The sequence below is a fragment of the Plutella xylostella genome, chromosome 20, assembly GCF_932276165.1.
Source record: "Plutella xylostella chromosome 20, ilPluXylo3.1, whole genome shotgun sequence".
Taxonomy (NCBI): Eukaryota; Metazoa; Arthropoda; class Insecta; order Lepidoptera; family Plutellidae; genus Plutella; species Plutella xylostella.
In genome coordinates this window covers 5824657-6113014 of record NC_064000.1, presented here as the reverse complement: position 1 = coordinate 6113014, position 288358 = coordinate 5824657, and the positions used below count along the sequence as shown (strand labels likewise).

At 38.1% G+C, this 288358-nt stretch overlaps 13 protein-coding genes, 2 long non-coding RNA genes and 1 other non-coding gene across 20 annotated transcripts in view; 10 read left to right on the top strand and 6 right to left on the bottom strand.

The window, feature by feature from the left end:
* The window catches only part of LOC105393873 (nuclear inhibitor of protein phosphatase 1), a 5031-nt gene extending 4965 nt beyond the window's left edge, over window positions 1–66 (top strand). Inside the window, exon 8 of the mRNA XM_048628371.1 lies at window positions 1–66. This exon is cut by the window's left edge and continues 1120 nt beyond it. The gene's annotated coding sequence lies outside the window, so the exon portion shown is untranslated.
* Window positions 67–2242: 2176 nt separating this feature from the next.
* LOC125490128 lies at window positions 2243–4591 on the top strand. Its single transcript, XR_007267474.1, has 3 exons — window positions 2243–2393; window positions 3762–3764; window positions 4581–4591. It is a non-coding gene; the product is annotated as an uncharacterized LOC125490128 (long non-coding RNA).
* A 6364-nt stretch (window positions 4592–10955) lies between these two features.
* LOC105384683 lies at window positions 10956–81484 on the top strand. Of its 2 annotated transcripts, XM_048628247.1 has the most exons (10): window positions 10956–11127; window positions 40690–41568; window positions 43058–43244; window positions 56012–56117; window positions 56653–56761; window positions 68902–68993; window positions 72008–72200; window positions 73575–73717; window positions 75685–75792; window positions 81117–81253. In XM_048628247.1, exons 2-9 carry the CDS (start codon window positions 40725–40727, stop codon window positions 75760–75762), a joined length of 1752 nt encoding a protein of 583 aa, XP_048484204.1. In that variant the 5' UTR covers window positions 10956–11127; window positions 40690–40724; the 3' UTR covers window positions 75763–75792; window positions 81117–81253. The 2 variants fall into 2 exon arrangements, with proteins under 2 accessions (XP_048484204.1, XP_048484203.1); XM_048628246.1 differs by lacking the exon at window positions 75685–75792 and having other exon boundaries at window positions 10958–11127; window positions 81117–81484.
* Window positions 81485–112427: 30943 nt separating this feature from the next.
* LOC105384668 lies at window positions 112428–116655 on the bottom strand. Of its 2 annotated transcripts, none has more exons than XR_007267463.1 (3): window positions 116479–116655; window positions 112765–112908; window positions 112428–112511 (listed from the first exon to the last, which is right to left on the bottom strand). It is a non-coding gene; the product is annotated as an uncharacterized LOC105384668 (long non-coding RNA). The 2 variants fall into 2 exon arrangements; XR_007267464.1 differs by having other exon boundaries at window positions 116495–116655.
* Window positions 116656–117051: 396 nt separating this feature from the next.
* Window positions 117052–118404, top strand: LOC119691688. The gene has a single exon (XM_038109657.2). It carries the CDS (start codon window positions 117052–117054, stop codon window positions 118402–118404), a length of 1353 nt encoding a protein of 450 aa, XP_037965585.2.
* Window positions 118405–119234: 830 nt separating this feature from the next.
* On the top strand, window positions 119235–127676 carry LOC105384667 (mannose-1-phosphate guanyltransferase alpha-B). Its single transcript, XM_048628344.1, has 9 exons — window positions 119235–119423; window positions 119878–120076; window positions 120459–120630; window positions 120997–121205; window positions 121972–122062; window positions 122502–122669; window positions 123353–123473; window positions 126043–126186; window positions 126942–127676. Exons 1-9 carry the CDS (start codon window positions 119384–119386, stop codon window positions 127040–127042), a joined length of 1245 nt encoding a protein of 414 aa, XP_048484301.1. The 5' UTR covers window positions 119235–119383; the 3' UTR covers window positions 127043–127676.
* Window positions 127677–134274: 6598 nt separating this feature from the next.
* LOC105384666 (facilitated trehalose transporter Tret1) lies at window positions 134275–153134 on the top strand. The gene is made up of 8 exons (XM_048628249.1): window positions 134275–134563; window positions 141133–141356; window positions 142185–142354; window positions 145780–145933; window positions 148452–148584; window positions 149034–149263; window positions 151391–151585; window positions 151976–153134. The coding sequence occupies exons 1-8, from the start codon at window positions 134491–134493 to the stop codon at window positions 152222–152224; spliced, it is 1428 nt and encodes a 475-aa protein (XP_048484206.1). The 5' UTR covers window positions 134275–134490; the 3' UTR covers window positions 152225–153134.
* Window positions 153135–166620: 13486 nt separating this feature from the next.
* Window positions 166621–185682, top strand: LOC105384665 (solute carrier family 2, facilitated glucose transporter member 8). The gene is made up of 9 exons (XM_048628282.1): window positions 166621–166953; window positions 174510–174664; window positions 177594–177823; window positions 179397–179513; window positions 180766–180972; window positions 182465–182597; window positions 182970–183199; window positions 183630–183824; window positions 184174–185682. The coding sequence occupies exons 2-9, from the start codon at window positions 174583–174585 to the stop codon at window positions 184447–184449; spliced, it is 1470 nt and encodes a 489-aa protein (XP_048484239.1). The 5' UTR covers window positions 166621–166953; window positions 174510–174582; the 3' UTR covers window positions 184450–185682.
* Window positions 185683–189075: 3393 nt separating this feature from the next.
* LOC105384663 (solute carrier family 2, facilitated glucose transporter member 8) lies at window positions 189076–198794 on the top strand. The gene is made up of 8 exons (XM_048628149.1): window positions 189076–189465; window positions 190971–191200; window positions 191451–191567; window positions 191847–192053; window positions 192337–192469; window positions 192766–192983; window positions 194342–194524; window positions 197961–198794. Exons 1-8 carry the CDS (start codon window positions 189390–189392, stop codon window positions 198192–198194), a joined length of 1398 nt encoding a protein of 465 aa, XP_048484106.1. The 5' UTR covers window positions 189076–189389; the 3' UTR covers window positions 198195–198794.
* A 92-nt stretch (window positions 198795–198886) lies between these two features.
* LOC105384662 (sister chromatid cohesion protein PDS5 homolog B) lies at window positions 198887–222877 on the bottom strand. Its single transcript, XM_048628148.1, has 20 exons — window positions 222642–222877; window positions 221946–222035; window positions 219368–219562; window positions 218702–218892; window positions 218124–218331; window positions 216286–217332; window positions 215706–215830; window positions 215278–215330; window positions 214906–215094; window positions 214308–214401; window positions 213820–214003; window positions 212788–213009; window positions 210704–210841; window positions 210319–210378; window positions 209835–209994; window positions 208822–208940; window positions 207179–207322; window positions 206609–206773; window positions 201475–201576; window positions 198887–200998 (listed from the first exon to the last, which is right to left on the bottom strand). The coding sequence occupies exons 2-20, from the start codon at window positions 222024–222026 to the stop codon at window positions 200897–200899; spliced, it is 3579 nt and encodes a 1192-aa protein (XP_048484105.1). The 5' UTR covers window positions 222027–222035; window positions 222642–222877; the 3' UTR covers window positions 198887–200896.
* A 2005-nt stretch (window positions 222878–224882) lies between these two features.
* LOC105384661 (retinaldehyde-binding protein 1-like) lies at window positions 224883–239268 on the bottom strand. Of its 2 annotated transcripts, none has more exons than XM_011554935.3 (7): window positions 239032–239268; window positions 229593–229861; window positions 228014–228133; window positions 227289–227390; window positions 226671–226864; window positions 226048–226164; window positions 224883–225606 (listed from the first exon to the last, which is right to left on the bottom strand). In XM_011554935.3, exons 2-7 carry the CDS (start codon window positions 229849–229851, stop codon window positions 225364–225366), a joined length of 1035 nt encoding a protein of 344 aa, XP_011553237.3. In that variant the 5' UTR covers window positions 229852–229861; window positions 239032–239268; the 3' UTR covers window positions 224883–225363. The 2 variants fall into 2 exon arrangements, with proteins under 2 accessions (XP_011553237.3, XP_048484327.1); XM_048628370.1 differs by lacking the exon at window positions 239032–239268 and adding an exon at window positions 233224–233380.
* Window positions 239269–240844: 1576 nt separating this feature from the next.
* Window positions 240845–242132, top strand: LOC119691735 (NADH dehydrogenase [ubiquinone] 1 beta subcomplex subunit 9). Its single transcript, XM_011554934.3, has 3 exons — window positions 240845–240972; window positions 241431–241573; window positions 241883–242132. Exons 1-3 carry the CDS (start codon window positions 240848–240850, stop codon window positions 242074–242076), a joined length of 462 nt encoding a protein of 153 aa, XP_011553236.3. The 5' UTR covers window positions 240845–240847; the 3' UTR covers window positions 242077–242132.
* An 80-nt stretch (window positions 242133–242212) lies between these two features.
* Window positions 242213–246910, bottom strand: LOC105384659 (derlin-1). Its single transcript, XM_048628253.1, has 5 exons — window positions 246522–246910; window positions 245634–245837; window positions 245089–245237; window positions 244672–244782; window positions 242213–243684 (listed from the first exon to the last, which is right to left on the bottom strand). The coding sequence occupies exons 1-5, from the start codon at window positions 246672–246674 to the stop codon at window positions 243543–243545; spliced, it is 759 nt and encodes a 252-aa protein (XP_048484210.1). The 5' UTR covers window positions 246675–246910; the 3' UTR covers window positions 242213–243542.
* On the bottom strand, window positions 243874–243948 carry Trnat-agu. Its single transcript has one exon. It is a non-coding gene; the product is annotated as a tRNA-Thr (tRNA).
* A 475-nt stretch (window positions 246911–247385) lies between the features above and the next one.
* LOC105384658 (probable enoyl-CoA hydratase) lies at window positions 247386–250382 on the top strand. The gene is made up of 6 exons (XM_038109361.2): window positions 247386–247574; window positions 247889–248121; window positions 248377–248527; window positions 248936–249085; window positions 249462–249659; window positions 249966–250382. Exons 1-6 carry the CDS (start codon window positions 247445–247447, stop codon window positions 250109–250111), a joined length of 1008 nt encoding a protein of 335 aa, XP_037965289.2. The 5' UTR covers window positions 247386–247444; the 3' UTR covers window positions 250112–250382.
* Window positions 250383–252163: 1781 nt separating this feature from the next.
* LOC105384657 (proteasome subunit beta type-5) lies at window positions 252164–255435 on the bottom strand. Of its 2 annotated transcripts, XM_048628235.1 has the most exons (7): window positions 255196–255435; window positions 255010–255111; window positions 254436–254535; window positions 253835–254028; window positions 253309–253447; window positions 252790–252832; window positions 252164–252338 (listed from the first exon to the last, which is right to left on the bottom strand). In XM_048628235.1, exons 1-7 carry the CDS (start codon window positions 255337–255339, stop codon window positions 252218–252220), a joined length of 843 nt encoding a protein of 280 aa, XP_048484192.1. In that variant the 5' UTR covers window positions 255340–255435; the 3' UTR covers window positions 252164–252217. The 2 variants fall into 2 exon arrangements, with proteins under 2 accessions (XP_048484192.1, XP_011553233.3); XM_011554931.3 differs by lacking the exon at window positions 252164–252338 and having other exon boundaries at window positions 252620–252832; window positions 255196–255433.
* Between the last annotated feature and the right edge of the window lie 32923 nt (window positions 255436–288358).

The following is a 288358-nucleotide window of genomic DNA, read 5'->3' as shown; positions in this document are numbered from 1 at the left end:
AAATAGTTAATAATTAATTAAGGTAAATAAGAATAAGCTATGATTTAAATAAACGATTTAAACATATTTTGCGTATATCATTTACTTACAATTCATGTATAGCAATTTTTCATCGTTTACGTAGAAATGGATGCTAACTAATCACTTAAGCTAGTGTTTAACCGATGTAACACCTTTTATTAAGAACAAATCTGGTAACCGGTACTTTATTTTAACGTGTAAGTAAATAACTGACAGTGATAAAAATAATTAGTAATTGCTTTAGAAATGATAAATACATAAATACAACTGTGAAATCGCTAGGAACGCAAAAACAAAAAACGTCTAACCATCGTATAACGTAAAATGAGTTATTTAGTCTCGCTACTGGACGCTAGGGGCGCTGGGATCTTATTTTTATACAACGAATGTGAGAACTACGGATCGACTATATAGGTAGAAAAACAATTTTTAAGTGCTACGATATTCTTCACAGTTAACAGTAATCATTCATTCATTCAATCGCAACACTTGGCTTTGTCGGAGGATCGTCCCTTTGCTATGAAGGTGCACTACTATCACAGCCAATCACACCTATATAAAGTACATAGAAGTAAGTACACACGTTTCCAATAAAACACTAGGTATATGGATTTTATCGACAACAATCTTGCTGCGGCTACCAGGCGCACATAAAGACGCAGGATAGAAACCGCAGTCCTTTATAACGTAATCTGAATGCGAGCCAGGCTTTCTGGCTTACTAAACTATTTCAACATCAGTACCCTTAGCACGAACATTTCATCGTTTCCGTATTTCATTACTACACGTTAACTTTGAACGTATTGAAATGGCAGCATAAGCCTTCGTCGTGTGCCGGTCGTTACAACGTTACCAGAGTTAAAATAAGGTTGTACCACACTGAGATTGTTAAGTTCAAAACCTTCATAATAATTTCAAAGTAAGCAGCGATTCCTTATAAACGCACTTTAACAATTGTCTATGGATGATAACTATGATTTGAACGCACATCGTAACTTTTTTTTTTGACATTTGTCATCTGTCATCTGTCAAATTATCAATCTATTGACACTGACAGGTCGGCTTTCATAATTATTTGTTAAATTTGTTTATTGTTTTATTGAATTCAACGCAGTGATATTTGCCTACGGATACCAACGCCAAGGCCCACGGATGGAGAGGTCGCCAGTGGTGCCTTAATAAGTGTAAGGAACTAGCCAAGCTCAATAGCGGAGGGACGGGACAAGGAGTGATAAGCAAAGGAGAAAATTAAACATGAAACATAACATTAAACATAAAAGGTTGTCATGACAGATTATCCCCTCGTCTCTCAATGATTTCCTAATACCTAGGTACTCTTTAAAAAGCATTAACTAGTTACCTTGAGATAAAGCATCGGCAGTACTCATGTTTCTTTGAAATAGTTAGTAGTTATATTCTTATTCTTAATGATGCAATTATCATTTGTTTTGCAGGTATGGAGTGATTATAAGAATAATAAAAAGAGAAAATGCTCCCAAATTGCCTAAGGGGGCACAGTGAATGGTTGATGGTTCAGCCCTAAAATGAATATATGTCAGATTGAAAGCTGCCGGTGAATGCTATATAATTGATGTGATGAGATATAGAATCAGCATGGAACATGTGCCTGGTACGAGGAGCCAGCCCAATCCAGCTATACCAGCGTATCCTGTACCCAGCATCACGGACCAGGCCACCGCCATGCCACCGCCTGCAAGTGCACCCCCGTGAAGGCATAAATTATAAGTGTGCATTTTGATTGCTCGGTGAAGAATACATTTAGGAGAAAAGATAAATCATACATTTTGTTATACTATGCTGATGTTTGCAAATGTTACATGATACTACCTACTAAGATAAATATGTTTTTTTGTAAAATAAAGAATAAAAAACTGTTAAACAGAATGTAAATATTTTATTTATTTTGTGGTAATTTCATTTATCCAGAACTTTTTACCCATTAGTAAGTGGGCCCAGAAAGTTGATGATTTATCATTAATTAAGTCTATTAATCCTGCCTACCAAGAGACTTATTACCTTTAGTTAGGTTAAGTGCCAATTTCTCCGTAGTCGCTTTGAGCATAACCAGAGAGTAGTGGTTGATTTTTGACACATCTTTCGTGAATTTTATATGGATATGACTTATAATTAATAAATCAATCCCTGTCAGTTAGATAACCGACTATGGAGAAATTGGCACTAAAGTTTACTTATAGTCAATAACTAACTGTCCTTAACTATTCTAGAGAGGGTAGAGTTCAAACACATCTAGACAGTAGCAATAATGGTATTTATTAATACAATTACACATAACTACAGTTAGGTACATTAGAATTTTACGAATTATAGCTTACAAAGCAAAACGTGAGTAAGTGCTGCTACTGCTGTGTTGCTACTTCTTACTGCTATTGGTGCCATGGATGCCATGGATGCCATGGATCTCATCCGTCACGATGGATTCTCGGCACTTCCAGTCTAGTAGGTATTCATCACGAGCTTCAATCACCACGTCATCACGGTCAGACACGCCAAAATCGAGGGCCACGTAATGCAACCTACGGCACGCTGTACTTAATAGATTTTGCACACTGAACAGTTGTATAATGGTCTTGCTCCAAACAGCGCCATCGATTTTCAATCACACACATCACAACCCTACATTTCCCATGAATTTTTGTAAATTTTGCCTCTGGGCTACCCTCCTCATCTACGTCTCTTGCTGCGTGTAATAAATACTAGTTTAGTTTAGTAGGGTATCTACGTGGTCGTAGCATATTGGTAATGAATAAAAAATACGAAAACCAAAAGAAATAAATGCTCTAACTTCCATTTTAAATAGTTGTCACTGAATAATTTGCAGTGAGAAAATCTTCGAGTAAACTCACGATACGATATGTCAAAATCAAATTCATGCTACCATTTCCTATACAAACCGCAAAATACTTCACGTTACCACACACGTTACTACACGACGAAAAGTTCCTGCTGCCGATTTTAGTTCTGCTACTGCCCGCCAGGGGCGCTGTTCATATTTCCCTACAAAATTCATCGTGTCAGATTTACTTCACGTCCTCGACGAAAGTTCGTGCTAAGGGCTCAGGCTTTGAGGCAGGTATTAGGTAAGCTTTGCGGTTCAAGATAGTTTATCTTTGCATTCGAATGTCGATGGGATTAAAGTTCAACGTGAGTTAAATAAAACTGTACGTCCCTTTGAATCCTTTTGCTAATGGCCATGGGTTAGGTTAGTAAGTAGGTAAATGGAATAGGTACCTACTTACTTACTTGTAAGTATGTAAAAGGTGGAATATAGTATTTACCCAAGATATTATAATTATGTAGTTCAAGATGATGGAACCTTGTCTATGTCTAGTTGAATAAGCTTTTGGAAATAAAATAACCCTGTATCTAACAATCACCTTATACCACAGATTTGTGCCTTATACTTAGCAGCGGCCGCTACACGGGTTAGTTATCGGCGTCGATAAACCTGTTTAATGCGCGTTCCACCAATCACAACGCCGATTTATGGCGATTTAGTGATTTTATCTACGTCGATAATGAACCCGTGTAGTGGCCACTGATCGTGTATTTTTATATAAGTTGAATAACCGCTACTACCTTCAACGGTTAACTAAAATGTCTGTACAGTCTTTCCTTTTCCATTCATCCTATTACTGGCTTGTCACAATGTATAATATTTTTAGATAAACCCTTTCTCATCTAATTTGCATTTTTATAAGGTAGTCTGACTTAACGTCTATTTCAGACTAGAAAAGGATAATCGAGTTTGAACTTCAGAATATTACTGAAGCCTGATTAATTCCGTCTTTTCAAAAGTTACTTACTTAATAATAGTCGACGAGTTAACTTTGAAATCTAAGCTTCATTTATGGTAAACCAGATTTTTCTCGCAGGCTTCTCATCCCCATAAAAAGCAACTGTTTTATGATTTATTAATAATCAGGTATGTAACTTTATAAGTGACGGATCAATTCATACTGTGTGGCCCATTTGATTCATGTCCCTCTGACAGTAATCCCGTTTTTTTTCTTTATTTAACAAAAAAAAGGAGCTAAAAAAAATAATATTTACAGCTTGATGAGGATTATAACAAGAGCTATAATCCTCAATATCTCCCGGGAGCAAACGGTAGGGCCTATCGAATTGGCTAAGGTTTTAAAAATAACCCCGCCCATATCGCCGTTAACGTGTTTTTTTACTTTAAACAAAGAGAGCAAAAATCTCTCTCTATTCGAACCATGTCCTATGATTCGAACACTCAAGTGCACTTTACCCGTCGTGCATCAGAATAGAATACATATAATATACAATAGCTACATTTACTAAGTACAATGCGACTAATAGTGACGTGGACGGGACACCACTTAAACTATTGACTTTGTACTTTTATGGCCACCATTCACAAACAATATTTGCCAACAAGTACAAGGCATAATAATAAGTATTACTTACAAAGTAATTACGTACGAGGTGGAAATGTCTCAGTAGGTAGGTAATAATATAAATGATTCATGTACCTAGACCGTAATTGTTAACAGTAGGTGTTTGTTATAATTTTAATAGGATAGGTACTTACGCTTTCACAAAATTCATAATTTGAAGCGTAAGTACCTACCTACCTACACAGTTTTAGATTTTCTCAAATCTTTATAAATAGTTAGGTAATATGATATCATTTTCAGAAACGCCTTAATAGATCGAACGAAAATATTTCACTACGAATAGTTACTAGGATTACAGTACAGTCCAACTATAAGTCATAAAAATAAAGAGTACGATTTTGCTAAGATTTTTTATCATGATAAGTTATTTACTTACATACATTTTTTACTGTAGCTCTGCTGCCTATTAACCCATTTGACAATAACTAAGAAACAATACCTAACAGTTTCAGTTTCACACGAGGTTACGCTGCATCTGAAAAATCAAACCTGGTCCAGGTCCCTAACTTCAAAGTTGAAGTAGTCAGTATAAAGCACTAAAGGATGCGAGCAACCCCCTTCAGGGCCTCTTAAGTTCAACACCTGTTGCCTCCACCATTCACTGAAAATACACTACACATGTCCTTTCATTACTGTAACAGCTTCCATGACCTGCACCACTATGTTAAAGGAGTTGGAACTGTTTTTGTTTGCAGTGTTTACGGCGACAGAGGACAATGTTAAATTGAATTGGTGAAGCTAAGTATGTCTAGGTAGAATCGTGCGCTCAAGTGGAGTCGTGTCTAGACAGATGGCTGTTAATGAGTTATAATGGTTTAATAGGGGATTTTTCTAAGAGTCATTCATCGGTTATAACAAGAGACATTATTGGCTGGATTTTTGACTATATGAAAATTTTATGTACTTATATATCTATTAAAATATTATTTATTTCTCACAACAGGATTCACATACATAACAGACAATAAACAGCACAATCGGCAGCCTTATTACTAAAAATAATCTTAAGAAAAATAAAGTGGGTACTGTGGAAGAGACATAAACTAAACTACATAATACAAGATATATTAACTACATTCATACATATTCGATATGCTTTCAAATACAGAACCTCAGGTATAACGTTAATGGTATTACGAGTGGTAGTAGTTCATTCTGTCTGTAGTATGTCCCTGAGTGATTGCTTCCGTGTTCTGCACAAACTTGAGGACATTTCCGTCAAAGTGAAACTTGGGCCTTCAACTCTGCAGTAGTCGGACTTCGGAGTCAATTATTCTCTGTTGGGCAATATTAGTGTACTCTGCAGCATGATTTATGCAACTTCAAAATGTTTGTCAAACTGTTTTTATCAATGCACTGAAAAATATTCAAACACTTATTCATAATATCAAAATAAAATTAATATATTTATTTTTAAACAAAATGCCACGATAACTTAGAATTAGATTATCGATTTACCTCTTTCAGTCTACTCGTTATCAGTCGTAATTTAAACAGGTAATATAGGTACTTACACATATTTAAATACCCACATACAGGTAAAACTGAGAATCTCCTTTTTGAATCCGGTTATAAATAAATACTGAAACTGCAAATGCAATAAACGTGTCGTTTTGATTTACTACGAGAGTGCTACGCCGGGCTACGGCGCCCCGTAGCGCTACGAGACTGCTACGCGCTATGGCTACGACGCGGCGTAGTAAACTCACGGGCAATGAAATAGTTCCATTGAGAAAATCACCAAATTACTTTTAAATGAAAAAAACGAAGTTAATGACGCCTTCTGCAATATTTAAGGACATTTTACGGCGTATCAGAATATTACCGACGTAAGTATAGTGTACAAATTTCCTATTGAATGTGGGGCCATTTGGTGTTTGGAATAGATGTATGCCTACCCCGTATAGCAGTAACTATACCTACATACACGAGTACAAAACATTAGTAGGTATATTCTTATATGAATATTTTCACGCCAAATTGCTTCATTTATATTTAACAGAAAACAACAAGAGAACAGCCCGAATTTAACAATTCAGATTAATAATTAATCCAATGGATTACAATGTGCTTTGCATATTTCATAATTATTCTCAAAGGGAATAAGTTTATACTTGACATAATTTTGGTAAAATTGGGTTTACGTTGTTACACACCATTACTAGCCAGTAATCGTCCACTGCTGGACATAGGCCTCTATGAAAAAGCACTATATGTATCGATCATTTTTATAGGCTCAATATTAGTTGTACCTACATACTTGTACTAGAGTAGTCATAGTACATAGTAGATTTCTTGTCAAAAGCCCTTGTTTCACCCAAAGTTTAAAGGATTAACCTTGCCTAGTTAGAAACATTTACTTTGAAAAATCTATAAAAAAAGGTTGGAAACTCTGTAGGCAATCTACCAGGATAGCAGACAGATCAAGGAGGTATCAAATTATGTAAACGGTTGCGACCCTCGCTCACTAACAAAGTTACAGCAACAGGTACGCTACAGAGCTGGATGTATTTTAGAAAAACAGCCCCTATTTCCAGGACACAAAGTTGAAAGTACAGTGACTGGTCATTTCCATCTGACTCGTTAGGTGTTTTTTTCACAAAATTAAGTTGTCTCAGGCAGCCTGCGTACAAATTTGAGCTACGTTTTCATATTCCGACGCTGCGTTCGTGTTGAGCAGAATAATAAATAATTACCGAAAGGTCAGCGGCAATAATTCCAAAATTACAGAGAGCATTCACATAATTTGTAGAAATTACCAAAGTTGGAAGTGCTGAAACCATCTGTGGTTTTTAGTAATTAGTAGGTGTGGTCAGTTGCAGTGCGGTCTCCACTGCGCTATGCGGTTCTAGTACATTGTGTAGGTGCAGCCGCCCATATACACGTTGGTACAATTGTGTGTACTGTACTGGCAATTGCAATATTCAACTAAAAACTAACTAGGTATAATTTGGCAGTCGTAATAAAATAATGAGCTACAGCGCGGGTGGAATAGTCACCTTCTTGTCACACTTACTTCCTTTGAAAACATTCTAGTCCGCATGATCGATATCACACTGTCAAAATTACTAAGTCAGCACCAAATTTCACACTATGATTATACTTTTATACTGTATACAATAACCCTTTTAGCCCCTGTAGAATTCTATTTTACATACCCTTATATCCTGTAATTTTGTCGAGTCATTGCAGTAATAATTCATTACATTATGTTAAGTACAATACAATAACATCAAAAGCTAATGTGCGCGTGACCTAGGTTTCTAAAAGCTTTTTATGAATAGTTTTGTATGTTAGTATAGGTAAAATAGGTGCCATAGTCATACCCCCTTATTCATAGAAAAGTTACAATACGTTTTAACTAATAAACTGTTTTGTCCCTCTCTGTCAAAGAACAAATTGTTCTTTGTTGGAGAGGGACAAAACAGTTTATTAGTTAAAACGTTTTGTAACTTCTCTATGAATAAGGGGGATAGTCTATCCAGCAAGATTAATGTGTTTAATATTGTGACTATAAGCCATTCAATTTATATCAATATTGCAAATAAATGAAAATATGCTAGATTGCTCAGGACTTTATCAAAGAATAGGTTGAGATATTATATGTATTAGGTAATTCGCAGTGTAATAACTTTGTTGGCTGACTGATATTAAATGAGAGTGTAAGCTAAGCGAGGCAGTGTTTTCGGTCATTATATGCCGAAAAACCGATGGATATCTGTAAAGTGATAAAACATTAGACAGTTCAAACGTTTAAGAACCTAGTTTCCTCAGGGCTTAATAAAAATGAAGAAGTTAGTAATAATGTGGACTCCGTGTTCTAAGAATTAGTACCGGTCAACTTTAATTTAAGTCAGTCCGCGCGCCGCCTCGTTATAAATTGAATTCTTGGACCAAGGCGGGCCAGGGCGGGTGCCTTATTCCTTAAAGCTTAACCGGACAACCTATTTTGAGGTTCTAAAAATAAAAAAAAATATGATGTCGCGTCGTCTTAAGACAAAACTAGTACTTACCAAGTACTCAAATTATTTAAACAAATTCTGCTTTTATGTATTTCAGCTACTACTCGCGTGGAAAAGCTAATTTCAACTAAAGTACGTAAGTGCTATGATTATCCGTGACTTCCATTGTACCTCACTTACAGAGGCATCCTGAAGGGTTGTCGTTACTTTCAGGCCGTGAACCGTAAAGTGCTGAAGGCACAAATGCTGTCCCTTCCAACCCTCCTTTTGATTATATCAAAAAATAATGTAATTAAATATACTATGCCTTTGACTGTACCGTCTTGGGATGGATAGATCGAAACGAGTAGCATTTTCGGTCGATTTCATTCTTTAATAAAAAAATGATCTCATTATATTACTTTGGAATTGCTAAAACATCCCAGTTGGTAAATTAATCCATGGATATGCCGGCCTCAATCGTTCGATTTACACACCTTTTTTTAATATTCTGTAGATATATTGAGTACAATGTACCGATGTTATTATTGTTAGAGTGGGTGTTTGAGAATGGATGTTTTCGGAAACGAGCAGGACGTTTATTTATCTATCTTATATATTTCTCCCTGAATCAGTCTCCTGCCACCTCGGTCGCCATCTTGGAGGTGAGTGGTCCGACATTAATTAATTATGAAATTATTTACTAATCTTACCCATCTTTTCCATTTCGAAAATTGCTACATATATATTTTTGTTCAGGAGAAATAGAGAGAACGACTTTAACTATATGTACACATATAATATAACAAGGTAGGTCAATAAAGATATATTAAGGGCACCTAATTTCTGCTGAACTGCGGACAGGTCAAATCAATGTAAAGAAATTTCTCCAGATTACACTTTATTTGCGCCAAAAACATACTATTTTTGCTTTTTATTTTTTAAAAAGGCGCGCCCGACCCAAAGGTTCCCATTTATGTATATCAATAGATGGACTGTAGTGTACGTGCAATACTGTAGTCTACTGTATGGGGGTTGTTAACGTATATACACAACTCCCATACAGAAGCACCTAAAGTATTTTATAGTCTACCAAACACTTAGTACAATAGTAAATAATTTCCATTTCTTAATCAGCCATTATCACCCGTATGCCGTACACATAAGAGCTAATAAACAGGTACAGTAAAGTTGGTGGACAGTAAAGTCTGACAAACTGTTCGGAAGGTAAACATCGGCTAAGCTGTAGTCAAACTTGTGTAATACCCTTTGGAAGACATCGGAACTTCGTATATTGATTTTAAAGGCTGACTCCGAAATTAGTAACAAGTTAGTAATTCTAAAATGAATATAGAAATACCTAATATCCTAGATATTCATATTGAGTGTAAAAAAAAGGAGCTTTTCAACGGCTGAATGGCGTAGTGGTTAGTGACCCTGACTGCTATGCCGAAGGTCCCGGGTTCGATTCCCGGCTGGGGCAGATATTTGTTTAAAGACAGATATCTGTACTCGGGTCTTGGGTGTTGATATTTATATTTAATATTGTATGTATCTATGTCGTCTATCGGACAGCTGATATATCTACACAAATGTAGATATATCAGCTGTCCGATACCCATAACACAGGTTCTGCCTAGCTTGGGGTCGGATGGCCGTGTGTGAGATGTCCCCACATATTTAAAATTTTATTTTTTTATTTTAACGGCTATACTCGCAGTTAACCAGTTAATGGATATAAAACTTGGTGTTGCTCTCGATCGAGCTGGAGCCCTATCACGAAGTCAAAACGAAATAATATTTACGAAGTAAGTATTGTCTAATTCAATATACACTCGCGAGCAATGAAAAAGTTCCACTTACAAAACGTCGTCGACACCTAATGACCCAATTTTTTTAAAACATTTTCCTTAGACTTTGATCAAAATATTAACTTTTTTAATTGGTAATATTCTGATATACTTCAATATTGCAGACGGCGCCTGTAGCTAGCCTTTTCCGTTTAGGAGTAATTTGGTGTTATTGTCACTGGAACTTTTTCATTGCCTGTGACCTGTGAGTGTATTTTGAATCCAAAAATGGTTGTCAAAACAATTTCGCGATAGGAACACAGGCCCATATATTAGTTTTTTCGCAATCAAACAAACAACTACACATATAAAGACTCGAGGTAGAGTAAGAAATTGGGATGAACAATGATAAAATATTTACCAACCGCACATACATATCTAAGAGGTATTTTACCTATTTGGTACCCTTTCAACTCAACCACAAAAGGCCCACACGGGTAAAGATAATGTCCTTTCCCTTCGCATAACATAAGCCAACCTTTACGCGTACATAAAAAAACAAAACACGTCACAAACAAAAGAATGCTACCCGAATTCACGTCAGCAAAAAGGTGGCATATCAGCGTCACTCACTCACTGAAAGTGAAGGTCCACTCCGAACTGTGAAAAAGGATTCGTATTTAATTTTTCCACGGTTGACGTGTGCAATTTTCGCAACGAAAAGCTGGATCTCAACTGGAAATACCGAAATGGGCAGTCGCCCCGCGCGCGCCGCCGTCGACGCACGTCCCTCGCCCCGCGGTCCTGAAAAAACAACAAGTATCTGTGAAAAATACTAGCATTTTGTGTAAAATTCGCCTTTCACACCTTTACTGTGCACTTCCACGCCACAAGGAGGACTGCCAACGACTTGTAAGTACATTTTAAAAAATAATAAATCACTATGTTATCTCAAAATCTGTACCTGTTGCATGATGTTTGAAGTCAATTTTTGGGGTGATACAAACCAGCGCACTACGTTTAATAAAAGCGACCGCTCGTAACATAATTAACACGCGAACACACTGATTCAATTATTTGTTTGGTAGTTTAAAAGTGTTTATTGTGGGGGATTTTCATAAATGTTTACGAGATAACGATGTTTAGCTGACATGTGAGCAGATGTTGCCCGTGTATCGATCGCTGTTTTTCGCCGCCGGAGGTTGGTTGTTAATAAATTATCGGTTGGAAATAATTTAACACCATCCGTGCTAATAGGTTTTCTAAACAATTAATAAATTGCCGTGCAGAGAAAAGCTTTGATAATGGATGAGATATTACGTTGGAGATGGGGGGAAATTGTACGATGCACTACGAACGAAGTAGGTATTCAAATGTTTTTTCTTTAGTTTAGTGACATTTAAATTAGCATTTGATTATTAGTTCGGCAAATAAATTAGGTTTGTTTATTTATTTATAGTTATTTTTTATTGTATTCATTTACTAGCATGATATACAATTACAATAAAATCAACAATTATACTAAAATCAATAGGTGCATGTACTTACAATTTTATATTTAGTAAATGTAAAAAAAATGTGTAGACATTTTATGGGTCGAACTTTTTTATGCAACACAAAGTTCGCTTGATTAGGCACCTACCTCTAAATATTATACTTACAGAAGTAGTTACTAGTTATTATTCTGTGACAGGTGGACTGTGCAGCGATTATAAGATTCGAAACTTTCGTTTGTTGCGTATCGTCAACTGTCAATGTTAAAATGTAAGGCAAATTTGTTAGTTCCAAAAGTGACATTTGTTTTTTCCATGTTCGATAATAGTATCGAATCCTGTGATCGCACCTCTGGTTAGTACCTACAACCGACAGGAGACGGAATAAGAATGACGATAGAAGTATTTTGGGCTCCGTCTAAACATACAATAATTGGGGTGTATTCTCGTTACATTATTACTGTTAACCTAAAAAATTATAAAAAGCCCCGACATATTACACTGACACTTTTGAACAGCTAAGCCGATTTTGATAAAATATGGTTAAACACTCGGGTTAACATTACCTATGGCCCAAAATAAAGTAATGAAAAATCAATTCAGACGTTTGAGAGCTACGTTACGACAGAAAGATACACAAAAAATTAAAATTTAGCAGGGGCATCCCAGTTTATTTATTTCTTGGAAAACAAACAGCATGCTTAGTACATAAGGTTACTTATCAGATAAATAGTACATAGGCCAGTAAAGTTTTCACAAACAATCATTTGGTACTTTCGTTGTTACAAGGAAAAAGCAATTAATACTTAATACATTTTAACATATTAATCGAACTTAAATATCTCAGTTTTTTTAAATCTAATTAGTTGTAAGTTATTATTTTGTTTTATATATTTAAATAATATAATATATAAATTCTATACTATATATACATATTATATAATATACTATATACACAAGTATATAATATACGAATACATGCATTAATAATAAAAATAACATATAGATACAGTCATACCATAACATTTTCATTTTAATTTAAACAATACATATAAGTAATAACATTAATAACTGTCCTGAAATGCATTTTTTTTTGTGTGTTACATTTATGTAATATTCTCTTCTATTCTATTCTCTGTGGGGGTGTAAGTACCTGCACCTGGCTCTCTCGAAGGAACCTGTGTGCATATCCCCAAGGTCTAAACTGCCTTCCTAAGCTTGGACCATTTCCAACCACGCTGGTCCACTGCGGGTTGGTGGGTTCACTTATCTAGATGTGCAAGATCTAGATATGCAGGTTTCCTCGCGATGTTTTCCTTCACCGCAAGAGCGATGGTATACATTGTACTTAAGTTTTAAGTTAAAAGAACTCAATACCACCGTTATCATTTATGTAATATTTAATAAACGTATTTATACTTAATAATTCCTTTGACTTATATTAACTAACAACCCAAGGTCTAAATCACAATACATTTTAATACATCTTTTAAAGTACTTACTTAGGGTGACCATGCACCAACGTGTTAAATCTCGATTTAAGAAACGTCAGTCCATACAAATTTTTGGTTAAATAATAATAATAATAATAATAATAATAAATATGTGGGGACATCTCACACACGGCCATCCGACCCCAAGCTAGGCAGGACCTGTGTTATGGGTGTCGGACAGCTGATATATCTACACAAATACATAGATAGATAGATACTAAATATAAATATCAACACCCAAGACCCGAGTGCAAATATCTGTGTTTAAACAAATATCTGCCACAGTCGGGAATCGAACCCGGGACCTTCAGCTCAGTAGTCAGGGTCACTAGTCGCAAATCTTTATAGATTTAATAACTTGGTGCAAGTGGCCCTTATACTCTTTTGTCTACCGATTCAGAATAGCCGACTTCGCCTAGCCGTGAACCGTGAATTACGAGATTTACGTGCCGTACGCCGCGACTGCCACATTTGATTGAGCTATACCCGTAGCTGCATATTTCACTCAGTCAGAAATAGGGCATGCAATACCGGTAATATTTTCAATACCGGTATTGAGTTCCGGTATTAGAATTCAATACCGGGATCCCGGTATTAATACCGGTATTAGACTTCCCTGTTATAAATGGCATATATTTTGTTTAAAGGTCGTATTGGGCAAAATACAACAAGAAAAAGCAATCAAATTCTGTAGAATGTAATATTTTTTACGAGAATTGAGTATTAGAGTAAAAATTTTAGAACGCATGGACAACAAGTAGGTTTCCAAAGGCCAAAAACCGCATGTAACGAATGAAAACAAGTGAACTTTCAGTATATAGGAGCACAAGGCTAACTATATCTTAATCGCTTGATTTATAGCCTAAAAAATGTCCGATTCCGGTATTACCTCAATACCGGTATTAACTTTCAATACCGGTAATGAAAAAGCGTGGATTTTGTCCGGGATCCCGGTATTACTCAATACCAGTATTGCGGTATTGCATGCCCTAGTCAGAAACTACTGTTTACTCCGTTGGTTATTATTGGCTGGTAATTGTTTGTGTTTTGACCCGCTCTCAATGTAAAGGGTAATAAGAGGGATATTGTGATATGAATGTATATGCGTAGGAGGATTTTATAACTGAAGTTTTCATGAAAATCCTAGGGATATCGGATATATATCGATAATTAGACAATGGTCATAGAATCTCCTCGTTTATTCGTTCACAAGGCACAGGATTTTTAAAAATCATAAATGTATACTCACTACTATTTGCACAGCAAGTGCTTGATTTTAGTGCAGCGATCACAGGATTCGATACTATTTTCGAATCTACACAAACATATGGGAAAATAAATTAATGTCACTTTTTCAACTTGACATTTTGACGGTGACAGTTGACGATACTGTTCTTTTTCCATATGTTTGTGTAGTTTCAAAAATAGTATCGAATCCTGTGATCGCTGCACTGTACAGTGGTATTTTCGCATGACTACTGGATTCCGAGGAACTAATCGGGAACCGCTGTCCGCTGTTATATCTTGTTAAGACACTTTATATCAATCCCAAACGACTTTACAGTATTATAACTATTACTGTAGCTATAAATCCGTCTGTTAAAATGGTTATATTGATATTGATGTACTTAGTACTTAGGTACGTAAATAAATTCTTCATTCATGTTAAATAAAGCTACATTGTTCTGTATACAAAAGGTATGTTTTAAGTCTTTGTGTTAGTCTTCTAACCAAATTATATGGCTATTATGAATTTTGGCCTAGCCCCATCCATCACCTAAATAAATAAATTCCAATTTAATCATGGTAATTGGATCCGCGGGTGGTAGGTACTAGGGTGGCATAAAATTGATCGCCATTCGCCGGTTTTATGACACCAATATCGTTGTTTTATCACTTATATTGGCCCGAGTTATTGCTGTAACGTGGCGCGGTCCTTACCTACGTAGACTTATGATGTCCTGGTTATCTCAATTGCATAGTTTTGTTGGGTCACTTGATTAGATAGGGGAAATCTGGCTTTTATTTTCTGATAAAGGATTTTTATTATTGGTTGCTTTGGCTCTTGAAACGTGAATTATCTAACCAGAAGGGCTAGCACGGGGCGAAACTAAGACGTGACAAAAAGTTTTGCATCGCGCTCACTCACATCGCGCAGCCTCAAGAGCGACCGCGTCGGCACCGTGCTTCTGAAAGTTCATTGAAAACTTATCAACTACCATAGTTTTATCACCCTTTGTCAAAAAAAATATCCATATCATTATCTATTTAATCACTTCGAAATCGATCTATATCTAATCTAAGGTCTATATGTAAACTAAAGCCAGCTGTCAATTGCATCGAGTTAATAATGCCTTTAAGGGCCCCTTGCACCAACATATTAAATCTAGATTTAGTGTCAAATGTCGATTTAAGAAACCAGCCCATATAAAATTTGACACTAAATCTAGATTTAATATGTTGGTGCAAGTGGCCCTAGATGTCTAACTATGCATAGTATCGAATGTAGTCATGTTCCGCACTGGCTACAAACGAGGTGGCAGGTGCGTCTGGGAGGCTCTTACATAGCTAGTAATTATTGTACCGGACTCACCTGGGTTTTGAGCGGATGGCGCAGTGGTTAGGGACCGACTGCGGTGCCGAAGGTCTCAGGTTCGATCCCCAGCCGGGACAGGTGCTTGTTAAATACAAAGCTGTATTTTCCGTCTGTATTACCTAAATGTCATATTAAACCTGACATGGGAAAGAGAGATACTCGAGTAAGCTGGTAAAACATAAACATATTATTTTTACAGGATTTTGCAAAAGTGGTAAACAGTAAGCCACAAGGCAGTGGTACGACCTTTTGGAAATTTGCGAAAAAAAATAATCTCCATAGTGAAATGTCACCACCATCAAAATTTCTAAAGTGTGGAGAAGCAACATATTTTTTCGAGAAATTCCGAATTTAGAATGCATTAGAATAAAATTGCCTAAATGATGGGTCATGAGACTCATGAGTCACCCACATTCGGCTTAGTATACCCTTAGTTTTGCAATACCCTGTAAAAATACATAAGTAAGTGTACATACGTATTTATTTGTGTAGATATATCAGCTGTCCGATACCCATAACACAGGTTCTGCCTAGCTTGGGGTCGGAAGGCCGTGTGTGAGATGTCCCCACATATTATTATTATTATACTTAGTACTAAATAAGACACGGTTCTTAATGTATACAAATACACTTTAGCCGTCCGAGAAAAGGGTCTTGTCTCGTCATACCGGCGACAGGTGGACAATAAAATGACCCTATTATCTTTGAGTCGAGGTACGCTATCCTGTGAAGTTGCGCACACATATTTCGAGTGCTAATCAATATAGACGACCGAATGGCGTAGTGGTTAGTGACCCTGACTACTAAGCCAAAGATCCCGGGTTCGATTCCCGGCTGGGCCAGATATTTGTTTAAACACCGATATTTATTCTCGGGTCTTGGATGTGCCCGTAAAATGGCAATAGGCCCGCCCCCTATTACATAACACTGGCGAAAAGTGGGTTCAGCAATGCACCTCTGCCTACCCCGCAAGGGAGTACATTAGTACAAGGTGTGAGTGTTTGTGTTTTTTTTAACCAATATAGAAGACACTATAAATTAAGTAAATATTTCCACCCAAAGGTAAGCGTCCACCTTTCGGCTTTGGATGCAACGCTCCATTCTAGTGGCTCTGGTGGAACCTCGCATATCTACATACAGAGAGTAATGGGTCGATTACACCTAACGAGTACAGTGAGTGGCGAGTCAGTATCCTCGGCCGATCCGCGACCAATGAACGGCTAGCAATTGACCGAGTGCTCGGCCGAGGACACTGACTCGCCACTGTACTCGTTAGGTGTAATCGACCCATAATTGATCGTAAGTACTTATCGGATATTGGATACGATACTTACCTTAAGGCGGTGGGCTAAACTACATATATGCGTCGTGCATTACCTATGTTCATTTCTGTAAAATGTAAATGTACAGCGAAGAAACCATTGTAATGAGGTGGAAGCGAGAAAGCCGCGCTGAAACCCGATACTTATTCCGTTTGAGTTGAGTTATGGATCGGAGGGAATATGAAGAAAATATACGTTTCATCGGAAATATCGTGGAGGAATATTTGTAGGTAACTATAGCACTCCTTACATAGTCTTAAGAAAGTTAACATTATGGCCCTGTTTCACAATGTCTGGTTAGTGGCTACCTGTGAGATAAAATTCATGCTGTCACTCTCTGTTATATTAACTTACAAAATCACCAAATAAAAAAAGAAAACAATAACAACCCGTGACCTTTCAAAAAGTCTGAGCATCTGATTAACCAACAATGCAGAGAAAGTGATGCTCAGCTGTTGTACCTGTCTTCAAGCACCCTCGAGCTCGGTCCAAGGAGTTTCTGCCGCTAAAGGGACCTTACTCAGCTCGTACTCAAGTATTGACAGATAGACAGAGACGGGGACGCGACGGCGAAGCTCAGAAGATGTACGTACACAAAAAAAACGAATGAATCTCGCTTTTCTGTCGTGAAATATTTTCGTGTTGTATTTCGTTATCTGTTATCTACATATTATCCCTCAAATTCATAGAACGTATTGTAAATTTAAAACAAGGTTAAAATTTACTTAGAAACACACGAGTTTCTACTCTTTACGTCAATGAAAAAGTTGTAATTCGTATAACACAACGTCAATTTTAACCCTTTTGTAAAGTGTCAAAAAGCTGTATGAATTTGGGGGTACATAAATATTATATTAAACAAAAAACAATTAGTTTTACTCTTTTAGCAACAACCTATATTTTTTAAATCCATTTCGACGAAGTCTTGCCCACTTTTTATTTAAACTTCTAATCTTGAAGTTCAAACTGTGATAGGTTTCTAAAGCACATTTTGGTTATTAAATCAAATACTATTTTAGGTATCTACAAAAACTAAAATGTACCTAACTCATCAACTTAAAAATGGGAACGATTTTGAAGGCACAAAATGTAATTTTAGAAATGTCAAATCTTAAATTTTTCCTCTGGTAAATTATATTGACGCAATTTATCATAAAGTTGATGATTGTACAAAGAACTTTAGGCTTTGCCCTAACTGAGCCGCGAGCACAGGATTCGAAACCTCCGTTTACGTTGCGTATCGTCAAATGTCACTGTCAAATTGTAAGGCAAATTTGTTAGTTCCAAAAGTGGCATTTTTTGTCCATATGTTTGTGTAGATTCGAAAATAGTATCAAGTCCTGTGCTCGCGGCTCTGAATATAAAATCGGTGCCTTCAGAATCGGCTTCTATGTTTCACATAAAACGTCCCTCGCGAGTTGTGATAATGATAAGCCATTGTGATTCCATAATGGCGGCCGTTATAACATCGCTCAATAAAGCCTGTCAGGGGAGTTTTTATGCGAGACTCGGAATAGGGCGTGTCCCAAGATAACACATAGAGGTACGGGTTTAATAAATTACGAAAACGAAAAAAGTTTACGTTTTCTCGTGTCATCTGAATACAATATCTGTCAAAAAATTCATAATAGTTTCCGCTACAGACGCCACTTTGTTTGCAGCAAAATAACATCGCCAAGTACCTAGTATAGTAATATTATATTTACCAAATGTCTGCCTCGGCTAGGATTTGAACCGGGGCCACCGTTCCACAGTCAAAGCCTATTAACCAGTGGACGATGAAGATTTATTTTTTGGAGCATGACATTTAATGACAGTTTAGAAGTAATAGTTACTAAGATGTTGATTAAAATTAGTAAGAAGTCACTTAAAACTCAAGAATACTCTTCTAGAAGCCTTTTAGTTATCCTTCGGTAGCTTGAAATTCAATAAGACATGAATATACATGATACACGAGCCAAGATTAGGGTTCCCTCGTAAGAGGTATGTTTGTCAAACAATACACCGTATTGAATCACTGAGCCACTTCAAACCTACGAAAGAAGCTACAGTAGGATATCCATACTAACCCTCAAATTAATACACCGTATTGTAAATTGACAAAGAAGTTAAAATTTACTTTGAAGCACACGAGTTTCGAGTTTAGGTCAATCAAAAAGTTGAAATTCGTATTACAACGCATATCATACACGACGTCAATTTTAAACCTATTTTAAAGTATCTAAAACGTATAAACGTAATAAAAAATTTTAATAAACGTTAAAATTTGATTTAACTATAAGGAAAAAAATAAGTACCTACTTAGATAACTTTATAAAGATGAAAAAAAATATAATTTTATGTTACGGCTAATGTGAGGTAAGAAAGGCACAATTGTTGTGAAATAAGATCCGAAAATGAATTATTTAGGCAGATAAATTTCATAGCTTTGTTACATTACTTGTCCACTGTCGTTCCATTAACATGGTCACCCTACCGAAGGTAAGGGTCGGGGAGGGGAGAAGGGGGGGTAATTTTAATTACTGGTCGGAGTCGGCGACAGGTGCTTTTGTGAGAGTGTTCCGCTGCCTCTTTGATGACCAAGACAAGGGGAAGGGATGACTGAAGCAAGATTTCCCATAAAAATAAAGATAAAATACTCTTACAAAAAGAAACAGTATTACAAACATGAACAGAAAATAAATAGCACAATCGGCGGCCTTATTACTAAAAGTAATCTCTTCCAGACAACCAAATTGAAAGGACATAGAAATAATGAAAAAGGGTAGCGTGTGAAAATAAGAGATATTTATAAACCATAATGGGTGCTCAGGAAAAAACAATAGCGAATCGGTGTTTTTCTTCGATTTCGAAGGTCAATTTAGATATTTTCTGTATTTATTTATTCAACAACAATCCATTCATTTTATTTGAATTTAAAACTTAAAATTACTAAATACTATAAATAGACGATAGATAGGCAGTGTACTAGTGGCGGGAATGTATGGAGTGAAGAATATATTAAGTACTTTACTTAAGGTACTTTGTATTCACGTGATAGGTCATGAGCGTATCGTCGTTTTGAATGAGTATAATGTGCAGGATACACATCCACAATCTAGATGTGAAGTTTCCTCACGATGTTTACCTTCATCGTAAAAGTACGTGATATACTTAAATTCCTTATTTCTAAAGAATTTATCGGTAAATTGCATGGCAGGATTCAAACCCGCGGCCTCACGAAAAAAAATGTAAACCGAAACCTTAGGCCACCTCGACTCACAATTTTGAAAATGTTATAAGTATTACCATTATTGCTCATATCTCTCTGGTACAATCTTCAACTAATTATTATTATCACATTTATGAAGGAAATACTCTCGAAAACTTTTAATGGATTCCTGCAAGCTTTCCTAAAGACTTTAACTTACGTTGTTATGATGTTATTGATCATTTCAACATGCAATCGTCATTTGTGTGTTCATATTAGAAAAAAAAAAAAAAAAAAAAAACACGCACTCACGCCTTGTACTAATGTACTCCCTTGCGGGGTAGGCAGAGGTGCATTGCTGCACCCACTTTTCGCCAGAGTGTATGTTAGTCCCAATGTAATAGGGGGCGGGCCTATTGCCATTTTACGGGCACATCCAAGACCTGAGAACAAATATCTGTGTTTAAACAAATATCTGCCCCAGCCGGGAATCGAACCCGGGACCATCGGCTCAGTAGTCAGGGTCACTAACCACTACGCCATTCGGTCGTCATATTAGCTATAGCTTATTAATTATCTTGGTAGGTACTTTAAAATCGACCGAATGGCGTAGTGGTTAGTGACCTGACTACTGAGCCGATGGTCCCGGGTTCGATTCCCGGCTGGGGCAGATATTTGTTTAAACACAGATATTTGTTCTCGGGTCTGGGATGTGCCCGTAAAATGGCAATAGGCCCGCCCCCTATTACATTGGGACTAACATAACACTCTGGCGAAAAGTGGGTGCAGCAATGCACCTCTGCCTACCCCGCAAGGGAGTACTGTAGTACAAGGCGTGAGTGCGTGTTTTTTTTTTTTTTTTTTTTTTTTTTTACTTTAAAATCCTGTCACTGAGTACAAATGTACACTTGTCCAAAATTAATAATGCACATGCAGATCTTCACAACTGAGTCATTAAATCGTAAGAGCCTTAAAAAACACTTGCATTTTGCACCTTGTTCGAAAGAAATAGGAGTCAATATCATGTGTCACATAATCGAAAACAACCGATCTGTCAAAGATTTCTATGCGCATAATCAATTTTGGAGCACTATACAGCGAAAAGCGTATGCAAGTCGCGATAAGTGTTATCTGAAGAATAAAATTGTTGCTGTCATTGTCTAATACAAACATTCAGATGTGACAGCAACTATTTAATTTTTATTCCTCAGATAACACTTATCAGACTATTGAAAAATCAGTCCTTAATCATTCGGGTAACCGGCCTGGCTTTTTATGCTTTTATATTCCTTATTCGAAGTACTTATTTATATTATGTGAGTATACCTACTTAATAAATTTAATTGTGTTAAAAAAAAATGAAACAATTTGAATAATGAAACTAATTATCCCAACACGGGACGAAACAGCACAAAAAATGTTATTTCTTGACGGAAAATTAGCGAATACTTAACGAGCCATTACGTTGAAAAGTTTGTTTTTTAATTTTTGAAATATTCCATAAGAATCTTATAAGAAATAAAAAATAATGACTTAGTTTTTATATGTATAGTGTTTTAGTATAGGGATTTCTATTCTATTATCTGTGGGGGTGTAAGTAACCGCACCTCACCCTCCCCAATGGAACCTTTGTGCATATCCCCTAGGTCTAAACTGCCTTCCTAAGCTTGGAACATTTCCCACCACGCTCTCACACTTTGGGTTGGTGGTTCACATATCTAGATATGTGCTAAATCTAGATGTGCAGGTTTCTTAGCAATGTTTTCCGTCACCGTAACAGCGATGGTTTACAACGAACTCATTGTCACATAACTACAAGTCAGTGCCGGAATTCGATCCCGCATTTTTGGCGTGAGAAGTGGGTGCCTACTTGCTTACCCGACTGAGCTACCAGCACCGCTCCGCATTCTATAGTCGAGGGATATAGTTATCATGGAGACCTTTTTAAGAGACCTAAACTCAGACAAGACACAAGTGATATGCCAATATTTAGTACCCCTTTAAGGTTGCTATGCCGCATAAACATGCCTAAATTAACCCAAGTAAATGTAATTCATGAATAACATAACGCAATATCATTATACTTATTTGTATTTGTAGGCATAAGGTTGTAGACACACTGATCCGATAAACCTATATGTGCTTTATAATATGATACAAATGCTCTTTAGGGTACCATTTCGAATCTATGTAGATGCGCAGCGTTTCCTAAATATGTTTTTCTTTACAATAAGAACCCTTCGTATAATTTAATTATTTGTACTCAAATTCATTAATTTGAATCGATTGGTGCCGTGATTTGAACCCACAACCTCTCGAAAAAGGCTAAGTGACCTTATCGCTTTTGCTACCACGGCAAGTTAATTTCCATTATTCCGTTTGTGGAAAATTATAAAAGTTTACGTTTTCTCGCATACTAAGTGGCGCCCCTCTAATGGAAACTATCATGAAACTTTTGACAGATATTGTATACAGATGACAGGAGAAAACGTTAACTTTTTTCGTTTTAATAAATAGAAAAACCCGTACTAGAGGGTCTAGTGTAAATCAAGCCTAACCTGGAAACTCAAGGGTGTTATAGAACTCGGTCGCAACCGTCCTAACTTCGTCGGTCTGGAACACCCTCGTAATGTTCCTGTATTTATTTACATACATTCCCTCTCAGTTCTTAAGAGTCATACTTATTTATACAGGGTGATAGGTAAGACGATGGACTTAGGAATCACCCTGTATAATAATATAGAGGTGCGTAAGTGATGATGCATATCCATAGCTATGGCTAACTGTAAATGGGATAATGACATGTCTCTGTTATGATATTTTAGAAAGTAGCAGCATTTATTTATTTTATCCCACAGGTAGCCATTATCCATTTGACGACCGAATGGCGTAGTGGTTAGTGATCTGACTACTGAGCCGATGGTCCCGGGTTCGATTCCCGGCTGGGGCAGATATTTGTTTAAACACAGATATTTGTTCTCGGGTCTTGGATGTGCCCGTAAAATGGCAATAGGCCCGCCCCCTATTACATTGGGACTAACATACACTCTGGCGAAAAGTGGGTGCAGCAATGCACCTCTGCCTACCCCGCAAGGGAGTACATTAGTACAAGGCGTGAGTGCGTGTGTGTAGCCATTATCCAGACATTGTGAAACAGGCCCTTAGCGTAGGGTATTCGTATACATTACTTATATCAGTTAATCGATATTTCTTTACTGTCTCGGGAAGTATCCTTTCGTGAACGAACTTCAAATGAGAATGGCCAAATCTGACCCGCTTTGCAGCCACTTACCAAACCTATTTTTATTCAATGATTAAGGTGTTCTAAATGATGAAAAAATATTTAAAAAAATCTAAACCACGTTTAAAAAAACTTAGTATGAGGGACACATCTAGTCAGTACAAAGACTTCATCTTTCAGCACCTATATTTTCGTTCTCCCATGCTTCATAAAAATAAAATTTACACCAGGATATACTGTAGTCATGGGCTACACATCAGTATATGTTTCATCAAGGGTGCTCTGGCGGGTCATGGCGCCTTATAGAAAAGTCCATTCTCCTTTGTTAGTTATTGTATTATTTTGTACAGACTTTTGAATGCCCTCCTGTCCCTCCTTTCCGCAGCTACCTGAAATCATTTTACTCTGTAGAACAATCCTCACTTCAACTTTGATTGAGTTTAACTGTGGAATAATTTGAAATAATAATAGACTGCAGATCAAATTTGAAATCCAATTTAACTTTCTGTGACTCAATTTAAATGATTCTGTACCTGAATGTATATAATAAGCAAAAAGTTATAAGTAAAATAAATATTATAATACCTACGCACAAGCTACGCACGTATTAAAATAACGTTACTTACTGATGGAAAAATGACAGCCAGCTACAATAGACGGATCCACTTAGTGCCTTGATAGGATCTCTTTTAATATTAATAACTTAATGATTACTTGGTTGATGGCTTCAATATACAAAAATACCTCCACAAAATAACCCACTGGTCAGTGGTCAGTGAATGTGCAACATAAAGTATAACCCTACTCGTTTATCCCCCGGAGTCGGGTTAAAAAAGGTCACGGGGTTAGTAGTTCCTTGATTTAGTATGCCCCACAAAACTCATCGTAAAAATGTAATATGTTGGCTGGTAGAACAATACAATAAAGTAGAAACGAATTGCATGGTGCATGTTTTTTAATAAAATTTTAATAATACTATACTTACTGTATTCATTTGTACTTGGCACCAAAGGTAAACAATATTTGTGGTCTTAAATTTATTTAAAAACTAGGTATTAAAATAAAACATAACAAAAAATGAAATACTTATTAGCAAAAATTATTAAATTCGTAAAAAAAATATTATTAAGTACCTACCATTTATGTATACCATCGCTCTTACGGTGAAGGAAAACATCGTGAGGAAACCTGCATATCTAGATTTAGCACATCTAGATATGTGAACCCACCAACCCGCAGTGGACCAGCGTGGTGGGAAATGGTCTAAGCTTAGGAAGGCAGTTTAGACCTTGGGGATATGCACAAAGGTTCCACTCGAGAGAGCCAGGTGCAGGTACTTACACCCCCACAGAGAATAGAATAGAATAGAATATGGACCAACCATTTATTTTAGCTGTAGTTTACTTGTTTGATAATATTTTGATTAAAAAGACACACAAAGATAGTTTAATAATGAATTATACGATGAAAAGTCTCTATTATGTAACTACTTAGTTATGTGTAAATAATAGTACATTTTATACGGTACCAACGGAATCTTTCTTCACAAAGTTTGCTTAATAAGGGCGGATATAATTATACTTATTGATTCATTTATAATAATAATATCAGAAATAACAATACGGCATTGGATATGACTGTGTATTGCTAAACATATTGACTCGACAATAGAATTAATTATTTCCATCCTAATCCTAACTAATATTATAAATGCGAAAATAACTGTGTCTGTCTGTCTGTCTGTTACTCTTTCACGCCAAAACTACTGAACGGATTTGAATGAGATTTGGTATACATATGGTAAAGACCCTGGGAAAGAACATAGGCTACTTTTAATCCCGGAAATCCCACGGGGAAACTTTTTAAGGCGAAGCGAAGCTCGCTGGAATAGCTAGTATAATACATAAAAAATGAAGACAAAATGGTTGTTTATTTAAATAGCCCTGCATCGCTATCTTTTCTATTAGAGAACGATCCAAACAGGCAATACCACTTAATTTAGTCCTTAATTCTTATTCAGGACTGTTCAGCGTTTACACATCTATTTATAAGTAGCTTATTGACGGTCAACCATGATTTCTAATACATTTCACTTTAGGTTCTCTGAAGGGGATGTAATTAAGTCGTGAAAAAAGTTGTCGATCTTGAGGCTGTGTGATGTGAGTGAGCGCGATGCTAAACGAACGGGCCAGGCCTAGTAGCACGGGGCGCATTTAAGACGTGACATAAGTTTTGCATAGCGCTCACTCACATCGGGCAGTCTCAAGAGTGAGCGCGACGAAGAACTTTTGTCACGTCTTAAATGCGCCCCGTACTAGCCCTTCTGAATAGGTATTTGTGAGTTCGAAGTGAACGTGCGTAATGAAGCCCGCATGGCTTTAAACACACGATTAAAGGGTTAATCAGAAAGGTGATTATCGTGTTATAAACACAGTTCTAATGGGCATTAAACAATCAATTTGTCGTCAGGTAGGTAATTAATTTAAAAACGTTGGAATGAAGTGATTTTTCAGAAAAACTATATTTTTTTGTCATCATCATCATTATCATCTCAGCTATAGGACGTCCACTGCTGAACATAGTTTTTTTGTAAAGAATTAAAATTATATAAGTAGGTATACAAATAAGTACACATATATTTGCGATAACAGTACCTATTGCTTTATAAATGATAGTGCTAAGTCCAAAAATATTGTCATCACCTACAAATATCATCACATACATCAAAAAAATTATTGTCAAAATCGGTCCATAAATGACGGAGTGATCGATGAACATTAGTGTTGCCCAAATTCAGTCTTGGTCTTGCAGTCTTGGTCTTGTTCTTGCGTTTTTGCAAGACCAAGACCAAGAACAAGACCGCGTATTTTTAGCAAGACCAAGACCAAGACTGACCGTGCAAGACTTGAGCAAGAACAAGACATAGCCTGCAAGACTCTTGCGTCTTGCAGAGCGCTATTTCACTGAGTAGTTAGGTGTAACAGTTCGGTGTATAGGTAAGTACGCTTAGGAATTCTATGAGATGCAAAAAACTGTATCAAAGAAAATGAAAAACTGGACCTATGCGCATTACGACTAATACCATAAACATAGCGAATAAAAAAATATCTATTAAAATCAAAAAGTAAACTTTAATAAATAGTAATAGACTAATAGGTAATTGCAAGACTTGCAAGACTCTTGCTGCAAGACCAAGACCAAGACCAAGACTGGGAGCGCAAGACCAAGACCAAGACCAAGACCAGGTGTATTGGCGCAAGACCAAGACCAAGACCAAGACCAGGTGTATTGGCGCAAGACCAAGACCAAGACTGGCTAAGTCTCGTCTTGTTCTTGCATTTGGGCAACACTAATGAACATACATAAAGATATTAAAGATACATAATATACAACGAATTAAGAACCGCGTTCTTTTTTCGAAGACGGTTAAAAATACCACTATTTTAGCATTAGCGTGCAGCACTTGCCAAATTTTAAGTGATAGCGGTACATGTAAAATTTCACCCAATAAGCACCCAGGTATTCCTTTATACAATTTCGAGTTCCTTTGTGCAATATCCTGGATCAAGTGAGTTCGCTCAAGCGATCGCTAATGATTTTAATTGGATTTGTGGATATTGGCCGGGTCGGACTCGGGCGGGGGGGGGGGGGGGGGGTTCACTTCGAACGACTAGAACGAATAGAGCTGTCTTACAATCGGTTTGTTTAATACCACGAGAAACGTGGTTAGACCAGCGGTCCGAATCTTGATTGGGAAAAATTAAACCGATGCGTTTTAAGTTTAAGGGTCTATTTCATTGCATTAGGCGGACCCTAGGTAGGTCTAGACCTACAATAATATGGTGCAATATATTTATTGTGCAATAAATTTTGAATCCAAATGATGTTTGCGCAATCTGCAATATTAACCCTAGACGATGAATTATTACCGATTATGTGACAACTGGCGTTCGTTCGTTTTTCGATTTATGAAGTGGCCCGCAGTACACAGAAGTACAAGCAGCGGCAGCGTTAATCCCAAACCCAGATTTATAATGCCTCAGACATAACCTAAAAATCGTAAATTGGTATTGTGTAGTCTGTTCTGAAGATAGTAGATCTGTAACTACCCAGGTACAGTATAGTATAACAAACAGGTTAGTATAACACATAACGTCGGTACTTAACTATATTTTTTCCTTAATCGAAATAAGAGTTAAACGTATTCTTAACAGCCAGTAAAGTTTTTACCGCATAAGTAGGTGGGAACCATCACAAACCTCTTTTACTTGCTAACTATGCCCAACTCTGCCAGAACCATAAAAGTTGTTATAACTCCTTTCTGTGGAATCCCAGAGGAGTAAAGTTAAGCGATTGTGGAAGTTCGGTACACTGGATAAGAGGTACTTATACTGAGGACTTATCGGATGGATAAATAAATAGGTTAGCGTTAGTTGCGAAAAAACTATAAATCATTATAAATAAACAGGGAAAAATTGCAATGATGCAAGTTTGACACGAATTTCCAAAAAAAAACTGATATGTACTTTTTATCGCATGAATTTCCACGTAAAACTTTTTGAAGATGCGAAGCTCGCACTACTCGGAAATGCTTTACTTTCCAGCTTACTTTACAAACCCTTATCCACTATGAAATGCGCTGAAAAGCGAGTTTATAATGAATGGGAGACATGCAAAAGTTAATTAAAAAAATCAGTACCAAAATTGACCAATGGATCGATTCGCTTCGATTGAGAGATTGACGTTAAATATCTATAAAGACAGATCATACTTCGGGGTAAACTAGTTAAAAATAAAATTAATAACTTTTATGAGCGTCCCCCCCCGTCGAATGGACAAAGAGCAAAAGGGGGGTAGCGTTTATCCGCTCAATATCACATAGGGGCCAATTACCCTTTGTGCGGGGTTAATTAGAGCCACGTGACCACGGGGCCGGGGTTTTGGGGTTTAATTGTAAATTGGTGGGTACGATGAAGGCACACTCACGCCGAGCAATGAAAAAGTTCCACCTGCCATGCCATTGCCGTTCCATATGCCAATGGAACTATTTCATTGGTCGTGTACGTTTTTTGTCTCTCACAAGGAGTGCTAGACTCTGTCCTTGGCCTGCCTCCGCCTTCCTCGTCTAGTCTCTACCGGCCACGTCGTCTCTCGTATTGTATTATAGCAGAACAATACAACGACACAGGCCCTAAGTTCTATAAATAATTTATTTATGAGATTTTACTGACTTACCGGCGAGTTAAATTGATGAAAACCAATCTTACTGAAATCCCAAAAAATAACACACCTGCCTAAGGCATGTCCACTGATATAATTTCACCCTAACAGTACAATACAATGCGGCACTTCAAAGCAAAGATCAGCAAACACAATAAAAATGGAGGCACGTAGGTACTTGTCGAGTGCTCAATTCATTCAACTCATCGAAAACAAAACAAATGAAATTCGCAGCCATTGTCCTCTCGAGTAAGATATTGAAATTCAATACGTGAGGATTACAGACAGATACGAGGAGAAGTTAATTATCAAAAGCCAATATTCTGTGCGGATTCATGATGTTTTTTTTTTGGGAAATCGTCTCGGTCTAATGGATGAGCCAATTTTGATGAAACTTAGTAACTAAGTATGGAATAATAAGAAGTTTACTTTTAAATCTGAAATATAGATTAATTTAAGTAAGTAATGTTCTTATTGTAAGTTTTGCAGCTACGCTAAGGTATATAAGTAAAGGCTATAAGTAAAATTTACAAGGCCCTGTTTTCGGCCTTTGGATAAAAGTATACAAACACTAAAAGAAAATCGGCACAGCCGCTGGGGAGCTACGCTACGCTACCACAGGCAGATACACAATAACACAGACACGGTAAACTTTTAACACCCTTCTTTTACCGTCAAGGGTTAAAAAAGACTTCTCCTATAGGCCTCAATACCGAACCGCCATCTCGGGCTTTGTACTAATAAATGTTGGCATTCAATTTGGTAGGCTGTTTACAATCCATTCTCAGCTTTATTTAGCGGAAAAAAGAGTCAAGGTTACTAAAACAAAGTAAAGTTTACTGTTGTGTACAATCAACAAGAATAGCTGCAGTACAAAATACAATGTACAAGAGCAATCAATAACGTAATATTCTTTGTTAATTATTGACGGACGTATAACACATTTTTATGAAGAACTCACAATAAGAAAGTATACTTAGGGCCACTTGCAGAAACATATTAAATCTAGATTTAGTGTCAAATCACGATTTAAGAAACGTCAGTCCATATAAAATTTGACACTAAATCGAGATTTAACACTAAATCTAGATTTAATATGTTTCTGCAAGTGGCCCTTACTGAAATATATTGAGAAAGAACAATTTATTATTTGACAGAGAGGGACAAAACAGTTCAAAAGCTAAAACGTACTATAACTTTATATATACATGAGGGGGTTTATTCTGTATAACCATGTACCTATGCTGAAACTAGATGGATACTGTAACAATATTTTGGTTAAGGGCCCGTACAGGGTGACGTGCCCCGCCAAATTTGGGTTTTCAATGCTCTTCACACAGCACACGCAGTGACACGCACACATGTAAGTTTGCACAATGGGTCATAAACTTTTACTCGCCAACTTTATTGACAATTATTTTCAAGTAGTGATTTGAGGGTAAGTATAATTTTTAATTACACTGGTAAGCACCAGGAAAGAGTAGAAATTAATAGGGGTGCCACTTTTCTCCATACTCGGAACCCGATTAGCTTTCTAAACAAATGTAGTATTTACTTACTTGTAGAAAGGTAACTACAGGTATTAAAGTGTAGATACTAAGGCTATACTAAGCCGAAAGGGGATGACTCAACTCAAGGGGTCATTCTGAACAACTTTTGTTCTACGAGTTTTGCAAATTCGCGAAAAAAAATATTCGTTTTCCATGGTAAAAAGTCACGTGTCATCAAAGTTTCTATGAAAAAGGTTTTTTTTTTGTTCATTTTTAAAACTCGTAGAACAAAAGTTCAGAATGACCCCCTTTCTCACTTGTTTTTACCCGACTGCCGAAGGAGGAGGTTTTCGATTGTATGTTTGTATGTTTGTAAGTATATTTTTTGGTAGCAGAATAATATTTTTTCTTATTTTTACGGTTTCGTACCTCAAAAGGAAAAAAAGCAACCGTTATAAGATCTCTTTGTTGTCCGTCTGTCTGACTGACTGTCTGTCACCGCCCTTTTTCTCAGAAACGGGTAAAGATATCAAGCTGATATTTCGCATAGATATGGGGAGTACCTACCCCAAAAAAATATTGGGGTACTCCCTCTCCCATACAAGTAAATTGGGGCTGATATTTTTTCCGGTTATTTTGATGGTGTAGGTTGTAAAGGGGTCAAGTGAAACACGCGTTCAAGCTTAGACTGATCGTTTATTGATAAGCGCAAGACCTACCCTCCTACATTCATATTACACATACCGACAACCCCCTCAAAAAAAAACTTAGTAAGTAAGTAAACTTGATTATGCTAGTCACAAAATTCATGTAAGAGAAAAAAAATAAAAACATGCAAGAAAAATGCCTATTCAATATTACACATCATAATCAATTGAATATTTAGTTTAGGTATATTAAGAAGGTACCTACATGCATACAGTATAAGTACAAATATTTTCACAAAAAAAAACAAATGTAGTTGATATAGGTAAGTAAGTACTAAGTGCCTAGATCTTAGATTGAATGTTTAAATTGAAAGATAACAATAACAAGTAATAATCAATCCGGCATTATTTTATATAACTAAATGACATTTATAGTAACTTATTTACTAGTTAATAGACTAACAAACAAAATAACTATTACATATTTATTTTACTTAGCATTGTTAGCCTAGCGATAACAAAGTAAGTAGCCAATAATTCATTGTATTATTAAGTATATTAGTTTGTATAGGGCGATGTTTTATACAATTTAACACCATAATTATTGAATACATATATTATAACTATTACAAATATCTAACAAAATCATAGGTAGGTATATAAGTAGCGTGAATTACTTTATTGTGATAAATATCTTATGCTTACAGACAAAGTAGGTGTAGGTACTTATATTATGCCATTGTTGTTGACTAATAGCCCCAGCGGTCAGGCGGCCTCACGGTCCTGCCAAAACGAGTCACACGTTGAGTACCAGCCACATTGTGAGAGTGAGATACGTTTACAGGGGGATTTTCAGCTACTACTATGTCATCATACGGCAAGGTCATTGACTGAGTAGTGAAATCAGCTGGCTCGCGGTCGCGTCTATGCTCCGAGTCTATCAATAAGTGGCGTCTATTTCTTATCAAGGTACCACCACCCTGTACATCAATTACATATGACCTTGTTCCTCGCAATGCCCTGACTATTGCATTTTGCCAACTTTTATTTATACGTACTTTTACCTTTTGTCCCACTTTCAAAGATAACATATCACGCGCCCTTTTATCATAATGTTTCTTTTGTTTTTGCTGTCGAATTTCTAATTCACTTTTAACATTTTTATGTATCTTTGGAATAAGAAGGTTTGGTGTGCACGGTATAACACTCCTTAATTTTCTACTGTTCAATAACTCCGAAGGAGATGCTAACGTACTACTAATTGGGGTATTTAGTAACTCTAATAATGCTAGTCTAAAATCCGAGCCGTCATATCTCGTCTTTTTTAGAATATTTTTTATTGTTTGTACAAATCTTTCTGTTTGTCCATTAGACTGAGGATACCGTGGTGATGACGTCACATGATTAAAATTCCATTCTCTTGAAAATTTTGTAAAGCTGGAGGAGCTAAATTCTGGTCCGTTATCTGTCATACAGGTTTCTGGAATGCCCTGCCTACTAAAAATTATTTTTAATTGTTCAATAACATGTTCAGACGTCAAGTTGAGCAATTGTATTACTTCTACAAACTTGCTAAAATAATCTACTACTAATAGATAACTAGACCGCTCAAAATGAAAGATATCGGCTCCTACTTTTGACCACGCTCGCGTCGGCACTGGATGCGGTATGAGAGTCTCCCGTGAATTTTCATTTTTGAATGTGAGACATGCCTGGCAATTCTTAATTAGATCCTCTAATTGTGAGTTAATGTTGGGCCAAAACATTGTTTCTCGTATCCTTAGTTTGCATTTCTCTAGCCCTAAATGACCTACATGTACTTTGTGTAATAACTCAGTTCTCATTGATTTTGGTATAATTATTCTTTGTCCCTTCCATACTAATCCATAAGATAATGTTAGATCATCGCGAAAATTCCAATACGGCATAATTTCATCAGTAATACCTTGTTTATGATCCGGCCAGCCATTTTTTATATATTCTATTAATTTTTGCAATTCAGAATCGTTTTGCGTCTCTTTTTGGATCTGCATAAAATGAGTGTCAGTGAGCGGATTGCACAGTGCGACGGCGCACACCTGCGCCCGCGCCTCCAGGTCGTCGCGCGGCGCCGGGGGCTCGCCGCTCCCGGGCTCCACCGCGCGCGACAGCGTATCGGCAATAAATAAATACTTGCCGGGCTTATAAACCAACCTAAAGCTATATGGCTGCAAACGTAACAACATTCTTTGCAGTCTGGCTGGCGCACATACTATTGGCTTAGAAATGATACTCACAAGTGGTTTATGGTCAGTTTCAATTACTACATCACTCCTACCGTAGATGTAAGAGTAAAATTTTTCACAGGCGAAAACACATGCCAATAATTCTTTCTCAATTTGAGCATAAGCTTGCTCCGCTTTCGTTAGCGATCTTGACGCATAACAAACCGGTAAATTATTTTGCATAAGACAAACACCTAGCCCATCCTTACTTGCGTCTACCGAGATAACTACAGATTTATCTAAGTCATAAAACTGTAACACTGGTACATCCGTTAAACATTTTTTTAAAACATTAAAAGCTTGTTCATGTTCAAAAGACCAATTCCATTGAATGTTTTTTTGCAATAACTCTCTGAGAACACTTGTTTTTTCCGATAAGTTAGGTATAAAACTGCCTACATAATTTATAAGGCCCAAAAATCTTTCTAAATCTTTCACATTATTCGGTTGAGGCATATTTTTTATGGCTGATATCCTAGACTCATCAGGATAAATTCCACTTTCAGATATAATGTGTCCGAGATACTTTATTTCTGTCAGACAAAATTTACATTTATTTTTATTAAGTTTTAAATTTATATCCCTACATCTTTGTAATACTTTTCTTAATCTCTTATCGTGTTCTTCTTTTGAATCAGCGTAGATAAGCAAGTCATCCACAAATAAACAAACACCCTGTATTGACTCCTGGTGAAAAACTTATGTCTTTCTATTGTTAGATTCTTTTTCGGCAAAAAAATGAATCAAACTTTTTAAGTAAGGTGGCTGTGTCCTTGAAAGTTTCATTAAACTGTTGATACACTTCACGGCATTGTTCTCCAATCACGTGTAGTAAAATACTAATTTGCACTTTCGGGTCCTTAGTGTGAAACTCACACGCTTCACTATAAATTATAAACGAGTTTTTCCACTTTGTCCACGACGATGATAAATTTCCGGAAGTAATATTGTCCAAATTGTTCATAAAATGAAAAGGCGGCGGAGGTACAAATGCGGACTCCATTTTGTTACTACGGTGTTAGATTATTTGTCACTCACTCCGAACTATAGGTACCTATATTGCACTACAGTTATTTTTTATTTACTATCTACAGTATAACGAAGATCTGTACGTAAATAATATACTGTATTTAACCGTATTAAATTTAACTTAAACCGGCTGCGCCATGTAAAGGGGTCAAGTGAAACACGCGTTCAAGCTTAGACTGATCGTTTATTGATAAGCGCAAGACCTACCCTCCTACATTCATATTACACATACCGACATAGGTAGGGTATCGTTGAATTGGTCTTTTAATATAATAGGTATAAAAAAAGGTTAAAATATAATTATTTTGCTTTTACCCTTAAATTTGGGCACCACACCATAGAAAAATTCTAATTAAAAAATGATTTCAATAGATGGCGTGTTTTTATGTTGGGTAACTCAGAATAAGAAGTGATGATATCTCAGAATAATAATGGTTAATGGTGCTATTCCGCTGAGCACAGAAACCGGTGGGACACAAGTGAAAAGTGGCGGTTCCCCTCATCTCGCATAATCTTTATTGACCAAAACTCATTTCGCATAACTCGTATGGTCTAAACTTTTTTGGCCGATCCATCACTTTGCCAAGAATTATGTGTCATAAGGCTCGTTTCGTCTAAAACTCTTTAGGCACAATCTTTAAACACCTAAGTTTCGTTTGCTCAAATGTATGTTCGTCTATACCTATGTATAATCTTGTTTCTCCTAATGTTATCTTAATAAATAATATATTAAGTATGTAGTAAATGTACAAATTGTGGTATTTTTTCTCATACATCCCGAAAATCACGATATTGAATGATTAAAAAATCGAAAGTTGACGAGCAATTCAACATACATTTATAATACACATACAATAATTATTACAAACCCCATGAGATCGAAACCTAAAGATAGGTGCGACGACGAGCAAAGCGAGGAGGAGCGTGTTAGGTGCACATGTTCATCAAAACCAAAGCGGAGCGCAGCGAAGCGGAGCGGAGCGTTTTCCAAACAGCGGAAACAATACAAGGCACCAGTTTGCGCTATAGAGAGACGCTCCGTCAAAGTTAAAGCCAAACAAATATTATTACTTTGTATAAACCTATTATTAGGCTATTCAAGATTTGGCCATACCATTATTAGGCTAAACAAGATAATGCGAAATAACTTTTTACTAATCGAGATTTATGCCATACGATTTTCGGCGAAACGAGACTTTGACCAAACGTTACTATGCAATACGAGATTAGGCAAATAAATCTTGGGCCAAAAAAGGTAGAACCGAAAAGTGGTCATGAAAATGCACTAGGGTAGACCCTACTCCTAGAACAGGGCATGAGTTTGTGATTTGTGTGCGAGGATGGAAACTTTGAATATTTTCTTGATTTTTTATTAATAACATATAGTATTTTTTCTGAGTTACCAACCGAAGTCACCCCGTGACAGGGTGACTAGATAGGTACTTCTGCAAATTACGCCATCTATCGTTGGTTTTTTTAGTAACTACTGTCTATAAAAGAAATTCCGTCATTATAAATTTTACGTTACGAATGAATTTAGTAAACCCAGTAAACCTAACTAATCCAGAGGAAACCTAAAATATCTTTTTGTCTCTCTGAAAAACATACTTAATAGCCCAAACTCGATGCTTTTAGCTATTAACATCTTTGAAATAAAATTCAGTCACCACCTTGTTACTGCCCTCATCAGATCCTCACGAGACCATTCCTCAACCAGTACCATGAGACTGTGTTTTTGATGAATCCTAACCTAATGTTCCTACGTATTGTCATCACTTAGATCCATTCGCTATATTCCTGCTCCTCATCGGACCTTTACGAGACTGTAATGTCACGCGAGAACATTGCCCACTATCTAATTTAATTTAATGTATTGAATATAGTGTAAGAATGATGCTTCCTCAATTTCAAATCAAATTATGTTGGTGTCATAAAAGTTGAAAAAGTGCAATGACAACCAATGTGCAGTGATTTTGTATCTGTACACGAAAAGATCGCGAGCTGTCAGTGCTGCCTAAACCGACGTGACCCTTCTTTGGAGGCCAGCGGCCGACTAAGTCAGGGGGGAGTCAGTGCCTTAATGGCTGAACTTTTAGTAGAAGGTAGTGCCATCTCTTTATATTACTCTTACTACCAAAAAAGATGTAAGATGGCGTTATCAACAAGACCATAGAACAATAACAAGACACATAGATAAGTAGTATTTGAATGTTAACATTGTCATGATCTATGTCTTTTATGAAGAAATTGCGTGTCAGTGTCAGTTCAGTTGTCTTACAATGTCTCGCAAATAACATTTTTGTAATTAAAATAAAAGTCTATACTCTCGGTATATCGTTATTTATAAATGTTATATACCTACAAATAAAAATAAACATGGTGTGTCAAGAAAAAGCATCTTTATCCGCAAAAAGTGTTTTTATGAAATTCTTGTGACCTGACAGATTCCATATGGATCCAGGTTCCATGTGGTTCCACGGGAACCGAGCTGAAATGGCGGCACTGGCAAAGAGCGATCGACATCTTCATATCCGCTGAAGATTAAAATACTATGTGTACCAAACTGATAAATGTCGTCAAAGATTTGCCTCGCGAGGATAAATGATGCACTATTGGACGAAATGACTTTATCACCACAAGTGACAAGATTTGCTTCTCTTGGGAAACATAAACTAGCAAAACATGAATTGGTTTTCATGGTGAAAGGAATACACACACCCACTCGCATATTATTTTACAAGTGACATGAACAAAACTGAACTGAAACATTGTTATATGCGAGGTAATAAAGAATTATATAATAATTTGTTTTTTATTTATTGTTGCATGTAGGTAGGTACATAAATAGATTGAACTTAAATTTACCTGATAAATGTAATAACTGTTGTGTGGTGTAACTACGTCAACGCAAATATGTCTTATATCTTTATAGATTGAAGTTAATAGCCGGATCCCCACCAGACGATCCAACGCGATCCGATCGCGCGATCCAAGGAATCTTACATACTAAACTTCTTGGATCGGGCGATCGGATCGCATTGGATCGTTTGGTGGAGATCCGGCTATTAACTTGTGATAACAATATCTATATATACAGGGTGTCCCAACAGGGCACCCTGTATGTATGTACAATGAGGTTGAGCAATATAAAGAGATGGCGTTGTAGGCTCAGTATGACGTATAGAGTATGACAAAAAACTCCTCCAGATGGCACTCTTTACACAATTGTTTATTTTTTCTCTATGGACTAAGTCAAACGTCGCTTGTGTTTATGATTTTATAACACAGAAAGCCGCCATAGATATTTGTATAAAGATTTGAGGGAAAAAAAATGCCCAAGTTTGTTATTAATTTACACAAAATAGGTGTGGGTTTTTTTAAAAACAAGGTATTTATCGCCTAGTCCAAGCATTTATCTTTATAATTTGATAAGAATCATATGAAAATTCTTGATAATTACGACACAGTTGTTACAATACGGGAGTGTGATTTACTGGTTTTCTGAAATTAATTTACAGTTATCCATAAGCATTTACTTAAATTCGAATGATTCAGCACCTAGCTAGACTCTTCGGCTACCTGTGTGATTTTTTCAAGGCTGTAGAGCATCATTTACTATATAATTCTATGACAATGCCAACCCTCGATTCCCTATTGCCGACCCTTAATGAATAAATAAGTACTTTACTTTAATACACGGTACATTGGAGCACGTGTAATATAATCAGAATAACCGTCGACAGATCCCTCAGGAGCGTTTACTGGAGTGAGACCGTAACGTGGAAGGTAATTAACGTGTGTGACGTCACACGGCACTTAGTGCGGCCTTCAGACCTCGAGGGACATCTCCACTAGCGAGCTATTGGGTTATTTATGTAACTGTGTCGTTATTTGTTTTAGTTTATTCCGTTGAAAACAGCGTTATAAGCTAATCTGACTTAAAATGAAATGGACAAAAAACTAATTAAAAGGTTTTATATTATGGTTTATTTATAAGAAATTAACTTGTGTGTATTTTTATCAGTGTAAGATATGTTGACCTGCTATTGTGAATAATAATACCATATGTAAGTACAGGGAATTTACAGGATATTTATTGTATAGTTGTATAGTCAGTAAAAGAAGAAAGAAAGAAAGAAAGAAGGGAAGTATCCACCCTAGATTCAAGTATCCTACTCCCACTAATACTATTATATACTATATTTTCAAAACTTTACTGTGATACACAAAGGTGCGTCATAACTTGTAATTAGGTATGTCATAGATTTACAGTTATTGTATACAGGAATTTAACAAATATCGAATATTTTAGATAAACCTCCCACAGCCTATCCATAGCCTATCATCAATATTTTCCTTATTTTCATTCTATTTCTAACTTCTTGGCACTTAAATATTCAAAGATCCTCTTATACCTTCTTACTTCAATAATACTAAACAACAGAAATGCTTACACAAGACGTGACCTTATCGAGAAAGATCGTAACATTAAATTTTATTTCTAGCGGAAAATTTCATGTTCTTCCTATAGTTTTCCGACTATACTTTTCGATCCTATTACCTATCATACGTTTCAAGCGCCTTATTCAGGACACCTATGCATTTCCAATGTAATTTTACATTCGTTCAATAAACCATCAAGTGACCTACGAGGCAACTTTATAAGTTTCTTCCTAAATATGCACTGCACAATTAAGCACACTACACTACTACTGAAAACATGCAGCATCATTTTCTAATATAAAGATAATATAAAATTAACTAATAATGAAAAATCCTACTCCAACAATCTGTCAGGAGTATAGATGAATTAATAGGTGGTTTGAGAGGTACATAACATCTTATAGCGACTAAGGAAACTGACTGTAGTCATCATCATCCTTTTGTGTACGACAATTCTTCCGGTCCTGTACCGCTCTGGTCCACTCCTTCCCGCAACCCTGCAGAAGTGGTGGTCTGCCAACAGCTCTTCGCCTGCCTCTAGGCCAGCATTCTGTGATCGTCTTTGTCCTTCCGTTCCCCTGAGAAGCCAAGTGTCACTGGCTGTTCAAAGAATTCTAAAAGAATTTGATAAAAGTCTGTCGTGAAACTGTCCAGAATAGCGCGCCAAGTCCGTGATACACCGGAAAAGAACGAGATACAAATCCGGTTTCACAGATACGATGTTCGGAAACTGTATGGATATACGGTGAAATAACGTGAGGACGGACGGCAGAGTAGAAGCTGCAATCTTTGAGGTCGTAAAAATATTGCAAAATGCATGAATGAATGAAATCATAGCTTTACAGAGAGGAATTTTATTTTGAGAGAACTTTCCGACAGTGGGACAGATATAATATGTACTGGGCTCACGAAGTATGTCTGTGTCTACTCGTAGCACTGTCAATTCACTTTTTTGTGCTGATCCATTTGGTGTTGATCCTTATCAACCTTTAGCTTTCACTATGAAACTCGCTTGCACTAATGGAAATGTTCGAAAATATGAATTTTAACGGCTTTATTTGTCCCTACTCCCGCTGGCAGGTATACCCGTAACGCAGATCCCTTAATCCAAACAAACATTAATCCCAAAGACCACAAGCCACCCACGCCTTTACTCGAAAAAGTCAAATCAAAATCTATTCAACTGGTCGCAAAGTTGATTTTCCCCCGAACATGTAACACAATTTGCCCCGTCCAGGCTACTTTACGGTGTTCATTGGTTGACAGGAATTTAGGCCGAAAGGTGATGTGGAAACCGTTCAAATGGAAACAGGGACCGATTTACGATCATTTATTCTGATGTGACATCAAACACGTTCCCTTAGTTTATGTCGCCCTAGTACTTGAGACAAAATTGAGCTTTATTTTTAATATCACGATTCGTGATCATGAATTAGGTATCCATGGGTAGCTTATTTATATTGTGGTGTACTTACTATTATTATTCATCTATTATAAATAGTATATACCTACACTTATGAAAAAAATATGTATTCTTCTTCATTCGTTTTTTCATTTCTTTTATAAAAATAATAAAATAATAACAGCCTGTATGTATACTTTAATCTTCTATATCATATCATGTTGCGAATTGCGAGGGTGTTCTAGGTACTAGGTGGGACGTCTGTGGGCAGACTTCGCATTGAATTAATTATGATGGCAGCTACACAGGTCTCAATATACTTACTGTTATAAATGTAAATATAATTTTTAAGTACTTACTTAATTTGTAACTTTTAGGAAATCTAAAGATTGTTGTTTGTTTTCATATTCAATATATTATCCAAAAGCGATCCCGCAAAACCGGAAATTAACTTCCTAATCCAAACCGGTAAAACCACACGCATGCCAAATGACTATTAGAAAGGGTAGCCATTTCAGCCCATTCCGTATTCATAATGACGCAATATGTCCCTTGTCACGGGCCTTTAGATGTTGGTTCAGGATTAATATTCATGCAGCCGGCTAACCTAATCTATTCCTAATTGGAGTTGTCCGTTGTTTCAGGAGCGGAGTGATGTGTGCAGTGCAGTGAGTGAACCATGGCGGTGAACAGCCCCGGGGGTTACCCCCCCGTGTCCCCCAAACCGCACACTCCGAAGAGCCCCCGCCATTTTGTCTTCCCGCAAAAGAGTCCTTCTATTACCTCTTCCACGTCGTCTTCCGGGTATTACACCCCGCAGTCGGGCTGTAGCTACGACAAACACAACCAGCCGCCGCCCAAGTCTCCCCTCGCCCACGGCCACCGCAGCCCTATGAGCCCCAGACACTTCAACTTCCCCCAGAAGTCGCCGTCAGGGCGCTCCAGTCCTTCTAACTTCGACCGCTCCTACCAGGAGAGAGCGAGCTATGGGTTGCACTACTCGGCGTCTCTGAAGCACAGTCGCAGAGAGAAGTCCCGCTCGCCCAAGCCGCCGCCCGTGCATATACACACCAACCCCGGCTACGTGTCTCCTAACCGGTCAAGGAAGGTGTACGGGTCCACGTCAACTGTAAGCTCTCCGCGCCTCGTGACGTCACCGAGTGTTGTGTCGAGCCATACCGGGGACTCCGACGTGCCGGGCACGCCCTCCGCCATACTGGACGACGCTGATGATGAAGCCACCACCAGCAGCACGCGCACGTCACGTGTCTGTAGAAAATCCACGTCAGATTTAACGGATATGACGGATGAGACGCCACAGACGCGCTCGACCAGCATAAGCCGGCCCTGCTCGCCGATGCGGCGTGGCTCCGTCAAGGGTCTGGCGTACCTGGCCAGCCGCCGCGGCTCCCGGGAGTCCACCATGTCCAACTGCGACTCGGTGGAGGACATCGGGCCGCTCAACTTCCAGAACACCATCAGGGGGCGCCAGCGAAGGACCTCCAACTTTCTCGAGTTGCCAGGTGAGCGTCATTTGTTTTATTGACGAGTTGAAACGGCCAAGTAAATTAAATTCGGAATTTCTGAGTGTTCGTTTGCAGCAGGTTAGTACTGTGAAACGGCGTCGCTGGTTTATTACGGACACAAAAGTTACTGTGTCAACAGTAAAACTTAATATTGTTTTCCTTAAAAGATCAAACGATAAATCGTTTGCCTAACTAATCGGCGAGTAAAAGCGTCCGTTTAAACAAAAATATTTCTTTCGAAATTTGCTCCATTAAAATCGGCGAAGTTTTAATGGTCTCGGAAAAAAAAACCTTGAACTTCTGAACAAATTTTAAGGGAATTTTTCGTTGCTAACTTTATCGCCTACTTGAAACATGATCATAAAAAACTGGCGACTAAGAATGTTATTTAAGACTTTGCTTGTAGATTTTTATAGGTAGCTTGGCTATGTAGCTTTTTTAGATCTTGTTTCTAAAACCCATTTTAAATACGTAGGTTGAGGTAGTTTAATATTCAATTGAATTCGTTAACTTTTTTAAATTAAATTTGGACTGAGATACCCATCATATTTACTCGATGAAAAGCGCTTAGGAATATAAAGCCGAAATTTTCAGAATAATTAATCATGAAATCAATAGGCCGTTTGAATACCAGCAAAGATTGGATAGTAATTTATGAATAAGGCAATTTCACTTTGAAATCAACTTTTTCTAAAGGAATTTTTTTATAAATAAAATGAGAGGTTTGAATGTTATCATTGATCAACTTGATTAATTTTCATACATACACAATTTTATACCTACTGCTTTTAATAAGCTAACCTACTTAGCTGATAATAATAGTGAATCAAAAGTATCAAAACTTCAATATTTGTATTGGTACAATTTCGAAAGTTCAAAATATCGATACTGTAAATATCGAATATCACAATTCACAAAATATTTACTTATTAAAATCTAATATCCTTGGGATCAAAAGGTCAACCATCTAATACCTACCTAGGTACTATCAAATCTTTATTTAGAATTTCAATACAACAAAATTTTATCAATTATCCTCCCAAAAAAATCTTCGAATATGGTAAGCCGAAAGGGGATTACTGTCGGGCTCATTCTAAATTCTACTGAATTCTACTTTTGTTCTGAAGAGTTTTGGTGATTTGCGAGAAAAATAAACTCTTGTGAATCCTATCACTCCCCTTCCCAGCTAAAGTCCGTTTTTTAATCCGAGATACTAAATTGACAGATTCCGAAAGGTTATGTAAAGTCTGTTTTATATCTCAAATACAAATTTTCCAGATTCTGAACTGTTCATCAACAGTCGATTGTCCCGCTATTTAGTGACGTACCGTTCTATTGGCGGGACAATTGACTGTTGAGGAACCGTTCGGAATCTGTCAATTTAGTATCTGAGATTAAAAGCAGACTTTGCTTAACCTTTTACAACACCCTGTATATCTCTCCCCAGCACTGGCAAAACATCCTGTATATCTCTCTCTCTCCCCAGTGGTGGAGCACTCCCGGCCGCGAGTCTGCTCTCTCCCCGAGAAGCCGTACAACCCGCGTGCGTCCGACGACCTGTACCGCCTGCGCACCTTCAGCATCACCACCAAGGGGGGCGTGGTCAACTGTGGAGACAGCATCTGTAATAGACGCAGCCGGTCGAATACCTCGGTTAATTCGACCAATAGCAGGTGAGCGAACTTTCGAGTTTTACGCGTCGTTCGATTAAGGCAAACCAAACCAAACAAACAGTGCAGTGTGTAGTATCTGTACCAGTAGGTATACCAGAGACTTGTACCGCCGACTTGTACCTTCAGCATCACCACCAAAGGCAGCGTGGTCAACTGTGGAGACAGCATTTGTAATAGGCGAAGCCGGTCGAATACCTCGGTTAATTCGACCAATAGCAGGTGAGCAAGCTTTCGAGTTTTACGCGCCGTTCGAGTAAGGAAACTAAACATGGTTGTGCAACGTGTGTAACACTAGGTTTAGTTATCATATCTCGAACGGTTTAAAAAGTCCCATTATGTAGACCAGAGAACTGTACCGCCTGCGCTCCTTCAGCATCACCACCAAGGGCGGTGTGGTCAACTGTGGAGACAGCATCTGTAATAGACGCAGCCGTTCCAATACCTCCGTCAACTCGACCAATAGCAGGTGAGCTTTGAGTTGCCGTTCGAGCAGTAACAATTACCTAAACATGGTTCGTTTCTTCCGCGCCGTTGTAGATCAAATTTAGCATTCACTTCTTGAATGGTTTATAAAGTCCCACTAGGCATAGCCACTGTACCTTCAGCATCACCACCAAGGGGGGCGTGGTCAACTGTGGAGACAGCATCTGTAATAGGCGCAGCCGGTCGAATACCTCCGTCAACTCGACTAATAGCAGGTGAGCGAACTTTCGAGTTTTACGCGCCGTTCGAGTAAGGAAACTAAAACATGGTTGAGCAACGTGTGTAGTGTAACACTAGGTTTAGTTATCAATTCTCGAACGGTTTAAAAAGTCCCAGTATGTAGACCTTCACCATCACCACCAAGGGCGGTGTGGTCAACTGTGGAGACAGCATCTGTAATAGGCGCAGCCGTTCCAATACGTCGTTTAATTCGACTAATAGCAGGTGAGTCTCTATAAACTCAACTGAACTCAGGTGAACTTAAAAGTTGCAAGCAGTAACAATTAAACGTTGTTCGTTTCTTCCGCGCCCTTCTAGTTCGAATTTATAGCTTGCACTACTCGAATGATGTAAAGACCCCCACTAGGTAGACCAGAGACCTGTACCGCCTGCGCACCATTCGATCTATTCTATTCTATTCTATTCTATTCTCTGTGGGGGTGTTAGTACCTGCACCTGGCTCTCCCCAAGGTCTAAACTGCCTTCCTAAGCTTGGACCATTTCCCACCACGCTGGTCCACTGCGGGTTGGTGGGTTCACATATCTAGATGTGCTAAATCTAGATATGCAGGTTTCCTCACGATGTTTTCCTTCACCGTAAGAGCGATGGTATACATTGTACTTTAGTTAAAAGAACTCATTGGTACATGTCAGCGCCGGGATTCGAACCCGCATCTCTTGCGTGAGAAGCGGGCGCTTACCCGACTGAGCTACCACCGCTCCCCGACTGAGCTACCACCGCTCACCATTCGATCAAATGAGGAGTTTCTCAATTCGTCTGTACGTACAACATATGTCTTATCATAGAATAACGAGCACTACTGTACTTGTTATTCTATGGTTTTGTGTATGTCCGATATTTTCATTAGTTATGGATTGATTTTGGTATTTTATAATATGTGGGGACATCTTCACACATGGCCATCCGACCCCAAGCTAGGCAGAGCCTGTGTTATGGGTATCGGACAGCTGATATATCTACACAAATACATAGATAGATACATATTAAATATAAATATCAACACCCAAGACCCGAGTACAAATATTTGTCTTTAAGCAAATATCTGCCCCAGCCGGGAATCGAACCCGGGACCTTCGGCATAGCAGTCAGGGCCACTAACCACTACGCCATTCGACCGTTATATTTAGGCAGATAGAGTGTGTATCATACACAGGTACACACGGGACCACTCAACCCACCATGTCACCCTCAAATACACTCCGCTACCGAAATTAATATTGACGTGAACACTGTACTGTCGGCTACATTATCGACTGTTTTTACTATCTATATTTGTTATAAAAAAAACCGGCCAAGTGCGAGTCGGGCTCGCGCACAAAGGGTTCCGTAGCAGCAAAATTACAGTTAAATCAACCTATCTCAAAAACTATAAGAGATACTTTGATCAAACCAAAAATCGTTGAAAGAGTTAATTAGCATGCATCACCTCTATTTTTTTTAGAATTTTATACCCCGTAATTATAAAAATAGAGGGGGGGGACATACTTTTTACGACTTTGAGAGCTGATATCTCAAAAACCGTTCACTTTAAGAAAAATGTTTTTTAGAAAACTTTATATCATTTTAAAAGACCTTTCCATTGATACCCCACACGGGTATGTACATCGAAAAAAAAAATTCATCCCTCAGTTACATGTATGGGGGGCCCCACCCCCAATTCTTTTTTTTACTATTTAGTGTCATATTTTTGTAGCGGTTCATACAACACATATTCCCATCAAATTTCATCACTGTAGTACTTATAGTTTCCGAGTAAATCGGCTGTGACAGACGGACAGACGGACAGACGGACAGACGGACATGACGAAACTATAAGGGTTCCGTTTTTGCCATTTTGGCTACGGAACCCTAAAAAGGATACTAAGCCGAAATGGTAAAGCCCTCAATGTAACTTCATCAATTAAAATTTTGTTACTTTCATAAAATTATGGTTAAACATCTTTCCTATAACGGAAATAACATATGACACAGATAAATGGAAGCACAGAAAACGAAAACTCTTTGAAAAGTCTTTGTCAAACAGAAAGCATTACTAGGGCGCGTCAGAGCGCAAACGTCTAAAATTGTTTCGTCTCCCTTCCGAACCCAAACCTTCTACAAACCCTTAAAAGTTCTATGAATACGGGCGAATGTCTACATTCAAACAAAAACACATTTATAAAAAGGCTAATTAATTATGACTCCCACCGTACTTATAAGAGGCAACTTCCCACAAACACTTCAGGCCAACAAGCGAAAACAGCCTTTCCGCTAAAATAATACAGATCACTGTATGCACATGCCGCGAGTATGAGTGGGCCATTCCTGAAACTGAAATTTGTGGGTTCATTCAAAATAACCTTTAGGAAATGGTAATAAGGGTAATTTTAGCGTACTCAGCATCGTGTGCCTGTTTGGGCGTACACAAGTGTTCATAGACTTCAAATTGCGTAGAGGAGGGTAACTCTATACTGACGAAAAACTAACTAACGAGAGCTGTCGTGCAATCGGCACGTTAAATACAACGAGATAGAGTCGTGGCTCGCGCAGAAACGCTCCGAAACTAAGTTTTTCGTAACAAAAAGTGACCCCCTGATGTCTGAATGAAAATGAACGGAGAGGTTTTCCGAGTCACTGCATTTTGGCGTTTCATGTTTTGATTAAGAAGCGTAAAACTTAATTAACATTTTGTTTACTGAATAGGGTTTGCTTAAAAGTAAGTAATGATAGAATGGTGAAAATTAACAATTCAGTATTTGAGTGAAGACCACGAACAGGCAATCGTTCTGTGGGACGCCCTCCAGCCTATGACGACCTATGACAGGGCCAGTAGAGGCTGAACTGTTGTGGCACTCCTTACGAGAGGCCTTATGTACAGCGTGTGAAGAACACGACCTGATGATGATTATAATGACGAAACCAAAATATTATCTGACAAATTATAAACGTTACTTCTATTTTCTTATGAGAATACATTTGATTTCGATTCTGAAGGCACCAAACGTAATTTTAACGATGTCAAACAAAAAAATATATGAGATTAACGGAAAATTCATAGAGTCGAATTTTAAACAAAAAAATTAAGGTTTTGTGATAATCGCCTTCAGAATGGTCATTAGTATGTACAGTCAGCTGCTTTAGTAGCTATACACTTTGCTGTACCTTGTCAAAATACCTACTGAACAAAACGTCAATGTTTGAATGAATGAATAGGCAGTTAGTGAGTTTAACAAGGTTCAAAAGTGTATAGCTACAAAAGCAGCTGACTGTACACTATGGTGGGTAAGATAAGTTTGTTTTAGAAGCCCCCAAATGACCAACAAAAACAGCAAAAGACAAATACATCGAGTGAAAGTAACTGGGTCACTGGGGCTCACGCAATTCGGAAATCAAGCGACTTTGACGTAATCTCATTACAGAAGCGTTAATACTAGTGTTGCCCAAATGCAAGAACAAGACGAGACTTAGCCAGTCTTGGTCTTGGTCTTGCGCCAATACACCTGGTCTTGGTCTTGGTCTTGGTCTTGCGCCAATACACCTGGTCTTGGTCTTGGTCTTGGTCTTGCGCTCCCAGTCTTGGTCTTGGTCTTGGTCTTGCAGCAAGAGTCTTGCAAGTCTTGCAATTACCTATTAGTCTATTACTATTTATTAAAGTTTACTTTTTGATTTTAATAGATATTTTTTTATTCGCTATGTTTATGGTATTAGTCGTAATGCGCATAGGTCCAGTTTTTCATTTTCTTTGATACAGTTTTTTGCATCTCATAGAATTCCTAAGCGTACTTACCTATACACCGAACTGTTACACCTAACTACTCAGTGAAATAGCGCTCTGCAAGACGCAAGAGTCTTGCAGGCTATGTCTTGTTCTTGCTCAAGTCTTGCACGGTCAGTCTTGGTCTTGGTCTTGCTAAAAATACGCGGTCTTGTTCTTGGTCTTGGTCTTGCAAAAACGCAAGAACAAGACCAAGACTGCAAGACCAAGACTGAATTTGGGCAACACTAGTTAATACTGCCTCGGTCATTACACCGGCTACTGAATTCAATGCGCCATGATAAGTTTGCAATGGGTAAGGGTGATTTTAATAGCGTGCGGATTTCATAACGCACGCGGGATTGCCCCGCACGCGTGACAAGCTCAAGTGTTCTTTTATTATTATTATAAATTCTTTATTGCACATAAAAAAATTCATGCTAGTAGCATTCTCTACCAGTTAACCTTTGGTGATGTCGAGAAAGTGGTTGGTTGAGAGGAGAGAAGTTTATCTAATTAAATCGAGACACAGATATGTTCTTTTCATACAATTAATTCACTGAATACGGAAAAATGACGTATAATCCCGTGTGCGTGATTAAATCCGCACGCTATTAAAAACACCCTAAGAAATGGGAGACAATTTTTGGAACTTGTTTCTTTTGAAAATATGTGTCTACTACAGTCCTTTCATAGTTGTATTACCAGTTTCAGATATCATTTAAATAATGGAGCATATCATCATGAGTACACGTAATTTATTGTTATTATTATTAAACATTTATTTCCAGATATATCATCCGTAGTAAATTAGTAAAAAATGTCAGTTGTCAGTTTGTTAGTCAAAATAAAAAAATCATACATGCAAAAATTCAATTAAATCAGATCCGAAATAATAAATAAATATACTTCAATGTCATTTTAAATTTGATTAAATAATATGAAATAATGAATTGAATAAACTAATTGAATTAACAAATAAATAAGTACATTCATTGATGCCTTAATTTTTTACCTTCCAACCGTTAACGTTTACAGTAAGGCTTGTTACAAATTCCTTCGCTATATCCTAACTAATCCTAATCCTAACTAATATTATAAATGCGAAAGTAACTGTGTCTGTCTGTCTGTCTGTCTGTTACTCTTTCACGCCAAAACTACTGAACGGATTTCAATGAAATTTTGTATACATACGGTCTAGACCCTGGGAAAGAACATAGGCTACTTTTTATCCCGGAATTCCCACGGGAAAACTTTTTAAGGCGAAGCGAAGCGCGCGGGAACAGCTAGTCACTCATAAGACTGAAAATTTACTGCAACTATGCCATATCCTGTACTTACTTAGTCGCCATTATATTTGTTGCCATGTTCAATTATGATACAACTGTTACTTTTTATTGTCGTATAAAAGTCGTATACGACAAGGAATGTTGTTATGTTCCTTTAATTGAGACAGCGGGATGCCAGTTATGACTCTATTAGGCTTTTATGAACGTCATAGAACTGAAGCAAGTGTAGAACATGTGATAGTATCTACACTATCTATCTATCTATCTATCTGGTCGGACCAATCATCATCATCATCATCATCATCATCAGTATCTACTAATAACAACTCAACTCAAGCTGAACTCGAACCCATTTCAGCACCGAGAAGCAACATTCATGCTTATTGTTTTACTTACTTATTTTTTTATTACTTTTTAACCGTTTCTTGTAAATGTATGTGTTGTTTCTGTATGTGTTAGAAATATTTAAATTTTCTTTCTTTCTTTCTTTTCTTATAATCCTATACAGAGTATTACGAAAGTGGTAGGTATATACTACTAGCCGAAAGAGGGTGATTCAGGTAACTAATAATAATCCTTACTTCCTTACTAATATTATAAATGTGAAAGTAACTGTGTCTGTCCGTCTGTCTATCTATCTGTCTGTCTGTCTGTCTGTTACTCTTTCACGCCAAAAGTACTGAACGGATTTGGATGAAATTTGGTATAGATATGGTCTAGACCCTGAGAAAGAACTTAGGCTACTTTTTATCCCGGAATTACCACGGGAAAACTTTTTAAGGTGAAGCGAAGCTCGCGGCCAACAGCTAGTATATTATAAATGCGAAAGTAACTGTGTCTGTCTGTCTGAAATTTGGTATACATATGGTCTAGACCCTGAAAAAGAACATAGGCTACTTTTTATGCCGCAATTCCCACAGGAAAACTTTTTAAGACGAAGCGAAGCTCGCGGGAACAGCTAGTAAAAGATAAATTAATGCTCTCACCCTACTCTCAAACCCGGCACCTCTGAGTGAGAAGCGAAGCCTCTACCATCAGATTATGGACCTCACAAACTATAAGCTGTAATAAGCACTACCAACAGATTAAAAATGCGGCTGAAAACTGCTTACAAAGCTAGACTTCTTATTAAAAATTTATATTAAAAGTCAGATAAAGTTTAATTTAGTCTCTGTAGCCTACTGGTGAGGTTTCCATAGAGAATTGAGATATTATTTAACACGTTAATACACCCCTCGCCGGCAAAAGAGGATTATAAAGTGTGATTATGTATGATTGACTGTGTATATAATGTATTTTTTCTTACTTGGCACAGATTTTGAGCAGTCTTGGAGTGTCTTTTTATTTGAATTAATTCAAAAACTAAGTTATAAAATAACAAATAATGACAAATGAAATGCTCACAAGCAAAAATGAGTGATTTCGTAATAAAACCATTCATTTTGGCTGTAGTAGTTTATTTTTTTAATAGTATTTTGATTAAAAAGACACACAAAGATTGTTTACATTTTGTGCTAAATAAGAATGAATTCAGTATAGTGTGAATATACCTAAAGAGGTATATTCTTACAAAATATTTTTTTTTTTTTACTACCCATCATACCCTATTTTCCAATACATACGAAGCCATCGCTAGCCTAGTTAATCATCTATTAAAACGTAATCACTTTGTATAATGAAGAAAATTACTCTAATAAACTATGCATCAACTTATACAGTTCAAGTTACTAGGTATAGGGACATAAGCAACGTCTGTGATCGCTATTTTCATGACTATTTTGCACGGCGTCTCTATTAAAGTAGATAAACTCGTTCAATGCACGTTCCACCAATCACGTCGCTGTGTTTATCGCAAATCGCGGTATAGTGACGTTTATCTACATTGACAGAGGTGCCATCCCACCGCGACTGGTAAACAGTGCACCCATGTGAGTTAGAGCTGCGGCTAAACTTAGATTATCAGTCACTAAAGTTTGTGACAGGGAATTAGATACAACAAGAGAACATGATTTATGAACCCTAATGATATATAATTTCGTGAGTAAAGGTAAACAAAACATGGAGTATGTGGTACACATATATTCCATAGTTGAAATTTCAATGAGATTGGACACACACAACACTTTACTTATTTGTGATAATAAGTAAAGTGCCTATCGTAGAACCCAATTGTTATGTAATAAAACATTAATTATGGGTGTTGCAAAATTTTACAACACCCTGTATAAACTACAGTTTACCTATAAGCACATCATATGAAAGGCGCTTTCGTGCAATCCAAAAAAAAAATTTTAATCAAATTAAACTTTATAATAGCACTAATTACGAATTTATTTTCAAGAAAATGTAGGCACTTACTTGCAAATGTATTTTCTAGAGCATTTACTTACCCTGCGACCGTAGGTAACTGGTTAACATTGTTATAGAGTTATAGGTTGAAGGTGAAATTGAGAGGACCCAGTATACCTCCCTGTGGAGGCCTTGATTCACTTAAACATTTCCTTGTAGTTGGTTGACCTTTCTCAAAAGTCGGTCAGGGGTCGGGTTGTATATTTCAATTAGGCCATATTAAATTAACTAGGTATATGATATGTATGAGACGTCCATATATTTCATTTGATCATGTAGTGTAGGGGAATATCGTACAGTAGCACTATCCGATAATCTGAATTTATTAGAGATGTGGTTTTTGTAAATCGGTGTCCTTAATATTATTATAGGATCTCTTTGTTGTTTGTCTGTCTAACAAGAACCTTTCTTTTGGAAACTCATTTTACTAGAATGGTTTGCTTATCATCTATATTTTTGAAATAGAGTCAAAATTTTATTTAAAGTTATATATACCTACTTACAGGATCTGGAAAACCAGAATAAAAATTTCAATAGTAACTAGCGCTCATAAAAGCTAGATGGCAATATAAATCAAAAACTGTAATAGAAATGTTACACCTAAGCAATTTCATCTAAGCGAAATAATATTTCCGCTCATATAACGCCGTTTTCTCTCGGTGTATTCTAGTAATAGTGTTAGTTACACAATATTGAATTACGTGGCAACCACTCCGTGGTACAACTTTAACGCAGTTAACGGTGTCAGTTCCATGCAGGTATAGACATAAATAAACACCCTGTATCGTAGGCGTTTAAAGATAATGATCGACATCTAGGCATTATACATTACAGGGTGTGAATTTTTTTTTTTACAAGTTTACTTACTAAGTTTGTTGTAGTTTTTTTTTGCAAATCAGACATTCAATTGATTATAATTTTTATTTCGTTGTTTAACAACTTAACTGTCACAAAGATCATGGAATCCATGTTTCGTATAATAGGTAAGTAGATACCCAAACAGTGCCCGTAAAATGGCAATAGGCCCGCCCCCTATTACATTGGGACTAACATAACACTCTGGCGAAAAGTGGGTGCAGCAATGCACCTCTGCCTACCCCGCAAGGGAGTACATTGGTACAAGGCGTGAGTGCGTGTTTTTTTTTTATACCCAAATAGAACTCCTTAGTTTTTGCCATTAAAACCCAAAATTATAGGTACTATTGGTAGGTACCTCTATCGTGAAATGCACAAACATCAGCAATTTAACACTCCAAATCTACCAATTGTTGTTATCCAGTCCATTGACCTCACAACAAAGCGGATTCGAAACATCGATTATTTACTGTGCCAGAAAAAGGCTTTTAACTCGTGGTCTTAGAGTGCAAGTTTTACTGCAAGATTTTGTCTGAAAAGCTTCGGCACACAAAAAGCCTTGAAGCAGGTGATAAATCAACGCCAGGGTTCACTTGTCGACGGGCGACTTGTTACATTCTGTGTAGTCTCCATACTAGAGGAATATACTCGCTTGACTACTTAAATGGAAGATTTTCAACCATAGACAACATCCATAGACAAAAACCGATTATAGATGGCGCTAGTAAAACTTCATACTCAACAGCACTGCATTTTTTTAGCCGGCATAGATTCGTGTCCTTTCAGCCAATACAAAAACTCAATGGATGTCAATTCAACCATATGCAATAACTAGCTGTAATATTATGCATAATATTAAGTGTTAAGTTTAGAGTAAGTTTAGAGCGGTGGTAGCTCAGTCGGGTAAACGCTCGCTTCTCACGCCAGAGATGCGGGTTCGATCCTGGCGCTGACATGTACCAATGAGTTCTTTTAACTTAAGTACAATGTATACCATCGCTCTTACGGTGAAGGAAAACATCGTGAGGAAACCTGCATATCTAGATCTAGCACATCTAGATATGTGAACCCACCAACCCGCAGTGGACCAGCATGTTGGGGAAATGGTCCAAGCTTAGGAAGGCAGTTTAGACCTTGGGGATATGCACAAAGGTTCCATTCGAGAGAGCCAGGTGCAGGTACTTACACCCCCAGAATAGAATAGAAACATTGGTGCAAATGGTGATTAAAAATAATTATTTACCTAGATATAAGAGCAGGTTTTTGCGACCTAGCTCATGTTACTTACTGATTAGAGCTAGAAACCTTTCACCAGCAGAAAAACAAGACGAAACCCTTGAAATATTGGAAAAACTTACTTTCTAATTACGCATTTACTAAATTAATGGGGCCCTCCTGTATTCACGAAACGTGCCTAAGTCGGTATTACTCTTATTTTCTCTACTTGGTATAAATTCATCGTATTTTAATAGAAATAAAATATTGCTTTCACAGTAGGATAGAATTTAAAAACTTTTAGTTTCTGTCTTTGCAGTGAAAGGCTACTATTGACGAAAGGCCAATTAATAAAACTGTAGTAAGTAGGTACTATTGAGCTGGCCAGAAGTTGTGGCTGCTGCCTCTGATCGTCAGAAGTGGAAATCTGTAGTTAGGGCCCTATATATGCTCCATGCACTAGGAGTTAAAGGACTTAAGAAGAAGAAGAAGTACTATTGAATTGCCTTGCTATTCACGTCTCAGTTAATTACCATAATTTAAAATCGATAGATATTTAATTATTCTAGACTTCTCAGTATGTTACTAGTTTGAAGGATTTTAGCGATCTCAAACTTCTTTAAGAAAGTTGAGGAATGGAATTTTTCTTAATGTTTGTTCATTCATATATTTTTTATCTGAATCGTTCATCAGACCAAAAATACATTTATTATGCAAATGTAAAATTCATTGGTGGAACATTAAATTATATCGGTTCATTTATTATTTATTCATCGGCCACAATATTAAACATGCATTTAATTACAGCTGAGGCGCAGCAAACGTTATTATTTATTACTAGCTGTTCCCGCGCGCTTCGCTTCGCCTTAAAAAGTTTTCCCGTGGGAATTCCGGGATAAAAAGTAGCCTATGTTTTTTCAAAGGGGCTAGACCGTATGTATACCAAATTTCATTCAAATCCGTTAAGTAGTTTTGTCGTGAAAGAGTAACAGACAGACAGACAGACAGACAGACAGACACAGATACTTTCGCATTTATAATATTAATTAGGATACTGAATGCGTGGAAATACGGACCCCGGTTCGATTCCCAAAAATAGGTTTAAAGATGAAGATGAAAAAAATATGCAATGTTATAGGGTTCAATCGATAGCATATCTACTTATATATCATTTCATTTAATAAATTTTGATGAAAATTTGCGAAATCATTGCTTCTACACAGAAATTTTGTTGGTCTAGTGACTATTTAGGCAAAGTGTTTTTTTTCGCTAGTTTGCAAAAGTTGTTCAGGATGACCTCCTGAGTCCGCCCCTTTCGACATAGTATACCTTTTTTACAACACCCTGTATATTTATATAGTCTCACCCTGTACCTATACCCTGTATAGTCTCATATTCAAATGCTAGACATAAGCCTCTTGCAAGGAGTCTAATATACAGGGTGTTGCAAAAATGGTATACTAAGCCGAAACCTACATGTGCAGCATGTTATATCTAAGCCCGAAACTGAAATCAGAAATTGAAAATTCGCGAAAAAAAAAATTCTTTTTCCATAGAAACTTTGTTGGTCACTTGACATTTACTATGGAAAAAAAAAAATTATACCCTTTTTGCAACACCCTGTATATTTCTATTAGCATAGATAATAAAACGGAACGGGCCCCGCGTCCAATTTCCTGTACATCCTGTGTGTGGTCGACAGGAAACACAATTGGATATTTCCCTTTGTACTTGCTTACTACTGTTCTTAGTATTAAGTATTGTATTAATTTACCTACTGCCAGTCGTTTTACTCGTAATCTACTACTAGATTATATAAGGACTTGTTACACAAATGTCTGGATAAATTACATGCTATTATTACCTATTATTAAATTCTTTATTGCACAAAGTAAATTGGTACAAAGGCGAACTTAATGCTAGCAGCATTTTCTACCAGTTAACCTTTGGTGATGTTGAAAAAGTGATTGGTAGTGCTTATGGCTTTGAAGAAAGAAGATGGTTTATATTGAGTACTTAACCGAAATATTAATATCTTAATATATAACTATCTATACAATATAAATATACACATGATACCTAAATAAATACATTACATACATACATAAAATTACTATCATCATCATCATCACATAGATAGGGATCAGTTAGGCAAAATGTTCTGCTCTTGGAGGTAGTGGAGACGAACTTTAGATTTAAAAAGATTTATAGACTTAGTTTGTCTTATATCTAGTGGTAACTTGTTCCACAAGCGAATCGCTGTCACAGTGAAAGAATCAGAATACCCTGCCGCATTATGCTCTGGGGTACGAAAGAGAAGATTGCTATCACTGTCTTAATCATAATTTTATTACAGAGAGTGACAGGATATATTTTATCCCATAAGTAGCCATTATCCAGGCATTCTGAAATAGGCCCTACGAGTAAAGCATACCTAATTACAGAAAGACACAGCATGAGTATTCCCCTACATCTACATAATTCCATAAATTACAGAAGTATTAATATATAACATGATTTACAAGTACCTCAAATTTACATAAAATACCCCTATCTCACGCAGAATCCCTCGCTCTAATAAACAGTATAACTTGGTCCCCAGGGCGTCAGACAGGTCTCCGTTCGACGGGTCCTGCTGCTCTGGCTACCGGCCCGTGGACTCTGCCAGCCTCACAACGCCTGATGATGATGACATGGAGCCCGACCCTGTGAGTATCAGAAGGCGTACATTAAAAGTTAAAAGCGTCCGTAGTCGAGCTAGCTTCAGTGATCGTAATCGTGACCATTGAAGTTAAATTGAAGTCATTGAAGCCAGAGGCCTTCGGGCGGAGCTTGAAAACATATGACAGTCAGGTTGCCCACTTACCCGATAACCTCTCTCAGCACAAGCTTGGTCGGATAGGTGATCCTAAGGGTGCCTTCAAATTAGTCGCTAATTGTCGCGCGGAAGCAGCGCGGCAAAATCCATATAAATTTTGTAATTTAAAAGATGCGTGACTGCTGCGCCGCAGTAGCGCTGCAGTCGCGCGTTAATAATTTATATGGAATTTAGACAGCAGCGCGGCTGCAGCGCTGCAGCCGCGCTGCTTCCGCGCGACAATTAGCGACTAATTTGAAGGCGCCCTAATAAATAGACTGAAATCTGCAAAAGCATTTTATTTTTTGTAGCTTTAACGGAACCCCAAGGAAACCCCTCTAGACAATATCTTTACCCAATTCTAACCTTTATCCCTATGTACACAGATCACAAAGTACCGTGTGGTGCTGCTGGGTGACGCTGGTGTCGGCAAGACGGCCCTGGTCTCTCAGTTCATGACGTCAGAGTACATGAACACCTATGACGCGAGCCTCGGTGAGTGGAACTCTTTTGTTTTTATGCGTGCACGCTATTGGCTGCGCCTTTTTGTGTGTTAGTGTATGTGTGTAGATTATTCTAGGATGGTGATTTTTTTGTGTATTTAGTTATAGTAGTAGTAGCGCTAGTAACAGAAAATAGGCACAGAATATAGAGGGCTAGCTGCTCCCGCGAGCTTCGCTTCGCCTTAAAAAGTTTTCCCGTGGGAATTTCGGGATAAAAAGTAGCCTATGTTCTTTCTCAGGGCCTAGAAAATATGTATACCAAATTTCATTTAAATCCGTTCAGTAGTTTTTTCGTGATAGAGAGACAGACAGACAGACAGACAGGCAGACACAGTAACTTTCGCATTTATAATATTAGTTAGGATTAGGGTTGTTAGGATAATTATAGAGTTAAGAACAAAAACAAATTGTCTAGAAGCAATCGCTTTAAGCGATAAGACCCCCATTTTTGTACCTACGTGTTAGTATATATTATAGTTGTGTTTTTGTTTGTGTACAATTAAATCATATATTCTATTCTATTCTCATAACAAAATAACTATAAAAATATACGTCATAAGGTACTCTTTTTTGGCATGAATAAAATAGCAAAGCATATATTGCATGTCGTAAAAAATTCAATCAAATTTCAGGATGGGAATCACAATAAAAACGAAATCTGGGAAATTGGAAATACGTATAAATAAATGTGAACATATAATTATTGTAACGATGCTGCGGGAGTAATGTAATATTTTTATGTATTTAAATGATTGTACAGTAGGTAACTTACGTAATCATTAATCGTAGCGATAGCATTATGACAGCGTTCGTTATCTATTTGTCAAGCTAGACTAAGTGCCAATTTCTCCATAGTCGGTCATCATCTAACCGACAGGGATTGATTTATTAATTATACGTCGTCTCCATATAAAATTCATGACAGATGTGTCAAAAGTCAACCACTACTCCCTGGCTATGCTCTAACCGACTATTGAGAAATTGGCACTAAACCTCCTGAAGTTAATGGAAAACATGTTATATTCAGTATTCAACTATTCGTCGACCGCACTGCACTGTGTGAAAATGTATAGAATTTGGAAATGTGTATTTTGAATGGAAAATAGGTCACACCACCTGCAGACCCATTAAGTAAATTTATTTGATGATGATTGACAAGTTGATAAATTTTTCTCTCGTCTCAGTGTCTGATTTGACAAAAAATACTGATTTTTGTGTGTTGTGAGTAATGCAATGGTCAGGTTTTTTTTTCGCACGCACCAACCTTTACACGCATTTAGAAGTACAGGTACCTATCTAGTTAAAATGTTCACGACAAAAATATATCAATCTACAAAAAAAAACTCTGTGTGCTTAGCTTTATTCGGAACAGCCAATGGTAAAATAACCTGCGCAAATAATGAAGCTCGGTTCATTAGTTCTGGTATTAATTAATTGTGAGGATTCAGTCCTATCAAATCTCTCGTTCAATTTGTATGACGAGGTGGCCGTGATATTAACAAGGTATCCCATTAGTACCATCATTCAATAAGATGTCCGGTCTTCGCGAGTCAATTATTCCTGCTTTATTATGTTTGACATCGTTTTCCTCGAATAGTAACATAAAATATAAAAAATAATTTATTGGATATTGAACATTTTGGTAGGTATATGTAATTTGGTATATATTTTGGCTTATGCCTTTCAGCCGTCGATATGAAGTCGTTTTTTTATACACTGCCGAGCAATGAAAAAGTTCCACTCACAAAACGCCGTCAATAAACGACCCCAATTTTTTCAAAGACTTAATTTAAAATTGGAACTAAATATTATCGATTTTAGTTTGTAATATCCTGATGCTCTGTTAAATGTACTTCAATGTTGCAGAAGACGGCATTAAACTAGCCTTTTCCGTTTAGAAGGCTTTTCTCAGTGGAACCTTTTCATTGCCCGTGAGGGTAGTTTCGTTGGGAAAGTTGTTCTTTTTAGTGGTCTGAGTTAGTGTATAAAGGGACGATACATACGTTCATAGCAGCTCTTGTAAATATCGTAACACGAGTAAGTTTGTAACGTTTAAAGTAGTTAAGTAATTAGTAAGTAAGATGACCGAATGGCGTAGTGGTTAGTGACCCTGAGCTGACTACTGAGCCGATGGTCCCGGGTTCGATTCCCGGCTGGGGCAGATATTTGTTTAAACACAGATATTTGTTCTCGGGTCTTGGATGTGCCCGTAAAATGGCAATAGGCCCGCCCCCTATTACATTGGGACTAACATAACACTCTGGTGAAAAGTGGGTGCGGCAATGCACCTCTGCCTACCCCGCAAGGGAGTACATTAGTACAAGGCGTGAGTGCGTGTTTTTTTTTTTTTAATTAGTAAGTTTCTGCCATAAACACTCGCTGCTACAGATAAACCTAGTGGTTTTCGATAGTGGCTAGAATTAAGTAAAAACATGTAGGTAATTGGGATAAATAAATGATTAAAAAAAAACACAAAAAAAAACCTAGTAATCATCAAGATTAAGTTGTTAAAAAAATGACAAGCTGCATCGGCATAACGGAGTAACTAACGGGATACCCTGTATTATGTCATAGCTCTCAATTTGACCGAGCAAGTAAACCAACATTACTATCACTATCTATCGGCATGAAACAATGTCCTCACGAAATGACAGTGATTTACTGCCCAAGTTAGTTTGGAGTTCAGCAAGTTATGCCATTAATTGTATACAACAACTTACTGACCCGGGGGTTAACTCTATCTTAACGAAAATTATGACGAATATAGTGAGCAGCGCTCAAATAATTAAACGCCCGACAAAAAAGAGGGATTTTATAAGTTGAAAGTGTCTCGATCTGAGTGTGTATCTGTGTGTGGTAACCTAACTCCTAAACGACTGAACAGTTTTTTGATATTTTTTGTGTCATTTTTTTGCAATACTGTATAAAAATTGTTTTATTTCATGCGACTTTTAGTATTGACTTTCGAGGACCAACCACATAATTACCAAAAAGGAACTTTGCCCTCACCACCACCGGCCAACTGTCTAGCAGGCAGGAGGGCGTCCCACGTTAAAAACACTTTACTTCATAATTATGTGCTTCACTGGCCTCACTGTAAGTAATTTATTTTACGTTAATGCTCGTAAAAGGCCCTGTGTTTCTGCCAGTACCTACACCCTTATCAAAGCCAAGCTAAATAATAATATTGCGGCGAAATAGCTTTTTTTATACTTTATCTGATGGACGTTATTGATTTTATGGGGTTCCGCTCATCTGGCATAATCTTTATTGACCAAAACTCATTTCGCATAACTCGTATGGTCTAAACTTTTTTGGCCGAACCATCACTTTGCCAAGACTTATGTGGCATAAGGCTCGTTTCGTCTAAAACTCTTTAGGCACAATCTTTAAACACCTAAGTTTCGTTTGCTCAAATTTATGTTCGTCTATACCTATATATAATCTTGTTTCTCCTAATGTTATCTTAATAAATAATATATTAAGTATGTAGTAAATGTACAAATTGTGGTATTTTTCTCCTACATCCCGAAAATTACGATATTGTATGAACAAAAAATCGAAAGTTAACGACCAATATAATTATTACAAATAGGTGCGACGACGAGCAAAGCGAGGAGGAGCGTGTTAGGTGCACATGTTCATCAAAACCAAAGCGGAGCGCAGCGAAGCGGAGCGGAGCGTTTTCCAAACAGCGGAAACAATACAAGGCACCAGTTTGCGCTATGTAGGGAGACGCTCCGTCAAAGTTAAAGCCAAACGAATATTATTACTTTGTATAAACCTATGCCATAGCATTATTAGGCTATTCAAGATTTGGCCATACCATTATTAGGCTAAACAATGTTATGCGAAATAACTTTTTACTAAACGAGATTTATGCCATACGATTTTCGGCGTAACGAGACTTTGACCAAACGTTACTATGCAATACGAGATTAGGCAAAAAAATCTTATGCCAAAAAAGGTAGAACCATGTACCTATCCTACATAGTTACATAAAAAGTCGTGGTGGTGGATAAGATCTTGTTTCTGATTTGAGAGGCCATGGGTCCAAATCTTGGCAAAAAAAACTTAGATTAGTAAAAATAAGTATACCTGCCAGGTGCTCCTACGGTAAAGGAAAACATAGTGAACTGCACTTCTAGATTCTAGATTTGTACGGTCAGGTGCAGAAAAACCTGACCCCCCTCTCATAGTAACAATGTTTCTGAGGGGGGTCAGGTTTCTCTGTACCCTAAGTGCATTGTACCTACAACGATGATTCGGCCAGCGACCTATCTCGTGAGTACAAATTTAATGTAGGTATACCTACAGAGCTAGAGCGGTGGTAGCTCAGTCGGGTAAGCGCCCGCTTCTCACGCCAGAGATGCGGGTTCGAATCCCGGCGCTGACATGTACCAATGAGTTCTTTTAACTTAAGTACAATGTATACCATCGCTCTTACGGTGAAGGAAAACATCGTGAGGAAACCTGCATATCTAGATCTAGCAAATCTACATATGTGAACCCACCAACCCGCAGTGGACCAGCGTGGTGGGAAAATGGTCCAAGCTTAGGAAGGCAGTTTAGACCTTGGGGATATGCACAACGGTTCCATTCGAGAGAGCCAGGTGCAGGTACTTACACCCCCACAGAGAATAGAATAGAATAGAATAGAATAGAATATACCTACAATGAAAATCGGGTGGCTCGCGCTGCCTGTTGCGTACATGCGGAGATACATACTAGCAATCTTCGGAGATCTAGGTATCTCCGCTTGTTTAAAAACATGCAAAGTCAAACACACAGGAAACGCATCGACGTGCGTTCATAAAATGAGCCGTTAAAAAATTAATCCTTGACAGCTGTCAGTTGAGTTTTTGTACAAGCCGATAGATGTCGTAACAACATAGTGTACAAAACTGTCAAATATTGCACGCAGAGAGCAAAGAGGTTGAAGTATGAAACTCAGAATAAGAACTCACTACTTTTAATAGTACCTACATACTTCTATTTAGTCTAATTTACAAGTTTAGAATGTTTATTTTTCAAGCGTCGTTGCTGTAGAGAACGCATGAGGGAAAATAAAGAATTTCCTCTGTGGAAATAAGATGTCAGCTGACACAAAATCTGTGTTCTGAGGGTTTGACAGTTTAGTACAACTGAGAAAACGCCATCTGTTTCTCCAATAATGTAAACTGTTTTAACAAACGCCTCATTTACGCAACACGCATCTTGAATAGCGTTACGCGGGGCAGTGTGAGAATGAACCGCCTTGGATACTCCACTCAGCTCGACACATTCAATCAAAGCATTTCCAATAATGGTGTTAATTTATATTGCTCGGATCACGGTTATTCCACGAATTTTTTCATTTGCTCTGGCGAATACTTTTTTTTTGTTTGATGGTTGATATACAGGGTGGCCTCGTAAGTCATGGTCCAAACGGAACAGGTTGACAGAGGACATATTAATTTCGTTACAGTATGCTATTGTACCGTAAGCATATGACCCTTTTGGGAAATTTTCGACCGAATTTCGACCACAGCAGCCAATCTAGATAGATAGATAAAGCGTTTATTTGATCCACTTTCTTACATACACAACAAATCACCATGACAGATATACACAGTTGTACTTATAACTAAATATGTAGTAGCTATGACAAAGACAGGTTCGTACTTAGCAGGTTCTGTGTTGAAGCAGACCAAAAGGGTGAAGTAACTCAGCGTGCATGTTTACTCCAGGAGCAAACCGCTGATTTTCAGTTACCTCCCATTTATTGTTCCAAGTGTGCCGAATTACATAAATTGTGAGCAAAAAACTACTTAAAAGTATAATGTCTTAAAGAAATCTCCAATCTCCCGTCTAAACATGAGTAGATTATAGTATCCAAGTGTGTGCAAGTACACAGGAGCACTCTCTGTTCCATTTCTCTCCTTCGTTATAATCCGATGTGACGGATGACCGACACGACTGGTGAGAGCTCGGGGCAGGGGCACTATCGCGAAGTCAAAACGAAGTAACATTTAAGAAGTTTCTACAGGGTATTGCAAAAAGGGTATACTAAGCCGAAACCTACATGTGCAGCATGGTAAATCTGAGCCCGAAAATGAAATCAGAATTTCAAAATTAGTGAAAAAAAAACCCATAGAAACTTTATTGGTCACGTGACTTTTTACTATGGAGCTAAATAGGTAGGTGCTTTCCGCATAATGTTTGTTTTTTCGCGCCTTTTTTAAATTCTGATTTCAGATTTGGGCTTAGATATAACACGCTGCACATGCTGGTTTCGGCTTAGTATACCCTTGCATCACCCTGTTTATTAGAATTCAAAAATTGTTGTCAAAACCGGTTCGCTATTGGGAGACGGCGGACCCCTGATTTTTTTTAACCATTCCCATCCGACAGCATAGATCATTTCACTTGTGAGACAGCAAATAACAAATTAGATCAGAATTAATCAGATCAGAAAATAACAAATTTCTTTTTTTGAAACACTAAATTTATGTTTCTAAAAAAAAAAATGTTGTTTTTATCAATAACAAATCTCTGCTTCTGTTAAATAGGTACCGACTAATAGTCATCCAATTATAATAGTGAACTGAAAATGATAATTTAATTTCAACAAACCTTGTCTCTCACAGATTGCTATTGTGTTCGTTCATTGTTGCTGTGTTGTGCTATTGTCTATGTTTGAGCAATGGTATAGTGCCACAAACTTATCTGTTCCGGTGAGAGCGAACTAAATTGGTCCATACCTCATTACTTACTAAATGAATTTCATATTGACATAGATTATATGGACCAATTTAGTTCGCTCTCACCGGAACAGATAAGTTTGTGGCACTATACTCCAGTTTGCATTACTCTGGGTTCAGGCAAACAGTGCAGCGATCACAGGATTCGATACTATTTTAGAATCTACACAAACATATGGAAAAAACTAATGTCACTTTTGGAACTCACAAATTTGCCTTACATTTTGACAGTGACAGTTGACGATACTGTTATTTTTTCATATGTTTGTGTAGATTCGAAAATAGTATCGAATCCTGTGATCGCTGCACTGCTAGTCCTACTTAGTACTCGTAATGATGTTGCGGTAACAATAAAAATTGTTACGGTCAGCTGCATAAGTAGCTATACACTTTTGTACCTTGTCAAACTACCTACACTATATCAACCAACTGTCATGTCATGTTTGAATAGACAGTTTGTGAGTTTGACAAGGTACAAATGTGTACAGCTACTTATGCAGCTGACTGTACCTTAGGACCTTATGAGTTAGCATGTATACCTGTGAATATTGTATGTTTCTCTAGAGTCGTTTGTTTTCGTCTAGCTCCAAAAATGTGGACCTATACCTAATAATAAATCCAGTCTTTGTTAATTTAAGAGATGGCTAATAATTAGCATGGTTTGTTAGAATTATTTATCAATCGTTATATTTTGCATGTATTTAGACGTTTTTAGAATTTCCTATATGTCTATCGAAATTTAGCTGCTTTTTGAAATTGGCTATTTTAAGTTACAATACTTTTTCATTATTACTATCAATTACAAGAAACAAGCTTAAACTGTTATTTTGTATTAGTACCTATCTAGATTAAGATCTTTCAGCACTAATTAGGAACTATCAATCAATCTTATCTATAGGTACTATCTAACACTAACATAATGCAATGATAATTATACGTCACACAATAGCATAGCTAATCATTAATAAAATTCGCTGCTCCTGCCTTATTTAGTACGTAGGCTAGGATTTTTGTTTACTATTGAATTCACCAAAAAGTTTTTACACATCAAACATTCAGTCTCTTTCTCGCTTTTTTAAAAACACATTCGCGGTGTTTTTTCTTCTTAAAATCACAGAGTCAGTGCTGGCTGGTTTTGTACTCTGTAAATAAATATTTTGACTTATATTTGCTTGCCTTCTGCTGCCAGTAAAACATGGTAAGTTTACGCCTCTGCGTGGCCGGGAAATGAGCGATAACAGCGGGGTTTTTTGTTAAAGAAGGATTAACTGTACATTAAAAAAAACAAACATTACAGTAAAATGTATGTATTTAATTTAATATGCTAGTCTCTTATGTTGGACATGTAGGGAATTGGATGTGACAGTTGAACATATGTTGTTAGCTTGTCCATCTACTAAAGAAATAAGATTATTTTTTCTTGCACCAACAGAGTGTTTATCTCCACTATTGCATCACCACGCTATAGGCTGGCTGGGCTGAAATTAAGGGGACATATAGAAAGGTTCCACTCAAGAGAGCCACGTACAGGAACTTCGCCCCCTCTCAGAATATTATAGAATAATGTGTAGGTATATACCTAATATATACCAGCATGAAATGTACTTATCTGACTGATCAATTCCATCAATAAATTATAATTATAATTTTGGAATAAAGGTGACAATTGGCCACCGGTGGCATGTGGTTGTAGCTGGCGACGTGTCGCAATGTCTCAACTGCTTTCTATGTATTTCTATGGACGTCAGTTACCTATCAGATAAAAACCAGTAGAAACGTTGCTTCGTCCACCACCAGTCAAAATCGCAGAACAAGATAGATTATTTTGCAAAAGCATTCTTGCAAAAGGTTACCAATCGGTGGAGTAAAGGAATTTCTTACAAAATATTACAGTAAAATTTAAAGCAGATTTTCTGAAGTATAAAATTCCCCGCTGTTACGGAATGCTCCCGGCCACGCCCCGTGTCAGGTTCACTTCTGCTTGCATTCATTTCCCTTTATGCACTTACCTGTACCTTATTTCATCCTAACGCCTTCCTTTTGTAGTCTGAGAGTTTCTTGGAAATATATTGAAATGTTGGCCCGTGTTCAGTAGAGCGATCCGGAAAAAACGCAGCAGCGTCAACAAAAAAATGGCGGTGTATAGATTTGTGAAAGTTTGACAGCTATCATTCCATAGGTCATTGTCAGAATAATATGTGGTCATTCTTTTCGAAACTCATTCGAAAGGTAAAAAGTGTTCGAAAGTGCTGTCAAGTTGAAAATAGTCGCACTCGCATTCGATTCTATTCGTTAGCTCGAATTTTCGTGATACGGGTACAGTACACTTAGTACAGGATTTTCTCTATATGCGAAAGGGAAAAGCGCTTCAGGTTCATTTTGTCGTGTGTGTGACGTCGTTATAGTTGTATACTTTATGGGAGTTTTCGGAAAATTTTAAATACTTTTCGTAAACTACGAAGACTTGTACTAGTGGTAACCGCATATAAATTACAACATACTAATCATTAACTTAGTTGTTATGTTACCTACATACGTATTTTAATGCTAAGCTGAAGCTATCGTAAAATAGCGCTACGAATATTTGGCTATTATAATTATTCTAACTTCAAAGTTCAAAAAACCATGATGACGTCACATCATGAGATGGACATTATTTACCAGACTGGAGACACTGAAGTCCGAAGCGGTCGGTTGTAAACTGAGATTATCCGAGAACACTTGGCAGTTGTTATTTTTATAGAGATTAACTTCTATTGTTAGTTTGAATTAAGATTGAATATTTTAGGTTTTTTTCTATCTGTACTTATGTAAGTACTAAGATTAAGAGAGAATTTATATTTTATGTTCACCTTTTATTATTATGATTATTTACGGGTCTTTGTAATGCAGGTCGCGCATTAGCGTTAAGTTTACTTTATAAAATGTTTTAATGAATAAAGATTTTATTTTTATATTATTCACTAGTGAGACGGTTGATTTTCTCTGTAAATTTGTAATTTGCAATAAATTTCCCAAAATTTTCAAATATTCATTGAAGTCTTTTGAAAAATAATATGCAAAAATACTGTCAAAGCATGATATTTGATGAATGAAAAAGACGATTATATAGAACGTATTCAGTGCTTACCAAAAATACATTATTTTTTACCGTAGCTCGCTTCCGAAAAAAAGCTCTACAAATAGATTCACATGCATACAAGGGAATCACTGTAACTTTTCGAATGTTATAGGTACCTACATCGAAAAGCTGCCACGCAATCAATCTATGGTGTGACTGATGAGGGTGTTACTATTATTTTGTGTCTGCTAACATAACATCTTAGCGTATCGGTGACAATCATTAAATTTGGCACCGTCGTGGACGACTGTGACGAAATAATATATAGAGACTCTAGTACTTACGGGTTTTGCAAGTCATAGTTTAGTTTTTCTTCTGTCATCTACGCATACGTTATCTGTCAAAAGTTTTCTGATAGTTTCCGCTAGAAGCACCGCTTTGCATGCGAGAAAACGTAAACTTTCACAGGATTCATCCAACTATCTAACCTGTACTAGACGTGCTGAGTACGGCGACTTATATAATATTATTAGTAGTAAATAATCAGGTACATCACACATGTAAGCTCAACTCGTGTTATTATAAACACTTTATTGTACACAAACAAACAATATACAAAACAGATTACAAATTTAAAACATATATGACGTATACAAAGGCGGGCTTATTGCCAAAAAGCAATTTCTTCCAGCCAACCTACGACTGGGTGAAAGAGAAATTGAAAATTAAATCTTTTAACTAATTAAATTTGAAGTAGGTACAATTAACAAAAATAAGTAATAACCTAACCTAACTATTATTAAAGCAAACATGAAACAAAACTACAAATATATTCATTAATAATATCATAAATTATAAATATAAAATAGAACTGCATACATTATATACTTTAAATGATATATAATATATATTATAAAATATATATATACATATATTATTTTACGTGTTACGTACATAAACTAAAAATCTGTTCAGATTTCTGAATCTGATTCAGAGCAACCACTCACAGCTTCCAGTTAGATGTAGCGCCGTCCAATCGGCTTAGCCCTGTCACTCCGCTGACCAATCCGGATGATGACGCACGGACCGCATGCACGTGACACTGGATTACGAACTCTAATTATAATCTATGGAACGACGTTCTATACATGATGACCTGGTACAAAGCTTTACAAACATACGAACGTGTTGTATGTTGTAAATATTGTATTACTATGTACTTACTTATATTTAAGTTTGAGTTTTCATTGCAAAAGAGTATCAAAACTAGTTAGTCTGTACAAATTTAGCTCTACGGTTCTGAAAAATATGTTTTCTATAGTATCATGGCCAAAAACTTTAATGCTATAAAACACTGTGCGTCAATATTCCTAGGAATTGCAGATCGAGTTACTACGCTAAGTATAAAAATATAAATTGTAGTTACTATACAGTAAAATTGTCCAGTGTTTCTTCATAAATGTAGGCTTCATATTTAGCCAATCAAATTCAACCTGATAGTTTTTGTCTTTTTTCCGAAAAAGAATATCAGTAAGTATTCACACATAATTTTTCTCGAATTAAACTTTGCCGACATTCTTGGAAAGTTTCGTAAAATTCCTGACTCTTTTTTGTTTTTTTCCTCAACTATAAATCAGAGTTGGAAAGTGTTGAAGGAATTATTCCTGTCGATGCCCTGACTTATCTGAATAAATCATGTGAGTTGTGTATGTATGTGTATACTTTATTTTTGAAAAATATAGGTAGTTGTAGGTATTATCACAAAGTAAGAAAAAAACAAAGTTGAAGTTGCCAATATTACTTATTATGTATTGAATAGTACAATATCCTCATTATCCCTGAATGGTCTATCCTGTATTTGTTTGCCATCATCATATACATCTCCATTAAGGTCCCCACTACGGATTTCTATGTTTTTCTTTGGACGTGCCGCGTCATGTCGCTAGCCGCCAAAATAAATACATAGAAACCAGCCCTCGCTGCACGGGTCCGTTATCGTCGTAGATAGATGTCACTATATCGCAATTCATGATAAATAAGGCACTATGTGATTGGTGGAACGAGCATTAAACTAGCTTATCTACGTCGATTGTCGTTGTAACGTCGTCAGCTGCAACCTTGGTCGCCAGACGCCAATTGGTACCTTTAAGGGTGAAAAATATCGATGTCAACCCCATACCTCGCTCGCTTCCATCCCTTGTATCCAAACGAAACTTTATGTCCATACCTACCTATTAGTATTGATTGGTGTCACATAAATCGTTCAATGTATTTGAATATCGACCTCACACTCTTATCAATGGTCTCTAATCGCTTGACTTGTTGCAGACGATGAGTTTGGCGAGAAGTCAGTGTCAGTTCTCCTGGATGGAGAGGAGTCCGAGCTCATCTTCATCGACCACCCCAGCACCGAGATGTCTGTAAGTAAACAAAGAAAGTAACTAACTAACGTTAAAAACCACCGAGATTAAACAGTAAAAAAATGGTATACTTAACTTTAAAATGGCTAAGCTAAGCCGATTTTTATTAAATATCATATACATAACCTATGACAAAAAAAACTAATGGAAAATCGGTTCAGCCGTTTGGGAGCTACGATACCACAGACAGAGATACACACAGAGATACACAGACATGTTAAACTTCTCTGTTTATCACAATTCCCTTTTTCGTCGTGGGATAAAAAATACATACCTAACACAAACGTGAGAGAAAATAGGCTATATAGCTATAATAGAAGCTAAACGAAACTAAAGTACCTAATGTACCATCGGCATCGTCCTTTTCAATTAGGTACAAAATAAAACCGAATAGTGGAATCCTGTAGAATCAATCTTCATTATATCGGAAAGCCTGAGCATCAGCAGAAAAATGATTATATCCACCGCGAGCCGCACACCCAGAATCAATATTTTAAAGACTAGCAAAAAGTTAATTCTGTTATTTATTGTGTTTCCGTTTTCATACAACAGTTATCACCTAATTAATATTCAAATAATCAACTTTACACATGTTTTTGTTAAGTATTTATGTTTGTTTTATATGTATAACTTTTTCTTGGAAAATAAACAGACAATTTTGGAGAATATGAAGGGAAAACCTTGACAGAGACTAATGATGACGGTGGAATAACTTGAAAATTAATTAAGTATTTTAATTTATTACCTGTTACCTGTCATATAAAAGAGTTTCTAAAATGAAGGAATTTGAAATATAATGAAGACCAAATCATGTATTTCATTTAAAACTTTTTTTTTATACATCATATTTCATATACAGTGATGTCAGTATAGTACACTATAGTGATATCACTGTATATGAAATATGATGTATAAAAAAAAAGTTTTAAATGAAATACATGATTTGGTCTTCATTATATTTCATTCTAAATTTATTCATTCTAATTCTAAATATGCAGCTGACTGTAGTCAGCTGCATATAAGTATAATAGCTATACACTTTTGTACCTTCCCAACAAACATTTTACCCTCAGTTACAGCTATTTTTATAACTTTAACCTGTATAACTGTGTTATAATTATCTCAGTTCTAACGTAAAGCGATAAAGATGAGTTAACAAATGAAATTAGTGTTAACAGCAGGTTTAAGTGTTAAAATGGTATTAGTCAAAGCAACTATAATTAAGATGTTATAGGTTTAAACTGTTTCTAGAACCTAAAGCTATACAAGAGTGCTCACTGACACCTGTTAACACTTATGGTTGTTAAGTGGTTTCCTTTAATACTCATATAAATCTTTAGGTGTCATATTGAATTTAAGCTGCAGGAATTGGTTATAAAAGAGATTTTGTCAAGAGTGCAGTAAGACCAGATTCTTACAGTGTTGGAAAACTCAACAATGCAGTTTTAATCTTTAAGGTTAACTTAACTTACGCTTATTGCGTTAGGCAAGTAGACTGTAAAAGTAACGGTGTTAAGCAAGACTGTGCGGATCGACTAAGACTGCATAATACCCTTGGCTAAGGGTGTTCTATTTCAAAAAGTGTAATAGATGACTTAGGTGAGTCTATATGTCTTAAATGTAAGTTCGCCATTTGCATTGGCGACCTAACCTATAAATTGCTGGGAAAAAAATTATTTTGCTTTAAAATACTTACTTATTTATGTGAATTTTGTCATTCCAGTCATGCCAATCAATTTATGAAACTAATGGACATACAGCAAGGATACAAAAAAATACAAAATTGAGTCGTCTATTTTATATTTACTTATGTTTTATTTGAAATTCTTAATAAATTCGGAGCGCATTAAAATTGAGGTGGGAAATATGGTATACATTACAGTAAAATTACAATGGCATATTATTTTCAATTCACAAAACATGTTAAGTCAAGTTAATATATTATATTTACTGTTATTTAGTAATGATAAATACTGTCACTCTAATACTGTCGCGTATGATTGCTGTTGACACTATTATTTTCAAAGACATACAACTTGGTATGGTAAAAGTGTATTCGAAAAACGGTAACATACTCACTTAACCCTTTTTTAACAAACAAATAAGAGTCAGGGAGTCAAATAACCATTCTAAAACTACCACTATACCGGTAAAAGTTCTAGCTGAGAGTGATTAAACACTCTTCTATAGTAACTTTAGCACTTCAATGACACCGTACTACAGGCTTTCTATAACGTAAACACTTCAATGACACCGTTTTACAGACTTTCTAAAGCCTATACTCTCAAAATCGTGGACCTCTTTCGTGGTTATAAGTGAGTTAGAGCACTCTCCTACACTCTTATACAGCTATGTCTTAACACTTTAATTTTCGAATGGAACCATTATACAAGTTATATGAGAGTTTTTTTAACGCTACGGTGTTAGTTGGGTTGTCAATCTGGAACCGCCTATCAATTCATTGAAACATTGACGGTTCGTCAGTTTGACAAGGTACAGAAGTGTATCTAGCTACTTATGCAGCTGACCGTGCATCAAGTCATGGCGCTATAACCAATACTTAGCAGATTTAACTAGGCAATATTAAAAAAAAAAACTATTGTGTAGGTATATTAAGGAGATGGCGTTGTGTCGCTGTCCTATGTTACCCAGGCCCTGTAGCACGGGGCGCTATTAAGACGTGACAAAAGTTCTCCGTCGCGCTCGCTCTTGAGTCTGTGCGATGAGAGTGAGTGCGATGCAAAACTCTTGTCACGTCTTAAATGCCCGCCGTACTAGCCCTTCTGGTGGTACAGAGGGCCTTGACAAGACACTTGTCCTGTCCAGAAGGCCTAGCACGCGGCGCAAGACGCGCACGCTAAGACGTTTCAAAAGTTTTGCATAACGCTCACTCACATCGCGTGGCAATCGTGGCATCGAGAGCGAGCACGTCTTGCGCCCCGTGATAGGCTGACAGCTCAGCCTTGGTGCCACCTGATAAGAATACATTTTTACCTCACCTTACCTTCTTCCAGGTAGAAAACTGCATGTCCACATACGAGCCCCACGCCTGCGTGGTCGTCTACTCCGTGGTGGCTCGAGGCTCCTTTACCAGGGCCGCAGAGCTTCTAGCATACCTCGCGAGGGAACAGTTCACGGTCGAGCGGTCCGTCCTGCTGGTCGGGAACAAGGCCGACTTGGCCAGAGCGAGACAGGTGTCTATTAACGGTGAGTTGTGTGTGTAAGAGTGAAATGGATGATTTTTATCAGCCATGTTTATTTATATTCCCTATTTACGTAGCTTAGACCGTATGCGTAGTGGTCTAGTCGGTGGTGCTGTGAGGGTATGCTACCAGGGCTGCAGAGCTTCAGAGATGGTGATGTTGAGTCTCCAGAGGTTCGATGATCACTTTGTTTTATAACGTTGGCAGAGTTGAGCTATGTTTACTATTGTTTACTCTAGAAGGAGATAGTAATCCGAGCTCTAGGTAACTTTAATTATGTAAGTATAACCTTGTATAACCTTTGCGCGTACACACCATTAAGGTCTACTGTATATCTTTCTTAGCTATGAGCACTCTGTCATGTACGCTGATGACGCTGCAGATTCGTGGTTTCGTATTTATGTTCTCTGAAGTCAAACAAAGCTTGTATTTAGCGTGCAACTCAGTTAGGTACTTAGAGCAGCAAACTCGACCAAATAGGGATTATTTAAGACTCGACACATAACTTCCATCATAAAGATGTGCCATCCGAAATGTTTATAGCCGCTGTTACATGGAAGCTTATCTTACAGTACCTAGAGCTACAACCTGCGTCAATATTATTGTCAGTTTATGTTTGGGATAAGCACATCGTATCCTCTCGAAGCCATTTGGAAATATCAGCACCGACATATTATATTTTATGTAAAGCGGAAGAAGGGATATTAAATGTAAACCGGAACAAACATAAAATTTCGAATCTTCAGAAATTTAGATATAAAAATACTTTATATATATTATATATTAGATATACATACATCCGTAATCCAAACGGTATCGTTCCAGAGACGTTATAGGGATTTTACTTATTAAATAAATTATTCTAAGCCCGCTGCTTACCAGTACATCATCCTTCTAATATTTTATACGAAAGTTTGTAGTTATGGCTTGATGGTAAGATGGGTGCATGCTTGTCGTTATCACCTTACAAGTGCCAGCTGAAAACCAGCGCCGTGGCCTTACTGTGTACAGCTCATCCTATGTTTCCCTTTGTTTAATGTTTCCGGATAGTGTTGTCAGTGTCACTTATATGGAGTTAATTCTCTCGATAGTTGAAAAGAAGGCTTAGGTTTTCGAGTGAAACTAATACTCATGCATTTTCTGAAATTTACTGTTATTTTATTGTTTTGGTATTAGCGATATAAAGCGTGCAGGTCTGCTTGAATAGCTTTATGCTCTTGTTGGTTGCGTATTACATACATGCTATGCTCTCGACTGTAATCCCCGAAGGGGTAGTCAGAGGTGAGTTTCGTGAGATGCGGGCGCTTACCCGAATAGTTACCACTGCTCTTTATATCTTATGCGTATTATATGTTTATTTATCTTATGTACCGTACAGAGGGCAAGGCGCTGGCCACGACGCGCGACAGCAAGTTCATCGAGACGTCGTCCGGCATCCAGCACAACGTGGACGAGCTGCTCGTGGGCATCCTCAAGCAGATCCGCCTCAAGGAGAGCCGCGACAAGAAGGCTGCTAAGAAGGTCACATACTTTATTAGACTATTTATAATTCGCCCAGCAAGAAATTGCGTTTTTGACATACGAAATCCTTTTGATATTCGATAACTTCAAAAGAAAACTAACTTTACTAATCAGTCAGACATAAGCGAGCTTTAAAAACGTATTCTGTCGCTGGCCGAAGTATAGTTAGTTTCCCCATTGCTGGGTAGGTCCTTATGAACTGACCACTGTTCCCGATCATGAGTTTTTTTTTTACCGTTGAGAGAAAAACTTATCGTTGACATACTTCATTTGTTAAACAAACATAGGTACGTAGCTTAAGAGAAGTTTCAGAGTAGCGTGTAAAAACGAGCAATGAAAAAGTTTTAGCGACGTAGCACATATGTACGAGTATCACCAAACATTTAACAGCGCCAGAATATTTCAACTAAAAGCAGAAATAAAGTGTTAAAATTTTCGATTAAATGTTTTGAAAATTGGAGCGATTTCATGATATCGATATATTTTTTTATTGTAGCCTGCATCGTGTCCCACTGCTGGGCAAAGGCCTCCTTAGATATGGTCATTAGAAAAAATATTATTTACTTGATTTTGTATGTGGAATTTAACCGCATTTTGTGGGTGGAACTATTTAAAAATTCTTTGCGAGTGTATTATATCGAATTATGTGCTAGTGAATTATATCTTCATGCTACAAACTTCTACCCACTTTTCGCCCACACGAATAAATTCTATACTTTTGTGTTCATTTTAGTCTGAACATGGAGTTACTCAGAACTCATTAAAGTTTGTACAAAGGATATTTTTGTGCAACGGGGAATTATTCTTTAACTATACAGGGTGAGTCTTTCATAGGCGCATATCCGGAAGTATGTCACAGAGCTCTTCATTCTGAACAATTTTTGTTATAATTACCTTGGGATATAACGAATAAAAAATGCTTCCCCGTACAACAATTGGTTATTTACGTGACACTGTGTATGGGGAGTAGATATTTTTTTTCGGGAATATCCCAAGGTCGTCATAACAAAAGTTGTTCAGAATGAAAAGCTCTGTGACATACTTCCGGATGTGCACCTATGAAAGACTCACCCTGTATATTGCAAACGCACTAGATCTAGGAACACTCAATTCAATTGCAATCGGTGGTCGTTTGGACATGGATTCATCGAACTTAAACTGCAATTTTCAGTTGGATTGCAGTGGAGTGCTGTTTGTCCTGTCAAGGGTGCCTTTTCATCACATAAGTGCTTTGCAGCTATGCTGCGATATCACGAATATGAATGAAATCTGTTCCCAACCCTATGCTACGTAGAGCAATGAATAAATGTTTGTTGGATACCAAACGCCACATAGCATAGCACATCTCTGGTGAAAACGTACCCTAATACTAATTTTTCATTATTTTAATGGCTCATTATAGTAAGGCTCATTATAGTGGCTCATTATAGTAATTTGACGACCGAATGGCGTAGTGGTTAGTGACCTGACTACTGAGCCGATGGTCCCGGGTTCGATTCCAGGCTGGGGCAGATATTTGTTTAAACACAGATATTTGTTCTCGGGTCTTGGATGTGCCCGTAAAATGGCAATAGGCCCGCCCCCTATTACATTGGGACTAACACAACACTCTGGCGAAAAGTGGGTGCAGCAATGCACCTCTGCCTACCCCGCAAGGGAGTACATTAGTACAAGGCGTGAGTGCGTGTTTTTTTTTTTCATTATAGTAAGAAAAACATTGCACAACAAGACCCGATACAATGGGGAAGAAAACCAAGTGAAACTTTGGCAGCACCAGCGAGTGTGCTTTTTGGTTCTGACCAATTACATTCTTGGGGAGAAAAAATGGCGACTGATCCAACCAATTATATTATTAATAATGGGGAATTAGGCACAGTCGCCTAAGGCGCCATCTGTAATTAGCTTTTAGTTTTTCTCCCCATTGTAGCAATATGGTAAGTTGAAAACCTAGGTTTCCTGAATTTCAGGCGGCGGCCGGCCAGCGTAGCCCGCGCCGCTGGCCATCACTACTGAAGGCTGTGTTCCGAGGCCCTGAACACAAATGAACACACATGAACAGCGGATGAACGAATGAAGTACCTACCCAGTAGTCTCTTACAGTTTGACGAGTGTGCACTACGAATAACAATGTGTGTTTAGATTCGTAAGACGTCCCCAATGACTAAGGCCTGGATCTCCTATTTACGCCGCAGGTCGCGTCCAGCGTCACGCCGTAGGCCGCGTCACGATATACTCACTATAGAAATGTACTGATGCGGTCTCCCTCACACGCCGACGTTGGCGCGTAGACGTAGTGAGCATCGTGACGCGACCTACGGCGTGACGCTGGACGCAACCTACTCGTACGACGAGAAATAGGAGACCCGGGCCTACACCAATCGAATTAATACCTACATAAGAATTCAAAGAACAAACGGTCAGTTTACAAAAGGCTTGCAAGCGTCATCGTGATATTTAAAGTTAGATTCATTCAAGGACTTTGTATTTTCATTTGTGTTAGACAGAAAGTCATAAGTCGAGTAACGTGATGACACTTGCATTGCAAGCCTCTTGTAAACCTGTTTGTTGTATTAATTCGATTTACAAAACACCTCAATAGCATCATTACTTTGCTTTGTAAATGTGAAACCCGCCCGTGATAAGGTTATGGTTTTCCTCCAGACATTAAATTACGACTGATGGATCCGACGCGGGTATTTCCAAATCTCATTCATTTGTGCCATTATGAGTCACACAGATTTATCAATTCAATCAACTAAATGGATGCTGTTGTAAATAAATATGAAATAAATTCAACAGCACTGAGAGGTGCTCAGAATCTCTGTTACAGAATTTTATTTTATTTTTTATTTTATTTATTAAAACACAAAACGGATTACAATTAATACATCACAATAATATGATTATGTACTATAAATTTAGATCTGAATTGAAATCCAAAATATGTGTTTACAGCATAATTAATTTAAACAAATCGTGCTTATGCTTAACCTATAGTATAACTAAGCAACTAAAAGACTTAACACTAAACAACAAAAATGGTTGAATGAAACCAGAAATGGAGAAAAAAAAGAAAATAATAATAAAATTAAAGGTATTTGTATCTATTTAGTCTATGCGTCTGAGCGCATCTGCCAAGGATCCCTTAAATTTAATATAGTTCGCAACATAAATATCTATATTAGAGTCTATTGACACAATGCTGTTGTAGAGTCTGCACATTCGCACAATAGGGTTGTAAAACGAGGTGTTGTTAATATAGGACCTAAGGGCAAACGGTTTAAAAGCTCGAGTTCTATTATTTGTGTTGAAAGACAGTAGTGACAAAAGATAGCTGGAGTCAATACCATTGTGTATGATTTTATAAAGATATAGTAAGTCACTTTGATTACGACGATATTTTAAAGACACCATGTTAAACTTTTCTAACCTTTCCTCATAACTACTTCTTGACCGACCAGCTTTACACTTATAACTTAAGAATCTTGTAAATTTGCGCTGTATTCGCTCAATATTATCTATATGTAGCACATAGTATGGCGACCATATCACAGATCCATATTCCAATATAGGACGAACCAGGCTTTGAAATAAATATATGGAACTTCTGTACTTTTTAAAGTGTTTGGAGGCTCTTATAATGAAACCTAGTAATTTATTCGCCTTACCAGTAATATTTTCATAATGATAGCGGAAGGTCAATTGCTCATCAAAATATATTCCCAAGTCCCGTACAACCGACTGTCTTTGTAGCAAATGGCCCGATAACTGGTAACTATACATTAATTTGGTTTTTTTATTTGTGAAAGACACCACAAAACATTTTTTAACGTTAAGAGACATCATATTGTTTGAACACCAGTTAGCTATTTTATTGATGTCGTTTTGTATGGAAAGGCAATCATTTACATCATTTACCTTGCGAAAGACTTTTAAGTCATCGGCGTATAAAAGACAAGGATTTTCAAGACATTCCGCAAGGTCGTTAATAAACAGAATAAAAAGTAATGGCCCCAAGTGTGATCCCTGGGGTACACCAGAACTTACAAATAATGGCTTTGATGTATAGCCCTTCACAGCAACTAATTGACTTCTTTGGCCAAGGTAAGAGGTTATCCACCTATGCAGGCTCCCGTGTATTCCGTATTCCATTACTTTATGTACTAACAGAGAATGGCTCACTTTGTCAAAGGCCTTGCTAAAGTCAGTGTATATACTATCCACCTGGCCTCTTACGGCAAAAGATTGACACAGGTAGTTTTTATATTCTAGTAGGTTACTTATGGTAGACTTACCCTTTACAAAACCATGCTGTTTGTCAGAAATAAGAGGTTGCAGATGATTAAATAAATATTTGTAAACCAGATACTCAAAGAGTTTAGCCATGCAGGACAATATACTAATGGGTCGATAGTTTTCACAGTTGCTTTTGTCACCGGACTTGTGAATTGGAATGATATGTGCCAGTTTCCAACTGTGGGGAAAAATACCAGACTTCAAAGATTTATTGAAAATTATACTAAGTGGATAACATAATTCCTTGCCACAAGCTTTAACAAATAATGGTGGAATTTCATCAGGGCCAGCGCCTTTATTAGAGTCTAACTGCTTTATTTTGAACTCTATTTCCTCTGGAGAAATTTCTATGCCGGATAAAATATTTTGACTTTGAACAGGTGAAGGTAATGTGCCATGAGGGAAATTTGTTTGAGTCTCAAATACGGAGCTGAAATAAGCGGAAAAGAGTTCACAAACTCCTAATCCGTCAGATGCGGTATGTGAACCATAAGTCATGGTTTGGGGTATGGATGAGAAGCCTTTTTTGTTATGTACGAATCGCCAGAATGACCGAATATCTCCTTCAAGTGAATCCTCGACAGAAGATACAAACTCTTTGTAACAAGACTCTGTTAATGATTTACGCCTTGACCTTAACAATGAAAAAACATCATAATCTCTCGGATTGCCGAACTTTTTATATCGTCTATGGAATTTATTCTTCTCCTTCAGGCACCTCTTCAGACCATAGCTGTACCAGATGGGATACTTATGAGAGTCGTCCCTTATTAGTGGAGTATGTTTCTTTATTATATCATAAAGATGCCGGTAGAAGAGATCGAGGCAAATATTGACATCGTCTGAGCTTAAAATACATAGCCAGTCGAGATTACACAGCTCCTCTTTTATTTTATCAAAGTTGCTTTTGTAGAAGTTATAACGTTTCTTTCCTTGATTAGGTTTTAAAGCGGTGGGCTTACATATATTTGGCATCTCTATCGCCAACGCAGGGTGATGCTTATCCATACGAGACATAGGATCAGCACCGTAAACTTTGATCATATTCACCGTAGAGAACACCAAATCGAGGTAGCGGTTGTTTTCATTAGAAATATTATTGAACTGGGATAGGTTACAAATTTTAGCATTATCAATTAGTAGAGTGGCTTTTATGTCCGATGGATTATTAGGCGAAAGTTCTGAACTATTTAAAGAATGTGACCATGTTATATTTGGAGTGTTGAAGTCCCCTACCAACAAAAACTCATCAGTTTCCTTGGCCTTTAAAACAATGGATTGATAATGTGCGTAAAAACTAGACATGTCGTGGGTGGGCATATCGGGTCTTAGGTATACCAGACAAATATGTAACGTAGGCATATTAGGGTTACTTGGCAGAATGCTGACCCAGATATCCTCATATTTAGTAGTCTCAGTAAACTCATCTTTCAGTTGTTCTACGGCCATTGTAATTTTTGAAGAGATGATTTTCTCTATATCCTCTTTAAGTGAAGAGCGCAAGTTCGTCATGAATGATGAGGAAGGAGCCAACTTGTTGTCTAACAGCTTACTCATGTCTTCTAATATTTGTTGGCTATCAAGAGATTTTTTTGTCGATTGTGAAGTAGATGGCGACTTGGTACTAGGTTTTGGCTGGACTGACGACGCATGCATAGGGGAACCCTTTGCCAAGGGAAAAGCACCTACTGGTGTATCTGCTGTGTTTCTACGCCGGGTAACATTGGTACAAGACGGGCACTTCAAGGAGGCAAGACTTTCCTTACTTAACTTCAATACGTTTTCCGGCGAGATATTCAGGCATTGGTAGCAATAAGTTGATTTGCATACATTGCATGAGAGTACATTGTTAGGTCCCTCGCTTTTAGCAGTAACACCACATCCATGACAGTTCATATTTCTAGGTAGGTAATTATACAAGTTACGTAGGCGAGTTAGAAATGGATCGATATTTTCGAAGCCCAGCGCAACTCCAATCTGGTGTAAGCGTTAAGGCGGCCGCCCTGTGATCCAAGAGACGCTGGTTCGATCCCACGTCGCGCAACCGTCACTTTTGTGATTTATTAAGATGTTTCAACTCACGTCTTCAGTAGATCAGGGTATTAGCGACGACGTCACAACACAGGAAAGAGAAGTCCGACACTCTTCAAGATGGCCGCTGGCTCTTACGGCGGTTGCCTCAGGAAGAACAAGGAGCCACCGATAAATCAGTGGCAACGAAACAAATATGAATAATTTAAAATAAAATTTAAAATTAATAATTACAGCAGCAAAAAGCACGTCCGCACAGTTGAAATCCGAGGGAGGGAATGTACAAAGAACTCAAAATGAGTTAGATTTGAAATTGTTATTGAATTGAGATGAATGTTTTGGTCCAAATTGATGCCGTATCCTCGGGATTGGATAGTGACTATTGAAAAAATATATGAAGTTACTAATTACGAACAAGAATAATCTAATTTACTTAATAATAATTAATATACTTAATTGGGTATCACATGACGTGTGAAGTGTGTGTGTTTTTTAATAACAAATGCAATTTTTTAGTTTCAATAATTAATAACGTTTTTTTTACTTTGTAACGTACAATAATAAGCATGAATTGATATTTTTTTATAAGGTACGATAAATCCCAATATCTAGTGCCTACCTACATTTTTTTTACATACATGGATGGATGGATAATATGGATCTTAAACAGTTTTTAACTTTAACCCATTCAGTTAAGGGGGAAAACAAAAAAAGAGTAAGACGTGTCCTATTAAGGGATAACCTTCTTACTTTACCATGTTATTAACCCCGCTTTTGTAGAACCAGTGAGTGCCATTGTGTACGTTTCAGTTCTGACATTACAATACCAGAAGGCTTCCATTATTATAATAATAATTATGCTTGGTGCCCTTTTGGCTATGTACTTTAATGTCTGTAATTATAGGTATTATATTAATAATAAAGACACACATTGACAGTACGGTAGATCTAATGCGACTGAATTAGGAACTAATCTATGTTCATGTGCATGTATTGTACACCACTATAATCGGTAGGTGTAACCAGGGTATCACGGACCGAAATGACTGATTCTTATTTCCTTTGTCTATAGGAGGCGAAACCCCCGAAGCTGTCGAGTTCCAGAACGCACATATCACTGAACATCGCGAGAGAACTGCTGCAGAAGATCTGCATCAACGACATATCCAAGTCGAAGTCCTGCGAGAATCTGCACGTCCTCTAAACTCATGGGCTCCTGGTACTTTTCTGATTTATTGTTTAGTATTAAGGGTCGAATTTTGTCAGTGTTACTTCCGCAGGCCGGACTCTGTGACCAACATACTGACAATCTGTCGTCCAGAAATATATTTTTTTGTTAATCTTTACCTAAAATATGTACAAGGTCATTTTAAAAACAATTATTTTCAAGATTTAGGGCCTATACATACTGATAAAATTTAATATATATACTAACAATATTGAATGAATGATAATGAATCATTGAATACCAATACTTAGTATAGTTTTCCCCACTTCTGTACTTTAGACCCTTTAGGTGACATAATTATCTGAAAGGTAGATAAGTAAGTACTGCTAAGTGTTTTTTTATTTTATTGCAATGCGTTCTGTCAATTGTTTTCTATTATAGTTAATTTGATAAAACAGGCTACATGTTCTGTCTCTATTTTAATTTAGGCGAGACTCTCCTTACTAGCCAGGGTTAACTTTTGTATCAAACTTTTTATAAACTTTTAAATTGTATAAGTGTCTATCTTAAGAAATTAGAATTGTAGATAGTGAAAACAATACAAAGTAAGTACATATTATAATAACTACTGTTCTGGAATGTTGATGCTTTAGAATTTCGAATCTACAAGGGCTATATTTTTTTTACAATCTATTCTTGGATAAATATTGTAATGTATTCCATATCACGATGAAAGATATAAAAAACTACTTCTGGGTGGTATGACAAATGGCAGCTAAATATAATATACCAGGGAAGGAAGTGAGAGGAAAATTATAGAGAACAGGGCAGGAAATTACAGGTTGAACATAATATTGCGGACATATTAAGTATTTTGACCTTTTGGTTTTTCAGCAGTTTTTTTAACATATAGGTATATTGAGTGGAACAGCTGATGCGCTTGGCGAAGAATAGAGAGGAGTATGCAGAGCTGACCGCCAACCTCCAGTAGTGGAGAGGCACCAGAAGAAGAAGAATATTGAGTACAGAAGAGCTAGTACAGGGCGCATTTAAGACGTGACAAGAGTTTTGCATCGCGCTCACTCACATCGCGCAGACTCAAGAGCGAGCGCGACGGAGAACTCTTGTCACGTCTTAATAGCGCCCTGTGCTACAGGGCCAGGCCTTCTTATAACTAGTCCATTCCAAATATAGAGTGCTTATTTTACCTAACGACGAAAAATCTCAAGAACTCATTATATTTATAGACTTCAGGGTACGAAACGATTACGGAAGAGTAATTCAATGGGAAATTAATGTCAAAAAGTGCGCCAGAAAATATCTCTTGACGATTTTCCGGCCGTAGCATTTCGTCCTTTTTTTAGATATATTTTATGACACTTTGTGATAAACTCAGTATAATGTTTGGTCACGCAAGGTACTACCATAACTTTATGGGGCAGAAACACAATGTGTGTTGCCGTCTTGATTTTTAGGTACTACATTGCATAAAATGATTTTAAAATATTGAATTGTAAATCTATTGTCTTTCATTAGTAGATGTATATAGCTGATTTTGAAGTAAATAATTTTCTATTTAGTGCTTTCAAAAACTAAAATCCTCGGAGAAAAAAATAAATGTTATGACGGCTCTTAAAATAGTTGCTTCATAAGAACATTGTTAACAATATCTGTCTTGGGAATATCCCCAATTCCCAGTAAATACGCTTCTTTAATATAATTATTGAGATTTGAAATAACTATGTAAGTTTTACTATTAGATTAGAAATTAAGAATATTTTTCTAACAAAATCTTTCTAAGACTTTTACAACTACAATTTTTATACTTACTGTAATTGTTTATTTCTTTTTTGTGTTAAAATTGTCTCTTTATCTATCTAATTTTTTGTGCTTTAAGCACCAGCAAAAGCTCAGTAATTGTCAGTCATGTGGTAGCAGAACATTTAGGGAAAAATACCCAATGTAGGTTGAACTTTTAATACACTCACGAGCAATGAAAAAGTTCCAGTGACATATGGAACGTCTATGGCAAGTGGAACTATTTCATTGCTCGTGAGTCTATACGAGAGAGACCCCGCAGACTGCAGACTTTTAGTCGGCCGATAGTTTGGTCGGGTTGGGTTGCTAGCGCGCTCACTGGACCAAATAAATAGTTGAGTTGGTAGTAACGGCGCAGACTGTTGTATGTGCGCACTACCATACATCTCCATACTGATTAAGAGCCCGACCAAACTATTGGCTGACTAAAAGTCTGCAGTCTGCGCGGGCTCTTAGTGTTATATCTGATTTTACGAGGGTCGGTGAAATTTGACCGAATCTGTTACCACCTATTTCGTCTTTAGGGACATAAAATAACTTTAAGCGTCTAGTCGTCTGCATTTTTTGTGTGATGTTTTTTTTGTTACTTACTTAATAATACTATGTAATGTACTTACCTCTTAGAGTAAGTATAAGATAATAATTGTGTTTTTCCTGTACTTGTATAATTAATTTAAAAAAGACTTTATACGTCGATGTTCGTAAGTGTTTTGATAACTATCTATTTAGTTTTTTTAATCATAAAATTTCGATCGCATACAAAAACATTGAACGTAAAAAGAGATAGAGTAAAAATGTTTGTAATAGCCATCAATCAATTAAATCACTCACATTTTATTTTGAAACTTAAAAAAAATCGTAGGTATTATGAAACAACGTGTCCTAAAATGACGAAGTTATGAGAATGTATTTAACTTCAAAACGTGAACTCTGACTTTTCTTGCAAAAACTCATTGTTATTTTATTCCCATCGAATACAACTTTTTGCCAAGAACATTACAGAAATGTAAAAAGTTTTAAAAACAATTGCCACCAACTTTGTCCTTAAAGGTGAAGGATCTTGAGAATTGCCTTAATATTTAGCTATTTTTGCTTGATATAAGCGAAAAAGGTTTGTAACTTATTTATCAAGTCTGTACAAAAAAACTGATATTGAAATCAGATTTTTGTATCGTTTGGTTTCTTAAGATACTGAAATTCAATCTTTACATACTTATTCTCATTTTTTTACAATTAATAACATCTACAGTATTAGATTTTTTTTTCTAAACTTTAAACTCTACTGACTCATACATCGTACATTTTGTTTTAAAATAAGGACATATCTACTTATTTTTGGACAACAATGCAAAATTGTATTTAGATAAATAATAATCAGTTTTTAGAAAATCTTTTGTAAACTAATTTAACTTCCAAGTCTGAGCTGCAGTACATTAATTATAGTCTTTTCGTAAAAATGTTAACCAAGAAGATTATTACTGTCTTGTTTTATTCAATGTTAAATACCGAATTGAGCATTAGACGGTGGTAATAGAGTTATGTATTAAATTACTTCAAAATAATTATGTTATTTTATTAATATGCACCCTTACAAAACTTAACACGAAAATTGAGTAGCGCCATCCAATGAATGCGCTAGTGATTCAACCAAAAGGAGATTCAACCAGATGCCTGCGACATATATACTATTTTCCTATATCGGGAGGGTGTCCCACGCTACACTTATCTGCTAAGTTATAGCCTGCCTAGTATAAATACAAAACCAGTAAAACATAGTACGATAGATTTTAAGTAAGGATGAAAAGGTCATATTAAATACGGAGCACTACGAACACACATTTTACAAATAGTATGCTACGCCGTAGCCATACAAATTGATATGAGTGCTACGACGCTACGGACACGTGCGTTAACTATGTACAAATTCAGATATACCTTCATAAAATAGGTTTAAAATCAAAATCTTTGGCCGTCAATCAGTTAAGATATTGTAAGCTAATTCATTGTCTGTCTGAAAATGGTAAATGCTGTTATGTTATGCTTCAGTGTTAATTATAAATCGACTGTCAAAACCATTCGCTAAATAGTTAACTAATTCGCATTCGCTAATTAGTTACGATACGCCTCTACCCTGATTTTAGCTTTCAAATCCGTCATAACAGTATATTTCAATATCAGTAAAAAAACAACTGGTATTTTTATGAACAATACAGCTTCAGTCCTGTCCTTTGAAAATCCATTACGTTTAAATATGTTTTTGACTAAGGTTGTAAATACCAGAGGTAAATACGAATTTCCTATAGTCGTAGAAAATAAATATGGTCAAAGTGAGCCCAACAGCAATCACCCACATTCGGCTTATTATTTATTTTTTACATTCTGTATACAGGATGTGTGCAAAGAGGGTATACTAAGCCGAAACCAGTATGTGCAGCATGTTATATCTAAGCCCGAAACTGAAATCAGAATTTAAAAATTCGCAAAAAAAATAATTCATTCTCCATAGTAAAAAGTCGCGTGACCAACTAACTGCCAGTTTCTATAACTCTATATATCTATAACTGGTAGTTACTTTCATACGATTTTGACAGATTGTTACTTTTGATTATGTCAAAATTGTATGAAAGTAAACTACCAGTTATGGATAGATAGAGATATATAAACTGGCAGTAAGTTTCTATTATATAGTTTATAGTATAGTAATATATTACTTACAACATCGTGCCATTGCCCAAATATAATGCGGTATTTTTAGTGCAAATTAGAGGGGTAAAAGGAAAATTTATATGAGATGGATGTGTCACTGTGACAGGCTTTGTTTAATTACTTGGCACGCAAAGTGGGGTCCGTACGTATTTCGGGACACTCAGCGTTTCAGTAGCGATAGTAAAAGCGCTTAAAATTACGAATTTTTTTCAAATATTTTACTTTTATTTTGTTGGAGGCAACATGCGAAGACACATGTTAGACACTTACTGTGCTACCACAAAAAACTTTAAACACTGTTTAACTAGTGTTTAAAACTATATTTGACAGATAATGTAGGCGTTTAGCGCTGTCAAATGCCTACGAAATCTGTCAAATTTCGTTTTAAACACTTGTAAAACAGTGTTTAAAGTTTTTTGTGGTAAGTACAGTTACAAACTTATAGTATTCCCAATTTCCTTCGGTGTTTAAAACATACCCACTTAACTCCATATTGATAGACCCCTATGACCCACTAATCTACCTTTTATAGAGGTGTATGTACTATATACTGTATAAGTGGACACGGCAAAGCAATATATTCGGGTAAAGCCCAAATACACGGACAGACGAGCACGTGACCGTGTGTTCTTGGGTAAAGTGAGTTCCCGTGTGTGGTGTACGCGCGACGCGTGACTACGAGTGACCGGTTTCAATGTTACATTCTATTGTTGTGGATTTTTACTACGTTCCATAGCCTTTTTGACAGATAATTCCATTCTTTCTAGGGTAAGTGACTCAGGTAAAAAATGTTTTTTTCGTGTCTGGCTCCACTCGGAAGTGTAAAATGTATTGTTGGCTGATTTTAATTGATTTTATACATTTTATAAGTAGGTAAGTATTCAATAATATTACAAACGCTATACCACATAGCTGTTGCCTGCGGGCTTCTCTTCACGTTGAAATGTTTACCCACAGCTCGGCGAATACTATTTAGGTAGGTACCTATTGCAAATACAAATGCTTGAAAAAAACCCCTACAGTACACAGTCAGATGCCAACAAAATTTAAACCCAAAGTTGAAGCCATCCATAACCACAGTCGAGCAATAAATAAAGAATCAGGGCTGAGAAAAACGTATTTTCTTACGGCAGTTGCTATACTTTTGGGGTTCTCCTCGACAAATGGCCGGCATTAATCCGAATACACCTGATGGATGTGGGCAACTGTTTTTTACAGATTTACGCTCCGACTTGGGCGATTTGTAGCAAAGGAGAGAAGTCGGTAAGTAGGTGTAGTTTTTTAGGGTAAAAGATTGGAATAACCGAAAAAATATGAGCAAAATACATGGATGTACGTTATAGTTAAATCATAAATGAATTTATCGTGTCTTCATAAATAAATAAGTAATAAATTGTATTACATTACGCCCAAATTTTTGAAAATTTATAAAATTATCGAATTGATTCGAAAAATAAGTAGTAACCTAAACATGTGCAATTGTAAATTCTGATTAGTTGCATAAGTTGTAAGAGAAAATATATAACAGATTTTTATAGTGACCATGCATGAGTCTGCATGACCAATACAGTAAGAAGTTGGACCACTTCAATCCCTCTATATTCTGTCAATGGTAGATACCCAAGGGTACCCTTCTATCGTTTGCCATCGATTGTACCTATTTTCAGAGAAGTAATTGTATTATACAGAGTGGACACAGGTGGTCATTCCCGCCTATGAGGATTGAAATAGCATAAGAAAGTCCAATAACAGTAATTGTCATTAAAACAACAACAATTTCGATAATTATTGTCCAAAAAAAAATCATTTTTTCTGTAATTACTTATTAAAGTACCCAAATCCGAGTATAAATAGTATTACGATGAATTGCTGACCTTTCTATAAAATACTTTATACTTATTACTTTACTGTAGCTACGCAGACCTAGCTTATTTCGATTAAAGTCTGTTTTTTTATCTCAGATACTAAATTGACAGATTCTGAACGGTTCATCAACAGTTGATTGTCTCGACTCCCGCCGATAGAACGATAAGTCACTTCAACGCTTAATTTAGTATTTTATTTCAAAAAACAGACTTTAGAATGATACTTTATTTGGTGCGACGTAGGTCGTATCGTTACACAGGTTGGTCGTAAGTCGTCGCTAAGAATAAAACATGACTAGTACAAGTGTACGAGCCACGCTGTACATTTGTGTCCGCGTCAGCAGTTTAACCTCACTTCAGTGTATTTGAGTCAGTATGCCTTTAGCAGTCAACCCGCGTACTCATTAGCAACCTCATATCATTTTAGCAATAATTACTTAGTTTACAATAAATCAGTTAATCAGTTAAATAGCAGTTATTATTTGATGTTACGTCCCTGGACTGTACATCAATTTGGTCCTTCGAGCCTCGGAACAGGCGGGCCATAATTTCGCGAGTGTGTGACGGATTGTGGTCTACTCTGTGGAGGAGCAGTCTGAGCAAGGATTATCAGAACGAGCAGTAGCAGATTCAACAAGTAAGATCTTTCCAATTTACTTATCAATCATGGAAATGGATGATCTCTTGACTAACCAGCAGCAGTTAATCAACGCGTTTGAGCAACTTTATTCTAATTTTAAAAAAGACGGGTCCGAGAGAAAAAGCAAAGCAGATTATTTTAAACGGAAGTTGGATACTTTAGACCAGTATTGGCAGGAATTCCAACAAAATCATATAAAATTGTGTAGTTCTGATGCAAAAGATCATAGCTACTTCAGCACTAATCAGTATCAGGCAGTTCATGGCAGGTATGAATATATAAAAAGTAAAGTACAGCAGCAGCAGCAACAGCAACCTCAGTCTCCGTTTCTGAAAGCCCCAAAGCTGATATTAGGCAAGTCACTGTCTGACTCAGTGGGAACTGGAGAACTGGGTGAGTCTTCAGCATATCAAGCAGGCACGAGCGGAGCAATGACCGGGCGGCAGCCGACGGGCCCCTCGGCTCCGACGAGTAATTTAGCAGGACCAACCGTAGATCAGGAGATGCCATCAGTCTCGGGTGACATGTACAGACAGCAAGCAGCAGCAGGCCCGAGTATACAGCAGAATATCATGAACAAACCAGCAGAAGTAAGTAACATTACTACTTTAACAAGAGCAGACGAATTTATTAGAAAGCAGAAAAGCAACTTCAGAGCATTCCATAGAACTTTAACGAGCATAAACATAGACAGCATAGCAGAAAAATGGGAGTTGGAGGACACGCTGAGAACCCTCCAAGCCAGGTGGTCGACCATTGATAGGCTTCACTGGGAGATCGACAGTGAGCTGGAAGGTAAGGACTATGAATACGAGCAAACGTTTACCGAATATGAGCAGTGCTATAACGATATGAAAAAAGCAATCAGCAAGAAGATGTGGAACTCGCAACACCGCGAAAAGACAACCCCTACATTGGAAATACCAATCTTTCATGGTAACTATCACCAATGGACTTCTTTCAAAGACCTTTTCACCGAAGCCATTCACTCGAATCCTACTCTATCAAACGCACAAAAATTACAGTTCCTGAAATCAAAAGTGAAGGGTGAAGCAGAAAAACTTATACAGCATCTACAGATCAGCAGTGATAACTACGCTATTTGTTGGGAAATACTAAACAACCGCTTCAACAACCGGAAGTTAATATTTTCATCACATGTCCACATGCTTATGGGCATGTCTTCAATTCAGCAGCCATCAGCAGTTGTACTAAAGCGTCTCCACGATACAGCAGTCGAGTGTCTCAACGGGATAAAAAATTTGGGCGTAGACACAAGCACGTGGGACCCCCTATTAGTACACATCATGTCTCAAAAATTGGATTCCGATACTCATAACGAATATATTTCCTCTCTAAAGCAACCCAGGGAGCTACCCGTGCTTAAGGAATTTCTACAGTTCCTAGAAAATAAATTTACTAGCTTAGAAGCATCACGTCGTAAAGAGCCTCAAGCACAAAAATCAACCTTAACTCAATACAATAACTTTCAATCCAACAATAAATATCAAAAGCCAGTTTATTTAAAAAACTCATTCATTTCAACCAACAAGCCGATTTCGCAACCATTTAAGAAACAAACAGCAAGTAACCTGAAACCGAATTGCTTCGTATGCAATGATAGCGGACATGGAATATTCTTTTGTCCTCAATTTATTCAAATGCCGCCGCAAATGAAATTAAAGACAGTAAATGATTTAGAATTATGCAAAAACTGCCTTTACAAACACAGCACGCCGTGTTTTTCACAGAAATTTTGTCGTGAATGCAATGGTAATCATAATACTATTTTACACGATGCATTTAGCAACCGGGCCAACGCAGCAAAGGCACCGCCGAGCAGTAATCAGAAACACATAAGGGGAAATTCTCACGTGTCCCTTCAACGTGAATTTCCCGAAGTTTTATTAGCAACAGCAATGGTACGAGTACAAGCTGCAGATGGTACCTATCATGAACTAAGGGCTCTTCTGGATCAAGGCTCCCAGACATCCCTGATTACCGAAAAAGCAGCACAGCAACTTAGATTAACTCGCAAAAAATGCCAAGGGATTATTTCGGGCATAGGCGCCAAGGAGAGCAGTTGCCATGGCGTAGTCAGCATTAAATGTTTATCTATGAACACCGATTATTCGTTTGAAGCAGAAGCGTTTGTAATGAAAAACCTAATTAAAAAATTGCCGAGCTACTCATTCGCCGAGCCGCAGTGGAAATTTTTCGACGAAATTAAACTAGCAGACCCCAAATTTAATATTAGCAGTCCCGTAGATATATTATTTGGAGCCGATATCTATTCAAAGGTACTTATGGAAGGTATCTACAGAGCAGGTGAAAATCTACCTATGGCGCAGCAAACGCAATTAGGGTGGATATTGAGTGGGAACGTTAGCAAGACCTTTCACTGTAACATAACAATGTTTGATACGCAAGATATTCAGCAATTCTGGGAAATCGAAGACATCTCAGACAGCACACCCCTAACTTCAGCAGATCAAAAAGTTATGGATTTCTACGAAAATACAACAAGGCGACTTCCCGACGGTAGATACGAAGTCAGGCTTCCAATGAAAGAACACTTCGAGCAGCAGTTAGGTTCATCAAAGGGAAAAGCCATTGCACAGTTCGAAAATTTAGAAAGAAAATTAAGCAAGCAACCCAATATCGCATCAGAATACAAGGCATTTATGGATGAGTATCGAGAACTAGGTCATATGAAGCCAGCTGAAAGTAATTCAAGGCCAGAGTACCATCTACCTCACCATTGTGTCTTACGAGAGGAATCATCAACAACCAAGCTACGTGTTGTATTCAATGGCTCAGCACGAGGCACCAACGGCCATAGTCTAAATGACCTCATGGAGAGTGGTCCGAATTTGCAACAGGACATGCTAAGCCTACTTATCAAATGGCGGAAACATCGATTCGTAATCACAGCAGACATTGAAAAGATGTTTAGGCAGACTTGGATTCATCCTGAAGATCAGAAGCTGCAAAAAATCATCTGGAGAGACTCTCCATCGGAACCCCTTCAAGAATATCAACTTACGACAATTTCCTATGGCCAAAAATCAGCCCCGTACCTTGCAATGATGACGTTACGAAGATTAGCAAGAGATGAAAAACCGAATTATCAAAGTAGCAATGCGTGTGACGTCATAGAGACTTCATTTTTCATGGATGATCTAGTCCACGGTTGTAATACCATAGCAGAAGCAAAGCAGTTAAAGCAAGACTTAATTGAAATACTTAAAAGCGGTGGCTTCAATCTCCGCAAATGGAAATCGAACACCCCCGAACTAGCAGCGAACAGCCACGAGGAAGCAGAAAAGTTAGATTTCAGACGCTCCGGGTCAAATAAAACATTAGGCCTGTGCTGGGATCCCAAAGAAGATCAGTTTTCATTTCAATCAAAGGTGTTAAATGAAAAGAGTTCACCACAAGAAGTAAGCAAGAGAACGCTGTTATCGGATATCTCAAAAATATTCGATCCATTAGGATGGCTCTCACCAGTAACAACCAAATTAAAACTCCTATTCCAACATGTTTGGCTATCTAAGATCGAGTGGGGAGATCCAGTACCAGAAGATATAAAAACTGAATGGCTAAAAAGCAGAGATGACCTTGAAAACATAAACAGTTATGAAATACAAAGGTGGCTAAACACAGAAAAGGGTGCGAGCATCGAATTACATGGATTCTGCGATTCTTCCATGAAGGCGTACGCTTGCGTCATATATTGTAAGACCAATCAAGGATCAGTGGTACAGGTGGTAGCAAAGGCGAGATTAGTGCCTATAAAAAGCAAGGAAAAGCAAGTATCTCTGCCCAGACTAGAGCTCTGTGGAGCGCTTTTGCTCGCCAGACTCATGGAAAAAGTCGTAGAGTGTCTATCAGACTTTAAAATAACTATTCACGGCTGGACGGACTCGATGGTAGTCTTAGGCTGGCTGCAAGGTGACACAGGAAGGTGGAAAACATTTGTAGCAAGCAGAGTAGAAAAAATACTAAAGATTATGCCATCAGATACTTGGAACTATGTACAGTCAACTGAGAACCCGGCAGACTGCGCCAGCCGTGGGATAACAGCAGCCCAACTATACGATCATACTTTGTGGTGGAAAGGACCGCAATGGCTACCATCTTATGACTCAAAACAAGAACAAATCACGTCCTTTACCACAGAAGAGGAAATAAAAAGAACCAAGCAGATTAATGTCGTAGTACATGAATATGACGTCATCGATAAAGTACTAGAGCACTACAGTTCTTACACGAAAGCCATACGGGCCATAGCTTGGCTAACTCGTTATGTAAGTTACTTACTCAACAAAAAACAGACACAACCTATTAAATATCTGAGTATCAAGGAGCTAAAAGAAGCAAAAAATAAATGTATAAAGCAGGCACAGAAAGCAGAATATAGCAGAGAGATAAGCAGTCTATTATCAGGAGATGAAATTCACTCAAAAAGCAAGATCTTGAGTTTACGACCGTATTTAGACTCAGAAAACATACTTCGAGTCGGCGGCAGGCTTAAGAACGCAGACATAAGCTCGGAAATAAAACACCCTATAATCATACCTAACAATAGCAGACTAGCAGAATTACTAATAGATCATGCGCACTCAGCAACATTCCACGCGGGGCCGAAGCTGACGTCAGCCTTCATCCGACAAAAATATTGGATAGTTGGCGGCCTGCGAGCTACAAAAAAGCAGATCAGGAAGTGCGTAGCATGCCGAAAACAAAGCCCTAGCAAGCATCATCAGTTGATGGGAGACCTGCCCGAGCAAAGGGTTAACCAGTCTAAACCATTTTACCACACCGGAGTTGATTATACGGGCCATGTATTTATCAAAAGCAGCAAAGGAAGAGGTATTAAAACCAGTAAAGGTTATGTGGCTGTTTTCGTGTGTATGGTGACGAAGGCGGTCCACTTGGAGTTGGTATCGGACCTCTCGACCTCAGCATTTATAGCCGCCCTTCGTAGAACGACAGCCAAGGTTGGAAAAATTGGCCATCTGTACAGTGACAATGGAACCAACTTTTTAGGGGCCAGCCGCGTCCTAGCAAAGGAATATGAAGAGATAAAAAACACCTTCGATAATCACTTCATGAGTACAGTAGCAGAAATGGAGATTCAGTGGCATTTTCAAGCCCCATCATGGCCGTCGGCCGGTGGAATTTGGGAAGCTGCTGTAAAATCACTAAAACATCATCTTAAGCGAGTTATAGGAGAACAAAAACTCACATATGAGGAGTTCGCGACCTTACTGGCACAACTAGAAGCATGCCTAAATAGCAGACCACTCTGTCCATTGACTGAAGATCCTGATGATGTGGACTTTCTGACCCCCGCACATTTCCTGACAGGGGGACCCGCACTCCTCATACCAGACACAGAGCACGACCTAAGAAGCAGATGGCAGCATATGCAAAAAATATATCAGGATATATGGAACAGGTGGCAGTCGGAATATCTGACCCAATTATCTCAAAGGAGCAAATGGTGTAGAAAGCAAGCAAACTTCCAAATTGGGGATATTGTGATGATTCATGACGCTAATCTCCCAGCGGCGAAGTGGCCACTCGGCAGAATAATTCAGCTGCACCCCGGACAAGACGGCTTAGTTCGTGTCGTCTCAATTAAAACAAAAAATTGTATTCTGAAAAGGCCGATTGTAAAACTGTCCATCCTACCAGTTCACGAGCAGAAAACGTCATCAGCAGAAGAACAAAAGCAGGAATCCCCAAAACCAAGCAGGGACCAGTCAAGCAAACCTAAGAGAAGCATAAACCTCGTAGCAGTTCTAACATCGATTATGTTCTTCTTGAGTATAATGTCCCCGGGCCAGTGTGCATACAGCTATCTATCATTATCACCAAACAAAACGCTCTACTTCGAAAAAATAACAAACATCCAATTAATCCGAGATGAATGGCGCCTCATAGTCTATTACAATATGGAACCTTATTATCATGGCATGTCAGCTGTTGCTAAGTACTTATCATACCTCAATAGTACGTGCGAGCAGATAAAAACATTATCAGAATGTGAAGAGGTCGTATTACAGTTGCGGCACAGCCAAGGAGAATTACAACATTACAACAGCGTGTTACTGAGTCAGCACTTGCCGGCGCGCGCCGCGCGGAGGCGCCGCGGACTAATCAATGGAGTAGGAATGATAGCAAATGAATTATTCGGAGTTCTAGATAGTAGATTTGCCGAAAACTACGAAAGAGACATAAAACTAATCAGGAAAAATCAAAATCATCTCGCTGAACTCTGGAAAAATCAGACAACAATCGTTGAAGCAGAATTTAATTTAATCAAGCGAACAGAGCAAACTATGGAAAGGCAGCACAAAGCAGTTAATCAAAAAATCAATAAGTTACAAAACTCAATAAATTACTTACAGAGCCAAGCAAAAAGCGACTCTATTGTCAACGAATTCACCATGTCAGCATTAATAGCAAACAACCTTATCACCCAACTAAAATCACTGCAGAATACTCTATTGAACACAATAACAAACATCTATAGTGGAAAGCTCGACCTTCACCTATTGACCCCTGAGCAACTGAGGCGAGAATTAAATGAAATATCAGCACGACTCCCAAAAGACTTAACTCTTCCTCCTTATGAGACAAGTTCTATCTATCATCTACTAAAAGTTAAAGCAAAAATGACAGAATCATATCTATTATTTGAAATCAGCATCCCATTGATTACCAGAGATAATTATGAATTAATGAAAATATTCCCTATACCCAAACAAGTAGCAAAGTACATGGTCAACATACTACCTGTATCAAGTTACGTAGCCGTCAACTTACAACAAGACGCTATGATTTTATTATCAGAAGCAGAAATAGAAAAATGCCTAGCAAAGGATCAGCAATCTATGCTATGTCATCATTCATCACCTATCTTCAAAATCCTGAGTGATGAAAACCTATGCCAAAAGGATAACGAGAAAGGAACCTGCAAAGTAACATATAACCCGTGTGTCAGCAGTTGGACACCAATGAAAAATATAAATAGCTACTTATATTTTTGTTGCGACGAATGTAAGTTGAAAATGATGTGCGAGAATCAAGTTACCGCATTGCAACTAAGAACAGCTGGTTTGTTCACAATGGGCAAGGACTGCATTATGAAATCTGCTGACTTTACGCTATTCTCTCACAGAATGCCATCCAACAATTTATCAGTATCAGCAGATATTTTATCACCAGTGATAGCACCAATAAATCATATCATTAACATCACCCTGCCAGTTGAACTAGAGCCTGAACAAACTGAAAATAATGAAAAGCAATTTACCGAGCTCAAACAGAGAATTGACGAGATGAAGAAGTCAGTACCGTTAACATCAGAGATATCTTATCATGACATACACCACTACAGCATCATATATGTGATGATCAGCATGGCGGTAGCAGTAGCAGGCGTGTTCGCGTGGCGCCGGGCGCGCGCCCCCCGCGCCTCCCCCCGCGCCCAGGTCCAGCTCCAGCTGGAGCCGCTGGCGCCGGCGGCGGCGCCCGCCCAGCATCAGTGTGTGAAGAATGATCAGTGCGATTCTGAATGTAGTGTACAAAGGTGTAGTGATATAAAGCTCACTGTTTTGGGCAATAGTGATCTAAAGTTGCCAGTTATAAATAAGCAAAATGAGCAATATCAGTGTAGTGAAAGTGGATATAAGGTGCCGGTTATAATAGAAAATCGTCGTAGTAGGGTCTATAAGTCAATGTAGAGAGTAGTATATTATAGTTTTTATCAAGCCTATCAAGTTTATTTTAACTATTGTTTATAAAGGATAATATAAAATTACCAACAACCTTTTAAAAATGTAAACAAACAGTTAGCCATGGTAGGTTTTTAGCATAAGTCTATACTTAAGCATTGTAATCACCTTGTCGCACGTCATTCATTTATCATTTAGTAAGCAAACAGTTCATCATCTTTAGTCTATCACATAACTACCTATTTACAACCTTATCGTTTTAGTGTTTGTATTGTTTTCTCTCCCCCGGGAGCATGTACGAGCCACGCTGTACATTTGTGTCCGCGTCAGCAGTTTAACCTCACTTCAGTGTATTTGAGTCAGTATGCCTTTAGCAGTCAACCCGCGTACTCATTAGCAACCTCATATCATTTTAGCAATAATTACTTAGTTTACAATAAATCAGTTAATCAGTTAAATAGCAGTTATTATTTGATGTTACGTCCCTGGACTGTACAACAAGATTATCTGGATTTTATTGATGATTGAGGGAACATAATATGAAATGGTCTTTCACGACACGAATAAATATTCAGTAAAATTATAAACAATCTGAATACGGTACCTACCTATATGGTACCTAGTTAAAGTTTTAAAGTGGTAACGCCCTGTTCGCCCCCACAATAAACCTTCCAGTCTTCTAAGATAATAGAATCATAATGTTCTGCTGTAAAACCACTTTATAGCTTCATAACAAACTACAGTAACTTTACAATAAAAGAGTTCCTATAACGAGCTGTAAAAAAACAGGAATAACCGAGAAACCAGCCTAATAGGTCTATTTCCTAGGATATGGCTGGCAAAAACGAGCCAAGAATTTGTTCAGAGTCTTGTCAGATCATGAATAAAATTCAATACTGTTTTTTTATGTGAGCGAAACAAAGACAGACCAATGTATAACATCTGATAAAAAAACAGTAGGTACATTGCGCATGTGATAGCTGATTGTAAAAATAATTAATCTATAGATTGGCAAGTTGCTTGGCGACCCTCCTTGCGGGGTGAAAGACGCGGAGGGGACGAGGTACCCAAGACGACAGCGGGTAGCGGGAGGGTAGCGGGGAAGGGCAACGCGTGCACTGCATGTCATTGTTACGGCAGTCTCGGCTGCGCAGCCGAGGCGGCCACATGTCTTATATAGTCTGTCATAATTTGAGTGCGACCCACATGAGATCATTGATCCTGAGACCATTAGTCTTAGGATGAGTGTTGAGGCCTTTTTAATATTATCATTATATTATTATTAGGTATCTATAATTCGTCAACAAAATAACGTTAAAAACAACAAATCGTATAATGTCTCAATATAGGGGCTTCTTGTAGAACAGCGTACCGGATCAGTTATGCTACGCGGCTAAAGGTTGGTACTGCGCAGTCAGATACGAAAAAGTAAACTACAAAGACGAAGAGTCCATATGACAGTGCGTCAGTTGTCAGTTCTTGTAACTAGGAAAGCAACCAAAATTTATGTGATTTAATGTAAGTAATTAATGAGCAAAACACAGAGAAAAATTACAAAATTGATGAAATTTTGAAAGAAAATGGTCATATCGTGCTTCGCCTACCCCCATACCACCCGGAATTAAATCCTATTGAACTTGTGTGGCGGTACGTGAAAGGCGAGCTCGCAAGAACGTCGATTGACTCTAACTTAGATAAAGAGACAAAAGACTTAGAGTTGCTTTTCTCTAATTATTCGCCTAAAAAGTGGAGAAATTGTGACGACCATGTCATAAAAAATTAAGACGAATATTATAAATCTGATAGAGTATTTGACGATGTATTGGACAGGTATACAATACAATACAATACAATACTCTTTATTTGCACCAAAATAGAACAACATACAAAATAAAGACTTAAAAATAAAAACAGTACAAAAAGGCGGCCTTATTGCTTATAGCAATCTCTACCAGACAACCTTTGGATGGAAGAGAGTTATAAAAAAATAGAAATAGAATGAGAGGTAGCTGAGGTGCAAGTGTATAATACACTACTTAAACACTACATACACTAAATAAATAAATATAGCAAGAAAATAAATAAATAAATACATAATATATATTATTATACATATACTTACATACAATAATACATAATGATATACAGCTATAATATATTCAACTAAGGCAGTGAATTTAGGTAGTGCCTCTTAACCCTTTCTTTGAAGGAAGCTGCAGAAGGTGCACGTCTTATGTCCTCAGGAAGAGCATTCCAGAGCAGTACAGCTGTCACTGTGAAAGAATCGCCGTAAAAATCGGTTTTGTGCGGTGGAACTTGCAGTCGCAAGTTCTGTGCAGACCGAAGTGTGCGGTCATGCGAACAGTGCCGGAACTTAAAACGCTCTTTTAGGTAGGGAGGAGATGCTGGGTTAAACAGTATGTTGTAGAGTAGTGATAGTATATGGGTATTCCGTCGAAGGCGAATAGGAAGCCACTTGAGTTTAGAGCGAAAATCGGAGATATGGTCATATTTACGTAAACCAAATATAAACCGTATGCAGAAGTTTTGAAGTCTCTCAAGCTTGTTAAGTTGCTATGGTATGTTATTGTTTATTTATAATTTATTGTAAATTAAACATAAATTGGTTTTTGTCTTAGATTTATAATTGAAGTTAATGAAAACGATGATGAAGATGAGGATGACGACGACGATGAACAAGTTGAAACAGAGAGTGAACATGAAAGTGACATGGAAATTGATTTATAAAATAAAACACTTTTACATAAATAAATTCAAATTGGTAGATATTCTGAAGGTAAACATCCAAATTTTAATGCTGTCAAACTATAAATTTTAAGCTAAATATGACATTTACGGGAACACTCAAAGAATAAAATTTTACTTACGTCAGAAATAGTTACAAGCTATCGCGAGATTAATCCGGGCACACTTTTCTACGTGTGTAGCATGTCGTGCTACCTCGCCCCCGCCACTTCTTTCACCCCGCAAGGAGGGTCGCCAAGTAACTTGCCGCATTATAGTACCTACATTATGACTCAATAGCTACATTTTACAAAATATTTGCACAGTTTTTTCAGTAATTCAGCCAATCACAGCGCTGTATTTCATGCTCTGGTAGCATTGACATTCTTCTGTGTGATGCTTTTTTATATTAAATAACCTATCATTCTAGGCTCGCGACCCAATCACGTGAGTACAAAATGTACAGCGAAAAGCTTGTGATTAGATTAGGAGTCACCTTTGACTACCCCTTCGGATATTACAGTCGTGAGCATATGTGTATTAATAGCTGTTCCCGCGAGCTTCGCCTCGCCTTAAAAAGTTTTCCCGTGGGAATTCCGGGATAAAAAGTAGCCTATGTTCTTTCTCAGGGTCTAGACCATATGTATACCAAATTTAAAAAATTATATAGACCATATGTATACCAAATTTAAACTGCCTCTGTGGTCCAGTGGTAGAAGCTTCGCTTCATGACCCAGAGGTCCCGGGTTCGATTCCCGGGTGGGACCATCAATTTGTGTTTCTAAATTGTGGTTCTAAGTTTGGTTAGGACATAGAAGGCTGATCACCTGATGTCCGAAACAGTGAAACGATCCATGCTGTCGGATGGGCATGTAAAGCAGTCGGTCCTGCGCCTAGCTCTCTCCAGTCGTGTCGGTCAATCCGTCCCATTGGGTTATGAGAGTGATGGAACAGAGAGTGCTCCTGTGTACTGCGCACACACTTGGGCACTATAATCTACTCCTGCGTAGATGGCTGATCTCACATGAGATTGGCCGCCGTGGTCGAAATTCGGCTAGGAGGACATTATTATTATTATTATACCAAATTTCATTCAAATCCGTCCAGTAGTTTTGGCGTGAAAGAGTAACAGACAGACACAGTTACTTTCGCATTTATAATATTAGTTAGGATTACAGACGTTAGCATAATCTATGTATGACTGTATGTATGTCTATAGTATACCAAGCGAACAAAAAGTATCCGTCTAAACTTTAAATACAGCTCCATGATCAGTCAGGACTGTGGGGCGAGGTCGCGGCAGTGTGTTGTAAAATGGAATTTTATTTGCGATTATCTTTTATTATTTAATTTAACTGGCTTCACTCAAATTACCTACGTCAATTTTTACGGGTCATTTTTATGACGACCTCCTTTGTATATTGGGAAACCGGATATTGGAAGCTCGCCTTCAGGGCAGATTAAAATGATGAAAAACAAGAGTGTCGACTATGGAAATTTAAGTATCTACCTACGTACAGTACTGAATCAATGATGTCGGTTTAGGATATAGGGTTGCAGGAGTTAATTGTACCTATCTTGAACTTGTTTCAACAACGATTTTCGATTAAAATTGAAAAAGATTTTCAAAATGTCTTGAATTTGACACGTTATTTCGTTTTGACATCGCGATGAGGCCCTGGTTGCGAAATTGGGCTAATTATTGACCTGCCTAATTATTTAAATATATTTTATTAATATTTATGTAATTTTTTTACTACACTCGAGCTACACACCGAGCTATACACTATAATTTCTCAAAATTCAGAGTCTATATAAAATACTGTGACGAATGAAATGATCATGAATCGTTCAATAAATTCCCATTTACCGTATAGAATACCACTTATTCAGAGTGTTAGAAAACTGTATTCCCCAGGTCTAAGTCCCCAGCCCAAAGGGTGACCAAGGTAGACATTCTAAAACACTTTTGCACCCAACTATACTACTTATCTATTTTTTTTACAGACGAGTAATTAAATCGATTTACTGCGATGCTATTGGTCCAAGTGATTAAGTACAGCGTTGCTATTGGTCTCAAAAATTACCCATCTCATTCTGTTAATATCGAGACAGAGTAAGTACTCGTTTGTTAAAAAAATAGACTATAGAAAAAAAGCTCGACTAAGTATATATTTTCACAATTGCGCGCTAAATAACGGCTTACTATACACCCTGTATAAACATAAATAAGGCTGCTGTATGCGGAGACACATCAACAACGTAATAAGCTTTCAGGCCTACCCTCCGTCTGTGTAATGTCGCGTGTTCCTGTACCGACAGCAGCGCAAGTAGGCTTCAAGGAAAGGACATTTCAGTCAAAAACTGTTTTATTTTCTCATCAACGTACAGTCTAGGGCAGTGTTTTTCAACCTGTGGGTCGCGACCCGCTGGGGGGTCGCGAAGCTTCTGTAAGGGGGTCGCCAAAGGAAAAAAAAAATTAGTACTTTATTAAAAAAAACAATAAAGAGTTAATATTTAAGTATTTAGTAAGACTGTTACTTTAAAATTTTTACTCATAAACATTTTAATGTGTTAAGTATAAACAAAAAATAAAATCCTATGACGAGCGTTAATGCAAAGGTTGAGCTTGTTTTTTATTAATTAATATATCCCATCGTGGATCTCTTTTAGTACAATAGACCACATCCACACAGTAAGGCAGATTATACAGAACACCGAATAAATCTGCCTCTGTGTCTAGTCTTTGTGGACTATGAAAAAGCCTTCGCCTCCATCAAGACCTGGGCAGTTTTGGAATCGTTGCAGAGGTGCCAAATTGACTGGCGCTATATGGAGGTGTTGAGGTGTCTGTACGATGACTGTGCATGTACAGGACCACAAGACAAGACCTATCCAACTGCAACAAGGAGTGAGACAGAGGAATGTGATATCTCTTAAACTGTTCACCAATGCATTGAAAGATGTCTTTACGACTAGTTGGACTATAGTACAGACATGGCATATATGTATAAATGGCGAGTACATTTCACACCTGCGCATCGCGGAAGACATCGTTATTATGGCAGAACCTCTGCAGCAACTCAGCTGGATGCTAAGTGGCCTAAATGCTACTTCCCAACGTGTGGGCTTCGGAATAAAAACTTGGACAAGACGAAAGCCATGAAAGTACAATGCTCAAGTACAAGAGGCAACAATCGAAGTTGTGCAAGAATATGTCTACCTCGGGCAGACTATTCGGCTAGGCAGAAGCAACTTCGACAAGGAGCTTCGTCACATTTGACAAGTCTTCAACCAGTGCGTCCTGTCAGTGATGACGTATGGTTCAGAGACGGTAGGACTGGTCCACCAATTTAAAGTCGCTCATAGCGTGCTATGGAGAGAGCTATGCTTGGGTTTTCTCTGATGGATCGTACCAGAAATGAGGTTATCCGTCAGAGGACTAAGATAACCGACGCGACGTAGCTGTAAAAATATGTAATATCTTGAATAAGTCAGAAAGAAAAGCCAATATATCAAAATAAATTCCGGTTCGCAATGGTATTAGTCGTACGTACGTACCATGCCGACGTATCCGATGTATGTTATTGTAAAATAATGTGTTTTTAAATCCGATAAGTAGGTATATGCACTTGAAATACTAATCATGGATACCAGAAATACGTCGTATGGAATGAATATTGGTAATACTGTAACTGATAACATACACATACGTATATGATAAAAACCGAAAGGGTCTAAGGGGGTCGCGAAATATTTTTTTGTGCCAGGGGGGTCGCATCATGAAAAAGGTTGAAAAACACTGGTCTAGGGCAAAGAAGTCTCTCAGTTATCAAATAACACTCTAATGCCTAGGTTCACCATAGTCTGTTAGATTGTTAACACCCCTGTTACACTGTAATGTCATCAATTTTACGTCATCTCCATATTAAATTCTTGACAGATGTATCGAAAGTAAACCCTTGTTATGATCTAGCAAAGTATGGTGAAACTGGGGCTAAGGCTGTCTGTCCACCGGAGCGCAGTGGGTGTGCGGGATAGTAATCGACCAATGAAATTAGATTGGTAGATTACAATAGGTAATGTACTTCTGACTTGCACTAATAAATATTAAACTTTCCGCAAACATTAACTTACTAGCATAATAAATATATTTTATAAAATTATTGTTTTCACACGTTACCCATTTTCATATTGTCTATTTCCTATATACCTATGTGGTTGTCTGGAAGAGATTACTTTTAGTCATAAGGCCGCCGATTGTACTATTTCTTTTCTATGTTCGTAAAACTGTTTCTGTTTGTGTGCAATGAAGAGTATTTTATATTTTTATCTTTATCTTATTAAATTAATGGTTTTATGCCGCTGCTAACGCTACTCAGGTATATGACTCGGAGATAGATCTAAATTAGCTTCATGCTGCTCCTTCGACCTCAGTTATTAGTATGGAAATACATTTGTATAAGTACTTGTATGTATGAACTATAAGTATTACGATGGTATAAGGAACTGCTTTACAGGTTGTTGTAAAAGTAGTGTACTAAAGTCTGTTTTAAATCTCAGATACTAAATTGACAGATTCTGAACGGTTCATCAACAGTCGATTGTCCCGCGATTAAGTGGCATATATTATCGTTCTTTTGGCGGGAAAATAGACTGTTGATGAATCGTTCAGTGCAGCGATCACAGGTTAATAAATACGCCAGATTATATGATATGTTTTTATTTATTTCATCAAGTACATCAAGAGTAAATAGCAAATTTGTGTAGCTGTCCAAACGGGCCTATTATATTTCGACGACTGCATGTAGTGTGAGAACCCCAGCTACCATATTTTTAGGGTTCCGTAGCCAAAATGGCAAAAACGGAACCCTTATAGTTTCGTCATGTCCGTCTGTCCGTCTGTCCGTCTGTCACAGCCGATTTACTCGGAAACTATAAGTACTACAGTGATGAAATTTGATGGGAATATGTGTTGTATGAACCGCTACAAAAATATGACACTAAATAGTAAAAAAAGAATTGGGGGTGGGGCCCCCCATACATGTAACTGAGGGATGAAATTTTTTTTTTCGATGTACATACTACTACATACCCGTGTGGGGTATCAATGGAAAGGTCTTTTAAAATGATATAAAGTTTTCTAAAAAACATTTTTCTTAAAGTGAACGGTTTTTGAGATATCAGCTCTCAAAGTCGTAAAAAGTATGTCCCCCCCCCTCTATTTTTATAACTACGGGGTATAAAATTCTAAAAAAAATAGAGGTGATGCATGCTAATTAACTCTTTCAACGATTTTTGGTTTGATCAAAGTATCTCTTATAGTTTTTGAGATAGGTTGATTTAACTGTAATTTTGGTTAAGTTATTGTGCTTACACTGAAAACGATCGTACCAGTCACCAGGTGTATAAATTGACATAATAAGTTTATTATATTTGCTGCTACGGAACCCTTTGTGCGCGAGCCCGACTCGCACTTGGCCGGTTTTTATTTAATCTGGTCCAAATAATTTAAACCTGTTTTATATCCACAACATTTATTAAGATAACCTGTGTTAATTTTTTGGTTAAATAAACATTTTTTCATTTTCATTTTTCCTCTGACAATTTAGTATCTGAGATTAAAAAACAGACTTTAAAGGCGGAAAGCTATAGATTGCATCCAGTAATGTGTTTTGGGAGAGGCCCTCGTCCAGCAGTGGACTGCTATAGCTGATGATGATGATGATGACGATGAAGGCGAAAGCGGGTGACTCAGCTAGTCATTCTAAAAACTTTTGATCACTTTAGAAATTTAACTTTAAAAAAATTCTTCATAGAAACTTTGTTGACTTTTTTTTATGGAAAGCAGTTTTTTCCGATATTTTTGCGAGAGGTACATTACATTTTCGCTTTGATTACCAATATTTTCGCCACCTCTGTGTGTGTTTACCGAGAACACGGCGCTGTATAACATTAACACTATAAACTAGGGAAACAGCTTAGATTAACAATATACGAACAAAATGGTTTGTCACATACAGAAACAAAGCAAAAAGCTGGCAGCGTTTTGTTAAATTTCAAACCTTGTAAAGTTAAGTGCCAATTTCTCCATAGTCGGTTAGAGCATAACCAGGTATTAGTGGTTGACTTTTGACACATCTGTCAAGAATTTTATATGGAGATGACGTATAATTGATAATCAATCCCTGGTCGGGTATATAACCGACTATGGAGAAATTGGCACTTAACCTAATAAAGATATTTAATACCAATGAATAAAGTCACAAAACTCACAAAGCTTCTAACAGCACTAACTCAAAATAAAAGCACAGCGCTCACAAATCTAAACGAACTAATTTAACATTATAAAATATCTCAGTGGAAAAAGTGGCGTGTTATTTTACCGAGACGTTTCCTTTGTCCTGACACTCCATCCACTTCGTACATTGTTTATCTAAGGTAAACATGCATAGCACGTATCGACAGTTTCCACTCCATTTACTATACAATGTGGGAACGTCACACGCACGCCCCTGCCTCCGCTGAAAAGAAAACTATGTATCCACTATCCAGAGTAGATACCTACTGTGTTACCGTTGAACAGTTTTTTTTTACATTATACGGTCAAAAAAGGTTAGTAGGTAGGTCGGTACAGTATTTTAAGCTTAGTAAGTTAAACTTTTTTATTTGTACGCTTTCTTATTGTTCTTCTTCTTGTAGCTTGTAGTGCCTCTCCATCATTGGAGGTTGGCAGTCAGCTCTTTTTTATTGTTATCTACGTTAATTTAATACTGATATTAAACAAGTAAATAGTAAATTATTATACTTTTACTTTTTATATGCAGGCACAAAATAATATCATATACGTATTTAGGTATCATTTGACACACAGAATGAGGCATTCTGAATGACCATCTAGAGAATTGGGATTATGTGATACAATTAGCTTTTTCGGCTTAACAAGGGCTAACTAGACACAGCTGCGAATAAGTAGAAAAAAATAACTTTAAATCAGGCTTTATTTTACATTGCCCGTGAGTGTAATTAAGCATTAGGTACTTCTAATGTCGGTGACAAATACTAGGCATTGTCAACACCATTATGTCACAGAAACGCTCAACCGTTGCCCATTACTGCGTGAATTCTACTGGAAAGCTTATTTTCCTTTCAGCACATTACGCACGCACAATACCCATGTGATTACTAAGCGCTAATAAAATACAGGGCAAATAGGTCCCTATTGAACTTTATATTATGTAGGGGTATGTTGTAAGTAAGTACACTTACAAACAAAAAAATGTTGTTACAACGAAATAATAATGTATTTATTTGATCCTCGACAAATCATTCATTTGGTTTACCTATGTCTTTTTATTAGTGTTTTGGTGACGAACACAAGAGCTACATTAGTTATGAACCATGGTGACAGAATCATCCAGTCATAGGTAGCTTAATATAGCTAGTGGAACAATCTGAAACAAGATAGTGTGAAACTATAAGAAACAACTACCTTCAACAGTGGACCTAAATCGTCTGATACTGAAACCATAATTTAGCAAGACCGCGCAAATTATTGCTGAAGCATTACGACAGTACATACTCGTGTACCCGGCAAATTTATCAGGAGCCACAGTAATTGAATGACACCCACCTGTTAGAGTAACGGAGTGAGCGGTGGGAAGCGGATGGGAGGTCAAGCCCGACTGGTCGGTGCTGTGAAATGCCTGAGTAATTGTAAGCGCCTACCGACTCATGTTTCCCTGGTACCTATGGCTCGTATTGGAAATCGATGGTTGTGTACTGGCGGCGTTGGGGATAATGAGAATCAGTGGAAGTGAGCTAGGTGAGGGAGACTTTAATTAATACAAATAGTCGTAATCCTAATCCTAACTTAATATTATAAATCGAAAGTAACTCTGTATGTCTGTCTGTCTGTTACTCTTTCACGCCAAAACTACTGAACGGATTTGAATGAAATTTGGTATAGGTACATACGGTCTAGACCCTGGGAAAGAACATACGCTACTTTTTATCCCGGAATTCCCACGGGATAACTTTTTAAGGCTAAGCGAAGCGCGCAGGAACAGCTAGTTATACACATAATTACAACTTATATAAGGGACACAGTAACTAGTGAAATTTAAAATTGATTGCAGCCCGTACCCTAAGAATACTTACATATTATCCGAAACTTCGCATTTAGCAAACACCAGTATTAGAGATGAATCTATTAAAATTGAGTAACTGAAGTTTTAAGGTATTAAGTTGGTAACTCAATAAGGAATTTGAACTTTTGATAACAACAGTTTAAAAGGGGGTTTCGTTTAATAACTTTTGATAACAGTGGGCTGAATCGCCCTGTCCTCTTTCAAAGGTGGCGAAATAAGTATTTTTTAATATTATAACGCATAGGCGTTTTATTTGGATTGGACTGTGCGTGTTGTCTATGTACCTATAACATATTATACATTATACAGGATGTTGCAAAAAGGGTATACTAAGCCGAAACTAGAATTTCAAAATTACCCTTTTTGCAGCATCCTGTGTACAAATGGAAATGCTTAGGCGGTTCACACACTACCCTGCGTCACTCAGCATGATAGGGAAATAAATATGACAACTGTGCAGCCATCACAGGATTCGATACTATTTTCGAATCTACACAAACATATGGAAAAAGAACAGTATCGAAAACTGTCACTGTCAAAATGTATAGCAAATTTGTGAGTTCCATAAGTGACATTTGTTTTTTCCATAATATAATTATGTTTGTGTAGATTTGAAAAAAGTACCTATCGAATCCTGTGATCGCTGCACTGATAACCTCATACGAAAATATTGATCACTTCTCTTTTTAACCTGTTCTGAGGTAAACAATTGATGTACACAACGTACAAGTAAGTAATGGTAAAGGAAAATTAATTAAATTGCCTTTTTGGTAATGTGACTCGCAATTGGCAAGGAATCACTGAAGAGGCTGGCTGTAATAGACTCGTGAAAATAATCGGATTTGAATAAGACTCGTGGAGGAATAAATTGAGTAAGAACCATTTTGAGGTAGGTACTTGGCTAAGTATAATAAATAAGAAGTAGGTAGGTAGGTGTGGTGGTTAACGGATAAGATCTAATCCAATTTTTTTGTCCCTCTTCCATCTAAAGGTTTTCTGGTAAGGATTGCTATAAGCAATAAGACTTTTTGTACTGTATTTATTTTTGTATGTTACTTACCTGTTTCGGTGCAAATGCAAATAAAGAGGATTGCAATTGTAATTATTGTATTGTTTTTAAACAAATATTTGCCCCGGCTGCGGATCGAACCTGGGACCTTCGGCATAGCAGTCCGAGTCACTAACCACTACACCACTCGGTCGCCCGCCCCGTGAAGGTTCTGGCTGTGGCGGAGTTGTGTTAGCTAATGGACTTTCATTGTTAGATGTTAGATTCTCGTCTAATTCAATTATTACTCCTTTAATGTATTTACGCATTACGGAGTTTTATATACTTAGGTTGGGTACGTATTTTTTATGAGTGCCTGGTTGAGTATTTGGTAAAAGATCATTGAGTTTATTTTACCGTTTTTCTATTAAGTACTCGTTTATTTGTTTTCAGCTACAAAGATTTATGTGACGTTTTTAGGTTCGGTTTTACACATATCCCATAAGTATTGAACTAATTCTATCAATTATTGTAAGAGCCATCACATCCGTAAATGTAACTATAATAGAGACTGATTTTTACGTTATTTTTTTTATATATTTTTGGAGATATTGAAATAAGGGAAAAAATCTTTATTTTCTTCTTTATTTGTATACAAAGAGGCACACAACGGCAATCCTTTTAGCCTCTTGAAGACATAGTTGTATGCAAAGGGCATATTGTATATTTTTCTTACGCAAAACTAGTGTAAAGCTACGTTTTCACTATCTAGTACCTACGGACTATGGACTACCACTCATTGATTGAGAACCTGAAATTTCATGTTATTAAGTTGGTAACTCGATAAGTAATATGAACTTTTGATATCAACATTTTAAAGGGGATTTTGTTTCATAATTATTGATATCAGTGGGCTGAATCGGCCAACGGCCAATGCTCTCCAGAGGGGCTAGCAAGAGGCGCAATTAAGAGGTGACAAAGGTTTTGCATCGCGCTCACTCACATCGCGCAGTTCAAGAACGAGCGCGACGGAGAACTTTTGTCACGTCTTAATTGCGTCCCGTGCTAGCTCTTCAGTGACGCTTATATTGCATACCAAATTTAGAATATTGCTCAGGGAGTATCTTTCCGAACGGAGAACTGTTTGTATTGCAGTTTATCAAAAATAATAATACCTGTAAGTAAGTACATAAAAGCATTTGAGTTTGAGTTTAGCCAAACGTTTCGGGCTTAGCTTAGCAAACGAATATTAAATCATATTTCGAATTTACAAAATCATAGTTCAAAAGTATTTGCTCGTGAGTTTAGGTATTATATGAAAACCTAAAGGTAGACGTTCTGTTTTTTTTTATCATAGACGCAGCTTTATAGGTAAACCTAAGGATTTACCCACCGTGAATATGAAATGAAAACTCACTTAGAATTTTATTACTAAAAAGGTCAAGGCACTGCCTTATTTTAAGGCCTCGGCTTCGCACATTCCAGCTCGTTCGCACCATCTCAAGCACAATTAATGTCTATTATCTTTTTAAATTTTATATCAATGAAATTATTTCTAAACTATTTTTATTTTAATGTGATGATTAATGGTTATATTTGGGAACAAATAAAGGCTTATTATATTATTTCATTTTATCTTTTATCTCAGATACTAAATAGAGAAGTGCAAATGTGTCAATCAGGCCAACTGCCGGGATTTAAGGGTGCCCGCGACAGACTTTTTGTAGAACATTAGCAATCGGCCATTTTTTTCTTTTTAGAACATAATTATACAGGGTGTTGCAAAAAGGTTAAAGGTAGGTTTCGGCTTAGTATACCCTTTTTGCAACACCCCGTATAATTATGTTCAAAAAAGAAAAAATGGCCGATTGCTAATGTTCTACAAAAAGTCTGTCGCGGGCACCCTTAAATCCTAAGCTAATCTCAATACCTATTTGTCATTTTCTCAGCGCTGACTTTACTGCGATCCATCCATCAATATTGGAAGTAATTCTTACAGCTGACATGACAGCCTGTGAACTGAAGATGGCTTTCGACTTAAATTAGCGATGTGGCTGCTAAAAAATGCTGAGTGATACCTAAATAGGTAAGTACATACCAAATTTCAAAAAGAAAATCATCCTGAAAATCTATTTACATTTAAAAAAGTCTGTAGGTAAGTGACAAAGTTCCTTTATGAGCTTTCTTTTGCATCGCTGTAAAAAGACTAACTAATAACGTAACTAACTAACTAACGTATTAAGTAATAATCGATCGTCACTATAAAAATACTAACTCGTACCTATTAAGTATTCATTCATTCATTCATTTAATAATCTGTTCGTTGTGCTAATTCAATTATTAGGTAGGTATCTGTTATAATTATGTACATGATGTGGTTATCTCATGAATACCTATTGTAAATTTAGGCGTAGGTACGTATAGGAAAAGAAAATTAAAAGGTTTTCATAAAAATATCTGTCGCAGCCGGGAGTCGAACACGCGACCCCCCCATTCACCTAGGATGGTACAGCAGTCAAAGAAAGAAAGAAAGAAACATTTATTTGACAGTCAAGTACTTATACCACTTTTACAAGAAGCTGTATTGATATACAAGTTGTCTCTAGAGTGACCCTCACAATCGGCTAGATCCCTCGATTATTTGGGGGTCATTCTAGACAACTTTTGTTCTACTTCCTGCCCTTTTTTTATAGGTATATAGATTATTATAGATATACCTACACTAACAAGCGAGCCAAACTTAAAACAGTAAAACCTCTGTACGTGTTTTCGTACAAAAATCCTTTCGGAATTTCAAATTACCCATATGGCAATTAAGAACGAAGCACAGTGGAAAAAGCATCCACATTCGATCCTTCACTCGGACAGCAAAAATGAAGTTTGAATACGGTAGTCTAAGTAGATACAGTCAGCTTCAGAATTAACTTGATTTTTTTTATTTATTTTTTATTTATCATAATAAATCTTAGTTTTCTAATACATTTTACTAGCATACTTTAACCACTTAGGTTAGTATTAATGCATGATATACGTACACTTTTGTGAAGCTACTTATTAAAGTCACAAACTGCGAATATAATTTTTCCCATGTTTCGAGGCTCATACGTAGGTTCAGTATGTCCGTAAATTATTTTTTTCTTTAAAATATTTGGAAGTTGTACGAACGTAAGTTTGTATAGGTACTTATTGTACTTATGCAGCTGACTGTACAAGTGTGTGTGTACTTTTTATCATAATGTTTGTTTTGAGATTTCAAATTAATTTTACTGATACTGAAGGGAGTGTTGGTACTTGCTAGCCTAGTTGTTTTCATGAAAGTTATGCAGAATTTACGATGCATACGAAAAGGTTATTTACATTTCTTATATTTAGGCAAACGAGGTTTCTTCCTTATTATAAGGCCCGTATTTATTGGGTCGGCAAATTTTACGTGCTGGGGCTGGGGGGTCATTCTATGTGATGAAAAACGTAGTTACGAAGAGCTGCTACGCGAGTCTCGACTCTATCTCGTTGTATGAAACGTGCCGATTGGACGACAGCTTTCGTTCGTTCGTTTTTCGTCAGTATAGAGTAACCCTAAGACTGCTCCGAAAAATCCTGACTGTTAAAAATAACTACTATCATAAAACAAGGTTATGTAAAATTATTAGGTAATATTTTTATCTATTGGTATACTAGCTGATTCTTCGAGCTTAACTTAAAAAAAACCGTGGGTATTCCGGGATAAAAGTAGCCTATGTGTAAGTCCAAAGGTTCTGCTTTCATGAAATTCTTTTGAGTAAGTACCTTGTTTTTACGTGAAAGAGTAACAAACAATCATACCTACACACCCGACACACATACTAACACAAACATAATTATAAAGCTTAATTACTCTCTTTTTTATGTAGGTAACTTACTTAATATTATCATCTCAGCGTATAGCCTAGTGCTGGTCTAGGGTTAATCATCTGATGTACTTACCTAAGTTGGTATTAGCAAGTCAGAATAGCGTTAGTCGCTGATTGTCCAGTGTGCACAAAAGTTGTTCAGAATGACTGCCTGAGTCACCCTCATTCAGCTTACGATTTTCCACCCTCTTTTGGAACACCCTGTATAATGAACCTAAATACAGTTGATACAGTCAGTCTGGGAGGTTTCTTTCGTGCATCCCATGAAATAGATCATTCAGAAACAAAGAATAAAAATACAAATTAGCGCCATCTAGCGATGAGTAGCAAGAGCAAGAAGTATGTTTTGAACTAAATGACAGATTTCGTTGTTTGATTGTGTTCATTAAAAAAGTAGTTGACCACATAAATCAAACTTGTTTTATAGTTTTTTTTTTATTTAATTATTTGTTTCTAATTTTATGTTATTAGTGATGACAATTAACTTCTTGGTCTGACCCCCTAGCATGAATTTTCATTGTGAACGTGTAGTAGAATTCATCGAGTAAATTTGTATGAAAATATGAACAGCGCCCCTGACGGTCAGTAGCAGAACTAAAATTTCCCTACAAAATTCATTGAGTAATTTCACGTCACATTCACAATGAAAATTCATGCTTAGGGGGCTGATATTTGTAATGGGTCATCTTCTTCCTCTGTATGTAATGGATCCAAAAATGGACTTGCCTCAACAAATGGAATTGGAGGTGCTGTAAACAAGAAACAAAATTTAATTTTTACATTCATAGGCAAATCAGACCCCTTAGCATGAATTTTCATCTGTCAGGGTCAAATCTATCATCGGGGTAAGTACTTATGTGTACTATTTTACAACTTGAGGTTAATAAATTTTGATTAAGTATATTTAATATAAAAGCTTAACTGCTAGCTGAGCTACAATAACATTTTGTAAAAAGAAGCTGTGACCAGTGTACAATTTTTATTTTTTTATTTAAAACTTACGTCGACAATATGTTGCTTGTACTTTTGATGGATCAAAAATCACTGCCTCTGTTCCTCTGTTGCTCGGTTCCAATTCATTCCGTTGCTGTTTCCATGCAAATATAGAAGGAACAGCATTCTTTTTTATTCTTTTGCGAGTGCGACCTGATTGAAATTAAAAAATGAGTAAGGTCTAGGATTAAGGCTTGCTTTGTATATTTGCACATCAAGCAACACTTTTAGTTCAATAACCCGGTCATATCCCGGACATAAGGGTGGGACTAAGTGTTGATAATGTGTTGTTCACTGTAAGCACTTTGTTATAGAAGCCATCTTATTAATCTTATTCAAACCTATCTCACACAGGCGATGGTTGTAGTGGCGGTGGCTCGGTAACTTTCATTGTCGTAGGTAACCACAACATGCCGCCCTGTCTGCGAGAAGATTTAATTACTTACCTGATACTAGTGATGTAACGAATATTCGCATTCGCATTCGCATTCGCGAATATTCGCATGTTTTTGGATATTCGCATTCGCATTCGCATTCGCAAAATTTTGTGCGAATGTTTTGCGAATGTCAGTAAGTATTATTAAGAAAAATAAAACTATTTGAAAATAATGGTACAGTTCCCCAAAATTGATAATGCGCATAGAAATCTTCGCCATTGTTCGGCAACGGTCGTATTTCCGAACGCCATGTATTTAGATATGTATTTAGAGTGGTTAAGTGCATTTTCTTCATGCATTTTTTTTAGATTTATGTGTTTGGTGCTAAAAGAGATATTGATTTAACAGTAACGAAATTTGAGTCGATAATTCATAATATTGTCATAATATTAAAATTTACTTCGAAAATGTTACAGTACTTTTCAAATGTCTTGCTCAAGCTGGTGTTAATATGGTTGAAATAAGGTTTGAATAACACAAGGTTTATGTTAGAAGAAGAAATATGGATTTAAAAGTATTTACAGCGCTGATCATTCACAATTACAATAACAATTACAACTTGGTCTTTTGGGTGTGGCTTTATTGGCTAAGTGAAGTCTATCAATGTGACGTATATTTTATTCTTAAATGTGCCTCATAATATGGCGTCGTCAAAAATAATTAAAGTTGAAATTAAATTCACATTTGAAAAAATTAACAAGAACGATGTGTAATGGACAACATTTCATTTTCTTTACCCTATATTTTTATTAGCTATTCGGAAAGATTATAGAAAATTAGTGGACCCGTATTTTTTTATTTTGTATATACATTAATTTTTGCATGTTATTTTTAACTTTAAAGTTTATTATTTTAAAACCGGAAGTGAAGTCACATATTAGGCTCAATTTTTATTTTTGTCTATTGCCTGAGTCTCGAAAAAAACATAAATGACACTGACAAGTGACATTTAAACTTTGTTTACATGCCAACCAACAAATGGGTCATTTTCAAATGACATTGATATTTCTGATGATGGAAAGTAGGTACTTATCATGTAAAAAAATAAGCAGAAGCATTGTTTCAGCTGTGTAGGCGGTGGCATGCTCTGGGACATATTATATAGAGGTCATCTGTTAATAATAAATAAAAAAATAGTCAGAAAGTGTCAGAACAGAATTAATGAAAATGACCCAAATAAACAACAACGTCACGATAAAACGTCAAATTCAATCAAAAATGAAAGTGACAGTTACTTTGTTTTTAAATCTATAGGCTTTGATCATCAAAATGCATCGCACCTGATGCATGACGTCATCAGCACTTTTTTACTATTTTATGATTTTCTCGAAAATGATACATCCAAAAAATACAAAAACATTTTTTTTGTGTCCTTTAGAGCTAAATCTCGAAATGGTTTTCGATTTATAGCAGCTTTAGTTTTTTGAAATGTTGTCCATTGCAGCTCTTTATAATTCCAAAAAAGTAATACTGACCTTGACCTTGAGACCTTTGACTGATCGGTGACAGCCACCGACCGCCCAAATTGTTTTCGATTATGTGTCACATGATATTGACTACTATTTCTTTCGAACAAGGATCAAAATGCAAGTGCTTTTACGATTCAATGATTCGGGTGTTTCCGGGAATACGACAGTTTGCGAAGATTTCCATGTGCATTATTAATATGGGAGAACTGTACTTACCTTAAAAAAATCAAAATCTATTCTTTTATACTTAACCTTTTTATTACAAATAACCTTCTTTATCACATTATCAATCTTTACTTTATCATTTGGTAATATTTATAATACCAAATTATATGATAAATCTATAGGATGAGTTCGTATCTGCTTGGCAAATCTCGGAACAAAATTGAGACTGCGGTCTGATACGCGCTGAAATATTAAACCACCCGTAGGTAATCGAATTTAGTGTCACTGTCAGATTATATTGTGTGAGAACCGTTACACACTCAGAAACCGTATCGCACACAGTCGCAATGTGTCGTAACAGTTACGGGGCTAAATAAAGTGTCATCATCATCATCATCACGACCCATCACGTCCCCACTGCAGGGGCACGGGTCTTCCAATGAAGGATGAGGTTCAGGCCTATTTCACTACGCTGGACTAGTGAGAAAGTTGTCGGGTTAGTGGGGAACCCGACTGTCAGATGTTTTCAAGCTGCCCGAAGGCCTGTGACTTGGCTTAACGACTGCTGCCGAAGCAGCAACCGGGACCCACGGCTTAACGTGCCGTCCGAAACAAGGAAGCGTCCAGAAAAACACTTGAAATCAGTCACCCATCCAATGGCTGACCATGCCATATGTTGCTTAACCTCAGTAATCAGTTACGATCATTGAAGCTAGCTCGACTAAGGACGTTTCAAAAAGTGTAATTACTATTAAAAAAACTGCGACTAGTGTTAGCTAGTCTGATTCGGAATGCGCCTAGAACAGAACGTACCTCATTCAATACGGAAATGCAATCTTGAATTTTGTATCGCAAGACATCACCAATCCTTTTTACAAGCATTGGATATCTGTTCATCAGGACGCGAATCGTAAATGACTGTCTTTTGCAAGTGACTAGTATAACCCTATACATTATATTGGTTTTTTGCAAAAGACCTTAGACTTAGATTTTAGATTTTTATTGTAGCTTGTTGTAAGACAATATGGGTACTGCATTACCTGAAATAAATGACTATTTATTTATTTTAATTTTATTTAATACCCCCACTCTTGCAAGGCATGAAGGAGGAAGGCAGGAATGTATTGCATCTGTCTTGCGTTCCTAACATTTAAAAATCATAACTTCTCTTCAGAGGCGTTTTTATAATATGATCAGCGAAGTAATGCCTATTTTAAGAACATAGAAACAATAATATAATGCCTACAATTTGGAAGTTACTTAGAAAAAAGGTCAAAAAAACTTTTTCAGCCAAAATCTAAAATAAATTCTACATTCTACGGGTACCTACTTGGTGCTTAGTGCTAGGTTTAAAAAAAAGGCGTTATCTTGATGAACATTTATGTATTTTACTTTTTGTAAAATCTATTTTGAAGAGAACTTATTATTACTTGATTTTTTAAATGTTGAGAACGCAAGACATACGCAATACATTGCCTTTCAAGAATAGAGGGGCTGTACGAAACTGCCACCAAACCATACAGATAGAGCCAAATTTGAACACAAACTGAATATTCGCATTCGCATTCGCATTCGCGAATATCGATATCAGATATTCGCATTCGCATTCGCATTCGCGAATGTTCAAAAACACACATTCGTTACATCACTACCTGATACATAACTTACAAAAATATCGGTTGGATGAAAATGAGCTGAGCATATAAGTGAACTCTTCCGTAATGTTAAACCAGGCTTTAGTTTAATGGCTTGTATCCATCTGTTTTTTAAAGTTTCTACTTTAGGGAAATGGTGAGTGCCAATGTTCGTACAAAACGGCACACAACTCGGACTGGTTTGTTTGTGTTTCTCATAAACTTTGTTTATAAACTATTTTTTTTACCAAATCAACCAAATGTCAATTTTATGACATTGACAGATCTAGCTTTGCTACGCCCTCTATATAAATGTCATCCAAAAGACTTCATTATTCACATAACACGTGCACATCAGTTTTTGTCGTAATCGTAATGTTGAGTCAGGAGCTCTGAAAAGTGAACTTTGAAGTGTCTCTTTCCTTCCCTCAATGTTGTACATTAGTTCTATCTCTTTCTGGCTCTCGCCCACATGTTAGGCCTCTCATCAGTCATTCGCCCCTCATTATCAGCAACAGTTGTGTTATTACGTGTGTGTCTAAACCAGTTTTGATTGAACATTGTTTATTTTCTACGCTAGTGTTTATTAAAATGGCGCCGGCCTCCAAATTAGGTCGGGGGAAACCTCTGAAAAGTCAAACAAAAGAAGTTTTAAACAAAATACATCGGTATTTCGAGTCCGAGATAGAAAGAGACCCGAATTCAACAGTGACCGCCGCACAACTCGTCGTACATTCCACCGGCATATCAATGAATGCACTGAAAAGAGTGTTAGCCGAGTATAAGACCCGAACAACAGTTAAAAAAGAATACAATAAAACGCGAAGAAGATGTAAAAAGAACTTCATTTCTGACGACTTCGATGCACAGTCCATCCGCCGAATCATACACAATTTCTACACCAAAGAAGAAGAGTTTCCCATCATGAAAGATCTGTATTTAATCCTCAAAGCAGACATGGACTACCAGGGATCCCTGTGCACTCTGAGAAGACATGTGGCAAAATTAGGATTTAGGTGGGTCGAAACTGAAGACAATAACAGTATTTTAATAGAGAAACAAGACTTTAGATATGTACGGATCCAATATTTAACCAAGGTTGAAGCATATAGAAGTCAAGGTCGTAATATTGTTTATACAGGCGATACGACCATCGAGAGCAGCCGCATGTCTTCGAAACCAAAACCGGACGGGACTTCGACTGTTCTTAAACAACCAGCCAAAAGCAAGCTGGTCACTTTATTAGCCGGCGACCTCCAAGGAATCCTCAAAAACACACTTTACATTTTTGATAGCAGCAAGAGGGATGTCAAAGAAGAGGATAATAAGAACGAAAACTATTTTAATCATGAAAAGTGGTTCCGATATCATTTGTTACCGAGTTTGAAGCCCAATAGCATTGTGATTGTAGACGGTGGACTAACCTGGCACAATCGGCTGGTCAATCCGACACCGCACTCGAATTCCCGGAAAAAAGACATGATGGATTGGCTAACTTCGCGCAGCGTGCCGCACTCATCGAACATGTACAAAGCACAGCTTTATCAGCTCATTTTGCTTCATAAGGACAAATTCAGTGACTATAAAATTGATGCACTGCTCAGAGAACACGGGCATACAGTCTTGCGCTTACCGCCACACCATCCCGACTTAAACCCTATTAAGACCGTCTTATCTAGCGTCAAAGAATATATAGGCACAGATATTTCCCTGAAATTGGAGAGCGTCTTGAAAATTGCCAAGGAGAAATTGTCTTCTATTGAACCGGAAGAATGGAAACAGACCTTCAGACTTGCAGAGGCAGAGGAAAATAGCTTGAAAGCTACTGAAATGATTATAGATGAGATATCAGAGAGGACATTCAAGAATATAGATGAAGAAACAGGTGAAAGTGAGATAGAAGATGATAACGGATCTGAACAGGAATCGATGGATAGTGACTGACAAAAAAATTATGTACGAGCAGGGAAGAAGGTACCTACTAGGTAACCTAGCTACTAGGTTAAATTAAAGTACTTTGGCCTAAGAAGACCTATTTTTTAGTAAATAATAAGTGACTGGTGCTTGTTTGTAGTGACCAAAGATTTGTTCCTAATATGAAGACATTTTATAAACTCGTTGACTTTGATAAGTGTTTAAAATGTTATATATGTAATAGTTACGTACTTATAAATAAATAGGTAACTAGGTATGTTATATGATATGAAATAAAAGTATATTTTATTACTTTCTAATATTATGTTGTTGTATTATTTACCTAAAATAACGGTTAGTTAGTACGTAGTTCTTGGGGTCAACGTTACCTTACTTTATTTCTTTCGGTCAAAAAGGCAAGCAAGTACTTTACAGCCCTACTCACGACTCACGACTATGGATATGCTATTTGGGTGCCAATGGACTCTTTCTTGCCAGGCTGTACTGTAGACATCATTATACTTGTCGAAATTGGTCGAAATATAAGAGGCCCGTTTGGACAGCTCCAAAATGTATGGGATGACAGCTGGTGTCAAATCGAAATCATAAAAAATCTAAACAATAAGAAACTTTTGGTGCTTTAAAAGTTCTTTTTTCTTAAATAATCCGGCAGAATTTGTGAATTTTTATTTATTTCATCAAGTAAATAGCAAATTTGTTTAGCTGTCAAAACGGGCCTATTATATTTCGACAAGTATAATGAAAGAAAAAATAGAAAATAAAGATACAATTGATAAAATTTATGGTTAAAAAATACAATCGGGTCGGCCAAATGAGATACAACACTATTCTCTCTCTCTCTATTCTATGTTGTCTCGTTGTCTGTGGTTGACGTTGACGTGACGTGTGTTTTCGTAATTTTTGTAAACAAACAGTAGTGAGTGATTTTTTTATTTATTTTAACTCCTTTATTACAGTCTTAAACAACAACGTTATACTAAAACTCAAAATGTTGAAGGCAGTGATTCTCATCGGTGGCCCGCAAAAAGGTAAGCCCGGTCTTCATAATCTTCTTATCTTCATGTCGTCAACTCGCAGTAATTCGCCGATATTGCAGTCCATGCAAGATTTCTTATCAATAGAGCACTCATACCAAATAACTACATCCTTGCTAGTATTATTGCATAGTAAAAATTCAATACAATGTGTACTTCCGTTAATTACAATACTTATTTATATAATCTGTTAGGTTATTTTAATATAATAGCCATATAGAGTAGGCAGAGTTTTATATTACCTACCTATGGCACGCCTTGGGAAACGCCTATGTTCTGATTAACTACTTACTTACTAGATTCTGAAATAGAATCCAAATTATGGCCAATCTCCAATAGTAAATCATACTTACAGAAGAAGAAAAAGCACATAAAATTTTAACTGACTTCCAAAAAAGAAGGAGGTTCTCAATTTGTCTGTTCTTATGTACCTATTTTTATACCCCAGGGACTCGCTTCCGCCCGCTTTCACTGGACATCCCAAAGCCGCTGTTCCCGGTGGCCGGGCTGCCTCTCATCCAGCACCACATCGAGGCATGCGTCCAGCTCGAGGAGTGCAAGGAGATCCTCATCATCGGCTCCTACACCGTCAACCTGATGCAGCAGTTTGTGAGCGACATGATGAAGGAGTATCATGTTACTATCAGGTGACAAAATATTGGAATTGTATAAATAGTGCATCTAGGAAAAAGCCCTAAGCTAGGTATAGACTGTAGTATGGGTATTGGACAGCTGATATAATTATCTTCACAGATACATATAAATTACAAATAGGTATACGTTACAAATAACTTAGGGTGAGGCCATGAGAGCGTAATTTTGTGAGTTGTGCGCGGCAGAAAAGACACCCTTACTGCACCATCTGGCTGTCATAAGACATGTAAAAATAAGTAATAAATACTTGTGTTTTCCATATCAATCTAGATTCAACTATTATCCTTATAATCAACCAGAATTAACCATTCTCTTTCACTGATACAATATCTTCCATCAACAAGCTCATCATCCATTCACAATTCAATTCTCCAGATACCTCCAAGAGTTCACCCCCCTGGGCACTGCGGGGGGCTTGTACCACTTCAGAGACCAGATCCGGGCGGGCGACCCGGCGGCCTTCTTTCTGCTGAACGGAGACGTGTGCGCCGACTTCCCACTGAAGGAACTGTGGAAGTTCCACGAGGAGAAGGGACCTAATGCCGTGGTGAGGATTTAATGTTAAGTAGAATAGGATTGGAACATAAAGTTTTAAACACACAGTGTCAAAATAAAGTACTTTTACAAATTCTAGGTTACAGTGGTTTTGTATAACAAACTTAGTCAGCATGTAATGGTATTATAATTTTTTCAACACCCACGAACTGCAATAAAATAAAATATCTTCAAATTAGTCTCTACTAAGGAACTTTAATTTTTTATGATAAGAAATACCATAAAATTACTTATTTTAGCTGTACTTAACTTTTATTATGTTTAAAAGTAACGATTGAGTACTCTAGGTGCACGAAAGAGTGTGTCGCTAAGCGAGATCTCTTCCACTCAATTATCATCATAATACCCTCCTCCCCAGGTAACAATAATGGGCACAGAAGCCACACGCCAACAGTCCGTCCACTACGGCTGCATGGCTCTATCCGCCGACGCCGCAGTGACCCACTACGTGGAGAAGCCCAGCACGTACGTGGCGACGCTCATCAACTGCGGCGCCTACGTGTGTGCGCCCACCTGCTTCCACATCATGGCCGAGCTGTTCCAGAAGAAGCAGAAGAATTACTATACGTAAGTAAAAAGAAAATTATTTTTGACAGGAATTGCCATTTCTAAAATGGAGGACGCTTGCGACGAATGGCGGCCGAGCGACAAAGAACGCACCAATAGCGTCGTGCGATTTTAAAATTTTCAAAATAGCGGATAATTGCGACGAATGGCGGTCGAGCGGCATAGCCTATGGCGTCGTGCGATTTTTTAAAGTGTATTTTACGCTACGTTGCTCAAGTTACTCGGACCCTACTGTAGCCAGTACTAGTCACACAGTGCTATATACCGCACTATGTTATATACTCCACTGCACTGTATACACGGCACTGCGTGGAGAAGCCCAGCACGTACGTGGCGACGCTCATCAACTGCGGCGCCTCCGTGTGCGCGCCCACCTGCTTCCACATCATGGCCGAGCTGTTCCAGAGGAAGCAGAAGAACTATTATACGTAAGTTGTGTCCTTGTCATCATCATCACAACACATCACGTCCTCACTGAAGGGCTCGGGTCTCCTTCCAATGAAGGTAAGGTTTTTGGCCTAGTCCACCACGCTGGCCTAGTGCGGGTTGGTGGACCCCAACACAAGCAAGCATGTGCTGATAGAGTGGTCGAGTAAGTGGAAAACCCGACTGTCAGATCTTTTCAAGCCGCCCGAAGGCCTCTGACTAGGTTTAACGACTGCTGCCGAAACAGCAGCAGTCCACGATATCCAGCCTGCTGGATCGAACCCTCTAGACAAGCAGCCATGGTTTAGAAAAATAATTAACTTAATGTTCTGTATTTCAGCGGTAATGGCGTCCACACCCCCGAGTACATGTCGTGGGAGCAAGACGTGCTCGCCCCGTTAGCTGGTACCAACAAACTGTTCGCCATGCAGGTAAATATACACATTACATTACGGGGAAGGTATATTGCATTAAAATATACCTATACTATAAAATACTAAATTTCACTTAAGTTGTTAAATGTAACCATATGGCTATAAATTTCAATGCAGTACGCATCTATTGTGTCCGGAATGCTGTAGATGGCATCCAGTGTCGTGCTTTGGGATAGGCTTACGTCCTGCAGTGGACTGCTATATGCAGATGATAATGATAATATCTTGTCTCCAAAATAATTTGTATTTTTTTAAGTATGCGTGTCGGCAGCACCTCTAGTGGTCATTACGATGAAACAAATGACAGAACATAACATATGCATTTGGTTGATAGATGTGAAAAAAATAACTTATTTGAGAGATCTTCATTTGTTTTAATTGAGTTTCAGCCCACACTGCCCGCTCTAAACATCGCAACCTTTCTTTCACTCCTCAGGTAACAAACTGGTGGTCCCAGCTAAAGACAGCCGGGTCTGCCATCTACGCGAACCGCCACTACCTGCAGCTGTACCGGCGGCGCGCGCCGGCGCGGCTGAGCCTCGGCCCGCACCTACTGCCTGATGTGTATATACACCCCACCGCCACTGTCGACGATAGCGCTGTGGTGAGTCTATGCTGTCCTGGTACGGTGGCCTGCGCCTAAAAGTATACAGGCGGAGTTTTTAAAATAGCGATCTCAAGCTCACATGCTGCTCAAGCAAATCCACAAAAACACCACTGCTACACACATCACACACAACACGTCCCCGGATTTATAACAGATGTAGCTGGTCCCTTCATCATCAGGGATCGCTATTTTAAAAACTCCGCCTGTATACTTTTAGGCGCAGGCCACCGTACATTAAAATCCAGAAAACAGGAGACTTGGAGAATTTTCTATGAATTTATACGCCGTAGCGCCACTTTCAGCTTACTATCTGCTATCTATGCTATCCTGGTACATCAGAAATGAAATCGCAGAAAGAATCATGCCCTGTGGGATACCGCAATGTCACACAGCTACTACTACTACCTTATGCTTTCCTGGTACATCGTTATTCATAAATAAACGAAACTTGATTTTCAATTCCCGTTGTCATTAGTAATAGGGTGTGTGCGGTGACACCTATTGCTTTATGCTACCCTGCTACATCATAACTAAAGGGACCCGGCTGAGAAACTGGCTGGTGGTCACAGCACATGTTAAACTTATAACACCCCTCGTTTATGTCGGAAGTAAAAACGGCTTGGCTGTCTAAGGGTTAATCATAAATGAGAGAGTTATTAAATTGAGTCCTATCTCCACAGATAGGCCCTAACGTGTCAATCGGCGCGGGCGTCCAGGTGCAGGCCGGAGTCCGGATCAAGGAGTCCATCATTCTGAACAACGCGACGATCCACGAGCACGCGCTGGTTATGTACTCTGTCGGTGAGTGGGGGTTTATTATGTTTATGTATGGCTTATACAGGATGTTGAAAAAGTGGTTAGTAGTAAGCCGGGGTGAGGCTGAGGGTGTTAACAAAAGTAAATCAGAATGTATTTTTTTTCAGCTTGCTATACCCACCCTTTAACAGCCTATAGATCCTAGATGTGTAGCGCTATAAATCCTGTATTTAAGTTAATGATTATACATAAAAATCTTGTGTACCTTTTGACAAATTATCTGTGTTTGTGCCACTCACAAATAAAGTGATCCGTGTAAGCCTAGTGTGAGTTTTGGCAGTGAACGTCGACTATTATAGTAACCGATTCCTCACGTACAAGACAGCGCCCCTAGCGGTAACAGCCATGAAACAATTCTAGTAAATATTATACATGGATTTGTAAATGAAAAAACAAAGTTCGTCGCTTAAGTAAATTATCAAAACTCACACTAAGCATACCTACTATTAGAACAACATAAGAAGTTTAGTTGCATTTGCAAAGTAATTGAACAATATTTAGCACTGTAATGCCAAAGTTAATATTGGGTACCGTCCGGTGGTATGATACTTTTAATTTGCTAATTCGATCTGTTGTCAAATACTTAGCATAATGTTGATGTTAGCACTAGAATTTAGTGTATCGGTCACCAGTCTAGTGTTTGCTTGATTTTGTTTATCAACTCATAATCCACTTAAAATGATTAGGCCTAATTTCACACCATTCGGTTAGGTTAAAAATACCTCGGTTTGGTTACATTTTGGACCGTTAAAGTTAGTGAGTGTCCCACCATGCTAAATCACGGGGTTAACTCCCTTGATCGGGTGATAAACTTGATTGCTGCTGTGGGGTTCCGCTAAGACTTGGTTAAGACCGGTAACCAGGCAACGGGTTGTTTACTTGTCACTCATTCTGTCAAGATTCAAGATGGAAAAATGAACAGAGCCTTTGATAAACAATATACGAACTAGATGTTGTGTGACATAAAAAATGAAGCGAAATACTCTCTGGGTTTTATATAATGTCAAACCGAGATAAAAGTTTTAATTTAATGTTCTAACCTAACTTGGAACCGCAATATAGAAACACAAATTGATGGCCCTACCTGGAAATCGAACCCGGGATCCCTGGGTGATGGAGCTGAGCTTCTACCACTAGACCACAGAAGTAGATATAAGAAGTTAAACCTAATGACTTAATGAGAACTATTGAATTAAGTGAAAAATCTTCAAACAAAATATTTTAAAATAAGACCTTACTTAGAAATTGAGGTGTTATTTGTTGAGTCCTTTCTTTTGCACTGACACTCCATCTAGTTCGTTGTATTGTTTTTCAAAGGGCATGGCGTAATGATATTATTTTCAATGACGGATGTCAAAAAACAACCTCGATAGAAATAGTAACCATGGCAACCTCAAAACCAAAAAGTTTGGTTGATGGCACTGGAGTTTCTTACCCCCGTTCTACTCCTAGAATATAAAAGAACCCATTTTCCCGAATAAAGAGTAGTATAGTTGACTTTCGTTAAAAATATTTTTGACTGACGTAAAGAGTCAAAATTGGTGTGTTTCAAAGTCAATTTGAATTGAACCTTGTTAACAATAATTTTCTCTTTTATTAAGATAACTAATGTTTTCTTTAATGGTGCTAAATAAAAAGTATTCTATTCTATTCTAACTATGGTATGGCATGTGGTGTTGTACTTATATTCTCTGTAAGCTAGTTAACCTTTTGCTTTCAAAATGAATAACCATTCTTGTATGAATGGACAACATTTCAAAAAACTAATGCTGCTATAAATCGAAAACCCTTTCGAGATTTAGCTCTAAAGGCCACAAAAAAAAAGTTTTTGTATTTTTTGGATGTATCATTTTCGAGAAAATCATAAAATAGTAAAAAAGTGCTGATGACGTCATGCTTCAGGTGCGATGCATTTTGATGATCAAAGCCTATAGATTTTAAAAAAAAAAAGTAACTGTCTCTATCATTTTTGACTGACGTTGACGTTTTATCGTGACGTTGTTGTTTATTTGGGCCATTTTCATAAATTCTGTTCTGACACTTTATGACTATTTTTTTATTTACAATATAAAATTGATTAGTACTTATTAAGAGATGACCTCTATATAATATGTCCCAGGGCATGCCACCGCCTACACAGCTGAAAAATGCTTCTGCTTATTTTTTTACATGATAAGTATTGTCATTTGAAAATGACCCATTTGTCACTTGTCAGTGTCATTTATGTTTTTTTTCGAGACTAAGGGAATAGACAAAAAAAAAATTGAGCCTAATATTTGTCGTCACTTTCGGTTTTAAAATAATTAACTTTAAAGTTAAAAATAACATGCAAAAATTAATGTACATACAAAATAAAAAAATACGGGTCCTCTTATTTTTTATAAACTTTCCGAATAGCTAATAAAAATATAGGGTAAAGAAAATGAAATGTTGTCCATTTAGAATATAGTCTATGATTTTGATGGATAACATTATTCTATGGTTATGATGGATATCTATGGTTTGGTTTCTAAATTAGAATTTTAGCAATAATAACATCTTTCCTCCTCAACAGTGGGTCAAGACGCCACGGTGGGTCCGTGGGCGCGCGTGGAGGGCACCCCGTCCGACCCCGACCCCGACAAGCCGTTCGCCAAGATGGACAACACGCCGCTCTTCAACGCCGACGGGCGGCTCAACCCCTCCATTACTATACTTGGTCAGTTATATGTGTTCTATTATACAGGATGTTGCAAAAAGGTATACTAAGCCGAAATCTTGAAATTCTGATTTCATTTTCGTACTTAGATAACAGAATGCCTTTGGTATTGCCTTTTTGCAACACCCTGTATAGTGTATAGTCTAGTTTTTAACAAACGAGTATAGAGTATGTTTTCTCTCTCGCACGTTTCCGATATTGACAGAGATGGGTCATTGTTAGAACCAATAGCAAGGCAGTAAAACAATTTCAGTACTCGTTCGTTAAAAATTTACTATAGTTTCTGTAATAGACTATAATAAGATGGACAACACGCCGCTCTTCAACGCCTACGGGCGGCTCAACCCCTCCATTACTATACTAGTGTATTAACAGTATTATATTGCTATTGGATAAGTAAATCAGTCGGTCCTCGGCCGCGCCTCCGCCTAAGAGTCGAACTGAAACAAGAAAACATAGGGAAGGCGCGCTTCTTTGTCGCCGCCGCAACGCCACCTCGACTCTTTTGCAGTGAGTAAAGGGCGGCTCTCTCGAATGGAATCTTTGCGCACATCATCAAGGTCCAAACTCCTTTCAAAACCTTTTACCACCACTATGGTCCAGTGCAGATTTTTGAATTCACACATCTAGATGTTCTAAATCTAGGTAGGCTGTCTAGTTCTTACTCGTTGAATAGACAGTCAGCGCGGGCCGGAGTTACCTATACCAGTATGAGTTTTTAAGATGATTTATTCATTTAATACATTTTGTTACAGGTGCCGGCGTGAGCGTGCCTGCCGAGACGATCCTGCTCAATTCGATAGTCCTGCCGCACAAACAGCTGACACGGAGCTTCAAGCACGAGATCATTTTATAGTACCTTCCAGATTTAGTCGTATAGCCCAGTAACACTTTTAGGCTGAATATTTAAAAAACTAGAAGAACCTTTCGATGAAAACGTATTATGAAAAGGAGTTTCTCATTTTGTCATTTTTTTAGGTCTAGCATGCGCGTGGTAAATAGTGCCACAGAGAGTCAATATAAATGTGCGCTATGCAGCCTTTCAAGAAGAATATTGATGTATTTTCGTTTTGATTACCTTTTTTATTTTTGTGTCACAAATGAATTCAATAACTTTGTTCCTTCTTTCCTGTGAATCCAATGCAAGCTATAACGAATTAATAAGATTATTTTTGTACTATTCACTTGTATAAAAACATGTATAAGATTTGATCGAAAACAAAAACACAATGAAATATATTTATATCGTTTGTTCAGCCTGAGATACGTTCTTTACTACGACTAATAAGTATCGTATGAATGTAAAAATATTAAAATGGTATAAGCCAGTTTCCGGATGGCTTCTCAAAGTAAACCATGAATGGGTAATTGATTAACCTTTTGGGAGCAAGCTGTAAATAAGCCAAAGTGATTTGTATATAAGTTTTCAATAAGACAATAATAGGACTAACGCACAAAGCTGCATTGTTCTTTGTTTTAGAAATATTTATTTTTTCATTAATATTACTTACTTACATTATTTTGCGCATGTACCTATTCTCTTGTAAAAATAAAATACATGGTATAATATGGATTTTATTTGATAAATAAATTTTAAATTTCATATAATTTATGCCTTTTATTGTAACAAAAACTTGTGTTTATAGCGGCAGGATGTCCAGTGTAAGTTTTTCTTAAGCTGCGTACAGACCGGCCAAACGAACGCCAACGAACGGGTTTCGTTGACCTTCGTTGCTGCAATCTGCCCTGTATAATGTATGATAAATATCCATCGTTGGTCGGTCGTTGGCCGTTCGTTGGGCCGGTCTGTACGCAGCTTTAAGCGAACGAGCAGTAACAGAAACTTTAGGTTTTCGGTAATCCCGATCTGTTACCCTATAAAATCCACCCTAGGATAACCACCCTTAAAAAACGTATTGGTGATTTTTCTACGGAAATACATCGGAATAAACGAATTTCGGGACATAATACAGACATACGCTGAACACAAGCCTCGGCTGGGAGTCTAACAGGGACGCCCAATTTTCTAGTCTAGCCATTCGGTCTTCTGGTAAAGTAGAGTAGGTAGTGTAGGTAAATACCTACTTTAGGTAGGAAAGAAAAACCGCCTTCAAAAAACCACTAAAATGTAAGAAATAATTTAAGGTTTACACAAATTCTACTCGTATGTGCCATATTTCTTCAGATTACTTTGTCACCGCACCAACTTCAAAAAAGAACAGTTCCTGCTTAGGTATATTTGTACTGTCACATACGAGTAGAATTTGTGTAAACCTTAAATTATTTCTTACATTTTAGTGGTTTTTTGAAGGCGGTTTTTTTATTTTTTTAATTATTATTTTATTTTATAGTTTTTAGTTTATTTGCAATAATTTTCAATCAAAAGTAAGGTGGAAATGATACCAAAAAGTCCTACAAATCAATACGAATCATTCAAGCCTAAACACGAAGTAGTTGCTATATACCGTTGAGGAGTTCCCCTGACTGCCTTCCGTTTCCATCATCAGATCAGCTCAAGGTCACCATCATATTTTTTTGTTATAAGAACTATATTTACGTTCTTAATTTCATTAGAATCGGTTAATATGTGCCCAAAATGGAAATTCATACCCTGTTTTTACCCCTTTACCCACCCTTGGGGGTGAACTAAAATTCTGAAAAAAAATGGGACCACCTGGGAGCTCAATGCAATACAACAAAAAAAGAATTTTCAAAATCGGTCCATAAACGGCGGAGTAATCGGTGAACATACATAAAAAATATATAAAAAAAAAGATCCCGACGAATTGAGAACCTCCTCCTTTTTTTGAAGTCGGTTAAAAATTGTAAAGCACCTAAATATAATACCTACCTACCTACCTAGCCTAGCCTACCTATGTACATAACATAGTAGAAATTTAAATAACTTCCATAGCAGGTACCTACTACCTACTCGTAGGTATAAAACCATAGAATAACAAACTTACTTGTAATGATAAAACCTATTGATTTGATGTGATTGAGTCATAAAATTCTCGGCGTGTTTTTCTTTAATTCATATTTTGCTACTACGTACCTAGGTGCCTACGCAAGTATAAGTGATATAAGTCTACCTACCTAGGTAGGTACTAACTATCTACTTAAAATTTAACGAGCTACCACTTTATTTTTGCTAAAGTTGCCAATAAGCACCACTGACCATAGGAATTAAAGCACCACTCTGTTCATTAGATTTCTGTTCGTTTGACCATTTACAATCAATTTTTTTTAAAATCCAATAATTTTTAAATTTAAAGAACGCATTGCTATTTCAATGTGTAAACTACCCTCCTATCTCCCTAAATAGGTCATTACTTACCTAGTAGTAAGACGGTAGCCTTAAAAAACCCACCATGCCCCAGTAGCTGTGCCACCTTTTATCAGTTTCGTTACAGGCTTCACACGAACCGGCCTATAAGTACTTTTACAGACAACAAAACTTAAACAAATAATTATGGCCAATAAACACGACCGATATTACTCAGTCTGCAAATTAAAAACCGTGTCAATTAACCGCATACTATAAACTTGACAAAAAATACAATCCATGAAGGCAAGCAAGAGAAACAATTCAATTAAGTATTCGTATCATATTATTATAGTCTTCAAATATTTACCAATATTCGCTTGTATCGCTATATGGATCTGTGAAGCTGGTTGTGTTGCAGTGTTGCCAGTGGCAGATAGTCAAATATAACACGAATCAGATCAAAAAGTAACATTTTCCCGAGAAAAGTAACATGACCTTTTTAAATATGGATATCGACACAATTCTTATTATGGTAGTTTATTATAGAAAAAGTAAAATAATTTAAAAATAATACTATCCGGTAAAATTTAAAAAAGTAAAAAACATACAGTCAATGTCAGTCAAAACTTATTTCCGTTGCAAACACGACTTGTTATTAAATTAGTGATTCCATAAAAACGTACTCATTTATTGAATTAAAATAATGAATGCAACATTTACTTAACAAATCACAACGTAAATTACAAAAAAAAAACAACGACAATCGATTTGCTGCTAGTCAGAGTCATACAGAACTTCGGTCGAGTGAACCTCACTCGACTCACTCGTTCGCACGCCAAGAAACCGGGATAGAAGATTGTGAAATGGGTTCCGCTCATCTGGCATAATCTTTATTGACCAAAACTCATTTCGCATAACTCGTATGGTCTAAACTTTTTTGGCCGAACCATCACTTTGCCAAGACTTATGTGGCATAAGGCTCGTTTCGTCTAAAACTCTTTAGGCACAATCTCTAAACACCTAAGTTTCGTTTGCTCAAATTTATGTTCGTCTACTATACCTATGTATAATCTTGTTTCTCCTAATGTTATCTTAAGGGTCGGCAATAGGCAATCGAGGGTTGGCATTGTCATAGAATTATGTAGTAAATGATGCTCTACAGCCTTGAAAAAAATCACACAGGTAGGCGAAGAGTCTAGCTAGGTGCTGAATCATTCGAATTTAAGTAAATGCTTATGGATAACTGTAAATTAATTACGAAAAACCAGTAAATCACACTCCCGTATTGTAACAACTGTGTCGTAATTATCAAGAATTTTCATATGATTCTTATCAAATTATAAAGATAAATGCTTGGACTAGGCGCTAAATAACTGGTTTTTTATTAAACACACACCTATTTTGTGTAAATTAATCCCAAACTTGAGCAATTTTTTTCCCTCAAATCTTCATACAAATATCTATGGCGGCTTTCTGTGTTATAAAATCATAAACACAAGCGACGTTTGACTCAGTCGGCCGGTGGCCTCCAAAGAAGGGTCACGTCGGTTTAGGCGGCACTGACAGCTCGCGATCTAATTGTGTACAGACACAAAATCACTGCACATTGGTTGTCATTGCACTTTTTCAACTTTTATGACACCAACATAATTTGATTTGAAATTGAGGAAGCATAATTCTTATACTATATTCAATAAATTAAATGATAATGTTTTTTATTAGTTAAGTCCATGGTACTTCTTGATTAAATTATAATTATTAATGCCTAACTAAAACTATAACTAATATAAAATTAAAATTAAACTAAAAAGAAGATGCTGGCCAGATCGCTGCCACTGTCGGGTAGGGTACCCAAGACGCTGGCCGCGTTACCCCGCTATATAGCGATGCTTAGCCTTTGTGATAGGTAAGTGCCAGCCCTAGGGTCCCTTGAGACTTCTATTAGTCTGCTGCTGATGTCTTTAAAAAGCTGACGTGCCTCCGGTCCCCACGGCCCTGGGATGAGGAGCAGGAATATAGTGAATGGATCTAAGTGATGACAATACGTAGGAAGATTAGGTTAGGATTCAAAAACACAGTCTCATGGTGCTGGTTGAGGCATGGTCTCGTGAGGATCTGATGAGGGTAGTAACACGGAGGTGACTGAATTTTATTTCAAAGATTTAATAGCTAAAACCATCGAGTTTGGGCGCGGTGGTAGCTCAGTCGGGTAAGCGCCCGCTTCTCACGCAAGAGATGCGGGTTCGAATCACGGCGCTGACATGTACCAATGAGTTCTTTTAACTTAAGTACAATGTATACCATCGCTCTAACGGTGAAGGAAAACATCGTGAGGAAACCTGCATATCTAGATTTAGCACATCTAGATATGTGAACCCACCAACCCGCAGTGGACCAGCGTGGTGGGAAATGGTTCAAGCTTAGGAAGGCAGTTTAGACCTTGGGGATATGCACAAAGGTTCCACTCGAGAGAGCCAGGTGCAGGTACTTACACCCCCACAGAGAATAGAATAGAAACGAGTTTGGGCTATTAAGTATGTTTTTCAAAGAGAGAGAGAAAGATATTTTAGGTTTCCTCTGGATTAGTTAGGTTTACTGGGTTTACTTCATTCGTAACGTAAAATTGTCAATGACGGAATTTCTTCTATAGACAGTAGCCACTAATAAAAACAACGATATATGGCGTGATTTGCAAAAGTACCTATCTTGTCAACCTGCCACGGGGTGACTTCGGTGGGTAACTCAGAATAATACTAATTATATGTTATTGCATCAATAATAAAAAAATCAAGAAAATATTCAAAGTTTCCATCCTCGCTTTTCACGCACACAAATCACAAACTCATGCCTTGTTCTAGGAGCAGGGTCTACCCTGGTGCATTTCCATGACCACTTTTCATTAGCGTCCCACCGGTTTCGATGCTTAGCGGAATAGCACCATTAACCATTATTATTCTGAGATATCATCACTTCTTATTCTGAGTTACCCAACATAAAATCACGCCATCTATTGAAATCATTTTTAAATTAGGATTTGTCTATGGTGTGGTCCCCAAATTTAAGGGTAAAAGCCAAATAATTATATTTTAACCTTTTTTATACCTATTATATTAAAAGACCTATTCAACGATACCCTACCTACACCATCAAAATAACCGGAAAAAATATCAGCCCCAATTTACTTGTATGGGAGAGGGAGTACCCCAATTTTTTTTGGGTACTCCTCATATCTATGCGAAATATCAGCTTGATATCTTTACCCGTTTCTGAGAAAAAGGGCAGTGACAGACAGTCAGTCAGACAGACGGACAACAAAGAGATCTTATAACGGTTGCTTTTTTCCTTTTGAGGTACGAAACTCTAAAAATATGAAAAAATATTATTCTGCCACCAAAAAATATACTTACAAACATACATACATACAATCAAAAAACATTACTCTCCTCCTTCGGCAGTCGGGTTAAAACAAGTGAGACTGATTCTGAACTTTTGTTCTACGAATTTTAAAAATTAACCAAAAAAAACCTTTATCATAGAAACTTTGTTGACACGTGACTTTTTACCATGGAAAACGAAATTTTTTTTTCGCGTTTTTGCAAAACTCGTAGAACTAAAGTTGTTCAGAATGACCCCTTGAGTCATCCCCTTTCGGCTTAGTATACCCTTAGTATAACTTATTATCTACACTTTAATACCTGTAGTTACCTTTCTACAAGTAAATAGGTACCACATTTGTTTAGAAATCTAATCGGGTTCCGAGTATGGAGAAAAGTGGCACCCCTATTAATTTCTACTCTTTCCTGGTGCTTACCAGTGTAATTAAAAATTAAACTTACCCTCAAATCACTAAGTACTTGAAAATAATTGTCAATAAAGTTGGCGAGTAAAAGTTTATCGACCCACTGTGCAAACTTACATGTGTGCGTGTCACTGCGTGTGCTGTGTGAAGAGCATTGAAAACCCAAATTTGGCGGGGCACGTCACCCTGTGCAGGCCCTTAATAAATAATATATTAAGTATGTAGTAAATGTACAAATTGTGGTATTTTTCTCCTACATCCCGAAAATCACGATATTGTATGATCAAAAAATCGAAAGTTAAAGACCAATATAATTATTACAAACCCCATGAGATCGAAACCTAAAAATAGGTGCGACGACGAGCAAAGCGAGGAGGAGCGTGTTAGGTGCACATGTTCATCAAAACCAAAGCGGAGCGCAGCGAAGCGGAGCGGAGCGTTTTCCAAACAGCGGAAACAATACAAGGCACCAGTTTGCGCTATGTAGGGAGACGCTCCGTCAAAGTTAAAGCCAAACGAATATTATTACTTTGTATTAACCTATGCCATAGCATTATTAGGCTATTCAAGATTTGGCAATACCATTATTAGGCTAAACAATGTTATGCGAAATAACTTTTTACTAAACGAGATTTATGCCATACGATTTTCGGCGTAACGAGACTTTGACCAAACGTTACTATGCAATACGAGATTAGGCAAATAAATCTTATGCCATAAAAGGTAGAACCTTGTGAAATACGCTCGACTCACGCAAGTGAGTGAATATGCGGCACAGCGAAGTTGAAAAATTTTCACACCGTTAGTCAATTCACAAAATCAAGTACAAGCCAAGGTAACAAACAAAAAAAAAATACAATTCTTGGAGGCGGTTCATTAATTATTTTTTTATTTCCTGGAAAATCTAAAAAGAACAACAGTAACATAAATATAACATATTGAGTCGTGTAACATGGAGGTAACACAAGAGGGTCAAAAGTAACGTAAAATGTTACTTTTGTAACATTCTGGCAACGCTGTTGTGTTGTGTGAAACGGCGGGAACCGTGGCTCTGACTCGTAGTCTAGAATAGCTGGCTGTAAGAGAAGCATCCATAGACGGTGCATTAAAAATAATTTAAAAAATAACAAAGTGCTTTGTTTTTAATATTGAGTGATAAATAGTTAAAAACTGACAAAGAAAAGTAAACGGAGAGAACTTTACTGATACCGGTGTTTTTAATAAAATTGTGGTCAAAATGAATATTTTTCTATCGAAGTTCAAGTGGCAGAATGGGACAAGAATCAATCAGTATTTGTTCGCGATTCTCAGTAAGTTTATATTGGTTTAGTTTTTATTATAATACTTCATACAAACTTAATCATGAGTGTTCTAAACTCTACCTACCTACTTCATTCATAATTTTCTATTTTAGAGAAACTACAGTCTCATTTTTAACATCACAGTACCGCTTATTTTTAGAAAAACAAAAGCATATTTTTTTCCTGATACATTACAACTACCTACCTATCTGTGTACAAAAGCTATATCTACAAGACTGCATTTTCATTTATGTAGCTTTTTAACTGTCAGGTTCTTTGCCTATCTATCTAGTGGAAGTTAACTATGTGGGTAGATGTTAGGCACAATAGATACCGATATGATATTTTTTGCATAAATCCCTGTGGCTAATTTAAATTTAAACGTAGTTCCTGAAGTGCCTAATTTCAATTTTATTCTGACCATTCGCGGATTTAAATTGGTTCGGCGCCTTTACCTTAGGGTGGGCTATTCAATTAGTCACAAAAACCTACTAATAATTTACCCATACATAATATGATAGCAATAACTGTATGTGCACTTATATGAATAAATACCAAACTGGCTAAACAAGATTCTGAAAATCTAAAATTTAAGAGTGGCATTTTATTATTGTTCGAGCTGCTGTACCTATGTAAGCTAGTTGTAAGGCCAGTAGACCTGTCATTCAGAAAAATAACATCACAGCTTGTATTTTTTTTTTATAAGTACTTAGTCAGGCACCTGCTATTGCTATTGCTGTTGATAATATTATAAAAATATTTTAACTGTAGAGGTATAATACTTACTTGCTAGGTATATGTGGGTACATTATGTTCACGACTCCTGACCGACTAACTGTATTGCCTGAAGGGGTTTTCAGGGGTTCCACTAATCGCTGCATATTTTGTACCCTATCGCCATTTTTGTATGAGTATGCACTTAGGTGCACATCTAGAATAAAGAGTAATTTATCCTAGTTATTTTTTGACGGCGAAATAACGTGCAGGTTACGTAAGTACGTAGGCTACGGCGGAACCCCGATTGAATAGGTGAGACTTCCTCTCATACCTGGCCTGTTTCTCTGCCTATCCCGAAGATAATGCTATTAGAATTAAGTTCGCCTATGTACAAATTTATTATGTGCAATAAATAATTTAATATTAAATAATAATATCCTGACAAACACGGAAACAAAGTATTAATTGCATTAAATTTACAATTTAATTGGATAATTCAAATTCAAGATAGTAACTTATTTCCGATTTTTTTAAAACCTGTTTTTGTTTTTTTGTAGACTAACTATATTACGATTATACTTAGGTCATATAGCTTTTTAGGACGAATAGCTTTTTTATTACATAATCGCTCCCCTGGTTAATCTTCAGTTTCACTGGTTAACCCTCAAGTTTATCTTCACATCACACCTACATTAGCCTACACCCCAATTATAGTAGCAAATTAGAAATTTAATCGTTTTCAAAGAGCAAAATAAAATTAAATGTAGAAAAGATAAAAACTAATTTAACAGCTGACTTAAATCTATTTTTAACAAACGAACCTAGTTAAAGGTTACCACTACAATTAATAGACATGATAAGATAGGTAGGTACGTACTAATACTTACCTACTTCGATGATTTTAGGCCATGCATAAGTGACAAGGAAAATTAACTAAATACTCGATAGAAGAGAATCGTGGAAAATATTGTGGTTTGTAAAGTATCATTAGATATTCATTAGAGAATCTCAGATAAAAAAACCTAAGTAGGTACTTACTTCATTCATTAATTGTTTTGTAAATAAACATTAATGAAGACAACATTATAACATTTATAATAATAATAGACGACCGAATGGCGTAGTGGTTAGTGACCCTGACTACTGAGCCGATGGTCCCGGGTTCGATTCCCGGCTGGGGCAGATATTTGTTCTCGGGTCTTGGATGTGCCCGTAAAATGGCAATAGGCCCGCCCCCTATTACATTGGGACTAACATAACACTCTGGCGAAAAGTGGGTGCAGCAATGCACCTCTGCCTACCCTGCAAGGGAGTACATTAGTACAAGGCGTGAGTGCGTGTGTATTTAAATATAAATGTCCTAAGTAGGTACGTATACATGTATATACAATATACATGGGTCAAAAAGGAGGGTTTTAGGTTATTTTGAAATTTCTAAAGAATATTGATAGTTTTGGGGCAGGCCTAAATTAGGCACCCAAATGTTGCCTGGAAGAGATTGCTATTCCAAAGGTATCTACATACGCATACAAATTATATTAAATGGTCCAAATTATATACGAAGCTAAGATACAGGATGTTACAAAAAAAAAACATTCTCCATCGATGCTTTCTTGGTCACTTGACTTTGTAGTTTTACCCCCTGAGTACCTAACCTCCTTACGGCTTACTACATGTAGGTATACTACATGTATAATACCACTTTTGTAACAGCTTGTAAGTAGAATGATGCAGTTCTTAACATTTTTTCTTGACGGTTAAAAGATGTGCGAACCTACACGATCATTAATTATTATGTTAACTTATACATAAGTTACTCAGTAAGAACGTGTAAGTATTGATTGTACTTAGCCATTTTTCAGTCCAATTTGTTCCTGTCGATTTTTTTTCAGCAATTCATCATTCATTACATAATAGGACTTCATTCATTAAGTATGACGAATTGGTGAAAAAATTTAATGCTCTTTCGACGTAAGTACCTACGTAGGTTAGGTACATATATAGGTATATTATGTACGTTTGACGTAAAACATAGTTAGTTATTATACTTATACTATTCTGAGGTGCGATCACAGGATTCGATACTATTTTCGTCATTTTTACAGCTTTGTTGTCACAGATGTCCGTTCAGAGATATATGACTTATAAGTTCCGATACTCGTCAGTTCATCTTACTGCTATTGGAGGCTGGACCACCCTCCAATAGCAGTAAGACTAACGTCGTTGGATAGGTCTTGTCAATAGGAATAACTTTTGGATTGACAGCTTTGTTGTCACAGTCTACCGTTCAGAGATATATGACATATAAGTTCCGATAGGGGGTTAATCAAATATTTTTTGGGAAGAAAAATAATAGCTCTGGCGTTTCTTTAATTATTTATTATTATAATTACACAATCTACACTATCAGACGAGATCTGGGCATATTGGATGACAATAACTGACGATAAAAACAAAAAGGCAGCGGTGGAGGCGTATTCTGCCTCCAATAGCAGTAAGATGAGCTGACGAGTATCGGAACTTATAAGTCATATATCTCTGAACGGACATCTGTGACAACAAAGCTGTCAAAGCAAAAGTTATTCCTATTGACAAGACCTATCCAACGACGTTAGTCTTACTGCTATTGGAGGGTGGTCCAGCCTCCAATAGCAGTAAGATGAACTGACGAGTATCGGAAGTTATAAGTCATATATCTCTGAACGGACAACTGTAACAACAAAACTGTCAAAGCAAAAGTTATTCCTATTGTCAAGACCTATCCAACGACGTTAGTCTTGCTGCTATTGGAGGGTGGTCCAGCCTCCAATAGCAGTAAGATGAACTGATGAGTATCGGAACTTATAAGTCATATATCTCTGAACGGACAACTGTGACAACAAAGCTGTCAAAGCAAAAGTTATTCCTATTGACAAGACCTATCCAACGATGTTAGTCTTACTGCTATTGGAGGGTGGTCCAGCCTCCAATAGCAGTAAGATGAACTGACGAGTATCGGAACTTATAAGTCATATATCTCTGAACGGACGACTGTGACAACAAAGCTGTCAAAGCAAAAGTTATTTCTATTGACAAGACCTATCCAACGACGTTAGTCTTACTGCTATTGGAGGGTGGTCCCAGCTCCCATATATTTTTGCCCATCCTCTTTTTAATTACATTTTGTACTAACTCACAGACGTATGACAGGCTACTAAATACGTTTAGCGTTTGGTGAAATTCCACCTAACGTGGAAAAAACAAATGTCACTTTTGGAACTAACAAATTTGCCTTACATTTTGACAGTGACAGTTGACGATACCCAACGTAAACGGAGGTTTCGAATCTTATAATCGCTGCACTGCAAATTGGTTGTGTAGTGTAGTTTCGAAAATAGTATCGAATCCTGTGATAGACGTACTGCATCTGGAAACCGCTCTTTCGAATGGAACATTAAAATTTGTGCATATCCTCTTATGGTGTAAAAGTCTAAATTGCCTTCCTAAGCATCCGCCATTTAGCGTTGGTAGATTCAAGCAGGTACCCTCAAGATGTTTTCCTTCACCGTAAGATCTGCGCCACACGAAACAAAGGCTTTCTTGTAAAAGTCATGAAAATCTACAGGTTGCAAAAGTGGCATGTGCCTACAATAAGCTGAAAGGGGTTGCTTCAGGAAGTTTTTGTTCTAAGCCTTACGGAAATTGGTAAAAAAATGCTCCCTATCCCATAATAAAAACAAAAAAGTGACTATAACCATTGCCATTGCTTCTATGGGGAAGATTTATTAATTTAAGGGAATTTTTAAAACGTCGTCGAACAAAAATTTACCAGATTTACCCCCTGTGTCACCTCATTTCGGCTTTTTTTTTTAAGATTTTATTATCACTCCACAGACTTTATGTCCGTGCCTTTTTGAGAGATCAATATATTGTGAGAGTTTGGTTGTTTTTTATCTTCATCTTTTTACCTCATTTCGGCTTAGGTACTTAACTGCTTACCACTTTTGAAACACTCTGTATAAATTAATATGACTACTAGTTGGCCGAAAAATATACTTTCTTATTGTTGATGGTCTATGGCATAGACTCTATGCTAATTTGCAAACAAGGCCAGACATAGTAAGTTCAAGGTCGTCTAGAGCTGTGATAGCATTCTTTGGATAGCACGAGTGAAATCTGCGGGAGCACGCCCAGTTTCTCACTTGACAAGGTAAACCTACCTAATGTCTGTTTTTTATCTCAGATACTTAGACAGATTTTGAACGGTTCACCAACAGTCGATTGTCCCGCGATTAAGTGACTTATCGTTCTATTGGCGGGACAATCGATATTGTTCGGAAACTGTGGATTTAGTATTAAGTATACTTTATGAGATAAAAAACAGACTATAAAAGCATGAACAAGTCCTATTCGTGTCTCTGGTATCGATGTTAAATTTATCATAGGTTCATTTAAAAAAGCTCTAAACCTCAATTCAAAGCTGTTACTGCAGGTTCTATTTCAAGAACATAATAATGTAGGTACTTATATACCTACTTAATTCGATTGCGTTTTCTTGCATAATATAGGTAATCCAGTAGGTAGTTATTTGTATGTGTCTATATTTACACCACGACGAAGTTTGTAATAAAAATAGGTATCGTTTCATTGGAATTTTAATCAGCTTTTTCAATCACTTCGTTGTTATAAAGTAGTATCAACTAAACATAAATGCGTACAAAAAATGCTGGGCAATATTTCACTATCGAGACACGAGTTGAGTTAGGTCATCCAATCAATCTTACCGTCCCTTACCCACCTATTGATAAAATTCGTTTATCCTCAACCTTAATTATAAATATTTTTTGATAAGATGAAAACGATCCCAAATCGATTATATTATGATATGAATATGACAGTCGGCAGTCCTTTATTTTTCTTAAAATTTACAAAATATTATCCTGATTTCCAGGCTCTTGTTTTTGTTAGCATAAATGTAGTAGAGTAGACTTAATTGATATTTTCCCATTTATTTTTATTTTTTAAGTTAACATAGGTACCTAAGATCTTTGTCTACGTATAAAATATTTCTTATTTTTATAAGAAATATTTCACGGATATTAACATTTGAACTGGCTTTCCTCTCATGAAAAATGTGGCGCTTTTACCCGTAGAAGCGCGAAGCTACCACCGCTCCACTATACTACACTTTAGAAACATCCTATATAGTGTATAATCTTACGTAAAATAAAAAAAACAAGTACGTAGCGACGCATACAAAACTTGTTTAGGTACTTCTGGAATTCCGCTAAACCCGATTCGATGGCAAGTTCAGTAACCGAGCTGTATTAGGAAAGGTTTTTTTTAAATAAAAACAAATGCTGAGCAATCAGCGCATTCGTACCTGACTGACCCTTTATGTTGTTGTTTGAGTTCACTCCCCTTGACTGTAGCATGGACTATATCAACAACTCATCAGCATGTAATGACCCAATGCTGCACATAGGCCGCTCCCAAAAAGCGCCCCAACACTCTGTCCTTGGCCTTCCTCATCCAGCCACTACCGGTTAACATGTCCAGGATAGTTGATCCTGTGCACCACTAACTAATCCTACTCCAATATGTTACCAATTATCCATCCTAACTAATATTATGAATGCGAAAGTAACTGTGTCTGACTGTCTTTCTGTCTGTCTGTCTGTTACTCTTTCATGCCAAAACTACTGAACGGATTTGAATGAAATTTGGTACACATACGGTCTAGACCCTGGGAAAGAACATAGGCTACTTTTTATCCCGGAATTCCCACGGGAAAACTTTTTAAGGCGAAGCGAAGCGCGCGGGAACAGCTAGTAAGTACATAAAGCTACCATTTTATTAACCAGTGCCTATCTCTCCAACAGTTACCATACCTCTCCTGAGCTTCGGCATGGTGCAAGGCTGGCTCTCCCCCATGATCACCGTGCTCAAGTCCCCCTCCTCCCCCGTCCCCTTCACCGCCGGGGATATCTCCTGGATGACGTCAGTGACGTATATCACGGCCATAGTGGTCGGGGCTCCCATGGGATACCTGACCGATCGGTATGGGAGGAAGTTTATGACGCTCGCGACTACTGCGTCGTTGATTGTGAGTTTTATTTTTATGTATTTGATAATATTGTACTCCTAGCTGAAATTCAACGATGGCGGCTAATCTCATTGAGACAAAAGTCACTGGGAGTCGATTGTAGTGCCCAAGTGTGTGCGCAGTGCACACTGCACAGGGGCTCTCTCTGTTCCATTACGGACGGCTTCCACGCGATGCTGCGCAAAAGAGCAGCATCCATGATGCAGCATTGTTTGCATCACATACTCATCCAGTATTTATTAACTGGAAAACAATAAAGCCAAGATATTGTGGTTTGACTCAAAGAAAGTAATTTTTTCCATAAAATTAAACGGCATTTTTTCTAAATCTTATCTTGTTTACTTACAATGTTGTTGAATGAGCCGTGGAAACTGAAAAATTTAATCAATTGGATTTGTTAAAAGTAGCTCTTTCAAATTAATTTTATGTCGTAAAATCTTGAGACTTTAGCCAGGTACCTACTCTGGTAGGTACAGTATCATAATCACTCTCGTAATCAATAAAAAGTTTGGACTTTGTAACGCTATTAAATCGTCTGTCGTTAAAATGAATTTTATTGCCAATCAGGCCATCCATCAAGAATTAAAATGATCTTTGGTCCAATGGAGTATATACTTAGATTCCCAGTGTTATACCTGGAACCTAACCTTTAATTCCCTTTTATAAAGGAAGTCTGAGTAACTATGAGTACACTTTATAGGTACTATAGGGCTGCTTAACTACTCATTCATTTCACATCAAAATTCCCATTATCTACTTATCCCCTGCAAATCCCTCCCCTTACCGACAAGAACTTTGCCTCCCAAGTAAACTCCAGATCCTCCACAGCTCTACTGGTCCATCAAGCTGTTTAGCCTCCGTCCCTGGGCGCTGGTTTTGGCGCGCGCCGTGGCCGGCGTGCCCTGCTCCGCGTGCTACATCGTGCTGCCCATCTACCTGAAGGAGATCAGCGACATCGACCTGAGAGGCTTCATGGGCTCGCTGCTTATTATGAACAGGTATGGGACCAATCCACCAGTTTTTATAGCTATCTTCTTTGTCATAAACTGCCTCTGTGGTCTAGTGGTAGATGACCCAGAGGTCCCGGGTTCGATTCCCGGGTGGGACCATCAATTTGTGTTTCTAAATTGTGGTTCTAAGTTTGGTTAGGACATAGAAGGCTGATCACCTGATGTCCGAAACAGTGAAACGATCCATGCTGTCGGATGGGCATGTAAAGCAGTCGGTCCTGCGCCTAGCTCTCTCCAGTCGTGTCGGTCAATCCGTCCCATTGGGCTATGAGAGTGATGGAACAGAGAGTGCTCCTGTGTACTGCGCACACACTTGGGCACTATAATCTACTCCTGCGTATCTAGGCTGATCTCAATTGAGATTGGCCGCCGTGGCCGATATTCGGCTAGGAGGACATTAGCATCATTATTAGCTTCTTTGTCAGCCAATAGCCAAAGAACGCCACGTGACGCTCTATCCTCAACTTTCGCCATAATGCAACTGCCAGCTGGTTTGAGGTCGATGAGAGGTTTTTAGGCACAGCGGACTGCAGTCCAGAAGAATCCTAATAGCCCTACAGCGCTATTAGGATTTTTTGGCGAAGGTGACAGGCTCAGCAGTCTCGCTCTTTAGAAGCCTTCCAAATCCAGCTCGTAAGCACCCCCTGGTGCATGTCGCGGTGGTCCCCGCGCCCTGGGCGCTGGTGCTGGCGGCCGGCGTGCCCTGCTCCGCGTGCTACATCGTGCTGCCCATCTACCTGAAGGAGATCAGCGACATCGACCTGCGCGGGTTTATGGGCTCATTGCTTATTATGAACAGGTATGGGACCAATCCGGCAGATTTTATAGCTATCTTCTTCGTCAGCCAATAGCCGTCCTCTTCTGGAATCAGGCTACACCCAAGGAATGCCATGTTACGCGCTCTATCCTCAACTTTCGCCATAATATCACTGCCAGCTGGTTTGATGTCAATGAAAGGTTTTCGGCACAGCGGAATATAGGTCTAGGATTCTTCGGCTCAGGCTTTTTCTTACCGCCAGCTAGCATCATATCAATCAAAGGTTTTCGGCTCAGATGCCTATACCATACCGCTGCACCTTAGAAACTGACATAATTTGTATGGATCTGAAGGATTTTGTGCAGATAAGCGGTGCTGCTTAAGGAATGTTGATAATTATGTCGGTAGTGGTGGTAAGACAGCTCGGCCAGGTTTCTTTGGCGTTTTTAATAGTTCTTACAGAGCTTTAGAAGAGAAGACGCATAATATATTCAGCTAGTAAGTAGTTACCCCCTGGTGCATGTGTGTGGTCCCCGCGGCCCTGGGGCTGGTGCCGGCGCCGCGTGCTACATCGTGCTGCCCATCTACCTGAAGGAGATCAGCGACATCGACCTGCGCGGGTTCATGGGCTCGCTGCTTATTATGAACAGGTTTGTTACCAACCCACCAAGTCATAGGCCTTTGTCATCCAGCCACTGCCAGCTAGTATCATATCAATCAAAGGTTTTCGGCTCAGATGCCTATAGCTGCCATACCGCCGCACCTTAGATACTGTCATAATTCTTATGGATCTGACAGATTTGGTACACATAAGCGATGCTGCTTAAGGAATGTTGATGTGTCGCTGGTGGTAAGACAGCTGACCAGGCTTCTTAGGATAGTTCTTATAGAGCTCCAGAAGCCATCCAAATCCAGCTAGTAAGTCCGCCCTGGTGCATGTCGCGGTGGTCCCCGCGGCCCTGGGGCTGGTGCCGGCGCCGCGTGCCGGCGTGCCTGCTCCGCGTGCTACATCGTGCTGCCCATCTATCTACCTGAAGGAGATTAGCGACATCGACCTGCGCGGGTTCATGGGCTCGCTGCTTATTATGAACAGGTTTGTTATCAAGCCATCTATTATTCTTCAAGCCATTGTCTACAGCTGAGGTGGCTTAACAATCGACGTATGCCACGGTCGACTCATCCAGCTGGATCAAAATGATTTGGATCAAAATTTCTGCATGGGCAGTTTAATAATAAGTAAGTTAGTCTGTGTCTGCTAGGCTATAAGCTAAGAAGAAAGTCCTCTATAGTTCGGAAAACCTATCTTCCATGCTTAAGAAGAAGCAGACTGGCTATTCTATCACGAACACAAACTCTATAGTAGAGTCTATAGGCGCCGACATATTAAGAGAATAATTCACCCGTAGTCAAGAAACTTGGCTTGCTTCAAGACGCTATAGAAGACGCACATAATTTTATTTCAGCCAGCCAGTACCCAATATGATAATAAATAAAAACGTGCGTTCATATAATATTTAATGTTCAAAAGATATACAAATCATCACGTGGCGGGACAACGTAACCTTTTCGGTGTTGTTGTGGCGGCAACCTGTTTTAACTTTGAGAATCCTTAAACTTGCTTTATGGATGACTCAGCCAAGGCAAACTGGGTTCGAGTTAATATACTTTGGCCAATTTATAGTATGATATAACTAGTTTGTTGATGTATGTTGTTAAGGGTGTGACTGTGGCCTTTGATATCAATACTTTTATGTGAGTTTAATGTGATATAAAATAACATCATAGTCAAGTTAATTGTTACATGTCTTTTAAGCCAACAAAGAGGCAATCAATGCGATAATACCTTATCAACAAATTATTAAAAATAGATAAGCTAAGAGAAACAGTTAGTGTAACGACTAGCACATGACTAAATTGAATAACTAATAAAAGACTCATCATCCGCAGTAAATGTGTATCAAAGAACATAAGTAGGTATATTATACTCCGCTAACATAAGGTGATGTTTATGGTGGCAATGACTTTGGCTATGACATTCTTCCGTAAAATTGGAGCATGCGACAAAAAAACCTGATCATTTTACGACGTGCACCAAGTAGGCTAGAAGATAAATACCACGGACCAAAACCGCAAAAGAATCATTAAATTAGGTATGCCAATGACACGGCTAACGTGGTTTTAATATATTTAATCGTAAAAATATGTAATTGTAACAATAAAGTCCATTACTATCGGTGTAATGTGTGTGTGAGCAGCTGTGGGTTCTGTGCCCTATCTTGAATATGTTGGTTACTTCATCAACAATGCGTTAGCAGTGCGTTAGTCAAGAGTTAGAATACCAACATAAGTTTTATTATGTTATTTAGCTTATCCGTTGGCGTATATTCATTAATGTTGTAGGTACTGAGGAGAAAGTAGGTAGAAGGTATTTTCATTGTTTTAAGAATCACAATAATATTAACTTCTAATAAGGCAACCGGAAATCTGAGACAGATAAGCGATGCTGCGATTATTGGTTACTATTGTGTCGGTTGTGGCTGGTTTGAGCTTGAGTTTGAGTTTTGAGCTTTCATAGGTATGTATACCTAAGCTGTCACTGGAGAAGTTTGCCGTCAAACCTCTTCAACCATCTCTTAACCCCTGGTATCTTCCGCAGGAACATCGGCTACCTGCTGAGCTACATCTGCTGCGACTTGCTCGACGCAACGCTGGTGCTGTGGATCGGGCTGCTGGTGCCCACGGTGACCTTCTTCGTCTTCCTCTTGATGCCTGAGACCCCTGAGTTCCTGGTTAAACAGGGGAAGATTGAGGTGAGATGGGATTTATAGTCTAGACATAACAGAGTTTCTTTTCATAATCATCATTCGGTCATCGTGACGAGCAGTTGGAGTAGTGGTTAGTAAATATCTATAAAATATTTATGTATGGAGATCTAGGGTAGGTAGGTTTGCGTAAATTTTGATACCTTCATTAAAACTGAATTTAAAAAATATTAAAATTATTATTATGTTGTGTCTTTACCATCACGGGACCATGGGGTCCCGGGCATTTGGAAGGCGTGCATGGGGCCGAAGCCAACACGTAGAGGCCCGTTTGACAACATTAATCTATATGAAATGTGACACCAACCGACGATTTTCCCTGTGTATACTATAGAGTAAACCCAAGGAAAATCCCCGGTTAGTGCAGGAATATTGTAGGATATGGAGAAAACTAATACAGGGTTATGGAAGGGGGTGCTAAATGGACTGTGGGTAACTGGGACTATGGCCCCTGCCTGACCTATATGTTTCACACACGGATAAAAAGGCAGGGGGTGACTCGCACACACAGTAAATGGGCCCCCCAAAACAGTCGCTAGCACATAACAGTGACGTAGCAACAAGGGGGCAACATGGCATGAGGTGCTAAGGATGGAGAGGTATTCCACGGCTCTCAGGACAATCGCGTGATCGGTCAAGATCCCTACAAGCACCTTACTGGGTAATACATCCTTCCTCGAGCATTGCTGCTCTAGCGGTACACCACTCAAGCCAGCCAATGAAGGCAAGCAGGAGGTGGGAGATCCTGATCCTCGTCAGTGTTCACTCTGGACAACCAATAAAGGCAAGCCAGAGATGAGGAACAGGGGTTCTCCCCGGCATCGGGTGGGTGGGGTCGCTAATGCCCAACAGCTCGCCACAAGCTGCCCTGCCGCATTATTATTATTATTATTATTCAGTTTTAATGAAGGTATCAAAATTTACGCATACCTACATTACCTACCCTAGATCTCCATACATAAATATTTTATAGACATTTATAAGACTATTATTGTGTTTCTTAGTAATTCATGTTTCCAAGTCTGTTTTGTACAAAAACAAAGCATTTGCGGTTTTAGCATAACTAAATAATAAGAAACAATCAATGGATGCGATTTTAGTGTTTTGTTTACAATTTATCCGGTATCAATAATAGACGTCTGTGGGTCAAAAATGCACTTTTAAAAACTAGCTTGACGAGTCGGAAAATGCAGTTTTGAATATAATTGGCTGATCGAATAGTAGACTTTCCGCAGGATGAAATTTTATCAGTGAACTCCCTGAACGCAGGTCCATGTAACCGAAATAGGTACTAAATAGCTTTCATCATCGGCCAAAAAACTTCTATCCCATACCTACTGCTTGGTCCCATAACAAAGTCATTTATTTATTTAAGTATACTTTTATTGCACAATTTGCAAAAGTAGATGTACAACCAGGTGGACTTAATGCTAAGAGCATTCTCTACCAGTCAACCTGCAGGAGGTTAAGGAGCAGAAAGTAGAAAAGTGCAAAAAAACACCAAAGTAAGTTAAGTTAAGTAAGTGTAGTTAGGTACCTGGTAGGTAAATTCACCGTCCTTCAGGAAGTTTATTGATGAAATTCCACCCTGTATGCCTACTCCACTGGAATGTTGTTGTAACTACTTACTTATATTTTTTGTTATGATGTCATTTTATAGGCAAGAAATAATTTGCTAGTTCCGTCCGCAAAACCACAACGATGTTGTAAAATTATCAAGTAGACAAAAATAAACTTTGATCTTGGGGAATCTTGGCCGTCGTGATTAACTTAACTATATAGGTAGTAGGTACAAAGCCTACTAATATTACTATAGCACTAGGTAATCTAGGTATCTGAAGCGTCCGTAGTCGAGTGGGCCTCAGTGATCGTAACTGATCGCTGAGGTTAAGCAACAACTGACACGGTCAGCCATTGGATGGGTGACCAATTTCAAGTGGTGCTTTTCTGGACGCTTCCGTGCTTCGGACGGCACGTTAAGCTGTGGGTCCCGGTCGCTGCTTCGGCAGCAGTCGTTAAGCCTAGTCAGAGGCCTTCGGGCGGCTTGAAAACATCTGACAGTCGGGTTGTCCACTTACCCGACAACTCTCTCAGCACAAGCTTGCTTGTGTTGGGGTCCACCAACCCGCACTTGGCCAGCGTGGTGGACTAGGCCTAAACCCTTCCTTAATTGGAAGGAGACCCGTGCCCCAGCAGTGGGGACGTAATGGGTCGTGATGAATCTATTAGGTATACGTATAAAAGTTTAGGCACTGTTCAACTCCGACTGAAGCTGCCCATAAGAGTCTAGGGGAGGGGGTGATTGTATAAGGCAAAGTATGGAGAGGTTAGGGATAGAAATGGAAGGGATGGGAACTGGGCTGATTTCACATTCGCGCCTATTCTATTCTTTTCTGAGGGGGGCGAAGCTCCTGCACCTACGTGGCTTTCTCGAGTAAAACCTTTATACATATCCCATTATTCCCATTCACATATCCCATTAATGTATTATTCCCTCATGTTCCAGGAAGCGAAGTCAGTGCTGGCCTGGCTGCGTGGTGTGCCGGCGACCGACCCCGCGCTGGAGAGAGACATCGACCAGGCGGTGAGGGTCGAGAAGAAGACGCAGGCCGATGACAAGACCGCTTGGGGTATCATTTGTAAGTCAAGTACATAGATAAAGAAAAGAAAACGCATAGCAAAAATAATGGTATTGTAAGCCGAAAAGGGGTTCACGAATGTTCAAAAGTTGCTGAACAAATCTTGTTCATAATGACGAGCTGAGTCATCCCGCTTCGGTTTAATAGGTATACCGGTATACCACTTTTGCAACAACCTGTAGAATATTCGCAGAAGACAATTTTAGGTCCCCTTGAAGGTGCGGGGTGAGGCGCAGGAGGTATTTCCATATCAAACTGAGATGCCATTATGATGATATTGATGCTGCTGAAGGATCTTCAATCTCCTACCAACAATTCAGCATCCCCTTTTACTCTTCCCATCACTTATGGATATACACTGGACCTTTGCTTTACTTTGTTTTCTTATTTATTGAGTTAAATGTGTGCAAGGACCGCCAACCTCTAACCCGCCACCTTTCCCCTTCCAGTGCGCGACCCAACAACCTTCAAAGCGTTCATCATAACCCTCGTCATCAAGATCACGCAGCAGTTCGACGGCTACCTCATCGTGCTCATCTACGCGTCCATGGTGTTCGAGAAGGCGTCAGAGTCCATCAGCCTGCAGCTCAGCCCCAACAAGCAGGTCATACTGATAGGCGTGGTGCAGCTTCTGGGGTCGGTAGCTGCTACGTGTATTGTGGAGAAGACTGGGAGAAAGGTATGTGTATTGGCACGGATTTGATACCGTAGTGAATTATTAGAACGCTTCCTTCTTGCAAACCACAGATAGGTATCTAGACTACAGGTAGCCCTGTAGAACCATAATTAGTTTTGCAGCTAAAAACGGATCGAAATGAACAATCGAATGTTCCCCATCAGTATGTAGGTACCCAATCGATAGACCTAACGATAGCTCATTTGCTGTAATACTACTGGCTACCAGCGATGCTATCGATAGTATTGACGCTGGAGTCTATCAGCCTGCAGCTCAGCCCCAACAAGCAGGTCATCCTGATAGGCGTGGTGCAGCTGCTCGGGTCGGTAGCTGCCACGTGCATTGTGGAGAAGACTGGGAGAAAGGTATGTGTATTGGCTAGGAGCTAGGACTTGTCACCGTGGTAAAAGGGTTAGTCGAGCTGAATAGCGTTGAATAGCCGAAAGATACAGTTGATAGTATTGCTGTTAAAAAGAAAGAAAATGTTTATTCAATTCAGCAAACTAAACTAAACTATAGATAGGCTGTATCGATAGGATATGGATAGTGGTTTGGACTATCGGGGAGCAACACTTATAATTAATTCTTACTTACCACTAATACAAAAATTCAAATTGTGGGATCAATTTATGAAACTTCATGTAACTGCATCAAACTGCATTTGGACACCAGAATCTGTGGTAACGGTAAATCTTATGCTAATGAAAAACTTCAGTCATTCATCTTCCTTTAAGTCGTTCCTATTACGTAAGTTACTCATAATTCATTGTATTGTTAATTTAATTTCTTTGTTCTTAAAACACGTAAGCTATGCTAATTGATTTAAAAACTATCTTTTCAAGGTTAGAACATTCGCGAAAAATAAATTATTTTTATTTTATGCAGCTGCTAGGTATTTTCATAACAAAGAAACTAGGTATTTAGTCCATGCTTTCCATGTGAAATTCCTTTATTCATCGCAAATCGTATATACCTAACATTTTCTGTCAATTTTCTGATGAACGTAAATTTTTTTATGGACTGGTGTACCAAAAATTGGCAACAGATAACCGATATTTATGAATGGGCGGCCTGTTTTAGCACCCCACCTCTGCCTCCAGCCCAGACCATTAGTAAAAGGCTTATGTTCAAATATGAAAAGAGCTGATCCTCAAATCACAGCAAACAACCCTGTTTCATTGATCTGAAAACACACCACTACAAACAAAATAATAATATGCGCAATAACTTACGTTAACAATATTTTCCTTGTATGTGTCTTGACTATCCAGTAAATTCCAGTATTTCTGATTCTTTTAGTTCTCGGTACGGTCTATCTATCTAGTTTCCTTATTGTTATCAATAACCATCTTCATTCATTCAAGTCTTTACCAATTTTGCGTGTTGATAGTAAGGACTTGACTTAATTTGATAGTCGAACCGTGACAAATTGCAATCAGAATCACAGGCAATGCCATTAAAACTGTACATAATTTGAATCAACCTGCATTATCGGGCCAACACTGGGTCTCTATGTGTGGGTAGGAAAATGGCGCTAAACTGTTTTCATTCACAAAATGTAGGTATTCATTCAACGTTAGAAGGAAGGAAAGAATAATGCAAAGTTGTATTTTATTTTCTGTTTGCAAAGTAGATTAATTCATACCAGAAATCTAACTAAATTAGTCCAGAAGAATGGTAGTTCAGAAAGGCTGCTGTAGCTTATACATTTTTGCAACTCCTTTCGTATGCTATCATAAATCATCATCAGAAAACAATCGTTACTGCTTAGAAGGGCCCCTTACATGGCTCTTGAAAGCATAATCTACTCCCATGGAGCCATCAGGCACCCTCAGAACAAAAGGGTCACATCTCACAAAGAACCCCTTTCATTCTGGGGATCCGTCGATCACCCAACGTAACTCAATCCCTACCCTACCAAATAACTTCCAACTGCACAAATAGCCCATTTTGTTCAGTTAGGCTAGCACGGGTCGCAATAAAATAGTTCTCCGTCGCGCTCGCTCTGAGGCTGCGTGATGTGATGTGAGTGAGCGCGATGCGAAACTTGTCTCACGTTTTAATTTGCGCTCCGTGCTAGCCGTTTTGGGGATCCGATCACCCAACCTAATCCAACCAAATCTCTTCCAGTTGCTCCTAGTCTCCACGTCGCTGGCCATGGGGGTCAGCATGGCTCTGCTCGGCAGCTGGTTCTACGTGACGTCGGTGGGCGGCTGGCTGCCGGGCTGGCTGCCCGTGCTGGCCATGTGTGCGTGTATCTTCGCAGACGCGGCTGGGTTCCAGCCTGTCTCGTATATTATTATCACGGATTTGTTCACTTTCCAGGTTAGTTGGATTGGGCGTAATAACTAATAACTGTACCAATATGACCAAACGGTAATAGAGTTGCTTGTTAAAAGTGAATGAAGAATTTTGCCTCTATCCACCCTTAAACAAACAACAAAACTAGCTAGTGGTTGGATGAGGAAGTTCGAGAACAATTCTATCGCGCTACATGGGAGAAGCCTAAGTCCAGCTGCCTTACAACCACCAACACATTATTAGCAGTTGACAATCCTAAAGCAGCCTGATGAAGGAATGCTAATCAGCGATAGTTGTACTGTAGCAGCAGTGGATGATCTTTAGCTTCTTAAACATTTTTTCACGAACAAAAAATCTATTCCAATCGGCCCATCTATTCCTCAAATGCTCAAGTTTTTCTTTATCAATCCCCAGCTCCGCGGCACCGTGTCATCCTTCGCGAACATCAGCGCAAAACTCAGCAACTTCGTGCAAATGAAGTGGTTCACGGCCGTCAGCGAGCTCATCGGCATCCACTGGACCTTCGCCTTCTTCTCTATAGTCAGCCTCTTCGCCTGCTTCTACTCTGTACTCTGTTTCCCAGAGACCAGACACAAGACTGTGGATGAAATCTACCAGAAGCTGTCGAAACGGAAAGAGGAAAAGACGGATTCTGTACCCTGACTGACTTGCTGAGCGATGACTCTGATTTGGTTTTTAAAATGGCGTTGACGCGATTTGATTCATTTGTGTTGGTGTGACCAGTGTGCTTTGGTGCGCTGTTTGACTGGCTCTGTCCCAGAGACCAATAGTAGCGTTGTAGTTCGGCGGTGTCAGCCAATCGCAGATCAGCATCAGCACTCAATGTCAGCTTAAGCGCTCTTGTGATTGGTTGGGGAGTTAAAAATCTATCAAAATGACAATAATACCGACTTGGATCGAGTTATTGGTGCTGTTAACAGGTTTTGACATTTAATATTGCTGCTATTTTTATGGAGAACTCTTAAACCGATACTAAAAACTTTTATTTATTTGCGGCTGTGTTGACTTAAAAATGTGATAAGATAGGTATAATCGAAAAAAACTTGGTTCTCTGTTCAAAGTACTTACATACTTACTAAATACATACCTAACTATTTTTAATCATTTAAAAAAATGCCTTTATAGTAAATTTGTGAATGTATATTTTTAATACTTTATTATAATTAGGATCTTTTCTGTTTGCCATAATTTAATGTTTACTTTATTAGTCATAGGTACTAGTTATAAAATAAGAATAAAGGTATAACCAGGTAAGTTTTGAGCCGAAATCAATGGTAAAACTAAGACTCTTACATAAAGGTCAGCAATGCTAGGAACTACAGGATGTTTCAAAACTGGTATAGTTAGCCGAAAGGGGATGACTAATGGGGTTATTCTAAACCACTTTCGTTCTAACTAGTTATGAATTTTGGAAAAAAAACAGTCACACGGTAAAAAAGCTACGTGAGCTATACCGTCTTTGTATTTTTAAACATTTTTTACCTCTAGAGACAGTACCTACTTAAGTACATTTTTTAAAATAAGAACTGAGTAGATTCAAGAATCTCATTTATCATTATTATTGTTAGGAAAGTTTGTTATATCCGTCCAGTAACATTGTGATAAGTACATAAGGTAACGATAATATAATAATACTTACTGTAACGAAATAAATAACTAGTTAGATATATATAAGTAAATACTTATTATACATCTATTTTTGTCTTTATTTAGTAGGTACACTCTTAGATAAGTTTAGAAGATCCCAAAAATTATTTTATTCTTTTGCCTGCAGGTAACGGGTACTTACTAGGTACAAACAATATTTTTAATAATACAAACCTCGTTAAATTAGTATAATATCTACATTATATGAATTTATAAGAAATTACAATTTATTATTATGTAGTCTGAGCCTATCTGAAACCTAGTTAAACATTGTGAGATATGGCGTTTCGACTTTCTCCGTGTTCGGCATCATAAGGGTCACAGTGACAGTTAAATAAAGTCCATTTTTCTCTCCACCTTTAATTTGCAAGGTGCGGGTGCCTATATAAATAGAGTGAGTCGCCCGCGCGCCTCAGTTGGTTTTTGATTTTTGAAGTGAACACTTCGGCAAAATGGCTCAATGTAGCCACGGTTCTCGTCGGCTTCGCTCCGACGGGGAAAAATATAATATTGAATTTGCGGAGTCCTCGCTGCCGGGAGCTGTAGCGTGATGCGGACCAGGCGGCGCGGGGCCTGCCGGCTGCTGCACACGCAGCCATTGCTGAGGATTTCGCAACGAAGGTTTGAGTTGATAAGCCGTGAGTAAAATGCTATTATTTACTGCTTTTAAAAGCTCAGCCACTGGTCATAATGCTCCGGGGCTTGGGGTTTTTATCCCACGCAGTAGGGTCCGATTCAATAGTCGTGGTGATGATTGATCACATATTCCGGTCCTACTAGTGGCGCTTGAGCTAGATACTTACATTAATGACCGCTTTAAGTAAAGCATATGTTAATTTTATACAGGAAAAAAATATAAAAATATATTTTTCTACCCTCAATTTCTAATATTTTTAGAAAACAGTTGATAAAAACTTTGCTATTACAATAATGCACTTGATTATAGCTTATGTAAGGCTTTACAAACAGGAGCTTTCCAGGACCGTCATAGGATTTTTTACAGGAAGCACGTGGCTCCGAGTTTCAGTATGTTGAGACATTGTGGCATGTGCGGCGAGTAATGTGATCCGCCGGTACCTACCCGCTGAGGGTAGGCAGGCCGATTCGGTGAAATTGAAGTTTCGTGTAACCTGCACCCGGCCCTATGCTCCTGCGCTGGCCGCCGTCTCGTGGCACCTGCATCGCAGCGTACACCCGGCCCTGCGCTCCTGCCCTGGCCACCGGTTCGTGCCACCTGCATCGCAGCATACACCCGGCCCTGTGCTTCTGCGCTGGACGCCGTCTCGTGCCACCTGCATCGCAGCGTAGACCCGGTCCTGGCCCTGGCCACCGGTACCACAGTACCTGCATCGCTGCATAGACCCAGCCATGTACTCCTGCCCTGGCGGCTGTGTTGTCCCACCTGCATCGCTGCGCACACCTGGCACTCCTGTTCTGGTTGCCAGATCCAAACGCCCCCTGTCTGGGAAGAGATTTTATGCTCAGCGGAACCGCCTGCACTATTGCTAGCACGGTCATCATCATCATCAGCCATCATTATGAGTGACTAAATTTAGAAGGTATCGAGTAACGTGCGCTATTCATCAGTGATTTTGGCATATGCAGACTAACGTTTACTGCCAAGGTTGGTCATGTTAGCCATACAAGGGCACACCAACGAAGCCTGAGTACCCACCTGCAGTCGCCGTAGCCGCATCGGCATGGATGACGACAAATCGGGTAACGTGCACCGCTTCTAAAAGTGTTATAGCACTTCAATTTGATGCCTCCGCTGAGGTAGGGTATTCTATTAAAGCAGCTTTCTTCTGAACTGCCCAAAGTGACCTGTAGACTGCTCCTGGGGATAGTTGTGCAATCAATTTTTTTATTTCGATGTCTCTGCTGAAGAAACTGTCTAATGCAGCTTTTGTTCTAAACTGCCTAAAGATCATTGGACTGCTCATGGGAATGGTGACGCACGGTAAGTACAGGAGCGTTACTCTATACTGATGAGAAACGAACGAACGAGAGCTGTCGTGCAATCGGCACGTTTAATACATACAAACAGATAGAGCGGCTCGCGCCGCAGTGCACTGAAAGTTCGTTTTTCGTCATATAAAGTGACCCCCCAGACACTATCTCAAGTGTCATGACACATCGGCAGATTCCAGCTTTGAGTCTTTTCTTTTCTCGGCTGTGAGCAAAGTGAATCCCACCGGCGAGTGTTCAACCTATAAGCACTGCGCTAATTCCTGATTTCGTGAAAGTCGCTGTTGCTATACCATACCGCTTCACAAGTTACCTACCGAATTTATTATGATCCTACTGTCGGGTGATCATGATCGGAGTGTCATCGCGGTTTCTGAGTGGAACCATATTAGCTGTCTTCCTTATGTCCCAGTGGAATGTGAGTGTGTATCCGAGCTCTTTGTTGAAAAATGCGTGAACCTCCTACGCAGGAGCTGTCTACTAGTTGTGTATCGAATAAATCGAGTAACGGTGCTCTTGCACGAGACGACTACCTTTTGGTAAAATTATAACTTCCACTATTCTGGGAACATGCATATACCTACTGTGTACTGTGTATCACATCACGTGTAGCCGCAGCCCTACTCAATGTACGGGGCTAGATAATAAACAATGGCAGTCGTCATTAAATTTCTATGAATTTCGAAGGTTATCATTTGGAGCACAATCCAAAGTGTGAAAGTACCTATTCATGCCTAAACGGCTTCTCTAATGAAAATGTATTTTTAATTCGATTCTGGCGCAAACGTTTCATAACTATTTTTCAACACTGTATCTGCTGAAACTAGCTTTTTTTTCGGGTAGTTGCTTTTTTTTCGGGTAGTTGCAAATAAACAAACAACATTACTTTATTAATTATTAATTGCTTTAATTGTATTATAATATATACATCAAAGTATTTTTAATCTTTTCCGATAATTAATATATACATTATCAGTGAAAAATTGTTTTCTGGCAATTATATGCAGTAATAGTACAACTGCACCTACCTGCTGGCATAGTACCTATCTATCAGATTATTTACATTGACAACTGTCACTATGGTCACCACACAAGAACTTTTGGAGCAGCAAAGAGACATGGAGAGAATGATTGGTACCAGGATGGATGAGTTTGAGAGGAAGCTGCAGTCCTCCAACACGCCTATGAAGCCAGAGCTGGAAGACCTATCCAGGGACTTCATCATTTTCAAGGACTCGGTAATGCCCATTCTTCGGCTGATGCATGAGCAGATAGCTGGCCTGGCAAGACACGTCGATGAAATGGATAGCCAGAGCCGTCACAATGCTCTCCTATTCACCGGCATCAAGGAGGAGAAAGAGGAGGACCCCGCGGCACTGGTATCACACACCATAGTCTCCAAGCTGGGCCTGACTGACTTCAACCATTCTGCGATCTCCCAGTGTGTCAGAATTGGTGGTGTTCTGGATCCTGTGAAGCCTAGGCCGATACTGGTGAGGTTTTCCAATCCATCGCTCAGGTCGCAAGTTTGGGATTCCAAGAAGCACCTCAAGGCCAGTCCCATCGTCATTCGCGAATTTCTGACGCGGACGCGGCAGCACATATTCATGCGGGCCCGTAAGCACTTCGGGATCAGAGCCTGCTGGACGAGAAACGGAGCAATATTTGTGCAACTCCCAGACAGTAGCCGAGTGAAGATTGTGTCCGAGCTGGAGTTAAACCAGCTGTGCAGCAAGCACCCGGCAGTGGCGCCCGCCGCCCCGGCCCACAAGCCGCCCGGCTCCAAGCCTGCCCCAAAGGCCGCTTCATCCAGAGCTGTGACTCCGACACAGTCATCGGCTCCCAAATCGTCAGGAGCGCAGCCCGCGCCCACTACCAGGAGTAAGGCCGCCGCTGCTCAGAAGGATAAGCGTTAATTGCAATAGCCTGCGGCTCCTTTTCATTTTCTGCACCATAATTCTTCGTATTGAAGGTATTTTAAGATATTTTGGCAATTATAACGGACCATTCTCGAATGTTTTAACTTTTTTTATCACAGTTTTTATGTTTTTCAACTTGTCAAGCTATTTTCCGAATGTCAAACGTCAAACCAAAGTGAATTTAAACTTCAAACCAAATGTACTTTTTAATCTGTGTATTCTGTCAATTTTTTGGTTGCGTTCAGAAACTTTATATAATAATATGTTAATCGTAATTCAACGTTACAAATTATTCGTTATTCTGAGCGTCAAGTCTGTATTTAATTTCCTTTTTTTTTTTTTTTGCCTTTTTGCCAGCAGGATCGTGCAGGTAGTCTTTATCTGTGCTTTTTGATAAGTTTTTTTTTGTTTGTTAGTGTATCGTTATATAAACTTAATTATTTATTTATTGTATTAGTTTATTTAAGTATATAGATATTTTGTTTATTATCATATTATTTTATACATGCCTAATAATGAGTCTGATGACGATTCATTCGTTTCAGCTAATTCGTCTGTTTCTTTTCTAAGCGCTGATAGTGATGGGCTATGTCTTAGTGACATCATAAACAACGAATTTTCCCCTATTGCCAAAAATTTTAATGTCTGCCATATCAATGCTCAAAGCATTCCCAAACACTACAATGAGCTCCTTAGCACCTTTGAATCAGGTATGGTGGACGCAATTTTAGTATCAGAGAGCTGGTTAGTACCCACTCTGTCCTCTCATGCGTATTGCCTCCCTGGCTATGTCCTGGTTCGCAACGACCGCGTGGGTAGATCGGGTGGTGGGGTGGCCATATACTTGAAGAGCGATATTCCTTTCTCCGTAATTGCCCAGTCCCCGACTTCTAGTAACGCCCCTGCGGAATACCTTTTTCTTGAGCTTAACCTTGGTGTCAAGGTTCTACTTGGAGTATGTTATTGCCCTCCAGGTAATGATTACTTTCTTTCGATTGAAATCGCCCTTGAAAATGTTATCTCTAACTACTCTCATCATATAATCATGGGTGATTTTAATACTGATTTACTTGTTCCTGATTCTCGCACCCGCAAATTACTTTCAGTTGTCGATTCAGTTAACCTCAAATTTCTACCGTTGTCGGCCACTCATCACTCTTCCACGACTGACACTCTAATCGACCTTATTCTTACTTCAGATGACTCTTTAGTAGCTCGCCACGGACAACATCTTGCTCCAGGTTTTTCCAAACATGATTTAATTTTCTGTTCGTATCGTTTACGAATTCCTAAGGCAAAGCCCGTGGTGCTACTTCAACGAAACTTCTCGAAGTTGGATGCTGAGAGGCTTAGATCCGACGCCATGCAAATTCAGTGGAGTGACATGCAGGACTTGCCCGATATCAATGACAAGGTTGCGTTTCTTTGCAGTAATGTCATAAAACTATTTGATACGCATGCTCCTGTACGTCCTGTTAAGCTGAAACATCGACCTACCCCGTGGATCAATGAAACCATCCGGAAGTTCATGGTTAGGAGAGATAGAGCTTTTCGCAGGTACAAGATATCGCGAACTGAGGAGAACTGGTCAGCTTGCAAGGTTGCCAGGAATCGGTGTAATCAGATGTGTAGGAACGCCAAACGCCGATATATCGCAGAGCAACTCGAATTATCTTCACCTGCAGGTACCTGGAAATTCCTCAGGTCTCTGGGCGTGGGCAAGCCTCTTAAACAAGATAACCAAATTCCTTTCGATATAAACACTCTCAATAATCACTTTACATCTTCGGTAACTCTTGACTCTTACACCAAAGATTTAACTTTAAATCTTATTCATAATATGCCCACTCCAGACATAGATTCTTTTATTTTCGCACCGGCATCAGCTGAAGAGATCAGAAAAATTATATTGTCTATTAAATCTAAGGCGGTTGGTCATGACAACATAGGGCGCATTATGGTGACCAATCTTCTTGACATCCTTCTCCCTGCTATCACCCACATCATAAATCATTCCCTTGACTCCGGTAATTTTCCTGATTTATGGCGTAAAGCCTACGTTATCCCTCTCCCCAAAATTTCCAATCCTTCATCTCTCAACCATTACCGTCCCATCTCGATTTTACCCTTCCTTTCCAAAGTCCTCGAGTCGATTGTTCACCGACAACTCACTGCGTTTCTCTGCAATGGTGGCTTACTTAATCCGTACCAGTCTGGTTTTCGTGCGGGGCATAGCACCACTACTGCATTGCTAAAAGTCACAGAAGACATAAGGTCTGGTATGGAGAATCGGATGATTACCGTGCTGGTCCTTATAGACTTCAGCAATGCCTTCAACGCCGTGGATCATGACCTTCTGCTAGCCGTCCTAGTAAAATCTCAGATCTCTCCTTCCGCTGTTAGCTGGTTCTCCTCTTATCTTCGGGGTCGCCAGCAGGCGATTCGAAGCTGCTCGGTATTATCCGACTGGTCCGATTTGTCTGCTGGCGTTCCTCAAGGCGGTATTCTCTCTCCTTTACTTTTTTCTATCTTTATTGATTTAGTATCTTCAAGTCTTCTCTGTTCCTACCATCTATATGCCGACGATCTGCAACTCTACTGTCAAGTTAAACCTGAAGACCTTGTGTCTGCCATTACTCAACTGAATGGGGACCTTAACAGTATCCTTGAATGGTCCAACCGTTTCGGTATTCTGGTAAATCCTGGGAAATGCCAGGCAATAATTGTCGGCAGCTCTCAACTAATCTCTAACCATGACCTTAATTCAGCCCCTCTGGTGTTCGACGGATGTAACATACCTTTTTCATCAACAGTTAAAGACCTCGGAGTGATTATTGACGAAAATTTAAGTTGGGTGCCACAGGTCAACAGTGTGTCTCGTCGGATTTTTGCTTCTCTGCATTCTCTTCTTCGACTTAAAAACTTTCTCCCTTACCAGACCAAACGTTCATTGGCAATGTCTCTGCTCTTGCCCATTTTAGATTACGCTGACGTGTGCTACTTGGACCTGACTGAAGCACTTCTTAATAAGCTGGAACGTTTGCAGAACACCTGCATCCGTTTCATTTTCGGTCTCCGTAAATACGATCATGTGTCAGGTTACCGCGCCAAGCTAAAATGGCTCCCTATTCGGGATAGACGGAATTTACGAATTCTTTGTCTTCTCTTTTCGATCCTTCATGAACCTAATTCTCCCTGTTACTTAAAATCAATGTTTAACTTTCTTTCCGATACCCATAACAAGCACCTCCGCTCTTCTCATAACCTTTTATTATCGTTACCCTTACATCGGTCTGGATTCATGCTAAATTCTTTCTCGGTCACGGCAGTGCGCCTATGGAATGATCTCCCTGAGTCAATCAGGAAAGCCCCCTCTCGACCGCTCTTCAAGTCAATGGTCCGTGCTCACTACCTCAGCAATTTAGAACAGATTAATTAGGCAGTCTATTCTTGTACCCCATGTTATTATATATATATATATATAATATATTTGTATATATTTATGATTTATATGTATTGTATAGTATTTTGGTATTAGTAGGTTTAGGGTCATATATATTATATATTTATTTACTTAGTTTTAGGGTTTAGGTATTATTTTTTTTTAGGAACTCCACAATCATAATTATGTTTTGATCTTTTTTTTTTTTCTCTTTTTTGCACACCCGTACTTTTTGATCCTCGTACCTCCTGCAGGTTGACTGGCAGAAAATGCTTTTAGCATTAAGTCCACCTAGTTGTACATTATTACGATTGTAAATTGTGCAATAAAGTATAAATAAATAAAAAAATAAATAAACTACTTAGACTGACTGGTTAAGATGCAGACGTGCCGTTTTCACAATTCCATTTTGAGTAATCCTCAACTGTTTTATGGATCTTTCAGTTAGTTGCGTAACTAGTTACCAAGTAAAAAATTATAATAATAATAATAATAAATTACTTGTGTCATGCTCGTACTCGCATCTCATTTAGGAGCTCTCTGGCCTCTAGCTGAAGGCTAGAACTGGTACCTATATATATCTACTAAGCTAGTACAGAGTTATAACCGGGCAGCGGTGACGTGGTAGCTGCTTGATTTATTAGAGTTTGCTGAAAACTTTCTAAATAAGTAATAATTATTAGTCATAATATTAACTCTTCGCAGTTCTTTCAGAATGCAATACCAGGTCGCTGAAGTAGGTAACCTTCCTTAGCTGGACAACAACAACAACAAGCCTTTTTGTTTTAAAGAATGTCACAGTTATTCGCAGTTCCACTGTCATATCGATGTCCAAGGACTTTTTCTTGGGTATAGCTAACTACCTAAGTTTACCTATAGATAGCCGCAAGCTATCTGCTGTTGGCGAACTGTCAGTTCTGATTGATAAGTCAGGCTCGAGGTGGCTCGTCCAACTGTCCATGTTCCCGCCACCATGATTGTTGCTTCCACAGATTAGAAAGTCTATGTTGGCTGTCGTTGCATCAGGTCTGATCAGGTACAACTAACATCTTTACGTACCATCTTTATTTAATCTGCTATTTTATTTTGTTTTATCTAGGTTGACTTAATGGTTTCAAAATCGAACCTACAACAATGTAAGAAGGTACCTACCTACGTACCTTTGAAGTTGCAACAAGGCGAAGCCTTAAGGTTTTGGCCGAGCCCTGCCCTTAGTGTTGACGAACATACCTAAAGGTGACCTTGTTAATGTTTTTCATATGAAGTACTGAACATTTTACTTATCCTGATGGCATGACTGATCATTTACTTACCCAGTTAAGACATGTTAGCCGGGTTTCATTTATCAACTATTATAATTGTTATTGTTCTGTTAATCAATCTTTATTAATTGATGTCATCTACCAAGGAATGCTGCCAGAGCTCATAATATTCACACATGATGATAGTAGCCCACAAAATCGGTGCAAAGGCTTATAAAATAACTTAATTTCCTTCCTAGTAGGACTGCACAGGAACTCGTTAACCGCCGAGTTAGTTAGAATACAAAATTAGAATGTGTGTTACTTGTCAATCTAGTATATGAATATAGTGACCTGCATCATGTTTTGAAAAACTGAATACTTAGTTATCCGCCAGCCTTCATCTAATCTTTTCCAGTAGCTGATGAGGCTGAGATATTTAGTAAAATTATCTTCCCTTCAAACACCACTCCTCGTTCCAAGGACTAGATGCCGCGCCAGGTGTTGCAGGCCGTGTCGTCGTACGGGGCTGACTGAGCAGGTCCTCGAGGCTCCAGGGTCGGGTGCTGCATTTCTGAGGTCAGTCCAGAATTACATACCCTAGTCAGCATGTGCTGACCTGAGCCCCAGCGGCCTGGATTGATATTCTACATTTTACAGCTTTTAAATATTGTTGCAAAGTATTTCACTGGTTCCATCCATTCGGCTAGTGTATGTTAAAAATATTGCCTTGACAATAACATGATTTTGATCAATAATTACTTATATTCGAAGAGGCACTGTGTGGTATCCATATGTATAAATACCTACCTATATGTATAGGTACATACCTTCCATAACTTTCTGACAAGTCAGGAATAATAAGGAAGTACTTAAGTCTTATGTATACTTATACCTTTCTTTTTAGTATATCTATTACCTAGAAATCTATGCATTATAAATGTATAGATTCAAATATTTATCAACTGAGGCGCGCGGGCGACTCACTCTATTTATATAGGCACCCGCACCTTGCAAATTAAAGGTGGAGAGAAAAATGGACTTTATTTAACTGTCACTGTGACCCTTATGATGCCGAACACGGAGAAAGTCGAAACGCCATATCTCACAATGTTTAACTAGGTTTCAGATAGGCTAGATACATAATATGTCATTTTTATTTCAGGAAAAATGCGTCTATTAATTTGTTTTAGGTACTTAACTGACAGTAAATGTGGTCTCCTATATTTTTCTATGAGTGTGTTATGAACCTAAATTATAAAATTAATGATACATTACTCAATAGTGAGTTGGAAGTACTTACGTAAATAATTATTGAAACTAGACATTTGTTATTTTATTGATTATTTTAAATATTATTTTATCGATGATTATAATTTGTAATTTAATTAAATTTTATCTTTATGCATCTAAACATGTTTTTTTTCATATATAAGTACATACACTGTATGTGTCATCGGTCTATGGTTTAATTGGTTTTACTAGTTAAAAAAACCGATGGCAACACTTTCATATCCTACTAGCTGTTACCCCGAGAGTCTCGCTTCGTCTTAACATGTTTCCCGTTTCTTTCCCAGAGTCAGAGTCTAGACCCTCTGTATACCAAATTTCATTCTAATCCGTTTAGTAGTTTTGGCGTGAAAGCGTAACAGACAGACAGACAGACAGACACAGTTACTTTCGCATTTATAATATTAGTTAGGATTAGGATGGAAACTATTTACCAAAAAAGTTGCTAGGTATCGTCGATCTTTTTAGTAAGTACTTAAGTATTTTTGTAGAAAGCTCACAATTAATGTGTATCAAGTATATTTAGTATTTACAAGGAATTCTTTGGTAATTAAGTACCTGCAATATAATTCAATAAGTATTTAAAAAACTGAACCCATTCATAATTATATTTTATCGTAAATCCAAAAAACGTTACAAACATCATTGAGAACCTCCTCGATTAATATGATTTCAATTTATTATTATTATTTATATAAACAATTAATTTACAAAATTACGTAAGTACATATAAATCACATCACAAAAATCACATTGGATCGCCGTTCTTTTTGTGCAGCGCCTTAATTCAAAAGATTAGTTGTAGCTGCTTTGTGAAAAACGCAGCTATTACATTACATTAAGGTACAACTACGTGACCATAAGGTTACATTTAAATACATTGTTTCAGGTAACACAGGAAAAAATATACTTTTAGGCATTATGGGACTAGAGATAGGTGAGGGATATAAAATATTTTTAACGCTTTTTGTTTTTTTTTTATTTTAGGTACTATGTGGGTTTTCACGTTTTATTTAAGTACTTACATATATTGTTTTAACACCTACTACTTATAGTGCAAAAATATGGTATATAAGGGTTGGTTTATAACAAGAAAGTTATTATGCATTGAACATTTGGCATTAAAAAATATACTTACTTATATCTTAATAACTTTGGGGTTTTGGACAAAGAAGAAACATATTGCATTACATTGTATACATATGACACCAAAAAATATTGTCGGTTCATGTGCAAAACATCCTGTATTTATGAAAAATAACCTGTTAACTATCTATTGTATTCTTCAAAAAACATCCTTGTACAGGAGAGCGACCCTGCGGTAGTCCCTGATATAGCATTAAGTAGTTAATACTTAAGTAAGTACTGTTATATATATAAAGAAATAACTAAAATACTGAAATATAAGTGTTTCAAATAAGTTACAGGAAATACAATAATAATTAAGTAACTCGTATCAATATAATATATTATGTTAGATGTTCACTGCATGTGTGTTTGATTAGGAGGGTTCTACCTTTTTTGGCATAAGATTTATTTGCCTAATCTCGTATTGCATAGTAACGTTTGGTCAAAGTCTCGTTACGCCGAAAATCGTATGGCATAAATCTCGTTTAGTAAAAAGTTATTTCGCATAACATTGTTTAGCCTAATAATGGTATGGCCAAATCTTGAATAGCCTAATAATGCTATGGCATAGGTTATTAGGTTTATACAAAGTAATAATATTCGTTTGGCTTTAACTTTGACGGAGCGTCTCCCTACATAGCGCAAACTGGTGCCTTGTATTGTTTCCGCTGTTTGGAAAACGCTCCGCTCCGCTTCGCTGCGCTCCGCTTTGGTTTTGATGAACATGTGCACCTAACACGCTCCTCCTCGCTTTGCTCGTCGTCGCACCTATTTTTAGGTTTCGATCTCATGGGGTTTGTAATAATTATATTGGTCGTTAACTTTCGATTTTTTGATCATACAATATCGTGATTTTCGGGATGTAGGAGAAAAATACCACAATTTGTACATTTACTACATACTTGATATATTATTTATCAAGATAACATTACGAGAAACAAGATTATACATAGGTATAGACGAACATAAATTTGAGCAAACGAAACTTAGGTGTTTAAAGATTGTGCCTAAAGAGTTTTAGACGAAACGAGCCTTATGCCACATAAGTCATGGCAAAGTGATGGTTCGGCCAAAAAAGTTTAGACCATACGAGTTATGCGAAATGAGTTTTGGTCAATAAAGATTATGCGAGATGAGCGGAACCCGATTAGGAGGCTTTAAATTAGGTGCAATTCTGAAGGTACTTTACCCACATTCTTTTTGCCTTCAGTATCGTCCTCATTACATTATATTATAATATCATGTAAGTAGGTACTTGAGTTATCTTGACGGTGATTAAAAACTGTCAACTATCTGTTACTGTGCACACCTTCAGTCATTGTCAAGGTTTTATATCTATATACTTATTTATTACTCATCCATATGTAAATTGTAAACATACATGGATCTGTAAAAATAAGTCAACTTTTAAATTATTTCTATATCTAACTCTACTGTACTCGTATCCCAGTTACACAACTCAGTAAAATGTACCTATCTATATGTATTTTATAAAATACAGCAAATGCCTGGTTAAGAAAGTTAATTTTTCCTTGAAAACCAACAAATGACATATACAATTTATGGATTTGACAGCTGTCATAGGGTTCTTGCTATATTTTACAAAGTAAGTGTGAACTTAGTCCTACAGTGCTGCATATGACTCAAGTTTCGCTGAACTTGATGCGCTGGGGGTTAAATATAACCACATACTTAGTTATAACTAACTAGGTAGTCGGTATTCTTTATCTCTTTTGTTAAATGTAACCACGATTAACACGTGCACAATACATCCCACCATTTGACTGCACGCATCCAGTTTAGTCAAATAAATTCAGTACATATAGATCCTATTGTATTTATTAGGTACGAGTAGCTGTATGATTCATAGCGGAGTGGGGTATATGGTATTACTAATTTAGTTTAGTTAGTACGAATTTAACTATTTGCTATTGACCCTTTATTCCACCTTTGTAAAGCTGATTGATCTCTCAAGCACGCACGAGTCTCACGAGCAATGTAAAAGTCCAAGTTTGTGGTGACATAGAAACAAGTTACTCCTAAACGGAAAAAGTACTTCATCTGCTACATTGAATCATTTTACAACGCATCATAACCATAATATAATATAATAATAGATTGATCATAATATAATACTTAGATCGATATTAACAACAAAAAACTTACTTAATTACTTAAATATTTTTTTTCAAATTTTAATATAAAAGTTTTTTTTTGTTGTTTGGGGTTGGAAATTTGTGAAATTTTTGGATCTTTTTCAGTGCTCGTGAGGTCGTGAGTGTAGTGTATTACCGCCACCGACGTCGCACCGCATGCCGCATGCGCAAGCCTCCTCCGAATCAACTGTTATTTTTTCTTCATTTGTTTTTTGTTTACATCCAAGCACGGGGTGAGCGGATGTTTGAATGTTTCTTTAGCAACAGTTTGTGAACGCGCACTGGCGAAGCACGACGCGCGCGCTTGACAACTCGCATTCCGACGAAACACCACGACTCGTTCGATTTTTGAATTAAAACTAAATTATAGAACAAAATAGGATTGATAATTTAAAAATAACTTAATAGACCTCCTTGGACGCAGTGCGGGTTGCTTCCGGCCAGTTGTAAATCTGTGATATTTTATTTTTAAGAGTGTGTGTGTTTTTTAAGTGTTGTGCGTTTATTTAATTTAAACTGCAAGCCAAGATACAAGTGAAAGTGATTTCCTGATATTGAAACAGCTGGAAGTGGATAAGTTGTAAGTATTTTTTTAAATAAGTACTTACCTATATCTAAATACATAATGCCTACCTACCTATGTAACCTACCTACATTTATAAGTAGAATTCTAAGTCCGTTACTAGAACTCCGAACACCGACGAATCGAGAAAGATTGGAAAGGAGCTTAGTTACTTATAAGTAGGTACTTAGGTAAGTATTTAAATAATTAAATAGATAAAGCAATTCCTGCGTATCATTTAGGGAATAATTGTTAGAAACTGATTACACAATTCGCATAAAACCCAATAAGTAATTTAAATTAACACGTATTAGTTAGGCTACAGTAAGTACTTACAACAAATTTTAAATTAAGAAGATAAGGAAATAAGGATTGTTTCATTAAACCACATTTGTCTTAATCGGAGCCGAAAAAAACCTAACAACATGCTGGCTGAACAGTCACGGAATAAAAGAAAAAAAAACATTTGCGGTCCAAAGTCCATTTTTATGTAGGACTACCTGAGTAAAACCGGCACGAAAAGGAAAAAAAAGCAGCAAAAACTTTGATGAATATCAAATGGCCATAATGAAAGATATTGCTGCTGTAATAAGTAGACATTATACCTAATGTGTGTTGACTATGATTTGATCTTATTTTACCTGAATAAGGATTAAGGAACGAATTTAAAGATATGTAAGTAAGTAATTAAAAAGCATGGGAAAATGCGCTCAAATTACCTATCATTAGGTAAGTACCTATAGATATTATATGCCTCGTATGTTATGGATACCTACCAATACATAATCTTATAGATTCAATATAACGAGGTAAGTAAGTTATGAATGAAATCTCCACTATCCTGATTAAAAAACTAAACAGGGCCAAATTTTATAAATGTTAATTGCATGACAATTGGATTTAAACACGAAGAAATTACTAATTACATAATTTTCAACCAAATAACTATCACACATTTGCTCGTGTTTAAATCCCATTGAAATCTATAAAATTTAGTGGCAATTTCGCCATAGTGTGTTAGAGCATAACCAGGGATTATTGCTTGACTTTTGACACATATACTGACAAGAATTTAATACGGAGATGACGAATTTTAATTGATCAACCTTTCCCTGGTTACGATCTAACCGGGTATGGAGAAATTGGAGCTTTGACATGCGGCCTAGTACGAGTACCGAAAAAGACGTGTAATTGTGTCACTTTGGCACACTGTCAAAACTTTTTTTTTGCGTCGGGGTTAAAAATAAACACATTCTCTATTGTTTATGACACTTTCATTTGCAATCGGAAGTAAATAATAGTAGACAAAGTAATTTAAGTAATAAGAACAAAACATAAGTACTTAACTAAAAAACGAATTTCAGCAGAACTTAGGTTTTTATCAGGTGCACAGTTAATTCGCACAGGTAAGTACCTAGTAGGTAAACAGTTTTTTTTTTAATATAAGTATAGGTATAAATAGTTAAGTATCTACATATAGTTATATTGAGCTGATATTTCTTGCGATTGCAATGGATAGTCCGCTGCCAGGTCCAGCAGTCAGAATTAAATGAGATAAAAATAAGTTTCCGCATTCGATCGCTTTTTGTTTCTAAACTGACAATAACATTAAATTTAAATTTAAAATTTAATAAAAAAAAATATTTTTCATTATTTTGGTAAACTACAAATTATTTAAGTATTAACTACTTAAATAATTTGTAACAAAAAGCGATCGAATGCGGAAACTTATTTTTATCTCATTTAATTCTGACTGCTGGACCTGGCAGCGGACTATCCATTGCAATCGCAAGAAATATCAGCTGTAGATAATTTGTAGTTTACCAATTATTTAAACTTTAAAGTTCATCTTAAAACGGGGAATGACGTCACGATATACTCTATAAAATGTTTTATGCTAATCTTAATTATAATTTTGACTGACTTTGTCGTCACCTACGTCATCATCATCATATAACTCATACTAGTCATAACAAATGACCATCGCGTTCCCATCTACTGAACGCGTGGCGGAATATCCAGTAAATAGGTTAATCTAATAAAAGTACTTATTATAATCAATAGGTCAACAAAGATAAGGATTTCTTCGTATTTTACTGAGATACAGAACTTGAATTAGTCATAGTAATAGCGTGGCCCTAGTTTCCAAAGTTCTTTGCCAAGTTAACCAAAGATTAGTCGCTATTGTGGTAGCCTCCCTATCTCTAACAGTCCACTGCGATTTTATGACATAAAGGCACGAAGTTTAGTGTACACTAAGTAGGTACCTATATTTTTTTCGCATAATATACTGACTAGTCCAACACTACTACAAGTTTACCTACTAGAGAATTAAAGCTACTTGTATGTATAAGCTTCTATATACCTTTGTATTGTAAGTTTTATGTAAAAAAAACTTATAAACTATATAGTACCTATGAGAGATCTTTAACTTTAACCTTTAATAGATAGAATGAAAGATAAAATAGTAAGAGGTTTTAACTGGAGTTGCAGTATTACTAGAGAATACCAGTAACAGACGACTTTGAGCTAGATACAAGTGGGTAGCCGATCAAACAAGATTATAATTGATTATTGTCTGTGATAATGATAACTGAACGCAATCAACATGATCGTAAAGGTACTTACTATTGTTTTATCGTGTCAATCTAAACAGTAGTAAAAAAATATTTTTCAGAAATTTTTAATTGATATCTATTTTATATTGTTTTAATGACTATATGCCTGTTTTTTATAAATAAATAAAAATTGCTATTGCTACGATTGATGTCGATTTTGAAGGCATTCTTCTTCTTCTTGGCGTCCTATGACCCCCCCGTGGGGCAAAGGGCAGACACAACGGTTCTCCATCTCTGACTCTCGACGGCAGCGAGCTTCACCTCGGACCACGTTTTGAAGGCATAAATTATTCTAATTTTAGTGCAGTCAAAACCTTATTTTTTTTGTTTAAAATCTCATTTTCCACTACAAAAATTTATACTTTGATGTTGTTAAAATATTTTTTTTAACTTACTTAATTACTTTTTTAAGTTGATATATTATGTTTGATACGAAGTAAGTGTCAACCTACCTATTTAGGTAGATACAAGGTGGAAATACCCACCTAAGGTAGCACTTATTTTCTACTTTCCTCACAATGCAATGTATGTCATTTGGTCTCAATAATCATATAAAATTACATCGAGTTAATTGTGTATCTGCTTTCGTTGAGCGGAGTGTAAACTCACCAGTAGCATTTTTAGATAAACGTAGCTGTTCCCGCGAGCTTCGCTTCGCCTTAAAAAGTTTTCCCGTAAGAATTCCGGCATAAAAAGTAGTCTATGTTCTTTCTCAGGGTCTAGACCATATGTATACCAAATTTCATTCAAATCCGTTCAGTAGTTTTGGCGTGGAAAAGTAACAGACAGACAGACAGACACAGTTACTTTCGCATTATTTAGTTATGATTAGGATTAATTAGGATTCAATAAGAATAGAAAAACATTTTACTTACTTTTATATGAAATTCCAGGCTCCGAGTAAGTACTTGTATTGGCCTTTTGTCCAGAGCCTTTACTTTCAGGAATCAGTCCTGAATCCTGAATAACCTGCAAAAACTAGTAACTATATCGGTAGGGCCAAAATAAAAATATCAATTTTATCATTATCAGCTATATGTATTTATAAATTACTTAAGTTTATCTTTCTCAAATACTTATTTTAAGTAGGTATAAAAAAACCGGTACGTGCTGGTTTATTCTATTTCCGGACAGTTACATTCGTTATTTATACATTGAGATAAAGCTCCTAACTAGTGAAATCTACGACAATGTGGCCGAGGCCATACGCGAAAAAAATGATTTCATATTTATTCAGTTACCTACCTTTAGGAATGAATTAACCCCTTTATTCATAAAAATGTTACTGTATGCTTTAGCTATTGAACTGTTTTGTCACTCTCTGATAGAGAACAATTTGTTCTTTGACAGAGAGTGACAAAACAGTTCAATAGCTAAAGAGTCCAGTAAGTTTTTTATGAATAAGGGGGTTAGTATATTTATGTTTGTGGCAATAATATACTTATCTTTAGACATGGCATAACACACCACGTACTTAAGTAAATTCATTTGGTATTTAATATGAAATAACGTGTTACGAAAGCTCTCAAAATATACCTAAGTAAACCATCGAAGTTTTTTTATCAGTCAGTCTAGGCTATTTATATAACCTTCCGGGTTCTAAACAATGACTAATATGTACTTACCTTAGTATAATAATATATAACATTAGTATAATAACGAACGCGTGCCCAATCTCATCACAATCATAATGACATATATACTAAATTACGTATGGTAGGTATACCAATATGCCGGTCTTAGATAAACAATATACGAATAAGATGGTGAGTCACATAAAAAAACAAAGCAAACAACTGTCCGCATTTTGCACCAATGAATAAAGTCACAAATCTTCTAACCGAAAGAGCGGTGGTGGTGTAATGGATAAGGCCTCGTCCTCTCAATCTAGAGGCCGTGGGTTCAAATCCTAGCCTGTACCAATGAATTCTTTCAATTGTATTTTAAAACAATAATATCACGTGCTCTTAAGGTGATGGAAAACATCGTGTGTATCCTAAGTGCATTGTACTTATCCCAAAACGGCGATATGGTTCGCAACCTATCACGTAAGTACAAATGTGCTGTGTGAGTGGCTCGCTTGTGAGCCACCTCTGACTACCCCTTCGGGGATTAGAGTCGTGAGTGTATATGTATCTTCTAACCGAACTAATTTAAAACAAGAGCTCAGTGGGTTGCTATTTCTCGAGATGTTTCTTCTGCACGACACTCCATCTTGTCCGTATGTTATTAATCTAAGGCCGGTGATTAATATATTATTATGACTAATTTGTCCTACCGCTCAATTTGGTTGTAATCATGTCAAGGAAATAAGAACTTAGAATGTATATGTTGTAGCGTTTGCCAGGTATCTTCGTAATTTTAGCTAATTATGATCATACACGTTTGTACTTTTTAATGTATTGAATATTATGGGTCCTAAACTAGGTAAGTACTTACTTATAAATAAATCTGTTTCTATACCAATAGACCGTATTCAAGCCCTTATGAAAATTACACAAAATCTAATAGGTATAAGTATTTTAAAAAAAAGTTCCCGACGAATTGAGAACCTCCTCCTTTTTTTAAGTCGGTTAAAAATACTTACAGATAATTTATAATCAATATAGGTACTTATGATATTTCCTGGGAGTGTTAGATTTTTTTTTAGAATTGTTCCCTAAATCGCACTTCCCTATTGGAACACCCTGTATAGTAGGTATCATTTATAAGTACTTACCTAAGTATTTCATCATCATCATCTGCCAATAATCATCCACTACTGGAAATACTTAGGTCTCTCCCAAGGTCACTGTCACTTCAGCTTGCATATTTTGACAGCTATGTCGGTAACCTTAGTCCTCTGACGGATAACCTCAACCTAAGTATTTGGCGTTACTTATTTAAGTAACTAACTAATGTATGTACGGTGGCCTGCGCCTAAAAGTATACAGGCGGAGTTTTTATAATAGCGATCTCAAGCTCACATGCTGCTCAAGCACATCCACATAAACACCACTGCTACACACATCACAGACAACACGTCTCCGGATTTTTAACAGATGTAGCTGGTCCCTTCATCATCAGGGATCGCTATTTTTAAAACTCCGCCTGTATAACTTTAGGCGCAGGCCACCGTACATACATTAGTTAGTTACTTTTTAACCAACCCCATTATGTTAAATTACTCCCTTTGTATTATTTATTGCTTTCGGACTTTCGCACCTTTAAGACAATGCAATGTTGTTTTGTGTTTACACATCTGGTGGCAATAGAGACAGTAACTTTTGGTCAACTTGTACCCCATTGGTCAAGAGCGAGTCATTGATGGTTGATGTCTGCAAAGGAAAATGATCCTTAAGGGGGTCCACACTTTTTTGTTCGATAGTACCTACGAGTAAGAAGATAAAATGTTTCATTTACTTACGTAAGTAAAATTGATTTCATTCAAATGCATAATGCGTCCTGAAATTACCCTCTAATTACTATTCTTATCGTTTTCGATATCATTAACTTGTCACACACAATGCCAGTATGACGTTTATCGCGAATAAAAGTGACACAATTGTCAACTATTGGCCCTTGCGTAAATAAATGGCGAGGCAATAATTATCGCACTGCCATGGGCTATGAGCTATGATGGATCAATTATATTGTAATGACGCTCTGACATCTTACGTAATAATAAGACATAACTATTATTAACCACCTCATAAATATCTGTAGTTACAACCTATGTCAGACTTACAAGTATGTAATTTTGTATGATTTAGGGTTCCTTCGGTATATCCATAGGTAGGAATTTTAGTTATCCATACTCTAGTACAGTGTTTTGCAACCTGTGTCGCGATCCCCCGGGGGGTCGCGAAGCTTCTGTAAGGGGGTCGCCAAGGGTCGAAAAAACTGAGTACTGTAAAAAAATCAATAAAGAAAATAATGTTTATTTATTAAGTAAGACTCTTACTTAAAATGTTCTTACTTTAATAAAAAGTGAATTGAATACATTTCGTTTTCTTGGAGTTAAGAGCTAAATTATTTACAGTGAACCAATTAGCAACTATGGAAAGAGTACTGTTTGCATTGTCAAAATTGGTTCAAAGTCAACGACCGAATTTTGTCTTTTGCATTTTTATTTCACCATTGAAGACTTTTATTCAAGATAGGTATTTAAATGCTCAAATAAGTCCGAAAGAAAAGCTAATTTGAAAAGAAATTCCAGGTAGCAATGGCATCAGTCGTAGGTACGTACATACCGTATGGCATCGTATCCGAATGTGTTTTTAAATCTGATAAGTATGTAAGTATGTCTTTCGAATCCTAATCATGGAGACCATAAATACATCGTATGGAATGAATATTGGTGATACTGTAACATACACATACATACATTATAAAAAACCGAAAAGGCCAAGGGGGTCGCAAATATTTTTTTTTTATACCAGGGGGGTCGTATCATGAAAAAGGTTGAAAAACACTGCTCTAGTAAATACTGTCGATCGAGTAGGTATGTATACACTACTGTTTATCACAAAAAACTCTTCCAATGCCAATCCCTTTGATTGTTTAACCATTCCCTAACTACGGACGTCACAATAATCGTGTACTTTGCGATAACCGTCAAATACACTCACGGGCAAAGAAACCATTCCATTTACAAAATTCATACATTCAGATGGCCCCAATTTTTTTATTTATTTATTAGGAAATTTTAACAAAATTATGTAAGTAAACAAATATTTACGTTTTTAGTTGTTCATATTCGGATGCACCGTGAAGTGTATGCTTCAATATTGCAGAAGGCGTCATTAAGTAACTTTTTCCGTTTAGAAGTAATTTGGTGATTTTCTTAATGGAACTTTTTCATTGCCCGTGAGTGTAATTATTAAAATTCAGAGCATTGTGCAACCATCTTAAGTACGCTTAATAACATCCTACAAAAAATAATTAATGATTAACATTACATGTTCTCTTTCCCAGCTGAAGGAGTGCGTTGGGACGCCATGTTGCGTCATTAAACCAGTCGCTCAACGACCGGAAGTGTCCCGGCAGCATGCTGCACCAGCTTCCGGTGCGATGGCTCGCCAGGCTTCGCAGCGGTGGCCTCGTCAACCAACTCATTATGGCCGTTATGGGTAAGGAAATTAAGATGTTTGGGTTATTGGAGCAAATGAAGATCAGTTTAAATCTTGGTTAGTAAAATCTGGTGTCTTGCTGTCAAAAATCTGTAAACAAACGCAAGTAAAATGAAGTTAAGTCTATAGTTCCTTTCTAAGGTGCGGGAGCTTTCGACCGAATGTGAATAAGAAATGGGACATACTTCACATACTACTTATAAAACTACTAAAATATAAATAATTTTATTTTTTTTATAATTTAATTTTACTTTTAAACCCAAAACTACTCAAGATTCAAACACGTCAAATAATAATTTAAACCATATTTATTTAACGTATCATGTCCACTTAACCCAACAACTAAAACCTCAGTAATTAGTTACTATGAACCAATTTATGTTCGTTTAAATCAGTATACTTATAATAAATATAATGTAATGGCGATCGCGTGATCGAATCATTTCACAATCCCTACATATCGCCGGAGCTTTTATACTCAACACGTGACAAACGTGACCAGCGCTTGTAACACGCTGCTTTGTTACCCAACCAATACACAAAGTCAATTTGGTTATTGGAATTTGGTGTGTTGTGTTGTGCGCTTATGTGTTATTGTGAAGTTGCTGTTGTTGTTATGAAATATTTTACACATACTTAATCACATAAACCAAGCAGCACGAAACTGATGCGTTAGTAAGCTACCTACTGAACTTCAGCTTATAGCATCAGACTGCTTATAGCAGCCTGTGATACTGTTCATAAAAATCTAAAATATAGATTCTAAATGAACTCATTTTGACGAAGGAACGAACGATTATGAAGTTGTCACTAAATAACTTCGATAGATCGTGAAACAAAACAATAAGTCCAGGAATCGTAAGATATACATGATGTCATAGAAATCAAAAAAATATAAGTTCGTTTTAAGGCAGTGTTTCTCAACGTGCTGAAAGGGGGCTAAGTCAATTAGGTACATTATTTGTCCCTTGCTGATTGCCCAGGGTTGCTTTCCCCATGAAATTTATTGCTTATCCGCATAAAGGCACGAAGTTCTTGCAAATCGCATTCAGTACGTATTCTTTAGAAATTCACACAAGTGCGTCCACTTCATCGGCGTTGCCGACTCCGTTTCTCCATACATTTATAACAATCCGTTTGTTCCGATACGTACGACACCGATAGGTGAATGCTTACCTTAAAGTAAGCGATTGTTAATAGTTAAGTGGAAGCGGAAACATTAGCCCCATACGATATCAGAATGCACGTCATGATCTGTAATGGCGGCAGTTTTGACGTCCAACACCTTGATCGGGCCTTGGGTATGATGAATTAAATCAGTCGAGTCAGTATGATAAATCTATTATATCCGCTAATTCTTATGTGACTTTTTACTATGGAAAGTCGTGAGACTGTAATCCTAAAAGATAAATTCTTGAGCCCAAATAATAAATCAAGTTTTATGAAATTTATGTTCATTAATTTAATACCTTCAGTTCATAAGAAGTTAATAATAAACAATAAAAAAAATAAAAATTAATGCAATATTTTAATAGCCAGTACCTGCCTATAATACCTACGTAATATATACGTATTGAATATGCTCTAGCTAGAGCAACATCTATTAAATATGGCACGTTATATTTAATGTGTCTATGTTTGGGTCAAATGAGTTCATTGAAACCTGTTATTTATTTACTCGAAGTCCTTGGTGAAAAGGTAAATGCGAACCACCTGCTCAGCCATATTTTATTTACTCAAATGGAATTTATCTAAATTAACTTATAGGCTGGGCTCGTAATATCCTAGGCAATATAATCATGCAAAGAAGGACCTTAAAATGGTAAATTGAGGAAGGTGGGTACTTACTTTATTATTATATCTAGTCAGATACTATCTACTTTATACATACAGTAAACTCTTGAAGGAGTGCCTACGTGACTAGGTGGCTACCGTATAGTGTCTTGGGATACCTACTAGAATTTTCAGATGTTTTATACCTTCAGCGCTTGTAGTGTGTATAAGTTACTACTTGAACAAAATAATTACATGGACATGAAAAATTATAGACTATAAAATGCAAACAATAGTACCTACATATATAATAAAGATCCATAGCGAATAAATCAATATTCACAATGCGTCTGGCGTTACATTAAAAATTCATGTCACACAGCATGTAAGTAACTAAGTATTAAAATACTGTGATGTCATTGAATATAGTTTTACAAAATTATCTTCTTCTGTTGTTAATATTTGTTTCAGCAGTTCCGTATTGAATATAACGATCATAATATAATCTATATTGAAACTAGTTTTACTTTATTTATATTAGTTAGGTAGCGTTTTTTGTAGTTACTTATGATTGACGATAAAAAAATTACTGATAATGATTATATGTATAAGTATTTTAATTATACAGTGAAACCTGAATAAGTGCTAATTCGAGGGACCTAACAATTTGCCCTCCTAACAGATACCTACTTATCCAGGATTAAACAATGTAATCATATTAAAATGTATTTAGTAGGATAATTGGTTGTAATTATAATGTATAAGTACCATCGATCTTACGGTGAAGGAAAACATTGTGAGGAAACCTGCATATCTAGATTTAGCACATCTAGGTATGTGAACCAACCAACCCGCAGTGTACCAGCGTGGTGGGAATTGGTCCAAGCTTAGGAAGGCAGTTTAGACCTTGGGGATATGCACAAAGGTTCCATTCGATAGAGCCAGGTGCAGGTACTGACACCCCCACAGAGAATAGAATAGAATAAATAGAATGTATAAGTAATATGCGCGATGCTGCAAAAGTCTAAGTAGGTACTCCGAAAGATAATGATTCAGGTCAATCAAAACCACAGAACAGATTGACTCACCCCATTTTGGGTAAGAAGGTATACCACTTTAGCAACACCCTGTATAACCCTCTGTTTCTCCCCCACAGTGACAATCCCAGTGCTGAACTTCGGCATGCTGATGGGATGGCAGTCCCCGATGACGCCCATGCTGCAGGACCCGCACGGGCCGGCGCCGCAGCCAATCAGCGACGAGACTATCTCCTGGATGGCGTCCGTCACGTTCTTTCCACCAATCTTTTGCGGCATCTTTGTCGGGGACTTAGCTGATAGGTGGGGGCGCAAGATCACGACGATGCTGACTAGCTTGATGCTTGTTGTGAGTGTTTTTTTTAAATTATTTTAGTCTATTTTATATTTAGTAATGTATGCAAAAAATTGGGTGATTCTGGTGGTAATATTTATCATTCATTTCCCGTTGCCATGTTGGCTCACAACGTATCAGTTTTCGCAATGGGTTTATCTCATCATCATGAATGTTGCTAAGAATATAGGGTACATTGACCAGGCAACGGTAACATCACTAATAAAATACCAACCTGTATATTTATCGTCGCCGACGCCAATCGTAAGACATCGTAACCTTTTAAACAAATCACTACCTGCCTTTTTCCTAACAATCTTCACCTTTGACTGCGCATAATTTTGTCGCTTATCTCGCGACGAGCTGGTCACAAGCCGTTGCCCAGGGACCAGGATATGGGACCGGTTGTCGACGTTGTCGCAACTGAAATTCGAACCTGCGTCACTGTGGAATGAGGCGTTTGAACGCACACGGCTAGCGGCGCTTGCGCATACCTACTGGAGCCCGATTCTGGGGATTCTTAAGATTTGACTCTACAGAAATTGAACTTTTCAATTTTGGTCTGTCAAGAGCTAGGTGTTTTGCTTTATTTGCGAGATTTAGGACCATTGAGTATATTATACATACCTCCATATATGTATGCTGTAGGTACGGTGAAGGAAAATATCGTGTGGAAACCTTCTTATACATCTAGATTTAAGCACATCAGATGTGCGAACCCACCAACCCGCAGTAGACCGGCGTGGTGGGTAATGGTCCAGGTGCAGGCACTATCGACCACAAAAAAAACACAATCCGAAAACGACTTCTCCAATCCCTGAGATGATTCTGGTACCCAGAATTAGCCCGTGCATACATTTTCCTGTTACGAGAGAGTCCACATACTCGCCTGACACTAATGATAGGTGCATCCATGTTAGTGCAGTTATGTTACATCTAACAAACTAAGTTTAAGCGCTGTTTGTCAGTTTAGCATAATTTTGCTGCAGCACCGGTTTTCTTGTACAATTCCCATGCCGCAATAAGATTCAATTTATTTTGACACAGGCCATCTGCAACTTTGCATTTCTAGATATCAACAAGAATATATACTTACTTACTTATCACGTAGTGAAGCTTATAAGGTCAAATCTGTACTTTAAATACGGGTAAGCATGGCCCATGGGTTAGAGAGCCTTGTCACCAGAGAAATGCTATGCAGCTATGATGCGATGATGAATGAAGTCCGTTCCGATCAGTGATTATATGCTAACTATGTGGAATATGGTTAGTGAATCCATCCATAGTAGCGTTGAGCAGGGTTGAGTAATCAAAGGTCACCATTAAGCAAAAAACATCATAAATCGCTGTTCATTCTTTCTGACAAGTCCATCATAAATCATAGCCACAAGTCCTCAATACTCAAGAAATCGCTAAGTATATATTTTTCTCTTGGCCATTATTAATAATGACCAGCTAATAACTTTGCCCGTAACATATTATTATATAACTTTACTGACTGAGGCAGCGGAACCCCATTTCGGCTTACTTTGCGAATTTTGCAACACCGTCTTTAACACCATATCTGACCAGTGTCCCTTCCCTACAGATCAGCTGGGCCATCATCATGGTCTCGCTGGCTCCGTGGGCGCTGATCACCTCGCGAGCGGTCGCCGGGCTCGCCTGCGCCGGCTGCTACGTCGTCACACCACTGTACCTGAAGGAGGTAAGACTATTGACCCTTGCGTAAGGGTGCTCTAATGTAGCCTCATCGATTGGTGTATCTACTATAGAGTCAGCGACTGACAAACCCTCAACCAACTATAGTGGTGGCCAGTTGCCACCGACACGCTAAGAAGAAGAAGACATTGGATAAGGCGGAAAGTGGCAAAAACGCGCGATGTTATTGGTGCGCGCTATGCCACTCGGCCGCTATTCGTCTATTGCGGCAAGGAAGCTCCGAATCCTCTCTTGTCATTTGTCCATAAGTGCAACATGCGTAGGTGTCCACCATTTAGTTTTCCTTTCATGATTCATTATTGAATTTGTAAACCACTTAAGCTCCCCCAGTCTTGAAAGAGGAACATTTCAAGCAGCAAGATTATGTGATGCATGTCGATAAAGCCGTTCTTGCTTATACTTATAATATTATGCTGGTACTAACTAGTGTATTCTCAGCTGGTTGCACTACGGAAGCCATTATTAATTGACCCCGCCCGCTTTAATAGTCAGCTCATTGTCAAGTTCAAGCAGCACAGGTCAGGATTGCGGTGTACAAGTTCATATCCTATCACTTCATGATTTAATGTTTCATTGATCATTATCGCGGATAAAGCACCGATGCGAAACCTTCACATCTAGATTGCACGCACGGTTCCTATCCACTATAGTGTGTTATTATGGATCAACCTATTTGAAATTTTATATCCTCCAATCATGTTCACATGAAACGAATTTCTTTCGAATTTCATAGCACACCGCTGGTGGATAGGGACCCTTATGTATTTATGATAGGGTAAATCTATCTCTTTAGTTTAGCAGAGAACGGGAAGCTTAACGATGCCACCTCTGAATCCCGTGATGACAGTCGTACTTCGAAGGTTACAGGCGTGTAATATGTGGCAATATTAATAGCATTGATAATGACTGAGTATCTACCTACCTAATCGACACCCACCATCCTGTCTGTACCGAAGGAAATTCAAATGAAAATATTCAACAATGCACTCAAAACAAGTAACCTGATTACGAAATACAGTCTTTCTGCGAAATTTACATTTCTTCACCTTTCAACAACATAAAACTGGAAGAGGTTTAGCATTAAGTTCGCCCAAGTACAAAATTAATTATATGTGAAATAAAGAATCTAACTAATTATACTATTTATACTTAATAATTATACGACAAATGGGTCAAGTGTATTGTAATAAGTATGCTTAAAACGCAAACAACCAACCAACCACAACCCTCATCCCCAGATAGCATCAGACGGCGTCCGCGGCGCGCTCGGCTCGCTCTTCATCCTGTCCCAGAACCTGGGCTACCTGCTGGTGTACATCGCGGGAGACATGCTGGACTTCCACGCGGTGACGTGGCTGTGCGGCGCCGTGCCCGCGCTGCACCTGCTCGCCTTCCTCGCCGCGCCCGAGACCCCCGTGTTCTTGGTCAAGCAGGGGAAAGTGGACGTGAGTTGGTTTTCTATGAGCATATGTAAATCCTATACAAAATGGTCTAACGGCCAAGGAAAATATCGTGAGGAATCCTGCTCATCTGGATGTGTGCACCCATCAACCTGCAATGGACCAGCGTAGTGGAAAATTATTGTAGTAACATAATAATTATGTACTTATCTGCAACAGAATACTTAGAAAGTTGTTGTAACTGGGTCGGGGTTACAGATCATTTGGTGAACACCACCATTAATCATTACGTACTTATGGTCATTAAGCTCTTTGTAAGTTAAAATATCGGTTGGGGCACCGTAGGATGCTAATAGAGCTTACTTACTGTTTGCCATTCCTTCCTTCTTAGGATATTGTTTAATTTGAAACCTGAAAGCAGTGTTATTTATTAAACTCAGGAATCTTCTGAATTACAGTATGATAACTCTGAAAAAATACTACTTTAGCGATTACAAGTTCTGCACTTGCCCCAAAACAAGCTAAATAAATAAATTATGATTCTGATAGTGGTTCTTTCCCTAGATTTCTTATAGCAAGTATATCTAATTGGAAAAAACAATCACACCTAGATAACTTAGGATATCAAATAATCGAAACATTGCCTACCGTTGACCTTAGAATGTAATGTTTACCTGTACATTACACACATACTTGACATTCAACTTGTTCTTGCCTCAGTCAAGTATCAATACCTTCAAAAAGATCTTGAAAAGTACAACCACGTACTTCACTTTAATGACTTTATCACGATTTGTATCAAGAGGCCCTTGAAGAGGAGTGGTTTATTACAAACTGGAGGTGCTTTTAATCACTCATGGTATACATTTTGTGTTTATAGTTATGTACTCGCAAGCAATGAAAAAGATACACCTGTATTAATAAGAAGCTATGTAATTACCCAATATAACATAAATAGGAAACCTGTATCCCAGGGGAAGGGATTATTTGTAGAAGTCCATGGAAGACTTAAAAGATGAGTAAATAAAAACGGCCAACAGCTATAAAAATAAATTCAAAATGTGAAAGTTTTGGTCCTGTTTAACTGTGACTCGTAAAATATTGTGGTCAGCATCTTTGGTTTCCATGTTCAAAAAGGAAGACCTAAAAAATAAACTTGTTTCTTTTGCGCATTGGATCGTGCAAAAGTCAGATTGAGTTTGTTAAACAGCCCGTTATTAATCGAAGTGGTACGACCGGTATCGGTATTCAAATGTTTTATTTTTGTCAAGAAACAAATTCGAAGAAATTTCTCACTGAGATTTTAAAGAGGTTTCTCCTTTCTTACTCAATGTCTTCCAAATATCTGTTCATGTTGGTTATTATACCTAGGTATAGCTATTTCTATCTGTCAGTCCATCCATCCAAAGGTTATCTGGAAGAGATCGCTATTTAAGCAATAACACCGCCTTTTATGCCCTAACTAACTAGTACTATTTTTTTTTATTCCTTTGGAACAAACAAGGAAAACTCTATCTATCTATTCTTCTTTCCTCAGGAAGCCAAGTCCGTTCTGGCATGGCTGCTGAACACCAGCAGGGATGACAAGGACGTGCTGGAAGCCATCCAGAAGCTGGAGAAGGAGGAAGAGTTCACCAGGTCCATGGAGAAAGCTACGTGGATGAGCTTAGGTAACAAATATTATGTTTAATTTCATGATAGTCATGATACCCATCCGACATGATGAAACCATATTTTCTTTCATCTATCATTGGACCAACTCGGAAAAAAAAATTTTGTACGATATGAAATCGATGATGGATCATAGGTAATCAGGATAATACCTTTAATAATAAATTTTAAACAGGAGATAATTAAGTCAATTTGGCAAATGGGAGCGGTCATCAGCGAGCCTGTTCATTCTCCCATCGATTAATTACATCGATGAATGACCAGAAAATGCTTTCCACCTTATTTAGAATCGAACCTTTTAATCCGCTGACCAATGAAATTTCAAATACCCAACAACCCACTAACTCCAACAATCACCTTCCAAATTCCAGTGAAAGACAAGACAACGTTCAAAGCGTTCCGCATATCCCTAAACGTGATGCTGTCACAAGAGACCTGCGGCTACCTGGTGGTCCTCATGTATGCAGGGTCCATCTTCGAACAAGCGGCCGAGAGCATCAGCCTGAAGCTCAGCCCCAACAAGCAGACCATCGTGGTGGGGGTGATACAGCTGCTGGGGTCTGTAGTGGCCAGCTGTATTGTGGAGAGCACGGGGCGGAAGGTTAGTTTTTGTCTATTTGTAAAGGAGATTTTTCTTCTAGGATTATGTCACCGAGTTGAAAGGATCTGTCAGTATAGCGTCAGTGGTTGACTGCCAAGCTGTCAAGGGAGCACTGGACCATCTGGACATGGTTGTATGAGGTTCAAGCCGTTTAAGTCGTACGTCATTTGAGGATGCTCCTTTCGTTCATCGCGTACAGTAGATTAAAGTAATCGTGATCAGGCATACTTAATCGCCGTCTACTGGACATAATATGCCAAGCCTAAGAATGTAGCGCCCCTAATACTCAGTCTCACCCAGTGGGCTAAAGGCTTCCCTGAGAGTTCCCTAAACTCTCACCTCAATGGCTATTACCCAGTAGGTATATCAGTTGGCTTCAGTTTAATTTCTAATCCCATCATATTAATCACCATCTGTCTTCCCTCCGCAGTGGCTGCTAGCCGGCACCTCGCTAGCCACCGGTCTGGCGATGCTGTCCCTGGGCCTGTGGTTCTACCTGACCTCCATGGCGGTGTGGCTGCCGGGCTGGCTGCCCGTGGCCGCCATGTGCATCTGCATCTTCGCCAACGCGTCCGGGTACCAGCCCGTGCCGTACGTGATTACGTCGGAACTGTTTGCGTTTCAGGTGAGGATTTTTGAAAATATTTATTTTACAATTTTATTAGAAGCTACTCGTATACATCTGGCAAGCTCATCAAAAGAGAAGATAAACGATGATGTATGATGACAAAAGATTGTAATGTACCTACTTTGGTACAACTTCAGAAATTAATTCATTTTAGGGAACAGCAATAGAATGAGCATTAGTAGTTAGAATACAGGTATTAGGTAAGTATCACCATATCTTTCTATCAGCTATCAGGTTTACCATAAGTACTCGTTATTCTATGGCTTTACTACCCATTGGCCATCTTTTGTTTTACTCTTCCCTGATCATCCCAAATGTTAACCAGTATCCTCATTTCCCATTCCAGCACCGAGGCATGGTGACCTCCTTCGTGAGCAGTGTGGACGCACTCAGCGACTTCTTGCAGACCAAGGCGTACGACCCGCTGTTGAAACTCCTTGGCATCCACTGGGTGTTCATCATATTCTCTATGGTCTGCTTCCTCGGAACAATCTATACAGTCCTCTGGGTGCCAGAGACGAAGGACCGAAGTGTAGAGGAGATATACGCGTTGCTAGAAGACGGGAGGAAGAAGGAGAAGAGGAAAGATGTTGAAGACCCGAAAGAGGATACAAATCTATAGGTTGTTATGTTGACGAGATAAAATATTGCTATGTTCATAAGGTTGCGGGGCTTTACAGTGGTACTTAGCATTATTGTTGAACAGGACAGGAACACAAATTTATATGCAGTTATAATATATTAATAATTAATAATTGAGTCAGTTCCATGTTAAGGGACCGCCGGCGCCGTCTAAATGATGCTGTAATGGTGCTAAATGAAATAGCTAGTCTAATAGCAATATTTTATGTAAAAGTAGATTTTTTGGGTAAAAGTTGAAATTGACCGGACAAAGACATTGCGTAATGAGAAAATATAAGCTAAGTTATGTGAAAGAATAAAAAGTAGAATTTCAGTTTTTTTGTGAACAAAGTAGGTAAAGACACTAATATCTACTGCTGTCTATCATGAACAAACTTTGATTATCAGTTTTAATAGTAGGGTCGTAAGAGAGAGGGTAGTAGATATTTTTATTTACCTAATACGAATATGAAACATTGTAAGTATTTTAAGTTACTTACTTATTTAATTATTTCCTAGTTACTTGCGTGGTCACCGACATTTCTATTAAAGATACATTATTTATGTGTTAACTCTACTGCCGATGTGGGAGTGCCGCAAGGTGGTGTCTTATCTCCACTTCTTTTCGCATACCTTTCTCAAGGATTAAGTACTTACTCACCTAGATCTTATACCTACTTCAAAATTAACTGGTACTTAATAATAGTTTAGTAGGAGTCTAGGTACTTAGTTACTTATTATATATATAATCCCACTACCTTTACCTACTGATTCCAGTGCTATTTTATGAAATCCTTACGTACTTACTTGTAATTATTTTTCTTTCTTCATCTTTCCTAAGGATAGTAAAATAATGAAAATCCAGTTTTAAAACTCATTTTATCTAAATTCGTATTTATATGTATAGGTACCTACAACCTACAACCAAAAGTGCAAACCTTACTCATTTCTACTCTGAAAATATTTGCCGTAGAAAAGATCATATAGACTTAGTTAATTACGAATAAACTTAAATTTGGCCATATTTTCATACTTTTACCGAATGTAAGGACGACATTATTTAAAGGAATATTTTAAATATGAATTTTATATTTCTTTAATGAGTCTCCCAAGACGACGATGCCATGCCTCTGACAACTGATTGTGATATTTTGACGAATTATTAATGTTTAATAAAAATAATGGTATTTTTAAAATAAGACAATATTAAAATAAGTAAGTTTTTTATATTTAATTCGTGTTTTATTGTTCACATTCTGGTAAAGATAGTCAAGGGTTAGTCACCGTAGCTCGTAGTGAAAAGATTAGCCAGTTAGAAACGTTTTGTCCGCCACTGGATATTTAGGGTCCACCAGACGTAAGTTATTTTATGATTTTATAAAGTACTAGCTATTCCCGCGAGCTTTGCTTCGCCTTAAAAAGTTTTCCCGTGGGAATTCCGGGACAAAAAGTAGCCTATGTTATTTCTCAGGTTCTAGACCATTTGTATACCAAATTACATTCAAATCCGTTCTGTAGTTTTGGCGTGAAAGAGTTAACAGACAGACACAGTTACTTTCGCATTTATAATATCAGTTAGGATTAGGATAGCTACAATGACTAGTCTTACGTATGGTGCCTGAAACATATTTTTGGCAACGTTGTAGCAAGTTAAAATTGTATTCAGCAAGTCACTATGAATTTCTGAATGAATGCACCTCTAAAATCAACAACTGGCTACACTCTGTGTAGCTGACAGTTATTTCGTTTCTTATTCTAGAAAAAAATCCTTTGGGTCAGGATGGATTCTGGTAATCGTAGTTATGTCCGATTACCCCACCATCGGTAAAAAAATATGCCAAGAGTAAATTCTCGGACATAATCCCCATAATCCATCCTAGGGTAAATGTCATCGGGTAACAGATGGGAATAACCGGTCACTGGGGTCTAGACTGGTTGTAGGAAGTCTGCTCCAACGCCAGTAGGTTTTGGCCATTGGCAGCTCGATAGTGTTTAATCTGGAGGGTTATTCTTTACTGATGAAAACGAACGAACGAGAGCTGCCCTGCAATCGGCATAGTTAATAAAATGAGATAGAGGTTATAGCTCGCGCAGCAGCTCTCCGAAACTTAGTTGTTCATCATATTATAGGATGAGCTGGCCCTGTAGCACGGGGCGTTATTAAGACGTGACAAGAGTTTTGCATCGCTTTCAGTCACATTGCGCAGCCTTAAGAGCGAGCGCGACGGAGAACTTTTGTCACGTCTTAATAACGCCCCGTGCTACAGGGCCAGCTCATCCTATAATATGATGAACAACTAAGTTTCGGAGAGCTACTGCGCGAGCTATAACCTCTATCTCATTTTATTAACTATGCCGATTGCAGGGCAGCTCTCGTTCGTTCGTTTTCATCAGTAAAGAATAACCCTCCAGATTAAACACTATCGAGCTGCCAATGGCCAAAACCTACTGGCGTTGGAGCAGACTTCCTACAACCAGTCTAGACCCCAGTGACCGGTTATTCCCATCTGTTACCCGATGACATTTACCCTAGGATGGATTATGGGGATTATGTCCGAGAATTTACTCTTGGCATATTTTTTTACCGATGGTGGGGTAATCGGACATAACTACGATTACCAGAATCCATCCTGACCCAAAGGATTTTTTTCTAGAATAAGAAACGAAATAACTGTCAGCTACACAGAGTGTAGCCAGTTGTTGATTTTAGAGGTGCATTCATTCAGAAATTCATAGTGACTTGCTGAATACAATTTTAACTTGCTACAACGTTGCCAAAAATATGTTTCAGGCACCATACGTAAGACTAGTCATTGTAGCTATCCTAATCCTAACTGATATTATAAATGCGAAAGTAACTGTGTCTGTCTGTTAACTCTTTCACGCCAAAACTACAGAACGGATTTGAATGTAATTTGGTATACAAATGGTCTAGAACCTGAGAAATAACATAGGCTACTTTTTGTCCCGGAATTCCCACGGGAAAACTTTTTAAGGCGAAGCAAAGCTCGCGGGAATAGCTAGTACTTTATAAAATCATAAAATAACTTACGTCTGGTGGACCCTAAATATCCAGTGGCGGACAAAACGTTTCTAACTGGCTAATCTTTTCACTACGAGCTACGGTGACTAACCCTTGACTATCTTTACCAGAATGTGAACAATAAAACACGAATTAAATATAAAAAACTTACTTATTTTAATATTGTCTTATTTTAAAAATACCATTATTTTTATTAAACATTAATAATTCGTCAAAATATCACAATCAGTTGTCAGAGGCATGGCATCGTCGTCTTGGGAGACTCATTAAAGAAATATAAAATTCATATTTAAAATATTCCTTTAAATAATGTCGTCCTTACATTCGGTAAAAGTATGAAAATATGGCCAAATTTAAGTTTATTCGTAATTAGGTAACTAAGTCTATATGATCTTTTCTACGGCAAATATTTTCAGAGTAGAAATGAGTAAGGTTTGCACTTTTCAAATTCACATTCAACCTTTTGGTTGTAGGTTGTAGGTACCTATACATATAAATACGAATTTAGATAAAATGAGTTTTAAAACTGGATTTTCATTATTTTACTATCTGAGTTAATAAAATGAGATAGAGGTTATAGCTCGCGCAGTAGCTCTCCGAAACTTAGTTGTTCATCATATTATAGGATGAGCTGCTGTGACTCCTGTGAGTGACGTTCTTGGGAGGTGAATGTACTTACCGCGAAAAAAACAGTAATTCGTAAGTATACCTACTTAGTACAGTTACATTGACCTACCCCATAGAAGTAATAAACTAATGATATACCCTACCTACTCACACCATATAATTATTATGTTAGGAGTAACCTGTTTTTTTGGCGTTTTCAGAGTTGGTGCCATTATTATTAATATTATAAATTCTTTATTGCACATAAAAAAAAAAAAACATTGTACAAAGGCGAACTTAATGCTAGTAGCATTCTCTACCAGTTAACCTTTGGTGATGTCGAGAAAGTGGTTGGTAGTGCGATAGGCTGAGAGGAGAGAAGTTTATCTACTTAAATGTTTTTTTTTTGAGTAAGTACCTATATCCGGCACAGTGACCTAAAGAATGGGAACGTCACTGATTAAATTCAACCCTAGACATGTAGATAGTAACAAATTAAAACCAATTCAGGCGGGCGGGATTTTCCTGTAAGATTCGGGGCAATACACGCGACTCATCTGTATCAATTTGTTGATTGAATGAGAATGTTTAATGTAGGCAAGTACCTACCTATCTAAAATCTACTCATACTATCCAGGAGGATATTAGTTATGTTTGGTAAGTATACTTTTAATATTCATTTTCTCACTCTGCTGTTGGTACTTATGTATGTAAGTATACCTTGTACAGTATGTTCAGGTTAATTAGTAGCAGTCTCTAATGAGCGTTTTAAAAAATACTAGGAAGCTAATTAACCAATAACCAATAACGGATATGGGTATTTGTCCTCATTGAATAATAATACCTAGGTAAGTACATATTTATCTACACAAGTACCATCAAAGTTAGAGACCAACATACTAATGAGATTTCCAACCAGAACTTTTCATCACTTCTAGGAAGTGACAGGCTACGCAAGTACGTACGTAACCATTATCAAACGCATACTTTGCAGTCGGCCCAGTACGGCTGTATGAATCAGCTGTGCTTCAAACGTACACTCCATACAAATTAATAAATTTAAAATAAACAACGGTGATTCCAAACGAAAGTTGCACAGTTCATCAATGAAGAGTGACTCAAAAACACCGTTCGTTCAGAAATCGTGATGCAAAAGTGATGTGTGTTGCACAATTTTAAAGTTCTTTAAACATTTATGCAATCAAAACCTAACCTCTTTTTACGTTCTGAGTAGAATTATTTTTATTTTTTTCGTGCCTGATTTTTGTAAGTTAGTGAAGAATAAAGTTGAAATGGAAATTGAAGAAAAACGGGAGAAGTATAGAGAGAAAGGGAGTGCCCGGAATCAGATATTTACTGCGCTTGTTGGTAAGTAATCACGAATGTAAACATTGCATTAACTGTTAACCATAACCTTAATACGAACCTTCTTTACACAAAGTTTAATGACTTTATCACCTCCATTGTTTAAACTGTTGTAAAATTATGTAGTTTTAAGGATTCTACTTCAATTAACTAGTAGATAAGATGATATAAATACTTCTTAATTACAAGAAGATAACACTGTATTAGCGCCTGCACATAAATAACGAGAAATATTTCAGTTCGTTAACACTGACATTAGAACTTTGTCACAATAGATCCTAATATCGGGTGATTACTGTTATTTTTGGTATCACGTGGCTTGTTTTCAACGCATGTCGCCCGTGTAACTAATTACAGCGATAATTTCCAGAGTTTGTACCTTAGAATACGAAATTATGGTAACTAAGTACCTAACTGTTATTAATCGAGATAAATTCATGAATGCCTAACACTAGAATGCAGACCTTAACGCAATACAAAGTCGGTAAGAATGCTAATTGCAGAAATCCTAGATCCAGACGTGTTTAGAGTACCTAACTAAATAGGTAAGTACTTATAGGCTGAGAGCCGTAATGACCGGTGGGGTAAACGTGTTCTCGAGTGGGCACCACGGACAGTGGAGTTAACATACCACCAATCAATCCATAGGCAGCGTCGCTTGCCTGTCACTTGTATGAATCTGACAGATGTTTGACAGGCGTGCGAATCTGTCGGCGTTGGTCCGGTAGCTGGCAAGCGTAGCGTGGGACACCCTCATGATCATCCGGGTGATGAAGGCCGAGAACCGAGTGGTGTTCCTTGGTAGAGACCTATGTCCACCAGTTGACGATTACGGGGTAATGATGACAACGACTTTTTCAACAAGTTGTATATAGCTAATAAGTACTTAACTAGACCTACTTAATATTATTTAGCGAGAAATCACTTTAGTTGGTGTTAAACAAACTTCTATAACTTTATTACTTATGTGGTTATATAAATATGTATAGCTGCTGATTTACTAAATGGAATGTTCTATAATATAGTAAATTAACCAATGTGTGTATTATACTTACCTATTTATATACTTATCTAGGAATAATATGTTACGAGTACGATTGCCAATCTATTTAATTTTACGGAACTGTATGTAAGAGTTGCGCAGGCGTGAAATCAACGGGGCAAATGTTAAGTAGGTACCTAGCCTATGTAGGTAGGTACCTATATTAGGTATATTATATCGCATTTCTCAGCATTAACTTACTTACATTAACATATTATCACAGAATAATAACTAGTATACTAGATATTATGCTATAAGTAAAAGTAACTATACCTAGAAGCTATTGTATAGTACATATACAAACATTGTAAGTATACTCTTAATCTGTTTGGTTGAATCATCATTAGTCCGTCTTGTAACAAGGTGTCCATTGGACACCAACGACAAGACAAGAGGTGGCAGTACCACCACTTGGCACCTTCCACGTAACCACCACACCTAACCTTGTGTATCACTGTTTTTTCAGCCACCGTCCCAACCTTCACCTATGGCATCCAGATCGGCTGGCTGTCCCCCATGGCCGCCATCTTGAAGTCGGCCATGACACCCGCGCGCGCGCCGCTGACTGGTGGCGACATCTCGTGGATGGCGGCCGCACTGCCTCTAGCGGCCATTGTGGGAATACCGTTCTTCAGTTACTCTTCTGATCGATTTGGAAGGAAAATCAGCATTATATTGTGCTCGTTACTGTCTTGCGTAAGTTCTCTCGTTGGTCGTTGCAAATATCGTAGAATACGGTATACTTACGTCTACATCATTCTGAATACCGTGTTAATTAAAGAAACAATATTAAAATGGCGGACGGAAACATTACTATCTCGCTCTATCTAACTAGGTCTCTCATTTCTCCTGCCTTGATGTCTTCTCCCTCTTATTTAATGGCAGCTATTCTCAATTTTTTCTCTTTTTCGCGACACATGCAAATCACATCCGGGTACAATTCCAGGTATCATGGATAATGAAGCTGACGGCCGGGGACGCGGGTACCTTCATCGCGGCGCGGGTGCTCGCTGGGCTGGCTGCCAGCGGCTGCTTCGTGGTCGTGCCGGTCTACATCAGGGAGGTAAGCAGTCGAGGGGAACAGAGGACTTGTCATCTTCTGGAGCAAACAATCGTAACATGACTTTACATAGGCGTTTATTAGCTGCACACGACACGGGTAGAATGATCTTCATGAGCAAACAATCAATAAGACTCTCTGGTCCAATCTCATCATCAGATTTCACTTCATCCATATTTTATTACGGTTGTCGCGCCGTCGCAAAAGTAAACGGCAGGAGTGTCGTTCGATATTGAACTTACTATATACGTGTATACTTACATACTTTTTCCCTCTCCCCAGATATCAGAAGACGCCTGGCGCGGCGCTCTAGGCTCTCTAGTCATGACGATGTGCAAGGTGGGGGTGATAGGAGTCTACGCACTGGGCATGTCGCTCTCCTATACCACCAACCAGGCGGTATACCTGACAATATGCGGCCTCCATGTCCTTGGATTCGCCTTCATGCCCGAGTCACCCAACTACCTGGTCAAGATTGGTGAGGAGACGGTTTGTTTTGGTTTCTTTAGTTTGCTTTATCTTTTATCTGGACCTTCCTGCCTAATATCTGAACCAATGATTAGAGGGGATTAGGAGCGCGTTCTTTCTGCAATAAACCAATGGCCACAACCTTCAAGGGGACCTAAAATGTGTATTCTGCTTCAATAACCAATGGTTAAGATTACAATTATAATCGTTTTACCGTACTAACATTCTTTCTATCACTTAATACTTCGATGATGCTTACAGCTACCCAACAATAATAACAACAATTACTTAATATTGGTTTCAGAAAGCAGCTAAGACGCTAGCCTGGCTGCGTTGCCGGCGGCGCGACGACCCCGCGGTGAGGGACGAGGTCACGAAACTCAAGCTGGAGCACCGAGCATTCCTCGCCATGCCCAAGATCACTCTCATGAGCGTCGGTGGGTTTACTGGGTTAAGTTGTAAACTTCAAAATAAGTTATCCATGGCATATAATGTGATCTTCTTTGTAGCGTTTATCAATGATGAACACTAGAACTCGACCTAAGTTTTCCATTGTGTTTAAAAAAAGAACTAGCTAGGCAGATTGGCGTCATTTGCTGCCCAGGGTACACCGGACGTAGGTACCTATCCTATACCCTATAGCCTATAGCTACTTAGAGGTTATAACTAATTATAGAAGAGTAACCTCAACTAGTTACTGTCCTCCCCTTATTTATTTCTTCCTCCCTTCCAGTCCGCGACCGGCCAGCCTTCAGCGCGCTCCGCCTGACCCTCACTCTCATGGCGATGCAGACGCTGTCGGGCTGCTTCGCTCTCATGAACTACGCCGCCGACATGTTCGCCCGAGCCGGCGCCGAGTGGAGCCCCGACACGCTGGCGCTCATTATGGGGTCACTGCAGCTGGCTGGCTCGGCGTTCACGACTGTCACGATAGACAAGTTTGGTAGAAAGGTACTAGATGGCGCTATACGCGCTGACTACCTATGTGCTTCGCTCTCATGAACTACGCCGCCGACATGTTCGCCCGCGCCGGCGCAGAGTGGAGTCCAGACACACTGGCTCTGATTATGGGATCGTTGCAGCTGGCTGGGTCGGCGTTCACGACTGTGACCATTGACAAGTTTGGTAGAAAGGTACGGGGAGTGTATACTAGATGGCGCTACATGCGCTGACTATGGGTTTTTGTCTCATGAACTACGCAGCCGACATGTTCGCCCGAGCCGGAGCTGAATGGAGCCCCGACACCCTCGCTCTGATTATGGGGTCACTGCAGTTGGCTGGGTCGGCGTTCACGACTGTGACCATTGACAAGTTTGGTAGAAAGGTAAGGGAAAGTGCCGCTAGATGGCGCTATGTGCGCTAAGGTTTTTTCTCTCATGAACTACGCAGCTGACATGTTCGCCCGAGCCGGCGCGGAGTGGAGCCCCGACACGCTGGCTCTGATCATGGGGTCTTTGCAATTGGCTGGCAAGTTTGGTAGAAAGGTACGGGAAGGTGCTACATGGCGCTTCTTCTAACAACGATTCTTGTAACAATAGGGTTTTCTAGTAATAACGCTTCACATGCCGAAATGCTCTTTCATATAACACCTGCAGATGAAGAAACAATTTGAAAATGGCGGAATAACTCATACCTCATACTCTCTCGCCCTGTCGTGCCTATATCTGGCAACATAGCTGCCATATTCATATCGTTTCCTTATCTGTGGCGGCAATTTCCGTCTAAATCTAAAATCTTACAAGCATAAAGTAAAGTACCTCCCAAATACATGCTTTATCTTCTGCTTTTAGCTAAGGCTAGAGCTTAAAGCTGCGTACAGACCGGCCAAACGAACGCCAACGAACGGGTTTCGTTGTCCTTTGTTGCTGCAATCGCCCCTGTATTATGATTATGACGACCGAATGCCGTAGTGGTTAGTGACCCTGACTACTGAGCCGAAGGTCCCGGATTCGATTCCCGACTGGGGCACAATTTTGTTTAAAGACAAATATTTGTACTGGGGTCTTGGGTGTTGGTATTTATATTTATATTCATTATTTATCTATCTATGTATTTGTGTAGATATAACAGCTGTCCGACACCCATAACACAGGTTCTGCCTAGCTTGGGGTCGGATGGCCGTGTGTGAGATGTCCCCACATATATGAATATTTTTTATATTTTATTTTATTACTTATGTATGATAATTATCCATCGTTGGGCGTTTGTTGGGCCGGTCTGTACCCAGCTTGAGACAAGTAAACCACGTGGACAAGTCGTTGACATATCCCTGGGCTTATAAATGTACAATCTGTCTCCAACCCCCACAGATCCCGCTAGCCCTCAGCTCGCTCACCGTCTCAGCGTGCATGGCGGCTCTAGCGACGTGCTTCCTGCTACCCGCGGCGCCGCGCTGGCTGCCCGTGCTGGCGGTGTGCGCGTGTATACTCGCGTACGGGGTCGGGCTGGCTCCCGTGCCCATGGTGGTCATGGCTGAGGTGTTTAGTTTTGAGGTGAGCCTATATTATTTTCGAATTATCTGTAGATATCATTACCTACTGGAAAATAACGGCCTTGCACATACTATGTGTGATTTGCCATTTTGGCTGCATCATATCATGAGCTCATTTTAAGGTGAGTTATAAATTTTGTAGGTAACTATACCTGGATCTTTTATTCGACGGAATTCTGACATTTCAAAAATGATGCTACTTAAAAAGCTCTTAACCGAAAAAAGGAAAAATTTGGATCCATTTCTGGGCAATAAAAAAATTAAATGACAGATAATATATGGAATTCATATTAATTACTTTATTTTATTCTTTAGCTGGCATCACTTCCTACTAAATTCAGGGATAGTAAACCTTTTTAATCGATTTCAAAAAAAGATTCTTTATTCGGTACATACTTGTATGTACTTATGTAAGATTATTGGGACTGCACAACAAACAAATATACTTGCAAAATTTTATAGATGTATGTATGTTTATAATGTTTGTCCACGCATATCTCCGAAACGATTGAACCAATTGCCACTATTAATTTTTTTAACCCTTTACTTTATAAGCCATTTCTGGCTCCTAATTTTTTTTTTCTAAAATAAAGTAGCAAATTTTTTTATTTACTTAAAAATGTTGTTATTATCCCTTATTAAACGATATTCAAGTTAAAAATATTTTTTATCTCAATCCCTTCATAATTCATGCAGTAGAGGGTTAATGGCTTACATTGAGCAGTCTAAGTATCATCATAATCGGTTAGTATTAATAATGATTAGATATTCTATTCTATTCTCTTTGGGGATGTAAGTACCTGCACCTGGCTCTCTCGAGTGGAACCTTTGTGCATATCCCCAAGGTCTAAACTGCCTTCCTAAGCTTGGACCATTTCCCACCACGCTGGTCCACTGCGGGTTGGTGGGTTCACATATCTAGATGTGCTAAATCTAGATATGCAGGTTTCCTCACGATGTTTTCCTTCACCGTAAGAGCGATGGTATACATTGTACTTAAGTTAAAAGAACTCATTGGTACATGTCAGCGCCGGGATTCGAACCCGCATCTCATGCGTGAGAAGCGGGCGCTTATCCGACAGAGCTACCACCGCTCTTGTTATTATTTAATGATCGATTAGATATTTTAATAATCAATTATATTTTTTATTTATTTATTAATTTATACTTTAATTAAGTATATTATTTTTGTGATGTAAAGGGACGTAATTATTACTCACCGTAGGTATATCCCCTTTTAATTTGGAGCGCCGCACTTAATAAAATGGATAGGTACATTCACTAACAAATAAAATGTATAGAGTAGTTTAGACTTAGATGTTCAGGGGGGTCACTCTCTAAATCAGTGTTTTTCAACCTTTTTCATGACGCGACCCCCCTGGTTTAAAAAAATATTTCGCGACCCCCTTGACCCTTTCGGTTTTTTATCACCTATGTATGTGTATGTTACAGTATTCCCAATATTCATTCCATACGACGTATTGATGGTCTCCATGATTAGGATTCAAAGTAGTACATACTTATCGGAATTAAAAACACATTATTTTAGAATTACACACTTAGAATACGTGTCGCCATAGGTACGTACAACTAATGCCATTGCGACCCGGAATTTATTTTTCGAAATCGGCTTTTTCTATCTAACTTTTTTGAGCATTTCAATATCTTGAATAAAAGTTTTCAACGGTGAAATGAAAGTAAAAAGACAAACTACCTGGCTTTACAAAAAAAAATACTTGTGGTCGTCGTCTTTGAACCAGGCAGGAAGGCCTACCCACGCTACGTTTGCCTATTCGTGGTCTCCACACGAGAACTCGTCTACCCCAACGGTTATCGGTTCTTCGGCAGATATGACCAGCCCACTGCCACTTCAGCTTGCATATTTTGATAGCTATGCCAGTAATCTTAATCCTCTGACTGACGGAAAACCTCATTTCGGATACAATTTATCAGAGAAACCCCAAGCATAGCTCGCTCCATAGCACGCTGAGCGACTTTAAATCGGTGGACTAGTCCTACCGTCAGTGCCCACGTCTCTGCACCATACGTCATCACTGGCAGGACGCACTGGTTGACATCTTTAGTCTTCAGGCTCTGAGGGATGGCCAAGGAGAATATGTGCTGACGAAGTTTTCCGAATACAGCCCAACCCAGTTGGATGCGCCTTGCAGCCTCCTTGTCGAAGTTGCTTCTGCCTAGCCGAATTTGCCTTTTGTCTCCCCGAGGTAGACATATCTTGCAAAAATTCGATTGTTGCCTCACCAACGATCATCGGCTCCAGTTCGATGTGAGCATTGTACCTATATGACTTTCGTCTTGTCCAAATTTATACCCCGAAGCCTACACGTTGGGAAGCAGCATTTAGGCCACTTCCATCATCCAGCAGAGATTCTGCCATAATAACGATGTCGTCCGCGAAGCAGAGAGGTGTGTCATGTAGGTACTCGCCATTTATACATATGCCAAGTCCGGCGGCATCGTACAGACTCCTCAACTCCTCGATATAGCGCCATTCAATTTGAAATCTCTGCAACGCTACCAAAATGTCCCATGTCTCGATGGAGTTGAAGGCGTTTTCATAGTCCACAAAGGCTAGACACAGAGGCTGATTATACTCTTCGGTATTCTGTGTAATCTGCCTTACTGTGTGGATGTGGTCTATTATACTAAAACAGATCCATGAGATAATTTAATTAATAAAAAACAGCTCGCATTTAAGATTTTATTTTTATTTTTAAAGTATGAGTACTAATTGTCTTTAATTGTTTTTGTACTAAAGTTCCCAGTTTTTTCGCCCTTTGACGACCCCCCTACAGAAGCTTCGCGACCCCCCAGGGGGTCGCGACCCACAGGTTGAAAAAGACTGCTCTAAATCGACGAACAAACGAACAAGAACAAGAACTGTCACGCAATCGGCACGCTTAATACAACGAGATAGAGCCGAGCTCTTGTTCGTTCGTTCGTTTAATTTTGGTAGTGGCCCTCCAGACTCGTATTGAAAAAAGGGCTCAGCCAAAAAAGGTTTGTGATCTCTGACATGTCAAAAGTAGATAACTGTCAGAATTCCGTCGAATAAAAGATCCAGGTATAGGTATAAATCCCGCGGAAAGTGGCGACGTGCTTAGGAATAGTTAACAATCCACCTCTTGACAGAGCTACGATAGCGCAATAACCCATCCCCCATTTTCTTACTGTTTATTAACGGACGTTATGTCGTATAAAGAAAGAAAACTACCAGCGACTATCTCTATCAGCAACATAGGTACTATTCAAATGCGTCTTAGCTTGTTTAACCGAAAATAAAAAGTAATTAAGTACCTACCTTCTGAACAAGAATGGAATGCTCAAAACCAATTCGAGGAATATCCTTACACTACAATTCCTCGTTATCAGATTTTAAATTAAGTTTCTTTACTATAACTGATTTCTCCTTCCAGCTGCGCGCGCGCATGGCCGGCGCGTCGATGGCGTTCTCCTTCTTCTGCAGTTCAATGACCGTGCTCTTCTACAACCCAGCTGTCAACCTGGTCATAGTCTTCTACACATTCGCCTCTGTCGGCCTTCTAGGGTTCATTTACACCATACTGTGGGTGCCCGAGACTAAGGGGAAGACGTTGGAGGAGATACAGGCTCATTGGAAGGATAAAAACCCTCCTCCGACATTCGTTTGAGAGGTTATAAGTGTTAGTGGTGTGGTGGGCTCAAATACTTTTGTATGTAACTTCTTTTGTACTAAGTATACAGTATGTAATGTACTAGCGAAGGAAAACCAGGGTCAACTCTGATCAATACATAATAGAAACTCTATGTAAATATACATTTAAATGTAACCGCTGAATAACTACTTTTTCAAGATAATTGAAATTTATTGTACCTACTTAGTTATGACGTTTGGAAGTTCTTATTATATTTAAGTAGAGGTCGACTGGCTGTAAAGCCTGCCTTTTGGAATCGGAGTCTTGTCTTATCAGAGATTTGTAATTTACTTACTTAGGTATGTAAATGTTTGTGCATGTAATGTAATATGATACTCGTCGTTTATGAAACAATGCAGCATTACTGTACTGTGATAAACTGGTAGATATTACTAGGTATACCTACAATGTAATAATTATTTTATAACTTATTCTACCTCTGCAGCATTTCGCTGAATTTACTGCTTTTCCTACTTGTTATGGTTTAAATCTTCGGTGCTATAATGTAAACTTGTAAGTTAGTAAATACTTTTATAAGATATCAAATTAATGCAATAAACACGTCATGATGATAAATTAATCCTTTTATTTTTAGTGTTAGAGAATCCCTTATTCCTCATAGGATGTACCCTCGTAGTTTGGTGGATTTGGAATAGAAAGGCAGAAAATGATATTTATTATTTATTTTAATACATAACTATAGAGAATCATCACTGTGACCGCGACAACGAGAGTTCCCCGCGGCCCTGGCCGACCCCAGTCATACGATTTTTGGTACGCTCCAATCGACAAAATGTTGCAAAATAAAAGAAAACAATACATACAGACGAATTGAGAACCTCCTCCTTTTTTCGAAGTCGGTAAAAAAGTGAACTTGCCAACCTCACTTTAAAACGAATACAGAAGGCCAAGTGAGTTATCTGACTACTCGAATTAAGGAACTAAGAATAGTTCAAAGGGCGGCTTGCTTTAAAGCAAGTTGAAATAAAAAGAATGTAAAGATAGCTCAGACTGCTGTGATTTTATGCACGCACGTTATCTCATGGCATTCGAACGGTAAGCAAAACCCACTTAGCCTTCACTTCCAAGTTCTGAAAGAAAGCCACTGAACCTCCATCGGCTTCACAACTGAACCAATTATACAAATATCAAATCAAAAGAGGGAGTTATCGACCAGTTGAAAAAATTAAATTAAAACTAAAAACAACGGGCAAACATAACTTAATTCTATGCACTTAAAAATAAAATCTATAATACAGACTTTTGCCTTAACTGTAGATCATTCAAAATCAATTAAAAATAAGTGTTTTATTCTTCCATATTGTACATGGGCGTATACATACTTCCTATCTACATAATATTTTATGCAGCTCATTTTTAATCCAATGTCCAATACAAAAGAATTGAAACAACGTTTTAAATATAATTAAATAAGACAGATGATTTAATTAGTGAAATGCCTAAAGTGAAAGGCGTGTGGTGACGTGCTATTCACTCCTTCATGATCATTTTCCATACATTTATAAGAATAAATTCATTCAAATTGATTTATGTCACTACGGCGTACGAATATTAACTTGCATTATAATATTAACTCACATTTAACAGATATTTAACCCACTGACAATTTTTACATAATTTAAGGACTGATCATTATATTATTTAGTCACATCTATATTTATTAGGTACAATAACATTGAATGTAACATCAAGTTTACCGCCATTCTCAAGAAATGATAATTGTAAATATTTTAGGTTTTTATAAACATATGAAAAATTATATCATATGTCATAATTGTTTCAAAATGGTTACCAAAATGAACTATACTTTAGCCATAGAAAAGAGAACACATTATATTTTAAACTGACAAATCGCAGGGCAGTAAATAACGGCGCCTGCACCTGTATCTACGCACGGATTGGTTGATAGAAACATCAAATTCTGTAAGCGATATCTCATTGGTTTAGAATTTTAGATGAATTTCTGCTGTGTAGTATGCTAGTTCTTTTTTGTATTAGTTTAGTCAAAAATAACTTATAATTTTTTATACCAGTCTTGTAATGGCCCAAGCGTATGAGTGACTGGGTGGATGTGGATCTAATTTAGGACACGGCCGAAGTTCCTTAGCATAGTGTAGCTAGCTTAAATGATGACGTATTGAGCACAAACACATTCATGAAAAGACTGAAGCTCACGGATAAATCACATAACTATCGTTTTCCAGGAAAATACTAGAAGATACCCTATGTTTTAACATACCTACGTCATCAACTAAACTCGCCATTTACGAAATACCAAACCATGAAGAACATCCTATAAACAACTGCATATAATTGATGCATCACATAAATATATACCAGAATTTCGTATCAGCTACTCACAAATTTTACGTATGTTTGTTCTCCATGATTGGGCTGTATTTTCTTATTATTAGATCATGTTTTTGAGAACACGAAAATATCTGCCAAATGACCGTAAAGTATGCGTGTAAATTTTACAGGTAAACTACAAACTTCACCCCGTACCATTGTATTCTCGACAAAGCGATAGCGACACCTTATGCGACAGATTCGAACGTCGCTCGCGTATCATAATACGGGGTCATTCGGCGTATATTCTCCGTGAGCGCTAAACACGAGTGTGTGTCTATAGAAAGATGTTATTTATAAATAGTAGTCTACTCGCTCAACGTCCGTTTTGCTTGTGGTTCGTCTAGTTCTGTCTCCGGGGCCTGCTCTAGGCCCGGCAGCTGGATCTGCGTGTCTGATGCTTCGGAGGGCTGGAAAGATAACATCGTCATGAATTATCATGCAAACTTACTTGTACATATTTTATGCGGTACACGAAAGAAAGGAGCACAGATAGATATAGAAAGGAGCCTCTTTTAGTGACGTATCATCGGTTCCTGTGCGCCTGATATATGCGTCAGGCACACCGTGGTCAGTTAGCAACTGACGCTAATCTGACTAATCTATGCGTATCATGCGTATATGCGTTTGTGTTTTACCTGAATATCAATACTTCCTGAGCGTCCAACGGTAAGCTTGCAAAGAGAAACCTCTTGTAAGTAAAGGTACATACTACATACAAGAACATGACTGTGTAACTACATAATGAAATTTTTTCGTCGTAGAATATTAGAATTACTTGTCAAAAGTCATAATCTACCACCATTTCACAAAGGCCCCGTCATTAAGGAGGAAAAAAATGGCGAAAGACATGTATTTCTATTGTTCAATGGAACTTGATTCTTACCTCAACGTCGTTAGAGTTGTTTTCGGAGTTGCCGGCCGGCCTCGTTCTCTTCTTGCCTCGGGTGGCGGGCTCTATTTGGGCTGTGGTTTTCTTGGGTTGATACTGAAATACACAAATTAATCCTTTTAATAACCCTTTATTGAAAAAGAGATTTGTTTTAAGTTTTATGTGTATATTCATTAGTATCGATAAGTAGTTTAGAAACGGAGAATAAGGGTCGGCGCCCATTATCGCCATCGGCAGGCATCATGATTGTTTATGATAAATAGCATTATACATCCACCATCGTGTAATAAAGTAGAAATTTCCATGATTCATGCTGAGGCGTTATTTTTGTTAGTGTCCATATTATCATAGAAAAATCTAATTTATTTCCATGAAGTTAATGTATTATGATATGATGCCTGCCGATGCTGAAAGTAGGCGTTGACCCTAAGGGCATGCCACACCTAATGTAACGGACAAATCTTATAGATACCGATATTTATTTGTTCTAGCTGCCTTAAATATCTATAGATTCTATAGTAAAGGTTGTAACCCGCCTTTTCGTCTCTCTATTTTTTTTAATTTTTTTTTTTCTTAATGCATATCTGCCATCAGCTTGTTTAGCCTTTATCAGATGTGATGACTTCATGTCGATGGGGAAGAGTTGTCCACTGACAACACCTTCACTTTAAATATGCGAGTATCACTTTATGTTGAGCAAGTTAGGACGCTTCAAGCGTACAACATCTTTTTCTGTGTTTAAAAGTTCTATTGCCAGTGGGTTTATGTGCCTTTCAAGGCGGCCTTTGTAGCATTTTATGCGATTTTCGATCTCCTCTTTTACTGTTGGCACTTCCAGGTACTCATGGATTTCTTCATTTTTGGTAAACCAGGGAGCAGCACATATGTTTCTGAGCACTTTATTTTGAAATCTTTGATGATTTGTATGTTAGTTGCGCAGGCGGACCCCCAGAGTTCGCTTGCATAAGTCCAGATTGGCTTGAGTACACTGTTGTAGACAAGAATTTTGTTTGAGAGGGACAGTCTTGAGGTCCTATTTAGCATCCAGTGCAAGTTTCTGTATCGGATTTTCAGAGCGACTCTTTTTGCAAGGATATGCGTCTTCCAGTAGAGACCACGATCCAGGTGGCATCCCAAGTATTTGACACTGGCCTTGTGTGGCAGGATTTCCCCTTTCATTGTTACAGGTGGGCAGTCACCTCTGCGCAGTGTGAAAGTGATGTGTACAGATTTGCTTGGGCTTGCTTTGATGCGCCATTTGTCCAGCCATTGATCTATTTTATTCAGGTGAGTTTGTAGCTTTTCTGATGCTATGACAGCATTTGGGCTGCTGGCTAAACATGCGGTATCGTCCGCGTAGGTGGCACACAGGATATCTTCAGACTGCGGAATATCAGCGGTGAATATTGTGTATAGGACCGGGCCAAGGACAGAGCCCTGTGGGACGCCAGCTTCAATCTCGCGCAATGCGGAGCATTCCTCGCCAAATTTCACTTGGAAGAGGCGGTTGTTCAAGTATGAGTTGATTAACATGTAGACTGTGTTTGGGAGTGCCTTCTTAATTTTGTAGAGGAGGCCTGCGTGCCAGACACGATCGAATGCTTGTTGTATGTCCAGGAACACAGCGGAGCAAAACTCTTTCTTTTCGAATGTTTGTCTTATTTCGTGAACAACTCTATGTACCTGTTCAATGGTAGAATGGTGAGGTCTAAATCCGAATTGGTGGTCGGGAATGATATTTTCTTGAAATAGTAGTGGTTTAAGTCGACTCAGGAGAAGTTTTTCAAACAGTTTCGATAGAATAGGCAGGAGACTAATTGGCCGGTATGATGGGACTTCATTTGGTGGTTTTCCATTTTTTTTTTGGTGGTGATTTTTGTGGACAAGGATGATTTGTGACACTTTTAACAATGGTGGGAAATACTGCAATCTTAGCATGGCGTTAAATATTATTGTTATTAGTGTTATTCCTTTAGGTGTTATCTTCTTTAGGATTTCTGCAGTAATAAGGTCGAACCCAGGGGCCTTAAGATTTTCTAGGGCTTTGATCTGTCTTGCAACTTCTTTTGGGGAGACTGGTTTTATTGGCAAGGACATTTGTTGCGGGCTCTGTAGGAACTCGTTTATTTCTTCTTCAGTTGACAGGTCGTCTGACTCATTTGTTTTAAATACGTTTTGTAGAAAATCAGCAAACACGTCTGCTTTCTCCTTCGCACTTCTTGCCCATGTGGCATCCGGGCGTTTTAAGGGTGGCACATGTTTTTGTGGTTGGCTGAGAAATTTAGTGAGTTTCCATAATGAGTGCTCATCATTTCTATTAGCGTCACTTTTTTCTAGTCTATCCTGAAGAGTTTCATTCTGCAAGTCATGGATGTACTTTTTGAGTTGTTTTTTTGCTTTATAAAACAAGGACTTGTCAGATGGGTGCCGGCTTTGCTGCCACCTTCTTCTCAATCTTCTCTTTTCTTCCACTTTATTTCGAAGCTCTACAGAGAGGTTACATTTGGATTCTCTAGGCAAGCTAGGAGTTGATTTCCATGCCGCTTCTTGAACAAGCTTTATAAAGTCATCCAATGCTCTGTCTACGTCCTCTTCGGTTTTAAGCGGGATACGGAGATTTATCTTATCTTCAATATAATCTTGAAATGCATTCCAATCAGTTTTCTTATTGTAAAGGGTGCATGGTATAGGCCTATGGATAATTGTGGTGCTTACTGTCATCAATACTGGTGTATGATCTGATGAACCATCTAAGCATGACTCTACACTGTGATAGAGGTTTGATATTCCCTTTGTAATGTAAAAATCTAATAAGTCTGGCAGTTTGTTAATATCGGTTGGCCAGTATGTAGGTTCTCCAGTAGAAATAGCATGTAACTGATGGTTTTCAATGCACTTTTTTAGTTCACGTCCTCTGGTTACTATGACTCTGGATCCCCAGGAAGTATGTTTTGCATTAGGATCACCTCCCATTATGAATCTGCCTCCCAGCTTTTTGAAATATTGGCCAAACATTTCTTCTTTTATAATATGTTTCGGAGGACAGTAGATTGAGGACAATATTAGCGGACCTTGCCAGTCATCTATGGAAATAGAGGTTGCCTGCAGATAGTCACGTCTGAATTCTGGTAGCTCATGATGTTGAATGCTGTTCTTGATAATAACAGCAGTCCCAGCGTGGCCAGTCATATCAGGGTGGTTAGTGACATAGCAAGAGAATCCATTCATATTGAAGCTGTTACTATCAGTTAAATGTGTCTCTGATAATAGTAATACATCTAGCTTGTTAGATTTTATCATAAGTTCTAGTTCGTGTTTTCTAGCTGCCAACCCATTAACATTCCAGGTGGCTATTCTCAAATTATAGTTATGGTTGAATTTTACTAATAAGCATTGTGACTAGGCCTATTAAGTTGCCAATCTGTTGTAACATTGATCTTAGTTCTTCTGATTGCTTTAATATAAGAGATTCCATTCGTTCTATAATGTTAGTGGTGGGAGTTTCTTCACGGGTTATGTTTATTTGTGGTTTGTTGTATGATTGTGTTGGCTGATGATGATCATCATTGGAGTATCTGTTGTTTTTAAGCACATTGGAGTACAGCATGCGGCCATGATTGTTATTAGAGAACGCTTGCAGACTAGGTTGCCCCTTGGTTACTTGATCATCATGTTGTGTGTGTGTTTGGGTATCATTTGACTTTATGTAGTTAACTTTGTCTTGTTTTGTCACAAATTGTTTTTTGTTTTTCTTCCTAGCTAGCATTTCTTGATAGACACCACAGCCTCTGTAGCTGGCTGGATGGTTTCCTAGACAAAGGGCACATGTGGCCGGTGAGTTTCTATCAGTCTTGGTACACTCGGAAGTTTTGTGTCCTCCTGCACATTTCACACAGCGGAATGGTCTCATACAGTTGTTTTTGGTATGGCCGTACTGTTGACATCTCATACATTGGGGGATAGATGTTGTCTTTCTAGGGTCCTCTATTGATACTTTTTGATTGTAGATATACTTGATAGTTTTAACATTTTTGTTGTTGACTGAGGGCTCAATGTTGACAAAGAATGTGTCCAATGGTTCCTTCGTGCCTCTGCGCTTGGCAAATACAATCTCACCTCGCACCTTATTTCCTGTTGACTCTATGCACTCTATAATTGCCTCTTTAGGTGTAGTGTGATGCAGGTTCTTGATAACGATTCTGTAAGCTCGTTCCTCTTTCCTAGTGAAAGTGTGGCCAATCAGCCCGGCACCTCTAATATGTTCAATAAGCAGCTTGTAAGTTTCAACTGACCTGCTTGATATTCTGAGTTCATTTTTTGAGATGACTTTGTAAGAATAGGTATCCTTGCTAACAGCTTGTTCTATAAGTTCTGTGAGTTTTTTCAGATCCTCAATTCCATACAGGATGATTGGTGGCGGCTTTGATATTCGCGGTGTAGTGTTATTGTTTGAGGTATTCCCGTTGAGTTCCTCCACATCAATCTCCAATCCTGTGAAGCTGTTGTTTGTGGTTGTCTCTTTAGAGTAACTGTTGTTTACTGGGTTTGGCTGACGTTTGTTTGTTTGTTTGAGAATTTTTGCAGTGGGAGTCTGAGATGTTGGTGAGATAATTCTTTTCCGCTGCTCAGGTATTCTCTGCCATGGAACACTGGATGTAGCAGTAGGAGGGTTATTATTCTTTTTATTGCTCATAAAAAGGCCTGGGTGGAATACTTGTTGTACAAGTTTCTTTGGAGATCCTTTGTTGTTGTTTGGCGAACCAGTGGGTTTATCTTGCACGGGCACCTGGTTTTCCATGCCCGGCAAGTCATTGCTATTAGCTGGCATTAGGTAACAAGTAATCTAGGTTACACTGTTCATAATAGGGAAGAAATCGTTAAACTTTCGGAAAAAGTCAAAGAGTCTCTCTAATTGTACGCCTAGACCTTTACCAACTAAATGATAGTTAGCATAACGTGTCACTTCACGTCGTGGGAAGCACGACGCTGTAGAAGTATCATATGTATTAAGACACCATGCTTACTAGCATCAATTGATTATATATACAATGATGGCGTAGCGTCGCCTTCACGTCGCTGTCCCGCTATTCCCTTATCTGCTTATAAATAGACAAATATAGCTAGTAACCTGTAGCTCGGGCGGCAGGAACACCCTGGTGTTGTGGAAGTGCTCGGGCTGCGGGCTGTAGTACATGGTGGGCACGCGCGCGTCCGCCGGGAACTCGCGCAGCTCGAAGCTGCTGGAGCGGGACCAGATCACCGTCATGGCCAGGTCGCAGGTCGCCCACAGTTTCTGGAAGGAGAGAAGGGGGGTTGTGTAAAGTAAACGTATGTAGCAACGACTATAATCCCTAAAGGGGTGGTAAGAACCAAAAGTCTTCTTTTGGTAAACGGTTCGGTAAACTACCCGTCGTCGAATTATTGGACTTGCCATCGGAAAGGGGTAATTCGGAAAAAGGATCAGAGCTTTGTCCGAGGTGACTTTCAAGATTCGCTGTAGTAGCAAACACAAATTTTTTGAGTTAAGTAAGCAGTATAAGTAACTAAGTTAACCTCAGCTAATATTTTTTTAATATGAAACCCACCAACCCACAGTGGACCAGCGTGGTGGGAAATGGGTCTCAGATTAGGAAGGCAGTTTAGACCTAGGCCATATGCGGAAAGGTTCCGAGAGAGAGAGTCAAGTCGATGGACTCACATAGTTGACGGCGTCATCGGACTCGCAGAGCGCGTCCTTGTGTAGCTTCATGCGCTCGATGAGGTTCTTGTAGAAGCCGTAGCAGTACATCTCGTTGCGAGTGATCAGCGGCTCCAGGATGAACCAGAGGCACTGTTTCACCACCTGCGAGTAGGGAAATAAAATGTAGTTATAAGGGCCGAAAATTTATAATGCGTCTGAAAAAAGTGCTACTTTCTTATCTTAAGAGCGCTGCCACATGGCCGTTGGGTGTTGCTGCAATGACGGACGGCGACGCAACGCACACATAACGCACACGGGGAGAAGGGAGACGAGATTGGAATGACGAAGTGGCAGGTGTAGATAAACGTCACAATATCGCGATTCGCCATAAATACGGCGCTATTTTCAGTGGAACGCGCAAGAATCGATAACGGACCCGTGCCGCGATGGTTGGTTATTATAAAATATAGAGAGAGAAGAAAAGGTAGCCTGGTAACGCAGCGCTCATGTGGCATTCGCTGAGTTTATATCATGATGTTGCGACGACGCTGCGCATCCACAGCGCCCGTGTGGCATCGCTTTTACTCAATTTCAAAAGCGGTCTAGTGAGCCAAAATTAGGTGAATTTGGAGATAATGGGAAAGAGGTAGATGGTTATAGCGTTCCTTGAAAGAGGCTTAAATCCAGAAGTAGATATTTTTGGCTGATAGCATACCTTGAGGTGCGCCACGTTGTCATACGAGTCGAAGGCGGGGTCATGTGCTAAGACCGGCACAGCAAACACCAGCATGTAGTCCGGCATGATGAGTGGCAGTATACTATATATACTGGCGACCGACTGGTGTAGTGGTTAGTGACCTTGACTGATATGCCGTTCGGTTCCCGGTCGGGGCACATATTTGTTAAAATACAGATATTTGTACTCGGGTCTTAGGTGTTAATATGTATGTATCTATCTATGCACGTCTTAGGTGTTAATATGTATGTATGTATATATCATCTACTCCTGCGTAGATGGCTGATCTCAATTGAGATTGGCCGCCGTGGTCGAAATTCTGCTAGGAGGACATTATCTATCTATGTGTCTGTGTCGGATACCTATACTACAGGCTCTGCCTAGTTTGCGGTATCTGGTGGAACATATAACATACCTTGAGGTACGCCACGTTGTCAAACGAGTCGAAGGCAGGGTCATGTGCTAACACCGGCACCGCGAACACCAGCATGTAGTCACCAGTAGTCAGACAGTATACTATTTTATACTGACGACCGAATCTGACTCCTATGCCGTAAGATTCTCGGTCGGGGCCGATATTTCTTAAAAGACAGATTCATATTTGTATTCGGGTCTTCTATTATTTTTCTCGATTAAATGTATCTAGTTTGTTATTGTTACATACCTTGAGGTGCGCCACGTTGTCATACGAGTCGAAGGCGGGGTCATGTGCTAACACTGGTACCTACTGCGAACACCAGCATGTAGTCCGGCATGATGTGCGGCAGCCGGCTCACCACATCACATACTGACGACTGAATGGCGTAGTTGTTAGTGACGTAACGCGGCTGTAACTCGGCTCTTAGGTGACCGACAGCTAGCTAACCGACACCCACATTACAGGCTCTCCCTAATTTGCAGTCAGATGTCCCCACATATGACATACCTTGAGGTGCGCCACGTTGTCATACGAGTCGAAGGCGGGGTCATGCGCTAAGACTGGTACTGCAAACACCAGCATGTAGTCTGGCATGATGTGAGGCAGCTGGCTCACTGCGCGCTCCACTGTGGTAGAGAAATAAGGAGTGTTAGAGAATGCTTGCTATTTATTAGTTTTTTTACACTTTACATTATACCTAGGATGTGGATTTTGTAGATGAATCTTTATAGTTAAATTCTATAAAAGAAAAGCAAGACGATGCCGATGAGTCAATCAATCTAAAGTCAACGATGAATGTCTGTCAAAATGCAAAAAATATCAATAGAAAAGATTTGTCCTTAAACATTTGATATTAGTGGAATTTATTGCTGAGCAATCATTATCGGTCGTCGACTCATACGAGCCACAACGGCGTTGAGCGTCGCTGCTCGTGTCTAATTATGCCTATGGAGATGCGAAGGGGGAGGGGGTTTTAAAACCCTTCTTTCATTTGACTTCACTAGTAGGAGACCTGAGTCCCAGAGGGAAAATCCTCCGACCAGGCCGGGTGGCGTGGCCAGGCGGCTGCCTAACACAGCGTGTTCATCAGTGCTTTGTGGCCACATACCCTTCGTTATAGTATATATTGTTAGTGTCTAAGACAAAGAGCGAGTTTCTCCTGTCACAGGATAGGTATTTAAACTTAGTAGGAGTAAACTCAATGATGTATTAGTTTAAGAAAACAATGTATTTGATGAATGGCGTAGTGGTTAGTGACCCTGACTACTGAGCCGATGGTCCCGGGTTCGATTCCCGGCTGGGGCAGATATTTGTTTAAAACACAGATATTTGTTCTCGGGTCTTGGATGTGCCCGTAAAATGGCAATAGGCCCGCCCCCTATTACATTGGGACTAACATAAACTCTGGCGAAAAGTGGGTGCAGCAATGCACCTCTGCCTACCCCGCAAGGGAGTACATTAGTACAAGGCGTGAGTGTGTGTTTTTTTTTATGAATAACTGAATTTGAATTTGAGCATACCCTTCGTCCCGACGGAGATGTTGCGTATGTAGTCGCGGCGGCGCAGCACGTCCGCCAGCATGTACTGGCGCGCCGCCGCCCGCAGCCGCCGCTCCGGCTCGCGTCCGCAGAGCGCGTACATGCCCATGAAGTCTAGCGGGAGACACTTGTTCGGGATGCCCTGGAGGAGGAATGGTGTGTGGTTAGATGACTGTTTGAGTAGGATATAGTTCTGGATGAAGGGTAGGATGTTAGATACGTGCCGTTCTTATGTTATGGAATATTTAGACGAGGAAAGAATCGATATGTCGCAGTCGATTGCGTCGAAATAAATTCTAAAGATGATTAGGTATATTGCAGTGATTCTGACCTCGCGGAGTGAAGTGACTGATCTTATAAGGGCTCTGCTTTGCGCCTTGTTATCAAGCATAACCCAAATAATATGACAAACTAATATATTTGAATATGAAAGTGAAGTTGTTTTGTATAATTTGATTTATTTTACCTTTGAGAGTCCTTTGTGTAATTTCGAGGCGAATATTTCTCTGACTTGTGGTACTTCATCCTGAAAAAATAACAACAATCAAATATTAATTCAATCTTTTTAATAGATTTTAATCCAAATCATCCCAAAAAATCTTGGGAGTTATTTTTCTGATCTGATCAAGGGTTAGTCAGGCATCCATCAAATATGCATATTTTATCTAACTATCGTACGTAACGTACCACCATGAGATGACTCAGGTTGTAGAACTGTTAAGCCGTGAAAAGGTCTCTAACGCCCTCTCTGCTAAAGGTTTCCAGCAGTGCAAAACTGCTTAAATTTCCAACGTTATTATGGTTATTGTCCCCCTGTAGTAGTTAAGACACGTTATCTACAATATACATACCACCATGAGATGGGAGAGGTTGTAGAACTGCTCGGCGGTGAACTGGTCGCCGACGCCCTTCTGCTCGCAGATCTTGAGCATGGCCGCGCCCGCCGCCAGCCGCAGGTGCGCCTTCTCCGCGGGGGAGAGCTGGTTTTGCTGTGGAGAGAGAGATGCGGGGGTTAATAACGGATTACAGACATTATTTTTCAATGACCAATGAACCTGGTTGGTATAGCTGGTTTTGCAGTGGAAACATAGATGCAGAGGTTGATTACGGATGACGGAAATTCTTTTTCAATAAGATGTATTGGTAGCGTTGCAACGAGGATGAATGCGACGGAACCACTGAGCCTGGTTGGAAGGAGAAGGCGAGGGACTAACTAACAATAATAGTTATACAGGGTTATTGGTAAGTAGACCTGATCCTTTCAGGAGGTGATAGAGGAAGGCATTTCCAGTCGATTATACCCTATAATGCATTATCCGAAACTTAACAATTTCTAAGATATTTAATATTTAAATATTTTTTGAATTTTTGCCAAAATTTCATGTTTAAAACCGAAAATAAAAAAAAACTAGCCATATTTCAATACTTTTTTTGTTTGTTTTGAATTAGTAACATCTTAATAAACTTATTAAAATAATCAAATGTGCATTATTCGACTTAAATTAGACACATTACCTCAAAAAAGATAAACATTTTTAAAAAATATTCAAAACCTAAAAACAAGTAAGTTAAATTAAAAAAGAATTTCATATAACATTTTTTTGTGCACTTCAGCTTAATAACATTGTCAACTTATAAGCTTTCAAATGAGATATTTCAATATTAAATCGATTTAGGTATCACCAAGATATGGCCGAAAAAATCAGAGAAGGCGGACAAAATTCAACAGAAAAACTAACAAAATTAGCGCAATTTAAAGGTTAAAAGTGTGATGGTTTTCAGTCCTGTTCACTTTAGTATGGAAACCCCTGTTGAGTTTTCTCCGCCTTCTCTGATTGTTTTGGCCATATCTTGGTGGTAAAAAATTGTTAAATGAAATTCTTTTTTAATTTAACTTATTTGTTTCTAGGTTTTGAATATTTTTTAAAAATGTTTATCTATTTTGAGGTATTGTGTCTAATTTAAGTCGAATAATGCACATTTGATTATATTTATTAGTTTATTAAGATGTTACTAATGCTAAACAAACAAAAAAAGTATTGAAATATGGCTAGTTTTTTTTATTTTCGGTTTTAAACATGAAATTTTGGCAAAAATTCAAAAAATCTTTAAATATTAAATATCTTAGAAATGGTTAAGTTTCGGATAATGCATAAGGGTGCTTTTCCACCAGAGATGTGCTATGCAGCTATGCTGCGAAGATGTGATATCTACGCTACGAAAATATGTGACCGTTTCCACCAATACTACGCTAGGTAGCTGTGCGAAGAAGATGCGCTACGAAGATGCGCCGCCGCAAAGTAGCTGTGCGAGAAAGATGCGCATCTCGAGCTATGCTATGTATCGATAGTAGGGAAACGACGGGGGCGGCGGCGCCATAGCTACACCACTCGCGATGGTCCATAGCACATATCCATAGCACGCATCCATAGCACACATCCATAGCACGCATCATTCCATACAAAAAACATATCTTAGTTGAATCCGTTTCCACCAGTGCTAAGCTATGTGCACCAATAATTATGATTGGTGGATATCAAACGCATCCATAGCATCGTAGCATAGCACATCTCTGGTGGAAAAGCACCCTTATAGGGTATAATCGACTGGAAATGCCTTCCTCTATCACCTCCTCAAAGGATCAGGTCTACTTGCAAATAACCCTGTATAGGATAAACGCCTTTATTTACACAATATTATTATGTATCTTTACCCGCAACAAATCACCTGTCTTCTACGCCGGCATTTCAAGCGAGCAGCTTTCGAATTACGCTTGAATCCTTCTAGTTTATTTATACGTGAGTAAACCAACCTTTTTATTCATAACGAACAAGCGAATATTTAACATCTGCCGTCTTCTGCACAGCCACATCGCGCTATAAACTCCAGTCATTCTAGCTTATTAATCCGTGCAAGAAACCATGTTTATATTTACCTGCAACAAATCCCCCTTATGCACGATAAACGCATTCAGCATCCTAAACGTCTTCTGAGCGGACAACTCATCCCTCTTCAACCCGAGCAGCCATCGCGCCATGCACTTGAGTCCCTCGAGCTTGCAGCGAGTCTCTTCGGGTAACTCTTCTTCTGGGCACCAGTCGCCGGTCGGGGCGTTGGGCCCGCCGCCTCCCTCGCGGACTAGCAGCTCTTTTACTATCTGTGGGGGAAAGGGGTGGGGTCAGTGAGGTTAAAATATACAAGGTGATTTAATAGTGCAGTAGTACTTTGAACAGTTTTTTTTTCTTTTTGTACGATTGAGGTAAATTACACAGGGCCTTGGCTAGTTTACACAGGCAGGGGCTGCAAAGTGATATGATAAGCCGAAAGGGGGAGCGACTTTTGTTTTATGACTTATGGGAATTCTTAACCTGAACGTATAAAGAGAATACCTAACCGTAAAAATGCGTGCAACTGCATAGCATTTTTATTTATTGTGTTCCACACGGCGAGGCGATGTTGTTTATAAGTTTATCTACGTAGATAAAATTACCCGTACAGCGGCGGCCGCCCTCGAACTCTTGGCAATACTTGCAGCTACGATTACTGTCCCCAATCACGCCTACCTTCCTAGAGACGATGTTCTTGACGAGCACGGGGAAGGCGGCGGGCAGGTTGTGCGCCACGTGGCCGAGTGTCACGATGGCGGTGCGGTGGTGCTGCCTACCTTCCTAGAGACGATGTTCTTGACGAGCACGGGGAAGGCGGCGGGCAGGTTGTGCGCCACGTGGCCCAGCGTCACGATGGCGGTGCGGTGTTGCTGCCTACCTTCCTAGAGACGATGTTCTTGACGAGCACGGGGAAGGCGGCGGGCAGGTTGTGTGCCACGTGGCCCAGCGTCACGATGGCGGTGCGGTGGTGCTGCCTACCTTCCTAGAGACGATGTTCTTGACGAGCACGGGGAAGGCGGCGGGCAGGTTGTGTGCCACGTGGCCCAGCGTCACGATGGCGGTGCGGTGATGCTGCCTACCTTCCTAGAGACGATGTTCTTGACGAGCACGGGGAAGGCGGCGGGCAGGTTGTGTGCCACGTGGCCGAGTGTCACGATGGCGGTGCGGTAGTGCTCGGAGGCGGGCGTCAGCGTAGCCTTCAGTGTTTCCAGGAGTGAGGTGAATAGAGCCACGCGCTCCTCGGGCACGTTCACGTACAAGCATCTGGGGATGAGAGGATAATAATTGTTAGGATTGAAGAAAATGCGGGAAAATTGCTGTGTTAAATAAAGGACCGCGCAAATAATACATAGTCATGATTAACGCGCATCCATTAACCCGCATCAGGTCAGAATGGTGGACTAGGCCTTCCTTCATTGGACGGAGGCCTGAGCCCCAGTAGTGGGGACGTCATGGGTCGTGATGATGCATAATGGGCTTATGGAATGTTTGGATTACAACTATGGTTTTCAGTAAAAAACAGGACATGATCCGATCCAAGTCTTCAGTAGTAGTATAATACACATACCTGACAGCGTTTTTGGCCTGTTTAGGAGTTCCAACTTCGGCGTATGCCTTGCACAGTGTAATCAGTCTTGGAAATAGGGCAGGGCACACCTCACCTGAAAACGGAAATAAAAACATGTTCACATAATTTAATCCATTGGTAATGTCTAAACATTATGCAAACCAAAAGATACATTATGTTACGGATGATTTCCTACCTTTTCTTGTGAAAACTATCAAGATACCTGAGCTTACTAAAGAGGTTAATATTTGCCGAGGATGGTCAAAGCGTATCTGTAGTCTGTATCTTGAGCTATGTTCATCGTAAGAAAAAAGTACCAGGCAACCATAACTTACTAAGCGGTCGATATTTCCCGAGGAAGGTCAGAGCAGCCAGTATGTACGGGGCCACGCTCTCGTCGTCCAACTCCAGCAGAGACGTCAGTTCATTCAACACATCCTCGTGTAGGAAATGCGCGGGGAATACGAAGGATAGCATCATCATAAACTATTATCCACGTCCTACGCAGAACGCGATACAGTGACGTTTATCTACATAGATAAGACTGGAGCCAGAGACGTTTATTCGTAACAAAAAGTACAAGGCAACCATAACTTACTAAGCGGTCGATATTTCCCGAGGAAGGTCAGAGCGGCCAGTATGTACGGGGCCACGCTCTCGTCGTCCAACTCAAGCAGAGACGTCAGTTCATTCAACACATCCTCGTGCAGGAAATGCGCGGGGAACACGAAGGACAGCATTACAAGGAGTTTGAGGCCGCGCGTCGCCGCCGTCTCTATGTCTATGCCTGTGGAGAGGGGAATTGGTTTGAGGTTGTTTGTTATATTCACTTGTGATGTAACAGCGAAGTTCAAGCGATATTTCTTGAAGAAGTGCTTCGGTTCGCTTGGAAATATACTCGGAATATGAAAGTACATAATTATTTCATTATAACTATTATAATAGGATGATAATATACTGTAATACATACCACATTCATTGGCGATTGACGTATCCGTGCGCGTTGCGGCTCCATGCACGTATCTGTAACATTCGGTATAATTAATAACTTAAAACATTCATTACTCAAAAGTACAATACATTGAATTTCTTGGTCATGCATTTCTATTGATCATCAGCCCAACAATCGTCAACTATTGGACATAGCCACTAGACTGCTCGGCTATTCTCATCAAACACTACTAGCACCTGTCTAAGATCATCAGTCAGCAGGGTGCACGAAAGGAGCCACACCAAGTCATCTCGCTGACAAATGACCTGACTGGCTAATTCTTTTATCAAGCTCACACTCACAACCGTTAGAGCAGCTCTAGGGCTTGTCACCGTAAAACTAAGAACCATCCAGCCAGACGTGGGCCCCTAAGGATGGTACATTTTCGAGAAAAGCGTGGTACATACCCGACCAGTATGAGCAGACTGTCGCGATCGATCATGACGGAGGAGACTCGCTCCAGCAGCATCTTGATGGTGTTGTAGTACACGTTCGTCATCACGGGCTGCCCCAGCTTTTTGAGCACGCTCGACTGCGGATTATAAATATATTTATAATTACAATACACAATAAAATTTGTAAAACAGTGAAAAAAAATATTACATAACTGGATCTTGGGCTAGAACCTATCTATTAGGTATACTGAGTTTCTTACTTATTTTTTGGTTTATTTCACAAAATCGGACGGGAATGGAATTTATGTGAATACTGTTTGTTGGCCGGCATAAAAAGGGACAATCCGTCCTGTACTTTTTAAAATGTTTGCAGTAATGGAATTTGGCCACTTTTAGGCGATTGATTTCTCTATTTTGTAATTTTACTAAGCTGTATTTGACTTGCTTCTTACAGCCCTCAGTTCAATCATACATGAAACATAGTATGTACAGAAATACAAAAAAACAGAGGTTAAATATTGCACTGAAAGTGACTAGATTTAGAATGAGTTTGTCGCAGAAAAAACTTACTACTTATGAAAAACCAACTCACCGTAGTGCGCACGCACACTTCGCAGCTGACGTTAGGGTTCAAAATCGTCTCCATTCCCTGCAGAAGCTCCGGCGCCTGCTTCATGTGCTGAGAGAACTTGGTCAGGAACTCTTGAGCTTTCACCGAGTCGGGCAGGAATTTAGTACTTATGTGTAGGACCTTAGACATGAGTTCCTTTTGCACGGCCGGCGTCGGGGGTTTCCTATGCAACTCGATCCATTCCGCGACAGTACGGCGGACGGCCAGCTGGTGCTTTTGAAGCTCTATGAATGCTTTTGTTGCGTTGTCGTCTATATTCGTCATTAGATAATAGAGTTTCTTCATACGGAATGGCGCTGGTAGAGTGTACGGAACCAATGATGTGTTTAGCAGTCTTTCGACCAAAAGACGGTCTTCCAAAGCCGTCATATAGTAGCCGTGTAGAATCTTGTCTTTGATCCATCGCACTGCCTTTTCAGTGGCCGGCGGAACGCTTTCCTCCGTCAAGAATTTCCTGTAAATCATCGCAAGCCCAGACATGGCCTCTTTGCGTATTTTGAACTTTTTGTCCAGAGTTCTTTCCTTGACGAAGTGGAGTAGATCCTCGGATTCGGCTACAGCCTTGAAGTCTCTCTGTACCGTGGCTATGATGGCCATCACCACTTCGTACCTGACTTGTTCGTGAGCGTCGTGCTGTCTTAGCTTCAACGTCTCTGTAATATCTTGTCTCAAATCTGGATGGTGCACTAGGAAGTGCATGCAATATTGAACGCACTTGATGCGAATATGCACTGAGATGTCATTAAATCGACCGAGGAAAGCCCTCCATAAGGCCGGGTACTGTTTGGCTAGCGTTGACTGTGGCTCGGAGAACATTCTGGCTAGTAAAGCGACTGCACTCAATCGCTCTTGCAATTGGGCTGACTTCAGCTTGCACTCGAGCTGTGGCAGCACGGAGGTGAGGATGCTCGGGCAGCACTGGTTCAGTTCATAGATGAGCTCGTACACTTTGGAGAAAATCAGTAGGTTCTTCTCTTCCTTGCCGAGGATTAGGACGTGGTTGAAGAACTGTGAAGGAAAAAATATTATTATTAATACTTACTGAGTTCAAAATGACTGATAATGATGATAGAGAGGGAGGAGCAAAATGGTTAAAACACTGCTTCACTCTTATTATTTTCACGTTAGGTTTGAATAAAGCAAATAAATTATACATTGAGACATTCATCACATTAATTCCTTGACTAGTCAGAACGCGTGCTTGCGCTCACGTTAAGGTACTGCAAAATGCGCCTTATAGCCTATATATAAGGCTCCAGCATATCACTAGTCTTCACCAGCGCTAAAAGTTAAGGTACTGCAAAATGACTCTTACCGCCTGTATATAAGGCTCCAGGATTTCGCTCGTCTTGCCCAGCAGTTCCTTGACTCACACTAGCGCTTATTGCAAAATTACTCTTACCGCCTGTATATAAGGCTCCAGGGTATCACTGGTCTTGCCCAGCAGTTCCTTGGCGAGCGCGTAGGCGTGTTTTTTGTTGCAATATGACTCTTACCACTTGTGTATACGGCTCTAAAGGGTGTTTCTTGATATCAAGCAGATTGTAGGCTAACTAAACTACTGAAAGACAATGCAGTATGACCCTTACCGCCTGTAGATAAGGCTCCAGCATATCACTAGTCATCACCAGCGCTGTAACAACTCACAGTTATTGCAATATGCCTCTTACCGCCTGTATGCAGGCTTGTTGTTGCAATATGACTCTTACCGCCTGTATATAAGGCTCCAGGGTATCACTCGTCTTGCCCAGCAGTTCCTTGGCTAGCGCGTAGGCGTGTTGTTGCAATATGACTCTTACCGCCTGTATATAAGGCTCCAGGGTATCGCTCGTCTTGCCCAGCAGTTCCTTGGCCAGCGCGTAGGCGTGCTTGCGCTCGCGCTTGTGCGGCTCCACGAGGTTCGTGAGCAGCACGTTGAGCAGCTCGTTGGACACCACGTCCGACTCCGTGATGAGCGGGCAGAGAACGTCCAGCATGAAGGATTTCACTTTGTTGGAGTGCTCGCCGCTGTGGGGGGAAGAGGTTGGTTAGTAGGTATAAAGACTGTGGGAATGGAAGGTTTGTGGGTGTGGATGTTTGTTACTCTTTTACGTAAAGACTAATGAGCAGAATTAATTGAATTTGATATGTAGGAAGCTAATATTATCCTTCATTAATATAAAGGCTACTTTTGATACCGAAATTCCTAAGGGAAACTAGGTGAAGCGAAGCTCGCGGGTAAAACTTATTAACGTTACTGAAATAACCATTCATGATACTGAAGAAAAATAACATAGTTTGGATGATGAAGGGGCCTGCATCCAACAACCGCGGCAACGACTCTTGCCTCTCCGATGTAACTGACGAATCGACTATCCTGTCATAGTATTCCACTCACTTGACAATCTTGAACATGAGCGCAAATAGGGCACAGAAGATCTCCTGGCAGTCTTCCAGCTCGAAGCACATGTTGAAACTCTTCACATAGGCCAGGTTCTCCAGCAGGTAGAAGTAACGCTTGAACGCCGGGTCCTTCGGGTCCCGCAGACCTTGGAGTTGGTTGATGAGGAACAGGAATATTGTTTTGACCTGGGAAGAGAGAATTGGAGGTGAAAATTAGAATATGTGGCCAAAGTGGAGGTGTTTATTATTGATTAGATACTGGCATTGTCATTGAATGCGTTTAAATCATGTAAGAAGCAGTTGTAACTTAACATGGGATTGGGACTACTGTCCGAAAATGTTAAGACAGTGTCCATTGACCAATAGTGGCTGGATGAACAATTTTGTGGAGCTTCTAAGCTTTTTAGTTCTACGTTTAATTCATAGAGTGTGTAAATAGGAAACTGTGAACACTGCTTACTAAACCAGCTCGGACTATGGCTAACAGTTTGCCCAATGATAGATTGTCTTCTATGGCAAAGTCGGCTGTTTACCTTATCGCCAAATCTATCTCTTCTTCTATGCAACCTACAGGTATAATATACCACATCTGTTTACTGCAGATCGAGAGGTCCCTAGTTCAAAACTGAGTGTTTTTTAAAATTAAATATATTTTTATTACCTGTTCCTGATCCTTATACGGCGCCTCCGGAGCATACACGCGCAGCACGTCGGCGATGCAGCACGCGATCAGCAGCTGCACGTCGCGCGACGGGTGCGTCAAAAACAGCTCATCCGCGAGGTGTAGCGCCAAAGGGATGTACTGCTGATACATGCCCTCATCTTGCCCGAGACCTTGTAAAGTGTGTGCTAGAGCCTGGTGGAGGAAAGAGAAAGGTTTTGTGAATGGTGTTAAAGTGGCATGATTTTTAATACAGGAAAGAAATTGGCAGAGGGGGTTTGTTGCGTTATAACGCACGTTAGTAATAATTATCATTGAGCATTGCACGGAAGTCCCTTTTTAGATGGAATGAATATGTAAATGCCACACCATTGGCGTGCGCTATGCCGCTCAATTGATATTGGTCTATTGCGGTAAGGACGCGCTCTAAATCATGGCTTATCGTGAATTCGTTCAATAATGCACCAGGCACTGATAGTCGCATTTTTGTTTTACTAAGGTGGTGACACACACCCACAGATACACATCAAACTTTTAACACCCATATTTTAGTGCATTGGACATGCCAGCAAACAATAAGCCCGCTGCGCTACATAAGATACCTACCTATCAATGATTCTACTCCATAATTAAAACAATAATATTTATAGAGCTGCAAAAACAAAGGTAGAGACATATTAGGTTGAAATATCATGTTTCGCCATTTCTCAATCGGGGCCCATTGTTTACACATTATGCAGTTATTCTGACTCAATCAGCGTTTGATGGAGTGCGCAGTAAACGCAACAAGTCAACGGCTTTTACTGATTGTATACCTATACTTTGTCAAATATAGCAAGAACCCTATGACAGCTGCCAAATCTATACAGTTTGTGTCATTTGTCGATTTCAAGGGCTTTTAAGTTATTCCTTAGGCATAAGCATTTGTTAATCAAACGTCATAAGTCTCTTCCTATATTTTACAAAGTATACAATACCTAGGAAGGTTGTTTGGCAGAGACGCTTCAAGTGATAAGTCCCCTATGTTCTTTTTATTATTATTTTTGGTGTACAAATAAAGAGTACTCTATCTATTTATTCATCTAAACCGGAGGGCAGTTTCTCCCTTTGTTAAAAAACATAGCTGCAAGTCCTAGGTGTGTACTACTTGCAGACTTGCAACATTTGTTAAGTTGCTAATTTATTACATAAAATGATCATTAGGTATAATGTAAAATAACATAAACTATGATAAGTTGCATAACTTCATTCTGTCTACAATTGCTCTACTTCTGACAATATTTCCATATAAAATCAATATTTCACAGGAACTGGTATTGTAGACTGATGTCCCATCATAAATTTAACATAATTACACAATAAATTACTATGTTTATGAGGTCAATGGAGAGATCTGATGTATTTAAATAAACTAGAAAATGTACCTATCTATATTAATGTTACATTATTGTTAAAAGCAGGACATCCTAACTATACATATGGTCTAGACCTTGAGAAAGAACATAGGCTACTTTTCAACCCGGACTTACCACGGGAAAACTTTTTAAGCCGAAGCGAAGCTCGCGGGAACAGCTAGTTCTTTATAAATCTCAATAAATGAAGAAGTAAATCAATGTGTCCATTAAAAACACACTTGCATTTTATACTAAATCTAATGGTATAACAGAGCATAGTGAAAACGTATGCCTCAGTCATTCATTCATTACACATTGCATATGAAGTGTTTTGTAAAAAGCCTAAAAGTGGGTCAACCTGTCACCATGAGAAATGTTATGTATTATTTTTAAAACAATCCGTTTTAAAATAGTGGACTAAATCTAAATACAAACTGAAAATAATGTGATCTTAAAAATATCTTAAATGCATAATATGTGACAAGATTTTTATTAACATAAAGTGTTCTGCTTAGGCTCAAATAAGTAATAATTATGTTATAATATTTACATATTATAAAGTAAACCAGATGGCATTCTGTTTATCTTTACTGCAAGTTTATAAATACATTATTATATAAGTTTGTTGTGTTAAGGGATCTGAGTTGTATCCCCACTCACACCAGCTAATGGTTCATACACAGACATAGGTAATTGATTTCTCGCGACTCACTCTATAACATGTATTGGGACTTAGAACTGCCATTGCAATACAGCATGTGTGCCATGTCTACCCTGCAAGGGAACTATGGAGGAGTGAGTGATGTAATATCAAAACATTCCTCTTTTTTGTCTGGGGTTAAAAAGTTGTCAGGTAGCCTACTTACTCGACAACTCTCTCAGAACAAGCTAGCTTGTGTTGGCATCCACCAACCCGCACAAGGCCAATGTGGTGGACTAGACCTAAAACCCTTCCTTCATAGGAAGGAGAGCCGTGCCCCAGCAGTTGGGACGCGGTGCAATGTGCATTTGCACATAGTGTCATTTTATAGTATTTGCTCCCCAGCGGAGCTGGAATAAGTAAGTAATGTATGCCTCTGCTAGCTTCAAAATATGTAATCTGAATGAGCATGCACTGTGTACCTGCAGGCTGTGGATCACATGTCAAGTCTTCCAGAACAAGTAAAAAATAAACAAGAACAAACCTTGAGTCTTCGAACTAATTCATCGGGACCGAGGTCATCGGTAATGGGCCGGCAACCTTGAGGGTACACTATCTCCGCCATGATTCCAATCTGTGCAACAACAAATGGAGATTACCACACAATCCCACTGCAGTATTTAATCCTTATATGTAAAATTCAAGAGGCCTACACCCAGTAGTGAATGATTATTGGCTCTGATGATGCATGATAGCAAATACAATATTGACAATGTTAATTGAAGTAAGATACTGATAGTAAATGTTTGTATTAAAACCTAATGCTTTGAAATATAAAATGAAGTGTGTAAACTTCTTTGTACGACGATGATTCCATGAGCAATATTGTCAATTTGCGTTTTTGCTAAAACATACAAAACATGAAGCAAAACATCGCCATTGCAATCAGGGCAGGCCTAAACGAAGGGAAAAGAGCTCATCCGGCTGATATTGAAGACAGATGTATCGTACTCTATCGTAATCGTAAACTATGGGAACATGCTATCTGCCTCTTCCGATCAAGTTATACGATACAAATAATTTTCAATCATGGCAGATCATAGGCTGTTTTTAACAAAATACATGGTAAACTTTCGAGGTTAACATCATTCTGTTTACCAATTATCAACATCTCACATCACAAAACAAAGCCGAAGGCATTTGAGACAATAATTATGTCCATTATGGCCAAAATACTCACAAGAAATCATAGACGTGGGCCTGCGTTTGTGATGTTTACAAAACCACCACAGTACACAAACCGAGGGAATTACTAGAAAAGCATAATCGCCCTGTCGGCAACTCACTAAAATATTTCTCACAGGGTAAACAAAATGTTAAAATGTCCTAAATACATTGAAAAATCTGAAATAGTTTTTATCAATAAATGTGGACGCCAAACTCCTGCGGGAAAAACTACTCTGAAGTTTGCTTCATTCTTCATTTGGTTAGCATTTCAAGGTCGCTCTTTAGTCTATGGTATCATGACGTGTCTATGATTTTTACTCTAGATATAAAATTGTCTATGGTTTTTATTTTTGTAAAAAAGAGAGAGAGAGAGAGAACGTAACTGCAATAACCATTATGTAAATTTCGGCTTTTGACTTTTTTGGTAAGCAGAGAGCCAACTTCAAACGGATTTTAATCCTCGTATGATCATCTAATTTGACAACTACCTATACCAATTTCATGTCAAACATTTAGTGGTTGCGGACTTGCTTGTGTTCTAAGTAGTACCTGGTAGACAGCGGGAAAAGGTCCTATTTGCGGGATGGACATCTGGTGGATTTGGCCTAAGGGGCTAGTACCTATAAGTTTTTCGTACCCTAACCTTACGCAAAATTTGTATGGCGCGAAGCTAGTGCTATTTAGGTACCGCTAGGTAGAGTTAATAATAACTATCTCCCCTCAATAGGCTATGTCTGAAAAAATTTAACAACGCTCATAATTTTTCTGATGATAGGAATAACCCTCCGTAAATCCTAAAAAAATCTCAGATTTTTCCTATGCGTCAGTAATTTTATAAAAATAAAAACATTTCAAGTTTCACAAAACGGGGATATGATGGCACTTTAGGACTTTTTCCATCGTCTCTATAGGCATTAAAAAAAAATATGACAGGTTTTGATGTGACGTTGTTTGGACGTTGTAGGTCTATGGATAGACGTGTGACCAAAGAGTATGTAAAAGCTGACGCCTGTCAATTTTTTCTTTTTTATTGCCCATATATTTTTATAGAGACGATGGAAAAAGTCCTGAAGTGCCATCATATCCCCGTTTTGTGAAACTTGAAATGTTTTTATTTTTATAAAATTACTGACGCATAGGAAAAATCTGAGATTTTTTAGGACGATACGGAGGGTTATTCCTATCATTAGAAAAATTATGAGCGTTGTTCAATTTTTTCAGACATAGCCTATTCAAACGTTCTTCACTCGTCTTCTTTAACGGAGTCTGGCAATCATGGAGTAACTTATTTTAGTTAGGTATCTGGTAATTTCAATTTACACGCAGTGAATTTTTTGCCACCCTGCCGAAATTTTGTGTGTTTTACCCCAGCATAGGTTGTAGCGTTCATATTTAGTTTAGCAGCTACAATGTGTTGTTAGTTTGTTACCAATACCGTATCACTACGTCGAGGCAGTAAAAAATTATTGAAAGTTCAAAACACACCTGACGGAGCGCCGCAGCTCAGGTAGCAATCCATTGAGTGAAAGAGTTCTGATTGTAAATGAAATCAACTTACATGAGCTCCGTTAGGTATGTTTTGAACTTCAATAATTCTTGACTGCGTCGACGTACAGATGCGGTTTTGATATCATTGTTTAGCTTATTTCAAATACTTTTTAATAAAAATACTATCAAAGAGGGCGATTTTCAAAGTTATTCAAGTAATTGTAAATTTTTGCTGTTTTTTTGTAAAAAAAATTTAGATTAGGTGCTTGTAACTTATTTTATGTAACTTTTTAGCAGTTGCGAATATTTTTATTGGATAAAGATGACTTTTTGCGGATAAAATCATTTTATTTCATGTCCGTATGTAACTATAAACATAAACTCATTTCTTAAACATTATACGTAAGTAAGTAGGTACTTAAATAGGATAGGAGCAGAGTAAAAAAAATATGTGAACAATTTTTCATTTATTTCATTTTATTTTATAGCAAAATATGTACGGTCTATGATAAGTTTAATAAGTAACATAAGTAGTTATATTATATTTTAAAATCTTTATTTTTATGCTCTTGTACATACCAAAAAAACACAAAAATATAACTAGGTAATACATTAATATTAAACTTACATTATAAGTACACACACAAACATATTTTTTTTTATCTAGATCTTTTGAAACTTATAGTTAATTAAATTTTGTGATTTGCAACAACAAAATTGATTATGGTATAGGAAAGGGTCCGGAAGATAATATTAGTTGGAGTGTACGTAGGACAGTCTCCAAATCCTTAAATAAGGATGAATCTTGTAGAATGGTAACGTGACACCACCGACGGCTGTCACTAAGAACTAATTAGGTTAGGTAAAGATAAGGTATATATTGGCAAATGTGTGGATGAAAGGTTAGGTAGGTACAATACACCAACCATAAGGAATCTAAAATATAGCACCAAGCAGCGCATCTTACCATAAAACGGATTATGAGATCTGTTATCCATCAAATTAGAATAAACTCTCACAGCATATAAAGGCAATTTCAGAATCAGTAGGTACCCTGTTACTATAGGGTCAATTTCTTTAATCACTGAATTAATTTTATGTATTCAAACGGTTGGAGGAATAACTTACGTGTATATCTATAATTATTTACATATCTGTACTTATACACTTAAAAGAATTATTATCTAATCAAATGATTATGAGTACCTACAGAAAAAAAATTAATATGTTAGTTATAATGAAACTTCCTAATCAAGCTCGAGCTTTCTGAATGAACCAACTGTAGAATGCACATCTTGGGTCAGATCGTTCTTGCCCAATGCATGCAGATCGACGCACATGTCATCGAGAGCCATTAGCTCATTGCGACGAGCCAGCAAGTTGCGTTTAAGTTCTTCAATCATGTCTCTCAGAGGTACTGTTCCGCCATATTCCTTCGGAAGTATAGCTGGGTCAACATGCTTCACTAACTCTTCAGCATTACGATGAAACTGGAAAGAGGAAGATTATCATAGTTTACATATCGGTTTAAATAATTTGATCATGGTGGTCAGGTTTCTTTGCCCCAGGCCATACTATTATACTACGACAAAAAGCGCATTGACACCACGCAGTTACACTCTATCGTTGTTTCGAACGTTGCAATACTAAACTGAAGTGAAGTTGTCTGTAGGCCGATATCATTGGTCGAATGAACTAAGATACACTCTGATTGGTGTTCAGTATGTTTGCCCTATATTCTGATTGGCAGTTTCAAATTAAGTAGCTATGGCGGCAAAATTTGAAAATTCGAAATGTAAGCAGGTATGATAAAAACTTTGAATTCAAATAAACTTAAATCTAAACTTTTTAAAATGAAAATTATTGGAAGCCTTTTGCGATTAATTAATTTTATTTATATAGGTACCTAATTACGAAAATATAATTCTTACCATTACTCTGTCCTTGAGTTTGTCACTAAGTAGCGACACGCAGAATTCAAAGAATTTCGTGCCGTAATGAGGAATATTTACAAAGTGAGTACACTTGTGACGCATCGGGGTAGAATTCTGAAAATAAAATAGTTTTTATAAATAAAATAAAAATCGATACTTCAGTCACCGATAATTTTTTGCACCTTGACAAACTAACAACTTTCTATGCTTGAATCACAGGCTTGATGGCTGTTTATGAAAATTTACCACTATAATTATGTACCTATTTACGTACACTTTCATAGATACAATTCCAAAACCTATGCTACATTATTACATTATAAAATATCAGCATTATAACTTTACTAATATCAGGTTTTATCCCGCTTAAGTTTATGTAGAGTTGCATAAACTCTACATAAACTTAATTTAAGTATTTTAGCCAGCCAGCTATTTGGGAGTGGTCTAGCACATCTTCACCTGAAGACCCCAGAAGGTTCTTACTAGTCACGGGTATGCTGACCCTTGTACTTCATTGGCCATCCATAACAATAACCGTCGGCTGAACCAACTGGCCAGCTCAAACAAAAAAGAAAACAACAAATTTCCTCCCAACAATTCGAAATTCAAATTATACCCACCTGTATGCAGTTGAGCATAGTCCTAACGTCCGTCAGCGACCATAGACTAAGATGCGGCATCTGCATGCCCGCCTCGTCGTTGACGTGAGTGTAGCCTTGCAGCTGGGAGCGTGGCTCGTCCAATAGGAGCTCGACGATCAGCGAGTGGACTTTAGCCATCGTGTTGCTGTCGAATACGTGGGGGTCGTAGCGGCCTGGGAGAGACGGATAGCAATGGATAAAAAAACTGTTAGGCGATGGGGAGTTCAGGATAGCTAGGAGAGCCTCTAGGGTCGGCAGTGAATTGCTATAGGCTGAAGAAGCAGAAAAACAGATGGCCTTATCGCTAAGCGATGGCTTCCAGGCAAACTTTGGCTAGGTACGCGTGAACCTTAGAATGCCTTAGATACTCATCAGATTCATTTTCAAGGCATCTATGTAGAGGTCTCATAGCGAAAGTGACTCCTTTAAAGGGGTCGTAGTTTCGTTGCATTATTTCCTACCTAGGTGCTATATATGTGTTCTTCGATAGATCCACGAGTAAGATATAGGTAGGTATACGAGTCTACCATTTATTATGGCTTAAACTTCAGAGCAAAGAAAGAAAGACAACCCAAATATGATGAACATCCAACTCACCAATAGCAGAGAGGATGACCCTCCTCCCCAGCGCGTCTCTCTTCGGCAGCGGCACCAGGTAGCCGGCGTCGATCACCGCCGCGATCTTGGGGTCCAGGGGGTCTGCAAACACGAGATAATATTATACAAACGCTATCAAAATACCTATACCTACGTCTAATCGCTAGAGATAATTAAATAAATAATAAATATGTGGGGACATCTCACTCACGGCCATCCAACCCCAAGCTAGGCAGAACCTGTGTTATGGGTGTCGGTGTCGGACAGCTGATATATCTCTACACAAATACATAGATAGCTAGACACTAAATATAAATATCAACACCCAAGACCCGAGTACAAATATCTGTCTCTAAACAAATATCTGCCCCAGCCGGGAATCGAACCCGGGACCTTCGGCATAGCAGTCAGGGCCACTAACCACTACGCCATTCGACCGTCAGGGTTCAGTTTTTTCAGCGTAGCAGCAGTGAATGGGCTGGTTACGCATATCCTTATATAGGTACTTAATTCCAGATCCCACATAAAGCATCAGTTCCAGCAGTAGTGACTTTGCTATACCTACAAGTATGACCACACTATTTATCAATATTCACTGTACTGGTTGGTATTGCTAAGTTTAAAAGACCCTATGACTTGAATGTATGTCGCTATTTTAAAAACTCCGCCTGTATACTTTTAGGCGCAGGCCACCGTATGTAGGCAGATATTATTAGACAACTCACCTAGTTTGTGGAACCACTGCGGGTGCATCTGGCGGATGGTGAGGTACCGCTCCAGCATGGAGCACGCCTGCGGCACGGAGTACTTCTTGGTACGGAGGAAGCGCAGCAGGAACGGGGTGTCTGGAAGAAAATTTTGATTATAAGGTACATACGTACATAAATATATGTGATGTGCGTGGGAGTGGGAGTGATGTGAGTGGGAGGTATCGTCCCGGGTCTTTTGATATGTTTTATAAATTATGAGGTACCTACTTTATGTCCATTCTAATTCTAACTATCCGTTATTCGATAAGTACAGTTTACAAGAAATGTATTATGTATAGCGACGGATAGAAGTCCCCAGGGGATAGTACCCTAGTCTGCGCAAGGCTTTGTAACTACATTGAGTAACATCCGAGTCCACGTTGTTCTATGGCTTTGTAGGAACCTGCCTTTGTTAGGTGCCGCTCAAAAACATTACGTTCTATCTGTCTTGGAATGTCTGGTTTTCAGGTAAGTATTAGAGTTAAAATTAAATCATGTTGTGCTATTGCTATTCAATATTGAACCTGACTTCCGGCAGCCGTTTATAAATAAAGTAACTATACCCTTTATCTCTTTATCAGGTAGGTACCTATAGTACTTACTTATTTGAATATTTATGTCGAACTCATAGTTACGTAAGTTTAGCTAAGTACTAAGTAGGTGCCTAGTAGTTTATGAGCCATGAACACTCATGTGTTAAATCTAAGACAAAAAGGTGCTAAATACCATCAGCTGTGACATTGTAGTCAGTTAGTACCTAGATTCTTGAATATTGTTACTTAATTACAGTCTCAAAGTGATAACAATTCCATGACATTGCCCTCAGAGATGCTAATAATGAAGCATCTTTATTCATTGCCTGTAAACTAGGTGAAGGTTTGAGATTAATTTTAAGAAGATAAGTTTAACTAACATTGCTTTGTTAAACGCCCGTAATGTTGATTAAACCTAACGAAATGAAATGATGGTTTAAAATATTGGTATAACTACAATCTTAGTAATTCTTCTGAAATCGAGTTGCGAAGTAAGTACCTGTTATACCTATATATACCTACCTAGTTTGTATTCTCACCAAACCCAAAACGTAGGAATCACAAATTTACAATGAAAGCCCAACAGTCGTAAGTCAGAAAGACACCACACACTGAATACCAAGTGAGTCATTCTCACGGTACTGGCATTTAATGGTCTATTTGTCCGAAACACTTGTTCTTTCAATGGAAAGAAATTATGATTTTCAAAGTGGGAAAATTGTAATTGTAAGTACCTACCAAAATAACTGTTAGTTTATAACGGGTTTCTTTCAGCTGACAATTAGGTAACTCTACTCTACCTAATGGTTCAATATAATAGGTACCGGCTACGGCTGATGATATATGAAATTAGGCATAAGTAGAGTTACCTAATTGGCAATGACCTAAAAAGAGTTACGGTAACCGTCACAACTGTCCGTATTTTATCCAATATTTTACCAATAGTAGCAGCCAGCCTATCAATACGGCCTAACAATAAAATAAACCTAAACATACACATACACCCATAACTCAAAACTCACCAGTCCTACAACGCTTGATGGCCGGATGCTTCTCAATGTAATGCCGCATCTGTTTGAGAGCATGCTCTCTGATCGCTGGCTCTTCCCTCAGCTCCAGACGTGCCGTCTCTATCAGCTCAGGGGGGAGGTCGCCTGTCTCCCTCTCTTTCTCTTCCATGGCTCGGATGCGATCGTCATCTGTCAGTCGGGGAGCCTCGACGAGGTCCTTGGGCTCGTGCTCCCTTCGGCAATCTTCGGGCTGGAGGACGGATGTCGCCATTTTGGATTATCTGTCAATAAGAAAAAGAAAATGTGATTAGACGTGGTGGAGACTGAAGATCTTATAAGTAGGTCAGAAAGACATAAGTCTAACTAGAAGGTCTAGCGTAGCTTCGGCATTTCTTAACCATCCTGCCCAAAACCAACATTGTCAGCAAGGCAGATTCAGCCTTCAACCCAGAGGGTTGGGGTTCGATCGATAAGGTAAGATGCAGAGCTACGAATAAAGGGACTTAAAGTTCGTCTTACTTTTAAGGGACAGTCAAGGTAATATTATTATCGAGGTTGCAAAAGCTGAGAACTTGAGAAGGGAAACGTAAATAAATAAAATATATAATAAGGTTGCACGAGTTGCACGATATCTTGCCAAATTCCTGTTGTACGTTGACTTTATCACAACGCTGTATGCGTAAGCAGGTAGCCATTACATAACTATGTTTTAAACGATGTTGTCCAACCAAGGAGTTACAAAATGGCACGCGAGCTCCTAAAGATTCTTGACCCCCTTTGCTTAACAGCGGTTATTTCACAGTAGATGAAAATCACAGTCATTTCATACGCAACGGCACTTCTCGATGGAGTCTAGAACGGTCTAGGGTTCTGACGAAATAATCTCTCAATATACCGTTTGACAAAGTGTGCTTAGTGTACTCTGAATAGACTCGGATGTGGAATCGTTGACTATATCGTTATACATATACCTAAGTAGTGAGTAAGTAAAAAAAACATTCAAATTACTAGGTAAGTCATTAGCTAAGTACTCTTTTATTTTAAGGACCTCATGGTAGATAAAGTAACGCAGATTACCAAAAAGGTAATTTTATTTTATATTTTACTTATCCAATTATTAAGGTCAGGGTTTAGTTTCAGATACTTAATCGTGTTTCTGTACCCTATGGTCTACACTCTAGACACACGACTGAGGAAGAATTATTATGATGATCGATGCAAAGTGATTTCCTTTGCCGTCACGCCGCCTTACGCCTGACCTTCATCCACCATGCCTCCACTTTCACTCGGAAACTTTCAAACATCGGGTCACCAACGCTTTTCGGAGAAAGGCCATTTTTGCATTGCCAAAACTGGTGCTAATGTTGCGTTGTGGTCACTTTTGATTTCTTTTTGCATTAGAGATCAGAATAATAGCATAATGTGGTGCATAATTCTAGACTTTCTTCAAGTTCTTAACTATCGATTTCAGTTTTTTTGGATCAACTGTTACTGAAATTAATTATTTTCAGTCACTTTTTCTGTCATCCATCGCTAGCTTAAATAGGTAGTTGTAAAGTGCCAAACCCCTGAATAGAATTATCAGATTGTTAAGTAATAATTAGCAATTAGACACTGTTATGCATCTACGTAAGTGGGGTCTGCATAACCAATTGGTTGATTAGTGTGTCGGGTAATCCATTTCCTATATGCCGCATAGCTGGTTAATTTGTGGTGTGGTGCGATGCCGCCGCTGTAACTACCACCATCGCATCGCAAATTACCAACCGACAATCCTGCTGAAGTCTTACAGCAAAGACGGTAACTATAATGCGGCAAGTTACTTGGCGACCCTCCTTGCGGGGTGAAAGAAGTGGCGGGGGCGAGGTAGCACGACATGCTACACACGTAGAAAAGTGTGCCCGGATTAATCTCGCGATAGCTTGTAACTACTTCTGACGTAAGTAAAATTTTATTCTATGAGTGTTCCCGTAAATGTCATATTTAGCTTAAAATGTATAGTTTGACAGCATTAAAATTTGGATGTTTACCTTCAGAATATCTACCAATTTGAATTTATTTATGTAAAAGTGTTTTATTTTATAAATCAATTTCCATGTCACTTTCATGTTCACTCTCTGTTTGAACTTGTTCATCGTCGTCGTCATCCTCATCTTCATCATCGTTTTCATTAACTTCAATTATAAATCTAAGACAAAAACCAATTTATGTTTAATTTACAATAAATTATAAATAAACAATAACATACCTGTCCAATACATCGTCAAATACTTTATCAGATTTATAATATTCGTCTTAATTTTTATGACATGGTCGTCACAATTTCTCTACTTTTTAGGCGAATAATTAGAGAAAAGCAACTCTAAGTCTTTTATCTCTTTATCTAAGTTAGAGTCAATCGACGTTCTTGCGAGCTCGCCTTTCACGTACCGCCACACAAGTTCAATAGGATTTAATTCCGGGTGGTATGGGGGTAGGCGAAGCACGATATGACCATTTTCTTTCAAAATTTCATCAATTTTGGAATTTTTCTCTGTGTTTTGTTCATTAATTACTTTCATTAAATCACATAAATTTTGGTTGCTTTCCTAGTTACAAGGACTGACAACTGACGCACTGTCATATGGACTCTTCGTCTTTGTTGTTTACTTTTTCGTATCTGACTACGCAGTACCAACCTTTAGCCGCGTAGCATGACTGATCCGGTACGCTGTTCTACAAGAAGCCCATATATTGAGACATTATACGATTTGTTGTTTTTAACGTTATTTTGTTGACGAATTATAGATACCTAATAATAATATAATGATAATATTAAAAAGGCCTCAACACTCATCCTAAGACTAATGGTCTCAGGATCAATGATCTCATGTGGGTCGCACTCAAATTATGACAGACTATATAAAACATGTGGCCGCCTCGGCTGCGCGGCCGAGACTGCCGTAACAATGACATGCAATGCACGCGTTGCCCTTCCCCGCTACCCTCCCGCTACCCGCTGTCGTCTTGGGTACCTCGTCCCCTCCGCGTCTTTCACCCCGCAAGGAGGGTCGCCAAGCAACTTGCCAATCTATAAACTAAACTTTTTATTCATACGATCTGACACCTTTCTGACATTTAGTTCAGCGCCGTAGCGATCGGACTTCGGCGGTGGCATAGAACAACGCGGACTGGGGGTATTGGTGGTGGTGTCATGTCATACACTAGACTAGGGATACAATAAGTGTGATTGCAGAATCTGCAGATATGCTTATAGGAGTTTCAACTCTGCCAATCCAAAGATTGGACGTAAATTAGACTTATTGTGACCCATCCCATAATGAGTGTTCTGGGCTTTGCTACCAATCGCCATCATTATGTTAATAAGTAAGTAAGTAGGTACTTCAAAATATACTGCATTGGACTCTACTACGTGCAGTGTGTGGCAAATTTTACATATTGTGTTAAAGTACCTAACTTTTTAGTAAGCAGTAAAGTGCATAGCTTATTGTAGTCAGATTAAACATCTTGATGTGAGCATCCTGAGCTCCTGACTGGCATTAATAGCAGGTAGCTAAGTATAAGTACTTATACATACATTTGTATTATTATGTGTTTATAAAGTGTCGTACGTTAAAAATTTAAGTCCTTAATTTAAACTTACAGAACAATCCTCCCTCCAACCCTACACCTCCACACAACCCTAAACTCACTTTATCATTATCTCTATCTTATAATACGCGTATAATTTTTAGGGTAAAGCACCCATACACGGGACGTCCGCGACAGTACGCGACCGAGTGCAACTGCAGTCCCGTGTGCGGTCGACGCTCCCGAATAACTGTACATGGCCGAAATATTGGCCGACCATTGCACTCATTGCTTGTAGCTACTCGTTCTTTCACCGAGTCAGTACTTTACACCTACATACTATACCTGATACATACGTAGTTATAAGTATGTCGAGAAAACCGGGCCAAAAAACATAAGTAAAAGTGCAGTCAACAAGAGACTTGAATCAAAGAAGATTAATAAGATTACTCTCTACTATCACTAAAAGTTACAATGAATTAAGATAAGCGAGTTGAGTTAGGTACCTAGTTTATGCGTTGGTGGTTGATGGATACACCTAGGTATATGCCTATGTCTTTTTCAGACTGCGCGTAGTGATAATAAATTGAGCCGAAAATTGGGCCGATTCAAGTAAGTTTACGACATTAGCCAAGTATCCTACCTTTACTGGTCCTAAGTATTTCATAACTAAACTTAATTTGGACCTTTGGCAAGCGAAGGTTGGTAGACGTACCTACTCCACCTTTACCTATCTACATTTGAAGGGATGTTTCGCAAGATAAAATTACTTGAGTAGGTACCTATAATATATCCTCTATCAATCTAACTACATGGTTAGATACGTAGGTATACGGTGATTTCCGGCCAAGTAGGTAGGTAGAGGTATATAATTTTTGGATTTGCTTATCAAAGGCATATAGGTACTTATATAGCTACTTATTATACTGACGATAGATACTTATTATTAATGCTTGGGTCGATATTTACCTACTTAAGTAATTATTTTCCAATTTTTCGTGAATTTTCCTTGTTTGGATTACCCCATGAGCCACTCCTTTCGACTGTTTCGACAACACTCTGTATAGCGATAGAAAAAGCATTTTGGTAATGTCTCGTATAAAAAGACTTAGCAATAAAGTTCAGAACCAATAAAAGGAGCTGTTAAAACTGGTAATGTTCTTCAAATAAGGCAATGGCCCTTATTGCGCCAGCACCGCCGCCGCTGCTAGGGATGTCATGAGCAAGTTAGCACTTAATGGGAAAATTAAAATAAACAAATGACTGCACCCGTCCAACTATAAAGTTATGACAATAAAGAGTGCGATTTTGCAAATACTTTACTTGCATTTAGGAACCTACATAGGTATACATTTTAAAAATAAAATACCGATCTTCTTAACGGATTTCGGCTTAAATACATAATTATAATAGATCGATTTGACATTGGGACTAACATTAACACTGGCGAAAAGTGGGTGCAGGAATGCACCTCTGCCTACTTGCCTACCCCGCAAGGGAATAGGTACATTAGTAGGTAAAAGGTTTGAGTGTGTGTGTTTTTATATATATCGATTAAATACGGTTTTTAACGATTAGTTAGTATCCACTTCCGTTTTCACGACTTTATAGTTGGACTATAAATCTCTACAGTCTATAATATTGAGTCGCATCACTACAGAGCTCCCGATGCTCCGGTCGTCGCCCGCGCACCGTTACCCCGAATTTATTACGACACTCTCCCGACACCGGACACCGCCGCCGGACACCGGTTTGGGGTTCCGCCAGCCTTTGTGTGCACTCTAAAACTTAAAGGTTCCTTTGAAAAATGTTCCGTAGGAACGATGGTAATAATCGCGGACGCAAAAATAAGTTGGCTTTTAGTTAGTGTGTCACCAACACGATAAGATGTAGAAAAAGACACAGACACACACAAGATTACAGACATAATCCACATTTTCCTCGTAATTCAATAACTTTTTCCTATGGCATCGGATGCTGGATCTGTATCTCACGATTACGTGTGAATTTGTGCTCAGTGCGTTGCGTGATCAATATTGTGCGTTGTACATACCTATACTTACATATACACTCACGGGCAATGAATAAGTTCCTATAACAAACATAATTATATTATAATTTACCTACTTCGAAGCCTAATAGCGTGATCAAGAATTAAAAAAATACTACTAATTAAACTATTATTAGTCTATGTGTACCTCTAATTCCTAAATTTCCACTTCTGTATAAACTATCCATGACGTCCCCTAAGAAAGGATTTATCTGCTTTCGTTTTCCAGCCACCACTGACTGCCCGCCTAATGGGTCTGAAGGTCTACCTGTAAACCGTTCGAGGCCTGCACTCCAGAACATTACCCTAGTTGTTATATATTAATCAACACATATTATAGGACATACCTAGTTACTAGTTACTATATGCAAATAACTGAAAGACTTCAAAGCAATAAATCCTCTTCCCCATTATTTCCTAGTACCTCCCATATACGTAGCCTATACAAGTATGTATTGTGTTATGTACAAAGAGGTCCTTATATGTAATGTTTATGTTCTCTAATATGTCTCGTCAAACATTAGCTTGAGTCAAGCGAGATGAATACAAGGTGTGGTTAATTTAGTTATTGTTTTGTGCAGACTGCTGCAGGTACAGCAAAGCCAAGGATGTTAGTGCTCAGTGCTATTTATTAAAAACTCATCGCATCCCATGCATACAATCATCTTCAAATAGGTACTCGATTATACGGATGAGTAGAAATGTGGAATACTTAAAAGGACTCAAAGTAAAAGTCAAATGATTTATTCAGCGTATAAATATAAAATTTTCTGATGAACGTCAATTTTTACAAACTACTCTCCGTTCGGATAAGGGGCTCTTTCTGTCTTAGGAGACTCGTTGATGAATATGTAAAGGAAGGGCCTAATAAAGCACTACGTACCTATAATCTACTCTACTACATTCACCGGATGCCAACAATTCTAAGCTAAGACACAAAGTAAGAAAATAAATTTCCCGTGCAAAAAAAAACGAATCCTGTCCAAGAATACGCCTCATAGCTAGCCCGGGTAAACCAGCTTTCTTGAGGTTTCCACAGGCAGTCTGACCCACATAGGACCAATAAGCACATCTGGTCAAACCGCTCGAGAGTACCTACAGGGTTTGCGAAATATGCCGCCCTGCTGGTTAGTTGCTCAATCTCTGACGACTGTTATTAAAAGCTGCAAGTGCTGCTTATTTGAGTGATAAACACTTGTATGCCTGCTTTTAGGTTCAATAAATTATAATTTGATATTTATTGATTTCAAGTTAAAACTTTGTAGTACCCAAGTAGTACCAAAGTACATTTCAAAGGTACCTACCTACTTATAAATGCCCCTTTTGCAATAAAAAAAAAAAAAAAATTTTGCAATGCTTGTATATGATGTATATTCCTTTTGCAATTTGTTATACACATAATAAATGTATAACTAAGTATATAAATTAAGTTATATTGTATTTCTTTAAGATTAAAAGTTATTTAAGTACCCATTCATTCAAGTAACTGATAGTTATTTATGCATTGGTTAACCTGTATAGATGCACATATTGCACATTGCATTTTAGATACCGCGACGTGCCTACTTACTTCCAAACTTTATTTTTTCGGAGAGTTAATTTGGCAGGTACTAAGTACCAACCTATATTTTCTACTCTGGCTACTTTGACTTTGGCATCACCAAAACACGTTTTTGCCATAAAAGAAATTAGCATACTTATGTGGTTTCGCTTCTACAATATTTTATTTTTACTTAAACCAGTTCGGTTTTGGATGATAAGAGTAACCTATCACAGGTGTTACTATATGGCTGTCTCATGTATTTTTACATTGATTTAAATTTAAATCAACATTAATAGGTATGTAAGTACTTCAATGCTCTAGAAGGCGTCATCAGTCTTCTCAGTTTAGGAGTAATTTGGTGCTATTGTCACCACTCGGAACTTTTTCATTGCTTGCGACTGTATTTATAAATCTATCATTGCGCTATAATTTTGGAGATTCAGCAGAATAACCTGTTCAAACAATAACCATATTTACAAAACATGCAAACTTTCACATTTTATTTCAAGAGCAATTTATGGAGCAACATTTTTAAATTCCATTACCGAAAGAGTAAATTGAACTTTTGCAACGCGTTGATGTCTTTTGTATGAGAGAGGAATTGGCTCATTCGAGCCCGCCCGCTCGTGACGACATCCAGTTTTGGATTGCTCAAAAATGTCACCATGTAGCTCAAGGACTATTGTTGCTTCATTAATTAATTTATTTATTTATCCACAGACACATTGTAACATAACAGGTAAACCCCAAATCATTAAAAAAAATGTAAAATGTCATTTTTAAGTTGTATGTAAGTACTACTAAGTATAACACTCATTTTTTTTATTTGAACGTTCTTCTCAAAGAATGAAATATTAAAAAGTAGGAAAATAATATTGTGTCTGCTTGACAAAAATAGATGTTTGCGGCGATAGGATTTGCTACACGGTCGCGTGTAGCGTAGTACTCCCAGTACCTACCTACATATAAATATGGAACATAATCAGGACATAATGGTAATAAGAGAATTTGGTGAAAACTGTAAAGGCACTGTTATGGTACCTACCTATCTACCTACCGATACATAAGATTATTGTAGGTAATTATCGATCAACTTAGGCAATTAACTTAACTAAATAGCCTATTAGCAGTAAAATGGGTCTTACCCAGTTATCATTCTGAAAATTACAAAGTGCATAATACAAAATGGTAATAACGTTTTACAAATCATCATAATTCCCTTTTATAGTTACCTACCTAGGTGTGAGAGTGTGATGTGATGGCTCACCTATCAGGTATTTTATTATTAATAAGTAAATTATTAATTTTATTACAAAACTGTAGCCATGGATAAATAATTAATAAGGTAGGTCCCTATATAATGATCAACGACAGAAATCAATAGCGTGTCAATATTTATCTTGCTACGTTTGGTATTTAAATTAGTAATGCCACGAATAGTGATTTGGCCGAATACCGAATATTCGGCTGACGCTCTCTGCCGAATACCGAATATTCGGCCACCGAATATTCGGCAGGTGATCAATAATTCAATAAGTTGAAGTTTTATTTAAAGAGTGTTCTCCTTAATCTTACAGCAGATCCGTACAACTGGTGGTCAACCAATTCGAATCAGTAGCCAAACCTTATATACATATTTTGTTAAAAATACCTGTGTCTCAGTAGCAGCAATCGTCTCTTACGAACAAATGCCGAAAAACTTGTCTTTATTCATCACGATTTGCCTTTAATTAATTTTAAATATTAAAAATACTGATGTTGTATTCAGGTTTTCGCAATTAATGATTGTTTGATAGTTCAATGTTTCGATTAATTTCCCTTTTGTAAGATATTTGCAACTTTTTTAAGTATTCGGTATTCGGCCGAATACTACTTACTATTCGGCCGAATACCGAATACTGAAAAAACAGGCCGAATAGGCCGAATACCGAATAGTTGCCGAATATTCGTGGCATCTCTATATAAATAATCAGCTGTGGCACCTAACACTCTATATATTCCTTCTTCTTATTCTTATTATTCGTCATTCAATCTCATTGAAAGTTATCATGTGGAGTTCCGGGATAAAAAATATAGTTTGTCTGTATCCAGATTCAGAGAAGAAGGTACTTATGTATGTTCCTTAAGCTCCAGTTTTTATCTTTTTTATATCCAATAAAAAAGTCGTACTCTATGTACCCTACATCTTCAAAGAGAACACATTGATGCAATATAAGTAATACTTATTGCTATAAGGAATAAATAAGTATAGATTACCTATCTTCTATGAAAATGTATGTAGCACTTACCAATAAATTTGGGAAATTCCAAGATGAATAACTTTCCTTCACCACGATGAAGTAAATTAATAACTAAAGTCTTTATACTACACAAATGCTTCCTTTGCACTTTATTTTTTATGTTATATTTAAGATATCACAGGAATTATCACTCTAGAATGTTGGTCACCGTAAATTAAAAAAGATTTTATTAAAAAAAATGGTGCGGTCAACCACACCGAGTGTTGGAACTACACTGAATAAAATCTCATAGAGAACACGCGATATCGCGGTTTGATGGTCACTAGCACTAGCACCAATAAATTATGCAAACAATTTAATAACCTTGCCTTGTGGTTAAAAACCTTCTTAACTCTTGGTCATTAGTCAATAACTAATCACTCTAATCAGTCATCAATAAAATAAAATACCAAATTAAATTAAAAAGCATTTCCATAATTTACTGGTCATTTTCAAATGTGGCGCGGATTTAACTGATTCTTATTGGATGAGCTTGAAGCTACGAACCAATCAGATCATGTTGGCGTGTAGTGTACAGTTCTCATTTCAAACTTTCTCCGACCTCATTTTTAGACTACTTATATTTTTTTGGAGAGTGAGTTTAGTTTCATAAAATTGTTTCCATGGATTCGTAAGACTTGTTAGAGAGCTATTCTTTTAAAATGAAAATTACTATGTTTAGAAGACCTAAATAAAGAGTTATTAATTATAAAACATATCAACCACGAATATCGTTATTCATATTAAACAGAAGTCATCGTCAGAACATAAGTAAGTACATAATTAATTTCGCACATATCTCAGCAAACGATGACTTGAGATTACACAAACTCCAGTAACCTTGGCAAGATGATAGGTGCCGAACGTAAAATCTTTGCATTGCTAACTAGGCCAAATGAAGGTTGATTAGCATCTTTTTGAGATATTTTACAGCAATATGTTTATAACATGCGATATTTAGGGTCTGCTTATTATTTATAAGTCATGTAGGTAAGGATTTAATTAAATACGGTGCATTATGCACATTGTAAGTTTTCAAACAAAAGTTATTCCAAAAGTTCGTAAGTAATAATACTGTCCATAAAATGTCAATGATAAAGAACGCAATAATAAATCTTGGGTAGCATTCTAGAGTGGATACCACGAATATAGGCAAAAGCATCGTGACACCTTCCAGTAGCCCTATGGACTCCCGATCTTAATATACTGGTAGCCGGTAGTGATTGACTGAGGATGGTCGGGGAAAGAGAGACTCTGTTCGGAGAGGCCTATGATAGGCCTATGTCAAGCAGTGGACGATTGTTGTATCATGATTATGAAAGCTATGTGTGTGAAAGCTATCCTTGTTACATGCTAATAATAATTTTAATGTATTTTGTACAATACCAGCTGCTAAAGACTACACCACCAAAAATGTGTGTGTGTGTGAAATGTGAAACAACTCCTCAAGAAATGGTAATTTTTAATTGGAGTTTCTTTCATGTGACGCACTACACACAACACATGCAGGGTGAACAACGTTAAAGTGCATATGAAGTGATTCTAAACAACTTTTTTACTACTTCATAAAAACTTTGGCCAGTAAAAAATTTAATAATTCTTTATGGCGTTAAGATATTTTGTAACCTTAGAGAAATAACACAAGGTGACCTGTGTATAACTTGTGCAGAGATAGCGAGGTTCAACAATATCAGATAATATAGTCTATGGATTACTGAATCAATATTCTGAAGACTCATCTTGTCTATGGTTAGTAACACTACTCTATGATAATCTTCTACTTTTGCTGTTTTGTCCATAGAGAAAAGAACACTACGTTTTGTCTATGAAAACAGTTTTCAAAATAAAAATGGCGCAGGTGCCTGTGTACGGGTTGGCTTCTCATGCTCGAAAAGTATGTAGCCTCTATAAAAAGGCTCTCCGTAATTTGGAGATGTATTACGATAGACGGTAAGATTTTTTTGATATCTAAAATATAAATCCTAAACATACCGGCCTCTCCTGCAAGTTACGTAACCTACTGTTTTCCTTTGTATCAATACTATTTACTGTTTATTTTCCAGATCTGGTGATTATTTTCATACAATCCTTAACTAATAAACGAAACAATTCCATGAACCTTTAATGATATTGTAAGAAATTCGATTTTAATCATAGTAGTATTTGTATAAAAGAGTTTTTTGATACTCTTGTTGACAGTAGAATCAGCTGTTTAGGACTTGGTATTTTTCATAAAATATCCATTTTATAACGTTTTGTGCCTCATCTCTAGGCCCAGATCAATCTTACTTCTACTACTTAAAGCAATCCTACAATTAAATGTGCATAATAAAGATAACAATAGACATAAGTAGAAGAATTACATTTAAGTAACAAGTTAATCCAACTCTATGACCGATGTGTTTCAGTCATGTGTACCGCTACCAGGCAGTTCTGATGCGAGAGCGCTTCGACCAGAATGCTAAAATAAGGGACATGAGAAAAGCTACCGAACTACTGAAGGCTGGCGAAGAGGAGCTTTTCCTTATTCAACACCCAATCCCTAAGAAATGTAAGCATTAATTTATCTGTAAAGTATGGTAAAGTGGATAAATGGATTCAGACTCTTAATTATTGTAAAGAGGATTAGCATGAGGCTGTTTATTTAAAAATAAAAGTTAATAAATATGGGAGGAGACAATAGAGACATCCCTTATTTCCATATCTTCAAGTTAAATGCTAAATAAAACCAAAACAATGATAAAATCCATACCTAAGAAAGTTAAATTCAATTACCATTTTAAATGTTTGTTGTTGGCTCGTGCCAACTATGAAAAAAAAGTGAATCAAAGCTAACACTACATTTTCTGTTGTGTTCCAGTCACATACAGCCCCGGCGGTGTTGCATTTGAGCGTGAAGTGGAGCCCCCGGACTGGGTGCTGGACTACTGGCACCCCCTCGAGAAGGCCGAATACCCGGAGTACTTCAAGCGACGGGAGGAACGCAAGAAACAGTTCATTGAGATGTGGGAGAAGGAGTATGGAAAGGAAGACCCTAAGAGTGCCCATCACTGAATGTAGATATTGTGTATAATGTATATTGATTATGAATAGTAAATTTGTGTTTATTACTTTTGGCTGTGTAATTTTAGAAGTTAGAAAACTATTGAGGCCTTAAAATAGTTAGATACCAAATAATACAACTTAACAAGTATTTGATAATTTTGTATTTCATACAACTTTTTACAAATATTTTATTCTAGCTTCATCCATTTATCATAGACTAGTACAGTCTGTATAGCATCCTTTAAGATGTTAGTTTTCCCTTTTTTCTCCATTCTAAACATTTATTATAATGGAAGATAGAAAAGGATCATTGCTCTGTTAACAAAAAGTAATCTTTATAGTTATTATTAAAACTTATTATTTTATCTCCATAATCATGAAAGGTTTCTAAAATATTTATGCAAACTCAGTCATATTTAAATAATAAACTCTTAAATGCAGGTTTATCAATACACAGTGGAGATATTATATGTAGTAGAAGTAGGTATTTCTATTCTAAAACATCGAAAAGATAATGATCTTAAAACCACATAGTAAAAAAAATAAATACAAAATATCATTTGGATAGATAGGCTTAATACACATCATGTAATAGACACAACATTTATATTACCAATCTAGTCTACAACATTTATTTTAAATCGTGTACATAACTACGAATTTACATATAACATCATCAGAAAAAGAGACGTGAAATATAAAACTTTCCAAAAACACCCCATAAAATTGATAAACACAGGTGTTTTTAATTTAAAAAATAAATAAATAAGTACCTTATGTATAAGACGCTTAAATAAAGAAATGAAAATCCAATCTAAAGTGGCTGCTCTCACTATGTATAAAGAAAGAATATGCGCTTTTGGCGGTGACTGCAAAGCAGGGATGCTTATAGGATGGGCGAGTTATAAGAAATTATTTTAATTTTGGGCCGCCATTTAAATAAATACTTTCATTATCGGTCTGTCTTATACACAACAACCAGCATCGTAGTCTTAGGAGTAAATCAAGAAATGCAACGATGCAGTTGTATTAAAATATAACTGCATATAAATAGGCAGATATTCACTTATTTATTTACCTAACATCCATAATAATGTATGATTCTTTAAAATCCTGTAATCCCGGTCAACAAAAAACTCAACTCAAACGACCTCAAATAAATAAAATAGGTCTTTAGAGCGATTAGGAAAGATAATTCTGTGACTATCTGTCTGAAAATCTATCCTAAAAACCAGCAAATGTACAATAAAATAAAGAGGCGTGGGCGGAATGCGTCAAGAGTCAAGACTCTGACCTCATGGTTCGCTATGCTGTATTGATGAGCTCCTACTGCATGCTTTTTATCATTCCATCGCCACATTGATACCAAACGAACCTATTGAAATTAAAAACAAAATATTTTTCCTGCGTCATTGTTCCGAGAATCGGGGGTCCGTTCATTTGCATCAATATTCCGGGTAATATTCGGGGTCCGTTCAGTTGCCGCCGAGCGTGTGTCCGCGGCCCCAGGCGTGTCCCCCGAACACGGTGGCGCCGGGGCGGGCGGGCTGCGCTGGGCGCGCCGTGGGGGCGGTCCCGAAGCCGCCCATGTAGCGGGTGTCAGGGAACAGCTGCTTGCTGTGGACGAATGGTTATAATTTTAGATCGAAGTGGGTTTGTAAAAATTGTGAGGCAAAAGATGTGAGTGTATAATAATGAAGAAGTCAAGTGAACAAATGTCATAATAAAAGATAATATACATATTATAATAACGATACAAATGTAAGAAAATTAAAAAAATACAAAAAGAGAGCAACTATGCTCACTAGGCCCCGACGAGATTCCGAACTCGTGATCTCCTGTTTACTAGACAGGCGCTTTAACCAACTAAGCCACGGCGCCATGTCACTTGTGCACGAAAATATCGACTAGTTTCATGTAGCGCGATGATAGTGACCTTTTCGCGAGCGTTGATATTTTTGAGCTATCATTATAAAATTATATCGATAAGACTGGCCTTGGAATAAATTAAATTAGGCGAAACAATAACCAGAGCGCCACACACGACAGCCGCGCACTACATTACATCTTCATAGCTATTCTTGGTTGGATGAGAAAAGCCGAGGATAGTGTTGTTGTGGCGCTGCTTGGGAGAGGCCTATGTCCCGCAGGGAAAGATTACGAGCTGATGATGATGATGATGATGATGATGCCTTACGTTGACGATTAGTAGGATACGTGTGTCGAACTGTAATGTATACTAAAGGCTGATTCACACACTGGTTAGTGCGAGTGTTTAGTAGACGATAGACTCATTGCTGGGCTTGTTGTAACCCTGTATAATATTTGCAAAACTTTTGAATCTGACATACATACTCAGCAATGTACGTCTACTCGCAGACTACTCACACTCGCAATAACCAGTGTGTGAATCAGCAATAACAAGCAGGCTGGCGTTGCGAGTATTGCGTCTCTGTAGTGTAGGTGTGTGGAAAGTGTAGGTACTCAGTGCGCGTACTCTAGCGCGTCACTGCAGTGTTTAGTCTTACAGTGTGGCGAGTGTACTCAGTATATGTGGCATGTGGCGAGTGCACTCAGTGCGTGTAGTGTACTCAGTGTACTCACAGGAAGGCGGGCGGCGCGAGCAGCGCGGGGCCGCCGAACTCCTGCGGGTACTTGAACAGCAGGAAGAACGACAGGTGCCCGATCAGGATGCCCAGCAGCTCCATCACTCCGCTGCAAACAAATATGTGGAATTAGATGAAATCTGGATGCAGCCAAGGACATGTAGAGGGGGCATCTGTCGTAGGCTTGTCGTTTCTTGTGGCATCATGCATGCACCAAATGGCGTAAGTGTGAGCGACCACACTTCTGGTCTGGAGACGCGTCAATCAATGAGTAATTGCATTCCTTCCAGTATCAATAGAAAATTGACTCAATAATACTTTCTTTCAACATTTCAGTTAAAAAATTATATGTTTTACTGAGTTATTTTGAGAGCATAGTTAATATGAACTCGTGAAAAGCTTGTTTTAAACATACCCTCCGCTGATGACCATGTTGAACGCGAGCAGCACCCACGGCAGATACATCGCCTTGAACCGCGTCCCGAACCAGAACGAGACCACCACGTCCTTGTTGAGCTGGCACCACACGTACAGGACAGACAGCACCATCGGGTCCATTAGCAGCTGTGGAGAGTGGGATAGCATGTTACAGAACAATACCACCATTAGAATAATTGGATCATATGGCTGCTGTGGAGAGAACGAGATAGCAAGTTACTGATGATTCAGTGTGCTGTTTCAATTATTTTAGTTTCTAGATTTCGCGAGGCAGCAGGCTTGTTTGATAAGGAGGAAGTATAAAATTCATAAGACTAAACATTTGACTGAAAAATCTACTGAATGATATGTCGATAGGGAGGCTTGTTACATGCATACGACCCTGATGTTCAAATGAACCTGGTTTTTGTGCTTCATGTAATGGTTCTTCCAGATAAACTTCACCAAACAAAGACCACATTTGTACAAAGAGGACTCTCTTATAGTAGTAATACATATTACTAGTGATACAATAAAACTCACAGGCAAGTTAACAAGCAGCCCAATGATGACGCAGCAGATCCAGTTGAACACCAGCATGGTGCAGTAGTCGGCCGGCTTGCCCGCGAACATGCCCGTCTCCAGCCGCTGCGAGTAGTTGTACAGGAAGTAGCAGTTGATAAGGAAGTGGAAGCCGGTGGATGGACCAATCGGGTAGAAGAACAGAGCTGTTAGCGGGCGCCATATCTGGAACATACATGAAGATTTGATTAGTTTTTTGTCTGTTTGTTCCAGGTAAGCTTGTAAATATCTGTAAATTGCCACTGTAAAGACAGCTATAAATATTGTGTGTATCTTAAAACAATAGTAATTGGCCAAATTTGTTTTTGTTCATCACACATGGCATAAAGCCACAAATAAATATTAAATTAGTTAATGCTACAATTTAGAGTATTTGTCTTTGAGCTGGCCCAGGATCCAGTTAAAATGCGGTCCGTCTGTCTAGACCTCAATGCAAGAATGTTGGATTCTTGTCTAAAACATTCTATGAATATGTATAAAATTGGGACTGAAATATTACAGAAAGAAGTAGGGACAGCAATGTGCTCCTATCTATGCTGGGTAATACATGTACTTATTGAATTTGTGTTGCATGATTTAATAAAACTAAGGATAAGACTCAAACAACAAGCCCAAAAAGGCCACTGCAGAAAATGGGTTTCAACCAATATTCCTATGGGTTTTCTGCCATAAACTATGTTCTCTATAAACATTTACTACAAAAATGCCAATCAAAGAACTAGACAATGGGTTGATTTTCATTAATACAACAACTAAACTATACTACCCTCTAACTCTTCCAAATCCACAAATATTGTACAACAGGTGTACCTAACAACTACTAACATCAATAAATATGAGATAAATTACCTGAAACTGCTGAACTAGAGGCACGAAGTCCAAGATCATGTAGTAGTAGTTAATAATGCCAAATCTTCCAATTAAACTCAAGGCTATTGTGAAAGTTAGCCAGTACCGGGTAAAGAACGGTACGCTGTTGTACCAGTCTTTAAATTCAGACATCTTCAAGCTTTTTCCTGTTGGTAAACACAAGTAGAAGACTACACTAGGGCACCAGTGTGAATAGCACAAACCGCCTAAATTAGTGACTTCACCAATGCACTATTGATCCAGGAATCACAGCAAAAAGTAATTGTTGTGAAACATAGCATAAAATAAGGTTTAGTACACGTGTACCGATAGAATTTGTCCAGAAAATTCAAGAGCGTAGGATGATTTGGTTGGATTTTTTGACATTTAGATTTGACAATATGACATTTTGTTTGTGGGTTGCCATGTCAAAAATATAATTTACAAATATATTTTACAAAAAATCTCTTATTTCTGCAACCGCTTATTTTTCATTTACTTATTTAACCTCTTCTTATTGAGTGAGTGGAGGTGAAGAAGTGTGAGATGACTCTTCTCAATTGAGTTTGAGGAGAGGATATGAACAGTCTTGTTCGGACTCCGGAAAGACGCGTCCACGGCGGCCGGATGAATGAACAGCTTTCATATTAAAAGAAACGCGTCCCACCGTCCGCACCACTCAATCCACCCGCTGGCGTCGTGGACGCATGTCCCAGAATGGAAGTAATAAGTACTAAGTGCAAGCTTCCAAAAAACCGAATAAAATCGCGGCCTAAACGCTAAAGCTCACAGAACAAAATTTACGGATACATACGTCACACAGACTTTTAAGGATACGTTTGTTTATGGTTGTAGTTGGGTTGTGTTTAATGTCAAAAAATATTACGAATTATTGGTAAAAAGTTAATAATTTGCCTTTTAAAATGAGATTATTAGCTCGAAAATTAGTTAACTGCAGTAAATTATCGTTCACAAGAATCTGTGCGGGTCGGCAATATTCGAAAGAAGTGAAGAAAGATGAAAAGGAAAATAAAATGGAAAATATTCCTAGAAGTAAGGTTATGTTTACTACTTTAATTAAGTATATTATAGTGAAATTTAAAGAAAACTTTCATTACATTTGTACTCTTTCAAACAAATATTGTTTAACTCTTTGAAAGCTTCATACGGCTTTAATATATCATGCTTACTTCCATATTTGTAGATTTGAGTACGTGATCTTATATTTTTTTCACATAATCTAGCTTTTGCTCGCCAAAATCGTATCTTTTTAGGGTTTCCTGTGGAAAATCCGGGATTAATAGTCTTTCCACATTATAACTATTTTGAAATTCATTTATGATTTACATAATATTTGCTATTTCCAGATGTTATAGTCGAGAGGTATGGTGAAATAGTAACCCTCAACATTGACCGTCAAATCACGAGGAACAGTCTTGACATCGTCACTCTGAGGGAGATTGAAGCTGTCATCGAGGAGTTTGACAAGGATGAGAAGGCCAAGGTGCTGGTGTTCCACGGAGAAGGAGGCTCGTTCTGCTCCGGCTACGATGTGGATGAGCTGGAAGAAACAGGCTACAATGCCCTGTTCGATGCTTCGGTGGGTTATTTAAGATGTGCTACTTTTCTATTTTGTTAATTAATATCAACACTACCATCACATCTAACATAGTATAAACATTAAGGCTAAAGTTTTTCAATTAAATGTTTGTAAATCTTCTAGCTTTGTAGTTATGGAAAAAAATACAATATGCATCCTCAAATGTTATGTGCCACAATCATCATCATCTGATTAGTCGCTAGCCTATCCTGGCAACACTCTGTCCTGCATACCTCAATTAACCATTAATTCCAGGCCCGACTCCGGCGGCGTCCCATGTGCGACAAGGTGACAATAGCAGCCATCTCAGGGTATGCTGTGGCCGAGGGGTTCGAGCTGGCACTGGCTTGCGACCTGCGGGTCATTGAAGACACAGCTATTTTAGGGTGCCTGGGTCGCAGGTTTGGTAAGTTACAGGGAATATAATATTGACTTTAAGACTAAATGAATGAGTATTTCAGTCTTTTTGAGATTATTGAACAAGCATAACAAGGCATTTTGCTGTAGCTCTAGATATACAATAGATAGACCTATCTTCTTCCTGCATTACTTTCTATAAACTGTATCCCAAATTTGTAACAGTAATGAAATGGCAAATCAAAAGTCTTAAATAACAATCATAACACACACAAAAACATCCATCACCACCGTTGCCACCATCACACCATAGTTGTCACCAGTTTACCTCACAGCAACTACTACAAATTGTCTCTACATACACTTTCATCCCTACTCTACAATTAAAGCTGTCTTTATCAATACACTTCAATCTCTATTATATCATATTCATAAAGCTGTCCACCCTCCTCCCCAGGAGTCCCACTAGGCCTACTCGGCGGGCGGCGGCTGACGGCCCTCATCGGGCTCTCCCGCGCACTCGACCTGCTCATCACGGGGCGCCAGATCACCGGCGTGGAGGCGCACGAGAAGGGGTTAGCTGCTAAACTGACCACTACTGGGACTGGTATGCTCTTTGTATTTACATACTAGCAACGAACATAAGTACTTCTCTATCAAAAAACATACTGGCTTTATCTGGGAGGGTTTAAAAAAAATCGCTTGGGTATTTGGGGATAGATAGTAGCCTATGTTTTAACCAGTTGAATCCCGTTAAATCAGACAGTACAGATCTATATGGCGATTTTGGAAACTCCCAGATTTATCCAGCTTATTTACATGCCAAATTTCAAAAATATAGCTTCGATTTGCTGTGAAAGAGTACCTAACAAATATACTTACAAATATACTTACAAACCTAACGCGTTTATTGCTAGGATATAAAACATCGTATACCACATGCTCTCACAGCTAGTAACTCCAAAAACCCTTTCCATTTCCAGCACTAGGCGAAGCCATCAAGCTAGCCAAATCGATCGTGAAGTTCCCGCAAGCGGCCCTCATGATGGACAAGCTACAAGCCGTGAACTCGACGTTGAACCCCAACAGTGAAGACAGCATGCGTGATGAGGCGCACGCGCAGATCCTGCTGGGACAAGCTGTTGAGGATATTAAGGAGGGACTCCAGAAGTTTCAGAGCGGTTAGTAGATAGTGGTTGATTGAATTGAATGATCAAAGTGAGTGATTCTATGAACAAAATTACTAATTGAATGAACGAAATGCACGATTGAATGAACGTAACGAATAAATGCAGAGAAAGAAACAATACGAAAATGACCCGTACTCAAAAAAGGTCTATTAATACTCTCTTTAGGAGCGGTGGAAATTTTCCCATTGTTTCTGTTATGGATATTAGAAATGAGCTGTGAAAGTTTCAGACCAAACTATCACTAGCATAACATCCATAATTCAAGTAAATACACTAATTATCCTCATTCGATTCCAGGCATAGGTCGCCACGGCAAGTTCTACAAGCTGACAGAAGTGCCCATGAAGGACTGGGAGCTCGAGGACAGCGTGGAAGAGGTCACCGTCATAGACGCAGACCCTGACGCGCCCAAGGACGATAGTGAGGACAAGAAGAAGAAATAAGGTGGCCAGTGTTAGCTATTTTGAAGGCAGAAATTCTAATTTTAAAGCTGTCAAACTAGAAATTTTGCAATCAAAAATTACACGTACGGGGACAATCACACAGTCGAATTTTAAACCAAGCAATGAAGGCTTTGACACTCTAAAATTAGAATTTGTGACTTCAGAATCGACATCAGTGTCGTAACGCGCCCAAAGAAAATAAGAAGAAATGAGGTGGCCAGTGTTGTAGACTTGTTGGTAGTTACTGGGTGTTGATGTAGTGGTGTGGTAAGCCGAAAGCGAGTGACTCAGGTTGTTATTATGGACAGCTTTGGTTCTAGTATTGAAAATACGCGAAAAAATGCTTCTTATCAGTATTAACTTTTGATTACATGATTTTCTAGTATTGGCAGTTAAATATACAATAGTTATTCAGAATGAAGAAACGTGTTATCTCATTTTGATTTACTAAACCACTTTAGCAACAACCTGTATAGTGTTAGCAAGCTATCTTGTGAGGTCCTCTAGGTTGTTAAGTATTCTGTAAGTTATTGTTACGAATTTTGTATTGTTTGAAGTAATTCTAGTCATGTACCGTACAAAAATGCCAATGATCGTACCTTTATAGCGAGGCTGACAGCGTTCCTTTCTTTTTCAATAGTTAGGTCACAGTAGAGGCTCAAAACTTAATACCAATTTCGATTTACATGCTACCTAAGCCTACATATAAGTATTAACAACATATCGTTTCAAAACAACAAAGATGAAGCCAATAATAAATGACTGAAAATTTAACCTTTCTTTTATTTATCGATAGATGGCGTTAAATGTAAATCAAAATGGCGACGACCTAACATTTCAAAATGGCGTCCAATATTCTGCCGTTACTAATCTGAAATTTTCATGACATTTCTAGAACTACGCTATATTGTGTAAAATGCAAACGCAAATAATTTTACCATAAATTTATTTTACATTACAAAAAAGACTTATCCCCTATGACAACACCTATTCCTCCAGTCCCTTCTCAGCCTGGTACTTGTAGTGCAGCTCAGAACAATCTTCATTGGAGATGTTGACCCAGCCCTGTGAGCTCATGTGGTACACGCGCACTATGCCGCCCAGTAGCACGATGCGACACGGTAAGTATCCTAGTTGTAGGTATTTTTAACCGACTTCGAAAAAAGGACGAGGTTCTCAAATCTTCATTCCTTATTGCTTTTACCTAGTGTAATTTAGAACAGTATTCGGTGTAGATTTTGACTTTTCTTTAGATTGTCTTTATTGACCGATAGATGGCGCTTAATTCAAATCAAAATGGCGGCTATGTTAAAATGCCGTCGAGCTGTAATTTTTACTACATTTACGATCTAAGCGACTTATGCATAATGGTGTAAAATGCAAACGCCACTAATTTTACCATAAATTTATTTAACATTAATACAAAAAAAACCCTAAACCTATTCCTCCAAGCCCTTCTCAGCCTGGTACTTGTAGTGCAGCTCGGAACAATCTTCGTTGGAGATGTTGACCCAGCCCCGCGAGCTCATGTGGTACACGCGCACTATGCCGCCCCAGTAGCACGATACGACAAGGTCAGCCTCTGCTGCCACTGCACGGGCTCGTTATCGACGTGGATATACGTTGCTATCGCGATTCTCCATAAATATGGCAGCGGCGGTTGGTCGAACGCGTATTATACGACTTTATCGGCGTCGATAAAAGACGCGTGTAGTGGCATTCGTGAAACCTGGCGCCATTCAATCGATGCGGAGATGCAGGACGCGGAGATGACGTGGTCCGAGGTGAAGCTCGCTGCCGTCGACAGACTGAGATGGAGAACCGTTGTGTCTGCCCTTTGCCACACGGGGGGGTCATAGGACACCAAGAAGAAGAAGAAGTGGCATTCGTTTGGAATTTTTACTTTTCCTGAGCTTGTTTTATTGACCGATAGATGGCGCTAAATTCAAAACAAAATGGCGGATGTCATCAGCCTAAAATGGCGTCCAGCCGTTATTAATCTGAGATTTTAGGAACGACGATAAACGATGCGGTGCTAAATGGAAACGCCAATAATTTTACCATAAATTTATTATACAAAAAAAGATCTTAACCCTATGACAATATTTACTCCTCCAATCCCTTCTCAGCCTGGTACTTGTAGTGCAGCTCGGAACAATCTTCATTCGAGATGTTGACCCAGCCCTGTGAGCTCATGTGGTACACGCGCACTATGCCGCCGGAGTAGCACGATAGTGGCTCGATACGACACGGTAAGTAGCCTGAGCTGCCGCTGCACAGGCTCGTTATCGACGTAGATTAACGTATTTTATTGCGATTCGCCATAAATACGGCGGTGTGATTGATCGAACGTGCACTAAACGATTCGTTAGGGATTTTTACTTTTCTTTAGCTGGATTTATTGGCCGATAGTTGGCGCTAAATTCAAAACAAAATGGCGGATGTCATCAGGCTAAAATGGCGTCCAATATGCAGCCGTATACATATAGTACAGAAAACAAACGCCAATAATTTTACCATAAATTTATTTTACTTTAATACAAAAAAAACCCTAAACCTATTCCTCCAGCCCCTTCTCAGCCTGGTACTTGTAGTGCAGTTCAGAACAATCCTCGTTGGAGATGTTGACCCAGCCCTGTGAGCTCATGTGGTACACGCGCACTATACCGCCGGAGTAGGCGTCGCGGTGCGTGGCGTGGTAGATCGCGCGGCGGCCGAGCTCTGGAGGAAAGAAATGTTTTTATTTATTTGTTGTAAAGTTATATCATTCTTGACGATAAAGTTATACCTATATGTAATGACACATACATACATAAGAAAAAGAAAGGGGATTACATAAGATAAGTAGTCTATGGACTAGGTTTTATAACCGTGGTGACAGAATTAGAGAGTCGTCAGTTGTCGACTACCCAGGTGCGCCGAACGCACGACTCCTTTCATGCACCACTCTTAATAGAATCAGCTATTGGAAGATTGTAACACCCAGGTTTGCTGTTACAATTTCTATGTGGGGGACATGACATCTCACACAGGAGTTAAGTTAGCTTAGCTGAAAATATGGGGATATGTACAAAGGTTCCATGCCACATACAGATCTTCTACCCCTCAAAGCAAAATAAACAAAGGTTCCACTCAAAGAACCTCATACAAGCTATTCGCCTACTATTCAGAATAAACTACTCCATTATCCCCCTTACCCTGAGCCTCCAAATCAGTCAGGTCCCACTTGTACCCGGAGTCCAGCACTCCGAAGGCGTACACGGAGCCGGAGCCCACGGAGAACACCTTGCCCGGCGTGCGCGTGCCCTCGCTGTCCACGTAGTAGAGCTGGGCACCCTGGGGATAGATGATATTGGTAAGAATAAATGGCAGATGGATAGAATAATCTTTATTTGTACACAATAAGAAAATAAGTAACCTAACTATTATAATGACTTAGATGCTTATGCTCAACCTATTCAGAGGTTTAACTATCGTAGAGGTAAATCTGTTCAGCATGCTTATTCAAATGTTTTACCTACGTCTTAATAAGTACCTAGAGTTTAGAAGTTGATTTTAAAAACAAAGTTTTGTAAATGTCATATTACCAGAGAAACTTTAGAAAGCTTACCAAATGGTTCCTAAAATGATGAATACTTTTACCTATCAACCATTTATTTCTGTATTTTATGACTTTTTACGACATTTTAAGCAGAGAGAATCTTAATTAAAATAAAAACTAACCCTCTTATCATAACCAGCCAGCATCATTCCCATACTCAGCCCCATGCCCTTGTAGTTATAAACCATGTTGGCCATCAGCTTGCTGGCAGCTGCCACAGAGATGCGCTCCCTGTTGCGAAGCTCGTAGAGGCGACATTGCTTCGCCAGCACTTGGTCCCAGTAGACGCAGTCAGCTGCTCCTCCGGCCAGTGTTCCTGAGAAATGAATGAAGAGTTTGAAAATAATCTAAACATGTTTAAAAAACAAAGATGATAAAACATCTATTTAACATTAAATGGATGTTTTAAGCACTATCAAAATAACATAATACTTATTTAAATAAATAACTAAACATAATGCATCTATCTACCAAATACTGTAGGTCCATGCACCTGGTTTTAACTTTTCTGTGGTACATTGTGGTTTTAATTGTGTGTAAGAGCTCCTACACAAAACTGTGAATTGGCGCGATGCGAGCTCGCAACACGCGCGACATCACACTCTCTCTTATGGAACACCTGTTAGTTGGAGGGAAATGTTTGTGCAATGTGATGAATTCACAGTTTTGTGTGGGAGACCTTAGTCCACCAAAATCTACTATATTTGAAACGAGTTTTCTTACCAAGTAAATAGTCGTTGATCTCTACAATCTTCTTCATGGACTGAGAGCCAATGAACTGACCGCCGGTTGCTCTGGAGTCCACCGCCAGGAGGACTCCTCCCTGTCAAAGTCAAAGTCAAAATTTTTTATTCATCGTACAAATATAAAATTTTCTGATGAACGTCAATTTTTACAAATTACTCTCCGTTCGGATAAGGGGGGGCTCTTTCTGTCTAACAATATCATTTGATTACGGCAATATAATATCAATGGTCTAGATAAAAATTGGCTTATGCACTCAGGGATTATTATGTGAAAAAATATGTAAGAATAGATTTGGCTGTAAGAAATTATGGGAAACTCTTCAGACATTCCAAATAATGCAGTGGTCATCATCGATATGCTAGTCCAGTGCTAGTGTTTGCTACCAAAATAGCTAGGAAGACAAATTAAAATGTAATGAATTCTAGTGTTGGTATGTTTATTGAAACAATGACTAAGCAATATGATAAAATGCTTTCAGATACAAATTTTAAGAACTTTTGGGAATATAGATATTCTAAGGGCTTATAGAACATGAGCTGTGTGTACTGACCTGGTATCTGAACCCAAGAGTAGTGGTTCCATGGTCGAACTGGATCTTGATTTCCTTTCCTGTCTCATCCTTTGAGTTGAACTGAGCCAAAGTTTCTACAGGCTGTAAATAGACAAGTAAATAATCTTAATAAGTTGGAAACAAAGAGATCTGAGGAGATTTTAATGGGAAATAACCTAAACTTACGTTTGCGAACGGAGGAGTAGCAAGCTGGGTGCTGTTTATGAAATTCTGGCTGTATTCAAACACGTCATTGTTGAAACAACCTAGTGCGTCCGCCGGCTTCAAATTAATTGCTTGGTTCAGTCCACTAAGTTCTACTAGAGCCATTTTGATGAATTATTCTGCAAAAAGTTTAATTTTGTGATGACAAGCAAAAAGTTCAAAACGCCGATTTGACAGATGCTGCTGAGGCATAGACTAGGCAGAGAACACAGACAAAGAGACAAATAATAGCTGTATCTGTGACTGCATCAGTATTGCAAGCTGAGAAAAACCCAGTCTGTGCTACTGACTTTTATTTCTACCTTCTAGATGGCGCTAGTAACGTATTTTAATATCTATATTACTGCCATCTGTTATCAAGCAGCAGAATCTTTTTGTCTTCATTCATACGTTACCATTTATTACTAACAGATGGCAGAAGTGGTAAAATTTCATCGCCAATTTTAATTTTGTATTGTAGATTGTAGCATCCGGCAGTCGTTACAAACATGACACGTTATAAAAAAATATAACACGCTCGGGCTTTTATCACATCTTGGTGAAGCCCTGTCAAGGCAAAGAACTGGCTGCCCAGGGTGCGGTGTTGCTGAAAGTATCAGGTAGGTACAGATTCTTCTATCACTTGGGGAGGATATCCCTTCAAGACAGTACCTATGTCTTTCAATATAATAATATTTTACAGTTTTTGTTCATTATTATAACCCAATAACGGTTTTTAGTTAACAACTATCATCTAACGACCTACTTAGCTACCATAGCATGGCACCCATGGCACTAATCCCGCATTTCATGCATTTGACTTTGAGATTAGTGGTCAGTCCCTGACTGCCCTGGGACGTACCTACGCAAAGTCAGCTCATGCGTCGTCGGGTCGGATGACTTCTTTCATGCACGCTGGTTATGCATAGGTACTCTATACAATATCGTAGGTATAAATATGCAAGCACCCATAAAGGTAGGTCGGTAATATATGTCCCAACATGTCTAACTATTGATTAAATCGTTAATTTTACGATGACAAGCTGACGCCCCTAGCATTTAACTAAGTACTTCACCGTATAGTTTGATTAACAAGATAAAAGCTCGTGAAAAGAAATAACACGTTAATTATAGTGGTTTTTATTGATTCAACATTTTCGATCTACCTATTATCTACTTGCATCAAAGTAGTATTAGTACTCTTACTATTATAATATGTTTTTATAACATAAATTTTAAAAGCATTTTCATTTGGTCCTAAGGTAGGGTAGAAAAGTTAGTCTCTCTCTTCCATAGCAAGAAACCTAACTACATGAAAAGCTAGTTTATAATAGACCAAGTTAGGTCTGAACAAAACTGCCAGGTATTCAGAAATTAGCACTATCCTGCCTGCCTCGTGGCTACATCACGAATAGCTATTACAATAAATAAACCGCCAGAATTACAGTCGTTATTCAGAGGCTCGATGTAAAATGATCTGAAATGGTGCATTTTGCCTTATGAAGGAATCTTTATGCCTTTTGCTATGATAAGAGGTGGTGGGGTTATATAACACACACACTATCGAGATTTTCCATTTGATCTGCAGGGTGTTTTAAAAATAATTATGTACCGGAAAAGATTTCCCATTGTATACAGGATGTTGCTAAAATATGGTCCGAGTAGGGGTGAGTCCAGTTGTTGTACGAAAATACTTCTGCATCCAAGATGGACATCATCAGGATGAGTGCCAGCCTTCGTTAGGAGACGGAACTGGAAGAATAAGGGAAATAGGCAGCTTTTATTTTAATATCCACTGTTGGATTTGATAGCCCATTGACCTGTTACAAGAAGAACTACTTACAACGATGTGTTCTCAGCCTATTTTAGTTTGAGTTCGGTGGACGGCGTACCTACTTTAGCTATAAACCTATTAACTTTAGCGATCTGGCCCTGTAGCACGGGGTGCTATTAAGACGTGACAAAAGTTCTCCATCACGCTCGCTGTTGAGGCTGCGCGATGTGGCGATGCAAAACTTTTGTCACGTCTTAAATACGTCCCGTACTGGCTCTTCTGAAACAGCCACAGATATATTATGGAATCTTTGGCTGCCAGATTCAATACACTGGCACTTGACATTTAGACGAACTAATATTTTGGTTGCGTGCCGCCAAAATTGGCCCTCACAGGGGGGGTGACATCAAAAAGCGCGCGAAACCACCAACCATAGAGTATTATGCGCGCGAACGATCTCTATCTAGTCTGTGGTCACGTGACCGCTGGCGGCGGCGCGTGGCTGTGTTTGCACAGTGATGTGCCCATTATTAACTTGGACTCAGAGTGTTGAGGCAGTTGGCAGGAAAAGGAAGGCCAAAATCGATACATCATACTCGACAAGGCATTATAGCGGAGCTTTTATGGTCAGCCATTTGTACTTGTACTTATCGCATTCTTTAGGAAGTTTCTATTCCATGAACTACCAAAACTTATATCAGATTTCAATAATAGGGAATATGCAAGTGGTTCAAATAAAGGTCAAATATTATTTATAATAAACTTTGTTGTTTCATAACTACGACTCCATCATTATTTTTGATTATAATTTATTTTTGAGCAAGTAAATAAAGTTGAAAAGTACAAAAAAACTTCGGTAAATTCTAACTTCCGAGAAACGTCACCCATTTTCTTAGGGCGGATGTGACGTCATAATTCTTTATATATCAATCTCAGAATAATAACTTCTTTGCGTTTGCGTATAGTTAAATAAATGTCAAGTGTAAACAAAGAAATGTTAATGTCACCGAGTATTTGTGATGCTCGTTGTGATCAGATACGATGGATCACATAAAAATTCTTCCAATACGAGTAGATCCTAGCCTCCTATAACCTCTCCACTTCTTGTTTGATATGCTTGTTTGTTTGCAAAGTTTAGGACTTTTTATATTTTTTGTTGGTAGTGTATGGGCTGCCACTAGTTGTTCTATTGTAATGAGGCGTAAACAGCCATTCGCTAGTCAACGAGCCACTCAAATATGCTCCATATTGCAACACAATAAAATTAAATTTGTATTGTAAGTATTATGACATGAACATGACACAAGTTGCTCTTTCTACTTTTAGGTTATAATGGCAGTCGTTAGTATATTTCAAAAGTTGTTATTTTTTTCTAAATTAAGTTATGGAAGAATTCTCGTAATCAGAAGAACTGGACACATTAAATTTATTACGCAGTATGAACGAGTAAACTGTGGCCAGCTGCGGAAAAGGACAGCAAAGACTATTGAAAAGTCGAGAGCCGTGTGCCCAAATATTAGGGAATATGCATATATTTTTATACTCTTATTCGATAGTTTAGATAAGGGGGTTTAGACCTTTGAGATATGCATAATGGTTCCATTCAAGAGAGCCAGGTGCAGGTTCTTACACCCCCACAGATAATAGAATAGAATGACCCACTAACCCTAGTATCTCTTACTGAGAACCAAAGTTACAGTAAGTACTTACATACAATACAAATATTACTTTATATTCATATTGCCATAATAGCGTAATATTGTGTACAAAGGTCCTCTGGTTTGCGCGCTACCATATCAAAAGAGCTACTAGCAGCTATTTACGAGCTCCCATTACAAAACAGCCACTGATCACACTTTATACACTTCCTTTTTCGTTTGTTACCATGACAACATTGGTTTGTTGAAAATACAAAAGTACTCTGTGATTACTTGATTAGGTAAAAAATCTATGCCGACTGACGGGACTCATTATTCTGAGCCGTGAAATTAAACGATTATGACGTCACGACAGCCCGCCATCCTGACGGGAATTTCAAAGTGGTCGTGATGGTTGTAATTTTTTAACTTTCTTTAAAATACCTTAACACATTGATGGACACTAGATTAACGGTGAAACTCATAAAAACGCACAACATTTTTGTATGGGAGTTGAGTGATGATTTGCTGGTGCACATGCCGGCACACTGCCTAGACGCAGTAAAGAAAACACGACGTCGGTGACCGTCGTGTGCGTGTGAGTTCACACTTTTTTCTGTATGAAAACTTATTGCTGTGTGAAAAAAAGGTACTCTGGGTGCACATATAACTTTGAAATCCTTCCAAATAAAGCACAACAAGATGGTCTTCATACAAACTCTAGGTAAAACAGGACTGCATTGACCGTTGTTGAAATAATTAGAAAAAGAGTGGGGACTGCATTCGACGTTGTGATTTTTTTCTAAAAGTGTGGAGGACGTTAAATGCAGTCAGTGTCCGTCAGTGGGTTAAATTACTTATTTTGGCGTTGAATTTTTTTTTACTATAATAAAGTGATGTAAAACTATCCAATAAAAGTATAAAAAAAAATTACGCATATTCCCTATTACCCACAGTGTCATAATACCTACCTAATTTAATTTTAACCACTGATTCTTTCCTTTCCAATGCCACTGCATAAAAGTCAAGTAAATTTTAAGGTCCCCATGCAGTCTAATCTTTGCCTTATTTTACTGCATAGGACGATAGTAAGGTTAGGTGAGAAAAATTAAGGTAACTTACAGAAACATACCCCTTCAATCAAATCATCGAAAGCACATAGCAGGGTCACCGCCATAATCCTGCATGTCAACATTTCCCGCCATTGGAGTGACACTTGACATTCTCTGAGGGCTTATCTGACGGATTACTCGGCGTTTTCGGGGTAGCGTGGATGTGGCATTTACGAAGATTGTTTCGTTGATGCATGCCGATTTTTAGTTAATTAAAGTAGTATTTTCAAGGATTTGTAAATGCTGCATATTATTTCTTTCTTTCAACTCTTTTCACTTTAGCAATTTTGCTAATTGAGTATCTTGAATGTGCGAATTCTACAGGTATAAGGTAAGTCTTGCATTTCATAGCTCAATCATCATCGATAGCATAATCAAAACAAAATCACAAAACGAGTAGGTGACCCTGTAGCATTTGTTAGATAAACTGCACCATGGTAAAAAAATATAAGCAAACGCATTGAATTCCTAGTAAATACATAATATTCGTACCTATAGTTTTTCACTTGATCTTATTCCACTCACTCAATTGGCATCATCCATTCTCCATTCGCTGTTAAGCCGACGAGCAAACAGTATAACAGCATTCAGCACTCGAAACGTAAGTGTTGATTTTTCGTCTTATCTTTTATTGTGCGGGGGATTCGACAGTCCCATAAATATGGAACATTTTCCCATCGGCTGCGCAGTTAATGAAATATCATTTCCCAGGGGTGCTGGGAGGACAAATTTCTGGCTAAACGTAAGCTTGTTAGGCCCCCACCGGCCGCGGCCGAATTAGTATTCGGAGGCAATTTGAGGAATGCGTGTTCCGAGGATGGTAACGGGATTATTTTGATGACGAGGTGGTTTGTTCACCAGATATGTTTGTTTTCGTTTCCTTTCTTACTAGAAAGGTACTTATGAGATACTAAGAAATGAATTGCGAGTATATGTAAATTACTGGCTAATAGCTATTCGGTTGAAGGGATCGGGTAAAAATGCTACATACAAAGTAATTTCAGCCAAGAGCGTTTTTAAAGTGCCACAATTTTACTGATCAGTGATCAGTAAGGAAGCCCAATGCGAATACGGACTCAATTACGCATGCACAATAAATACCGTTCAATACCGGCCAGTCATGCATTTTATATTACCAATTAAAACGATCTTATAAATTGCCTTTCACATCTCTACAGAAAAAAAGTAAAACGTCATTGTTTCCCGCCAATGCCAGCGCCATATTGCTTTTGCGCGCGCATTTCAGACACCGGATGGCTGCCACCACACCGCCCTGGGACACGAATTTAAATAATACCATTTGATAAAACATTACCACGGTGCCTTAAATAATATTACACTCGAACCAGCCTGGCTAGACCCCTGAGTTTTAATCATATTAATGCGTGGAGAGCTCTTAGTGAGCTGGTCGAATTATGATGATATGCAAGACGATCAAGCGGCCATGATCACATGAAGCGAGACTGACGGTCGGCACAATGAAGTTTTCCGTTAGATATCTAATATATCGATCTATTGCACGAAATTATACACACGATGGCCGATCCAAATCTATATTCCTTATTTACATAATAATATATATGTGCCTGAAAACCTACTATAGCTAGCAGGTACAAAGATTTCAGTTAGGTAATTACTTCAACAATAAAGTCAATAAATAGAGACAACCAAACATTGTAAGTATGTAAATTCTTACAGGCATGAACTTCGTAGTTTCATACTGCATATCCGTAAAGCTCTGTGATGCCTTCGTACTTCGAGCTGAACTATCCATCAGAATTTACAGCCATCCCCAATAGGTACGCGTACTATAATCAAAGCGATCTGCAGCTTTCATGCCACTACGCGCTCACCATACTCTTACATCCATACCGGGTGAAGTAAGGACCTCGATCCAATCGCAGTGACGCATAATGCGGCGATAATAATTCTAAATTCAAAATTGAAGAAGTTACGAGCGGTCGCGCACGGGCCGTGTTGCCAGTTATATAATTAGAAAATGAAAGGGTGGCGCGCACGCGGCCCGCGGGCCAGACCACTGCTATCGCTCACCATCGCGACCGCCGCGGGTAGGGTTGGGACACTGATAGGTAATCGATGATCGAATTCCATCGATGTTTTTGTTGAAGGTATACTACTGAAAGTGTGTTTTTAAGATATATTTATTTAAACCTATATTACACCAATATAAAAATAAAAAAGTGTACAAAGGGTGGACTTAATGCTACAAGCATATAATATTATGAAAAAATAAGTAGGTATATAATATTGTGCTGCATTAAAATGGAGTGGTAATAGATGGTAGAGATTGCGTATTAGCCAACTAAGTTCAACACAGCAATACTTGATTATGGAGTTTATCAACTTGGGGTTTTGGGTGTATCAACTTATAGCAGTTATAAAGCACCGTTATTACAGTTAGTTGCAAATACTGGTTAGTTATCACTTAGTTCATTCCTCATACCACCTGCTGCCGTGCCACCATCAACACATTAGCATTAAAAAATCTATGAGTAGCGTTGCTTATATGTCCGACTTTTCACATAAAGATTGCTAGATGTGCGAAAATAGTCCAACAAAACACTTCTGAAAATAGTCGGTAACTATTAAATCTTATAAAATAACGCATACATGCTGTGCTGAGTAACTCCCTCCGATTTCGATATTAGATTATTTGTTACTCGATATCTATAATCTCTAAACACCCCATCACTACACCACTTGCCACCCTTAGGGCAAATGGCAACATTCTTTATTTTCGAATATTAATAAGGAGCGTGCAACATTACACCGTATTTCACATCATAGTAACATCATAATCTCCCGTCCTCGTCTTTCTCGCAAAAAACTATACGTTCATACTGCTCTAATGTTCAAATTATTGTCCAATGCTGCCCAAGATGTTAGATTAGGGCTGGAGATTTTAATACTGGAGTCTAACGAGTGTATAAAGGTGGATGTTGTTATTTATGAGCCCCTGGTACCACCTTGAGCGCTTTGTTTTGGTGTTTTTATAATTCTTGTCGTTTATTGGTTGCCTTGGCCACTGGAGGACCTTCTTTAGGGTCTTCTGAGATATTGCATTAGAAATAAGGTTATTCCTTAGATAACTGTGTCCACCGTTATGATAACTGGGTGGATTTCAACAAGTCCTAAAAAATCTTCATTTCCGTGGACTTTTTTATCTTAAGGTTTTTTATATTAGAAAAACGCTTTTATTAAAGTTTTTGTTCATGTTAGTGTTCTTACTAAATGGGTAGCAGATAAATTAAAAACTTAACGAGATACGGATGATTAAAATTTTCGTGCCACGGCGATGAAACATGCGTTCACGGCAATGAAACAAGCGTCCACGGCAATGAAACAAAGGCCCACGGCAATGAAACAAACTTCCACGGCAATGAAAGAACTGTATACAATGGAAATAAAAGAATCAATCCACAGCATTTTTTTAAAAAGACTGTGAGGGAAACGCAAACTTAGACAGGTATGTATGGCAGAAATATTTGGATAGATATTGGAACGAAAGAAAGAACGACAGTATGTATAAAAAATAAGAATATAGTATGGAATTCTCTAAGTAGCATTGTGGGGTCCGTATTGCGACGTATGAAAGAAAATGTTTCATTTCACACTAATAACGTTCACAAACCTTGATCATAAATCTTACCTATAACATCTATATTTTCATAAGGTATAATATCCAATTTTTATACTGTTCATTTTATGTAAAATTCATAAAATATACTATAATATGACATAATCTGTGCAGAATTACACAACACCGGCAAAACACCTAGCACCAAAATATAAAGATAGGTGCGGTTAGGTGCACATGTTGGTCAGCTAAGCGTCCCCCTACATAGCACCAATAATAATAACGCAGTCAAAACTCCTTGCACCGAAACCTAAACATAGAGCGTCTCCCCATGTAGCCCCGCTTCGCTTTTGATGAACATGTGCACTTAACCGCTCCTCCTCGCTTTTCTCGTCATTGCACCTATCTTTAGGTTGTGGTGCTAGAGGTTTTGATGGTGTTGTGTAATTTAACACAGATAATGTGATATGATAAAATATTTTATGAACTTTATGCTAAATCATAGTATATTTTAATTGGTATAATAATATGAAATGTACATGTTATCATCATCAGCCTATAATCATCCAATGCTGGACATAGACCTCTCCCAAGGAGCGCCACAACACTCGGTCCTCGGTCTTCCGAATCCAGCCACTAACGGCTACCTGCCTAAGCTTGCATATTTTGACAGCTATGTTGGTAACCTTAGTCCTCTGACGTATAACCTCTTTTCTGATACCATCCATAAGAGAAACCCTAAGCATAGCTCTCTCCATAGCACGCTGACTTTAAATCGGTGGACCAGTCCCACCATCAGTGTCCACGTCTCTGCACCATATTTCATAACTGGCAGGGCGCAATGGTTGAAGACTGTTGGATGCGCCTTTCAGCCTCCTTGTCGAAGTTGCTTCTGCCTAGCCGAATAGTCTGCCTCCGGTAGTCATATTATTGCACAACTTCGATAGTTGTCTCACGAACGATCACCGGCTCCGGTTTTATGTGAACATTCTACATGACTTTTGTCTTGCCCAAGTACATACATTAAGGCCACTTTGCATCCAGCTGAGTTCCTGCAGAGATGTATGTTCTATTATATTCTATTCTACTATCTGTGGGAGGTGTAAGTACCTGCACCTGGCTCTCTCGAATGGGACCTTTGTGCAATGTGAATATTCTATTCCAAGGTCTAAGCTGCCTTTCTAAGCTTGGACCATTTCCCACCACGCTGGTCCACAGGGGGTGGCTGGGTTCACATATTATCTAGATGTGCTAAATCTATAGGTAGATATGCAGCATTCGTCACGATGTTTTCCTTCACCGTGAAAGCGATGGTATACATTGTATTTAAATTCAAAGGAACACATTGGTACATGTCAGCGCCGGAATTCGCACCCGCATCACTGGCGTGGGAAGCGGGTGCTTACCCGACTGAGCTACCACCGATCTTATTTATACATAACGTTCATTATAATTGATTCAATTGTTATTATTAATGTAATATTATATATTTCATTTTTATACATCTAGATACGCACCCGTCTTAACGCACTGCAAAAAGAGGTAATTTGACTAGTCCTGTAGGTAATATGTCAGTGATCGGTATTAACTGTAAAAGATGGTAAAGATATGTTACTTTGCCTAATCATACATACCACGGCGATGAAAACATAAGTCACGGAAATGAATAACCTGGCCACGGAAATGAATAACCTAACCACGGCAATGAATACAAATTATTTTACAGGACATGGCAATGAAATTTTTTTCATTGCCGTGGCTTTTTTTTCATTGCCATAGCAAATATTGGCCACGGAAGCCACGGAAATGAAAGCATGGCGATGAAAACCAAGGCATTAAATATAAATAACTAAAAAAGTATTAACTATTCGAAGAAATAAACACTTTATAAGTTAAATATTTTCAAAAAGCTTTCTTTTGAATGCTTACTCTAGAAGACAAACTTAATTTTATAGAAGTTATATCTATCCACGGCAATGAAAGAAAAAATGTCCAGTCCCCAAAATTTTTACTGATTTTCACTATAGCGCAAAAACGCGGGCACCGATGTACCTCCTTCCACGTCGAGCAATTAGGCGACACTTGTAAGAAACGATTAGCGCACTGAGGGGGGCACCCAAGTTCATAGGTAAAACAATATCCTTGATCATGTTTAGGACACGGCGATGAACAGAAGTTCTGGGACACATGAATTTTCACTTACCGTTCGTTATATTCTTTATATATTTCAATAAATGTATTCCGTCACAATACTTTAACTATTAATGTATCAAATGAAACTAAGTTTAACTATCAATACTCAATATTTTTTAATCAATGAAGAATAATACAAAACGTGGTGACGTGGGGACAGACACGGCAATGAAAGATTTGGAGGTTTAATATTTTTTTTAAAAATATCCATTAATCCTATTAATAAAATAATTAGTGCTACACATAGATAACTATTTCACTTAACCTGAAAAAAATATTAGAAAATTATAACTTGGTTTTTTAGTACCGATTTCATTGATGCCACGCAATTTTTGGCTGCGGGAAATTCACCCAACTAAGCTATGCTCTTAAAATTTGCAAGTTCAAGTGTTCGAATCGGTCATATCAGCCAAAGACGATGAATCGCTATGTTGGGGTGGACAAGGTCTCTAGTAAACATCCCTAACATGAAAACGTAGTGAAAGTCGCCCTCTATTGGGACGAAGACCTAGGCCGTATGCAGAAATAAAGCTGTAAACTTATAAGCGCTTACTTTTTCACATTTTGCGCTGATAAGGTTGGCCAAAATACAGGGTGAGTCTTTCATAGGTGCACATCCGGAAGTATGTCACAGTCCTTTTCATTCTGAACAACTTTTGTTATGATGACCTTGGTATAGTCCCGAAAAAGATATCTTCTCCCCATACACAGTGTCACGTAAAAAAACAATTTTTGTATGGGGAAGAAGGGAAAAGTTGTTCAGAATGAAGAGCTCTGTAACATACCTCCGGATATGCACCTACGAAAGATTCACCCTGTATAGTAAAGTAAGCGCTTTTAAGCATTGATGGCACGGTTGCTGTACATAATTTCCCTCAACCTAATTTGCTGCAATATTTGTTTTGCAGTAATAAAGTGATTACCTCAAGAGGCCGAGTGTGAGCAGTTGAGCACATTCAATCAATCGCTCGCAGTGAGGATGCATGCGATCACGGAGTTCGAGTCAGTTATTTATTACGTATTACTTTCGAATTTAAAATACGTACGTAAATTGGCATTTATTAAATATTTTTTTCTGTTGCTTATCCAAGCAGAGTTATCCTAACAGTAGGGCGATCCGGAAAAAACGCAGCACATTCTATTCGATAGTCTATTCGAAAGTGCTGTCAACCTGTCAACAACAAAATGGCGGTGTATAGATTTGCGAAAGTTTGACAGCTATCATTCCATAGGTCATTGTCAGAATAATATTATGTACTCTGTGGTCATTCTTTTCGAAACTCATTCGAAAGGTAAAAAGTGTTCGAAAGTGCTGTCAAGTTGACAGTAGTCGCACTCGCATTCGATTTTATTCGTTAGCTCGAATTTTCATGATACGGGTACTGATGTTCTTCTTAGCGAGTCCGTGAAAAACTCTAAACTCAATGGTGAAGGGTTAATTTCATTCTAATGCTGGAACCAAAATTGGATATTCATATTTGTAATAACAATAGGCTAATTTATGTATTTTCCAAATATCAAAAACATAGGCAAATATGGCAATTTTTTTTTGGTAATATAGGGCAAAACACCCAGTAACTGACCACCTTAAGGGAGTTGTTCCAGTAATTTGTCTGTAGCGGGCTCAATTATTATCGCTTATTAAATCCGATTTTTGTTTTAAAAACTAGAATAACAGAGCTACATTCCTGAGTAAATAGCAAACATGTAGAAGTTACTCATTTTTTTATATATTTTTGCAAACAAAAAGTATTGATTTTCCCAGTAACTGACCACTAAAATCTAGTTACTGACCACACTCGATGCCAGTAACTGACCACCAATTTAAAATGGTTTAAAAATGGAATTATCATTAAATCTTATCATTATTTATTTATTTGATTACTTCATGTAATAGTACGGATCCTCTGGTCTCTTTTAATGTGTGACACATCACTTTTGCTCAAGGTTTCTTAACTGAAAAGTGCATTAAATTAATTCATCAGCTTAATGCATCATTTTAATGATATTTTATCCTAATAATCAACCATTTATTTATTAAAAACACAAGTTTATGCATTTTTGTTAAATACTAAAAACAAAGGAATAAACACACATGCACATAGTGAACACGCATTTTAAATTTACAGCTTTCAGGGAGATTAAGATGCCCCAAAGTAGTACCTTCAGATAAGTCATAGAAAGGGCGATTTTGTTTGTCCGGAACAAGCCAGGATCAGTGGGACAGGCCCATGAAGCATTCATGGTGCCAAAAACGAGCATTTTCTTAAATATAAAGTAGCAAATCCAAGCGCTAAAGCGGGTCTATTCCATATTCGGTATCAACTGATGAGGAGGAGGTATCGTGGCGAATTGTATTGTCGGCCTGGGAAAATATAAATTCCCCGCCGGAAAGGTAGGCCCTTTCCCCGCCGGTCCTTTCAGGACCAGAGACAGATGGTTTTCATTATTGCTGAAACTCCACCCAGAGACTTTCAGTGCGGCTAAAAGAGTCATTGAGGCTAGCCATTGTAATTATGACTGAATCAGATATTGGGGGTTAGTTTTTCAGGATACAAAGATGGATGCCTTGACGAACGGGATTTCAATGATTTTGTTGACTATTCAACTGGAATATTTATGATGCTGTTGAAACGTGCTTTCGTAGGTAAGTATTTTGCCAAAGACATGAGTAGTCATTTCTTCAAGGGGGACAGGGAATCTTTGCCTCGTTGAAGAGGCGTCACTGAAGCAGAACATCGCTGTACTTTCTGCATTTTCCGCTGCTGGACTAATGTGTCCGCCGATGCTATAACGTTGCCAGTGGATTCCGGATAGTTGTGGTATCGGTTCCAAATGGCTGGGGTGTTGGTCGTGGTAACCACTTATAATAGATGAATGCCCCATTTCTTGTGTGCCAATTTTACCGTTCTGTTTGAAATCCGTTGGCCGTTCATAAAGCCATTGAAGGGCGTGTTGGTGCACCGGCTGAGGATGCTAGCATTGTAGTGATGCTTTCTTTTTCCTATTTTGCTGAAGTGGCTCTGTCTGTCTTTGGACAAATGTGGAGGCGCGTTTTGTCGGTAACGTATATTCGGGTTGGGTCATTAATAGCGTCATTGAGGTCTTGTTCGCCAAGTGCTTTTGTGCTCGGGGAACCAATTTCATCTAGTTCACAAGCGCTGGCATTGGTTAGGTACGCCTTCAGCTGTTCTGAAGTTAGCATTTGAGTATCTTTTCATAGAGTGAGATGGTGAAAGCCATTTGTCTCCTGGTCTTGCATTCTTGAAGGGACTGCTCCAAGGATTATCTTTTAGGAAAAATGGTGACACCTGTCTTTATCCTGGAGAATCCACATTATCCTAGGCTGATAGTATGATCCACTAGCGTTTTTATCTTCCTCATCAGCTAATACCGAATCTGGAACAAACTTGGACTTTGTGTTTGAATTCTCTATATTTTAAAAGGTGCTTGCATGTCACCCTGAATTATTTTGGAATGTCTTGTTGATCCTAGTTTGTCTCAGACAAGTGGAATTGCCTTTTCTATACTTTTTTGCTATCTTGGCGCTTCTTCATCTCGCTGAAAGCTGTAAAAATATGTCATATATAATAATACCAGTAACTGACCACCAATTTAGCCAATAACTGACCACCTATGTCAGTAAATGGAAGGAGTAAAGATAGAATGCTCATATTTTGACACAAGAAAATGGCACATATGAGCTATAATATTACGTTCTTATTTTGCCTAAATTCAGCTTCAAGCAAAAATCCCAATAACCGACATAGGTGGTCAGTTATTGGAAAATCGCTGTTTTGTCGTCCAGTAACTGTCAACCCCATTAAATACAATCAAACGGGAAATAACAAGCTGAATCTTATCAAAAACGTAATCTTTATAATTAAATCTATATGGTATAATTATTTCTTTTATTGATTTCAACATTTTTAATGGTTAATTTTACGATCAAAAAATTCACTTACCTTAACAAATACGTTAGTCACAACTGCAATTTACTCGGTTCGCGCGCCAACTGAACTATTTCGATCGCTCACTATCCATCTGTTGGCGGCTGGCAAAATCTTTTGTATCAGTAATGCTCTCAGTGAACCACAAAATAGACTGGATGTTCACTAGATGGCCCTGCTTGGCTATATTTCTTATTTATTGGAGTTGAAGAGGAAGGTGGTCAGTTACTGGCACATGGTCAGTTACTGGGTGTTTTGCCCTACTGACCTCACATGGTTGTTTTGGCAAATACGTAAAAAAAGCCAAGTGGTGTGGTAGCATAAGAAATAAGCCGATGTGAAAAGTGTTACAAATAACGTTGCACTTATTCGGTAGCCACTAGCCACTATAGTTAAATCGTTTTGCGTCGAGAAATATGCAATTAGTTGCTTCAATCAGAAGTTGTTAATTTTCCGAACTGCTTGTTAGCAAGTTGGCACCACTGCGGGAACTTCGCTGATTCGATTGTGACCGGATGTTCCATTCGGCGGGATTCTAATTGCTGTAATGTAAAGTAAGCATATTTGCCGAGTTGCAAAAAGAATATTCATTCTCCATAGTAAAAAAGTCACGTGACCAACAAAGTTTCTATGGTATTTTTTTTTTCGCGAATTTTGAAATTCTCTGCCTTTTAAATTCATTTTCGGGCTTAGATATTAGTGATGTAACGAATGTGTGTTTTTGGACATTCGCGAATGCGAATGCGAATATCTGATATCGACATTCGCGAATGCGAATGCGAATGCGAATATTCAGTATGTGTTAAAATTTGGGGCCATTAGCATGGTTTGGTGACTATCTAGTACTGGACGAGGTACATTCCGTTCAAGACGCATTCCGAATCAGACTACCCAATAATTGTCGCAGTTTTTTTTAAAAGTACACTTTAGTTAGCCCCGTAACTGTTACGACACATTGCGACTGTGTGCGGTTTTTGAGGACGACTTACACGAAACTAAATATTTAAATTAAAAATATTTCGAAATTTAAAATATTTAAATCTATGGCTGTCTTGCTCTGACACTTCAGGGTTATTGGTAAAGTAGACCTGATCCTTTCAAGAGGTGATAGAGGAAGACATTTTCAGTCGATTGAACCCTACAATGCATTGTCCGAAACTTAACCATTTCTAACATATTGAATATGTGAGTTTTTTTTATGTTTTTCAAAAAATTTAAGCTTAAAACTGAAAATTAAAAAAAAACTATTTTCAATAACTTTTTTGGTTGTTTTGCATAAATAAGTGACACCTAAAATTAACTAATTAAAAAAATCAAATGTGCATTAATTGACTTAAATTAGACACAATACCTCAAAATAGTTAAACATTAAAAAAATATTCAAAACGTAAAAACAAATAAGTTAAATTAAAAAAGAATGTCATATGACAATTTTTTGTGCACTTCAGCTTAAAAACATTGTCAACTTATAAGCTTTCAAATAAGATATTTCAATATGAAAACGATTTAGGTATCACTAAGATATGGCCAAAACAACCAGAGAAATCGGAGAAAACTCAATAGAGGTTTCCATACTAAAGTCAACAGGACTGAAAACAATCACACTTTTTACCTTTAAATTGGGCTAATATTGTTAGTTTTCCTATTGAATGTTGTCCTGCTGTGCTGGTTGTTTTGGCCATATGTTGGTGATACCTAAATCGATTTGATATTGAAATATCTTATTTGAAAGCTTATAAGTTGATAATGTTTTAAAGCTGAAGTGCGTAAAAAATTGTCGTATGATATTCTTTTTAAATTAAACTTTTTTTTACGTTGTGAATATTTAAAAAAAATGTTTAACTCTTTTGAGGTAAGTATTATGTCTAATTTAAGTCAATTAATGCACATTTGATTATTTTACACTTATTTATGCAAAACAACTAAAAAAATATTGAAATATGGCTAGTTTTATTTATTTTCGGTGTTAAGCATAACAATTTGACAAAAAAAATAAAAAAAATAACTGAAATATTAAATATTTTAGAAATGGTTAAGTTTTGGATATTGCAATATAGGGTTCAATCGACTGAAAAAGGCCTTCCTCTATCACCTCCTGAAAGGATCAGGTCTACTTGCAAATAACCCTGTATACTGTCAAAATACCCTTTTTTTATTATGTTTAGGTCTTATGAAACTATTAACTATAATATGTAAAGTTTCATTTCCCAAAGTAAATAAATAATAAATAAAATAATAAAATAAAATAAAATAAAAAAGCCTTTATTTCTACTACTTATAACTTAAAGGTGTACATGCATAGAATATTATAATGTACTTAAAATTAATTAAGTAAAACATTTTCACAATAATCACATGAAATATTTAAAATAATGTACATTCTAATTAATTCACGTAAAATTTGCATGCATATTACATAATATAAATAAAATTCTAAATAAAAACATTACTAATTAGTGGATTGAATTCATTTAACATAATTTCATTTTTAATTTATTATTAAGTATTATAATTCTAAATAAAACATTTGTACTTAAATGAAATCAAATTTAGATATATAGCGTTCATAATATTAATAAAATTCTAAATAAAAACATAACTAAATAATTGATTGATTTCATATAAATAGATTAATTTTGAATTTATTATACCTAATTATAATTATGTTTGATTTTATTTAAAAACATTCTTGTGTAGTAGTCGCCTCCACGGCGTAGGCCTCCCCCAATGATTTCCACAAGCTTCTGTCTCTAGCTTTGGTCATCCAGTTTGGTCCACATGTTTGTAGGAAAATGTCTGCCCACCTCTTTCTTTGGCGTCCTTTACTTCTTTTTCCTTCTCGTGGTATCCATTCGGTGACACGCTTTGTCCATCTGGAGTTTTCCATTCGGCAGATATGTCCCGCCCATTGCCATTTCAATTTCTTAATTCTACTTAGTATGTCGCAGATCTTTGTTTTTCTTCTTATATCAATGTTCTTTATTCTGTCTTGTAGTTTGATATTCAGCATACTTCTTTCCATTTTTCTTTGACATATTGCCAGTCTATCCTCGTCTTCTTTCCTTAAGGACCAGCTCTGACATCCATACATTAAACTTGGCATAATAGCAGTTTCGTATAATTTCTTTTTTGTTTTAATGTTTATCTGTTTGTTTTTCATGATTTCTTTGAAACTCCAGTACTTACTCCATGCAATGGCTATGCGTCTCTTAATTTCATTTTCAGTTCGGTTTTTGAAAGATACCCGCTGCCCCAGGTAGATGTATTCATCCACGAACTCTATATTTCTGCCTTCCACTATAACATCTTCTCTACTGCCATTAGTCATTATTTTGGTTTTAGTCGGGTTTAGAGACAGACCTACCTTTTTACTATTTCTTGCCAAATCGTTCAGCATCTGTTGGATGTCTTGTGGATTTTCCGAGAAAACGACAATGTCGTCTGCAAAGCGTAGGTGACTCAAGTATTCGCCATCAATTTTTAGTCCTCTTTTATCCCATTTCAAGTTACGAAAAATAGACTCCAATACCGCTGAGAATATTTTTGGTGATATCGGGTCGCCTTGACGGACTCCTTTCCTAATTGGGAACTCTCTACCTTCTCTTTCTAGTTTAACTTTTGCTGAATTATTGCTGTATATGTTATAAAGTAGAGCTATATATCTTTCTTCAACACCTTGTTGCCTTAGAGATTGCCAGATTTCCCTATAGTTCAGTGAGTCAAAGGCTTTAGTGAAATCGATGAAACACATGTATAGAGTTCTATTATATTCATTTGTTTTCTCTATTATTTGTGATACAACATGAATGTGATCCATTGTGGAGAAACTTTTGCGGAAACCGGCTTGCTCGCGCGGCTGGTTTTCGTCCAAAATTTTTGTCACTCTATTCAGTAGTATTTTTGAAAATATTTTATATATGTTTGACATGAGGCTTATAGGCCGATACTTGTCCAAGTCACTTCGATCGCCTGTTTTGTGGATCAGTATAATTGTAGATTTTGACCACTGCTTAGGTGTTTTTCCCGATTGAAGGATGTTATTAAACAATAATTGAAGTGGACCTTGCAATGTTTCTGACAATGATTTCAGCAGTTCGTTAGTAACGTGGTCTTCCCCCGGTGCTTTGTCGTTTTTTTGTGAGTTTATTGCACATTCGATTTCAGCTTTTAGTATACATCCGGGTAGGGTAGAGTCACAAGGCGAATATATAGGTAGTTCTGATGAGTCATTTGATGTGTAGAGGTTTTCGTAGAAGTTGGTGGCCTCGTTTATTATATCCGGTCTTTTGTAGAGCTTTTTACCTTTTTTGTTTTTCACATTTGCTGTCCATTCACTCTTACATCTTAGCTCTTTAAATGCTTTTTTTATGGCTCCAGTTTTCTCTATATATGTTTCGAATAATCTTTGTCTCTCATTCTTTTGGTGTTTTGATATGTGTCTGTTTATTTCCTTACTAATTGTTGTAATTTGCTGTCTAATTTCCTTAGATCCTTTTTCTTGGTATAATTTTTTCCTGTCGTTTAGAAGTTGTAGAGTGTAGGTGTTAAGTGGTTGCTTCTCTTTATTTCTCTGTTTTGGAATTTGCTCTATCAGTTCTTTCATCACTAATTCAAAGTTTTCGTATTGTTCCTGTATGTCTTGCGATTTGGTGACGGACTCTATAAATTTTTCTTCCCAATATTTGCTACTTGTTCCAGTCAACTTTGGTAGGTCTCTTGACATGGTATTTGTTTTCTTGATAAATGTTCTGTTTCTTTTTTCATTTAGCTTTAATTTACACCTTATCATTCGGTGATCTGTTGCAAAATTCAAATTGTGTATAATATTAAAATGGTGTGTGCGTTTTGGGTGGTTAGTTAGTATGTAGTCAATTTCATTTTTGTATAATCCATCTGGTGATTTCCATGTCCATTTCTGATGCGGTTTGATTTTGAACATGCTATTTATGAAAAATAAATTCTTTTCAAGTGCAAACTCTACCAGCCTTTGACCATGTTTGCTTCGTTGCCCGTGAGAGTAGTTACCAAAAATTGATTGTTCCCCTTGTTGTTTCTCACCAATCTGTGCGTTGAAATCTCCCATTAACATTAGATTTTTTGTATGAATAGAGTCCAACACAGTATCCAAAGTGTGATAGAAAATTTCCATATCATCCATGCTATAGCTTTCAGTGGGTACATAGACTTGAACAATCGTCCATATCTCTTTATCAGATATTCGAATTTCGATTGCAGCTATTCTGTCCGAGTAAGATTTGAAGCTGATTATAGAGTTTTTAAGTGACTTTTTTATAAGAAATCCAACGCCATTTTTTCCCTTCGTTCCAGTTGTGTGATAGAGAATAAAATTTTCGAATTCTTCAATTTTTTCGTTTTCTCTCCTTGTTTCACATAGGCCAATGATGTCCCATTTTATTTCGCTTATGGCATGGTTTAGTTCTAATAATCTTCTATCTTTTAATAATGTCCGAACATTTAAACTTGCAATATAGAGATAATTATCATTTTTGTTTTCTTCTTTACTTTTTTCAGAGTAATTTGTTTTAGGGGGGTTTTGGTCGTCCTCCTCCACGGTGACCAGCCGGCTTGGAGGAGTTGGAGGGACTATAGTTATACGTTTTTTTTGATGTACATCATCTTTGTTGCATTGTTGTGTTTGATTTGGAGGTTTTGTAGATCTTGAATTAGTTATGTATGATGTAATATTGTTTGTTTTATTTTTCTTGGGTATTTGTTTTATATTTTTGTCTGGATTTGGGGTTTTCTGACTTTTAGACTCAGGTGACTCTGATAGATTCCTTTTTTGGGTTCTTATCTCTTTATTTTCGTTTCCTGTTGTGTTTCTTTGGTCTCTTTTGCTCAATGTAATTATCTTATCATATCGAATGACAACGTTTTTGCCAGAGTCTCGCTGTTTTTTAAATTCTTCCTGTATTTGTCGTCGCTTTTCTAGGGCTTCCTTTGTGAGATCTTCTTTAATATATATAGTTGAATTTTCGAGCATTTTTTTCTTTCTTAAAATCTCTATTTTCCGCCCCATAGTTGTTATCGTAACGACGACAGGCCTCACTTTCTCCCCTTTCTTGCCTAATCTTCTTACCAGCTCTACTTCGCTTTGCTGACAATCAATCTTCATAGTGTTATTTAAAATATTTAATATTGCATTTAACAAATCATAGTAGCTGCTCTCTGATTCTTTCATGCCAAAAAACAAAAGATTTTTCTTTTTAAGTTGTTTTTCTAAGCGTTCAATAGTTTCCTGCTGTTTATCAATTCGGCTCTCCAAGTTTGCTGTTTTTTCTTGTATTGTGGTAAATTTTTGATCTATGTGACTGTTTATTTCCTTTTTAATATTTTCTTCCATGTTGCGCATGTCACTTTTTTGGGTCGCCAGATCGTTTTGGATTTGCTTAAGCGTATTTAAAATTTCTTCCATGTTTCTGATATAAGCGCCCTCTTCTGTTTGCTTTGGGTAATAATACAGAGATAAGTTAGATATGCTTCTCAATTAAGGACGAAGTTCCGCTACTCCCTTCTAGGTGGCGGTAGTTTCGGTTTATCAATTTTATTGGTAAATATATTTTCTCTGGAGTGGTGCGTGCGCTAAATCGTTCTGCTACTGTTGCCTAGATGGCGTTGTTTCAGATATCGCTCGATGATTGTGCACAATCGATTTTTACGATCTTTTGAGGTTATAAATTAGGAAAATAGCGAAATATTGTGGATTGTTACAGTGTATCACTCTTCCTGGGGGAGTTACCTGCAAGACTTTCCTTTGGAGGTGTATCCATGCTCTTATTTCACTTTTATAAACTGGTAACTGGATTTGACCGTTACACTTTTTTCCACTTGTTTTCTTGTTTATTTCGCCACTTCTTGCCTTGATAACAATTCTTCGCTTGCTATATCCCTTTATCTATGCAAATAATCACTTTTATCCGGATTCAGTTTATTTTTTGAATTATTATAATTAAAATAATACAGAGTCGATGTCAACAAGAGCTCAGTAGCGCGCTTACTTAAATAAATAATACCAAATGATAAAGTAAGACTGGAAATGTGATTAACAGGGTAACTTGTAATAAAAAGGTTATAGACGAATGGATTTAGATTTTGTTAACCTATCTACCATTATTTTCAAATAGTTTTTTAATATGTAAGTACTGATATTCGCAAACATTCGCACAAAATTTTGCGAATGCGAATGCGAATATCCAAAAAAATGCGAATATTCGCGAATGCGAATGCGAATGCGAATGCGAATATTCGTTACATCACTATTAGATATTATATCATGCTGCACATGTAGGTTTCGGCTTCCAAGTCCAGTTTTCTCCTACGAAAACCCAGGGTATGGAGAAGTCCCTGCACATACTATCGAATGTTCCGCGGGCAATAAATGAGTATTTTTGTTGATAAATGATTAGGACTTGGATAGATCCAATAATAACGATTGACGTATTCTTTTATACCAATAATAATATCTAACAGCTCCACTTTAGATTCCCACTGATGTGATGATGATGTCTGGAATTCCCGAAAACCATAAACTCCTTAGCAATTTGGCGCCAAAAATAAGCACTAAAGGCATTCCCACAGATCAACAACAGACGAACTTAAACACCGTGAACTTTCCTTCGTCACGATTAGAAGTTTCAAACGATTCTCTGGCCGAATAGTGATGTGCCGAATAGTGATGTGCCAATGTGGTCATCGAACTATCCCTTATCCGAAATAAACTTCGCATGCATGTTAAAATCTTTCTCGACGGTGAAAATTACGATAGTGTTTCGTCGCTATACTGCGAAAAACTTAAAAATGTGCTCGAAAGTACTTTTTTAACAATACGATAATACTAAGGTTTTCACGCTCATACATAATATTGTGTGACAGCCCTGAAAAAAATACTTTGTTTTTGTTATTATAGCGACTGTTAAAACCACGGCAAATTTTAACTCCTTTACAAAGACAAATAAAAAAAATATGGAAACAGGCCTATTCAGAGTCAAGTCAAATATAAATATAAAAATAGTACTTATATATAATAGAGTCATAGTATCAATATAAAAAATTCAGATGAACGTAATTTTTTACAAACTACTCTCCGTTCGGGGCTCATAAGGGGCTCATTCAGAGCCTATGCAATATCCGAAATCCGTATCCGTTTCTGAAATCTCCAACACGAAATGTTTGAAGCTTTAAACTGCATATTAGGATGAACATATATCGGCCAGACGATGGCCGAGGATTCATAATTGTAACTTATTAGCTCTATCTGGGCATGTTTCGTGAATTCCACGGATTTCGGGGCGGGTCGGCCGGGGTTGCCATGGACGAAATATTGAAGATTTCATTTCATAATCTTACACAATAATCGCCTACTGCTGAACATTGGCTTTACCCAGCAAGTGTCGCAATAATATTATATCAGCCTTCTCCTCGTTCAAATCAGTTCAATAATAATATTTTAAAATATTCAATTGAAAAAAATAACAAAATACCTACTAACGCTTTCAGTTGGTAATATTCTGATGCGCTGTAAAATGTATGAGTATCTACTTCAATATTGCAGACAGCGTCCTTTACCTAGCCTTTTCCGTTTAGGTGTAATTTGTTGCTTTTCTCAATGGAAATTTTTCATTGGTCGGTTTTCATTGGAGTGTACTTTACGTTTCTGATCGAAGTTTGGCCAGCTAACTAAAGTGCCACGTACGTGAAGTGAAAGAAGCTATATGAAATCCTGAAGAGTCGCCCTGGCAACACAGGTGCACAAAGGAAGGTCCAGCGGCAGCCTCCAGAGCCGTTCCCATAGGAGCCCTGATTGGTGCCGCGCAGTGTCACGCGATGCTAATGCCTTCACTCCAATCTTTTGTTTTGGTGTCGTGTCGCCATGGTTTGACGTTTTTCGGCGACTTATTTTTAAACATTAAATAAAAGTATTTGTATAATAAATATGTAGAACCATCTGTCCCATAGTAATCCTGCTAATACACTCACGGGCAATAAAAAGGTTCCACTGAGAAAAGCACCAAAAATTGGGTTGTTTGGTGTCGGAATTTTCTGAGTGGAACCTTTTCATTGTCCGTGAGTGTATTATATAGGCGAAAGTTTGTGAGTATGTGTGTGTTTGTGAGTATGTCTATGTTTGTTACTTCTTCACGTCAAAAGGGCTGAACCGAGTGTAATGAACTTTGATTTATACAAATTTGGTATGGAGTTAGCTGACACCCTGGATTGACACATAGTTTACTTTTTATCGCGGAATTCCCACTTTAAAACTTTTTAAGGCGAAGCGAAGCTCGCGGGATCAGCTAGAAGAAAACAAAAAATATGTGTACCGATACGTACGTTTTTACTTTCGTAAACTTACATCAATAACATGTTATACGCATTTATGTTTGTATTGAAAGTCCCACTAAGCACCGCAACTCGTGGCCACCCCACTCGGAACAGTTAGTGAGGTTAGCCCGCGGCTGTCACATAATTCGACTATTTTATCGGTATTTTAATGAGGACATAACTCGATGGTGTGAGTCGGGAACACACCTCAATTTCACAATTTCGGATAGATGTTGTGTAAATCTCAGTGGTATTGAACTCTTGAAGTGCAGGTATTTTCGTTTGAAGCATAATACCAATCAATTTTGAAGTGTAATTCCAACTAGCGCCTCCAATTGAACAAAAAACATAACTCGTACCTACATTTTAAATCGTTTTTCCCAATACTGTCACGTTTCACGCCCTCTTATTGCTAACTCAAATTTATAGAACACAAAAACGCTAAGAACAGCCGTCACTGGCGGAAACGACAGTCTATAATATATTATTATTATAGGTAATAATAATAATGTCCTCCTAGCCGAATTTCGACTACGGCGGCCAATCTCATTTTGAGATCAGCCATCTACGCAGGAGTAGATTATAGTGCCCAAGTGTGTGCGCAGTACACAGGAGCACTCTCTGTTCCATCACTCTCATAACCCAATGGGACGGATTGACCGACACGACTGGAGAGAGCATGGATCGTTTCACTGTTTCGGACATCAGGTGATCAGCCTTCTATGTCCTAACCAAACTTAGAACCACAATTTAGAAACACAAATTGATGGTCCCACCCGGGAATCGAACCCGGGACCTCTGGGCCATGAAGCGAAGCTTCTACCACTAGACCACAGAAGCAGTTTAGGTATAAAGTATGTAAAGGAAATGACAAAAAATTATGATTACCATGATGCCCTTTCCCAAGATAGCGATTGAGTGAAACTGGGATTATGAGCAATCAAATATGCATATTCCCATAAATCATTTAGCATATATTTCATGTCGGATTAGATGCGATACCACAATCTGCATACTTTCCCCTCAAAACTAACCACGGATTCGAACCCGTGACGCTTCACTAATTGAGCTATTTCATAGATAAGTAGATAAAACACGAAACTTGCGTACTCCCCAAATTATGCGTATTATTTGCATGTAATAACTGTGAGGGTCATATAATGGTGGCTTTACCCTACAACAGCATAACGCGCCGTGGTTTCCACTGCATTTTGCGCCGTATCTCTAACAGCTATGACATATTTCCGCATGTTGGTAGTAGGGTGATTGTGTGCATAGTCGGCGGGGTTGGTAATTCAGTTTTATAGGAGCGATACCGCGACTCCGTCGGGAACCAAACCCGCGACAATGGTCGGGAGGAGAATATGGTTATGCAGATTGAGGTAATGATGCTCTCGGGTGGTGTCGTGGTCTTTTTGCGAGTTGATTTGAGGGTAATAAGTTTGTCTTTAAAAAATGTTATTCGTTTTCAGAGTTCCGTAACACTCAAGGAAGAAACAAAACCCTTATTAAGGCATCAGCAATGACTTTTAATTGGTACTTTTTATAATAATTATTCGGACACAAAAATGTCTGTACTTACGCTGACTAGGATTTACTTGATCTTTCTTAATTTCTTATCAAAACAAAATGACTTGTCGGCTCGTGGGCTCAATACGATAGTCACACACATTTATAACCATTAGGATGGCAACAAAAAATATTATAACCTCTAATTTCACCAAATCTATAAAAGCGTATAAATCAAACAAAAAGTCTACATATGACCAGATAAACATTCGTTCAGCCACTCAAAAATAGATTCTGCACAGATGTTTATAAGAGTGATGTAGCAGTATGCTGGTGTTTAAAGTAACTATTAATATCTCTATCCGTATACTTAAGTTCGGAAATATGACTATAATTACAGTTTTCGGACACCAACAAAGTTTAACGTTCAAAAATTAAGAGTGTTTTTAAACTGGCACAAGAGTTTGGTCTATAGTTCTCGTGAGGTGAATTGGCATTTCATGTCAGAATGAATAATAATTTTACACATTTATCACGAGAACTTATTGAAAATATTATAGCAGTAATGTTTCTAAGAAGATCTAATTAAATAGGCTAGTTTGTCAAAGACAGCGTACAAAGAACTAGAACATTCTCTATCCTCAGACTTACTCATCCAGCCACGAAGGGCGTCAGTCCCACTCGATAACATGTAATCGCATCGAGTTACTGCCGATAAAACGTTTTTTTTAATGCTATAGCGATTTCAAAGTTTGTCTCATAAGGGGGTGCCTTACTTTTTACCAGATAATTCTGGTGTGCTATTCTTCGATGATTTGTGAAAGAAATCCGTTCCCACCAGTGCTATACTATGTGATCCAAGGACATCATTGCCTGTTATCAAACGCATCCATAATAACAATGTTGAATCTAGCACACCTCTGGCTAAATGTCTAAATTCACATTATTTTTCCTTCCCAGGCTAAATGTCTGTATTCACATTTTCTAAATATTTTTTTTTAAGTTTTTTATTAACATGAAAGTTTGATACATTTTAAAAGTCTAGTGTACATTTTTTATTTATACTAAATTCACATTGAATATGCCAATCCAACCGGCGCCACGTATATGACAGGCCGCCTACACCGCGCGCGACCTAGGGTTAAGGCGGGTCACGACATACCCCAATTAGCGGTGATTAGGCGTTGTAATTTATTGAGTGCAACGGGAACGGGCCGCGGCGCCTTTTGTCGAAAGTTTGGCGCCGGGGAGTCAGTGTTCTGAGGATCGAGAGCGCAGAATAAGCGCGTTTGCTTTGTAGGTAAAGCCGGAGCGGAGGCCGCCTTGGGAGAATGACTCTTTACGCGGAAACGCTCATATATATACCTATGTTTTATGTCGAGAGTGAATGTGTAGGTATGTATGTGAATGTGTACAGTAACTGCACCACCACAGCCCATCAGCGATCAAAGCAGCTGCCGCTACACGTCTTCGTTATCGACGTAGATAAACGTCACTATATCGAGATTCGCCATAACTATGTGATTGGTTAGACGCACATTAAACAAGTTTATCGACGTCGATAACAAACCCGTGTAAATGATGATGTAGAATGGTTGAGTGGTCTTTCTCGTAAATATTTACTTAAGTAAAGGTACCTACTTATCGAGAATTTATGATCAAATTATATCCTCTTTGGTAAACATAAATAGGTCAGGTTTGACTCACTCTACCTTTTTTGTCGCTAATTTGGCTTACGGCCCGCTAACACATGTTTTCGCGGTATAAATTACTTAGATATATTTATTTTATAATCATTTATGGACCTCATGTCCGTTCTGAGAAGGGACTAATTTTTAAATTCATCCCAAATTGCTTAAACATAGTGTTGGCACAAGATAATCTGTACTTAACCTTTACCGCCGGTTTAGTGTAAAATATGGTTTGCATATTTGGGATTTTGTCCTCTACTTATTCTTTTCACTTTCGTTTTTACTTGATCATGCATTTATTTTGGTATGGAGTCAATTCACCCAAAAATATCTAGAGGAGTTCTTAATGTAGTTAACTAGCATGTTACCTATAGGTTCGCATAAGTGTCATTTATAGAGATTATGGTGAGACTGCGACTATAAATTTTGTGTACAGGGTGTTGCACGTCGGTTTCGGCTTAGTATACCCTTTTTGCAACACCTGTAGGTGTAGGTAAGAGAATCAGGGCTCTGAGTATAAGTTGAGTTAAATGCATTGTTATTTTTGTTTTAATTTGAGTGATGAGGATGAGTCCCGATGAGTGCTTATACTCCAGAAATATGACGGGCTGAGATATACGAACTTTAAACCTTAGTTTATAAATGTCTTACCAAAGTATTTCATCAAGCACGGAACATGCTAGCATAAGTAATATTTATTTGAACAAGGTTCTAATTAGCGCTTCGGCCCAAACTTTCGAGAACTTTGTAACCCAGCCGCCCTGTGATTAGGGCCCCGCCCTATTCACGACTCGATCGCTTTTTGGGAAAAAATACTCGAAAAGATCGTGTTGTATGTTTGTTAATGTGAGAAGCGCAGGGTTAAACGCGGCTCGCAGGGTTAAGTAAAGGTTAGCGAGGTCACGATTTGGAAATGTTGAAGTTGATGGTTAAGCTGTCATTTCTTTTTGGGTCCATGATAGTATGTTTTGTAATAAAAAACGAACTTTCTTGCAAGGTGTATGTTTTTGCGTAACTGTGACAAAAGGTGACAATGTGGTTAAATAGATGACCTAAGTACAGTGCCACAAACTTATCTGTTCCGGTGACAGCTCACGTAAATGTGTAATATTTCTTCATTCTATAAGATTTTAAGTTTGCCAGTAGTGGTAATTCGCTCTTGTGGTTTCAATAAACCTATCTAATCTATATCAATATATAATTCATTAGTAAATAATGAGATATGGATCAATTTAGTTCGCTCTCACCGGAACAGATAAGTTTGTCGCACTGTATATAACTGGGCTAGCGTTTGTCACCATAATGAACAAGTACAGTCAGTCCATGACTACATGTGCCACGGTTTAAACAGTGGCCCTTTGCATCAGAATTTTACAAGTTTGTAAAACAGTATAACATTTAACATTTGACGACCGAATGGCGTAGTGGTTAGTGACCCTGACTACTGAGCCGATGGTCCCGGGTTCGATTCCCGGCTGGGGCAGATATTTGTTTAAACACAGATATTTGTTCTCGGGTCTTGGATGTGCCCATAAAATGGCAATAGGCCCGCCCCCTATTACATGGGACTAACATAACACTCTGGCGAAAAGTGGGTGCAGCAATGCACCTCTGCCTACCCCGCAAGGGAGTACATTAGTACAAGGCGTGAGTGCGTGTGTGTGTTTTATAAACATTTAATAAATTTTCAGCACTACTGAAATCCGCAATGAAAAAGTTCCACTTACGAAATAAGGAAACTTAATGGCTCAAATACAGGTATGTGCTTAATGTCTTAATTCAGCAAACATTCAGTTATTTGACCACACTATTTACGTTTTCAGTAGTAGGTAATATTCGGAGGCGCTATAAAATGTACTTCAATATTGCAGACGGCGTCATTAAACTAGTCTTTTGCTTATACTCCTCAGACTCACAATCAAACTCACACACATACACACACTGCAAAAATTAGATATAATTGTTTTCTTTTCTTTTCTCTTGAAGTTTATTTCTTAACTGTGCAGTATTATTATTTTATTTTTGTTATGGAGAGCGAGACCTCCTGGCACAGGTATTTTTATACTTAATAGGAGGGCTTTACCTTGTATTTGTTAGAATTTAGAAAGTTTTGAAATAAACAATTTTCAATTTTCAATTTACTCCTACTATTAGGTGATTTTCTCACTGCAATTTTCAATTGTGTTTAGTTAGTGTTATAGTTATTTAAAGACAGATGTTTGTACTCGGGTCTTGGGTGTTGATATTTATATTTAATATGTATTTGTGTACTGTATATCAGCTGTCCGATACCCATAACACAGGCTCTGCCTAGCTTGGGGTCGGATGGCCGTGTGTGAAATGTCCCCACATATTTATTTATTTATAGTTAGTGTATAACCTAGAAGTTCACGAAAACAAGATGGCTGAAGCATTAAGCGTTAAGATGCGTTGATAAGGTAACGGTGTGGAGCAATGGCGGCCATTATTTCTAGTTATTACTTGTCGATGGTTCGACGCGTGCGCGCGCGCCGACCACTGGGACTGAGAACTTGGGACTTAAAAACGTACAAATATTGACTTATATATTACTAGCGTAAGGACAGGTCCAACCGCTCTAGACATTGACATTCTCGCGTTGGCCCTAAAATCTCATAAATTTGTCATAATTTGTATGAATTAAGGCCAGCGCGCGGGTGTCCTTTTCTTTTGACAAAATGTTCTGACAGGCCTCTCCTTCCTTTTGAAATCATTGCGTACAAGACGGCGTGTCAGTGGTGTTACATACAAAAATCCGCATTTTGTTTACTGTCAAGAGGTCAAAAGTAAAACCTAATGACAGCCACTGTACAAATGGATAAAGTCACAAAACTTCTAACCAAACTAATTCAAAAGAAGAGCTGAGAAGTCATAACGTTACTTAATGGGAGATTTTCGACCATAGACAACAACAACCATAGATATAAACCGATTATAGAGATCACACTGCATATTTTTTTTAGCCGGCATGGATTCCTGTCCTTTCAGCCAATACGAAAGCCCAAGGGATGTGAATTCAACCATATGCGATAACTAGCTGTTATATTATGCATAATATTAAGTGTTAACTAGTTTAAGACAGCTTTCAAGCTTTGTACCATTTATGACATCTTCCGTTCCCTCAGGAAGAATGCAGCTCATAAAAAACGACAGGCCGACTGCCATCTAACGGACGATTTGGGAACTTTTAAACTGTCAACGATAATCTCCCATTATAAGTGCCATTTCCAATCGTAAGGCAGTTAGAGAATTCGTGCGGGTTTTGTAACAGATCACATTTTTTTTAATCCACTAGGTACCAATCAGAAATAAGATTTCAATTCATCTTATTTTTTTCTTTTTGCGTATGTTTCACGATAACTGGCATTTGTGTATTGATTTTTAAATTCATTTTAGGTATGGTGGTTCATACGTGTTACCACATAACTTATGTTTAAGGCAAAGTGCACCCATTTAATTTAGTGTATTTTATTGAAGAGGTCCGGAATGTAGTAACTTCACAGTTAATGTGGTGCCGCCAGTTTGGAATATCTGTAGGCGATCACAAGTTGTTCGTATGATTACGGTAATTTTTAAAGATACATCGTCACAATATTACTTTTACAGTTGAAACTAAACCATTTGGTGCGTATATGTAGAATTATAAAGTTAAGATTGTCAGATAAAATAACCATGTATGATTTATAAAAGGCAATACCTAGGTATGTATCCATTCAACGTTTAAACAGGTGCTACAAAAGTGGTAGGCACTGTAAGCAGTGTCTCTTATATTGACGACCAAATGGTGTAGTGGTTATACAGAATGATACTATATGAAAAAGGGTATACTAAGCTAAAACCTACGTGTGATTATGATATTTCTAAGCACGGATATGAAGTCAAAATGTAAAAAAAACGCGGAAAAAAACATTACGTATCCATAGTACGAGTAAAAAGTCACGTGACAAAACAAAGTGGTGTTCACAAATAAAGTTCAACTCTGTATATTATAGCTGTATACTTCAACAATCATGGAAATGTAAAATCATAGTTAATTTGCTAAGTGGTGGTATGATTATTTTAATTTTAACTTCGGCGTGCATCGATGAAATTAGGCATTATTCTGACGTTTTAACCCTCCGCTTGTGGCCGTAGTGACCTGACAATTTGCTAATTATAATGAATTGTAGCCTAGGGTCTAGGTAATTTGATGTAATCAGTGTCCTAGGTCATAGGTAATCGCTTTATTACTAGAATTATACAGTTCTGAATGTTTTTAAATAAAAGGGCGATGAAATGTCGGGCACGGGCAAGTCTTTCATTAAGTAATTTGCTTCGGCTTACTCAGACTTAAGTTTAGCTAGAATTATTTATTTCTAAATATATATTACGTCAATAATTACGTTTATAATGTAGTAGGTATATACAAAATGTTATAATTATTTAGCTTAACCTCTAGGGAAAAGTTTAATAATGCAACAATAATAATTGTAGTTAAGAGGTTAATTTTATGATAAAAATTCCATACGAATTAATCAAGACATCACGACTGTCTCTACAACCAACCCGCACTAGGCCAGCGTGGTAGAATAGGCCTAAAACCCTTCCTTGGAAGGAGACCCGTGCCTCAGCAGTGGGGTGACCATGATCATGTCCCTACAGGTATCTGGTAAGGTTCTATTCTCAGTGGGGGTGTAAGTACCTGCACCTGGCTCTCTCGAGCGGAACCTTTGTGCATATCCCCAAGGTTTAAACTGCCTTCCTAAGCTTGGACCATTTCCCACCACGCTGGTCCTCTGCGGGTTGGTGGGTTCACATATCTAGATGTGCTAAATCTAGATATGAAGGTTTCCTCACGATGTTTTCCTTCACCGTAAGAGCGATGCACGATGGTATACATTGTACTTAAGTTAAAAGCACTCATTGGTACATGTCAGCGCCGGGATTCGAAGCCGCATCTCTAGCGTGAGAAGCGGGCGCTTACTCGACTGAGCTACCACCGTTCCGAAGCTGGTAAGGTTACATACCTAAACTTTAACACCCTTATTATAAAACCTAGATTAAAGATAGTTCTAGATAGTTCAGAACTATCTTTAGTCTCCGTCCATAATAAGAGTGTTAAACTTAAAAAAAATAATACTCAGGATTGGCCTCATTATAATCGCGTTACAAATCGCTGCGGGTCGTCGATTGCCTAAATTATAGTTTGAAGCGAACGAAGGGTGCTGATGACCCTTTTAGCATACGCGGAACCCAGATCTGTAAATGATAAAACCATTGTTTGCATTGTGGAACCCCACTTGGGGTGACAAGTGCGCGTTGGAGGGTTAAAAAGTTTGGATATTGCGTTTTTATTTTTATAGACTCGTTTTGATTGTCTATGGTCTTCGTGGTTTATTGAAATGATCCTTGAAAAAAAAGAAAAGGAAATGGCTGGCTAGAAAGATGGTACATACATACTTAGGTAATTATGGTCAGTTCTAAAAATGAAATTAGCATCTCGAGGGGGTTGGCTTAGCACTTTTGAAAAAAAAAACGCTTTCAAACGGAAGTTGCGTTTTTTTTCAATTGGCGGCTCTAGTTGGTGGTACATGTCATCTAAGGGCTGATTTTTCAATAGTCAGATAAAAGTTATCTGAGGAATAATTCTGATGCTGTCGCATGTAAAGTTTGGTATTAGACAGTGACAGTAACAATTTTATTCCTCAGATAGCATTTATCTGACCATTGAAAAATCAGCCCTAATCAAACTTATTTTTTTTGTGATATGAAGAAACTCAAGATTGATATTTTTGTACAAGGTGTGTTTGTTTTTTTTAATTTCTTTTCACTATGATTAAGTCCCCAATTAGGTATTTATGTATTTGTCAAAATGAAATGGAGTCGAAGGCCGTGATTGCACCCCGCACCCTCTCTGAGGATTATTTAGATTTAACTTTTTTTCGAGTGGATGGATAGTGTTGTGTGAGTAGATGAGCAATTTGACGTATAATATTTTTTTATAAAAATAAACAACATGTAGGTGTTTAGATAGGTAGGTACTTATAATACAATCTAAATGACTTATTCTAAGCTTAAGAAAAATTATGACTAAAGGTACCTAGCCTAAACAAAAAAAAGAAGAAAAACATAAAATAAATAAAAAATAAAAATAAATAAAACTATGTGTCTTCGCTCCGGAACGCATCCGACGCAAAGGTCCCTAAGGCGCTGGCAGCGTTACCTCGCTGTACAGCCAGAGAGATCCTCTGCATCAGAAACGCTCCAGAGCGGATGTCTAGCCCGGTACTTATAATACATTCACAATAATAATATAGGTCAGTATAGGTACTTATCTCGTACTAA

What these genes read in the sequence shown, in the direction of transcription:
- LOC105384683 (XM_048628246.1), top strand. Translation starts at nt 40,725, where the DNA reads ATGGCGGTGAACAGCCCCGGGGGTTACCCCCCCGTGTCCCCCAAACCG. An exon ending in CAACTTTCTCGAGTTGCCAG is followed by an intron (nt 41,569 to 43,057) that starts GTGAGCGTCATT and finishes CTCTCTCCCCAG; the next exon opens with TGGTGGAGCACTCCCGGCCG. An exon ending in ACAAGAAGGCTGCTAAGAAG is followed by an intron (nt 73,718 to 81,116) that starts GTCACATACTTT and finishes CTTTGTCTATAG; the next exon opens with GAGGCGAAACCCCCGAAGCT.
- LOC119691688 (XM_038109657.2), top strand. Translation starts at nt 117,052, where the DNA reads ATGGCGCCGGCCTCCAAATTAGGTCGGGGGAAACCTCTGAAAAGTCAA.
- LOC105384667 (XM_048628344.1), top strand. Translation starts at nt 119,384, where the DNA reads ATGTTGAAGGCAGTGATTCTCATCGGTGGCCCGCAAAAAG. An exon ending in GAGTATCATGTTACTATCAG is followed by an intron (nt 120,077 to 120,458) that starts GTGACAAAATAT and finishes TCAATTCTCCAG; the next exon opens with ATACCTCCAAGAGTTCACCC. An exon ending in ACAAACTGTTCGCCATGCAG is followed by an intron (nt 122,063 to 122,501) that starts GTAAATATACAC and finishes TTCACTCCTCAG; the next exon opens with GTAACAAACTGGTGGTCCCA.
- LOC105384666 (XM_048628249.1), top strand. Translation starts at nt 134,491, where the DNA reads ATGAATATTTTTCTATCGAAGTTCAAGTGGCAGAATGGGACAAGAATC. An exon ending in GTATTTGTTCGCGATTCTCA is followed by an intron (nt 134,564 to 141,132) that starts GTAAGTTTATAT and finishes TCTCTCCAACAG; the next exon opens with TTACCATACCTCTCCTGAGC. An exon ending in GACCGCTTGGGGTATCATTT is followed by an intron (nt 148,585 to 149,033) that starts GTAAGTCAAGTA and finishes TTCCCCTTCCAG; the next exon opens with TGCGCGACCCAACAACCTTC.
- LOC105384665 (XM_048628282.1), top strand. Translation starts at nt 174,583, where the DNA reads ATGCTGCACCAGCTTCCGGTGCGATGGCTCGCCAGGCTTCGCAGCGGT. An exon ending in AGCTACGTGGATGAGCTTAG is followed by an intron (nt 182,598 to 182,969) that starts GTAACAAATATT and finishes TCCAAATTCCAG; the next exon opens with TGAAAGACAAGACAACGTTC. An exon ending in CGGAACTGTTTGCGTTTCAG is followed by an intron (nt 183,825 to 184,173) that starts GTGAGGATTTTT and finishes TTCCCATTCCAG; the next exon opens with CACCGAGGCATGGTGACCTC.
- LOC105384663 (XM_048628149.1), top strand. Translation starts at nt 189,390, where the DNA reads ATGGAAATTGAAGAAAAACGGGAGAAGTATAGAGAGAAAGGGAGTGCC. An exon ending in TCAAGATTGGTGAGGAGACG is followed by an intron (nt 192,054 to 192,336) that starts GTTTGTTTTGGT and finishes TATTGGTTTCAG; the next exon opens with AAAGCAGCTAAGACGCTAGC. An exon ending in GATCACTCTCATGAGCGTCG is followed by an intron (nt 192,470 to 192,765) that starts GTGGGTTTACTG and finishes CCTCCCTTCCAG; the next exon opens with TCCGCGACCGGCCAGCCTTC.
- LOC105384662 (XM_048628148.1), bottom strand. Translation starts at nt 222,026, where the DNA reads ATGGCGGAGATAGTGTACCCTCAAGGTTGCCGGCCCATTACCGATGAC. An exon ending in CTCATGTTCAAGATTGTCAA is followed by an intron (nt 218,332 to 218,701) that starts GTGAGTGGAATA and finishes TTCCCCCCACAG; the next exon opens with CGGCGAGCACTCCAACAAAG. An exon ending in ATAAGGGGGATTTGTTGCAG is followed by an intron (nt 210,842 to 212,787) that starts GTAAATATAAAC and finishes CTCTCTCCACAG; the next exon opens with CAAAACCAGCTCTCCCCCGC.
- LOC105384661 (XM_011554935.3), bottom strand. Translation starts at nt 229,851, where the DNA reads ATGGCGACATCCGTCCTCCAGCCCGAAGATTGCCGAAGGGAGCACGAG. An exon ending in GGTCATCCTCTCTGCTATTG is followed by an intron (nt 226,865 to 227,288) that starts GTGAGTTGGATG and finishes CGTCTCTCCCAG; the next exon opens with GCCGCTACGACCCCCACGTA. An exon ending in CTATGCTCAACTGCATACAG is followed by an intron (nt 226,165 to 226,670) that starts GTGGGTATAATT and finishes TTTTATTTTCAG; the next exon opens with AATTCTACCCCGATGCGTCA.
- LOC119691735 (XM_011554934.3), top strand. Translation starts at nt 240,848, where the DNA reads ATGAAAACAGTTTTCAAAATAAAAATGGCGCAGGTGCCTGTGTACGGG. An exon ending in GAGATGTATTACGATAGACG is followed by an intron (nt 240,973 to 241,430) that starts GTAAGATTTTTT and finishes GATGTGTTTCAG; the next exon opens with TCATGTGTACCGCTACCAGG. An exon ending in ACACCCAATCCCTAAGAAAT is followed by an intron (nt 241,574 to 241,882) that starts GTAAGCATTAAT and finishes GTTGTGTTCCAG; the next exon opens with TCACATACAGCCCCGGCGGT.
- LOC105384659 (XM_048628253.1), bottom strand. Translation starts at nt 246,674, where the DNA reads ATGTCTGAATTTAAAGACTGGTACAACAGCGTACCGTTCTTTACCCGG. An exon ending in GGCTGCTTGTTAACTTGCCT is followed by an intron (nt 245,238 to 245,633) that starts GTGAGTTTTATT and finishes CACTCTCCACAG; the next exon opens with CTGCTAATGGACCCGATGGT. An exon ending in AACATGGTCATCAGCGGAGG is followed by an intron (nt 244,783 to 245,088) that starts GTATGTTTAAAA and finishes ATTTGTTTGCAG; the next exon opens with CGGAGTGATGGAGCTGCTGG.
- LOC105384658 (XM_038109361.2), top strand. Translation starts at nt 247,445, where the DNA reads ATGAGATTATTAGCTCGAAAATTAGTTAACTGCAGTAAATTATCGTTC. An exon ending in GTGCCTGGGTCGCAGGTTTG is followed by an intron (nt 248,528 to 248,935) that starts GTAAGTTACAGG and finishes CCTCCTCCCCAG; the next exon opens with GAGTCCCACTAGGCCTACTC. An exon ending in ACTCCAGAAGTTTCAGAGCG is followed by an intron (nt 249,660 to 249,965) that starts GTTAGTAGATAG and finishes ATTCGATTCCAG; the next exon opens with GCATAGGTCGCCACGGCAAG.
- LOC105384657 (XM_048628235.1), bottom strand. Translation starts at nt 255,339, where the DNA reads ATGGCTCTAGTAGAACTTAGTGGACTGAACCAAGCAATTAATTTGAAG. An exon ending in CTACTCCTCCGTTCGCAAAC is followed by an intron (nt 255,112 to 255,195) that starts GTAAGTTTAGGT and finishes GTCTATTTACAG; the next exon opens with CCTGTAGAAACTTTGGCTCA. An exon ending in GATCAACGACTATTTACTTG is followed by an intron (nt 254,029 to 254,435) that starts GTAAGAAAACTC and finishes TTCATTTCTCAG; the next exon opens with GAACACTGGCCGGAGGAGCA.